The sequence below is a fragment of the Nothobranchius furzeri genome, chromosome 6 (assembly GCF_043380555.1).
Source record: "Nothobranchius furzeri strain GRZ-AD chromosome 6, NfurGRZ-RIMD1, whole genome shotgun sequence".
Classification (NCBI taxonomy): domain Eukaryota; kingdom Metazoa; phylum Chordata; class Actinopteri; order Cyprinodontiformes; family Nothobranchiidae; genus Nothobranchius; species Nothobranchius furzeri.
In genome coordinates, this window is record NC_091746.1 from 56,465,801 (window position 1) to 56,708,300 (window position 242,500).

The 242,500-nt window shown below is 40.3% G+C and overlaps 1 protein-coding gene and 2 long non-coding RNA genes across 3 annotated transcripts; 1 reads left to right on the forward strand and 2 right to left on the reverse strand.

The window, feature by feature from the left end:
- Positions 1 to 26,214: 26,214 nt before the first annotated feature.
- On the reverse strand, positions 26,215 to 26,488 carry LOC139070331 (uncharacterized). The gene is made up of 2 exons (XR_011520876.1): positions 26,357 to 26,488; positions 26,215 to 26,278 (listed from the first exon to the last, which is right to left on the reverse strand). It is a non-coding gene; the product is annotated as an uncharacterized lncRNA (long non-coding RNA).
- A 1,036-nt stretch (positions 26,489 to 27,524) lies between these two features.
- Positions 27,525 to 222,040, reverse strand: brinp1 (bone morphogenetic protein/retinoic acid inducible neural-specific 1). Its single transcript, XM_015942788.3, has 8 exons — positions 221,902 to 222,040; positions 175,274 to 175,541; positions 115,091 to 115,281; positions 99,199 to 99,368; positions 66,329 to 66,434; positions 41,267 to 41,503; positions 34,785 to 35,007; positions 27,525 to 28,799 (listed from the first exon to the last, which is right to left on the reverse strand). The coding sequence occupies exons 2-8, from the start codon at positions 175,489 to 175,491 to the stop codon at positions 27,659 to 27,661; spliced, it is 2,286 nt and encodes a 761-aa protein (XP_015798274.1). The 5' UTR covers positions 175,492 to 175,541; positions 221,902 to 222,040; the 3' UTR covers positions 27,525 to 27,658.
- LOC139070482 (uncharacterized) lies at positions 201,118 to 201,372 on the forward strand. The gene is made up of 2 exons (XR_011520978.1): positions 201,118 to 201,208; positions 201,283 to 201,372. It is a non-coding gene; the product is annotated as an uncharacterized lncRNA (long non-coding RNA).
- Positions 222,041 to 242,500: the final 20,460 nt, after the last annotated feature.

Sequence of the window (242,500 nt, forward strand, 5' to 3'; positions counted from 1 at the left end):
TTTATGAAATTATGAAACTTTGGCTGAACAGCGCTTGTTCCCGTCTCTAATATGGAGACGCATTATGCATCCAGTCTGAGGCAGAATAGCTCTTCAGCTCATAAAGCACCTGTAGAGACATTTGATCACGCACAAAGTTTATGTGGAGCAGAAGCCGCCGGGCCACGGCAGGTGAAACGTTCCTAGCCTACATGAAGTGTAATGTTACTGGACACGCTGGTCTGGTTGGTTAGACCAGTGTTTGAAGTGGAAAACACACACACACACACACACACACCAATTAAAATAATGCTGATAGCGTGGACTAGAAGACAGGTGATAGTTTACGTATTTAAATGATGATCAGGCTGCTGTAAAATGTAATCTCCATCCACATCCAGACAGAATTATCCTCTATTCTTTCTCTAGTTGCTCTGCTCTTGTCTGGGCTGACGTCGCTGATGGTGCGCGGCGCGCCTTACTAGCGGCTGATGCACATTTTACGCATTTGGAGAGATGGGCTGGATGCTTTGTTTTACTGGAAGATGGTCCACTTATCGCACGGGTGTAGACTAAATATTAATGACAAATGAATGAAAATTAAACTGGGAGTTTTTACTTCATATTTTATAAATAAAAATGACGGGGGAACACATTTATGACGTCTTTTTAAACGAAATTTTCTAGCGCGACCTGCCTGCTTCACTTAAGTCACTGCTTATTAAGGTCCGTCCAAAATTACCATGGCCCACCCAAAAATGAAAACCTGGCGCCGCGCCTGTTATAAACCTCTGCAGATTGTTGTTCTTCACTTTATCAAACTCAGACTTTGTACAGCTAATGTCAAGATGTAAAATTATGAATTCAGTGGAGCTCTTCCGTCCCTCCATCTCCTGCTCTCCTGGAAACCCGACATCGGCTGTCAGAAGTGGGAGGTGAAGAAGGAGATGAGGCAAACAGAGTGAGTGCGACATAGAGAAACCAGACTGGTGTGGAGGTGAGCTAACAGAAGGAAAAGTGTGGGTGTTGAGTCCCCCACAGGTGCGACGCCAATGCGAGCGACCGGTACTGGCTGCTGTCACCTGGTTGTGAGCAGCTCTCTGCTGTCTGAGGGTAGGCCCCGCCCACAACACTGCGGCCGCTGTGGCTCCCAGTGTTTTCTTTACTGTGGGAAACGGGTAATAATGGCTCTTTGATGGGAACAGGTTGCCGACCCCTGGTATAAGATCTGAGCTGGTAAAACAAAAATCCTCATCAGCAGGCTTTTTTTAAAGTGGGAGGGACACAGCTGCCAAACACAAATTTTGCCGGGGACATGTCCCCGGCGTCCCTGGTTAAAATGACGCCTATGGTTTCAGTTTCTTTTATAAAAAGGAACCTGAAAAACATCCAATGTTAGACTGACATTATTTCTGTTGTCTCTGAAGCATTGGGGTTAACTTATTACTATAGGCTATCTGGTGTCTTCACTTTCATAGGTTAAGGCTGTTCGCAATTCAGGACATGTCAACGGTTCGGACGATGGTGGCACAGGAGTAAAGTGCCTACCCCGTAATCAGAAGGTTGCAGGTTTGAGCCACATGTGTGTGTGTGTGTGTGTGTGTGTGTGTGTGTGTGTGTGTGTGTGTGTGTGTGTGTGTGAATGACTGATTGTGTTGTAAAGCACCTTGGGGGGCTCAAGGACTCTAGAAGGCACTATATCAAATACAGGCCATTTTCCTTTTAATTTGCTCACTATCTGTTTAAATCTCTATAGAGCTCCGGGAGTTGACGTCACTTCTCCCGGCATGCAACAGTTCAAATCAAAACGGCGCCATTTTGGCATGCAGAAGCCGGCAGCTGGACTATTTGTTATTGTCAGAAAACTCAATCAAATGGGAAATATGGTAGATTCCTGTTGTGCCCCAGGATGCAGAACAGATGCGGACGACATAAGGAATGAGCCATCTACAGGATTCCCCAAGATCCGGAGCGCCGCAAACGTTGGATCATTGTAATAAAACGCGCTAGTGACCGGGCTGAAATGAAGCTGTGGGATCCCGAGAGTAAAGGTTTTCGCTTATGCAGCGACCACTTCATATCAGGTACTTAAACCAACGTTTCCTCAACTGTGTATGGTATTTATTTTAAATGCTTTTATTATGATTCTTAGTGGGCTTCCTAAACTTATTTTGGCGTGGCTTTTTCTGTCTTATTACTCACAGCAGCAAGTAAACATCACGTAAAACGTTGCCTCGTGAGTTCTGCGTGCTGCCGTTTCTGTGTTTTATGATCACAGCAATTAACCGGCTAAGCTGTATTTTATTTTTAAGCAATGGTTGATCAATTGTCAGATCACACATAAAAGCACTTTGGATTGCTATTATCTGTCTCACCGAGACTACTTACGTGTAAATCTGTTATTTGTCCGCTGCAGAGGGATGTGTTAAACTACGACTCTGCATCCATTTTCATCCGCGTATCCGGAGTCGGGTTGCGGGGGCAGTAGCGTGACTTCCCTCTCCCCAGCCGCCGAGTCAGCGGGTAAATCCCAAGGGGTTCCCCGGCCAGGTCCGGTGTTGTGCCGGTAAGAAGTCTGCTCCGACAGCTTCTGACGTTTTTAAAAAGTATCCCAGGGGCACGGTAAGGGTCGGAGATGTTCAGTCTATTTAATTTCTGACTATATAAAATGATTTCTTCTGTTTTAAAGTGTGAAGTAAAGTCCGACGAAGTAAAATCCAAGTGGATCCCGTTCATGTTCATGTTTACATCCGTGTTTGTTTACCTTTTTTGCATGCCAAAATGGCGTCCACTAACTGAGAGTCACGTGGGGTCCGGAGCTCTATATCTATGGTTTAAATGTGTATCAATTAATCAAAATTTAATTCAGAGTTGATTATGATTTTGACCTATTTTCACAAGTTTTCATTTTTCTAGAAGTAAAACAGACCTGCTGGACAAAATAAGGTAGTTTTATTATTTCATATTCAGGTAAAGCACACATATGTTTAGCAAATGTACTTTGCTTTAATAGAAGAACCTTGATGCCTGGGAGCCAACAGATATAAAGTAAGTCAGTCCAACAATGTTCACATATTACAATTTTCAGTTATTTTTAATTAAAAGAAATGAAAAAAAATCTATTTTGCTAAACTGAACAGAATGATTATTATAGCGCCAAGTTTGCATTTTCTTTACACAACAACTGTTCTGTTGGTGGCAGGACAGTCTGCGCTTAGCGAGGGAAGACAGTTTGCTGCAAAATAAATTAGCCAGTTGTAGGAGAGTCCATCTAGCCAATCAGAGGTGAGAAATGCAGGATCTTCCTTGGACATCCTATGATTTCAAATAATGTGTCTGGTCACAATCTGAGCTTCTCTTAAAGCATTTTAAAATCAAATTGTAAATTTATATCACTTCCATTCTGACATAACTACAGCCCTTGTTATTTCCATGGACTCAATTAAAAAACTCTGTTATACACAATATGGAACGTAACTGTCTCACGCTACACATAGAGACTTAAACCACATTAGCTTGTTTGCCCACTTCATAGTGTTTCATTTCATTGTGATTGGCAGCATCTCCATGTCCTGGCTGTTAGTGCAGTGGTGAGAGGCACATATTAGACCTGCTGAATTCAGTGGCAGATGGCAAAACTGTGTGCCGTCCCAAAGGGTGGCAGCCAGCTGGCCTCTCTTTGCCTCTGTGACGAGGGCAAGCAGTAAACTTGCTACTTTATGTACACAGAAATGATTCAAAAGCAAAATTCATCCTGCTTCCTACTGCACTTCAAGTCCGAGCATAAATTTAGAGGATGAAAAAAGGGACTTGTATGGTTTATAATTTTTTAAAGGGAGATCCTGACATGAAAATGACTATTTTTGCTCGTGAGACAATCGATTTTATTGTCTGAAGTGACAGCTAGCTTAAAAGCTCCAAAATAAAAACAATACTGTCTCCTTTTTTATTTAGTGATTCAGTGTTTAAAACATGCAATTCAGTGAGGAGGTCAGATTTACAAGAGGTTGTGATGTCACCAACTCAGCTCAGTGCGGAATAATTTAACCTCTGCATCTTTAGCACTACCTTCTGCCTCCTGAGCTCCATGCAGCACGTCTCACAGACGGGAAATAAGACAGTGAAGAAAATTCAGTTGGCTGTGACTAGTTCCACCCTCCACCATCAACTGTCATTGATGGACTTAATTTCTAAAAACAGAACATAGTCTTAAAACTAAGCTATTTCTCTTTTAATAACAGTCCCTTTAATTTAAACTTCTTCATTGTCATTTAAAATCATGTTGGAGACATGGATGAACAAAATGTGTCTAAATATAAAATAAGTCATTGATAAACATCTAAAACTGTGTAACTGCACAACCTAAGAGACAAAGTTCATGAGTTTTACATTCATAAAGAAAATAAAATACAAATTCACTATTTTGCTGGCCGGGTTTTGAGGCAGCTCAACAGCTCAAAGGAGAGGCCCCTTCTTTCCACCGGAAATGAAAGCATCGTCACAGAAGCCACAGAACTTTTTGAATACATGCAGCCATCTTTCTGCTTGCTTGTAACTTCTGAAAACGTGATGTTTGCAATTCTCCCGCTTTGCAAGACCAGCTGTGTTTTGCTGCTATTTGGTGGCAGAATAGCTCCTGGTTGGAATGGGAGCTCAGGCTTTTTTGTGCCCAGACTGTTAGGTTAATTGGGCTGTCTAAAACGTCCTTAGGTGTGTGTGTGTGTGCATGGTTGTTTGTCATGTGTGTCTCTGTGTTGCCCTGCGATGGACTGGCTCTCTGTCCAGGGTGTACCCCGCCTGATTGCCCATTGACTGCTGGAGATAGACACCAGCCCCGATGGATGAGTACTAGTTGCAAGGCACCCATACTATAGACCACTTCAAATGTATTGATTAAACAAGTAATCCACACCTTTGAAAATGATCTCCAATGGAAAGGACTATTGTCACAGTGTATAGATCTACCTTACTGTCATTTTTGACTAATTTTCACCTTTACCTTTGTGTACAGAAACTCAATGAAATGTTATGCAATGTTATGTAGAGTAAGCTGTTAAAATTGTTCTTTATTAAAGGGCCATGAACCCGTTTAGCCCCACTGGCAACTATTGTTGCCAAAGTGTATCACTGTCATTTTTGACTTACAATAAAAAAATTACAGTGTTACTAATCCAACATTTTCCACTTATTTGCTAGTAAACAACTTAGACAAAAGTTTTGTTTAAAAAAATTTGTTTCCGAGTGCTTCCTATCGTATGACATCATCTGCTTCCTGCTCCTTCCCGCTGAAGACATGGAGACTGCAAATCATCCTGGAAACAGGTAATTTTTAGACATTTCAGATGAACTGCCCCAAATATATTTGTAATAATTTACTCATTCAAGTCTCTAGAGTAACCCTCCATCCAAAAACTATACCAATGATAAATAATTTTTTCTTAATAGGCTTATTTCTGTGAGTGGCAACAATAGTTGCCAGTGGGCACAAAGCATGTCGCTAACTAAAGGAAAACTCTCTGCAGGATTGCTCCTAATTTACTTATTTAAAATATTAGAATGATGCACAATGGCTCATTTTAGTCCTCTCAGAATACTTTTCCAAGCTAAATAACTTCACAGGTATTCAAGGCCTGTGTGTATTGGATTTTTATATGTTACCATACATGATTTTCTTGCTAGCAAACATTAGCTTGTCTCACAGTCTAATGATAGCTAGCTAGTTGAAAAGCTAATGAAGATGATGATGTGCAGCTGGGGGTGCACTTTTCTTTGCACACAAGAGCTTACGTAACCAGTACACACACCTATGCAGAGCAGTGTCCTGTTTGTGGGATGCATGTGAGGTTATGGGTGTGTGTGTGTGCGTGTGTGTGTGTGTGTGTGTGTGTGTGTGTGGGTGGGTGGGTGGGTGGGGGTGGGGGCTAGGAAAAATTTTGCCCAGTGAAAATAATGCCCCAGGGTCAGCCCTGGTTATAACGATATTATTATTACTTCTTTATTCCTATTATTAGGTGACATTTCACCTACTGACAAGCTGTGTGACCACTGGCAACAATAGTTGCCAGTCATAAATATGCCATTTTCTTCCCCCAAAAAGTACATAATTGAAAAAAAATATATATATAACATGATTCAGTGGGACTTAACTGATAAAATGATATGCATTACTACTCTGAAAAAATTTGGGCACAAATGGGTTAAAAGCTGATTATACCTTGACGACCACTTAGCTACCTATAATAAAACAGTTTCAAAATAAACAACAGACCATTTTAATTAATGACTGCCCAAAAATGATGCAAGTTTAATTCTTGATGTATCAGCAGGCAGCACATTCGCTGTCATGGTGAAACATTTTCTTTTGTTTCACGGTGGTTCACCAGTCTTGAATAAACAAAGACTGATTACTTGTCCTACAAATTGTAATTTGTTTTCCCCAATATTCCTCTCAGTGGCATGCAAAACAAGGCCAAAGGAATTCCCATTGATTAGTATCAAGTGAACTTGGCACCCTTCTACAATGAAGTGAGCATTCCATCCCACTGAATTAATTAATTACCATTTGTCATTTGGGATCCATTTAAATTTGTAAAAATGTGCCTGGGCCAGGCAAGGTTAATTGGGCATTTAGCTCTCACAGCTCCCCTCTAAACCCGGGAGGAGCTTGTTCCTAAATCAGAACCAGGTTCTTTATAAAAGTGGCACAGTGACCCTTCCGGTAGACAACATGTGGTTTCATGCCTGACCTCATCCTCTTGACACTAATAAATGCATATGAATCCATCTTCATAGTCTTATTCCTTGTTACTGGGTCTACTGGAAATGAGGCTAGGGGTGTTGTAAACCACAATCATGGTGCGTGCGTATGTTTGTCTCTGCCCTGACAGAGACAGATGGAGTGGGAGCCACCAGATTTACCAGAGGAAGCAGTTTATAGAATATTGTCAGGGGAGAGCAAGCAGTTTCTGAAATACAGCTTTCAAGTTGCAGCCATCGATCTCACCACTGCCTGTCCAGATCAAGCAGGCTGGAGAGCTAGTTCATTAGTCTTCACAAAGAGCTGCCTACCTTACTCTCAGGCCTCAGAAACTCAACAGCCACCAACAGCAGCCAAGAACTACATACAAAAATAATAAAGCTATCAGATGTTAGAATGTAAATACTTTGCTCCATTGTGTCAATCAGACAGTGAAACTAGGACAGCAAAGACCTGCTGGTCATGAGGTAAACAGTTTTGAGAAACATTTTAGAGGTGTGGAACACTGAAAACCCCTGTTTGAAATCCAATTTCTGATAAAAATCGGTCACTCAGAGATTTTCATGCAGAATAAATATGAAAATAGTTTCCTACACTATGCATGCATTGTACCGGTCTGTCATGACGAAGAGAGACCTGAGCCAGAAGGCTAAGCTCTCGATTTACCAGTCGATCTACATTCCTACCCTCATCTATGGTCACAAGCTTTGGATAGTGCCCGAAAGAAAGAGATCAAGGATACAAGCGGCCGGAATGAGTTTTCTCTGCAGGGGGCCAAGCTCTCCCTTAGGAATGGGGTGAGAAACTCGGTCATTTGGGAGGGGCTCGGAGTAGACCCGTTGCTCCTCCACATCGAGAGGAGCCAGTTGAGGTGGCTCAGGCATCTGATTAGGATGCCTCTTGAATGCTTCCCTGGTGAGGTTTTCCAGGCACATCAACTGGAAGGAGACCTAAAGGGATAACCATAATACGTTTGAGGGACTAACTCTCTCACCTGGCCAGGGAATGCCTTGGGTTTACCCCGGAAGAGCTGGCCCAAGTGGCTGGAGAGAGGGAAGTCTGGGCCTCTCAACTTAGGCTGTTGGCCCTGTGACCCTGACTCCGGATAAGGGGGAGAGAATGGATGGATGGATGGATGAAACAGCAGAGAAAGTCTCGGCTAGTAGAAACTAACCGTTAGCATCAGCAACTCCACCACACAGCAGAATTCTCCCTTGCTTGTGTTATTTGTAGAGATTAAACATCAATGTTGCAGCGCACACAGAGTCAGTAAAATCCAGTTGCTGTTAGCCAATCAGAGGAGAAATGTCAGAATATCAGGAAATAAGACTAAATCCTGCGATATGAAGCTACTTTCTTCTCCAGCTGACGTGTACTTCCTGAATCAGGTGGATCTGAGCTGAAGCCTCGAGAAGATATTGCATTGTTGTCAATATATCTTTCCTAAGGTTGGTAAGCAATGACAGGCAAAGTAACTACGTGAAACCTTTCAGGAGTAAATAAAACTAGCCCAGTGATTACTGAAAGATTTTGCTAACGAACAGGATTCACTTCAATGGAAAACTTTGAAATAAAAGATCTGGTAAATGGCCTGAATTAGAAATAACACCTTATAGAGTCCTAGAACCCACCAAAGTGCTTGGCAACACAATCAGTCATTTGACCAGTCACACACACGGCTGGTGATATTGTAGCCACAGCTGCCCTGGGGCGCATTGACAGAGGTGAGGCTGCTGAGCACAGGCGCCACGCCACCGGTCCCTCCGACCACCACCAGCAGGCAAGATGATTTAAGTGTCTTACCCAAGGAAACAACAACTGTTACAGAATGAGCAGAGCTCAGATGTCTCTCAACTGCTAACACTTAAAATCTTAGCTCAGATTCAACTCTCTGTGAACTTCTGTACAAGTTCTGATTAGCTTTGATCACCATCTTCAATCAGGTGACACTGAACATTAATTAGTTTGGCATTTATCTAATCATTACCTTCTATTAGTTTTCAAAAGAATCAGTCCTGTGATTCATGACATTTATTAAAAAGAGCGTGCACACACACACACACACACACACACACACACACACGCACGCACGCACGCACGCACACACACACACACACACACACACACGCACACACACACACACACACACACACACACACACATACACACAGGTACGGGGCATGTGTACTTTGAGAATGGAACTGTGTAAATTGACCTTAAACCCAAATCATCAGGCCATACATTCCAACTTTTAATATTAATTTGATCAAATCTTAGTGCTAATTAGGCCAGGCTGAAAGACAGTGTTACTGGAAATAATGCATGAAAACACACTATGTATTACAACTACTAAACAAAAGGCTCCATAAACCATTATTACCTGTTTTGGTTTTTGCTAATTGTAAAAAACCTAATTACTCCTACCCCTAAACTCCTAAAGCAAAAGTGGAAAATGTTTCTGTAAACCAACAAAAATAGTCAAACCAAATCTAAAATGACTTTCATCTGAAATTCAATTCAAATTCAATTCAATTCAAAAATACTTTATTAATGCCAGAGGGAAATTAGAGTTTCAGTACATACAATTCTGTGATCAGACATACATTCATAGACACATGACAAGAATTGGTGACTGTGGTCATTCGCAACACGAGTCGCGCTACCGTAATAGATCAAGAGGGTTTATATGAGGATAAAGTCAGGGGGAGGGGAAAAAAGGCACTTCAGAGTTACCCTCAACAGAGAGGGCAGCTTTATTATGCAAAAAAAACAGCTCAGACAGAAATGCAACAGACTTCAGACATTACACAACATAAGTGTCCACTAAGTGGGGAGGTAGGGTTGGGACTCTCCTCACTTCAGTGCCTGCAGCAGCATGGGGCAGCGCTCATCACCCCCGTTTGGACAGGGGAGGGAGATAATGGGTTAGAGAGCACATTGACTCCTAGATACGGTTCCACTGCCTTCACCGGTCACAGTCCCGCCCACGCTAGGATAGGGAGAAAGAGTTTCCATAGCGACGGCAGCATTCCACATTTCTTCTGAGGGGAGTTATCACTTCAGCCTCACAGGCTCGAAGGGCACCAGATTCAGATAAGAATTGTTTTGGGGACAAACTGAGATAATTTCCTCGCTGCCTAAGTGTTCTGTTGGTCTTCAACCTCTCTAGATCCAATAATGGTGTAATTAATCAATCCCAATCCGTGCTGATCCGTCAACTCGCTACTTGATGGTATCCACCTTTTGTGCCAGAGTCTGAATCTCAGCCAAAGTTCCAAGCTTACGACTCATCTCGACAATTATATGAGTTTGTGCGTTCACAGCGCAATGCATTCTATCCCTGAGCTCCGGGATTGAGCCAATATTCCTCGAAAGCTCGTTAATTTTCTGGTAAGCCAGGTAACCGCTCAAGCCAAACAGCAGGAATCCCGAAACCAAATCGTTGAAAAAATGTTGTCAATTGCGTTGAGAGACCAACTGACCAGATCCATTTTTAATCATTTCCAGTTTCCAGAAAAAATGCAGAAAGCGCCGTGCACACAAAGACAGGACGAAGAGCCTTGGGATGAGGAGGGAGGGAGAGGAGGAAAAAAGCGTCTGTACTCTCCAAGAGCTGGAAGAAGGGAAGCTGCATTCTGATCAACAAGAAACATCTAACCATCACAACTTGTTCTATAAACATATTCAGAGAAATCTACTGCACATCAGCAATGAAATACCCAATTATCACCATCCTCCCCAATATCACCATGGTTACATCAACACCTTCATCATAAACAACATATTTGTTTTTACCCTGTTTTCCAGATGAAAGAATAAGAAGCATTACTCTGACATTATAGGAAACAATAAATGACAAGAACACACAATAGCACTGCTTCGAATATATATATATATATATATATATATATATATATATATATATATATATATATATATATATATATATATATATATATATATAAATATATATATATATATATACAGAAGGGAATGAAAGTAAAGGGAGATTTAATCTTTAATTTGCTGCTTTTAGGCATTTATATTTTATTGACATTTTGGAGTCTCTGGTTTAACTTCCTGGCGTTGAGTAAACTGTCTGACAGCGATTTGTTTCGTTGCCACGCTCTTTTATGTTTTGAAGCATTGCTTTCATACGTTACTCATGTTTCCCTTGTAAATTTGTGATTCAGCTTTGCACCTGAGGGCCACCATAAATAACTCCAACTCCACCAAATATAAAAAACAACAACAACATAGAACACTAAGATGACAGACTAGCATGCTTGAGTGTGAATCTGCATCAAGGCGTTTCTCGTCTTTTGCCTTCTAACTGTGAGCTATATGACAGCATTTTGCAGCTAAAATGTTTTTATGCTGTTATTTTTGTGAGGCTTGTCACAATATTCACTCTGTAGAATGCCCTTAACGTCAGCACTCACACACTTCTGTCATCCACAGCTGTTAACAAGATTCAAGAATAACAACAGCCTTAGGGTGTTTATGCTGTAGTGTCTTCAATTATCAGGAGAGCTACCTGCCAGGTTGTGTCTAATTCCTTGCAAGGCGAGTGTACACTAACAAGTGAGTTTATTCCTGTCAGCTGTTTTTCTGCCCAGAGGAAAGCACAAACTTAGATTCACCTGTTTTGAGCTAATAGGCTTTATTTATTTGGCATTTACGTGAGTTAGGCCGCCTTGTTCCTTACGTATCTATTGTAAAATTCACATTTACATTACTTTCTGTTACTCGATGCTGCTTTCCTATTGGATGGAGGCTGTTGGTTTTGAGAACTGTTTATGACTTAACATAAATCAGTTCCTGTTTAGCCAGGGTGTTAAAATAAACCAGGAATCTAAATCTGTTTTTGCTGCTTAGATCATTTTTGATTTCCACCTTTCTTTTAAGAGCAGATGCCTTTTCTGTTCGTTTCCTTGCACCAACATGACTATTTTCAAATTATTTTTTGTCCTCCTTTCATAAAGCGCTCTACCTTGACCTTTGAAACATTCGAGCATTAAAAAAACATTTACCTTGAAAGATGAAGCAGATTTGTTTTTTGCATAAACAGGTAACTAAGGAAGAAGATAAAGTTTGGATTTGGAGGCGTCTTTGTCGCTGATGACACAAACATTTGTCACTATGGACAAGAACATTTGCAGCAACAATAAGAGAGCTGAACAAAAAAACATGGCAGAAACCTATAAGCAGAATAAAGAAATGTTCAGTAAAAAATATATCTTCAAAGAAAAACCTCATCCTCAGTTGCTCCATCTGCTACTGTTGAGATAAAAATTATCAGTATGCCTAAATCTAAATGTATGGCACCTTCTCTGAAGGAGATGGAGATGATGAGCTACGATGTAGCCACAGCTGACAGAGGCGAGGCGAGGCCTGCCAAGCACTGGCACTATCGGTCCCTCCACCACCACCTGCAGGCAAGTCGTCTTGCAAAAAGGACACGGCAGCAGCATTCTCTGGTGGGAGCCAGGATTGAACCTGCAACCTTCTCTTCTCCTGAGCTACCGCTGTTACGACATTATCACAGCTGTAAAGCTGTGCTACTAATCTACAAAAACATCTTTTATTCCTCATGTTTTTTATTTTATTTATCCAAATCTTTATTTTATTAGCTGGCTTTAATGCTTCTCCTAGAATGATGCTTGAGGCTCTTCTTCCATCAGTATCTTCTTGAGACTTATGATGAATGTTCTGTTTTTATGCATTTTAGTTAAATACGGATTACAAAGACATATTGAATGCTGTGCCTTTGTAAAAATTCATCCAGGCACTTTTGCATTTTTTAAATAGCTGTCAGACCTTTGGGGGAATCATTTACACCAAATCTGTTTGGACTTCCTAATGATGGGAAGATGGTGAATGATAAATGACTAACATCTTTCTGAGTCAGAGGACTCCAAAGTGCTTTACACCATAGTCAGTATTTCACACATTCACACACTGATGATGATGAGCTTTAATGTACACACGCTGCTCTGGGGTGCACTGACGGAGGCGACCATCATCAGCCGGCAAGCAGGGTGACATGTCTTAGCCAAGGACACAACAACTTACAATGGAGCCTGGGTTTCAAACTGTAACCCAACGGCTCCATTACAAACTTCTTACCCCTGGTCAACGGTCGCCTCAAAATAATTTCAGTGAACAATTCAAAGATGTGCTAAAAGGATTTGAAGAGTTCTCTTCCTTTATTATGAAATATGTGTCCAGTAATAGGTTTTATTGAACCGGTCTTGGATAATTAAATACGTATCAGTTCAGTAAATTTTATGGAACAACACTGACTCCCAAATCTGGGAGTTAATTGGTATTGAGGAACCTTAAAAGTCAAATTTACTCATATTTTTATTACATTTGCAGTGATCTCTAATAGGAATAAATGCCGTGTAAGTTACTATCTGTGGGGAAAAAGCTCTGGTACGCCTGTTAGAGGATGTAGAAATCAGCTGGTGTAAAAGTAGCTTCAGATGACATAATTTAGAGACTTATTTCCTGATATTTGGACATCTTGCCTCTGATTGGCTAACAGCAATGTAACTCTGACTGACTTCATTTGCTCTCTTTTATCTCCACTTTTTAAAAATTTTTTGGGGTGAAGCGCCTCATGATTTTTTATCTTGGGAGGCACTGTATAAAAAGATCTTCTATCTTCTTTCTTACCAATGACACAAACTTGGAGAAGTTCTGCCGTGTGGTGGAGTTGCTAATGCTAACGGTTAGCTTCTACCATGCAAGGCAATCTCTGCTATTTCCTGAACGCCAAAACAACAACAGCCTTTCCCGTCCCACATCGCTAGGTGAGTCCTTCAAGTGACAGTGACGTACTGTAGATCTGTCAGGATGTTCTAATCCTAGAGTTTCACTGTCTATTTTCTATCAGAAGCTAATGCAGGAGATAGGTGTAGGAGACTATTTTCATGTTCAGCCTGCATGAAAAACTCATAGTGACCGATTAAAATCAGAAAAACATTTTTTTTTTCTCTCAGTGAACCTGCTCTTGATCAACAATATTAACTTCTAATAAGCAGGTATGAGCTGTAAACAATCACCGTAAAAGTTTCAAAATAAAAGCTAAAACATCGCATAGAACATAATGAGCTTAAATCGCTGAGATTACTTCAGTCTTGGCTTCTCTCTCTGCAAAGTGAGGCTCTGGATGTTTAATATATTTAAACATCCAGTTTGCAGGCACTAGAATAAGAATTCAGTATTGGTAAAGTACGTTGAATTTATTTCATAAGGCCAATGAAGTTATCTTACTTTAGAGAATGTGGGAGTTTGTGTAAATTAATCAAGCTACACCTTTTATCTCTGTTCTCTTCTTTGATGTATTGTTTTTCTATATACAAGCATAATTATAATAAAACACTTTTCTCAGAACTTTTATAATAAACAGTTTTATTTGTGGATACGTTCACATAGAAATGTATTCTAGCTCAAAAATATCTGAATCCCGAGCTCCAGTAACTTCAGTCAAGTCTTGGCAGAAGGTGGTATAGGTTTTTTTAAAACATTTTTTAATTTTTTTCCTGAATGAAAATGCTAAATATAAGTGTGTTTGCTTCTACCTTTATTTTTTACAGCATTGTCATAGCTTTTTATCCAAGTAACATTTATAAGAAAGGTACTCCGGTGGATGCATTGGTCTGAATTCTGCTGTATGATAAAACTGTGTCTTCAGTAAACATAATGTACCACTTCTGAAAAGAAATTCCACAACAAATCAACTATTTATAGGAAAATCCTGGAAAAAATGTAGTTTTAAACAGAATTTTATGCATTCGTGTTGAGAATAATGATCGTTACATTTATTTTTCTCATTTTTGTTATGTTTAATATTGTGAATGTGTTACTTCTCCAATTTCATGAGTTTCTTTCCCATACGAGATCACAACTTAGCACTTGCTGCTTGCCCGTATAGAATGATGCAAAATGTTCTGGATTTTTTATCACGCTTTACACACAGTGCTGATGCAAGGGCAGTACTTTGTGAGCACTGTCTTTATGCAATTTTCCTCAGGCGCAAGTTTATTTCTTTTTTGTGTCAACTGCTGTTTGATAATTAACTGGGATCTGAAACTCCTGCTTGAGCTGATTTGGGCGCAGAGGTGTAGCCATATGCTAATGCAGATTAGACATTGCTGTGTGCTCATTTTGGAAGTCAGAGATGTTTTTTTAACTTTGAAAACTTTCCTCTCAGACCACGTTTTGTCAAGGAAGTCTGGGACTTGTGCAGAAAGTGTGATGAGCAGCAAAAAGCATTAGGGTCTCTGTGTGACTTTAAAAGTTTTTTTATATAGCCATTTCTGTTTTTTCTTTTTTCCTAGAGCCTTCCAAAAGTCTTTTTAGATGCATGTCTGCAAGAAGACATGCACAGTAGTCACCCTTTAAAAGCATAACTTGTAACATATGTTGTTGTGAGCTAAACAGACCGAGGTTGTGCATTGGTTGGGTCAGGAAAGAAGATAAAATCTAGAATGCCGCAAATGCTTTTCAAATATGTTCATTCTTAGCAGATGGTAAGTTAACCCTCTCAGGCTCAAAATAACTTTAGTATGTTCTTGCTGTGTTTGTCTTCAAATTCCATGTTTGGTTATTTTTTAAACACAAATAAGGTTTCTCTTTACCTTGCTGATGTTTCATTTGTGGCTGACGCTGATGGTGGTGTCACTTCCTACTCCATTTATCCGCGGGCAGCAGAGGACGTTGTCGCCCTCTGCTGCCTGCTCTCCCCTCTCCGATGATGCAGTCCCATGCGCGGTCCAATGAGTAAACTCCATCATCTCTGTTCATGGTCTCACATCCACGTCTCCTTATCTCTATGGCTTATTGTATCCATCTTTTGTATTTCTGTTGTTCGGTGTTTATGATCCTTGTGTTGACCCAGTCCATTATATGGTTTTCTCTTATGCAGTGATCTGTTACGGCTGACTTCTTTATTATACTTTCTGCTTCTTCTTTTGCTGCTCTTGTGTGTCTTCGACTTGTTTCTTTCTCACACTCCTTTCTATGTTCTATTGTTCGTGTGTTGAGCTGGCGTCTGGTTTCTCCTATGTATGTTTTATTGCAGAGTTTTCATGGGATTTTGTAAACGACTCCACATTTAAGTCCAGCTGGTATCTTATGTTTTGGGTGCACTAGTCTGTTTCTAACTGTTGTGTATGGTTTTGTTGGTGCGTTTATGTTGTGTTTTGTCATTGTTGCTCTTTTTTTTTGTTATGCCTTACCCCGGGTTTCCACGGGAGCCGTCAGCAGCACGTTACTGCAGCAGCACGTCTTGCTCGCGTAAGCTGCTGCTTGGCCCTTCCCACGAGACGCGAAGCAGCAGGGGAGCAGCTGTCACCGACAGAGCACGAAGTCACACGAGTGACATCGTCAGTAAACACAACAACAAGCAGGAGAAAATTACAACATGGTTTGTGTTTTATGTTCTGTCCGTTTTATAATCGCCAATACGGACCTGAAAAACAAAGGAGACCGCTAGCTAGGTGATAACTTCTCACGGGGACGCAAAGTTAGTAACCTTTTTTAAAAGTAAAGCAACCGGAAAGCAGTACGTTCTTTATTATGAAAATCTCGGTAGCTTCTCTCCATTTCCGCGTCCGATTTTCTGTCTTTCCTTCCCCAAAAATGTCGAACTTGACCCGTTTCAGAGGCGTCGCGCGTAGAAAATAGAACCGGCGCGTAAAGGCCGCGACATGCTGCTCCTGAGACGCGGCCGACTCGCGCTGCTGACGGCTCCAGTGGAAAAGGTTCTGTTGACCACAACGGTTCCTATCAGCAGCTATGACGTGCTCCTGCAGTAACGTGCTGCTGACGGCTCCCGTGGAAAGCCGGGGTGAGATGTATGGTAGGGTTATCACTGGTTTTGGTTCTTGTCTTTCTGGGTTTCTGGTTCTTTGCTTTGGTTGTTCTTTTCTTTCCGTTGTTGTTTGTTGTTTTCCTTTGTTTATTGCCCATGTCGGGTATCCGCAGGTCTTTAAAGCGTGTTGTATGTGTTTGTCCTCTGGTTTAAACGAGAAAAACAGTTCACAAAAGTAAAAGAAAGACACATAAAGAAGTTAAACAAACTCATCAACAAGATGATTGATTACCTTGCCATATCAAACATTACTGATCATCATATATAAATATCTCAATGTAATAGTAACATTCATTTCAAACTTCAGTAATTCAAGAACAGATTAAACAATCTTATTAATTTAAGCACAGATTAATCAAGACATTACTATTATTCATATAACATTTGTTCATTCAACCATATTGTTCATTCACTATAATAAAAGTTCAGTCCTTTCTTCTGTGCAGGACGGCCTAGATAAGCAGACAGGCTTGGCACAGAAGGACATTGAGAAGGGAACATGATGTTGACAATCTGAGTGTAAACACACAGTGTTGAATCTTTTCCTGCAACTTGGAAGATTAAGAGATGCACAGAGGCAGATTCAAGTCTTTGGATGACCTAATGGCATGTAGGTCAATATGTACGTGAGAACTGACCATTTCTGGACATTACATCTATCTGCTTCCTCCTCAGCACATCCCGAGCTCCTTCAAAGGAATTTCCTACCATCTTTACGCAGATGAGATCCAGCTGTACATCTCCTTTAAGCCGCATGAGATGTCTAAGCAGCAGCTGCTACACACCTGCTTAGACTCTATCAGAACCTGGATGGCTGGGAGCTTTCTACAGCTGAATGAAGATAAGACTGAGATCCTCAACTGTGCCCCAGACAAGTTGGTTCCCAAAGTCAGAGACTCTCTTGGTCAGCTTGCTTCTCACACCAAACCTTCCATCAGGAATCTTGATGTGACCTTTGACCCAGCTCTCACGCTGAATTCTCATGTCAGTTCTCTTGTTCGCTCCTCCTTCTTCCATCTCAGGAACATTGCTAAGTTGAGTCCCATTCTGTCCCGCTCTGAACTTGAGACAGTTCTCCACACCTTCATCTCCTCACGCTTAGACTACTGTAACTCTCTTTTCACGTGTCTGAGCAGAACCTCCCTGAACCGTCTACAGGTGATTCAGAATGCCTGTGCTCGGCTTCTGACCAAGTCCTCCAAACACACCCACATCACCCCGCTTCTTCTCCAGCTTCACTGGCTGCCAGTCAACTTCAGGGTTCATTTCAAGATCCTGGTTCTGGTCTATAGGGCCTTACATGAACAAGCACCATCATACATTGGTGATCTTCTTAGTTCCTACACCCCCTGCAGGTCCCTGAGGTCCAGTGATCAAAGCCTACTGGTTGTGTAGCGCACCAGGCTAAAGACCAAAGGTGACAGATCATTTGCTGCTGTGGCCCCCAGACTCTGGAACTCTCTCCCCCTGAGCCTGAGATCAGTGGACTCAGTGGACTCGTTTAAAAAGCAGCTGAAAACTCACTTGTTCAAGCTGGTTTTGGTGTGACCTTCATCACCCTCTCCTTGTTCTGCTCTCCACACCTATTCCACCTTCCTCAGGATCCACTGATTTCCCCCTTTCCTATTCACTCTCTCTCTCTTTCTTTGCATTTTTAAATCACAATTGTCTATATTTTGCTCATTTAAAATATATTTTTAATCAGTTTTTAAATTATTTTTTATAATTTTACATTTTATGTTTTTGTGAAGTGCCTCGTGATTTTTATCTTGAGAGGCGCTATAGAAAATATCTCTTCTTCTTCTTCTTCTTCTTTTTCTTCTTCTTCTTCTTCTTCTTCTTCTTCTTTTCTATACTCCATGTCACTCATCTTACCCTTCAGACAGGATGAAAACCTTGCTGTGACATAAAAAACCAGGTTTACATGGATGTTTTTTGCAGAATGGTTAGTTCCTCATGTGTTAGCATGGCAAGCCATCCTTTGTATGTAATTACATGGTCTGGCCAAGAGCAGACATGGAGCAGAATCTACAATTGTCCTTCAAACAGTCTCCACAAATATGTAGAAGCAAATGCATCCTTTCTCAAAATAAATGACTTACAAACTTTTATCTGCTCACGTCTCAAAGAAAGACGCGAGCCTAAATATTCCAATGTTGATGCCAAAACCATTTTAGATAAGCAATGGAGCAAAATTGTTTGCTATTGCTACGACTGGCCGAGATTTCTAGGCTACAGGTGTGTATTATGAAAAATATAGGATGCCATCCATCCATCCATCCATTTTTGGCCACTTATCTGGGGTTGGGTCGCAAGGAGAGCAGCCTAAGCAGGGAAGCCCACACTTCCCTCTCCCCAGCCACTTGGGCCAGCTCCTCCAGGGGAAGCCTAAGGCGTTCTCTGACCAGCCATGAGACATAGTTTATATCAAAAGTCGTCAGGAAAAAAGTTGTCAAACCAAAAATCATCAGAAAAAAGTTGTCAAATTAAAAGTCGTCAATTTTCAAAACCATCTGCAACACAATATAACATAATTGTAGCAAATATAGAGTGAAAAGGCAGAATTATTTAAACTTACCGTCCATGGTTCAGTTCAAAACCCAGGCTACTGCTATCACACATTGATGACATCACGCCAAGCCTGCCGCGGTGCAATCTGACAATGGTGCCATCTGCTAAATTCTCCTAGTATTGTCATTTCTATCGGAGAGTTTTGCTTCTGACACTTTTTTTTCCTAAGGCCTTTTGGTTTGACAACTTTTCTTCTGACAACTTTTGGTTTGACAACTTTTTTTCGGACGACTTTTCGTTTGAATAATTTTTTTCTGACAGTTATTAATTTGACAATTTTTTTTATGATGACTTTTGGTATGACAAAATTTTTTCCAACAACTTTTGGTTTGACAACGTTTTTCCAGATGACTTTTGGTATAAAGCCTGATGCTTTTGTCTCTGTTGTCTGATGTTTGACACCTGAGACCTGAGGATGTCCTAAAATGTATGCCGTACCTGGGTCTTCCTTTAGGCCTTCTCCCCGGTGGATGTGCATGGAAACCCTCACCAGGGAGGCGCCCATTAGGCATTGTTACCAGATGCCTAATGGGCATTTGAAAATGGAACACGAACACCAAAGCGACATCTAGTGTGTTGAGGTTGTAGTTGCAACAATAGAACAAGGTTTCCCGGATACCATGTTTGCTGCCGATATGAGATTTATTATTTTTGGGTCCATCTGTTGTAGGCTTCATCTGGCTTTAGATCCCTTATGGTCGCTTCTCTTCTGAGTCAGATAATGACACCTTCTGGGCTCAGAAGCTGTTGCTAGACTAGCTGAGTCCGCCATTTTCCACAGTGCCACCCTCCCCGTACTGAGCAAACTGTTTCGCAACCAGCAATGGTGTCCACCATTGGCTGGTAGATGTAAACATGTGTCATGGTCTGCGTCTTCCCTCATGTGTCTCCTGATGTTTCTCCATCCCTCTCTAGATCCCCCTTTTGTGTCTCATAGCGCCCTCATGTGTCCTTTGTCTGCATCTCATTTATGTGTCTACTGTTTGTAGCCATTTAGTCATCCCCAGCCCTCCAGGTGTAGCTCCAATCTCTTTGTCCCCAGCTCGGTGTGTGTGTGTGTGTGTGTGTGTGTGTGTGTGTGTGTGTGTGTGTGTGTGTGTCCATTCCCCAGTTCAGTGTATGTGTGTGTTAAGGTTGGTTTATGCTTGACGCGTCCGCGAGGTCCGCACGGCTCCGCGCAGAAAAGTTGCGTCATTTTGCGTCATTTTAACAACCACGCCCCTCCACTGCGCCTCCGCACGGCCCAGAATTTCTGCAACGTGCACCTCGGAAAATTTCTAACCACGCGGACGGACGGACGCGGGAAAACATGGCGGACCAGCAAGAACTAGTATGGCAGAGGTTCGGAAATACAGACATTTGTATGATTCAGCTCTCAGAGATCACCGTGATCAACATGTTGTTAATAAGTCTTGGAGAGAAATAGCTCGCACTGTCGGAAAAGATGAGAACGCTGTTAAAAATGCTGAAATGCCATGTTGTAAACAGTAATTTCTACTTCTACTATGGTGTAGTGTTGGATGCATGCCGTAGAGCTCCATGCTGCCCCGTTCAGTTTGGGAGAATATTGGCTCACCGCAGAGACGAGCCGCATGAACCATAAACGCTGCGAGTTGTGAAGCGCTTTCCATCCGCGAGCCGCATCACCGCGCGGAAAGTGAATGCGTCAAGCATAAACCAAGCTTTAGTAGGTGTGTGTGTGTGTGTGTGTGTGTGTGTGTGTGTGTGTGTGTGTGTGTGTGTGTGTGTGTGTGTGTGAGTGAGTGAGTGAGTGAGTGAGTGAGTGTGTGTGTGTGTGTGTGAGTGAGAGTCCTTGCCTCAGGCTTTAGGTTTAGTTTTGTGTTTTATACTTTTAGGTTTATCTGCCCTCCTCTGGTTTTGTTTCCCCATTTAGATAATTGTTGTCACCTGCCTTCCCTCCAGCCCTTATTCCACGCACCTGCTTCCTGTTTCCCTAATTGTTCCTCCCAGTGTATTTAAGCCCTGTCTTGTCTCTGTTTTGTGTCTGTCCATTGTGGTTATTCTGCCAGTCTTCTCGTGGTTTCTCTAGTGTTTTCCTGGCTTCCAGTGTCTCTTAGTCTCGAGTGTTTTTGATCTCCTGCTCAGCCCTTTTGGATATATATTGGTTTTTTGGCTCCAGCCCCATTTGGGTATATTTTGGTTTCATTCATCTAATAAAAGGATTTTACTTCATATCATCTCCTGCCTCGTGTCATCTTGGGTTCCTGCATTTGGCTCCTAACCATCCTCCTAACCATCCATCGTGACAACATGAACCCAGTGTCATGCTCGTCTATATATATATATATAAAATTTTTCAAATATAGCTAAAGGAATAAAGATAAAGGAAATACTGTACCTTCATTCTGCACACCTCTAAACATCTTGTTTATGTTTGTTTATGTATTTAGCAGACGCTTTTGTCCAAAGCGACTTACAAGTGATAATCGGCATATTGCCCTTGAGGCTAACAACAACAATAACAACAACAACTTGACATCAGTCATGGAGAGTAGGGAACAAGGAGTGGACAGTAGAGAGGGGGGACGGGTGTAGGGAGGGTGCTAGTTAAGAAGATGAAGAGCAGGGTCTTCAGGAGTTTCTTGAAAATTGAAATGGAAGCCGCTGTTCTGGTAGTGCTTGGTAGGTCATTCCACATTTGTGGAACGATGCATGGGAAGAGTCTGGATTGTCCTGAGCGTGGTGTAGGCACTGCTTGCCGACGATCCTGTGATGACCGGAGCGGCCGGGCCGAGACGTAAGCCTTTGCAAGAGGATTCAGGTAGATGGGAGCCGTACCATCTCGGACTTTGTATGCTAGTGTTAGCAATTTGAATTTGATGCATGCTGCTAGCGGTAGCCAGTAGAGCTCAATGAACAGAGGGGTGATGTGAGCTCTTTTTGGCTGGTTGAAGACCAGACGTGCCGCTGCATTCTGGACCATTTGAAGAGGTCTCACAGTACAGGCTGGAAGACCAGTTAGAAGGGCATTGCAGTAATCGAGGCGGGAGATGACAGTAGATTGCACCAGGAGCTGGGTGGAGATGTTATTAAAAAAATTTAGCTTTTTTAATTAAATTGTTTCATGTTCAAACTTTAATTCTAAAGAGGTGGGGTAGATCAACAAAAAAAAAGAAAAAAAAAACAACAGGAAATTCAGACAAACCACAAAATCACATATTTGGCAAGAATGGAATACGATCAGTTAGGATTTGGACTTAAAATTGATTGACAGCATGCCAAAGGCAATTTCAGAGGTTTTGAAGAAAGATCCTACACTACAAATATTGATTCCTTGATTAATTCTAATGCAATAATCCAATAAAACCTTTGAAACTTACAGAAAGCTTGAAATAAGGTCTTAGTTACATATAAAAAACATCTGAAAAAAGAGTTAAAACCACTGAAGCTTTTTTAAATGATCGCACTGCATTTTGTTTCTTTTAGTCAAAAAACGCCCTAAATATGGTGCTGCTACACACTAGAACAGTGTCTGTGAAGGGAAACCGTACAAACAAGCCTTGCGCTTCTTATTAAATATAACATTTTAATGAGAAATAGATTATTATATGAAACATTCATTTAAAATTAGCTGATATAATAACCCCAACAGAAAAGCAAAACAAAAAAATTACATAGGCAAGGTATTAGGTGTAAAAATGCTCAGACAAATTTATGAATACATGTACAGTAAGCAACACTGTGGTAGCATAATGCCATACGAGTAAATGTGCTTGTATTATGGACCTTTCAAGTGGCTCAAAACTAAATTGCAATATACAAGTTATCAACAATATAAAAACAGTCATAGATGGTCATGAATTTAATTCAGTACATAAGACATGGGTGCCCTGTATTTTGTGCTATGTTTTTGGAGGGCCTTTTTTGAAATTCCCTTTTAATATTGATAGTTTATGGTAGTGTTACTGTAGCACAGTATTGGTACTGTCATAGCAAGATCCTATTTACACATGTATTGTACAACTGGGGAATAAATATCCACCATTTCTTTGAGTTATCTGCTGTCTCTGTTTGATGGTCAATTAAACCCCTCATGCATAAGTCTCTTTTAAAGTGAATTATACCAGAGGGACTAAACACAATATATTTGATCTACAGGTGTGGTCTTAAATTCTGAAACTAATCCAAAGTCATTCCTCTAAGTAAGATTTGTTGTGTTTTTATCCAACTCTAAACATATTAAAGGGATTGTTAACAGGCACTTAATAATAATAATAATAATAATAATAATAATAATAATAATAATAATAATGTTACATATTGTTTGGATAATCCAATACTGACACTTAATAATAAAATAAATTACATTTTTACTGTGTTTCTACATTGCAGGATTCTAGTCATTTAGAGGCACCTCAAACCTTATTTGGCAATCTGTTTGTTTGTTCAGCTCGGTGCCATTTCAAATAATTCTGTCACACACACGTAACACCATATAGAAACAGATCTAACTTGCTTAGAAAGTGCATGTTCTGCATGGCAGAATTTTAAATCAAAAGCAACACAACATATACCTCAAGGAATTGACCAAACACAACATTTGAATTCAGTTGTTGCACTTGACAACAGGGTGCACATCTAATGACTTCTACAATGAAAACAACACCTATGCATGCATAAACACCAAGCATCACAACACAAGTACAGTCAATGTTTTGCAATTTTTGTAAAAGCATTTTATCGCAGACTTATAGCTGAATCAGATTAACAATTGTAGGCGATTTAGATTTATTTCCATGTAGCTGTAGACCTTTCGTTACTCATAGTACTAACAGTAGTATGCAAACAGAGGACACTAGTTGTGATTTTATTAGCATACAAATGGTCGTAGACCAAAAGAAAAAATAATAAGTGTAAATAAATGACACAGAGCTGACCTTTTAGTGTCCTAATCTACAAATTATAGGACTGTCAGGGACAATTCATCCCAGAAATTCATTAAATTGGGTTTTGATGCATATTTAATAAGAAATGTACTTCATACAAGGCTATTTATAAAGTGACAGTTGGAATTAGTTTTCTTTAAAAAAAGTTATGAACAGTAAAGAAACAAATTAGTTTTGCCTAGATTGATGAGCTAACTGCTAGTTACAGCAGGGATAGTTCCAAATTAAGTAAACTTTTCTCAAATTGAAGCTCAACTCAAATTTTATGGCCTGACCTGCCAGACAGAGGACGAGTCTGGATACTCAGAGGCAGAGAGCACCATGAGGGGCGGGACTAGCCAGCTCAAAAATAATCGTTGTCGTCGTCTTCCTCAAAAATAATCAATCAGAAAAAAGGTGGGAATGACCACTGTATCGCACAACGCTGTTGTTTTATAGCTGTAGTCAAAAATGGTGTCTAACGACAGCACAGCACTTCTTGTTGTGGTTTTAAAGACATGTCCAAGTCATTTAGAACAGAGGTGAGATGCAGCCAACTCCGCTTCGGACGCCATCTTTGTTGTTTATGAGAAACTGAGCATTGCAGTGTGTGACGTAGACTGCAAAGCGATGACTGGCTCGGTTAGAATTCTCAGGGGGTGGGGTTTTTTGAATGGGAGCGTTACGAGGCCCTTTGCTTCCCATAAGGAAGCATGGGCATGGCCGGCCAGGCTACACATTTCACTCAACTTCAAGGAAGTATTTTATAAACCTTCTAATAGCTGTAACTCTGTATTCCATTGTTGTTTACATGGTTTAATTGTATAATTTAGCTGCTAAGTTAGCCACATGTAGCATTCAGCCCAGCATTTAGCTACTCCAGGTGGAATTGAATAACATTTTACATTATTTCTGTCATTCTGCAGAGATGATCCTGTAATACGTAATCGACAGCATTGTGACTGTTTAAAGACGAGTGTTCCCATTGATAGCTAAAACTATTTTGAGATAAGAGAAATAGCATTTTAGAAATGTGTGTATATCTAAGTTTCAGGAAAGTCTGCCTCATTACCAGGATTAGTACATTCCATAAAAAAAGGTACTACTTTAGTATTACTAAGTTAAATATAATAGATACTTGTCATTGTTACATTAATATTTTCAGATACATAGTTGAATAAAAATAAAGAGAATTTTCAGCTTATCATTTCATTCATCAGTTTTTAGAGCAATAATCCACTTTGGAATGTACCCCATGTTGTTCATAGCCTTTCCACATAGTCTCACTTTAAATATCTTAAACATCTGTTTTCACTTAATGACTTATTTTATAATCATGGTCTATACCACCAGATAATATTCAGTTTGCAGCTGTGTAGGTGTTGGCTTACATCTAGGCAATAATTCAACTAAAGAGAACTCTAAATACCATGAATACACATTGTAGGAAAGTATTTTGGGAATAGTATTCTTAGAACTTTTTAGATACTTTTTTATCCTGGAGATTGTTTTTGGAATCCCAATTTCCACTTTTGCAGACTTCTCGCATTACAGAACATTTATGCTTTCCTTGATGTTTGTCTTATTTCAGTCTAGGGCAACAATAATTATGAGGAAAACAAAATACCAAAAATACAAACACAACAAAAAATAAACTGTCAACATCATGATTCCTACAGACATCAAATTAATAACAACACAAAGGATTGACAAGAAGAAAATGTTGGTTCTGCAATAATATTAAAGCCAGCAGTTTATTTTGTAGAAGGAAACTTTAAGTTCTGGTGATGCAGCCGAAAATGTAACCTTTAAATATTATTTTCTTTTGAGTGCAAACCCCAGAAATGGCTAGAAAACCTGTAATGCACAACTTAAAAAAGCTCCTCTCTTCCATTGAGATGCAGGAGCTGACAGGACCTGCGATAAAATCAGTTTCTGTATTGGATTACCCAAATAAAGTGTGACCATCCATACATAGGTAGTGTTTCATGTTTCAGTTTGATGACTTAGAGTGTTAAAGAAATTTCCAGCTTTTCTTATGCTTGTCAGCAACATGCAGAAAATGTTACTTTTATATCTGAAAAGAAAATGAAGTTTTTACACAAGGTCATCATATGCGTACAGAGTAACACTGCCAAAAAGGTATTATAAGCTTTAATATAAGATTTGCTTCTTCTTCTTCTTCTTTGTCTTCTTCTTTTCCTGCAGCACAAAATACAAATTCAATGGCTTTACAACACAATCTCGATCAAAGTAATATGCTGTCCCGTGTCGTCTTACTTTTTGCTGTGCTCTTATCTGAAATCATCTGAGAGAACGGAACAAAGACGTACGAAAGGAACAAGTCAGGACAAACAGTATGACTTAATGTATGTCTACCTCAGGGAAGTGTATGGCTTTAGGTTGTCTTGCAAATGTGCCTGAATGATGAATGCTTACACTTTGCTTTTGGTGCTTAAAAGCTCCACAAATCAGCAGTCACAACATGTACATTTTGCAAAGCTGTACAAAATAGCATTGATTGTTAAATCTTCAGACCACAATATTGCATTCACGCACCAGGAGGGTCTGCCTTGTGGGAAAAAAGGAGAGGAAAAACAAAACAAAACAAAAAAAATAAAAAATAAATAAAATAAAAACAACTACTGGCATTTCAAATACAGAGGAGGTTTAAAAAAGCGCTCCAAATGCAAAAAGTCAGCAAAAAAGGGTCAATCTCGCGTGACACAAAAGGGTCAATCTCGCGTGACACATTCAATTGACAAACAGCACTAAGCATTAAGCCAACGGAAAAAAAAAGGAATTCAGACATGCCCACTCATATATACACACATTCACCCCACATATATATGTATATATAAACAGCTGGCTTTTGTTATTTGACATGACTATCCATTACTGCCCTGCTGTGTGCCTTATGTGTCAGAACAGAGTGCCGGAGAACTCCCTATGCAGACTTACCGAGGGTCTGAAACATAATAGAGTGTATAAGTAATGTGATGACTACTTACTCACTAGACCTATTTAATCCTTACAATGTATAAAGATCTGAATACTAAACTGTCCGCTATGTCTGAAATATTCTGCACGTTAGGTGAATTAAAATATCTGGTCTGCCCTTATTTTTAATTTTTTTTTAAGTTTTTTTTTTTTGGTTCCATTAAAAATGTCTTCTTTTGTCTCAATAAAGTATGGCAGTTTCAGATATAATAACCTTTGATCCCTTAGTTTATAATCAAGGCCTCCTTTTCAGCAGTACTTTGATTTAATATATATATATTTTTTTTCCACTTTCTCTTTTAAGTTCATTAAGGGAGTTACAGTCATGCTGGGACAAATATGATACAGTCCTTATAATGTTTCCATTAATCTTCTTTATCTGCCAAAACAGCTTTTCATCAGTGCCTGTCCCTCCATTTTATTTTTTTTTTTAAGAATTATACTTACAAAGTTAATATTACATCAAAAGGCAGAAAAGGTCAAAAAATGAAAAAGGGAAAAATAAAATAAAATTAACATTCTCTCGTGGTTAATTTCTTGGATGGTTCTCTTTAGTTTGCTGTCCTAATGTCAGGGTTACGCTCAACAGAGTTTTGCAGTCAGGTGATCTGATTGTTTTAGTATCTCTGTGCTGTACATGTCCAAGGCATGGTTCACTCGAATCATCTCGCTGTTGTTGAGCTTCAGCCTATGCTTTAGCATACAAGAGAATAAGTCCAACTGAGGTTTGCCGGGGGCAGAGGGAGGCGCCAAACGGTTGATCCGATCCCTAATGTCCAGGAGCAGGAGCATGACAGATGAGGATGAGTAGAACTGTGTTCCCTGTGTGTACGACTGGTTAACCTGCTGCACGGCACTACGAAGCAGGTCAGCGTTAAAGCGCAAGCTGTAACCAAACACCTGGATGTCAGAGATTTTAATGTAGATCTGCCGCTTGTTGGGGTCTGCAAGGTCCACGGGACCCTGTCCCGTATCGTTGCGGAGGCCAGTTGGGATCTTAGCACGACTGCGTAGGTAAATATGAACCGTCTCGAAAAAGGTCTTCCATCTGTTACCCAACAAGAGAGTCCAATTGAAGCACTGTGAGTTCTGCAGTCGTACTTTTTCCCAACGCGGGTAACCGTGCTCACCAAACGGCATGCTCCAGCCTTCTGAATGGCTGCCGCTGAACGGGTTCACATAAACGAAAAACATTGGATCTATACTGCTATTTCGCATCTGGCAGATTTTCATCGATAAACCGATTATCATGTGGAGGTAGTCCATCCGGTTTTTGTTACTTTTCAGAGTCAGAGACATGCGCTTGCGCCATCGAGGGTCAAAGAATGTCTCCAGTCGGATCTCGTTGCTAATGAAAGTGGTGTGGATGTACAGTCGTGAATCCATTTTCTGCAACAGGTACTTCAGCTCCAAGTCCTGAAAGTCCAAATCGGTTTCGAAGCTGATAAACTGCTCACTGCGTTCCGAGTCCACATTCTGGGGCTCACAGCGGCCGCGGTACAACTTGTAGCCTTTGTTGCAGGAGCCACATTGGGAGATGTTGGCCAGGCTGCACATGGCACAACTGTTGTTGCCACCTATTACACATGGGATTGGTCGCTGACACAAGGTCACGCCAGTGTGGCACACACATGTTCTTTGGCTCTCCAGAAAAGTGCCCCAAAATCCATTCTCGTTGCAGTACAGGAAGGATTGAACCCTGTTGAGCCACTGCATCACAGATCTGGAGAAACAGAAGACGGAAAACGGAAAAGCAGCATTAACAATTTGATCACGATAAACATGTGAGTTCTTTTTGAAAAGGATCCTGTCAAACAGAGTATAAAATACAAAGTGTCCTTTTAAGGGGAGGATTTATGCTTTGTGGGAAGCATTAATTGTTATTCCTGTCTTGTCCTTTCTTTCCCCCTCAGGCAACTTCTCATGCCATCTTGAAAGCACTGTAACTTCTTTTCAGAGTACAGGAGGTGAATTTTGATTTTGATTCTTAATTTTTCAGAGTAGAAGTCTGGTCAAGGTCAGTTTGACGTGTGAGTGAACTTGTATATTATCTATCAGGGATGACAATGCGTTTTGTACCAATCAAGACAATAAGTGTTGTAAACACTGCTTAATTTGTTTTTAGTTTTTTATTGTGGTTTCAGTAACACTGTCTTTGTCATGGGTCTCCATTAGTAGAAACAAGGCTCATCTTTTTTATTGATCAATAATGACATCCAATTAATACTTTCTTCCCTTTCCACCAATAATTTGGGGTTTGCATGAGAATGTATAATCTGTTTTGTTTCAGATTTATCTTTAACACTAGAACGGCCACCCTACCGTCACTACCAAGGCCATGAGCGGTCATTTTGACTGCTGCCTTTAAAGGTCCATAAATTCACCTTGTTAGGGTTCCATTTCAGATCAAATTCAATTTAATTAATAAAATAATGTTTTGTCAACCAAAAAAATAAATAAATAAAAAAAAGTTAACACCCAAAGAGACTGTTTCAGAATGGCAACTGTTAGGATCATGTCACGGTTCTACCCCTAGACCACCACTTCCAGCCTAATCACCCCTGAACTAACCAGCCTGCATCCCACTAATTATTCACACCACTCATTTCAAGTCAGAACTTCATTACCCATCATGCCCCACACCGGTCTTCCTGCCCATGTCATCAACTTGTGAGAGGATCTGGAAGTCCTCTGTCTGCTCAGTCTTACCCAGATCCTGACAGATCCGCTGATATGAAAATGTGGGCCAATATCAATATTTAATATTATCACCGCTATTTTACCCGATAACCAGTATGTATCAATATTACATTATTATAAGAAGGAATGTAGGAAAATATCAGTACAGTGAAATAGTGTGATATTTTGTATGGTAATACTGAATTGATATTTAAAAGTAGTGTATCATTTTTTTTTACTGAGAATTTAGATCCAAACCATGACTGCTAGGTGGCAGCAGTTTTTACTGCCTTCACTCTGGTAGAACAACTACATCTTGGAATAACACTTGATACACTTGGAGGCGTATGGCCTGAGTTTTGGCGTATGGCCTGAGTTTTTCAATTAAGTTAAATAAAAAAATTACCTATTGGCTGGCTTTTAGTATCGCAAGATATTATATCGTCTTTCCTGTATTGATAATGCCAGATTTTTGCCAATCACCACCCCAGATATAAGAATTATTTTAAAATGCCATCATTATTATTATTATTCTTATTATACTCACACCACACATTGACACTTGTGAGATGATTACTATTACTATGATATTACCAAGCAATTATGCATTACCACCTCCTTCCTCTTCTGAAACGGATACATAAACGGGTTACTAGATGGAAAAAAACTTTAATACTGGCCCAGTTTCATATATCTGACCAGTGCCGATACTGATGTTGACATATTGTGCATCCTTAATAACTGCATGTTATCAGTCTTTTTTACATCATTCCTGCGGTCATATTTTGTCATGCCTATGTGCCATTTTCTTTCTGCCTTTTTATTTTAGTTATAAAAGAAAAAGTAAAATATAAAATGATAAAAAAACGAGGAAGAGAAACACTGATCAAATGTTAGGGATGCACGTCGATTGTAACATTTCCCAGTCTTCCAAGGAAGAAGAGGTAGAATAGAAATGATCGTATTTTGTACAATTTTTCATGAAAATTGACACTGTTTTAGGAAAAGTCACGGATTCTCAATGTTGTACCTATTTATTTGATAAAGCAATTAATCATGCAAATTGTGAAAGAGTCAACAGAACTGTCATGGTCTTTCTATTGTTAAAATGTGCTCTAGTGTCATGGAAAGAGATGAAAAACCTCAGGTATTTCTGTGTTTTTGCTCCTTTCTATTTTGACAAAGATACCAAAGTCCAGAAAAATAAAAGAAAAAAGGGGAAAGAATTCAACATATACAACACTGCTGAATTTATTAGAAAAATCTGATGTTGTTCAGTAAATACCCGTATATGTTATGTTTAAACAAAATCATGATTAAGTTTGTGTTGAACGTATAGATTTGAACCTGGAGATAAATAATTCAAACCGGTGCTTGAACTGGATGCAAATGATCTGGCTGGGAATGATGCAACTCCATATCTGTCACCATTAATCATCAGCATAAAGACTCTTAAGTTCATTGTACCTGAAGCAAGCAAGAATACTAATAAAGGAAATGCTCTAGCAAATCTATTTAGGGCTCCACTGTGACTGTTTGCCACAGGAATTTATGGTGCTTGTAACGCAGGAATGCCTAAACCCAGAACAATGATAAAGTTCTTATATACTGTGTAGTTTTAAATGTAGCCAATTAATGATGCCTTTTGTAGCCATACCTCACTATGTGACTCAAATGTGTTTGTTGGCTAACTTTCTTTAAAATAAGTAAGAGGCTAAAATAATAGTTTTCTGCTAGAAAGCTTCACATCATGTTAACTGCAATTATATAAATATGAGTAACGTCCTTTTCTATTATGTTGGATCCATTTTGTGATTAAACTAAAAGCTGAACGACCCGTAGCCCTTTGCAAAGGCTGTATGTCAGAATAATTAAAATCAACAGAACTATCTTTGAGGATGCATTAAGCCCGGCTGCATATTACAGAACCTCCATTTATGCCTTTGCAATGAATATACTGTTCATTTGCTCAGAATATCGCAAGCATAAAATACATTTAAGTGTGTTCCCTTGGCAACACGGCCTCCCAACAGTGTTTGCTTGTCTGTTTTCTCTTCTCATTTTCTTCTGCAGAGCATTACAACAAACACCTGAAACCACAGAGCTCTTAGGAAGCAATGAGTACTAATATCCCTTTTGTATTATGTATTAGTTTACACAGTACAGACACTAAAACTGCAGATTGTATAGTAATCTGAGGGTTAAATCAACTAGCTGCAATATTCCAGCATCCTTGTCATGTCAGTAATAATGAGCCTGTCTCTGCTATCAGTCGTGTACTTTTCTTTTATTTCTTCATCTTTCAGTTTGATGAAGCCAAAGATGTGTGCCAAAAAAATAACATCACCATGGATATTATTGTTCCCGGGAGAAACCACAAAAAACATTCCCTCTTGTCGTTCAGACGTAGAATTGTGTGATGTTAAAGACCGTTAAGTCAGAAGCATAATCGATGATCAAAGCCATCACTGGGGCTTGAGTATTTACAGCTTGAGGGGATTCTCCCAAAAGAGGAGTGTAGACAGTCTTAAAACCACCATGGAATTCACGGGATTTACCTCAGAGCAGCTCGCCGAGTGGGATAATACAAACAGTTAGGTGGGTGAGGATATGGTGGTCCTTGTTGCAGGTTGGTTATAGGAGCTGTTATGCTAATCATTAGCCATTGGGTGACCACATTTTCGGTTTCCTCCACGCATGTACACATTTTACCCATTTTCCAGACAGGCTTAAACCCAATTTGGCAAAAGGGTTAGGCCACGCCCACTCCGAGTACAGATACAGATAATTTAGATGGTTGAACAGATACAGATACAGATAGTGGTGTACTTGCTCGCCCCTAGTAAAAAGTATATGGTATTTGCAGGGTTATGGCATCTGCTGGTGTAAGTACAGTAAGCTCCCCATTATAAGGAGCATCTTGTAAATGTCTTTGACCATGCAAAAGTCCTCTTTGTGATTCAGTAGTTGCTAAGTACCATGGTGTTTATGTGTAAGTTCATGTCTGTAGTAGCTTGACCATGTCAACGTACCTAAATGCATTGAGTTGCTGCCATGTATTGGCTGATTAGTAATTTGCGTTGACGAGCAGTTGGACTGGTGTACACAATTAAGTGGCCAGCGAGGGTGTGTGTGTGTGTGCATATACAGTATATATATATATATATATATATATATATATATATATATATATATATATATATATACATATATGTACACCTCCTCCGCTTGGCGTTTCCAGAACATGTTTGATTATGGCCCTCTACTATGTTGAATCCATTCCACAGTTTTCATTGGTACACTCAATCCATCCACTCAATCCAAATGTGTTTCACACATTTGTCCTTTACCGGAATGTTTCATCTATCTTGTAATTTCCATTTTGTATTTTGTAATTTGTATTTTGTATTTTGAATTTCTTTTATTGTTGATTTATTCAATATATTTACTTAAAACTGTACCATGTTCAGCGCTTTGGGCTTCCTGACAGGGTTGCGGAAGGCGCTTTATAAATAAAGCTTTGATTGATTGATTGATTGATTGATTGATATATATGTATATATATATCTATATGTATATATATTTGTATATATATATATCTATATGTATATATATTTGTATATATATATCTATATATATATATATATATATATATATATATATATATATATATATATATATATATATATATATATATATATATATATATATATATAACAACAGGAGCTGAGGATATGACAGTTAGCTATGAGAAATGGTTGCAGCGGAGTGAAGACTGACGAGTAACAGGTGAAAAAATTAGCAAAGCTAAAATCCATCCTGAACTTTTTTGAATGAGTCAAATTCCAGTAAAGTTGGTTTTCAAAATTTGCAGAGATTTTCTAAAAGAACATTACATTTTCTACCTCACTAAGGATGTTCTTAAAGGAAGAAGCCTCTGTAAACAATTGTCTCACATCATGGAAATACTATATGTGCTTTCAGCTCCCTGTTGGGGGGGGGTGTTTAATGTCATATCAGACTGAATTCCAATGCTGGATTCACACATGAGCCATTGAAGTAAATCTTCCCCACACATTTTGTACCAGTTATTACTCTGAGTAAAGCTAGAAAAGCAGAAATAAATTTGATCCGAAAGGAACAACGGAAAGGACTAAAGGAGGTGGAGAGACCAGGGAAACGACGCCCCGCACAACAACAGCTCCGTATTAAATGTAAGACCTTCCTAAAATATGTGATGAAAACAAATAAGTCCTCCATCTGATGCAAAGCTGTTTCACACCAGCAAACAAATAAACACGCTGCTCTTATTTCCTCTGCCATCAGGCACTCTTGATGTTTACTCCATGGAAGAGGAAGCGCATTCTGCAGCTCTTTGATAACACTTCAGAACGAACCCGTGCCAACTCGCTCAGACAAATGTGGGTGTGCTCCGTTTTCTGTCAGGGACAGTTGACAATGGCTCATTTTCAGACCACTCCAGTTAATATTTAACTGATGCTGTTCCCATTTACACAAAGACGCCACCTACATTGAGTAGTTAGAGAGGCGCTTCTCACGGGCAGCCGGTGATTTGCCCTATCTGGCATGGTGTTTTCTGATTTGCTGAAGTGGTTTGGAGACATTCTTGGCATTTGCTGTACTGCTGACACTATGGCACATCAGCGGCAAGGCTCTCAAGCTGCAGCTGTGGTAGGTGGTGACAGATGTGTGCAATGACCTAACAAGAAAACTCCCACAGCAACATTTTCTTTTCAGTCTCCTAAGTGAAGTACAAGAGTGAGCTATGGTGTTTTGGGCATGTGCAAGCCTCAGCACTAAGCTGACTTGATGTAAAGTAAAAATACAGCCATAAGCTACAGATTTATTATACATGACCTATTCATAACAAGAGAAAACACAAATAATTCTATAAGTTTTTATTTCCTGAACATACTCTGTATTATATTCACATCTCAATAAGCATGAACTCTAAATCTCTGGTTCACATCGCTGAGCGAATCCACATCAAGGTCATATTTCTACCCACCTCTCCCGAGGCATCTGGTGGCTGGGATTGTGGTGACAGCGGATGCTGAGGCTAAAGAGCTTGCGGGTGGTATGCTGGATCTTGAGCCGCTGGATCTCGAGGGAGCTCTGGAGGAGTCTGTAACGGGCCTGCAGGTCCCAGTCACTGCCCCACAGAAGATGCACACTGCTGATGGGCAGGAAATGAGTGGAAGGGAGCCTCTTCAGGAAAGACTTGAACTCATCTATAGATGAATGAGAGCAGAGAGGGAGAGAATGGAGGAAAAGAAACACAACTGGTCCGTTACACTCTAAACATGCAAATAAGATGCAGTGGAACTGTTGTGATTCAAAAGAAACATGACATAAAACTGCAAACATTTAGTTATTTTTTTCTTTAAAAAACTAATTTAATGTGTTCCTTGGTGTTGTTGGTTTGGTTATTTTGAGGTTGGATCTGCGTAAAATAAAGACACACAGTAAGCATCCTCTCCTTTGGACTTTAAAGATTGCAACCTCAGCCTCTTTGTCTTCAGCCAAAGTGAAATTTTTCTTTCTTTTGCATTTTGTGAATACTACTTTCATTTTCTAAGAAAATAAGCATTTTTCATCTTTAAATAATAATAATAATAATAGTTGTTTTTGTTGTTGTTATTATAAACATATCTTTCCTCCAAGACGGAAGCCCAACTGGTCTGTTTTTTGTCTGTTGGTCCCTGACTACTACACGCTTTTATGTGTGTGTGTGTCTGTGTGTGTGTCTACAGTTCCAATAATTTTGAATATAACTTTTACAGTGTAACTGAGTAATTTTGTAACTGTACCTTTTTCTGCCTCTTGGACAGGAAGTTATTTTATTTTTCTGGTTAAATAACGAATACTTAAAATAAAATAAAAAATTAAAATAATGATTATGATTATGATTACGATAATTAATTAATTAATTAAAAATATAATTATGATTATGCTAATTCGAAAATAAAGTCCTGACAAGCTACATACATATTAAAATGAAACAAAATGTCCTTCAATCCCTTTTAATTATTGCCAGATTTGAGGTTTAAAGGAACTCCATCATGTTAGACAGTTTAAACCTTTCAGAGGGAAAATAGTAGCCTGGCCTGCCAGAGACTTGTCCTCTATTTAATTCTGCACAGAGAATGAGTCTGGTAATTCACAGGAAAAGAGGCACTTGAGGGGCGGGACTAGGCAGCTCAAAAATAACCAATCAGAAAAAAAGACGGAAATGCCGACAGTACCGCGCGACACTGTAGTTTTTTTAGCTGTAGTAAAAAAAAGGCGTCTGGCAATGGTGCAAACATCTTTTATTCTTTTAGAAGAAATGCTTTTAAAGCTTCTACTTGTTGTGGTTTTAAAGACATTCAAGTCATTTAGAGCAGAGGAAAGAGCCGCAGCGAACTCCGCCGCTGTCTTCGTTGTTTATGAGAAACTGAGCATCGCTGTGTGTGACGGCCGCGACGCTGTTGTTTTTTAGCTGTAGTCAAAAAATGGCATCTGGTGACAGCGCAAACATCTTTCTTTAGAAGAAAGACTTTTAGCGCTTCTACTTGTTGTTTTAAATATGTGTCCAAGTCATTTAGAACAGAGGAAAGAGCCGCTGCGAACTCCGCTTCAGTCGCCATGTTTATGACAAACTCGGCGTTATGGTGTGTGACATATGCTGCTCAGCGCTGATTAGCTCGGTTAGAATTCTCAGGGGGTGGGGTTATGTGAATAGGAGAGTTCCCAGACCCTTTATCTGTGTAGAATTAAACAGAGGAAGAGTCTGGCAGACCAGGCTACGAGGATAGGCCCATTTATGATTAAAATATTACCATTAGCACAATGGAAACGTCGTTTGTTCTGACTTATACATTATTCTTTTAAGACAAATATTGTTCTGTGTGTGTTTGATGAGGAAATCCAAATATAACATGGTTGAAAGCTTCAAAGCGTGCATGATATAGTCCTTTTTGTCACGTTCTGATGGTGGAGATGATGGACCAAGTGTGGTGGAGCTGACCAGGAGGCAGGAATGCAGGCACGGATAAAGTAAAAATGGGTTTAATGACAGGAACAACGAGAACAACACGACAAACAACAATGATCTGACACAGACTGGCACAAGAAGGGAGGTATAAATACACAGGGAAATCAGGAACACATGGGCAGGTTAACGAGGGGCAGGTGAGAACAATAAGGGCTAATCAGGCAGGAGAGGAACACAGTCAGGAAGGCAGGGGCAGATCGTGACACTTTTAAATGATTGAAGCCTTTAAAAAGGCAGCTTGGCGTTCTGTCTAATTTAAAACATTTTACTGTAATCACACAAGCAAACGTATGAACATGCTTTTGCCTAGATAAAATGCCATAGTGAGATGCAGAACATAAATATTCTCACTGACAAAGACAGGATTCAAGATATGCACACCGGTACTCTTCTGGCTGAGACATTTTAACTGTATTAACCTGAGTTAAGAGCTCTTTTTTTCAGACGCGGCTGAGAAATGTCAGAAACCCCTCCTCCCTCCTCCCAGGCATGTCAGAGCTCCTTCTGCCCTTTTTCTTCAAAGATGCCAGAATCCTTCTCCTCCCCTGTTTTGAACTTGCCATAAACCTCCACCCAGCTTTCAGACATGTCAGATGCCTCTTTCGACTCCCTTTCTCCTGGAAAATCCAGGCCATCGCCAACGCTGAATGTTTGGAATTATCTAACTAGGAAAGTGCTGCTATTTTCAACGTGTGTCTCAGTGTCAGTTTAATGGCACGCAGCTTAAAAGCCTTGAAGTGTCCTTTCTTTTACAGAGCTATGCCCGACAGTCGAAAAGTGAACCGCCCAGCACACCTCATCTAGAGATTTTACCTCTCAGGATTTATCCAGCTTATTATTTCAAACCAATGTTTTTGAATCTATAGAAGCACATTTGATTTCCCAAATGATTCCTCTCATTTAATAGCAAATACATCACCCTACCCATCCGTAGCAACGATTCTCATGTGCACAGATGTGGAAGTAATTTGTGATTAACCATAGGAAAAGAGAAATTTTAGTGATAAATCAGCATCTGAAGCTAAATCGGTTAAATATTTCTTCTCAATGCTTTCCCCTTTTTGTCACTTTTGCAATAAACTCCACACTCCCCTGCACTAATTTGTGCTCCACCCGGCGTTAAGGTTTGCCTTCAGTCATTAGAACTCATAATTCTTTCAGGAAGGCTGACTTGTTTTCTGATATAGTTGCAAAAAAAAAAAGTGTGTACTGCTCTGCAGCGATAATTGCAGTTAGACAGATAACTAGATTAGCTAGTTTGCTCGTATGTGCTCAGCTACTGCGGCTGACTGAGGCAGTCTGTAATTACTGCGATAGCCATAATGTAACATGTCACTGTGACTGAAGACAAACCTGTGCACATGTTTTTATGATATTGGCTGAGACACACTAGTTTATAGTGGAGTAGCGCTAATGACACGCTGCAGTTCAGTGTCAGGAGACTCAGTTTTTGCAGAAACAATAGTGCTTCTGCAGAGCTGTGGTGAAACTTGCCACATTTATTTGAAAGTGCTTCTGATTTGGTGAAATTATGTTTTATTTCTGATAACATCACGTTAATATGTGTATTTACAGATATAATGCATATCCACCAGATTCCTGCTCTGTGTTGGGCTTTAGTCTGAGCAGGATTCGTGTTAACAAACTCCAACAGCACAGCCAGGCAGAGCAGCAGCTGCATCTGTGCTCACGACTATTGAATCCACACAGCCGAAGCTCTGCCTCCTGATAGGATCACTGAGCGTGGAATGAATCATGTCCAGCATCAGATCATCTGCTTTCTCTATCCTTCAGAGCAAATCCCTAACCTGGGAGCATTAAAGCTGCTATAGCAAATTTGGAAAACAAGTTTGCTTAAAACACTTTTTTCTCATGTAGCTCATCAACCTTCTAACATAGTATAGCTGTAAATATATTGTGGAGATAAAAAAGTAAAAATAAAGTGGTTTTCTTTTATTAGTCTAAAAACCTCCGCTAATAAAACGTTTTAGACCAAAAGCAACCATTAGACCATCTCGTTGAACCGCCGCACTTCCCTGGGTCCTCCGTTCATTACACACTTATTTAGCAGCAGAACACCACTGGTTTAAGAGGTTCTTGGCTCAATAATGTCAGAGAAGGAAAAACAGCTGCCGCTTAAACTTTAGTACAAACTACCAGCGTCCTAAAAAGAAAAACACCATTTGAAGTTGCGGACAACAAAAGATGCTTGGATCTAGAAAATGGCGACTGGTGTTCTGCGCTCTCTCGTTTTCTCTGGCAAAGCAGGTTTCCGGTTCCGGTGGAAGCCTCTCAGACAAGAACCACGAGGGGAGGGGTGAGTGTTCCATGACCGTGTTTGCATTCAAAACCTAGCTTGTTTACAGATTTGCTATGTCAGCTTTAAAGCACCCCAACTGTCAAATCTGATAGGACAAAAAGTAATAAAATACTACAAGGCAATGCAAAACGTGAAAAATAATACATCTAAATAAATAACCATACATTGTCTAAATCGGATTTAAATGAATTTTGTTTTTGTGACATCATTTTGGACAATTATTCTGCATGCATATTCCTGAAATTATCCCAACTTACCAGGTGTTAAAGCCAACTGCTGTCACGTTGTTTAGAAGGAAACAGCCTTCGGTTATTCCGGTGTGTCATAAGAATGTCTGTGGCTCATTATTTTAAACATAAAAGCTTCTTGACAATGAGGCTGTTCATATTAAATCACCGGTCTGTGGGTTGTGGCTTTGTTTTGATTTATATTTTTATTTTTTTTAATGACTTCACGTCTAGGAATTGCTGAAAGTAAAATAAATCTAAATATTTGCTAAAAACAATAAATTAATAAACATGTTGCTTTGAAAATGCACTTGCATCTCTGCAGAATTTTGTCAGTTTTATTTGTATCTTTAAACACCTCAATCAATCAACAACTACCTGAGTAACAACAAACAACATTTTCCAAATGGTGATTTAATTTATGGTGGAGTGAACTGCCATCTTTTAAAACCCAGAACCATCTGTGATTAACTACTTTAAAGCTGACTTCCATGTGACTGAACAAACCCAGACATGATCACTGCTAAGAAATCCCTTCAATAGAACCTGTCCAACAACAGGAAATAGGCTAAAAGCTCAAAAAGCAACTGTTTCAGTAGCCCAGCCAAACAGCAATGAGGGAGCTTCTGCTGACCAAATATTTCAAAGATACCCTAAAAAAAGCCCCCAAAAATGTTGCATGAAAAAAATCATTCCAGCAAACCTGCTGGTGGTGGTGTGATGGTCTGGGTCTTCTTTGCTGCATTGTAGACTCAGAGAGCTCGCTGTAATTGGATCTATTATTCTGCTCAGAAGGAGAATGTTTGACCTTTGACCTGAAACAGGCCAGTCATGGTGAAAAACCTTCCATCTGGCTGAATTTGCACATATCAGAATGATGTGTGACTCATGTTTAATTACCATTGTTTCAGCCGAGGGTGTTGCAGTCACTTAAAGAGCAAGTCACCCTAAATCAACGTTTTTTTTTGCTGATAAACTATTTAACTCGTGCTGTAAACACGTGTAGTCAATGAGTAGGCACTTTAGTGCATCTTAGTTACATTTTTTATTTCCCACCAAAAACTGTCAGTGTTGTGCCCTCTTCAGGAAAAAAACTCTGCACTGCATTTGAATTTAAATCTGTTGTCGCTATTGACTAAGAGGTACACTGACATCAGCGGGCACCATATGATGTAACAATGTAGTTGTGAGCCTGTGTGTGTGTGTGCATTTTTTAGTGGCTCCGCCCAATCGGTCTGCCAAACAATAGTATTTGTTGCATTTTTCAAACAGGAAGTGGGCCACTTGCTATTTCATGAGGTTAGGGAACAATAACTTTTGGACTCTGGGCTAAGTATTCATCATTTGAAAACTGAGTTTTCTACTTTCTCAGGTTTTGTTTATCTTAGGTTGAAATGTTTGATGATCAGAAACAATAATAAATGGCAAAGAAGGCAATAAAGACAGACCAATTTGAAATGTATGACTGTATGGGTGCACATTGTTTTGTTCAGTAGTAAAACATTTAAATCAATCTCTTTTTCAAGCATTTTTTTTACTAAATGTGCTCTATTTTTGTGACTATTGTTAGCAAATATAACTGGGTTACCTTGAAATTGTTTTAATCTTAATCAGAGATTATAGTATACTTACATGTTGGACTTCTAAAGTGTGCATTTCCTCCAGGTTTCTAATGTCTCACTTTTATTTGCATTTGCATTCACTGCGAATGGAGGACAGTTACAGACTGCCCTCGCTCTGCACCCCATGCACCTGGATCTTTTGCAGCACCAATAATTTTTCCATGCTAAATATATCTCAAGAACTGCCTTTCCTTTCCTTTCCTTTCTTTTTTTTTTTTTTTGCAAGTTTGTAAAACCAAGAATGTGTCAGTCGGGTCCCAACAGCACAAGGATAAGGAATCTTACCAGAGCTCTCAAAGTCTTTATACGAGGCCGCCCAGGACTCCGACATCACCAGCAGGGTGTTCTCCATAATCTGGATGTCGGTGATGGGACAGTTGCACTGGGGATAGTCCTCAGCACACTGACAGATGCACTGGTTGTCATGGCACACGTACTCCCCCTCTCCATTACACATGATGTAGCTCAGAGCTGACTGGACGAATTTCTCCTGCAGGTATTCTGGGAATATGACCTGAAGGCCTGAAACACACAAATTGGAGATATTAAAAAAAGAAAAGCTCTATTTAGTTTTTATCACATTGGAATAAAAAAGTTTTATGAAAAAAGTTTTATCTGGCTATGACACAATGCTTAAAGGTCTCTTCCTCTCTTTTTTCAATTCATTTGCAGTTGTCTCTAGAATAAATGAAGGCTTTGTGAGTCGTTTTTTGTAGGAAAAACAGTTGTGGCACTCCTGTTTCAGGAAACAGAAGTTAGCAGGAGGCAGGATTTGGAGTCTTACTCATTAATGTCAGTTTGGACATCTCAGCGTTGCTTGGCTAACAGCATCATAACTCTTCCTTTACCCTCATACGCTTTACAACTGTGGTGTTTTATCTTCACAAATAAAACAAATCTGAAAGAGTCCTGGCATGTTGTGGAGCTGCTAATGCTAACGATTAGCTTTTATGAGCTGAAAAGTGCCCTGCTCTTTCCTAGATGCTAAAGCCGCTTTCAGGAAAAGTTTTGTTTAAATCTAGGTCATTGTTGCATTTTCCTGTCCGTCCTGACCCTTTTTTCAGACCTCCTCCCCAGAGGTCCAGCCAGGGCTGATGTGGCCCCGCCCACACATTAGGGACTGATTGGTTGGCTGAAACTCATGCCTACTGCCCCTGATTGGTGAGTAGAATCAGCTGCCGGGGTGCAGTTAATTTTCGTTCTGGTTGTAAACATCTCTGTCAGTTGCAAAGAGCTCCAGCTGCAGCGTGGGGGCAGATGGTGAGAAGTATCATAGAAGAGCAAAGAATAAAGGAGAAGAGAAGAAAATCAGTGTGTGTGTGAGTGAGTGAGTGAGTGAGTGAGTGAGTGAGTGAGTGAGTGAGTGAGTGAGTGAGTGAGTGAGTGAGTGAGTGAGTGAGTGAGTGAGTGAGTGAGTGAGTGAGTGAGTGAGTGAGTGAGTGAGAGAGAGAGAACAGGAAGCAAATTAACAAACAATGTGGTTCAGGGTCTCCAAAAGCTACACAGCTCATGCCTGCCTTTGTTTATCTTATTAGGGTAAACACCACAGACTTCTCTGCGTGTCTTTTCTCTGCGTGTCTTTTGCGCTGCCTACGTGTGCAGGGATTTTTGCAGTCACGAGAAGTCCACGTGAACAAACCCCCCTCCGTACGAGCTCGAACCAACGCCGCTCAGCTCCGACCATACTGACCTAGATGTGAAAGTGGCATAAGCTCCAAGAATGCTAGTTTTACAGTGCGACGTAGATTTGTGTGGTCTTTTCTGACCTTTAGTGTTTCCTTGTATGTTTTCTTTTGGCCAGGAATTTCTTTTATCCTATTTCAAAAATAACAAATCAGTTTCTCAGTAAGCCTGCTCTTTATAAAGAGAGAAAGCCATAGATGTACTATTTTCTCTCTGTGTGATAGCGCTATTATTTTTTTAAACATGAATAATAAACACGTGAGAAAAGAAGTTACCAGCATAGGCAAAATGGCAAAAAACGTCTGCAATCGAGCTGCTTTTGTGGTCTCAGTTATCACTTATTTCTGTAAAGGATGTGCTTGAAAACTCTTCTTTTAACTGAATCTCTGCGGTGAGTCACTTGCGAGACGAGTAGCAGTTAAAGATCCCTGTTTTTCTGCAAGGCAATGACTTATTTAATGATGAATACGTTTCTCTTTTTCCACACAGTGTTTAAGGACATCTGCTTCTTTCCATACCCTTCTCAGCATTCTATTAGTTAAACAAATAGCATTTTTAGGAGTCAATTTAGAGTTTCCCCCTCACCACTGCTGACAAGGTATTTATAATTTTTAGACTCCAAGCCGATTCAGATCTCACCCTGAAGGAATCTCACAGGAGTGAAGCTTGGACATCTAACAGCTCAGGCTCATACCTCAGTTTAAACCAAGGACAATAAATCCTTGGCTCTACAAGCCACTGGATTGGAAAAGAACTAAATAGATTTTTTTCCCCCTCTTGTATGAAACAACATCTCGGTGTATGGCCGTATTTTCTTAATAGGTTTTATTTGAGCACAAACAGTGCGTCGGCTGAAAATATGGGACCAGGAACCAAAACGAAACATGGAACTGAATGATGAATAATTGCATTGTTCTTCCTCGTGTCATGATCAGGCCCTGATCTGTGTGTTTTCCTGTCTCCCTGCAGCAGCAGTAATATAGCTGATTAATTCCATCTGTGCTGGTCCCTATTTAAGCAAATGGCTCCTGCTGCTAGGTGCGAGATCGTCTGCTGCCCTGTCACAGTCCTTCGAGCGTTTGAACCTGTCTGCCTGCCTGTTTATTACTGACCTCTGCCTGCCTGACCACAGAGCCTGTCTGCCTGCCTGTTGCCTGACCTCAGTCTGTCTGACCACGGAACCCGACTATCGCCTCAGTTCCAGCCTGAATCTGAGAACTCATCTGCAACTTCATCGGCATCCCTCACCGCTGAACACCGCTGCTTTTCAGAAGGCCACGCCACCCGTAACTGACTCCAGCTGGTCCCGATCGCTTTAACAAGTCCTTAAATAAACTCTTTAAAACTTTCTCTGTGTTTGGCTGTTGTTGGATCCGGCTGATCGTCACTAGGTCTGACCGTGACAGTACAATCTCGTCATTTACCTTGGATCGCAGCCAAGCACCGAATGGTGTACTAAGGTAGAGGGTCCTATCACAGCTCCGGAGTGCAGCGTTCATGAAATTGTTCAGGGAATGGCTAACCTTAAATCTATTCACTCCACCAGCAGCGCCGCCGCTTCTTCTCTCTGAGGACTTCCGGTTGACCCTATCCGGGAGCCCAAGTTACCTCTGTTTGCCCTCTCCAAACTGGAGCAGGAGGCTCTAATTTCCCTCTGGGATTAATAAAGTATTGATTGATTGATTGATTGATTGATTGATTGATTGATTGACAAATACCTGGCAGCCGCTCTAGACGCAGGCCTCATTCATGAGTCATCATCTCCAGCAGGGGCAGGGTTTTTTTCGTGGGGAAGAAAGATGGGTCATTGAGACCGTGTATTGACTACCAAAGTTTAAATGACATCACAATAAGAACTGTTATCCCTTACCTCTTATGAGTACTGTGTTTGACCTTCTACAGGGGAGTTCTGTGTTCACTAAACTAGACCTTCGTAATGCCTATCACCTCGTTTGGTTGAAGGAGGGGGATGAGTGGAAGACAGCTTTTAGCACCCCATCTGGCCATTATGAGTACCTCGTCATGCCATTTGGGCTCTGCAATGCTCCAGCAGTTTTTCAAGCCTTGGTCAACGAGGTCCTTTGGGACTTCCTCAACAGGTCAGTCTTCGTCTACCTGGATGACATTTTGATTTTTTCTAAGGATCTGTCGAGCCATGTCAAGCATGTAAGAGAGGTACTCATCCGTCTTCTCTGGAATCAACTATGTGTCAAGGCAGAGAAATGCATATTCCACCAGACTACAGCAACCTTCCTGGGAGCAGTCATTTCCCCTGGAAAGATCGGAATGGACCCCGCTAAGGTCAGTGCTGTCTTGAATTGGCCCGACCCAACCAATGTCAAGGACCTCCAATGTTTCCTGGGGTTCACCAACTTTTACCATCATTTTATCAGGAACTATAGCTCTGTTGCAGTTCCCCTCCACTGGTTGACCTCAGGCAAAAATCAATTTATTTGGACAACTGAGGCCAAAGAGGCCTTTTGCAAGCTAAAAACATTGTGCCTTCTACGCCTTCTTCTCTCGACGACTCTCTGTGTCTAAAAAGAATTATGATGTGGGAGACAGAGAACTGCTCGCTATTAAGTCAGCACTGGAGCAGTGGAGACATTGGTTGGAAGGGTCGCCTCAGCCGTTTGTGATATGGACTGACCACAAGAACCTGGAGTACCTTAAGGGGGCTAAGAGTCTAAACCCTCGACACGCTCGGTGGGCTCTGTTTTTTGGCAGGTTTGATTTCACATTATCCTATCGTCCTGGGAGCAAGAATCTGAAGTCAGACGCCCTCTTGAGGCAACACCAGACGGAAAGCTGATCCACTAACCTGGAAGAACCAGAGTACATCTTGCCCTCCAAGACCAGGTTAGCCCCCACCTCCCTAGAATGGTTATTTATTCAAGCTCACCGCAGTCACCCCCCACCAGCTCAGTGTCCTACTAACCGTTCCTTCATTCCTGCTAACCTGGTTTCTCAAGTGTTACAGTTTTGTCACAGATCCAAGCTGTTCTGTCTTCCAGGAACCTCGAAGACTCTGGCAGTGGTAAGGTCAGCCTTCTGGTGGCCCACTCTCTATTGAGACACTAGAGAATTCGTCTCTGCCTGCCCCACCTGTGCCGTAGTCAAGGTCTCTCGCAGACGTCCGACAGGACTGCTCCATCCACTTCCTATTCCCTGAAGACCTTGGTCTCATATCTCGGTTGATTTCATCACGGGACTTCCAGAATCACAAGGTAACACCGTCTTACTCACCACAGTTGATCAATTTTCCAAGATAGTTCATTTTGTTCCCCTTGCCAGACTACTCACTGCTTCCAGGTTGGCAGATGTAATGTCACGAGAGGTTTTCCGACTACACGGCTTGGCCAGCAATATTGTGTCAGACGGGGCCACAGTTTGTCTCCAGGTTCTGTAGGGAGTTCAGTTTGCTATTGGGCATTGATGTCAGCTGGTCCTCAGGATTTCATCCCCAGACAGATGGTCAGACCGAACGCATGAACCAGGAGGTGGAGACCAAGCTACAAATCCTCTGCATGGATGATCCTCACAGATGGTCACAGAACTTACCCTGGGTGGAACTTGCCATCAACAGGTTACCGTCCAGTGCCACAGGTATGTCCCCCTTCCATGTGGTCTATGGCTTTCAACCTCCTGTCTTCTCGCTTCATCAGAGGGATGCCCAGGTCCCTGCAGCTCACGTCTCAGCACGACGCTGCCTGAGAATGTGGCGACAAGCTAGGGTGGCTCTCTGTAAAACCTTGGCCGCCTACATCCGTAATGCCAACCACAGACGTACCCAGGGTCCCAGATACCTGGTTGGACAGATGGTTTGGCTGGCCGCCAAGGATCTGCCCCTCAAGGTGGCCAGCAAGAAGCTTGCTCCCAGGATCTTTGGTCCGTTTCCCATCACCAAGATCATCAATCCGGCGGCTGTCCGGCTCCGTCTGCCCTCGGCTTTGAAGGTACACCCTTCCTTCCACATCTCTCATCTGTAGCTCGTTGTCTCGTCCAGGTTGTGCCCGCCTTCCAGACCCCCTCCTCCCGCCTGTCTCATTGATGGGGCTCCTGCCTTCACTGTGCGTTGTCTGCTCTGTTCCAGGAGGTGGGGTGGGGGCTCCAGTACCTGGTGGACTGGAGGGGCTATGGCCCGGAGGAGCGGTCCTGGGTCCCGTCCTCCAGGATCCTGGATAGGGCTTTGATCAGGGAGTTTCATCGTCTTCACCCCGATCAGCCCGGATGGTCATCTGGAGCATCCCGTTGAGGGGGGTGCCATGTCATGATCAGGCCCTGATCTCTGTGTTTTCCTGTCTCCCTGCAGCAGCAGTAAAATAGCTGATTAATTCCACCAGTGCTGCTCCCTATTTAAGCACCTGGCTTCTGCTGCTCAGTGCGAGATCGTCTGCTGCCCTGTCACAGTCCTTCGAGCATTTGAACCTGTCTGCCTGCCTGTTTATTACTGACCTCTGCCTGCCTGACCACGGAACCTGTCTGCCTGCTGTTCGTTACTGACCTCTGCCTGCCTGACCACAGAACCTGTCTGCCTGCCTGCTCGTTACTGACCTCTGCCTGCCTGACCACAGAGCCAGTCTACTTGCCTGTTGCCCAGCCTCAGTCTGTCTGACCATGGAACCCGTCTATTGCCTCAGTTCCAGCCTGAATCCGAGTACTCACCTTCATCGGCATCCCTCACCGCTGAGCACCGCTGCTGTTTTCAGAAGGCCACGCCATCCGGAACTGACTCCAACTGGTCCTGATTGTTTTAACAAGTCCTTAAATAAACTCTTTAAAACGTTCTCTGTGTTTGACTGTTGTTGGATCTGGCTGATCGTCACTAGGTCTGACTGTGACACCTCGCTCACATATTATTTTCACCTTTGGGTGAAAGACGGAATCCGTTAATGCAAAGTCAACATAATGCAGCCAAAAAGGATGGGAACGTAAGCATATAATTTCATACTGTACACATGAATCACTTTCAGGGTGTTGTCATGGAGTCAAATGGTATCTCATTATGCATTTGCATGCAGCAATTAATCCTCCTTATTTCACCCACAACAAATGCTAAGCATAACTGTGGGTAATTTAGAAACAGATGAAAGCTTTAATGATTTGGATCTGAGGCATAGCACTACCTCCACAGACATCATCAAGATGGCAGCCTGGTGTCTTGGTTACTCACAGAACCTTCTTTTGTGTTTAATCGATACATTTCCAGATCTAGAATAATTTGTCGGTTATAAGCAGAACAAAAAAAATTAAAAAAAACGTTTGTTTTTTGCATAATATTTTGTTCTGTTCATCTCCAGTGCTTATCAGAAGACCTGTCAATCAGTGGGGAAGGGAACAGAAGGAAGGCGGGATGGAGCGAGTAAAAGAGGATGGATAGATCACGTCTGACCACAAAAGACTCTGGTTTGCCCGGGGCTTTTTCTCCATCAGGCCTGTCTGGATCCAATATTCATTTAGCTTGATGTATTCCTAGGCTTGAAACTTTAATGTGATTTGTGGGAAAAATCCAGATGGCAAGTTCACGGATCAACGCTGCTCCCTGACAGTGCTGGTGCCAGCGGCCGCCTGCACAATAACACTGAGTGCCCCCCCCCCCCCCCCCCCGGGCCAACACCACCACCTCTCATCTACCCATTTCCATCTAAGTATAAGCCGTAATATCAACGTGTATGTATCTTCTCCTTTCTTCTTCCTATCAGTGTGTTACTGCAGCTGAAACTCTAGTTTTCCACCCTCTCTTTGCACCTCTCTCCACCTTTTCCTCTGTCCCTGTATACATCTTCTACTGTCTTACTTCATTACACTCACTGCTACTCCCACCGCACACAACTGCATGCCCCTTAACTCCACCCCATCATCCTTTGGCTCTCATTCACTCCATCAATCACTCTCCCCTCCGTTCCTCGTCCCTTTCGCTACTCTTGCTCTCATCTGCCTTGGACATGTTCAGGTCTCGTTTGGTCCTCCCACTTCAGCGCACAAATGATGTCATGCAATAAAAAGTGAATGCATCGACATTGGTTAGCACGGTGTCAGATATTGTCAAATAGGAGGCCCTCCCTCCTCAGGCTCAAAAACACACAGAGAAACTAATCAGATATAAAAACATTTATCTTTACGGAGCTTTTCTGGGATGGAGCAATAACGTGACTATATTGAAAGTGATTGTGTCGTAAAGCTAGTTTATACGGCTCTGAAGGTGGTGTGTGGCTATCAGAGTGGGGAGTTACACTCACCATTTTTTAAGAGATGATGAAATCAAAGGTGCATATTGCAACACCAGTGCAGCTATTTGATAAACTTCATGCTCTGTCAGTGCAAATACTGTCCCCTCGATCCCCAAGCTTGGTTTGGCCTAAATAAATAGCACAGCAAAATGGCACATAATCATGCCGCGTGCATCACAGGCTAAAACATTTCACCCAGATAGTTGGATAAATACAAGCCCTCAAACATCCTATGAATGCTAAAAGCAGAGGCTTTGCAACTGTGCCTTTCCTTTATGCTGCTTTCATGAGATTATTATTATTTTCATTTTTATTTTTTGCATGGTGATAGATAGAGGGCGAAGACCACAACTGAGACTTGTAACTGCCTTGGCAAGCAGTAGCCTGCTTATTGGAATGCCATGCTCCGCCTCATAAGTTACAGTTTCATTAAAGATTAATTGACCATTGTGTGGCTGCAATTTCACAAAATAATCATTACTTAATCCACTGGTGCAATAAAGTGCATTACCTCAATGGGGGCTTTAAATTACTACTGGAGGTTATCGTTGCTGCTATGATACAAAAATTCCTCTGAACAGAAGAGGAGGACGGTCTGTTTCCCTCCCTAAATCCATGGCTGCCCAGCCTTTCCTGCTGATCCCATTTTCTCTCTCTTTTTTCCTAATGCAAAATAGGAGCACATTGTTTAAAAACTTGCTGTGTCTGCCGATTTAACACGTACTTATTTTCTCCAACTACCAGAGTAGATGTGCAGCTGAAGTAGCTATTTATCCACTTTTAATTTCTTTGCATAAAGCGATTTAGGTGTCTAACAGTGTGGGTGTGTTGGGCCTGACAGAGGATAACATGTTCCACTGGAGCAATTCTCAGCTCTCAGAATATGTTAGCATTTTTTAAAGTTCTGAGAGAGCTGTGCTTAGCATTCATCCAGATAATATGCTGATGTGTCTGCGCTGAGTAGATTATCAGAGATTATCATAAGTGCTCTAAGCACTCAAGGAAGCATGAGCCGGTGTTGTCAAACATGACTGTTGACTCATATGATGCAATAACAGTTTTTTTTATCTCTCATTAAATTGAGTTTATTTGAGGATTTATGTGTGGAAGTAATGGTTTTGGACAATTGGCTCCCTGTCTTCATCTCGACTCTCCTTTGATGTCTGAACAGTTTTGTTTTTCCCATCTTCTTAAAAAAATGCACTGTTTAGTTTTGAAGTAACTTTGTTCGTGAAGAAAGAATGTTTCAAAAAGCAACCCAATAGAGGCACATCTGTTTTCTTTGCATGCAACAGCAACACAACTTAATACAATTGTGTTTGGGTTAACTAAGAAACTTTCATTTTCTATGGAAACATGCGTACATACATAGAGAGAGAGAGAGAGAGAGAGAGAGAGAGAGAGAGAGAGAGAGAGAGAGAGAGAGAGAGAGAGTTTAAAAGGTGAAACTAATGAGTTAGATTCATTACATGCAAAACCAGATATGTCAAGCCTTTATTTGTTATAATTGTGATGATTATGGCATACAGCTTATGAAAACCCTGCATTCAAAATGTAAACAGTAAATGGCCTGTATTTGATATAGCACCTTTGAGTCTTGGAACCCCCTCAATTCACTTTACAACATAATCAGCCATTCACACACAGATTCACCCCCTGGTGGTGATGAGCTACACAGCTGCCCTGAGGCACACGCACAGAGGCAAGTCTGCCATACACAGGTGTCACAGGTCCCACCAACCACGCACAGAGGCAAGTCTGCCATACACAGGCGTCACAGGTCCCTCCGACCACCACCAGCAGGTACTGTGGGTTAAGTGTCTTGCCCAAAGACACAACGACAGCAACAGACCGAGCGGGGCTCGAACTTACAACCATCAGATTACGGGGTGAGCACTCAACTCCTGTGCCACTGCCACATCCAGAACACCTGCAAAGGATTCCTGAGCCTTTAGATGGTCTATGCTAATGTGATGTCACAACAAAGAATATTTTCAAATGGCACAAAACAAAATTCTGACAGAGGGTTAATGGATGTTTGTTTATGTTGCTCAAATAAACAGATGGATGGATTTGTTAACAGTTATGGGAACAGTTGAAGGTCATTGGTCAACTGAAAGGATGGAGTCACATTATAAAGGTCCTATGTCTGCAGCTGAAAACTCACCTGTTCAGGCTGGCTTTTGCGTGACCTTCATCACCACCCTCTCCTTATTCTGCTCTTCCTACCTATTCCGTCTTTCCCAGGATCCATTGAGTTCCCTCCTTTCTATATATTTTCTCTCTCCATTTTCTTTTCTTTTCTTTTCTTTTTTTAATCACAATTTTTTGGGTTGTTTAAAACATATTTTTGAATAATTGTTTAGAATCTTTTTTATATTTAAACGTTTTTTGTATTTGTGAAGTGCCTCATGATTTTTATTTTGAGTCACTATACAAAAGATTGTTTTCTTTGTTTGTTTTTGGAGCTTTTGACAATGTTATTTTGTAGCCTGGCCAGCCAGACTCATCCTGTCTATTCGAAACAGAGTACGAGTCTGGATGCTCACTGGCAGAGGGCACCATGTGGTACGACACTAGCCAGCTCAAACATAGCCAGTCAGATAAGAGGCGGAAATGATGACTGTATCACGCAACACTTTAGTTTTGTAGATGTAGTTAAAGGTGGCATCTGGACCTGGCGGCACAAACATCTTTCTTTAGAAGAAAGGCTTTTAGTGATCTTTTTGTTGTGGTTTTAAAGACGCGTCAGTCATTTAGAAATGAGGAAGAGCCACAGCAAACTCCGCTTAAGATGCTATCTTCACTGTTTATGAGACACTGAGCATCACAGTGTGTGATGAACGCTGCTCAGCGCTGACTGACTCAGTTAAACATGTAAAGGGGTGGGGTTATTTGAATGGGGGCATTACCAGGCACTTTGCTTCCCATAATTTAGTTCAATTCTATTCAAAAATACTTTATTATTCCAAGAGGGAAATTAGAGTTTCAGTACACACAATTCTGAGATCAGACATAGATACATACATGACAAGGATTGGTGACTGTGGTCATTCGCAACATGAGTCGCGCTACCGTAATAGATCATGAGGGTTTATATGAGGATAGAGTCAGGGGAGGTAAAAAAAATGAAACTTCAGAGTTAACCTCAACAGAAAGGGTAGCTTTGCTATGCGAAAAAACACCTCAGAGAGAAATGCAACACAGACTTCAGACATTAGACAACATAAGTGTCCACTAGATGGGGAGGTAGGGTCGGGCATCTCCTCACTTCAGTGCCTGCAGCCACATGGGGCAGCGCTCATCACCTCTGTTTGGACAGGGGATGGAGATAATGGGGTAGACAGCACATTAACTCCTAGATACGGTTCCACGGCCTTCACCGGTCACAGTCCCGCCCAGGCTGGGATATGGAGAAAGAGTTTCCATAGTCGTCGTCGTCTTCGTCTTCCTCCGCTTATCCGGGTCCGGGTCGCGGGGGCAGCATCCCAACTAGGGAGCTCCAGACTGTCCTCTCCCCGGCTTTCTCCACCAGCTTCTTCGACAGGACCCCAAGGCGTTCCCTGAAAAGATTGGAGATGTAACCTCTCCAACGTGTCCTGGGTTGACCCGGGTGCCTCCTGCCGGCAGGACATGCCCAAAACACCTCCCCGGGGAGGCGTCCAGGAGGCATCCTGACCAGATGGCCAAACCACCTCAACTGGCTCCTTTCGATCCGGAGGACCAGTGGTTCTACTCCGAGTCCCTCCCAAATGTCCAAGCTCCTCACCCTATCTCTAAGGCTGAGCCCGTCCACCCTACGGAGGAAACTCATTTTGGCCGCTTGTATCTGCAATCTCGTTCTTTCAGTCATTACCCAAAGCTCATGACCATAGGTGAGGATTGGGATGTAGATCGACCAGTAAATCGAGAGCCTGGCTTTCTGGCTCAGCTCCCTCTTTGCCACGACAGTTCGGCTCAGCGTCCGCATCACTGCAGATGCCGAACCAATCTGCCTGTCGATCTCCCGATCCCTCCTACCCTCACTCGTGAACAAGACCCCGAGATACTTAAACTCCTCCACTTGAGGTAGGACCTCTCCCACGGCCCGGTGTTGGCAAGCCACCCTTTTCCGGTTGAGAACCATGGTCTCAGATTTGGAGGTGCTGATCCTCATCCCAGCTGCTTCACACTCGGCCGCAAACCTACCCAGCAAGAGCTGAAGGTCAGAGCTGGATGAACCTAGGAGGACCACATCATCCACAAAAAGCAGAGACAAGATTCTCCTGCCACCAAACTCGACACACTCCACACCACGGCTGTGCCTAGAAATTCTGTCCATAAAGGTAATGAACAGAACCGGTGACAAAGGGCTGCCCTGGCGGAGTCCAACCCTCACCGGGAACAGGTCCGACTTACTACCGGCTATGCGGACCAAACTCACGCTCCTCTGGTAAAATGACTGAATGGAATTAACAGAAAGCCACCCACCCCATACTCCTGGAGCGTCCCCCACAAGGTGCCCCTGGGGACAAAGTCATAAGCCTTCTCCAAATCCACAAAACACATATGGATTGGTTGGGAAAACTCCCATGCCCCCTCCATCACCCTTGCAAGGTATAGAGATGGTCCACAGTTCCACAGCCAGGACGAAAACCACATTGCTCCTTCTCAATCTGAGATTCAACTATCGATCGGACCCTCCTCTCCAGTACCTTGGAGTAGACCTTTCCAGGGAGGCTGAGGAGTGTGATCCCCCTATAGTTGGAACACACCCTCAGGTCACCCTTCTTAAAGATGGGGACCACCACCCCGGTCTGCCACACCACAGGAACTGCCCCCAATGACCACGCAATGTTGCAGAGACGTGTCAACCATGACAGCCCTACAACATCCATTGCCTTGAGATACCCAGGACTAACCTCATCCACCCCCGGGGCTCCGCCGCTGTGTAGTTCTTTGACTACCTCAGCAACTTCTGCCCCCGAGATTGGACAGTCCATCCCCAGGTCTCCCGGCTCTGGTTCCTCCTCGGAATATGCATAGGTGGGATTGAGGAGCTCCTCAAAGTATTCCTTCCACTGTCCGACTATAGCCCCAGTTGACGTCAGCAGCTCCCCACCCCCACTGTAAACAGTGTGAGCGAGTTGCTGCCTTCCTCTCATGAGGCGCCAGACAGTTTGCCAGAACCTCTTTGGAGCCAATTGATAGTCTTTCTCCATGGCCTCACCAAACTCCTCCCACGCCCGAGATTTTGCCTCGGCAACTGTCACTGCTGTACCCCACTTGGCTATCCGGTACCTGTCTGCTGCCTCCGGAGACCCACAGACCAGCCACGCCCTGTAGGCCTCCTTCTTCAGCCTCATGGCTCCCCGAACCTCTGGTGTCCACCAGCGGGTACGGGGGTTGACACCACGACTGGCACCGGCCACCTTGCGACCACAGCTAGCAACAGCCACCTCAACAATCGCAGAGTGGAACAAGGTCCACTCAGAGTCAATGTCACCCACTGCTCTCAGGACGCGGTCAAAGCTCTGCCAGAGGTGGGAGTTGAAGACCGTCTTAACAGTTTCTTCTGTCAGGCGTTCCCAGCAGACCCTCACTATGCGTTTGGGTCTACCAGGTCTATGCGGCATCTTACCCTGCCATCTGATCCAACTCTCCACCAGGTGGTGACCAGTTGACAGCACCGCTCCTCTCTTCACTCGGGTGTCCAAAACATACGGCCGCAGGTCAGATGATACGACTACAAAGTCTATCACCCACCTGCCACCTAGGCTGCCCTGGTACCAAGTGTACCAATGGGCATCCTTATGTTCGAACATGGTGTTCGTTATGGCCAAACTGCGGCTTGCACAGAAGTCCAATAAAGAAACACCACTCAAGTTCAGATCAGACGGGCCGTTCCTCCCAATCACACCCCTCCAGGTCAAGCTGTCATTGCCCACGTGAGCATTGAAGTCCCCCAGCAGGACAATGGAGTCCCCTGATGGAGCACTATCTAGCACTCGTCCCAGGAACTCCAAAAAGGGTGTGTAGTCTGAACGGATATTTGGCCCATAAGCACAAACAGCAGTCAGGACCCGTTCCCCAACCCGAAGGCGCAGGGAAGCTACACTCTCATCCCCCGGGGTAAACCCCAACACACAGGCAGAGAGGCTTGGGGCTAACAAAAAGTCAACCCCAACCCTCTGCCTCTCACCCGGAGCAACTCCAGCAAAGGAGAGTGTCCAACCCCTCTCAAGGACTTGGGTTCCAGAGCCAATGCTATGTGTCGAGGTGAGTCCGGCTATATCTAGCCGGTACCGCTCAACCTCTGTCACAAGCTCCTGCTCCTTCCCCGCCAGCAAGGTGATGTTCTATGTCCCAAAAAACAGTTTTCTTGTCCCGGGATCGGACCGTCAAGGCTCCCGCCTTGGTCTGCCACCCGATCCACATTGCACCGGACCCTTCATGTTCCTTCTGCGGGTGGTGGGTCCACAGTTGGATGAGCCCATGGATCCAGTTCGGGCTGGGCCCGGCCGGGCTCCATGGGCAAAAGCCCGGCCACCAGGCACTCGCTCATCGGCCACAACACCAGGCCTGGCTCCAGGGTGGTAACCCTCTGGGCCGGGTACTCCGACTCTTTGACTTTACCTCCATGAAAGGTCCTGTTTCCACAGTGACGGCAGCATTCCACATTTCTTCTGAGGGGAGTTTTCACTTCAGCCTCACAGGCTCCAAGGGCACCAGATTCAGATAAGAATTGTTTTGGGGACAGACAGAGATATTTTCCTCTCTGCCTTAGAGTTCTGTTGGTCTTCAACCCCTCTAGATCCAATAACGGCGTAATGAATCTATCCCAATCTGTGCTGATCCGTCAACTCTCTCCTTGATGGAATCCACCTTCTGTGCCAGAGCCTGAATCTCAGCCAAAGTTCCAAGCGTACGACTCATCTCGACAATTATATGAGTTTGTGCATTCACAGAGCGATGCATTCCATCCCTGAGCTCCGGGTTTGAGCCAATGTTCCTCGAAAGCTTGTTAATTTTACGGAAGCATCAGCATGACTGGACAGGCTAGTTATCTTGTTTCTTCTCATAAAAATTTTTTTTAGCTTCATGCATGAGGCCAAAACAGAATGTCTTTTTTTTTTTTGGTCTGCCTGGGGTTGTTTTTACAAGTCCATGGCAACTCAATTCCCCCCTTGGGGATTATTAATGCAAATCTTAAAATAACATAGTCAATAAAGAATAACATCTCAATAGAGTATACAGTAATATTTCATCATACAGCTTGCCTATCATTGCTCTGGAAGGTGTAAGACAGTATGATACAGGTCCTTTAATTCAGTATATAAATTTTGTTTAAACCTGCTCTGAAATAATTCAGCAGCTCAAGGTGTAAATTACATTGATGCTTCATGCGTAACATGTGGCACCTGTCATTTAAAATCTCTCTGTAAAGCCCTGGTCATTATCAACCCAATCTTGATGAAGCTTTAGCCTCTCTGAAACTGACCTATTCTTGTGTTCAGCATGCAGGTGTGGCAATCACTGCAAAATCATAAATTATGTACAAAAATGGTCTTGGCATTCAGAGTTTGCTGTTTCCGCTTTATAGAGGAAAAATAATGCTGAAATTGCACGTTGGAATAAGTGAAGGGAAGGAATTGTGAAAGGCATGCACGCTCTCCATGGTGCTGAAAAGTTTTACGCATAAGGAAGGAAGAAACACACTGGATCACAGCAAACAGGTTAATGATTACTTTTCTTATTTTCCACTGGGAAGCATCACAGTAGGGGATAAATCCACTAACTCTTTTTTTCCCTCAACAATGCTACATTTAAAGTGTGAGTCCATGCAAGTTGAATGCAGTTATTTTACTTTGAAATTTGCAAAACAGGATTTAAAATTATATTAGTCATATTACAAAACATGTTAATTTTTTAGAAGTGTTTGCTGTTGGCTGCTCATTCACTCTTCAAGCTGTTCCATCATGTGCTGCCATGTGTCTCTGCACAGCAGTAGTATTAGGCATTGGCTGGCAAGACATTGTACTTGTTTCACACAATAGGCACACACACACACACATACACACACACACACACACACACACACACACACACACACACACACACACACACACACAGATAAGAGCCATACACACACAAATGCACAGCCTTTCTGAGCTCTCGTAGAAATCACATGTTTTACAAGGACCCCAGAGAGGGGGAGGAGAGACATATGACAGGCTCTGACATTTCCATTTCAGCTAAAAAAGACACAACTGCCCTCAAAGTGTCACTATGTGCTTTACACACATCTGAGATCAAAAGGCCTAAGATTTATCACTGAAAACAAATCAAACAGCCCTAAACACTGAAACATTGTTATTATTTCCACTTTGATGGAAACAAACAGTGTTTAATTTTTCTATTCTTGCACATCAAAGGGAGACTAGGCAGTTTTGGCTTGCTCTTAGCACCCCCTACTCTCTGTTTTGTAGAATCAAAACTCTCCTCGCTGTGTGTTAGTCTTTTTAACACAGTATTCTAACAACTGAAATGTCTCTCCAGCCTTCAGTGGTGTCTACAGGAGTGACTCATCACTGAAATAACCAAACCAGCTGTGTTCCTGATTTATGTAGGAAACATGCTGGAACAAGACTGCAGCAACAGGTATGTCAGTTCCCTTTTATATGTCCAACAGACCAGACCTGTATCTCTGAAGTTGCAAGTAGAAAACTCTGATCACACGGGGCAATGAGGGCTGGGTGGTATTTCATTTTCCCTGTAAAGGAAAATTATTTTAAAATACACTAACGTTGTAGTAGTTTGAACTGGGTTGTAGTTTATTTAGTTTCATTTATTTATTTATTTTTTTGGGGTAGAAATCAAAAACTTTCAGCTGAATTATTTGCTTCTATTGCTGCAAGGACCCTTTTGAATATAAAGGAAGATAAAAGTAAAGAACTTCCCAATCAATTAAAGAAACTGATCATGGCTGCCAGATTAAGTAAAAAGCACAGTGTGGAAAACCGTGACATTTGGAGAAATGGCAGCCTGCAGCTAGCAGCATGGAAAAAGGTGATTAATGGTCATGCTGGCTCAAATGGAAACTCACTGTTGATTGACCATTTCCAATTGAACGCTGACCCGCAGGTCAACATGAAAATATTTCATCAGGTCTGCACAGCATCGGACTAATGTTTTAAAATGGAGGAAACCATCCATCTTGAAAATCATCTGGTGTTATCTGGCTCTTTGGACTAAAGAGATGTTTTTACCTTTGATGCAGAACATTTACTGGGAATTGGTTCAATACTCAGCTGTGATAAAATGCAATTTCAAATAATAACAAAACAAATTATTTTGCCTTTTTTAAGTCAATGGTCAACGCTTCAAGAAAAGAGGCAGAGCATATTTATTAAATCACGGAAAACAGAGTTGATGAAAATGCCTCCGCATGTTTACCTCTTTTTCTATCCAATATTTGCTTTCAGTGTTTTGCATCAAACATTGTGTCGTCAGTAAATAATTCCCTGCTATCCAACAACATTCTGTTTGCTGATACTTCAGCCTCAATCACATTTTTAACAAGTCCATCATGAAAAAAAGATTTAATTGACTTGAATGTTTGTTGTCCTTTTCCATACTGTTTACAGCAGTTTTCACTCAGACCAAAATAAATAAATAAATAAATAAAAGACGTGCTGAGAAACGGAGCAATGAGTATCTAATTCATCACTCTTCGCATGACTCACCAGGGCCAGTTTAATTTATTTTCGCTTCCCCACTTTGAAAACTGTTGGCTCAGGCTATTCTAACGTATTCATAAATCTTCCAAGATAGCCTCGTGGCTCTTCCAAGATAGGCTCTTGAGGAAACTGAAGAAAGAGAAAAACATGCAATGGATATTGAAAGGAGCAAATTACTTTGCTTTTGTTTTGGTGCTAATTTATGACAGTGATATTGGAGGTGATAAGGTCCTTGCAGAGTGATGACTTGTGTGGAGGTTTTAGGGGCTTTAATCTATTCTTTGACTGAGTGCATATACAGCTGCTACGCTCGGACGAGCATTCTTGCTCATACCTTTCGTCAAATCTACATATGTTGGTCATTCCGACAACAAAAAAGAAATTGCAAGAGGGACTGAATGCTTTGGCTCTTATGGTCGAGATGTTTAAAGGCAAGCTGAAAACGTATTTATACAAACTTGCTTTTATGCAGACTGCACAATAAACAGTGTGTCCACTTCATGCTTTTGTTTTAGAAGTGTCAGTTGGTTGGTTTAACTGATTGCTGCTATATTATTTACTTTTATTGAATTGTTGTAATTTTTTTTATTGGAAACATTTTTATCTGTGCAGTGCTCAGCACTTGGTGTACCACCTGGATCATTGAAAGTGCTATATAAATAATAATGGTGATGATGATATAAACCCAAAATAGAACTACTTATGTTCAGTACATATTTAGTCTATTAAATCTGGCTTTAAATGTATTTATACATTAAATACTCCAGTCACCACACCCTGTTGTGTTTGCACCTGAACTGACTAGTACCCACACTGACTTGTATTTAGTAGCCACTTCTATAATTATTGCCTATTATTAGTTCATTGTGTTTATTTCTTAAATCTAATTTTTGCTGATCACTTATTTTTTCTTGCACCAAGTTCCGAAGCAACTTCCTAATGTTGTGATTCTCGTTCATAAATACACAGTAAAACCCTTCTGATTCAGTTCACATATAAATGCCCAGTTTTTGTTGGATACTGATTTAATAAAAGTGAGAAATTGGCCCATTGATGCATTAATACAAATTTTCTTTAGCACCTGATTAATACTTTGTTAAAAAGAGTTTAAGTAAACTGTGAAAATCCTGAGCATTAAACTATGCACTAATACCCTCTTCTCATTTAATTCTCAGTCTCCAATAAGCTATTTTTACTTCTGGGTCTCAGGGGAGGCTGAGAGTGAGAATCCAGCCAAATGCAATATCATCAGGTTTCTAAGCTTTAGCCTGGAGAAAGGACAAACAAATAAAGAACAATTAATGCCGTAGACTTAAAGTTTATCTAATTCCCAAATGCAGTAAAGCCAGATAGATCTTTCATTTAGTTAGAACCCAAGACAAAAAAGAAACCAGAGTTCGTACAGAAACTGTGCTGGAAAGAATTTAAAGGCTAACTATATAGTGTGAATATTTATTTGTGGAATTTAAGAACATGTGTGTTGTGGTTGAATTGCAATTGCTTTTTAAGGCGTAACATGACACATAAATAGTGTGATCATCCCAAAATGTAACACTAAAACCTCTAGAGGAAGTGGTTCATGTTTGGATTGATAAAAGCACAATAAATGATGAGGTGTATGAATTTTAATTCAGGTGGTGGTTGAAAGGAAACTAAATGCAGAGGGGAATGGAATGGGATGGGGGGGGGGGGGGGGCTTTAGGCTTTGATAGGTAGCTCCCTTGATGTCAGAAACCACTACGACACTCTAATCTAAATCTAAGTGAAAGCAAAGGGAATATCCAGGGAGTGTCATATCCGCAGTGTGTTATCAGCGGCTCGCAGCACCACGACTCACGAGAAAAGGAGACCACAGGGGCAACAATGAAGGGAAAATGTTCCTGCTTAAAAAAAAGAAGTAGTGATTTAAGAAAAGACTGTTTAGAAAACAAATGTGACAACTACATTCAGTAGATGGCTCATTTCTTGGCTGTTGTAATTTAAACTGCTGTCTCAGGCTTTTCTAATCCCACCTCGACAAATCAGAGAAAGGGGAAATAAAAAAAGTTTGATCATAGGTTTGTAATCAGTTTCTTGTGTTTATTTTCTAGCGCAATTTTACAGTCATGTGTATGCCTCGAGGTAGATGAATGCTGACGCTGGGGATGAAAAAATAATAAAGCCAGCAAAGGAAAAAAAAGACACAGTTAAAAGTTTAATTAGAGCAATGAAATGGAGAGTGTTTTCTATTACTGCATCCGTGCTGTAACTCATGGGGCTCTGCATACTAATATCAGCCCCTTATTTAATTCATAAGCAATTAAAAGAGGCTGGGAAGATTATTTTTTAGACTTTTGTGAGATGTAACAGATAAAGCACAAGTATATGACAGAAATATATTCTCTGTTGTTTCACATTTGATCAAAGGTAGCCAGGGATGCAAAGTGGTGATGAACAGGATAAACAATCACCATGGAAACAGAGTCTGATCAATGTAAAATGTGTGGATTATATAATTTATGTAAGAAAAGTATTCCTTCCAGCTTCATGAAGGAGGGTTTTGCAATTTAACGCTTGACATGGGAAAAGTTTAAGGAAGTCTGAAGACAGAGCTGAAAGCAAAACCTGATGATGTGGCAAAGATATTATACTTAATCAGTGTGATCAGTGAACAAATTATTCTTCATTACTGTAAGTTGTTAAGTTACTGTAGACTTAATAGGCATGAGGATAGAATCTCAAATCAGCTCAAGCTCAAAGTCAGTGTTGAGGGTTTACGACTAGGTTGGACTAGTCTGAGTGTCATGTGACCTCTTATGGTTGCATTCAGAAATAACCATAACATGTTAAATTCATGTCCATTGAGGGTATAATAAAACATTTCCATAGACAGCTGGAATTTCTGAGACTGGAACTACTTTAAGGCACTTTGTAACTGACTGTTATATGGCTAGCTGTTAGCTTATCTGTTTGATCAGAATTAACCTTTATTTATCACAGCTAAAGTCGTAAAAAGCGCTATCTACAAAAGAAAGGAGTTATTTATTCATAACTTTTCAAAATAATCCTTTCAAAGATCTCAACTCACTTGTTGCATATATTAAATGTAATCCTTGAAAAGAACATTTACGTCTTTTGCAATAGCAATTCGAAGTTTAGAATTTCCATATCTTTCAAGAGCAAGACAGCCGTATGAACCCTGCTGATCGCAAATAAAGTCAGGGGTATTCTTATTTTCTGTTTTAAATGGAGTGACACTAAAAGGATTAATGTGAGGCAGAGTTAGAAATTAATCACCAAGCTTCCATCAGTTTATTTAGTTTAAAATGACTTTGTTTTCTATCCATAAACACCTGCAGTACACTATGAGGATTTTTTTTCTCTTGCTTTATTGTTTGTCCTTGCTGTGTTCAGCTTCAGTTTGTGCAGAGCTACCAAATGGCTAAACACGATTGTAGAGTAAATTCACGCACATTTGATTTGTAGATCTGTGCTTCCACTATACAAGGTATGTGAGTTTCCCTATGATTGTCTTTGCAGTTTTGTGCTACTCTTACTGGTGGTCACCTGAATTAACTTAACTTTCACCTGTATCCATGTCTCCAGGTGTAAAATGACCAAGTCTATACGTTTTAGACACTTGGAATTACTTAATGTCTTTGTCATACACTTGCACACATGTAACTGGCAAATCTGACTTTGAGAACTTAATAAAACACATTTGCTTATACTCATTCAATTTTACACACTTATCCCTGAAAAATTAATTACTGGAAGCAAATGTTATTGTTCAAGTCATTCAGCATCTTTTTTATTGATCCCATCTGTGTTAATAGATTTTCTTAGGATAGGTGTGAAAATATGATCTCAGAGAACAACCTGAATGAAACTTCTTAGGCAAATTAAACAAATGATGTCTAACACATGTATTATTGTGCTTTTATAGCATTTGTGCAAAAGCACGCACTATTAAACTTTTCTTTTATCCTAAAAGTAATTGTTACACTTTTGTCATTACTGAATTAATATGAGCTCTGCTTGCTTTTTAATTAAAGCAATCTTGGAAATTTTTAAACCGTTTTTTTAAATGAATATAATTATATTTCAGCATCCAAATAAATGCTTATTTAGCTGTTGCATAAAGCCGGTGGTGATCTGTGATCTTCCACACTGGACAGATGTGACTCCTCCCCACAGTTTAAATGCCAAAAGTTAGCATTTTAGCTAATTGTCTGGTAAAAGGTCAATAGGCATTTGTAAATGAGACACATGGTGGGTGTTCATTAAAAGTGCTGAGAGCTGCTAGGGCTTATTAGAGTAGCTCAGGCCCCAGCCAATGCCATCTCTCTCCAGGGACAGTCTATAAAGACCGTTTATGCAGTACAGTCAAAAGGACGACACCGTCAAAGCTGTTAGTTTTGGGCAACGGCTGTAAAGAGCAGTCAGAAGGGGACAGTAAATCTGAATCTAACTGTGTTTTGTATGAACAGAAATCAGTCAAGCTGGGACCACTATGAATCCACATTTCTACACATTTCAACCATTTTCCTGAGTACACTTCGATCAAGGCGAAACATCTGAGCACACGTGCTGTTGAAGCGTTGCTTTATGCTGCCATGTATGTATCTGTGTATGTTTCCTTTTAATGGAACAGTTGTCATTCATTTATCTTGAGCCCTTTTTTTGGAAACACTTAATCATGTGAGTAAAGGTGCAGCAGAGGACTCTCTGTATCATGGGACCCATTGCTTTTAGATATTTATCGTGCGGTGTACGACAGGATTGTTGAGGATGTGACTAATTAAATAGTGTGCTTTAAAATCTGCTGTAGCATGGTGTCTTTGTTACCTTTTAAAATACACTGATGGCATCCCGAAGAAGATTCCACATTTATTTGTAAATAGCTAATGTGAGCAGATCCACCTCTGTATCATTTGGGTAAATGAGTCATGTGCTGCTCAGGACTGATGATAGATGCTGCTGCTGCTGCTGAGTGTGTTCCTGCTGTTTATTTTTACGTTGCCCTCCACAGCTGAAAGAGTTCTCCACAAGGACCATCCAATGAGTACTCCTAATTAAACAACAAAATGCAATGTTTGTCCTAGAACAACACACATCCCATTATCTATCTGGACAACAAGAAAAGGTTTGGCTACAAGCTAGCTTCAATCAAGCAGCAATCAGGTCAGTGGCCCAGAGACAGCCACTCAAATCCAAACTCACTGGACTTTTATAATTAATTTTTAATGTGTGTACTAACGAGGAAAAAAGTGAGTAATCTGCAAAGTGGTTTGTGAATTTGTGGACAAACAAAGATGAGGACAAATGTCCTGTAATTAATATAGCACCTTCAAGGAATCTGCAACCAAACACACGTGCATTTTCACACACCAGTGAACCAAGAACTGGACATGAAGCTGTGGATTTAACTATTCATTCAAAGTCTAGACATTCCCTGAATATCCTGGAAATTGAGCACAACAAAATTCTTCTTTATTGTTTTCCTCTCAAAACAAAAAGACATTAGACGAAGCTCATGCTAGCATTAGCACTAGCTTGGGCTAGTGTGATCTGCAGCTAGCATTACCACCACCAATGTTTATAGATTGTCGACGTTGAACTGGGTTGGGATGTGCTCACTTAAATGCCCGATTGGTCATACATTTTTTTGTTTGTTTTTCTATGAGATTCTGTTTATCCCATTCAAAAATGTTTTCCTTTTTTAAAATTTCTCACTAACGTCTATTGAAGGACAGCAGTAAATGTGGCTTTAAATCCTAGGACACATTTAGCATGTTAATGGTGCTAACCTCAACATTTAACATATAGCTTCTTGGCTAACTATGTTAATGAGGAAAATGTTCTTCCTTTAAAGAAAACACATCTTGAAACATTTGTTCAAAGTGCCAAGGTGAATAATGTGTCATGCTCCTTGCAAGGATATAGTTCTAATCAGAAAAAGGATTTAATGGAGTTACTTCCTGTGAATGAATTCCGTGAAGAGCAATGTTGACCTTGACCCAACAATCACAAACACAGCTTCCAGTTTTAGTCAGACAGCTCAGATCATCTATTCAGTAAACTCCATTCTCCAATTTACTTACTATCACATCGTGGCAGTACAGCCTAATAACCAACAGGATTTGGAACAACATAAAACTTAAACACATCCTTAACCTTTGACTGCTGTGTGTAATAAATACATCTGGAATGCAAAGGCCAAAATTAAACATATTTCTGTAATAAGCTGATCTAAAGGGATTATGGTTCACAAAGAGATAACAGGAGGTCTAAATGCTACACTTACAGCCATGTTAATGACAGAATGAGAACTGTAGGGCGAATTAAATGATTGGAAGTCATTATAAATATATTTGAGCAGCATAGACCTTAAAAGCTCTCTAGTGTCTGCACACCTCTTCATGGACCGTACCTCTTCATGAAGTGTCATTAATTTGAAGAGCACTGTGATTGTTCAGCAACTTCCATCATCAGCTGTCTGTCTAATTGATGACAGGAGTGATAATTGCTCTCAAAAGAATACATTTTCAGGCAAACTCTTAGCAGTCATCCACGCACCTCACCCTAACTCAAAAGCCTCGAGCAAAAGCCAACCTGAAAAGATCCTCTTTAACCATATTGGTTAAAAGCAAAAGAAAGAACCTTTTTTCCAGCCTGTCATCTATAAGTAGAGTAACAAACATTCTTCAAAGCGCAAGGCTAATACATTTTATGCATGACAATGAAGCTTATTTCCCCCCCAAAAAACCTATGGAGGGCTTTTGAGTAAGTGGCGATGCAGGACCTAAAAGTGTCTCTTTGACAAACCACTTAGGCCTCTGATTTTCAAGGGCGAGTAATGATCCCTTCAGAGAAGAACCAAAGAGGTGAGTGTGTGTGTGTGTGTGTGTGTGTGTGTGTGCGTGCGTGCGTGCGTGCGTGCGTGCGTGCGTGTGTGTGTGTGTGTGTGTGTGTGTGTGTGTGTGTGTGTGTGTGTGTGGATTGAAAGGCAGTCGCTGAGATTCTCAGGATGGTTTTAATAACTCTGGTGCAACAAATAAATCAAAGAAGCAATCACCTTTAGTAAAACACTTGACCACAGTTACAAAGCCCTTTATCACACTTTCCCTCTAGGTTTCTATCATGCCATGTAATTCCTTCTATTAGACTAATTACTAGGCTACTTTTGTTAACGCTGAAGGCAGGACTGTTTGTGCTGAAGATTAAAAAGTGTGTGGTGTGTGACGAGACAGACAGTGGTGCACATATTGGACACACTGCTATAAACTATAAAAGTGTCTCAAAAGTGAGCCAGACAAGCACTGCTTTTACTCTCATTACACGTGCCGCACCTGCAAAGGAAGAGAGAGAGGGAGGGAGAGCACCAGTTTCTGCTCTGATTAGTTTGCACAGCTGAAGGAACTGTTTTGCATTTAGGCTCCTTCTTTGATCAAAGCTTTAAGAAAGACTTAAGAACACAATCACATTAGAACACGAGCAGACATCTATAACCAGAAAATTGTACTGCAATCTCCCAGAGGAGATTGAGGAGCAAATCTATCCCATACCCGGCACCAATTAAAAAGTGCATTGACATTCAATTCTTCACAAGCCACCACCCCCACCCCCCCACCCCCGTTCATGTGCGACCATAGATCTCCTTTAATTTTAACACGCTGCTACCTTGTGGCGTCCAACATCCTGCAGAATCATGTGGGTGTACTTGATTTGTTTACCTTGCAGATGGAGCTTGCTCTCGGGGCTCTGCAGGAGGATCGAGCTGACTGAGTCCAGATTGTCATAGCTACTGCAACCCAGTGGCCCCGTCCGTGTCTCTGTCACCTGCAAGAGAATTAGGACTCAGATGAAAGCCACATTACAGGAAGGCGGGGGTCTGTTTTTTCTACGTATGTTTACTTGTTTAGTATGTGCATCGAGTAGAAAGCCCTTGCACAGAAGTATACCTGTTGTCATAAACAACTGGTGTGGTGTGGTGCTACAGTGCTTTTCTAAATACAGAAAGGACAGATCACAAAACTACCCAGCCGTTAACCATCTCAGCTCTTTATGACATCTGTCAGCATATAATATAACAGTTATTAGATGTGTTTATTTATCGTTTTCCTCTCTGAGTGACTTAAACCTTTGTCAGTGCTAATTGTGCTGCATTCACACAGGTGAATGCACACCCTGTGGCCAGCAGACAAAGAAGCATTGATTGTACAGTTTTTACTATACATTCTGAAAATGTTCTATAATCTAATAATTTACCCCACTTTTTGCAACACTAGCAATGTGTGGACCACACTAACGCGATCCTTAAAAGAAGGAAGCAAAGTCTTAATTGCTTTTTGAAATACACCTTCTTGCAGATGTTTTAATGTAGCAGCTGGTGTTCAACTTGTTCCAAGAAAGGCATTTCTTTTCCGAATGAATAATGGCGATGTTTATTTTTAACAGCTTGCTCATTCTTTTCAACACTAGAACTGCGAATAGACAAGGGGTTCTACTTGTTCATCACTACAATTTATTTGACTGTGAAAATGCTGCCTTAATTCCTCCATATTTTGAACACTTGTTATTGTAAATAACTTGGAGCATTTTACCACGGTAAAGAACCAGTCCAACCAGAAAATGATTAGTGCATTAATACAGCTACTGTCTACAGTTAGCTTAAATTATATGAATGGTCTTAGCTATGAAAAATTTCGCTTTTTAGGTATATACTTTAAACAACGTGTAAAGAAAAAAATCTAAAGAAATGTTAGTTGCTACCAATGGTATATACAGGTTACCATGTAACTATATACCTGTGTCTTTTCATTTCTGACTGCATTATTAAAAAGACATGTAGGCAGAAAAACGACATCGAGCAAAACACTAGCTTAATACAATATGTCATATTGAACCCCCCCCCCGCCCAAAAATAAACATCTCTCTCTCTCTCTCTCTCTCTCTCTCTCTCTCTCTCTCTGTATATATTTATATATATATATATATATATATATATATTATATATATATATATATATATATATATGTAAACAAACAAACAAACAATGTTAAATATTTTTTAATTATGATTAAAATGACTAAAATATGTGATTTAGAAAAGTAAAGAAAGGGAGAGAGATCTTTAATAGGAAAGAGGGAAATAAATGGATCCCGGAAAAGATGAAAAAGAGCAGAATAATGAGAGGGTGGTGATGAAGGTCACACCAAAGCCAGCTTGAACAGGTGAGTTTTCAGCTGCTTTCGAAGGAGACCACTGAGTCCACTGATCTCAGGCTCAGGGGGAGAGAGTTCCAGAGTCTGGGGGCCACAGCAGCAAATGATCTTTGGTCACTGGACCTCAGGGACCTGCTGGGGATGTAGGGACTGAGAAAAATCACCAATGCATGGTGGTGCTTGTCCATGTAAGGCCCAGCAAATAAAATAACAGTAAGATACCCTACCAAGGACTGAGTTTTAACCCTATTTTTGCAACAATCGTTTCATTGTTTATCTCTTTTTTTGAAAGCCAATATTGTTTTTGCATTCTTGATTTCAGTATTTAAATTCATTCCACATTTTATCTCCATATATAGGCACACAATGTTCCTTTATGATTATCCTGTGTCTAGATATATTAAATAATTCATGTCCTTTTAAATCACATTTGCTATGTCTTTTTGTAAATCTTTTGATTAAACCTGCAGGTGTGTACACTTTGTTTGAAATATACATAAAATATTGTAGTCCACCAGATCATAGAATTTTAGTGTTTTTTATTTTATAAATAATGGATTGGACAGATCTCTGTAGTTGCTCCTTTATGATTATTCTTATTGCTTTTTTTCTGTAAGATGTAAATGGAATTTGTGTAAGTTTTATATGTTGTTCTCCAGATTTCAATGCAGTAGTTCAGGTATGGTATGATCAGTGAGTTATACAACAAATATAGGGAATTATTATCAAGTTACCATTTTGCTCTATGTAACAGTGCAATAGTTTTAGATATTTTAGTTTTAACACTGTTTACATGTAATTTTCCAGACATTTTTTCATCAATGATGACCCCCAGATACTAGACTTATTTTACTCTTTTAATATTAATCTCATCTATATTTAATACAATTTCATCATTTGAATATGTATGACTAAATATCATAAAACATGAATTATCACTGTTTAATGATAGTTTGTTCCCATCACACCATAGTTAAATTTTTTTCATCTCAGTTTGAATCACTTCTATCATCTGCTCAACATTATCTCCTGAATAATAAAAAGTTGTTTAATATATTGGATACCTCAACAATGTCATTTATATAAATGATAAATAGTTTAGGGCCCAATACGACCCTTGTGGTACACCACAAGTAATGTTATTTATATGTGATTTTGTGTTGTTTATTTGAACATATTGTTGACCATCAGATAGATAACTTATTATCCATTTTAGGGCCATCCCTGTGATATCATATTTACTAAGTTTTTTAATAAGAATTTTTTGATCCACTGCATCGAATGTTTTTCTTAAATCAATAAAGATACTTATGAGATGAGTTTATTGATTTAGCTGCACTTTTTCAAACACTTTCAATATGAACTTTTATAGAGTTCAGGAGGAAATAAGAATCGAAATTTACTACGGAAAGGAGATATTAACAAACAAAAAGAGATAAGGATGCTTCAATGAATTGGCTCCCTTAAAAGGAGAATACTCAGCTAAAGATTTTCAGTGCAGAGATGATTACATTTATGTTCCACATGACTTACTTTTCAATCAGAAGATTGTAAATGTCCTGTGAACGTTAATTTAAGAGGTGCTTTTTTAAGTTGATCAAGCAAGCACAATTATCACCAACTTGTGATGAAGCACTAAGCTGGACTACTGACTGTATTTACAACAACAGAAGCCATAAACATGACAAAAACACAATCAAACTTTTTAAATCAAATGTTGGCAAACAGGTGCAAATCATGCTCAATAAACTCCAGTCGACAACGCCATGTTTGTCATTGGGCCGTACACAAGTAGTGATTTTATCGCAGCTTATTCAATTAAAGTGGCTGCTCGCTGCGACTGAAAAGCAAACTGATGAAGCCAGACACAGTGAAGCTAGCATTAAACCTGCATGACAGAGAGCCAAAATGATAAACTGGTGGAGACGATAAATCTCCTCAGCTGAGAAGACGTATTAGCCTACACAAATGTGTAACTATGCAGATAGTGCAGGTTGTGAGGAGCACATTACATCCTTCTATTCAACTACTTTTTGTTTTTAACATCTTTAGAAACATACAGAGCAATTTGTCATAGCTTCGGGGAATAATTACAAATCACCCAACTGCTGGTTAAGTAATGGCTTTAAGATTGCTTTAATATTTAATAATTCTTAATCAGAGCATTAAAATGATAGATAAACAAAAAAATGTAATCTGTCTCGATGATTTACAGTACATGTGACCTCAATAACTTTGGTAAGCAACATTAGCCCCCCCCCACCCCCTCCCCTCCCCTCTCCACCCCTCCCCACCCCACCCCCCACCCCCACCCCACCACACTGCGTGAGAGAGATACTGACATGAGATGCCATTTTTCCTGCCGTTATTGCTGATACTGTACCAGATGGTAGTCTGACAAGCAAGAAATTAGACAGATGTATATCCTACCCCAAGCATCAGGCCATAGGAGGGGGTTGGGGATGGTTGGTGGATACACTTTCCCTGAAAACTTTTTAAACACAACACTCAATATGTCATGTAAACTTTTGGCAGACATAGGTTAGGACAGAATGACTCTGTTTTTTTTTTTATTAATTTGTTGCTAAAGAATATCTGAATTGGTAATTGACTCCACCTTTATAACTAGCATACTGGGACAGCAGTAGGTCAGGAGATAGAGCAGGTTGTCCAGTAATCAGAATGTTGCAGGATCAATCCCAGCTCTGATCTGCTGTTGCTTGCTTGGGCAAGACACTTAACCCACCTTGCCTGATGGTGATGGTCAGAGGAAACGGTGGCCCCAGTGCTCGGCAGCATCGCCTCTGTCTGTGTTCCCAGGGAAGCTGTAGCTACATCGTAGCACATCCCCACCAGTGTGTGAATGTGTGTGTGTGAATGGTTGGATGACTGATTGTGAAGGTGTGAAGAGTCCTGTCTCTGGTAGGAGTGTCTGACCTGAGACTGGGAGATCATGGGTTCAAGTCCATGGTTGGGTCATAGCAAATACTTAAAAAATTGGGACCCAGTGCCTCCACACTCGACAATCCTCGTTAACTCGTTCACTGCCATTGACGACGAAAGTCGTCATTTGTGATCAGGAAGCAGGAAATCCATGTGTTAGGAGAACGTTTTGGGCCCTGCTGTAAAAAAAGTGAGGCACAAACCGGAAATGCTTCTGCCGATCACAATTCAACAACGGATTGTGAAAGAACGGGTAATGCTCGAAACACGCTGATTCTTCCTGATGTAAGAGGTGAGTCTCCGCTTTGTTTTGGTTGTTTTGGCATCGACATCATCCTAGCGCTACGTTCTGTGACTCTTAAAAAGACAGTAAAAATGGTGAGAAACACTGGCAGCAAAGGGCTTTACCGATCAGGAAATGGCTGGCAGTGAATGAGTTAAGGGGTTGGATTGGTAGGTTTAAATCACCGAAAGGTTCCTGATTGTAGTTGTGTCTGCAGCTCACCTCTCCCCCGGAGGATGGGTCAAATGCGGAGAACAAATTTCACCAGTGTAGGATGATTAATGGGACTTATTTTCTCTGTGAGAAAACACCTCACGAGGACAGTAACTAGGAAGCTTTCTAATCAAATGCCAAAAACACCAGTTTCAGCTGAAACCTTTCAATGACAAGGAAAGGTAGCTATGCTTTGACTGCTCCGAGATGACAAGCTCCTCAGTTTGACCAATGCTGAGAGGCTGGGCACCCTTTGAAAGAAGCTACTTGTTTTGGGGATCTCATTCTTTGAGTCATGGTTGAATTACGAGGTCATGTACAAGTCAGTTGGTACAAGTCAGGGCCTTTTGACTTTTGGCTGAGCTCCTCTTTTCCCCTCAAGAAACAAGAACAAGACTCATTGCTGAAAACAACGCCCCGGAGTTTTGGTCTATTTCTCACTCTAATACTCTCACTTGTAACTTGTGCAAAACACCACTATAAAAAAATCTAACAGCAAGGCTGTAGAAGTGAGCAGGAGCTAAAATGATGTAACATTCCATCGCTTATGTCTTTGTTTTATTTTTTTCCCCTTATTCAGTGAACATCCTTCTGAAGTTGTTCTGAAGGAACATCTGGACACACTGATTGCGACAACTTTAATGACCTTTATCAATAACACGTCCCTCAGCACACGACATTGTAATTTCTGGTGCATTTAGACGACAGTTCACTGGACACAATTAAAAACACTAATGAGAAGAACTGATGAGTGTGACGCTAGTTTCACATTTCAGTTTATGAACTATGAACTAGGTCATTTTATGTGTTTGATCTTAACTTGGCAAACCTGAACTAGCTGTGCAATAAAATAATTACTGAATAAATATAAAAAAAACTTTATGAGCCAATACTGAACATCTCTTGCAACTTTCATTAACTAAGTAGTCAGTTTTAGAGATAAACTGACATTCCTGGAACCCCCAAGGCACTTTACAACACAATCAGTCATTTGTCCATTCACACACACACACTGGGGCACACTGACAAAGGTGAGGCTGCCGAGCACTGGCACCACCGGTTCCTCTGACCACCACCAGCAGGCAAGGGGGATTAAGTGTCTTGCCCAAGGACACAATGACAGCGACAACCTAAACGAGGCTCGAACCTGCAACCTTTCGATTACGGGGCGAGCACTTAACTCCTGTGCCACCGTCATGTGAAGGTGCCTGGCCTCGCGAGGCGATGTCTTGCGATGCCAGGCACTTTGCTTACGAGGACACTGTCCGTCCTTGGTCAAAGAACACAGTTAAACGGAACAGACTTGCATCACATGACACTGAGGTAATGTTATATTTTATATGTATAAGTTTCAATATAAATGTAGAATAAGCCTTTTTCTTTTGTATTGTGTATATTGGTTAAATGAAATATGTAAGGGAGTTAGTACCTGCTAGTCACCGAAGCTGCGACTACCAATCAACTAACCAACAGATAATTGCTTTTGATCTTAAAAATAAATAAAAAAATTAATAAATAAAAAACTTTTAAGAGACTAGCCTGACAGCTACAATTAGGTGACTTACATTTAAACTGGAAATTTGCCCCAGAAGTAGCTGCCAGTTTCTGAACCACCATCCTTTTGAAAATACTGCGCTGTATTCTGGGAAATTTTTGACCAAGGCCAGATTACATGGCACTTCCGTCTACAACCGTCTACAGGTGGTTCAGAATGCCTGCGCTCGGCTTCTGACCAAGTCCTCCAAACACACCCACATCACCCCGCTTCTCCTCCAGCTTCACTGGCTGCCAGTCAACTTCAGGGTTCATTTCAAGATCCTGGTAATGGTCTATAGGTCCTTACATGGACAAGCACCATCTTACATTGGTGATCTTAGTCCCTACACCCCAGTCGGTCCCTGAGGTCCAGTGACCAAAGTCTACTGGTTGTGCAGCACCAGGCTAAAGACCAAAGGTGACAGATCATTTGCTGCTGTGGCCCCCAGACTCTGGAACTCTCTCCCCCTGAGCCTGAGATCAGTGGACTCAGTGGTCTCCTTTAAAAAAGAGCTGAAAACTCACTTGTTCAAGCTGGTTTTGGTGTGACCTTCGTCACCACCCTCTCATAATTCTGCTCCTTACCAACTCCGCCTTTTCCAGGATCCACTGATTTCACTCTTTCCTATTCATTTTCTCTTTCCCTTCCCTTACATTTTTAATCACAATTTATTTTCTCAATTTAAGCATAACTTTAATCACTTTTTAAAAATCTTTATTTTAAAAAAAAAACGTTTTGTTCTTTCTTTCTTTCTTTCTTTCTTTCTTTCTTTCTTAACAGATTTCTATCTTAAGAAAAACTAATTTCTGGGGTCCATGTTGACCAAATAAAGCTTTAATTGGTTAAAATAACAAATAGGAGAACACATTTATGCAGAAAGCTTATAAATTTTACAAAGGCATATATCCTTTTTTCTCCAAGAACTGCTATTCAAAATTAAGAACAGACATAGCCAGCTTTATGGATTAAAGACTGACCATTGTAATCTGAATGACCTCAGAAGAGCATTGTGCAATATTCATCTTTTTCTTCTCTAACACACATAGGAGTGTGGGTACATGAGATTATGAAAATATACTTTAACGTGATATTAAAAAAAGGAGCAATCAAAGGAGTGAAGTGGGCCGAGGGGGACTTAAAGGATTTGGATTATTAAGCAGAACACAGCAGTGGAATCCCACCAGGCCCCCAATGTATCACAGCCCACAGTCACAAATCACGGTTCTGGAACATTTCCTTTTATTGTCATCTGTCATCAAGAGCATCATCTACCCAAGTAAACAAGGAGTGATGCACAGGAGAGGCAGTTTCTTTCATTCCTGTCTTACACATCATATTCCCTAAGCTCAAATGTTTGAAAAAGTTTTCTATCCATGCAAACTATTTTGATTTGAATTAAATAAACGTTGGAAAGAAAATGGTAACATAGGTGCAACACAGCTGGAGTACAGCAGGAGCATGTGTGAGAAATAAATGTTTGTTAGAAAAGAACTCACATATATTATGAGCACGAATCTCAAATGAGTTTTCCTCTTTCGGTTATGTCTAATGATTTATCTGAACGATAGTCAAACATTTTGACCTCAGACTCAATTTCTGGTTGCAGGTTTTCATTGTGATCAACACACTGTAAAAACCAGATAATTAGCATAGGATATATTCCTTTTATTGTGACTGCAATAATCCTAGCTGACTTGGTCTAATTGAGTATAAAAGAAAACATATACTTCAGACGTAACCCTCCACTTCAGTTATTTATTTGTTTTTAGCAGCTAGGCATCTACACTTGGACCTCTAAAGCTGACCAAAGTGCCAATTAAAACGCTTTTCAGGATTGAAGATGTCTTAAATGCAGAAACAAAAACAAAAGTAAGAGCAGCACAGAGAGAGGCAAGCTCATGAGACATGAACAATAAGTAGAGCATCTAATCTGATGGAGATTAGCCTAACTGCAAAATAAACGTGCGTTGTTCTGGAACTCTGTGAATTATCAGGAGAAAATAATAACTGTAAAGGAAATGTTGAGTCCCGTGCTGCACACCAATTAAAGTTGATGAATGCAACTGAATGAAAACAGAGCTGAAATGGTTTATTTTCAAATGTGTATATTATTTGGCAGTGTTGGGCAAGTTACTTCAAAACTGTACTGCATTATTTATTACTTGTTACCCTCATTTTTATTTAATTGATTACATTACAATATTACTGATTTTAAAATGTAAGGCATTACACTACTTTTGCATTACTTTAAGTTACTTTCACCAAAACAATTTCAATATGAATTAGGTCATGTGATGCTCAGTGAACTCATGATGTTTATGTTTATGTTGCCCTTGAGGCTATCAACAACATTGACATCAGTCATGGAGAGTAGGGAACAAGGAGTGGACAGTAGAGGGGGGGGGGGGGGGTGCAGCCAAGGTGCTAATAATGATACATCCAGTGGAAGGTGATGTGGTGTCTGAGCTAGGATTGCTGTTTAAAACAGTCAGATATAATAACAGTTCTTTATTAAATAAATGCAACAACAATCTGTACTCTCAGCACGCTGCCATCTTATATTAACTGAGCAGGAAGCGAGGTGGTGGGGGCTCCAAGCCTATTTTGCCTTGGTCCCCAAATGCCTTGATACGGCCCTGGATGTGGGACTGACTTCCGGGTTGATCTGATTCCATCACATGTATAAATATAAAATGCTTATATATTATTGCTTTTCACTGGTAAAAATGTGTATTGGGGATAAATCTACCTACTTTTTTTCTTTTCAAGGACTTTGTTTTGTTTTCTTGATTGTATTTGAATAATTTCCTGCTCTTTCTCTCTCTAACCTTCCTGCATGCTGCTTCTTTTCAGTCTTCCAGAAAAACACTTTCCTAGATTACCTACTTTCTAACTAAAGAGCCAAAGGGATCTACCGAAAGTAAAAAAAAAAAGCTTAATATGTGCTGCGTTCCAGCAGCAATGACTTGAAATCACTGGGGCACAGATTATGAACTCAGCTGAAAAGTACATGAAGTACCAGAGAATATGGGCTGATATAAACAATCACAAGTGAATTATTTTGTTTTGTTGGAGCGATTTTGTGAATATAACAGCGGCTGCGCGCAGGACGCAGCTGGAGAATTTGAGCCATTACCGCTGCGTCCTCTCTGCTCATAGAATGCCCGCAAAGCTGGGTCCATAAATGATGTCATATATGTAGATACTGGATCTTTTCTTGGGCTTCCCGCAATCTTAATTTTTAGGAAACCCACGTCTTGATTCTGAGTTTAAAAATGCATTGTGATTATCGCGTTACTGACTATTGTACCAAGTAAATATTACCATTTTCTTTCTCTGTAATGCCTTACATTACCACATTATAGCAAAAGGCAATGCATTACAGTAATTAATTACTTTTGCATCACATTACTCCTAACACTGTTATTAGGGAAGCACGTTTTTGAAAACGTATCTTCATTACATTTTAAAGGAGCAATGTATCACTTTTGCAGGGGATTGTAATTAATCACAACGTCAAATTCTATGAAAACAATGTTTTTTGCAATCAGATAGATTCTCACTGCCCTAAAAATCACACACAGGGGGTGACAAGGGCTCAGGGGTTAGGAAGGTGACCTGTAACCAGTGGATTGCTGGCTCAAACCCAGGCTGTTTGTGTGATTCATCGTGTCCTAAAGCCCGGACCACACTGCGTTTATTGGCTGTCACACAGGACAGCTCATGTCACACTGTGAGACCTCCGGAAATTTGGCACACTGTGAGCCAGACGGCGTGACATGTTGCTCTAGCAGGACACGTTGCGTCGTGAGCGTACCCCCCAAAAACCATACTAATATCACTATCACTAATATCCAACAACTAACCAAAACAACAATGCTGAAAATGGCCTGTATTTATATAGCGTCTTCTTAGGCTTCTACAACCCCCCAAGGCGCTTCACAACACAATCACTCATTCACTCATTCACACACTCATTTAAATGCAGGTGATTACGATGTAGCCACAGCTGCCCTGGGGTGCACTGACAGAGGCGAGGCTGCCGAGCACAGGCGCCACCGGTCCCTCCAACCACCACCAGCAGGCAAGGTGGGTTGAGTGTCTTGCCCAAGGACACAACAGCAGAGTTCTCAGGTGGGAGCCGGAATCAAACCTGCAACCTTTCGATTAGTGGACAACCTGCTTACAAAAAGTGCTGCCGTTACCACTTATTTGATTTTGTCTCCAAACCCATTCTCCTAAAACTAGTGGTCTGCATGTTCCTGCATGTAGCTTCCAATGTTACTAATGTTGCTATTTCTACACGTGTTGCACTCCTGTCACTAGCTGGGTGTCAATCTCTGTTTGTATTTCCATTGGTTGATTGCAGATGGGAGTCATAGGTTTTCTTTCAGTGCTTGAAGGCTGTTGGAGGCTGACTTTGGTCGCGCGAGTGCTCGCAGAGCCGGTCACAGACTTGCAAATCACCCCCATGTTCACTGTTTTTTGTCACAATTCTGTTCACGATAGATTTGTCTAGGACAGCCAAAAAACGCACAGTGTGGTCCAAGCTGAGGGCAAGGCACTTCACCCTCCTTAGCTGCTGGTGGTGGTCAGAGTGATGGTGTAGGCAGCCTCGCCTCTGCCAGTGTGCCCCAGAGGAGCTGTGGCTACAATATAGCAATATAGCATCACTGTGTGTTCATGTGTGTGTGTGTGTGTGTGTGTGTGAAGGTGCTTTGGAGTCAGACTTAAAAAGGTGCTATACAAGTGCAGGTCATCTACCATTTAGCTTATTTAGATAGTGAATAGTGGGAAAAGTGCTATAAGGTTGGGTTAACACCAACTGATGGCATTGGGTTGTTCAAAAGTAACATTCAAATTTGATGTATTAGTTATTATATATAAAGATAACTAGGCAGACAGACAGAATTTGATTATTTTCATTTGACCAACAAACTATTGTTCTATAAGTTTGTCCATCTATCGATCAATTCATTCGTCGCACATCTAACCACCCATTTATCCATTCTTTCACTCACTGATCCATTTTTCCACATCTCATCTATCTCTCTTTCCATCCATCTATATGCCTGTCTGTCTGTCTACACATCCATCCACCCACTGCCTTAAATTTATCTTCACCCTTGATTAGGTGCTCAGTGTTTCTGTGTACAACAAAGCAAACAAACTAAGTTGATTATACCAGCTTATGGAGCCCTCATTATTTCTACAACTTTCCTTGATCTTGTCACAGGAGAAGAGTGTGTTCTTACTTCTCATTTTCAAAACACGCTTTAAGGGGGAGTATTCTCTGAAACCAAACCGTGCTTAATGCTACGTGTCAGAGCCACATTTTTTATACTTGAAAGACTAAGGAGAATTAAAAGCTGGTTGAAAACTGCATGAGATAAAAAATACAAAGGAATAGAGGCAATAAGATGGGTGGGTGGGCCTGGGAAGAATACTGTAAGGTTCAACTGTCTTCATTACACATCTCCTCTGCAGAGTTTTAGTAATCTGCCCATCACCTGCCATTTTCTTAATGACTTTCTATTTGTGGCTACATGGACATGAAAAAACTTGCTCTTCAGTAGCTCTCTATCCCTGGCTGTGGAAAACCTCAGAGGACACTTTTCTTCTTTTTTTTCTCTCAAATTCATAAATAGTGCATGTTGCTCTGGTGGTCCTGCATGTCTCAGTGGAGGGGTGGAAGGAGTGGGTGGTTGGGTGTGGGAGGAGGGGGGGAGATGAGGGCACTACATTTTATGAAATGCAGCCGTGTTCTAACTTCATGTGATAGGAAGACAATTACAGATATTTTCTAATTATAGCAGTGGCACCTTCACACAATGCCACCAAAGCAACGCCGCATACGAAATGTGCCGCGCTATCGGCATTTCCAAATCAGACAAAAAAAAGTTCAAAAATGGCTGCTTGTGCCACTGACAGAAATCTGGGCCATATTGTTTTATGTGTTACATTTCTCACCTCATATGAGCTTCACACGACTGAACTATGAAACGAGAGAGAAGATCGTTGGATGTGGCCGGCATGCTACCCACCCACCGCACTGCAGCATCATCAGGAAGTATGCATATTGATTGCTGGTGTAAATCTGCCCTGAGTAACTGTATGAATAGGTGACCTTGTGGTGGATGCAGTAAGCATGCCTCCCCTGTGGGAAAGCATAGTCACACACACACACATAATGCCTGAATGAAAACACATCTACGTGTGCATCACACACACACAGCACAGTTAATTCCTCATCATACTCCTTCCTGCATAATCACACATTCCTGCAGGAGGACACTCAATCGTAAAATTGACATTTTCTTTCCATTACAACACTCCATTGAGTATCTTATTTTATTCCTAAATGACCCTCCCCAATGGAGTCCTATAGTTCCAAGCATTCAAGTTCAGCTACACCAAGAAAACAAACCCGGCGTTGTTGCCATTTATTTCTATCAGCAAGAAATGATATTGCTCACAGCAGGATAAGGCCTGTCTTTAAATGTACATTAACTTTTAAAAGGATCAACATATCCCAGTCATTTAAAAAAAACGGTAGATGAGTCCAGACATGGTAGCGCTACTACCAATAAATAGGTAATAATAATAATAGAAAATTCACAACAAAAATAAATGTTTAAAGCATTCAATATTTATAATTTTTTATGTGCTTTGCTCTTGTATAGATGCATATTTACTGATTTGTTTGTTTAAAAAAAAGAAACTATGACATTTTTATGGATTTCCTCCCACCCTCACAGCTCTATATGCTACTATCTTATCGCACAGCCATTCCAGATCAGCTTGACGGATGTTTGTTTGTCTGGCTCTTTACCCGAGACAGTAGAGAAACATGGACAATGAACCTCTGTCTATTTTTGTGGCTTAAGCAAAGCCATAATATCCTGTTTTCGGGAGCTGCCAAGTTTTATTTCTGAAGCCAGGATCTACACACCCTCTAGGATGCTGAGCTGAAAATTCAACGTTCTCCCTTTACACGGACAAGGTGCTTTTCAAGAATTGAATTAAAAAAAAGTGATTCTGAAATATTTTTAATGTGTTATGCATCTACTGGCATGACCTTTGACCCAGCTCTCACCCTGGATTCTCATATCAGTTCTCTTGTTCGCTCGTCCTTCTTCCATCTCGGGAACATTGCTAAGCTGAGTCCCATTCTGTCTCGCTCTGAACTTGAGACAGTTCTCCACACCTTCATCTCCTCACACTTAGACTACTGTAACTCTCTTTTCACGTGTCTGAGCAGAACCTCCCTGAACCGTCTACAGGTGATTCAGAATGCCTGCGCTCGGCTTCTGACCAAGTCCTCCAAACACACCCACATCACCCCGCTTCTCCTCCAGCTTCACTGGCTGCCAGTCAACTTCAGGGTTCATTTCAAGATCCTGGTTCTGGTCTATAGGGCCTTACATGGACAAGCACCATCTTACATTTGTGATCTTCTTAGTCCCTACACCCCCAGCAGGTCCCTGAGGTCCAGTGATCAAAGTCTACTGGTTGTGCAGCGCACCAGGCTAAAGACCAAAGGTGACAGATTATTTGCTGCTATGGCCCCCAGACTCTGGACCTCTCTCCCCCTGAGCCTGAGATCAGTGGACTCAGTGGACTCCTTTAAAAAGCAGCTGAAGACTCACTTGTTCAAGCTGGTTTTTGTATGACCTTCTTCACCTCTCTCTCTTTATTCTGCTCTCCCCACCTATTCCACCTTCCTCAGGATCCACTGATTTCCCTCTTTCCTATTCACTCTCTCTCTTTCTTAATATTTTTTTCTTTTAAATTGCAATTGCTTATTCTTGCTCATTTTAAATATATTTTTAAACATTTTCGAAAAGCTTTTTTATATTTTTACAATTTTTATATTTTATATTTTTGTTTTTGTGAAGCGCCTCGTGATTTTTATCTTGAGAGGCGCTATAGAAATGATATTTTCTTCTTCTTCTTCTTCTTCTTCTTCTTCTTCTTCTTCTTCTTCTACTACTACTGAAGTTGTACCCATAGCATCTGCTAGCATAAGGCAGCTACTGACATATCTGTTCATCTGCTGTTGCTTCATGTAACTATAAGTAGAACTGTTACATTGCTGTTTCTAAATGATAAATAATTAAGAAGTATTCTGCAATGTTTACAATGTTGACTTTATTTTTCAAAACTATATTTTGTCTTTGTAGGAGATGAGTGTGGTTACTTTTGTCAGTAACATGCAAAATAACAGCAAATTTCAGTCTAAAATACTTCATAGCAAAATTGTAACTGAAATATCACTGATGTTAAGGGTCGTCTGTGCATGTTGTTAAAACTATATTTCATGAATTATATATATATGTATGTAGATACATTATGCTTGCGATTACATGGTGGGGCAGGATTTAATATTTAAAACTAGGGGTGGGAATTTAACATGTTTATTACGATTAATTAATTAGAAGTAAATAATACCCTATGAGGTAAAGTTTAGCATCACAATTTTTGCCCTATATATCAAATATCATCAAACTGCACCTTTACCTAAACAGTAGAGTCTGGGCTACAAGACCATATAAATCATTTTTATGTGCTCCACACACAATGAAAACTGTAATGAAATGAATCATGACAAATCACTGTTCATGAAGACAAGGAAGAAAGAAAGAAAATTGCATTTATTTTACTGTTATGTTTTCTAGTTTGTAGAAAGCAGGCAGGCAGTAACATTATCCAGGTGAACTTTATTAAAACAGGAGGGACAAGCAAACATGCGGCATTAATATTGTGACCCTCAGCAGAACGTCCCCTGAACTCTATACTACACCTCTCTCTCTCTCTCTCTCTCTCTCTCTCTCTCTCTCTCTCTCTCTTTCTCTCTCTCTCTCTCTCTCTCTCTCCATATATACATATGTTAGCAGTGCTCTACTGCCACCTAGTGTTCTGTTCAGTACACAACATTTACAATATCCCATGTCCATTTACACTTCATCATAAACACATCTACTAAAATTTACACATCCCAACGCAATGGCTTCCTTTACAGTGGGGCAAGAAAGTATTTAGTCAGCCACCGATTGTGCAAGTTCTCCCACTTAAAATGATGACAGAGGTCAGTAATTTACATCATAGCTACACTTCAACTGTGAGAGACAGAATGTGAAAAAAATCCATGAATTCACATGGCAGGATTTTTAAAGAATTCATTTGTAAATCGGGGTGGAAAATAAGTATTTGGTCACTTCAAACAAGGAAAATCTCTGGCTCTCACAGACCTGTAACGTCTTCTTTAAGAAGCTTTTCTGTCCTCCACTCGTTACCTGTATTAATGGCACCTGTTTGAACTCATTATCTGTATAAAAGACACCTGTCCACAGCCTCAAACAGTCAGACTCCAAACTCCACTATGGCCAAGACCAAAGAGCTTTCGTAGGAAACCAGGAAAAGAATTGTAGACCTGCACCAGACTGGGAAGAGTGAATCTACAATAGGCAAGCAGCTTGGCGTGAAAAAATCAACTGTGGGAGCAATTATCAGAAAATGGAAGACATACAAGACCACTGATAATCTCCCTCGATCTGGGGCTCCATGCAAGATCTCATCCTGTGGGGTCAAAATGATCATGAGAACGGTGAGCAAGAATCCCAGAACCACACGGGGGGACCTGGTGAATGACCTGCAGAGAGCTGGGACCACAGTAACAAAGGTCACCATCAGTAACACACTACAACGGCAGGGAATCAAATACTGCAGTGCCAGACGTGTTCTGCTGCTAAAGCCAGTGCATGTCCAGGCCCATCTGAAGTTTGCCAGAGAGCACATGGATGATACAGCAGAGGATTGGGAGAAAGTCATGTGGTCAGATGAAACCAAAGTAGAACTTTTTGGTATAAACTCAACTCGTCGTGTTTGGAGGAAGAAGAATACTGAGTTGCATCCCAAGAACACCACACCTACTGTGAAGCATGGGGGTGGAAACATCATGCTTTGGGGCTGTTTTTCTGCTAAGGGGACAGGACGACTGATCCGTGTTAAGGACAGAATGAATGGGGCCATGTATCGTAAGATTCTGAGCCAAAACCTCCTTCCATCAGAGCTTTGAAGATGAAACGTGGCTGGGTCTTCCAACACGACAATGATCCCAAACACACCGCCCGGGCAACAATGGAGTGGCTCCGTAAGAAGCATTTGAAAGTCCTGGAGTGGCCTAGCCAGTCTCAAGACCTCAACCCCATAGAAAATCTGTGGAGGGAGTTGAAAGTCCGTGTTGCTCGGCAACAGCCCCAAAACATCACTGCTCTAGAGAAGATCTGCATGGAGGAATGGGCCAAAATACCAGCTACTGTGTGTGCAAACCTGGTAAAGACCTGTAGTATCCGTTTGACCTCTGTTATTGCCAACAAAGGTTATGTTACAAAGTACTGAGTTGAATTTTTGTTATTGACCAAATACTTATTTTCCACCCTGATTTACAAATAAATTCTTTAAAAATCCTGCCATGTGAATTCATGGATTTTTTTTTCACATTCTGTCTCTCACAGTTGAAGTGTACCTATGATGAAAATTACTGACCTCTGTCATCATTTTAAGTGGAAGAACTTGCACAATCGGTGGCTGACTAAATACTTTTTTGCCCCACTGTATAATAAGATCAAAGTAATCAACCAGGCCTTGTGGTTACAGAAATATGCTCAATAAAGTCTGGGTATGTCATTTGTACCTCACTGACATTAGTTTTGATTTTTAAAAGTTGCTAGGGCACTAATGGTCTTGAATGAATAAAATGTGATTAATCAAGATTAATTAATTGCAAAGCCTCTAATTTATTAGATACATGTTTTACATCTAGTCCTACCCCAATTTAAAACCTATACAGCAGCCAGTCTTTAGGGGCACAAGAGCTATGTTCCGTGCAGATACTGACTTGCAAGGCATTAATTTATACTAGAAACTGCAGCAAATGTATTGGATGAACACTTGGTCATCACTGTATACCAGACAAGTTTGTTTTCGAGTTTAAGTGACTGCTCCTTAGTCATCAGTTTCCAGTTCCAATGTTTTCTTTATTCTATCCATTTCAGGCTGTTTAACCTGTTGGAGTCCAATAACAATCAAACAATTGTTTGTATTTCCCTTTGATGGAAAAAAGCATTTGCATTTCTAATGAGGACGATTAGTGAGCGAGCCTGCACAGATGTTTGATGTCATCAAAGACTGATTGTTGCCTACCCTGCTGGCTGTCCTGATGTTCGTACAGCTCCACTGCCTCATTAGTAGTCTGCTAAAGGTACACTTAATCGAGTAAGCTTGAAAAAACAATATTATTTTAATAAACATGACCTAAATATTCCGTGAAAGGGCAGAATATGTTAATTTGTGTCTTTTTAATCACAAAATGCTGGACAAACCAATTTTGTTGTACAATTGAAACAAACAATTTTTTTGATTTTGTTTATTTTTAGCACTTTTTATATTAAATACACTGAAACCTTTTGGGGTGTTGTTTTTATTGTCTTTAATATGAGTTAATTTCTTTTCCATAAAATGTTTGAGTTTGCAGCTTATAAAAGTGACAGTTTGGTGAAAAGTATTGTTACGAGACACATTTCTTTACTGATTTTTTCTCAGAGGCAAACATATTATTATACAAGAGCAGTGTAACACTCTGCACCAGACCTCAGAGGAAACTGGCTGAATTGGGTTCTGCCTATCACAATGCACGAGAATATTAGTCCCAATATTGAGTCTACACCCTGACGTTTTATCCTACCAGCTGCCACTCAGAATTTCATACACCAATTTAGTGCAGAACTGAAACTCTCCACTGTGTTAAAGCTATCTTAAAAATATTCACATTAAGCAGGCAAGGCCCACACTTTCCATTTATTTTGTTTGTTTTTGTACCATTCATCTGAAAAATGCTTTTGTTTTTGTATGCTACATGTTTTGTTGTCTGCTCTGAGAGTGTTGCTTAGCAATGTTTCACATTTCTCTAATTACCACAGCCCATCATTTCCTGCAGTCTCATTTTTGAACTGCTCATCAGCTAACAATCCTCAGTTTGCTCCGACAATTCACATATGAGTTCAATAATGATAGGTATGTACACACAAGTCTTCAGTTTTATTTATGAAAGGATCATCAATCTAACGTAGCAAAAGGGTCAACTTTCACCTATATATTGACCAACATAATAACCTTTCATCTACAGAAATGAATCCACTTTCTATGTGGCCTTCTAAATCCAGAAGGTTCTGTTCAGTGAGTGTTTACATTCCATGAAGACAAAACATTCAAACATTCTCTTCCAAGGTTCCTGCACTCTCTGCGAAAGCCAGACGTCAACATTCTTCACTCTGAATAAATATAACGATAAGTTAAATGATAAATGAATGATAAATGACCCGCACTTGTATAGTGTCTCTCGGAGTAAGGACTGCAAAGTGCTTTACACTACAGTGTATCATTCATCCATTCACACTCATGATGGTGATGAGCTACGATGTAGCTACAGCTGCCCTGGGGCGCACTGACAGAGGCGAGGCTGCCGTGCACAGGCGCCACCGGTCCCTCCGACCACCACCAGCAGGCAAGGTGGGTTAAGTGTCTTGCCCAAGGACACAACAGCAGAATTCTCTGTCCGGAGCCGGGATCGAACCTGCAACCTTTTGATTTCTGGACAACCCGCTCCACCTGTTGAGCTACTGCTGCCTATATGTGATGAATCAACAAGATGTTTAAATGAAATGTTTGAATAACCGGTGCTTAAATCAATGAATTTGAAATGAATATTTGTCTTACAATGATCCATTTGTATAACAAATCACTATGTGTTTGATTTAACAAGTTAATCATTGTTTACACTCATACACATTACAATAACATACGTATTAAAGTTAAAAACTATTTTAGAACTGCAAGAAGGCGTGGTTTTCTGAGGGATGTTGGTAAATCTACTCAGAAACGCGTCAAATTCTGATTTGCCAAACTTGGCCAGAAATTATAACAAAGTAGTTTAATAAACAAGACTTGCTTCCTGAGTAATTCAGTCTCTCGCTGACCCTCGAACCGGCCAATTCGGAAAAGAAGGATTTTTGAAACCATCTTCTCCTTTGATCTCCAGTCAAAGCCTCTCTGCAATGCTGCGGCTGATACCAGACAACCAGCTCTCTAAGAGCCAAGCAAACATCAACCTTAGATGCAAATAAGCATTCCAGCTTTCGGCCTTCACCTCGAGGGATCTCACACTGGATGGGTCCTATCGGAAATGTCTACGGGTTCCTGATATCAGAGGTTCACTCCACCGGCAGTGACCATCAACCCCCCGGATCAAACAAGAACCTCCACACGAAGGGTCGTAGACTTGGCACAACAGATTGCGTCTGATGCTGTTTTTAATAAACAACTCTCTGGTTTATAACAAACAACAAATTATTTTACACCCAGATTTCACAATTTCTTTCAGTTACAAAGAACGATTGCTACAACATCTAGCTTCCATCACAACATCTCACATCCACCACATCACATCTCCTTATTCATATCTTGTATAAATTATTAGTTTAGGAAAATAATTCAATTAATTTTATAAACTATATATCTGACTGTCTGAATTAATACGAAGTGTGTTTATTGTCCCTAAAGAAGCAAAGAACCCTAGAATCTTCTGACTAAACATTCAAAGATAAATCAGGTTTATATTTCATATATATATGGAATCATCCCATCTTATTGGTCATAATTAATATGTATTAATTGCTACACTGGGTACACAAAAAATGAGGATTTTTGGCCCAAGTAAACATCTATTAAATCTTTTATATAAGATTTAACTAAGATTCATAAAATCACAACAGTAATTTATCAAAATGGTTAAAGGAAAATCAAATGTAGTATAGGATAAAGCTTAAATAAGTGTGTTTAGTAATCCCAACGTAATCAGATTTCATTTTTAGGACTTTTAAATAATTTGCTGGGTGGCAGGTAATTCTACTGAGTGATTTGTGTTTCATTTGGGCTGAAGAAAGAAGAGAGCAACTGTGCATGCACCCACAATAAAGAAATTCAATAAAAATAAATAAACATACAAAAAACTAAAATGTACGATTTAACTCGAATCTATAAATTAGCAACAGTTGTTTATCAAAATGGTTAAAGCAGGGTATATACAGCAATCCTTAAGTAAAATTTACTACTTTTTAATACCTTTTTTTACTACCTTCAGAATTTTTTTAAAACCATCACAACACTAAATTGCAAGTGTTAATCAGCGACCTATTTACACATATTTTAACATATATAACATACAAAAAGAATAGATTTAGAGACTCACTGATGTTGACAATGTATTGCACATATTTATTTTACTTAGAAAATAAGCCAGGCACTTCTGTTCAGCGGTTCAGACAGTTGACTACGAGGCCTGAAATGATGCAGAACGACCACTGAATATGACGTCATCATTATGTGACCGGTCATGCTAAAGTAGGGCTGCTCGATTATGGCAAAAACAATAATCACGATTATTGTGACTGAAATTGAGATCTCGATTATTTAAGACGATTTTTCAATTTATGTAGATTTTTTATTTTATTTTTTTATTCAGTCATAAAATTGCTCAGGGCTAGAGCTGTGGCGAAGCATCAATGACGTCGACGGCTCGATTCTAAAAATTCGTCGACGTCAGATCCGGTAGTCAACGCACCGCGCCCACTTGTTGCATCCCCAGGAGTTTGTAAATGGAGGAGGAATCTGCCTGTTTTTCCTCTAGTTCGCCCTCTTCTCCACCTTCACTAACATCTCCGCCAAATACCGAAGACCCGGAACAACGTCCGTCTGCTGCTAGATTCCTTTCCCGTTTTGCCCGCCTTCGTCTCCCGGCAACGGACAACAACTTCCGGGGTCAGATGTGCTGCTTTGTCTCTACCGCAGATGTAGAAAATCACCGGAAGCGTTTCTCCCTTCATAAAGGAGCTTCTTTCAGACATGAGGAGAGCTGTTTTGGTGGTAGCAGTCTCTCCTCCATGCTGGTCTGTTTGCTGCTGGGTATTTTTGGTTTATTTAAACTTGGTAACTTGAATTTAACGTTGGTAAAGCTACTGTTAGCATTTTCGCTAACAGCTTCTTGCGTTTGGATAAGCTCTTACGTTTTGGTTTAGAGTTCATCTTTTTTGTGGTGCAGATCTCCCTTTTATTACATTTAGAGTGTTGTGGGTTTTCGATTTAGTTTAAAATATCACCTTAAGCTTGGTTTAACCGCCCAGTTTAGAGTTTGGACCTTTGGAGATCCTTATTTTGGTCCAGAACCCTGTAATCGTTGCCCAGTGGGACATCCCAGGTTATTTGTACTTTTGTTTTAATTTCCCACAGGCAGAATTAGTTTTATTATTCCCAACCTGTGGATGGAAAATTTGTTTTTTTGTAGTTGTAAATAAACCTGATCATCATTTTAACTTTTAAATCCCGTTATTGTCCCTTCCTTTTTGCACACAAGCCAAACTCCCCAGGAAGGATCGTAACATCACTCGTCTCACGCACATAAGTGACCAAATCAAAGCAGCATGGAGACACTCCGTCTCCAACCACCTCTCAGGCAGTAGTATGCACTCCCAACCTCTACAGTCACCAGAACATAACCAACCACAACACAATAAAAGCAGTGTTATACAGAATGGAAGGCCTGTAGTGTTTATTCTCTTACAGTAACAATTTATCAATTTTTTGGAGGAATTTATTTGAGATTTTTTGGTTTTTATTAATTGTGCAATAGAAAAATAATCGCTAGATTAATCATCTAAATAGTCATTAGAATAGTCGACTATTCGATAAAATAATCATCAGAATAATCGTTTTAAAAATAATTGTTTACCCCCAGCCCTACTCAGGGCACAATCAGGACAAAAATAAATAAGAAACAAGATGATCACTAAAATAACTCCTGATTCCCAGTATAAAAAGACCAATATACTTGTAGCTCATAGTCGATGACCCAAGGGCTACAGACCTTGGTTTAACTCATTTAAGTCTAACCACTACAGACCCAAATACCAATATCTTGCAAATACTGACAGCAAGAATTATACAGTGGTATTTATAACAAATAAATGCAAATAAATTGATGTTCACAAAATTTTGCATAACATTTATTGAGTCGTGTCAAGGTGCTGTAGGAGAGTGCACTAGCACCGTGTCCTCAGAGAGATTAGTTATCAGCGTGAGGAACTTACTTCTACCTTATTTATAAACTATGTATTTACAGGTCCATCAGTTAATGTAATAATTGTCTCAACCACAGCTGCACCCCCCACCCCCCAACCGGTCTCACAGCAATCAGGGGCAAGCTGCACGTGTTTAGCGCGCCGCACGTGCACATTTAGCCGTTTTTAGCGGCTCAGGAGCCCGCAGGTACGGTGTGTGTGTCACTCACTCTGGTTAATCCAACAGAGAGCTGGCTCTGAGAGCTGTTTCTGTAGCGACTGACACATCACTACATCATTCCCTTTCCTAATGTCCTGAAGAACGGTCCGGAGCGCAGGCGGAGTGTTTAGCTAACCTGCAGGAAATGTCGACGACAGTTATCCAGAAAGTAGCTAAGGGTTACCAGAGATGTTTCTGAGGTGTTCGCTAGGTACTTTTAAGATTTCAAAAGTCAAGAAGGGGGTCTGAAAAGCTGTTGGAAATAGCGTCAAAGTCGCTAAGTTGGCAACACTGTGGGAGGAGCGCTTCATTTGCAACTCAGGGCAGCGCAAGTGGGAGGAGCAAATAATCTGTTTTGTTTTTATAATTGTTCATAACATTTCATTCGGAATATATTTCTATGACGATGTTCAGAATACGACACCTGATAGTCTGAAAAAAATAATACCTAATTTGGAAAAAATAATACCTCTGAGACCAAATTTAACACTTTTAATGGCCTTAAATTTGACTATTTTTATTTATCACTTTTTAATACTTTTTAAAACCCCGCGGACACCCTGTAAAGGCAAATCAAATAAACACAAGCACAAGAACAGGTCACCTTGAAAGTGGGTATTTTGTTGACTTTAATTAGAAAAATCATTGGAACATTTACATGTAATTAAATTACAAAAAAATCTACTTTTTTGGTCAACCCTTTTTTTTCGGTGTCTACCCCTGAAAACTGCAGGTTCCTAATTTTTAATAATTCCATTTTTGAAAAATGGATTTGAGTGATTTACTAAGCTGCAACATACTTTTCCCTCTTTTTTCATGTGTGTCTGTTCAGTTTTTGTGCAACACAATGTGATTTGGCATCCAGTTATTTTCGGAAGCAAGGCTTTCCCTGAAAATGACAAAATACCATTGGGGGCACGTATTTCTTCTAAACACCTGCATGTTGCTCAGCATTAATATTGCCTTCACAGATGCAAAAGTCACCCAAGCATTACGGTGCACTTAAACACACCGACATCATCACAGGCTGGCTTTTGATCTGTAAACTGATAACAAGCCAGATGGTCTTTATCCCATGTTAATACGACACAACTGCTCATTTCCACACCTGATATTTGCCTCAGGTTGACAGTTATTATTGATGTAAAGAATCATTTTATGGAAAAACAATGTATAAATGTCAGTGCTTGCATGGAGAAACACATATTTGACAGATTTTACAGTATTAGCATGTTCACATTTAGCTATGTCCATATGGTATGTCCAGCTGGTAGCCGTAACACCATATATTACCTTTTTATTCACAAATAAATATTACATTTCTGACAGCGGTATGCACAAATGTAAAATGTTAAATTGACTATTTTTTTGTTATTAATTGTGTCATATTAGTTTTTACTGTAGGAAACACTGCCGCATGTGTTACAAGAACCCCATAGTGAGCATGGCTTCAACCTTGTTTACTTGCAGACAGGAAATGTCTGAAACATCTCAGCTGTATCGACCTATGTCGTTTTTTTTTTATCTTGATTTCAAGTTTGCACTCCAAAGCAGCTTTCACAGCCATACTGAATCAATATTGAAGGAGCAAAGCCCTTGTTCTTTGTGTTTATAGATCCATTCCTTCTGATGGACTTTGCCTCCTCTGCACATTCTGATCACTGTCTGTCTGCCGCTAACGTGACCGGAAAGCTGCGATTTCACTTGTCTTTATTTATAAATGAAACATACAAGTATAAAATTCAGCTTCAACATCTGCCTAGAGAATATGTATTCACTATTAGATGTACTAGTAAACACTGGTGTATTTTCTACTTTTGCTGAAGATGTTGGAGGTGATCTGATCTTCATTGATTTCACTTAGATTAAAATTTAGTCATTTTCTCACGCCAATGATTCTTCATTTTAAGTTAATCAAAATTAACCCTGTGAGCTACACAAAGCTCATTTTAAACAGCTTGCAAAAGCATCACTTTAGTAATTAATTTATAAACAAAAGTACTATGGAAAACTCTTCCATCCATCCATATTCAGTCGCTTATCCAGGATCAGGTTGTGAGGGCGACAGCCTAAGCCGGGAGGCCCAGGCTTCCTTCTCTGGATGTGCCCAGAAAACCTCACCAGGGAGAAATCCAGGAGGTGTCCTAACTAGATGCCCGAGCCACCTCAACTGGTTCCTCTCAATGTGGAGGAGCAGCGGGTCTACTCCGAGCCCCTCCCAGATGACCAAGCTTCTCACCCTATTTGTAAGGGAGAGCCCAGACACCCTGTGGACACAACTTATTTTGGCCACTTGTATCCTCAATCTCGTTCTTTCGGTCACTACCCATAGATGACCATAGATGAGGGTAGGAACGTAACCACGACAGACTGGTACAACCCTCACATTATTGCAGATGCAGGCCTATCGATCTCATATTCCATCTTTCCCTCACTCATGAGCAAGACCCCAAGATACTTAAACTCCTTCACTTGGGGCATGACCTCATCCCTGACCTGAAGGCATTCAAAACACTCTTATTCGAGGGAAATGTTAAACCACCCTAACTCTAACCCAATCCCAAAATATAATTCTGACCAATAACATAAAAAAATTCTAATTAAAACTAAGTTAAGTAGAACCAAAGTCTTGGTTTTCTGAGTTTTGACATGTGTTTTGGTTGTATTGGCATGTCGTAGTAAATTGGTCAATAAATCCTAAAATGGCCTCAGATTGATAGTAAAAGAAGAATTGTTTGCTTCCATTTCTAAAAGTCTGGTTATAGAGCAAACATTTTTCAGTAAAGTGACCTGTATTCTGTTAAGATGCTAAGAAAAGACCTAAAACATCAAACAACCAATACAACAAATCCGGGATTGTTTCCCTTTTATAATGGAAAAGTACAAGACCTTTTGTGTTTCAGATAAACACTCAAAAATAGCTTTTCAATAAAGCATTTTTGTTTACATTAATCTGTTAAAAATGACCTTAAAATTAAGGTTGCATTTTTCAATTAAAAAGAAATATATTTGACCACTGCCTTGCCTATAACTTGGTGTATTTAGTCAAAGTGGCAAAAAGTTTGAGCACAGCTGATTTAAAGCTATGATAAATTGACACAAAGTAACAACTAAGTAACTGTTCTGTGATATAAAGTATATAATCTTTCATAATTTTTATTGCCTATAGTCCCTCCTCTCTACAGCAAAACAAATAAGAGCGTTGAGCAACCACAAGAAAGACCCCCAATCCCCAGCATGCACTGCAGGTTGATTCACCTCAGGAGGATGAAGAGGGAGAAGAAGAAGATGAATCAAGAAGAAGATTATGCCCCTCTGTTCAATTGATTGCAATGAGGGGCTGCACCTCTTGGTGAAGGATAAAGCCTGCTTGGTGCAGCTTCAGTGAGATCTCCTCAGGAATTCCTGTCTATTGGTAAGACATTTTAAAGGCTAATTATAATAAATACTGAAAAAAACTTTCTAAATGTGTCAAGTCTCCATTTTATGTTATGTTCCTATGAGCTGGGTCGTAACACAAATGGGGGCTCGTCTGGGTCATCTAGTGGACCATGTTTGTTTAGAGAACACATACGTGACTGAACAAACACGTGTCCAGTCTCTTTTTTATGTTACGGTCCTATGAGCAGGGCCGTAACACAAATGGGGGCTCGTCTGGGTCATCTAGTGGACCATGTTTGTTTCTTTAAGAGAACATATAAGTGACTGATTAAACACATGTCCAGTCTCTTTTTTATGTTACGTCCTATGAGCAGGATCGTAACAAAGCAGAAGAAGAAAAATAACTCCAAAAGAGCAAACAAAACAGGAACCAAAGTTACAGATTGACTTCTCAAAAGTAATTTCCCTTTCATCGATTTTTCATAAAATCTATTAAAAATATTGAAAACAGTCCCAACATGATTATTTAACAGAATTAAACTAAATGTAATGAATGATAGTATTTTTCTCCTAATGGAAGTTTTCAGTACTGAAACCAGCCACTGGGAGGGGCACTCAATAGATTTTAGTTTCAACCTCTGCATACTCTCCACATGTCTAGTACTTTTAAGTTATTTACATAACGTAAACAGTATAAATCATTCAAAATGACTGTAAAGGTTGCAGTCACTGCTGTTGCGTACAACTTTTCATTGTTAATAATTTTCACCTATATTTGTTTCTTCTGACAGCTCTATTGTTTATTTCACAGAACTCATTAAAAGCTAGTCGAAGAGAAAAAGGTTATCTTGTATGTTGCTAACTAACTTATTAACTCACTGATGTGTTTTCAAAGATCAGACAAAGCCCCACTTTTAGACATATGTTTTTGCTCCATCGGTTTTGATAAGCGGGCCTACAGTCCGGTCTGCTTTGCAGTGACGTGTGCGTCAGTGCGTGCGCTTGCATTGAGGCTCTGTCTGCTCAACACCACTTGCGTTGCCTTCCATAGAAACTGACTCAGCAACCGCCACTGTCAGGTCTGCTTAATTTTGTCATGCTTGACTCCCTGCTACCTGAAGTCTCATCTGCCAAAGCCGCTTAATCCACTTGTCACTCACAACAACAAAAAGCTTGCAAGGTGCTCCTTAAATGAAGACGGGGTTGTAGAGATTTAGTGGGGTACGGAATAGTGTCTTGGTGATTTTGTGCAGGTGTGCAAACAGCTGTGAAATTCACAACACCATGCAAAACTTTTCAACCACCCCTTATTTCTTTTTACTTTAATTTCAATGAGCTAGACTTGAACATCCAATCCAATCCAATCCAATTTTACTTATAAAGCGCATTCACAAGGCATTACAACCAAACAAGGCGCTGTACACTAAAAATGTTAGTTAATTAAACCGGCGTTATACAAACATGTCGAACACAGATAGAAGATAAAAAGGAAATACAACAAAATTCCCAAAACTAACAGCTAAAAATCAATAAGACACAGGGAGAGTAAAAAATTAGAAAAACATTTTAAAAAAGAACCTCAATAGTACGGAAGTTGATATTGTGAAGTCCATTTTTAAACAGTGCAGATGTAAGTGATGGTCATAATTATGTGGTATAAGCTAGGTTGAAGTAGTGAGTTTTCAACATTGCATATGAATGAAATTTCTTCTGGCTTTCTGAAGAACTTTAAAACATTTACTTAGGACTTTGGTTGCTTCTTCAATTCAATTCAATTCAATTCAAAAATACTTTATAAACCCCAGAGGGAAATTGATTGCTGTAGTAGCTCAGAATAATAATAATAATAATCAAGCCATCAAAGAGTTGTTGTTCACAATTTGTCTAACTCTTTGTATTTGACAGTGACAGCATAGGGTGATGTAGCGCTTAAAATGAGAAAAGTGGCGGGCATAAAGATAAATAGTAAGCTTGAAAATGTATCTACAGATGCAGCATAGAGCCTGAGAGAGGTTTCACCATGACCATCTTCTCCATGAGTCAAACTCCAGGCTTTTGGATGTTTCCCTGTTCCAGCACACCTTTTTCGAATTGAAGGGTTAGCAAGTTTCTGCAAGACACGAGAACTTGCTGTTGGAGAGGGAAAACAACAAAACGTTTAGGATAGTGCCCCTTGATTATCTGAGTTTGACATTCATGGTGTGGGAAGTCATTTGCAATTATTTTGCTTGTTAGAATGCTGTTTTATACCTGGGCAACCGCTGTTAACTTTATGTTTTTCATAGATTCAACTAAAGCATGGAACATTGTCAGGGGGTTGGTGAAAGATTTCATTGTTTTATTTTTTCGGATTGTTCTGTTACTTTTTAATAAAACACTGGGTCACCTCCTGATTTTAGTAGCTTTAATGACTAAATTATTCATTTATTAGTCAAAATTCTCTCCATGTTGTTTACCGGTTGATCTACGTTCCAACGCTCACCTATGGTCACGAGCTTTGGGTAGTGACCGATACAAGCAGCCAAAAGGAGTTTTCTCCACAAGGTGTCTGGGCACTCCCTTAGAGAAAGGGTGAGAAGCTCGGTCATCCAGGAGGGGCTCGATATAGACCTCCTGCTCCACCACATCGAGAGGAGCCATTGAGGTGGATCAGGCATCTGGTTAGGATGCCTCCTGGACGCCTCCCTGGTGAGGTTTTCTGGGCACGTCCAACTGGGAGGAGACCTAAAGGAAGACCTAGGAAATGCTGGAGAGACCATCTCACGGCTGGCCAGGGAACGGCTTTGGATTCCCCAGAAGAGCTGCCCTATGTGGCTGGAAAGAGGGAAGTCTGGACCTCTTTGCTTAGGCTACTGCCCCCATGATCCCACCCCGGGTAAGCGGAGGAGAATAGATGGATGGATTGGTCAAAATTAGGAGGCTTAACAAACATAAAGAAGCTTTCATCAGAAGCACAAACAGCAAATATAAAGAAAACAGGAAAAGAAAATCTGAAAAAGTCCAAAGTAAACTTTTGAAGAGCTTGAGTGAACCTGATGATCTATTGACCAAGACCATTTTTAGTACTACAAGAAAATGTGTCTCTTTGAAAGTCAAACATTAAGAAAACAGGGATGACAGACGACTTTTGCACAGTTCTGTATGTTTTTTTTATTATAGACAACACTTTTTTATCTCTTTAGAATTAAGAAGAGAAAATCCATCAAACATCTAAAGAGAATGAATCGTCTTTGATTACTTTTTTTTCATAACACCAACACACAGAAATCCAATCAATGAATTTCTATATGACAATGAATAAAACTTCTTTGATGTATTTTTGCATGATTAAATGAAAAACAAAATACATTTTATCCTCAACCATTTGCCAAACACTCAGGAATGGAGTTTCAGGGTGAATACAAGTAAAGTGACACGGCAGAATAGGACAATCAGTCCTGGGGTTGTTTGTTGAATTCTAGAGTGGAGAATAGTTAAAACGCTTTCATGGATGTCTAGTTTGTGTCCAATATGCCTCCAGGTTGCCAATACTCCTGTTGATTTGTTCTGCAAAGGCTATCTGTTTGGTTAGAGTGCCTTCAGATAGCTGCAGGGGCTCAAACAAATGAGACACAAACACCTTGGATTTACATTTCTGAAAGCCCAAATAGATGTTTTTAAATCAGGGATTTTTTTTCTAACATCATGTTAATTAATTTCATCTAATCATATTTTGCTTTGCATCATTTTCAAACCTTCACTATGTTTGCCCCAGATCTACTCTAGCATCTAACATCAGGAAAATATTTGAACATGTGTCAGAAAAAGTTTAGCTGATGATGAACAAATATTTGTTTAGGATGAGATATCCATGGTTAGATCTGTCCCATTCCTTTGCTTGACATCAGCTCAAAACATCCCTGTTTACAATGTGTGGCTCAATCTTATCGGATTAAAGCTTTCCATAATTGAGTGACTTAATTACATTTTCATGTTTTGATATTTTTGTGCATGTGGAAAAACCTGACTGAAATAAACTGCAGTCAACAAATATGCATGTAGGATTGTGTTTTCTGCTGGCAGTCAGATCAACTTCAAACATTTCACCACCGTTTTTGAATTAGCGTTAGATCTTTAATCCATCCCCTTCTACTCTTCTGTATTAAGAAAAATTAAATAACTTGTTCATGTATAGTACATTTTTATAGCTTGTACATCTTATTTTCTTGTCATTCATGTTCATTTTATAGACTACCATTTTCTGACATTTCCCCACATAAAACAGCTGACATTTAGCACAGCGGCCTGTCTAAAGAACATACTTTTCTCAGGATGACTTTTTTTTCTATTCAGGTGCAAGAAGCTTGATGTAAATGTTTGACTTGATAATCAATGTAACATGCTCTTGAAGAATTGCATCAACCATGTTGTTCTGCATGCTCACATTTGTTTCATTGTTATTAATATATTTAGTTGTTTATTGATTTGTTGTGTGTATGTTGGTAATTGCAACGGATGTGCTGCCAGGAAAACACATGAACAAGGTCATGAGAGAAGAGATATAATCCTGGAATGAAAACATTCACCTTTTACTTACTGTTGGGAGTATAATGCTGATAATTTATGGTTGGATTGCATTCAGAGTGATTTTGCTTTTTAAATGGAGAGAGTTTTTTTTACAGATAACCCAGATTATGTTGTTATAAATCTCATATAATAATGCAAGTGCGCTTTCATACTAATTTGTAGCCAAAGATGTCCAAAAACAAAATGTTACTTATTTTGTGACAATACAAAACACCTGAAAGATGAAGAAGATGGAGTCTGCTTTACTGATAGAGGGAGCTTGTTCCAAAGGGTTGGTACAATTACTGAGAAGGCCCAGTCCCCCCTCGATCTCAGCTTAGAGCGTGGGACTTCCAGCAACACCTGCACAGCAGCCAGATGTGGTGGAGCACTGCTGTGCAGAGCCCTATACACACCCTATATACTGTATATATATATATATATATATATATATATATATATATATATACAGTCACAAATCTGGCAGGACATGAAGACTGACTCAATTCGACATACAACGCATTACAGTAATCGAGGCGGGACATGATAGAAGCACGTGCCACTGTTTCCAAATGGGTTCTTAAGAACAGGGGCTTGATCTGGGATAGCCATTGCAAGTTATAAGAACATGCCCACACAACTATGTTTATTTGTGCATCAAATTTATGGGCCACATCAATTTTCACCCCCAAATTAGTGATGACATTCTTCTCCCACTGGGCCAAGGAGGCAATCTCAATCTCACCACCACCTGCATATTATGACTTCAGTTATGGACTCATTTAGGAAGAAATTAGAGGCCATCCAGGACTTAACTTCCTCCAAACAACCGACTAGACACAGCCACCTGCCCCTCAAGATAGAGGAAAATAGATTTTGCAGTGATCTGCATAGAAATTGAGCTTAACACCATGGTGCTGTAGTGCAAACAGAAGGGGTCCAATGACTAAGCCCTGAGGTACCCCCCATCTGAGTCTGTCCCATGCTGATACCGCTTTTCTTTAATCCTCTGGAGGCAGGTGTTGCAGATTTGCAACAGTTAAAACCTACCTACCTGGTTACTCCACATACGTATTTCATGAGTCTTTTTTTAACTCAGAAGTACTCCTGAAGGACTTAGTTGTTTGTCCTTTTATCAAAACTTATTTTGAGCATAGACGGTTAAAGTGAAATGAATCTTGTTTGAATCTATTTTAGTCACTCAAAACGTTTTCCATTATTAACCTGGATAAAAGACATTTAATTCTGAGTTTAGACACTCCAATCCAAAATCATGTGCTCTCCCTCTTTGTGTGAGGAGAGAATAGCTACTTGGCTTAATTACTGAAACATGATCACAAGAGAGGGATATTTCCAAACTGTGGCCTATTTGTTTCTGCTTGATGTTATTTATATTTTAGAGTTGATTTTCCCAACTTTATCCCCCCCAGTGCCTGTACACAAATCACTGAATGACTGCTGCGGACAAGCATGCAGAGCTCTAACACTGTGACTGTCCCTCATCTATGAGCACATTTTCACCATAACTACTAAAGTAAAATAGTATTCTCATTAGTATAAATGTGTTAATATAGCAGACGATTTTATGGACGCTATATCATCCTTACAAATGATAGCTGACGTTAGCTATCCCTGTGTGTGTTTTGTAGTGTAATGTATCTGTAACCATCTGTCACCAGTGGCAGAGAAATGTGTAAATTTGACTGACAAAACACATGGTAGAAGTGGAAGACTGTACACAATGCCCTGACCTAATAAATGTTTTCTCTCATCAGCAAATGTGCAAGCAACACGATGATAAACCTTCCTGTGGAGGATCATTGGGTAAAGAAAATACGTGCCAGCAGAAAGTGAACAGTATAGTCATTTCTGTTTTGCCTTTATGTTCTTAGGTCATCAAGGAGAGTAACAAACAGTTAAAGGAAATGTGTTTAGGATTCAGGTTTTTATGTAAAATTTTAATTTATACATGCAGGACTTACACCGATTATTCATGTTTTTTCAGCTAAGCATCTATGATTCATCACAGCCTACATGAGTCCAGATAATTACATGTTTCCATGGGAATGTTGAAAATAAACCAACCTTGATGGCATTGGTGGAAATTTGGATCTCATGCAACTTCCTCATGGTGCCATCTCGGTCGATGAAGTAGGATGACGCCAGCTGATGAAGAGCTTCCACGTTCTGGGTGGCATTTGCAAGCTTCCGGTCCAATTTGTTCTTGGCCAGATACATAGTCAACGCCTCCTCCCCTACAGGTTCAAAACAAATATCAAAAATGTGATCAGCTTCATAAAGACTACAACGTTGTTTTCAAATATCTTTTTTATTTTGTGTATTTTTGTTAAACCAACATGTTCCTGAAACACCAGTTTAAGTACGATTGGTTCTATGTGAAAAGTAACTACGACTCAGCTTTAAAAATAACGTGGTTAATCAGTCATTGTTTACCGTGGGGGGGGGGGGGTCATTGCCATGTCACAAAGCAAAATGTTGGTTTACGTGGCTTTTGTTCTCCATCAAAAAATAAAATCTTTGTTTGAAACAGCATATTACAGTTTACCTTAGATTACTATACATCTTTGACTGACATTAAAATATGATTGGTAACTAAAAGCACAAGAAATATGTAAGAGGAGCAATATTTGTTACAGAACTGTGGTCTATTAACAAAATCATTTTCATAGGTGTTACAGAAAAAAATTGAATAATTCAGATGTCATATTTGCAAAAGTTGTACATTTCAGTCCTATCTAACTTACCATTGAAGTTAATAGCATGATGGATAAGTATAAAGCGTAAGTACCAAGGTGAATGGTTTTATCTGGAGAAACTAGATGCCCCAGCTTTTCAGGAACAGTCTCCGTATTTGCTGCTTTATCCTTAGCTGGCACCATCCCCAGACATGTCCCTGGATTTACCCCTATTGAGACTGCATTATTTCCAAAGGGTTCTAGTCAGATGGATTTTCCTTTTTACCTCAATACCATAGGAATTTTATCCTGGATAATATCTACAAATTTACAACTCTTCCATGAAATAAAACAACACAGAATGCGAATATTGTGATTTTTTATTGGGTCCTAAACCATGAATTAAATTAATTAAAGCATAGACAGCTGCATGTGGTGTTCTAACCAAAAAGCTCAAATGTAGCCATTTATGCATCTTCTTCTCTGTGATGTAGCTCTGTGTGACACCTCCCTGGATCATCAGTTACTGGTTTCCTCTCAGGGTGAATAAAATGGCCAATGTATACAGTCAGATGCACAGGAGTTGCTATGCAAATGCTGTCTAGAAAAGGCTTTGAATTCTTTTCTTTTTTTTTCATCTCATAATTCAGATAGAGTCAGATTCAGTTGAAGCAGCTCAGAGAAACGAAGTGAATCACCATGCGCACGTATGTTTTTACTGCACTCTAACAAATAAAAAAAACGTATTTTAATTTTAAAGCTGCTTTCCGGAGTTTTCCTCTTTCAGAAATTATGTATGATTTGTCAGAAATCCGTAAAAGTGATTATCTTATCATGTACTGTGATAAAATATAATCAATACGTCTTTTTTTTTTGGCTAAGCACGCCCCCTGACCGGCAGAGCTCCATGCAATTGGAAACTGAGTGCCAACCAGAACTACCCAATAGCGACAGACTGCCGCTTAGATGCTTCAAATTTAAGGAATACCTTGGCTGATGCAGAGTTGATGAACTTTTCACGGACAAGAAAGTCTCTAAAATATAAATATATGAGAACACAGCATGACATGAAAATAATACTCGTAAAACAACGTGTTTTAGCTCCGTTTGTCAGCTACAGTAGCTCATTTATGAACAGAAATGTGAAGTCGCCATCTTTAAAAAAACAAAGAAACAGCATTTTTGTGTGATATGCTTGTCAGCCACTAGATGGTGCCATTAGATGAGAGAAACTTAAAATTTAAAAACAGTCCAGAGGCAACTGTTTGTTCTTTATGGTGATTTGGGTGAAACCTGTTTGCGGAGATGCCTCTTTGAATCAGCTTAAAGCTTAAAGATTTAATGAGGCAACATAACTGCAGATGTTAACATTTTATTAAAAGGGAAATACCACCCCTAACTAAAATTCAGTCCGTGGTCATTCTCCCTAGACTAGATAAGTGGGAAGAAGCATTTTGTAACCAGCCCAGCCGGTCTCCTTATCTGGCAGCATTCAATTTGCTTTAGCTCAGCATTAACAATGTAGGTTAATGGTAACAACTAGCATTTCATGTGAAAAAGTCCAGAAAGTTACTCAATAATGATCCTAATTTTTCTTGACGGTCTTAATAATCACATCGACTACAAATGAGAATTAGTAACATTGAGGAATTACAGGAGATGATTTTGAACTGAGACTGCATATTAAATTATAAATGACACACACTTGTAAAGCGCCTTTCAGAGCCAGTGGACTCCAAAGTGCTTTACACTAGTGTATCATTCATCCACTCACACACACAATCACACTGATGGTGATGAGCTACAATGTAGCCACAGCTGCCCTGGGGCTCACTGACAGAGGCGAGGCTGCCGAGCACAGACACCACTAGTCCCTCTGACGACCGCCAGCAGCAAGCAAGGTGGTTTAAGTGTCAGAGTCAACTTGTCATTTACTGTCGTCAGGGTCAGATGTTGTAAATGTTACTTAGTAAACTCGTGAGTAAAGCTGTCTTCCAGACGTCACGCCACTGCGTCGTGTCCTTTTGCCTTTCAGTGGCAGCTTACAGTGGTGCTAGTTGACACCATTCACTTACATTGTTTATGCTAAGCTAGAGCTAACACTCAGTAATATGGTAACAGACTAAATCCCACTTACGAGTGCAATATCCCTTTAAGAAATACACATTGAAAAGAATTTATGCTTCTATTTCCATAAACAAGTGTTTTGAGTAAGACTTTGAGAGTTCAGAAACAAAAGCCCCCATGAGATCGTTCTCTTCACCATTAATACATGAAGCATGTCAGTCTTTAATCTTTGCAGGGTTTTAATTTGAAAAGCCACTGACCTTTTCAGAACACATCTGAAAGGGTCTGAGGATGAACACAGCCAAACATCTGCAAAGCAATGCACAAGCCCTTATATTTGAATGTTTGTGAATTGACACATCACAAAATACTTAGTAGGCTACATACTTTTGTGCGTATTTCTTTAGATTTCCAAACAAGAAAACAAGACTCCTAAACAGTTCATGCGACCTTGCCTTCAGAAATGGCGGGTAAAGCAAAGCATATATTTGGACGTTGTTCAAGAACCTGTCACATAGGTTTGTTGTGTTGTGAGTTGTGATTTGACCCCTGAGCAAGGCATTGGAAGTGGTCACTTAACTGCTGGTGACCATGACTAAAGGCAAGTAACAAACTGGGCCAATGCCTCATGCCTGGTTAAAACCACCAAGGAGACGAGGACCCATTCTCTGATGCTGCCAAGCTCTCACTCCCTCGGGGGGGTTAGCAAACTTACTTACACACACTTGACTTACACTGCTGCACAAGAATAATGGTCCAACATTAAGCCTTTGATCTGTCTTTCTGTATTTCCTTTCCAACATATTATAGTATAAAGTAGCCCCTTTTTTTACATTAAAATGTGATTAGTACTGTTGGTTTAGCAAACTTATTGCCTAGAAATCTTTGGAAAATTATTTTGTGGACTTCTTTGGAACTATTAGGCAGTTTATTATTGGTCACTACAGTGGCACAGCTCCAGCATTAATTAACTCATGCATCGTTTATGTTTATGGCTAAAAGGTCTTCAAAAGCAATGTTCTGTTTCACCTCAAATCATCAAGAATGTGTGTGTGTGCGTGCGTGCGTGTGTGTGTGTGTGTGTGTGTGTGTGTGTGTGTGTGTGTGTGTGCAAGTGTGCAAGTGTGCAAGTGTGCAAAAGCATTAGCAAAAAATTGTAAAACAAATAAAGAATCTTTATGCACGCATGTGGAGGTCAGTAATTGCCAGAGGAGCAAATAGGGTTTTAAGCTAATATGATGGGTTTGAGTGGTCTATTTTCCATAAATGGCACCTTTTTTGTGTGTGGGGGTCATTTTATGAAGGCCATTACGCCTTATTGCTTGATATTTTCATGTAGAGGAAAGATGTTTTGTACAAAGTTTTTCATTAACTACAAAGATTTGCAGGATATATGGAAACAGAGAAATGAAGGTGTTATTCTTTTGAACTTATTGAAGTTTTGTGATCTGAATTTATTTTGGGGAGTTAAACTAAGAATTGTATTTTACACCTTTTTTTGTAAATAAAGTGTAAAGACGTAAAGCCGCATCAATACAAACCATTTGTCATGTCTTGTGTTTTCAGTATTTTGTTAAATTCAATGAAAAACGTAAAACCCTCTCTTTAACTGTAACCGTTCATGTTATGCACAATTAACTGATTGCTAGTCCGACTGCACCACTCAGACGGATTGATGCCATTTTTAAACATGTTCCACAGAATGCTGTCATTTTACCATTAGTTATTTTTGCAGAAATATTAACGACTCATGCTGGAGGGGAAATTTATGCTCATAAATAACCACAGAAATCCATGAAATTAACTATGTCAGACCAAAAAACTCACCCTACTCGCCTAGAATCGGTCACTTTGAGTTTTTCATGCAGGCTGAACATGAAAATAGTCTCCTACACCTATCTCCTGCACTAGCTTCAGAGAGAAAATAGACGGTGAAACTCTAGGATTTGAAATGTCTTACTGATCTACATCACGCTGTCACTCAACATTCATGGACTCACCCACCTTGACTCGAAACAAGGAAGGCTGTTGTTGGATTAGTGTCCAGGAATCAGCAGAGACCATCTCAGGTAGTAGAAGCTAACTTTTAGGATTAGCGACTCCACCTCACACCAGAACTCCACGCTTGTAGTTTTGAGATAAAACATCAGTGTTGCAGATCAAACAGGGTCAGTAGTACGTAGAGTTGTGTTGCCATTATCCAATCTGAGGTGAGATGTCAAAATATCATGAAATAGAGTCCAAATTCTGGCATCTGAAGCTACTTTCCCCTCCAGTTGACTTGTACTTCCTGAAACAGGCGCGTCTGAGTTTTTTTCAGGTTGAAAGGCATTCATTCCTTCTAGAGACCACTCCAAATGATTTGATGTATTGATTAAACGAGTATCCCACCACACCATTCATAAGTTATATCTTGTCCCTTATATCTGAAAATATGTCAAATTGTCCTAAAGAGAGAAATAAGCATAAATCATTGTAAGAGGAAATATGTTGACAATATGCAAATAAAAGTCTTCTAGTTCTTTACTTGTGAGTTTGTAACTTCTATATGAATTGCATTTAAATATAACCCATTATGAGTTCAATGCAAAACAATTATTTTTTTGTAATGCATTACAATCCTTTAGCTTTGGCTGAGGACAAAGGTAAGAGTCACATTTGTAGTTGTTAGAAATGCGGGTTTTAAATAGAGGCATATTTTTACTTGATTTAAGCATTTCAGCAGGAAAATAATCTTTAAAAAAGAAAATAAAAATATGACTTAAATGGATTTTTCTCTTCTTAAACTTTTGTGACCATTTGTATTCACGTTCTCACTCTAGGCCTCTGCACACTCTCGCCAATAAAATTCAAGGCAAAGCAGCCACTCTTTCCCTTGAAGTGGAAAAATAATTTCAAACATACGAAGGAAAGATAGTGGCAGACGGGGGAAAGTATATTCCTTACAGCTTTAGCAAAATGCAAATTTCTCCTTCACACTTTATTCTAAAGGCAATAACCTCCTCCAGCAGTTATAGACACACTGGGATGTGCAGTGACTCCTTTACTATTTTAAATTCCTGGACACGGAAAGGTTCACACTCAACTGTAACTGTACATAATGCACTGCATACTATTGTTCTCAGTGTCTGTGTGAAGATTATGCGTCAGTTCAGATTAGAATTTTTGTTTCAGCATCAGCCTAACTGACTCACAGCTGGATAGTCTGGGGAAATATTTTCTTTTTAAGAGCTTTGAGCACCCCCCCCCCATGCAGTATGCACAAAGTTTGCATCAAAATGACATATTTCAAACATACATCCCTTGGTGCCTCATTTTAAAACTAAAGAAAAAAAATCACAAATGCCACAGTAAATGTTAGCTGGTAGAAAGTTAGAAGATTGAAATGCTAAAATATCTGCAAGAAGTCAAGAAAATTGTTTCCCCAAAGGTCTTAAGACAATGCAGAGAAAGTATGAATTGTTACACTTCTCAAAACGCAGTATAATTGAGCTTAGCCTGGCATTGGCACAGTAGGTTTAACTTTAAATTACTCAAACTATTCTTGTTGTTTTATTCATTTCAAATGATAAAGTTACATTTTGGGGGGAATGCGATGGTTGTGATATGTTATATTATGTCTCGTAAATAGTACACAGAATAGTATACATATATTGTTTATTCCCGTGTCCTGTCCAGTTGTAAAGCAATCAGAACTAATGTCTGCGGGTTGAAGACAAGCACCTTTGGGGGTTCCAGGACTCTAGAAGGCGCTATATCAAATACAGGCCATTTACCCCGGACCCCAACCAGATGGCCAGCTCCCACTCCTAGCCTCCAGCCCCAGGCAGCAAACCAAGAAGCGAGGTGTGAAATGACCCCTAGTTTCCCACAATCTGCTCCAATGTGGTGTTGATGTGTGTTTTTATAGTGCATTCTGGGGGGGTTGGCATCTGTGTGGCCTACACCAGCTGGTGCTTGCACACCACCGGAATCCCCCTATCCCTGATTGGTCACCCTGAGTTGGACATGAAAGTGGTGTCCTACACCTATCTCCTGCATTAGCTTCTGATAGAATATTGATGATGAAATTCTAGGATTTGGAAACTCTGATGGATCTACGTCACATGCAGAATCCCCCACCCACCCCACCGAGTATGACTTACAAAGTGTTCATTCCTAGTAGAGACCACTACAAATGTATTAAAAATATGAGCGAAGGACATCTTTAAGAAAACAAGCTGGAGCTAGCCATGCCCACTCATTCCCAACTCAGGCTGCTACAAGCTCTGAGAAGCTCTGCGAAAGGTCCTCCTGATATCTGCTCCTCCGCAAAATGTAATTTGTGCATAATATGTCCCCTTTAGGGGACATATTAGCATTAAGCTAGTTATGTTTCATCTACTGTGCTTTATTGTATGGGTAATAATGCTATTTTATTTTTTTTATCTACTACAATGTTTAGATTTTTTGACTATAGCTTCCATTGAACACTGATTTCACCAGAGTAAGAAATCATGCTGCACCTTAAAAATGCTTTAAGTGACTTTAGCTTTACGTTTTTGTTATTGTATTTCAGAACTTTATTTACAGAAGTAAATTATGGCTGATCAGAGCAGCTGGTAATTTAATCTTTCCTAAATGAGGGTGATTGGTCACTTTTACATGAAACAGTTAGACATGTGCCCAGAAATGCAATGGGATCAGAGAAGGCATGAGTGACATAGTGGTTTTTAAGAGTATGAAACTGCTTTGTGCTGAACTGATCGAAACTCCCAGGAGTACAAAAACCAGCAGATGTAGACGCTGCACATTTATGCACTAATTTGTCTCCAACAGTTGTTTAGCATCAGTGGATTGTTTTACATAAATCCTGGCTGCTTCCTCTTGTGTGTTGTACTTGCTTGAAATTCTGCTGTGTAGCAAAACTGTCGACTCAGTGGTTTTTGATTGTACACAATGTCAGCCCGTTTCAGCAGAAGATTATCGTCAACATTTTGATGGGAACAAACATCTGATTTTACCCCAGTATAATTTCTATTAGGCGCTGTAAACAGACACTTTTAAATAACTGATCAATTTGTTGGTTAAACAAAGATTAAGAAGATACTTGGCTGTAAATCAACAAATCCCAAGTAAAGTTTACCTGAGGTTCTATTTTCAGGAAGTCTTGTGGTCTAGGAAAGACCTTCCAGCATCACACTCACTTTACAAGTAATATTATGCATAAACTTCTTTAAATGGCACATCCTTCCATTAATGGTTCTGAGTTTAATCAGGTCAGGTTGCTAATAAAATAGGTGGGTTGCACTGAAATAACCATTCTGCTTATGTTGCAAGGGCAGTTGATGGGCTTTGTCAAAGTGTTTCCTTTATAGAGATTTTATGACCAACATCTTGTAATTATTGCTTATTGCTATTGACATTGCTCTCAAAAAGAATGCACTACTGCTTTAACTTAAGAGTTCTTTAACATTTCCTTGTACTCCAATTTGGGTATTTTATATCCTCCTTCATCCACTTTTCCTCATCCCATTTTCAAATCTTTGGGAAAGACATGTCCAGTTAAATGGACGAAAAAATGTTGAAGAAAAGTGGACCATTTTATAACATTCAGTGGTTAGATTGTTGCTACTTGATGGTTTTAAGATCCCATAACTTGTCAGTTAGTGAGGGAATTAGTCATAAAATTACCTGAAATCACCTTGGTTCATTAACATTGCAGAGAAACTGCATAAAAACCTAACATTATGTGACATGTGATCGCTGTTGGTAACCAGTACTGTAAGGTGATTTTTCAGTCACACATCTGATCAGAGCTTTTTGAAAGTGATCTGAGATTATTACTCCCAGAAAAAGAAGAAAGCTTGTTCTCTTCTTTCAAGTGTATTAGTTTTTTAATGCAATACCGAAGGCATACCAGCACATCCATAGCAGCCCAGTGCCTATTCATTATGAAGAAAAAAGTGAACTACATTTTTCTAAAATGTGAGAACAAAATGCTACAAGCTACATTCCAATTATTTTTCTTATATTTTTATTTTTTATTTTTAATATATATATATATATATATATATATATATATATATATATATATATATATATGTGTGTGTGTGTGTGTGTGTGTGTGTGTGTGTGTGTTTTGTTCTTGTAAAACGGCTCGGGATTTTTATCTTGAGTAGCACTAAAAAATTATTTCTTCTTCTTACATATGATGGTTAATATGATCCACAGTCACAGAATAATAATCTTTGTTCCCTTCGGTTATTGCTACATCCTTCCACTGAAAATAAATAGTGGTTACTTTTTAAGGTTGTTTTAGGCTGCCTAATTTGTTTAAACAATTATTGCACACTTTCTGTAAATCCCATAAATGTCACTTCTCAAATATCACTGTGTGTCTCATATACGATATACGTATGTAACTGATTTAATTTTATCGTAACAACCAACGATTTATACAGGAAAATCATGAAGATTGACAAGGCTGTACAAATGTTTGCATCCCACTGTAAATGACTTATAAGTATGTTTAGAGGTTCTGCTCTCTAGACCTTGCTCATTTGCTCCATTTGATCCAAAATAAAAGAAGGAAGGGTTATTGGGACAGACTTTAATAGAGTTTTGGGCACATGACCAATCAATTTTAAGCTGTTTATTTCTACTTATTTTTCTGGGTTTTTCTAAACCAATATGCAGTCTGAAAAGACAAAAAAAAAAGCTTCTTTGTTATGCCCAGTCTTGCATGCACATTTTTATAGCAAGGTTCTTTATTGTGCCATTTTCAGATTTTAGATAAAAGTATGCTGACACGTAACTTGAAACAAAAGGTTCCAAGGTTGAAGTAAATGTGGCAACAATCCAAAGGCAGAAAAGATGAGCCAGAGGTTAAATGTAAAGAGAGACAGGAAACACATGAAATGAAGCAATACAAGACGATTAAAAAGATGCTGTGGTTGAAAAGAACACTGCAAAATTTCTCTCTTTATTTTTTATTAATTTCCTTCCTTAGCTATGCGGTGCATTTAGAGCGCTGGGATTCTTCCTGAACGAACCTGCTTGTGCCTTTACCCTTTTGTGACATTTCAGACCTATATTGTATTTCCAAATTGAAAAAAGAAAAATAAGTACAGCATTTATCTCTTTACCCCTGGGTTCTACTAGGTGTGGTTGAGTTACAAACCTGCTGTATTCTCATTACCAAAGTGTCATTCTCATTGCCAAAGCTCGAGGAGCGTCATACACACAAGGTGTCCTCTGTGGCCCTGACTTGTTTACTTATCAGCAAACAACAGTCTCTGTAAGGTTACATGACCTGACCTGGCAACACTAGAACGTGTTTTAGCCATTCAAATAAAAAATATATATATATTATTGGAATGGGGCGGATGAGGTTCGTCCTGGGTATCTCAAGGCTATGGATGTTGTAGGGCTGCCGTGGATGACACGTCTCTGCAACATTGCGTGGTCATTGTGGGCAGTTCCTGTGGAGTGGTAGACCGGGGTGGTGGTCCCCATCTTTAAGAAAGTTGACCTGAGGGTGTGTTCCAACTATAGGGGGATCATACTCCTCAGCCTCCCTGGAAAGGTCTACTCCAAGGTACTGGAGAGGAGGGTCCGATCGATAGTTGAATCTCAGATTGAGGAGGGGCAATGTCGTTTTTGTCCTGGCCGTGGAACTGTGGACCAGCTCTATACCCTTGCAAGGGTGATGGAGGGGGCATGGGAGTTTGCCCAACCAATCCACATGTGTTTTGTGGATTTAGAGAAGGCTTATGACCGTGTCCCCAGGGGCACCCTGTGGGGGATGCTCCAGGAGTATGGGGTGGGTGGCTTTCTGTTAAGGGCCATTCAGTCCCTTTACCAGAAGAGCGTGAGTTTGGTCCGCATAGCCGGTAGTAAGTCAGACCTGTTCCCGGTGAGGGCTGGACTCCGCCAGGGCTGTCCTTTGTCACCAGTTCTGTTCATTACATTTATGGACAGAATTTTTAGGCGCAGCCGTGGTGTGGAATGCGTCGAGTTTGGTGGCAGGAGAATCTCGTCTCTGCTTTTTGCGGATGATGTGATCCTCCAAGCTTCATCCAGCTCTGACCTTCAGCTCTTGCTGGGTAGGTTCGCGGCCGAGTGTAAAGCGGCTGGGATGAGGATCAGCACCTCCAAATCTGAGACCATGGTTCTCGACCGGAAAAGGGTGGCTTGCCAACACCGGGTCGGGGGAGAGGTCCTACCTCAAGTGGAGGAGTTTAAGTATCTCGGGGTCTTGTTCAAAAGTGAGGGTAGGAGGAATCGGGAGATCGACAGGTGGATTGGTTCAGCGTCTGCAGTGATGCGGACGCTGAGCCGATCTGTCGTGGTGAAGAGGGAGCTGAGCCAGAAAGCCAGGCTCTCGATTTACTGGTCGATCTATGTCCCAATCCTCACCTATGATCATGAGCTTTGGGTAATGACCGAAAGAACGAGATCACGGATACAAGCGGCCGAGATGAGTTTCCTCCTTAGGGTGGCCGGGCTCAGTCTTAGAGATAGGGTGAGGAGCTTGGACATTCGGGAGGGACTCGGAGTAGAACCGCTGCTCCTCCGGATCGAAAGCAGTCAGTTGAGGTGGTTTGGGCATCTGGTCAGGATGCCTCCTGGACGTGTTTCGAGCATGTCCTGACGGCAGGAGGCCCTCAGGTCGACCCAGGACACGTTGGAGAGGTTACATCTCCAATCTGGTCCGGGAACACCTTGGGGTCCTGACGGAGGAGTTGGTGGAGGTGGTCGGGGAAAGGACGGTCTGGAGCTCCCTAGTTGGGATGCTGCCCCTGCGACCCGGATAAGCGGAGGAAGACGACGACGATGATATTATTGGAATGGACTAAAGAGTATTTGTTGATACACTACGTAGGACTTCCACAAGCATTTTTTAATACAAACGGGTTCTATAAAGGGGTGAGATGTTTTCTGCAGAATGTTTGCTACTTTACTTCACACACTAATAGGGCTTAGGATCACACGTTATTACACTTAGCATTCTGGGAAGTGTGCAGACATGTTGATGGCCTTACGAGTGTAAACAAACCGTGAAAAGAAACATATGTCGCAAAGAAGAAGCAGATTTGGGTGAAAGCAAGGGCTAAACAACACATTCAAACCTCAAAAAGGATGTGGAGTATACAGGGATACGTTGTAGACCGGCATGTGGACAAAATCAGCATTATGAACTGTTTGGATACAAGACCCATGACTGGAGCACCCATGACAGCTTGTTGCCATTGCAGTTGTGCATAATGGACATTTTCGGCTTTCTTGTTTGTGGTGTGAGTGGATGTAAACATCCGGATGAGAGGTAAATGTTTCATTTGCTGGTTTTTCTAGTAAAACACTCAACATTGTTATCCCATAGCAGTGTAGCAGGAGAAGTTGTGTTGTGTGTCAGCGTGCCCGCATTAGCTTACTGGTATGTGTGTCCCTCCCGAATGTCCGAGCTCCTCACCCTATCTCTAAGGCTGAGCCCGGCCACCCTAAGGAGGAAACTCATCTCGGCCGCTTGTATCCGTGTGTGTGTTGTGTGTGCATATCGCAGTTGAAGAAAAGTAACAATGTATAAAAAAGGCACACCATCTGTAACTTACCAGAATGAAAATATTGCCTCATAGCTGTGATCCAAGCAAGTCAGTGACATTGTGTTATGTCAGATACTTGGTCTCGTGGCTGTGCCTCCAAGCAGGAAAATGGTGAAAAGTTAGCCCGATTTCCACCATTTTCCCAGGCGATCACATGTTGCACCCCACAAAACAGCAACGATTTACCATGGTTGCGTAATTTAACTTATCAGATGAAGAAATTATAGTTTAAAAATAACATTTTTATTGATGGCATCATAGTGGAGAAATTCCTAAAGAAGTTTCTGAATAGTACATGGCCTGTAATAGCACCTTCTGGAGATCTAACCCCCCCCAAGGTGATTTACAACACAATTAGTCATTCACCCATGCACACACATTCACACCCTGGGTTATATAATTAAATGTTTAATTCTAAATAATAATGTTATATGTGGGACATTAACTGTATAGAATTAAGCAACAATAGGGCGACTACCGTGGATTTCCAGGAGGAAAAAATCATATTTTTAAAACTATGAAACTCTTTCAACTTTTTGTTGCACATCTCTTTCAAACCCTTTTCAGCAAATACTGAGTTCCAACACCCACAAGGTTAATCAATAGTGTTATAATTGCAGGAAAAGGAGGATTTCATAAAATATTACAAGTAATTTTCAAAGGCATTGATTTTCAGATTATAAAGTAAGAAAACATTTTACAGTACTTAGGTTACTGGCCTACTTGGCAGTCATGCATACAATTATGTAAAGCTGACTTTAAGGAACCGAGCGGGCTATCTCACCAATCATATCTTTTAAAAGCATTTGCTGAAGTAATCACAGCTGCCTTCATGGTCCCTTTAAAGCTCTAGATAAGATAAGAGATATCGGGAGTCATTATATTTAGTCTTGAACAGCAGAGATGCTTAACTTTTATTTTGGAAAGGACAGCCAAAAGAAAAAAAAAACTAAAAGCATCCATCAAAGGTATTTATTGTCACCTATTTCAGATACAGTGATTGCAGATAAAGTCACAACCATTTACTTTCTATTGTTTACACCAAACAATGGTCTGCATAAATTTCAAAACGTAATGAGATGCTGCATATCAATGTCATGATGTAATTAAACACTGCTGTGGCCACATAGAAAGACAGGGTGTGTTAGTTAGCATCAAGTTTAAATGTAAATAAATGTGTCAGGCAGCAATGATGTCAGTGTTGGATGCATTTAAAAGTGAATATGCTTTTTTTACAAAAAAAACATTTAATTCATTTAGGCTTTTTTGTTTGTACGAAATATTATTTTCAAACAAATGTTGATTTCCAGCTTGTCTTGACAAAAACATGTTCCAAAAACAACAGTTTTTCTTTTTTTTTTATATTTTCTGTTGTTCTGATTGTTCTCATAATATTAGAAGAGGATTCAAACCCTGATGATTTTACAGCCAAACTGTTTATAAGAAACCCAACCATTGCGTTTGGGCATCGCCAATCATTTTGGGACTAAGATGATCCTCTTGATTCAGTACTCATGTTTAATTCTACATTTAGGCGTAACAAGAAAACTTTAGTAAAAGTTTTAAACATTAAAATATAACATAATTAAAGTGTTTAGCTAAATTCAAACGGCTGAAGTATGCTTTTTGATTTTCCAAAATCAGCGAGTTTATTTAGACTTAATTTAACGATTTAATAATAATTATAATTCTTTTGATTTGACTGGATTGTATTTGAATTGATGTTGTTGTTTTTCTGAACATCGCTCTAAAATAAAAATAGCTTAGGAATTATTTCAAATGAAAACCTATTTATCAAGTCATTTATAAACATGTAGAAACAAGTTCAATGACTTCGACTGAAATGATCTGAAAAACTAATCCTGGAGATTTCCAGAAAGGCATAAAAAGTGTTGCAAAAATACATACAAGATAAGTTTCACTTCACTGAGTTAAAAATGAGGGGTAGTCAAGATATTCACACAGATCTGCACTAGCAGATGGTAAAAACAAAAGTGGTGTGTTTCAGATCACAGTACCCTTGATTTGGTAAATGAGCGTTTGCATCTCCGTTACTCTGCAGGGATTCAAACTGGGATCAGGATATGACAAAAAAAGATGCTTTAGCCATTGTGCTAACTACTACACCACAGGCTTATTATGATGAGAGGGTGGATTAATTTATACAGACAATCATGCAAAATGAAAAAACATACTTTTTGGTTTTCTCTTCTGGCTATGCAAAAAATAACAAAAAACTTAGAAAATTTCCAGTAGAAACAACAAACAATTTTGTTTGCCTTTGAGGGCCTAAGAAAACATAAAAAGAACCAAGAAACAATAAAAACTTTTACAAGTGCAGAAACAAACTTTCTGTCTCATTGTTGGATGAGAAGTGGGAAAAATGCCACAACAAAAAACATTTATTCTTGTTGCCTTTCAGGGCTTCCGTACAACTGATATTCAAAGCTCAATTTTTTTTTCTTTGTCTCTCTCGGGAGAAATTTGGCTAAGTCAGAAGGTAGAAGAAGTTTACATTTCATCCCCATACTTCACTGATCCAGACCATATGGAGCCCAAGTCATGCCCAGTACATGGGTGGATAAAAGTTATTTTTCGATCCCGTTTGTCATGTGCCATGGATTTTAAAGACACATTTTGATGCCAAGAAAGCGCTTATTTTTTAAAGGAAATTTAAGATTTTGTGTGAAAATTTGTAACGGACTACAAAGTGTGTCTCACCAAATTGACATAATCAAACCAAACACGGAGAAGAGAAGGTCTGTTTAGAAAGCTTTGAATCCTGCTTCCAGGCTGACAGAAAGAGCATTAAATGTGGGGAAAACCACTATAAATCTTACCATGTGGTGAGTAGCAGCTATGCTGGGGGACAAGAGATTCTGCAGTGACGTCATTTTAATGACTTGTGATATGTAGTCATTTTATTTACAGATTTTTACAAGCTAATAAATCTCAAATTACATGACAGGCATATTTGAAGCACACAAATGCATTTCATTTAAATTGAAGTACAACATATGTGTGATTTAGGGCGTAGGGCAAAGCGGATTAGAAAATAGCTTTTATAGCTCCATTCACTTCCATTGATTTTTCTTCTTTGTTCTGGGAACCCATGAGCCGATCAGAAGGGGAGGAGACTTAGACTCCCTATTACTAAAATAAAACCACAAAGAATTACGTACATGGATTAGTAATAAAAATAATTAAAATACAAAAAAAAATATTTCTACATTAAAAAAAACATTTATCTCAGTAAAAAGAGACGCAAAGTTAAATTTAAACCACATAGTAACCCAACAACCACCCCCCAGCATATGGATACAAACTGTGGGCTAAAGAGGCTGTGCCTGCACCAGACATGTTGCTCTTGTGCTTTTTCTGCATAGAATTTTGTATTAATTTTCTAATGGATAATTCATGTTTCTGTCTTTTGCTGCCTTCTTTCTAACAACTCCATCCTAACATTCGCATTGTAATAATAAATTTAAATATAGCATTTTTAAATGAATGTCATTGCACTTTGGAAGTTTAATGCTGAAAGCACTCACGAGAAATAAACACACCAAACATTAAAATCCTTTCAGAGAGACTTGGGTGTGTGAATCAACAAAGGAAATGAACCTGTCTTACCTCCCAGGGTGGCTGAAATGAGAATGTGGGTTCCATATTTCTTAATGATGGTGTCAATGAACTGCTGAGTGGTCGGTCTGCGGCCCAGCAAGCGGACACTGCGCTGAAACTCAGGCATGAGTGGCAGGGGGTTCTGGATGAGGTCCCGTCTCTCAATCGCCGTGTTTCTCACCTTCCAACGTGCAAATTCCCTGATGGGTTAAAAAACAAAACGAATGAATGAAAATAAAAACAACAGCTTGAACTGAAATTAACCAGACAATAAAGCCAGTATTAATTACAGTGGCAGCACATTAATTACAAATCTGTCAAAATAAATACATTTGCAAGAAAACTGCACTTCACACAGCAGTCCATCTCATAAATAAAACATAAAAAAGACTGGAGTCTTAACAATTTATAAATCCTTTTTGATTTCTGATGGAGTTAAAACAGCCAGATTTTAGATAAAGAAAAAACATCACACCCCACATCTATAATAGGCAGGCTAATTAAAATCCTTTGTTTTGTTTTGTGTTTTTAAATGAATGCTGGTATTAAAACACAAAATCACTGTAGCTGAGACTGTAATTGGATCATTATTCTTAGTAATAATAGGCCCTTATTTTCTTTAAGAAAAGCTCTCCATTATATTTGATGATTTAAATAGGAAAAACACATTTTGGCAAAATAAAAAACTAAGAACAGTGTTGGAATACGCAAACTACTTTAATTTTAGACTGCAGTGAAAATTACATAGTTCTTCTGTTTTGAAATAGTTTGAAGATGTTTGCTCTCGTTCCCACTGAGGCACTCATCAAAAATGCATTTTCAAAGGAAGACATTACCGACAACTCTGTTGGTCTGAGAGTTTGGGAAGAAATTTAATAACCCAACTCTAAGGATAACAAAATGGGTTTCTACTTCTGTCTGAAATAAAAAAGCACATGTTGGAAATGTGGCCTCGCGCAAACAAGGTTTAGAAGAGGATAGTTGGCCATTAAGTATTTATTTAAGTACAAGATTGTTTCTTTCTTTAATGGTTGGTATTTTGAACTGAATACTTTATTATTTTCTCCCAGAATCAGAAAACAAATAAATATTCTTGTGTTCAAATAATCTCTTTTTACCTTCTTGGGAAATGCTTTAAGTAGACATTGCTGTTTGTTGTAATAACATCAATGCAGTACTCAGTCTGTTTTCAGTGCTGGATTTACATAGTATGTCTGTGTCCCACCCTTACAGTATGCTGCATAGTTGTGGAACCCAAACTTATTTTTATTCAAGGTTTCAGTGGTCAAAAGTTACAATATTAACTTAATGCCTATGTGTATATATGGGCACTTTTGTTATTAATTTTCTTCTAATTTTTCTTTTAAGCGTTTGTGTTGCTGTAACAAGTGAGTTTCCTCACTGTGGGATCAATAAAGTCTATTCTATTCTTTGTTAGTTTGTTTATTTATGTATGTGTTGTATATAAATTATCATTATAATTTAATTATTTATATAAATTATTTATTTATTGTTCAGTGTATAATAGTTGATTGGACATAATAGGTATCTTTAGAGTATTACACTGTTACAACTTTTAGTATGTGACTGATGAGCCTAATTACAGTAAGTGTTTGAACTTGAGTGCATTAAAACCTCCACTGGCTCCAACACAATCCAAAAGGAGCATCTTGATCTCTATGGCTTCATCTTAAAAGCCTGGTCTAATTGAAGACCGAGCTCTGTTTAATAAATAAGTTCATAAATTCACTCTGAAAAATCAACCAACAAAAAGAGGTGAATAATTAAACAATGAAAAGAGAAGATAAAACATTCAGTCCCATTCAAACTGCCAGTTGAAGAGGATTATAGCTGGGTTCAATCTCACTAAAAGGTTTTTTTTTCTGGTAAATTCAGACTAGAAAAAATGATCCAGTAGATGTTTGGTTGCTGCCCATCCCTTGAAGATCCTATTGAATGTGAAGCATTGCAATGAATGCAGAAAATGTAGTCAAAGCTCAGAAAATGTCACGATATAAGTATAGGCTACAGTTGTAAGAAAAAGTATGTGAAGCCTTTGGAATTATATGGGCCCCAGAAACCCATATGATTCCAAAGGGTTCACATCATTTTTTATTGATTTATTTTTTTGCAATTGTATATCATCCTGTGTTGCCTACAAACGATGGTCAATAATCAAAACGGTCAATTTTGGGGCGGAAATAACAATTCACACTCACACCCAGTGCTCACTTGGATTCTCCGATCAAGCTAAGGGTTAGTTAGGGTTATCACGTTACACACGCATGTTTCTGGCATGCCAAAACAGCCACTCAAACATGCCCAAGGAGAGTATTAAAACACGGGGTTATTGCTGCTGATTTTCAACTAAAACGCTCATTTGTGACAGTCATATCACTAACATTAGAAGGCGGGCAATGTTTTCCTCAAAGAAGTTGAACACTGAAAAACATTATAAAAATCTTTTTTCGAATTATAATTTGTCACTCCAAGTTTTTCATCCAGGCTGAATGTGAAAAAAATTGAAGAAGAAATCAAAGTAAGTACTGAAGAAGAAATCAAAGTAAGTACAAATATAAATGTGTTTAAAATGAATTATAAAAAACATATTCTGAACAAGTATATAGTGGAAAATAGATGATTTATGTGGGTGTCCTTTATTCTAAGGAAAAGTAAATTGTATCAATTGTAAAAAGATGTTTTTTTTTTCTTTTGTTGTTTTTTTCCATATAATTTGGTGGTTTTTGGTGACTTGTACCATTTTGTTTGTTTTAATGTAGGTTTTGTGTTAGATTTAGTAAACAAGTAAAAATTACTTGAATAAAGGGGTAGGGATATATAAGTTTCCACTTCAGCCTACTCCTTTTCAAACACAGAAGAAGGGATGATATGTATTTTTTATGTTAATGGTATTTTAAAAAAAAATATGTATGTTTTCTTTGTTTGAAATAAACTAAACTAATAAATAAAGAAAACAGTCTCCTACACCTATCTCCTGCATTAGCATCTGATAAAAAATAGACAGTAAAACTCTGGGATTTGAAAAGCCTGACAGATCTACATCACACTGTCAACTTACATTTATGGACCTACCAATCTTGACTCGAGATGAGGAAGACTGTTGCTGGTTTAGCATGCAGGAAACGGCAGAGAATGTCTTTGCTAGTAGAAGCTAACCATTAGCATTAGCAACTTCACCACTTAGCATAACTCCTCCAGGCTTGTGTTGTTTGTAGAGAAAAAACATCCACGTTGCAAGTCAGTAGTAGAGTCTTGCATCTGTTATCCAATCAGAGGCACATTATCCAAATATCAGAAAACAATAGTGTCATCTGAAGCTCAGCTGTGATGCGGCTCACTTCTAGTTCCTGGAAATGGTTCATCAGTTTTACTCTTTCTCCAGAATTCTCAATCCTCTCTCTCCCATTCAATAGAACTGATAAACTCTTTTTCAAAAGTTTCAGATTACTCTATAAACTGGTTAAAATCCACAGTTCTACCAATTAATTTCTCTTTTGTCAATTTACTTAATACACAATTGGAGTCAGGGAATATAACATACCTGGGAATTAATGTCTCTCCCAAGTTGGCAGATCTAACCAAACTAAACTACATCCCACTTTTAAAGAAAGTGGAAGATGATCTTGCAAGATGGAAATACCGATATCACTCATGGGGAGAGTTGCTACAATTAAAATGATGGTCTTACCCAGAATAAATTACTTATTTTCAATGATCCCAAACAAACCACCAGCTGACTGGTTTAGATCTCTGGACTCCTCAATTACCAAATTCCTTTGGCAGGATAAACCTCCACGGATTAGCTTAAAAACGCTTCAGAAGACCAAAGACAGAGGAGGACTGGATCTACCCAACTTATATTATTATTATTTCTTAGCCAACAGGCTGCAATATATACCAAGATGGTTGCAAGATAAACCACTAGATGAGTCCTGGTTAGACATAGAACAGACACTTTGCAATACGATAGAGCTTTCAGACTTACCATTTATTAGCTCAAGCATAAGACAACATGAAGGCTTCAAAAGTATTAGTATCAGCACCTCTCTGACAGCATGGTGGGAGTATCTAAAAATGACAGCGTCTTCACTAATACCATGCAGACGCAGACCTATCTGGAATAATCCTGATATTTTGCAAAATAATAAAATGTTGAACCTTCCGGACTGGAAAAATAAAGGAATCCTATACCTGGAACACATATATGAAGGATTGGACTTCATCCCATTTAATAGAATAGTCTCCCAATTTGGAATAGATAAGAATAGCTTTTTAGAATATCACCAAATTAAATCTCTAGTCAAACAAAAATTAACGCTCAATAAAATAGAATAACAAAGACCACCAAGGGTATTAGACTTTTATAATCTCAAACCCCCCAAACTACTGTCTAAAGTATATAAGACACTGTCCAAAATAGACGATAGAATAGCAACCCCTATTGAAAAATGGGAGGTGGATATATCAGTCAGCTTTGACCAGAACTTCTGGTTCCAAATTTGTTTAAAAACTTTTAAAATGATCAGACACTCCAATTTACAATTAATTCAGTACTAAATTCTACACAGAGTACACTATACAGGTCATCGGATGTTCAAGATGGGGTTTGTGTCGTCTGACACCTGTACACACTGCACAAACAACATTCCTGACAATTACATTCATGCACTGTGGTCCTGTCCACCTGTCCAGGAATTTTGGGGTAGAGTGTGTGAAGACCTGTCAAAGTCTCTGAAATGTCACATCCCAACCGCCCCCCTCTCTTTGTTTACTGGGAAACCTGGACGATGTCCCAATTGAAACATCTTTGGCTCACGTGGTTCTGACTGCCATATGAATCGCTAAGAAAACTATCCTCTTGAATTGGAAAAATAGAGATACTCTTTGCATCAACCAGTAAAGAAATCTTTTGTTGGATCATATTACACTTGATTTAGCCTCTGCTTCCACTTCAAACCAATCTCTCTGGGCTCCTTTGATCAGTTTTCACATAGCGATGACAGGAGACCATTGCTATTGTCCTGCGGGATGATGTGGGTGAGGGGGTGGAGGGTCTGAGTTTGGAGTATCTGGACATTCCCTGGAGGTGGGTTCACTGGGGGTGTCTGGGACTGTAGCCCCCCTCTGGAGGTGCTTGGGTTGCCTCGGGGGGTGGACTGCTGGCGGTTGTGAGTGGGGCCCCTTGGAGATCTTGGCGGTGGCCATGGATCACTGCCTGACAGCTGCATTGCCCCTGGAAGGGTCTGGGTGGGGGCCTGGGGGCTCGGGGTGTGGGGGTGGCTGGCCCAGTGGGGGGATCTGGGCGGGGCCTTGGGGGTCGGGTCCTGATATGTATGCTGCCGGGGAGAAGGCAGGAACATGCAGCAGTGCCTGACTCGGGTTCAGGGCCCTCAGGTAGACCTTGGCTCCTCTGCTGTCCCAACACATGGGAGGAGGAAGTCCAGGAGGGGGAGGACCCAACCTTACCTGGATGTCCTATGTCTTTTATAATCCGGAAGTAGTGCAAATGCAGGGATGGGCGTAGATATTCTGCTGGGGTGGGGCTGGGTTGGTTCCCTCGGACTCGGTGAAGCTCTTTGATGCTGCTGCTTTGGACCCTGGCAGGATGGGCTGGGGTCTCCATGTTCTGGGTGGCATTTTGACAACAAAGGTGCCTATTGGGGCCAGTGGGGGAGCTGGCTCCCTGGAGGGCTAAGCCCAACCAGCCATTCCTCCCCATCCCCACACATTTCTCTCTTCCTGCTCCCTCACATCATCACACAAACATGCACATAGGACCTTGGGGGGTGGACAAGTCATGGAGTGCGGGAATGGACCCTATTCCGGCATTCCTGTGGCAACCTACCCCCAATTTTATTTGCACCTTAAACACTTCCACCAACGACATTCCACGCAAACACACACTTAAGGCCTTAGGAGTGAGCACATTCAACGGCATTTGGCAGGGGGATTTCTCAGCCTCATCCCAAGTGCTGGTGCCCACTTCCAATTTTAAACTGCACTTAGACACTGAGGGCTGTGGGTGCAAGTGGGGTGGTGTGGTGGCATCAGCTGGCATAGGCCAGACAATGCCCACACTGCCCGTTCACCACAGCCATGGAATACACCTCATCAACACTCACTAACGCCATATTGGAGCAGGCGGAGGGAGACTAGGGGGTCTTAGCACACCTCTGTTGTTGCTTAGCTTCCTGGGGCTGGAGGCTAGGAGGGAGATCCGGCCGTCCGGGTGGGGTCTGGGGTGGTGGGTTGCTGTGCTCTATGTTGGGCGGGGTTGCCTGCTCATCAGCACGGCAGCAGAAAGGGTCGAACTCTGGGAACTGGTAATGGTTGTACCCAATGTGCAGCAGTACCGAGACCAGAGTGAATAGGGTGTGTATGGGGAGCATGAGTGGGTGTCCGATGTGCATTTTTTTAAGTCTTTGGTTGTATGTGTATGTGTGAGCATGAGGGAGGGAGTGTGTGACTGTGTTTGTGTATGACTGTATATGTCAGGTGGGGCCTTTGACTCTTCCCTTCTCCTGGGACTTCTTTTGATGATATGGATCTTCATCTCCCCTCCCTCTGCCACACCTGGTGTGGAGTGCGGTGCCTTGGTCTTCCTGGGTTGTGGCTCCTGGGTCAGGGAGTTTAAAATTTTTGGCATCTGCCTGACCAATCCCGGTGGCTGCCTGGTGGGGTCTGGGTCCCTGGGCTCTGCTGGGTCCCCAGCGGGGGTGGTCGCCCCTGGGTCGCTGGGTCCCGGGCTCGGCCGGCTAGGGGTTGGGAGGCTGCGGGCGGGCCTGTGGGCTTGCCGCCGATATCTTCCAGGACTCTGCCAGCTGCTGGTTGTGGCCCCCCGAGGCGATCCTCTGCGCCTCTCGAGGGGGGCGGGGGCTTTTCTGGTCGCATTCTCCCTGGGGTTCCTGTGATCTGGGGCAGCTCCTGGATTTCTGGGACTTAGAGCTCCCTCCATCTCCTGCACCTCTTTAGGGGGCAGATCTGTGGCCCCTCACACTCTATTAGATGCTCCTATAGAGAAACCTTACATAAACAAGCGTGTGTACACACACAGGTGCTCACATGGTGCTCTCATAAGTATGGACTTGGGCACGTTCAACACATGTCTTAAGGCTATGATGGGCACTTAATGCACTGTGATTTATTATTGTGTGACTGTTCCGTTAAACAATATTGATTATATATATTCATCAAGTTGACGCAGTGATAGCTTGATCTTGTTGTGTTGTTGGTGTCCCAGTGTTTTCTCTCTATCTTTCTGCGGGTCTAGAAGCAGACTCTTGTTCATCATTGTTCATTTTTGTTGCCACCCCCCGCACCTTTTGTCTCTCCCTTTCTCTTTCACCTTTGTCTCCGTGTCTGGTCGGAATTTAAAAGCATTCAAAAGCAATAACAATAAAGTTTTAAGTATCAGGTGTGACATTAAAAGCAGACACTTTGATGCTCCACTTGAGAGTAAATCTGTAAGGCTCGTCACCAGCACTCAGACATCAATTCTGTTTGCTTCACAGCCAGACAGGACACGGGTGGGGTGGGGGTGGGGGGGATGTTAAGTAAATAAATAAATAAAGGAAATGGTGCATCAGTTTTTTTGTCCCTAGAGTACAAATTACAAGGCATTCATTCCTACTAGAGACATTTGCAAATGTATTGATTAAATGAGTATTCTACACCTTTAATAAAATAGTTTTCTCTTATTGTTTCGGTTGTAGATGTTGACTGGTGTGTACCATTAATATAGCTTCTGACAGCTCGACCTGACACTCACAAGGCAGGTAGTGATGAATGAAAGCAGGGTAAAAGGGGTCACGGAGTTATAAAAAGAGTTGTGTAAGGTTTTCACCCTTTCTCTAGCAACAGAAAAAACAACAATTTCTGGTAGGACAGGTTGCAAAGTGAACACTGCATATTTATTTTAGAATTATAGGTTGTTTTGTACACATGCGACTAACTGAAAATGAGTTCCACACATTTCTACAGTAAGTCGCAGCAGAAGATCAATTTCAAAGTTGAGTGAAGAAACTTTAGTGGTGAATGCTAGTGCACAATAAAAGGTTTTTGACTGACAACCCTTTAGATTGTTGCAGATTTTGTTCTGACACCTTTCCAGGTGTCAACTGTATTATTTGCATGATAAATTTCTTCTGAAGCTGTCAAAGAAAGATACAAGGAAAGTGAAAGGAAAGGCAGCAAAAATGTGTCCTGTCTGTTATGGCATACATAGATTCAAATGTGTCAAGCCTTTTATTGCATTTTATCTAATTTTAGATATATTTATGAGAGAGAGAGAGAGAGAGAGAGAGAGAGAGAGAGAGAGAGAGAGAGAGAGAGAGAGAGAGAGAGAGAGAGAGAGAGAGAGAGAGAGAGAGAGAGAGAGAGAGAGAGAGAGAGAGAGAGAGAGAGATTCCCTGTTTGCGTCCACATGTTCTAGGACAGGGGTTTTCAATTTTGGGCCTGGAAGGCCATATCCAGCACATTTTAATTGTTTCTCTGCTCCAACACACTAGATACAGGCCCAGTCCCAATACTCTCACTTCCACCCTTGCACAATCCGACCAGGGGTGTGAGTGAGTAGAGTGTCTTTATTGTCAAATGCGAAAGTTGATCACGGCCCTTTTGCACCCTTGATCCACACCTCACCCAAGTCCACAGCAATGCCTTCCAGGCCCAGATGTGAATACCGCGACTCTAGGATATAACTTCCTTGCTATTCTGTTGATGTTCGCTGGTAAAAATAAATTAAAAAAATAGCAGGCTCCAATGTCCAGTAAAAGTTTTAATGTGCTTTTAGACTCATCATTCTGGTTTATTCTAACCAACTCCAAGTTATCTCTCTGAATAAATAACAGATGATAGTCAGTGGTGTGTTCACTGTGTGTGTCCACCTGATGGGGGATTTGTCTGCAGGCTCTGTGTGGCTGAACAAGGGAAAGAAGAACTGGTGAGTGGTGGCAGGCCATGACAATCAAAAGCACTTAGGGAAGTTGGTTTGGGGCCTGGTTTCTCTGCAGAGGAAGAGCCCACTTGGATGTGTGGAAGCTGCATTGTTCTCTCTTTCAAAATAGGTACAGACAGTTAGTTTTCACTTAAGAGGTTAGTTTGCAAAACATACGTAGAAAACATCTTGATAAACTGTAAAATTAAAAAATATGTGATCTGATCTCCAGTGTCTCATATGGAAGCTTCCTTCCTAAACATTTAGTTTGCCCTGCAAGAGCACAGGGTACATTCAGTCCTGCATCCAGAGCAACAGATTGTAATATTTGTTAAAAACTGGTTTATAGGAATCTCTGCTGTTAGCATATTCCTGTCATTCATAAAGCCCAAACATCCACAAGCAGCTCACTCTTTTCCATCAAGATGCATAAAAAAATATTTTTACAGCAGCTGAAAGCATGAGCTTCTCAATACATGACCCACTGACATGTTTACATACATTATTTTTCTAACTATGTCATCATCCTAAAACTAACAAGCTGTTATCGTGAGTGTGTCTTTCTGTAATTATTCAAAAATAAACTGATTTAAAAATTCAAACTCAAGCTGCTTCATGCCTTTTTCGATTTCAGATCCCACGAGGTTCAATTTTCATATGTGCACAACTGAATTTTAAGCTGATGTCGCCCATCTGTGAGCATGTTTGCTTGCGTGCATGTGGTTCATGAGCCTGCTGTGACAGGCAATTTTCAAGTGTGATTTTTAATGATACTGATCATGTTGATGCTGGTGTATTTTTACCCGTGGCTGGTTTATGCTAATGCTGCTGTGTGTGTCATTTTGTGGCTAAAATATGCATGTTGGTGTGTGTATTGAAAGAGGAAATGTTACCTTTGATGATCTGCAGAGTTTGTATAATTAGCTTTTAGAGTTTTCAAGTTTAGCAGCTATGCACTGTGTTCATTGACATTTCTTTTAGAATGTAGACTGGTTTCATTGTGCTGACTCACGTAATTTGTGTCTAGGCTGCAAAGGGAACAGGTCTTAAAACAACAACAGAGCTTGATGAGGCAATAAACCCTAAAGGAGGCACATGGTGATGAGGATAAATTCAAGAAGAGTTGAAAACTTGGGGCTAAATACACACTGAGAGAGAAGAAAACTAACAAAGACCAGGTGTGTTGATAACCAGGTGTGTGGAAGGAGAACAGAATGCACAGCCAGCTGATTAAAAAACATAATGAACACAAGAGCAGACCAGGAAAATGGAAACATGAGCACAAGACAAACAAAACCAAAGCAAAACAATAGAAAAAAAAATATTTTAACTCCTCTGGTTTTTAGTGACCTAGAAGCTCCCGCTGGATGGGGCTCGCTTAACAGGTCCAAACAAGTCAAAAGTATAAACATTAAGATCCAGTGGCCAATAATAATGCACGGCATAGTTTTTTTTTTACTACCTGCTAAGTGGTTGCGCTTGCTGATGAGGGGCGAGACAGTTTAGCACTTCGACCGCTTTTGCATGAATGTGGTCAGCTCTGGACGAAACTCAGCAGCTGCTGCAGAGCAGAGCACATGGATGGAGACGTGATGTAAACAACACGGGGTAACGTCGGTTACACTGACCTAGTTTGGATTTTAGAAGTCAAATGGTGAGCCGAAAAACTTCCTCAATAAAATATGCCAGGTGAGAGTAAAGTCATATCAGCTCGTGAAACAGATCTAATCTCCTCACTCCCTCATTCTGTGCTGGTGCGCACCACGGTGGGTCAGCCCGGTACAGATCAGCTGATCTGAGCGCAGTTGAACAGAAGTGAAAGAAATTGGATAAACCTCCAACGTTATTGTGATATTATTGACAAAAAACACAGCACAGCATTCTTTTAAATACAGTTATTCAAAAATAGGAAATGTCTCAAACTGCACCTGTCTAGGTAAATGCTTAAGCGCTCGCGCATGCTCTGTGGTTGACATCTATACGAAAGTGGATGTCCATTGCTATTGGGTAATGCTGAGCGTGCTCAGTTGAAATTGCATGAGGCTCTTCCAGATGGGGGTGGGCTTAGCAAAAAAGATGCGGACATTTTCAGGTGTGTCGCTGAAGCAGCATGCCGCACCACTCCGCTAAAGATTGGATCGGGTTTTAGTTTTACCACGAGCTGCTTCTGGGACACGACAATTTCCAGAGTTAACAGGAAATCGCATACGGTTTCATTGTAAAATCCCAGTAATTTTCTAAATAAAATACTATTGCAGCAATGTGATTTATTACCTAAGTCGATTATGTCAATACAAGTGACCTAGCAGCTTATTTACTACCAGCAGTGTTCCAGAAGTGCAACCGTGTGTTTTTCATGACTTTAATCCTGGCTTTGGAGAGGAACATTATATGACATTAAGCAGTCATATCAAACGTGATCTCTTTTTTGGTTTAATGGCGGATGGCATAAACTCAAAGGATTTTTTGGTGATTTTGCAAGTCCAGTGGAGCATGGCAGAAAAGCCACTCTGCGACTGAGATCCACCCGGGGTGTACTGGACCGCAGCGAGTCCTGAGTAAACTGTTCCGATGCTGTTCTGCTCCGCTGATGCCTCCAGTGTAAAGTAGGGGTAAGACTACCCCTTTTACAGACTTCTAAAAAAGTGGAAGCTCTGGGTTGCAGCTTTAAAACCAAGGTGCATATGGAACCTGGATTGCATGCATACGGTTAAGGTTGGTTTATGCTTGACGTGTCCGCGAGGTCCGCACGGCTCCGCGTGGAAAAGTTGCATCATTTTGCGTCATTTTAACAACCACGCCCCTCCACCGCGTCTCCGCACGGCTCAAGATTTCCGCAACGCGCACCTCGGAAAATTTCTAACCACGCGGACGGACGGATGCGGAAAAACATGGCGGACCGGCAAGAACTAGTATGGCAGAGGTTCGTAAATACAGACATTTGTATGATTCAGCTCTCAGAGATCACCTTGATCAACATGTAGTTAATAATTCTTGGAGAGAAATAGCTCGCACTGTCGGAAAAGATGAGGACGCTGTTAAAAATGCTGAAATGCCATGTTGTAAACAGTAATTTCTACTTCTACTATGGTGTAGTGTTGGATGCATGCTGTAGAGCTCCATGCTGCCCCGTTCAGTTTGGGAGAATATTGACTCACCGCAGAGACGATCCACATGAACCATAAACGCTGCGAGTTGTGAAGCGCGTTCCATCCGTGAGCCGCATCACCGCGCGGAAAGTGAATGCGTCAAGCATAAACCAAGCTTTAGTCCCCTAATAGTGAAAAAATATAGACTTCTTGTCATGGTGCAGAAGCAATACCACAGTTCTGAGGAAACTTTTAGAGAACCAGGACAAAATCTCCAGAAAGGTATCTGTTAGGAGACAAAAAGCTCACATGGCTTAACTAACCTGCACAGAAAAACACACCAGTGCCGTCATTATCTCGTCATGTTTTGTGCCTTATGAAACAAGGTGGAATATTTACAAATGCATCACAGCATTAGAGATGCATTTGCTTTGACAGAAACATGGCGTCATTAGCATCTCTTACTCTACAATCCAACCTGGATGGCACAACACACAAGCAAACAAGCAGAGAGCTCCAGTGGGTGTTCTTTGGCACATCTCTGACCTCGATAATGAGTCAATGATAGCAGCGGTGAGAAAATGTCAGAAACTCCTCTCTGTTGACCTTTGTATCAACTGGAGCATCAGTGACAGCCATTGAGCACTATTACTGACAGTAAGAGCAGGCTGGTATGAGGACATCACAGATGTCTTGCTTAAAGAAGCAACTTCTTCTGCTACCGGGACCTCGAGACGTAACAAGCAGCACTTTCCTCTTGTGTTGTATAATCTCTTGACGTTAGGAGGAAAAAAAATCTTTCCACTGAATCAAGATCAGGCAGAATGTGCAACAGCTTGATTCCTCGGGCCACAAGCCATGCTAACTTTATTCATCTGGACAAACAACTGTTTTGTTTCACATGGATTTTTGGCATGTGTCAAATGTCAAATAAAAATATTTGATGTCACCAGCTGACTGAACGTCCAGGCTTGTTCCATGACGGAGTTACAAAATGCTGCAGGAAAACTGGAGCAAATGCTCAAACCAAAAACTGTGAGATGCTTAGAGATTCACGGCAGATGCATCATTTAGCTATTTTCATTGTCTGTACCGCACTCCTGCCGTGCCCATCTCCACTCTCACGCTCCCTCTCTTAGATATCAATTTATCGACACTGAAGACATCTCGTGGCTTGGTCACTTCAATTATTGTATAAAATATGTGGGAGCCACATGGGCCAAGATGAAACATGCCAGCAGATGGAACATGTGACATGATACAGAGCTTTACTTTCTAGCTTCAGTAATGGTTTTAATGTCCTATCAAAGAAAGTAAGGAAGAGATAAATGGTCCTGAGCTGCAAGGATGGGAGACGAGAGCAGAGGTGATTATTGCTTTATGGTGTTTAAGTAACCGGTGTGGGGGGTCAGGGGGATTACATTTGCCTGTGTAAAAGTCACTGTAATCAATTTTATAGGCTTCTTTATACAAAATGCAACTGTGAGAAAATAAAACAGCAGCATCATAGTTTTGTTCTATTATTTTGTCGAGCTTATTGTGTTATGAACAAGAGTTTTCCTATTACACATTTAATCAGTTTTCATTCATTTGTCATACTTCCTATTTTCAGATCAGACAAAAATTTAACCGAGTAATCTAGACCAACCATAGCGAGGGAGTAGGATTTTGTTCTGTAGCTTGGTCTTATCAACATATATACTGGACAACTCATGTCCATGGGCTCTAATTATGAGGTTTTCCAAATGGGAGGTTCCCACCACCGCCATTTTGACCATGTCACATGTCCCGTCATGCCCAAAAATGGGAAAAGAGGTGGAGCTGAGGGTGGGGCTATTACATTTGGAACAGGGTTGGAACAAGTGAACCAGTGTAGCTACTAGCAAACTTAGCTAACCCAAGAAGCTAAGAAGGGCTCTGGAAAGTAAATGGTAAAATGGTAAATGGTCTGTATTTGCCCCCAAGGTGGTTTACAACACAATCAGTCATTCACCCATTCACCCATTCACACACACATTCACACACTGGTGGGGATGAGCATCGATGTAGCCACAGCTGCCCTGGGGCGCACTGACAGAGGCGAGGCTGCCATACACAGGCGCCACCAGTCCCTCCGGCCACCACCAGCAGGCAAGGTGGGTTATGTGTCTTGCCCAAGGACACAATGACAGAGACAGACTGAGCGGGGCTCGAAGCTGCAACCTTTTGATTATGAGGTGAACACTTAACTCCTGTGCCACCGTCACCCAGTAAGTAAGTAAATTTTATTTATTCAGCATTTATCACAGACATAGAATCACAAGGTGCTTCACATAGATAAAAAAAATAAAACAGTCATAAAATCATAATGATCTCAAAACAGAATTAGATTAACATCAGAAAAAACTAAAGTCATAAAATTATAACTTTTCATAAACTGATGAAAGATTAAAAATTTGAGTTAAAATAATAAAATCAAAGGTTTCATTAAAAGCAGCTTTAAATAAAAGGGTCTTTAGCTGTTTTGTAAAAGTGTCCAGACTGTCAATACTACATAAGGATAAAGGAAATCATTCCAAAGTCGGGGTGCAACAGTCTGGAAGGAGCGATCACCTCGACTTTTACATCTAGTATTTGGAACTATTAGAAGGTTCTGGTGTGTGGACCTGTGGGCGGGTTGGAGCATTAACAGTTCAGTTATATAGGGAGGAGCTTGACCAGGTAGAGCATTGAAAGTTATAATCAGGATCCTAAAATGAACTTTAAAGTTAACGGGTAACCAGTGGAGAGACATTAGAATAGGAGTGATGTGAGCTCTTCTGTTTGCTCCAGTTAGGAGTGAAGCAAAGTGAAGGCACCTACGGCTTGCAATTCAATGAATACAATGAAAATTCGGCCCTCAGAGCGGTGGGGGGTGTTGCTGCTGCTTGTGGACTAGTCTCCGAATGAGAGAGCAGGGGGTGTGCTGTGCGCTGACTTTTTTCTGTAAATGTGGTCATCACTTGGTTAGAGGAAATATAACAACTTTGTACCGCTTAATAGTCCTAGTTTAACCCCCGCATTCCTTGCTACACCTTTCAGCTAGCTTTATAGCGTATCCCGCAGGCAGGAAAACAAGCACAGGGAGCAGATTGAGGCAGAATCCAGAAACACGGGCATGTTGAAAAATGAAAAACAGGATCAAACAGGCTGGCAGGCAAAGAATGAAGCACTGGAGAGCTGGAGCACATGGCAGCAAAGACAAGCTGGCAAATGGGTAGATGTATGGAACAAGGAAGGATACACAGAGAGTGAATTTGTAAAAATGTATTTAAAAAGGCTGAAGGATAGAAAAAAAACAATGCTTACATTTTGTTTGTTTGTGATATGTTTTTATTGCTTTAGCTGTTGTCATTTTCAAAATTGTTCTTTTTTTTTCCCACAAATGAAAATAGCTACCTTCTGTTCTCTTCTCTTTAAAAAAATCTAAATGGTAAACGGTTCATGGCATGTACATGCAAGCTCTAATTTTCCAATCGGTTTTTGTTAATTAGCTGTAAATATGAATTCTTTTCTTCCTTTGGCAAGGGCATTGTAGCATTTCCTGTTAGAAAAATAATCTAGGAAGACACGTTTTTATGTGTGGACTCAAAACTTTCAGAGTCAGGGGACTACAAAGTGATTTACACTATTATTCACCCACTTAAACACAATCACACACTGATGATGATGATGAGCTACGATGTAATCACAGCTGCCCTGGAGCACTGACTGAGGCGAGGCTGCTGAGCACAGGCACTAGGAGTCACTCTGACGACCACCAGCAGGCAAGGTAGGTTAAGTGTCTTGCCCAGAGACACAACAGTAGCGTTCTCTTCTAGGAGCCGGGATCAACCCTACAACCCTGAGATTACCAGACATCCTGCTCTACCTCCTGACCTACTGCTGCCCAAATTGACAGGACTGAGTGTCCTCTTCCTGTTATAGCTGCCTACTTTCCATTAAAGTACATGTTTTTTCTAAATACATTTAGTCCTTTCAAAATTTTTGTCAAACTTCTAATAGAAATATACATTTTTATGGCATTTTTCACTTTACCCCAAAAAAATAAAGAGAGAGAGAGAGAGAGAGAGAGAGAGAGAGAGAGAGAGAGAGAGAGAGAGAGAGAGAGAGAGAGAGAGAGAGAGAGAGAGAGAGAGAGAGAGAGAGAGAGAGAGAGAGAGAGAGAGAGAGAGAGAGAGAGAGAGAGAGAGAGGGAGGGAGAGAGAGAGAGAGAGAGAGAGAGAGGATGTCGTACACTTCAGGGGCTGCTGAGCAGAGTAAAATCAGGTGCAGTGATGGGGAAGATCAGATGTGGAAGCTAAGGCAGGCGTGAAAGTGGGCCAAGGTGAGAGTAGCGACTCTGAAAGACGACTTTTTGGAGAAAGCAACCTAAGCTGATGATTGACCACTTCAGTCAAGACAAAAGCTCCAACTACAAGAATCCTCACCTCATCAGAAATACTTTGGCATTTTGTGAAAAGCTCTCATCATTTATTTATTAATAATGAGAAGAAAAAAAAACAATTCTTCTTTGAAGAATCATCTAAACATGGTTAATCCCCTAGTGCCCTGATTTAGACCACCATCTAATGAAATTCTCTTTCAGTGTTTGTCTCTGCACAATATAGTCTAATAAAAATGGATGAAAAAAGCAGTGGTTGCTAGGAGATGTCTTTTTACAATCAAACATCCATGCAACTCCCCTATCTCCTATGAATAGAGGGGGAGTGACGGGTGAGATTTTTCTTTTATTTGTTTATTTTTGCCAGAGATCATCTACACTAATAAATGTACTGATGACTTCTGCATGTTTTTTTTTTCATTTCAGACTAAAATGAAAGCTTTAGGCACGAAAGGGTCCAAGCACATCGACTGTGGAACATCACATGATTCCTTGAATTCTCTCAGAACCTTCAGCCACATTAGACAGAAAACAGATTCAACAAACAGATGAAGAACAATTAGTGGTCTGATTAAATTTTTTATTTTTACTTTTTCAGTAAAGAAAAACAAGCTTATAACTGAGTTGTATATAAATTGGATTTTATTAAGCTAAAATATCACTTTGTTACAAATTGCAATTGGTTTCCAAAATGTCTCAAAAATGCTTTCCATGTGTCAGTCACATGTCCTTGAAGTTTTAAACATGTTCATGAAAAACATTCTAACATAATCACAGTCATTGCAACACTTCTGGAACCCATCTTGTACTTTTCTGAATTTCTCAAAAAAGCTTGGAAATGGCATTTCAGTCATTTATTTCCCCTTGGATAATACTAATTGGTTTGTGTTCTACATCACTGAGAAACCTGATTAACTTCACAATGAGGTGTAACGTTCAAGGCCAGTGTATGTGTGGAATGAGCAACAAAGTTACAGCATTAGTAAACCTATTTAATCACCTGCATTGTTCTCCTGCCGGTATTCACTCTTTTTGACATTCTGGTAGGCTGGCGCCTATCTCCAGCTATCTCTGAGCAAGCAGGAGGTACACCCTGGACAGAGTGCCAGTCCACCGCAGGGCAACACAGAGACACACAGGACAAACAATCCAGCACATGCACACCTAAGGACAATTTAGAAAGACCAATTAACCTGACAGTCATGGTTTTGGACTGTGGGAGGAAGCCAGAGTACCCGGAGAGAACCCACACATGCACAGGGAGAACATGCAAACTCCTTGCAGAAAGACCCCAGGCCTGGATGTGAACCTGGGACCTTACTGCTGCAAGGCAACAGCACTAGCCACTGCTCCACTGTGCAGCCATAATACTGATATATTTGATAAAATTCAGATCACCTACAAAACTCAGTCCCACACACAGGGCTGTTTTAAGGCATTTTGGGGCCCAAGACAAAATAGACACCCCCCCTCACCGGGCTCCCTTGGAAGCCTCTTGGAATTCCGACTCTGGTCACAGGCATCTAATTTTGCACCTGCACTTTCTTTCTTGAACATCACCACCATACTAGCTGTCCTACTGTATTACTGCAATGACCAAGACTGGTGGCCATCATGTAGAGGAGTAGCCCAACAATGTGGCCTTCCCTCCACATGCTACTGAGGCCCGAACAGTGTAGCATGTTGTTTTATCCTCGGGAAAAGAGTCATACAATCAGTTCAGTGGGAATTCAATTGAAAGTGTGTACATATTCTCAAAATGTAAAACTGTAAATTACTTGCATTCACTAATAATTAAAACAGAAAACTAAATTAATGTGAATTTAAACACATTAGTAGTTCAAGGGGTGGGGCCACGGGGGCATTGGCCCTAAACACTCATCTGTCCATTGTGCAACAGATTGTAGGTGGACGCACATCCCAATCCAAACACTGATGGTGCTAATGAGCCAAATATGAATTTCCAGTGTGAAATCTTGTGTAAGGATGTTGGACTTACTGTATATTTGGCCTCTTGACTCACTGCTCAGGAAAATCTGCCAATGTTTTTTATTGTGTAAAACCTTACAATTGTTTTACTTTTTCGGAAACATTCACAACATGTAAGGACTTTGTCACTCTAGTTACATCAATAAACATGTGTAGACAAAACAAGAAAACTAGTTTCATGTTGGTCACAAGACTGAATTATGTCCCAGCTGCAGCTGGTGGATGAAGGTTTCCCTCTGATGATCGGGTCCTACTGTTGTTCAACTTGTTGTTGGCGTATGAATAATTGGAACCGATGCATGCAGGTTCAGAAACTGAACTGCAGTGAAAGGAAACAGAAACGAGCCAAGAAGCAGAGGGTGAGAAGATTATCTCACAATGAGCAGAAGAAAACCATGAGTAAATGTGCTATGGAGAGGGTGACTGCTTAAAAAAACACAAGAAACCAAAAGAAAATACAAAGTAAAAATCATTTCAAAGACATCTGAGATCACACACGCAATGTCAACAGCTTCTACTTTTCACTAGTTGAAATGAAGTACAAACATAATGGTGCACCCTGATAACTAATGAATAAAAAATGTGAATGTGTCATGTTTTATCACCTTCCAGGCTTCACTGTGCCTGCTTCAATTAGAGCCGGGCTTTACAGACATTTGGTGAATGCTCCCCAAGAACCTGACAGTGGCAAGAAAGACCATCATACAGAGTGTCACTGCAGGTGCACTTAGCTGATCCTAATGATGGAGACCAGATTAAAACACCCTGCGTGAGCATGACAGATATTCAAAGTAGAAGTGTAGCAGAAGAAAGGCGCTGTTTTGTTCAAAGGACATCTCTAATTAATGGAGTGGGAAACTGTCTTGGCAGGGCCTTCTGACGACATGTGCTTGGGTTATCCATAAATGACATCCAAAATAACAAAACGCAAAAGCAAGGTTGTCAATAAGTTTTATTCTGACTTCCCCATGCCTCCCGTTCACATTACATCAAAACTCTTCACAGTCACATGAAGCGGAAATTAAGAAGTGTTCAGATCTAAAAGCATGTCTGCATGTGAGGAAAATCACAATTGTAGCAAAACAAATTAACAAAGATGGTGACAACTTCCTTAGCTTGAAGCAGGTTGATTACTCTCTGTCTCATCCTTTCAAGCTTGGGTCCACTGCCAGAGGCCTGGGAGCTTGAGGGTTCTGTGCAGTATCTTAGGTGTTCCTAGGACTGTTCTGGACTGAGATGTCTGGTGTTTTTTCCTGGGATCTGCTTTAGCCACTCCTCCAGTCTGGGGGTTACTGCCCTGAGTGCCCCGATGACCACTGGCACCACCGATGTCTTCACTCTCCAGGCTTTCTCCAGTTCTTCTTTGAGGTCTCGTACTTCGCTAGTTTCTCATGTTCCTTTTTTCCTGATGTTACCATAACTTGGTATCACCACATAAACCACAACGACTGTCCTCTGTTGTTTGTCCACCACCACAATGTCCGGTTGGTTCACCATCACCATTTTGTCAATCAAGATCTGGAAGTCCCACAGGAGGATGGCTCTCATTCTCAGCCACCTTAGGGGTGGTACCCACTTTGACCTTCCAGTCCATACTCTGCACAGATTTTTCTGTAGATGATGGCAGCCACTTGGTTGTGATGTTCCATGTATGCTTTCCCTGCCAGCCTCTTACACCCTGCAGTTATGTGGTGGATTGTCTCAGCGGCCTCTTTGCATAGCCTACACCTTAGGTCTTGTCTGGTGTGGTAGATCTTGGCCTCTGTTGCTCTGGTGTTCAGGGCCTGTTCCTGTGCAGCCATGATGAGTGCCTCTGTGCTGTCCTTCAGACCAGCTCTTTCTAGCCATTGGTAGGATTTCTTGATATCAGCCACTTTAGTTATCAAAAATACACACACACACACACACACACACACACACACACACACACACACACACACACACACACACACACACACACACACACACACACACATATATATATGGGCTTTGATTATTTATATAATAAATAATGGATAATAACCTCCAAACCTTGTTAAGCTGAACCTGAAAAGCTAAAGAAAAAAGCAGCTGATCTGTGTCTTGACAGGGGACACCGTTTTAGGCTCAGAGCCATATGAGAGAAACCTTATTAATGATGGAGTTTAATGGACGACACCACTACTCTAACTAACAAAACAACGACAAATGCAGTGGCGGCTGGTGACTTTTTTTTTTATGTCAGAGTGCATTTTACCAGATGTCTTACCGTTAAGAATATGCCTGCTGAGAGATGTGCATGCCCGATGCATATTAATAACATGCCGACTTTTTAATATTAACAAATTATTGGCTGTCATACCGATGCAATAAGCAGAGCAAAATGCTAACAGCTATCACCCAGCAAGAGCAAGGCCACTGGAACTGGCCATTCTATGGTGCAAAATTAACACCAACAAATAAAATCACCATCAGGTCATTAAACAAGAGACTAACAACAACCAACACATACCTATTAACAGAATCCCTAAATAACTGCATGTTCCACAGTGGACGGGTCCGCACGCAACAGATTACAAGCAAGAAAATTGTTCCAAATACATGCTTATTATTAACCATTATATGCAAACGCAAAAGTAAAATGAACAAAGCTAATTTCATGAAGTCTTACCTTTGTTGGCTTATGGTCTTAATTATCCATGTTATATAGTTTTTAAAAATCCACATTTGTACGTGTTGGAGAGCGTTTATAAGTCTCTGATGCCACCTTCCATCATTTTCGGTTCTTCCTAATAAAAAATGTCATTAGATGTTCTTAGCTGCTCTACAACAACAAAGGATGCCAAACTGGAGAATTTCCAGTTCTGTCACGACCGGTGCTGAGACTCCGCCCTGCTGGTTTTCTGAGCATGTTTTTGCGGTCGCAGTACCTCCCAAAGGCTCTCCTATTCTTTTTATTGAAGGGGGATCAAGCACGCATGCGCCAGATACAGCATAGGTTTATGGTAGAGATTGCTGCACCCAAAAGGAACAGGAAATACATCACAGGACGATTCAGTTGTGGTACAAGTGTAAAATAACTGTTAAACTACACTTAAATGCAGATTATACACACACTTATAGTCTGTATGATGTATATATAGTTTAGTTTATTTATATTTTGTTATTCTGTCTTCTTATTCTTCCTGTGAGACGGGTGGGGCAGCGCCCTAGCACTCCCTAAGAAAGAGCCGCCACTGGACAAATGTATTTCAATTACTAAGCTTTTCCTGTTTTTTGTCCTCCTTCTTGCATAAGATGGTATTTAGTAAAATCACATTTCATCAAGCCCTTTTTTTCATTCCTGAAGAACTTTTTTTTAAACCAAGCAAAATCTAAATTTGCAGACTCGGATCCGGCAAGAGATTTAAGAGCAAATGAAAAAATAACCATGATCATAAATGAATCCAAATCTTTCTTTATGCAATAACTTTCTACTTGTCGAGGAGCAGTGCTCCCCAATCCCACACAGATTACAGGGCAGGGAGAATCAATCTTGTGTGCATCTGTACAGCATGTACATTATGTGAAGCTTAAGAAGAAATTATTTTTACACAGCCCGAGTCAGAGAGACGATGATTCAACTCTGCTGTAATTTCTGTAGCTGCAGCTTCTTCATAATGTTAAACTGATTTACATCATATCTTAGCAGTGCCAGTGTTTATGGTAAGATTAATGCTGTTTACCCAAGAACACTTTGGATTTTGAGAATTTTACTTTAAAAACTGAATATTCATCGAATGCTGTAATAAAACAGCAACCGTTGATACATGCCAAGTAGGCAAGGAACTGGAAATTTTATGGGTTTTTTTCTGAAAATAATTAAATTATTTTTGATGAAAACTACATGTTTATGTGTAACACAAATTTGGTTAAGTCTTTTGAAAACTTTTAAAATTTGTTTAAATATCAAATAAATAATAAAAATAACTATTTGAAGATATTTAAAAAATGCTATACTTCAAATGATATATTTTAAACAAAGGGAGTAATTTTGATCAAATTTATAACAAATAACTACGATTAGGATTCATAATTGTGTTTTTTATTGATTAATTACTTCTAAACATTTACTCAATTAAAGCCTCAAGTTTCATTTTTCTTCTCTACTTCCTGTTTTTAGTCATCTTCCCAGTCCAACCCATCAGAGCTGCTGTTTTGCTCATCAACCCAGCTGCTCCACATTACACTAATCAGCTGACCCTGGAACCTTTGCCCTCCTCAACAGCCACCCTGTTCATTGTGGGCTCTACTGGTTTCACTTCTCTGGTGTATTTTCTGGACCTCTGTTTACATGTTCTTGCTGCTATGTCAGCCTTTTTATTTTATGAATAAAGTTACAGTTTTCTAAAATAACTTCCTGTGTTCGTATTTTGACCCCTCATCAAGTAGCACTTAGACATCTGGGTCAGGTTGGATACAGGACCAGAATTTGTTTTTCACACCCTGACCCAGATTTGCGTTTTCATTCTGAGGTGACTCTTGAATGGATCTGAGCCTCCTGTCAGATCATAGAGACTTTCCAGGGTGACACGGGTCAGGTGTTATCTGACCTGCACACCTCAATGTCCTGGAGGTGCACAGCTGCTGTATGAGGGGAGTTTGCAGCCAATGAAAGGCCAATTTGTGGAAAAACATCTTTATTTTGTTGTTACCTGGCTACGTGTGTAAAAGATTGAAGTTGTCTTTCTGCTTCTTAATCAGGGAGTGAACAACATGCTGAACAGGTGATTGAACCACAGAATCAACTGTGTTGGAGCAGGAAAAACAACTAAAACATGCTGGACTGCAGCCGCCAGGGGCCGGAGTTTGAGACCCCTGTTTAGAAAAATAAAGCCCACTCTGTAATGAGCCTTAGTGTAACTAACTACTTCATTAGAATTTCTCCTTTTTTCTCTGAACTAAAATTGTTTTGACTTCTTTCTACTGCAGGTAATATGCGGACTACTCAAAACCTCTCCATGATAACTATAAAACATTTCTTTTAAATGAATGACTTGGCCAATTTCCTCTTTCTGTTTTTATGCCTCCTTGGTGCCAAGATGTGTGATGTGTGATAGAATTACATGTTTTCACAATGGAAAGCAATAATCTTTTCCTCTTGGTTGTCAGGGTAACAAGTAGTTCCCCCGTTGGTTGTGCCAACATCACTTCTGACGTGAAAAGGTCAAACGCTTTCCTTGCACCCCATTTATATAACTGCAGAAATCAAGTGTTATTGGCATTTTTCATGTGTGATTTGACTCTTTAAACTCAACTCTTATTTTTTTCTTTGCCCACCAACTCAAAAGGAAGCAACAGTGGTGTTGAAAATGTACGGCAGCTAGGTAAAAGTAACAAACAGATGATTCTGGGTCAACAACTTGATGGGTTAATGGACTCACTAAAAGCATCAACGGAACTCAATAAACATTTTTAATTCAATATGGAATTTGTTGTTCTCATTAAGATAACAATTGTCGATTGTTGTTCTTTTTGGCTGTGAAATGCAACATTTCATGGACTTAACATTGCAGTTTGTTGAAGTGCGTCTTTCTCTCGAGGAGAAGAGAAGCAGACCATGCATGCTTTGATAAAAGATGAACGTTTTGTTTTTAAGCCATTTGTTCCACTTCGTGTTAGTTGGGGAGGATTTAGTTGTTGAAAAGGAGACAACAACATCATTATGATTCATCATCTTGCATTCTAAATATTTTCACGTTTACTAGAAAATAAATGAAAAATCTCCTTTAACACGGCGTTTCCAGCAGATAAAGCAGAGCTGTGGCATGCTGTGTCGCTAATCCAAGACTTTAAAGTCAAAATCAACTCAAACTGAGCTTAGCGCTGTCACCACACAGCAAGGAGGTTTCCAGTTCGATACTCGGCTTTGGTTTTCATGTGAGGAGTTTGCATTTTCTATGTGTGGATTTTCTCTGCACACTCGGCAGAATGCATGACTCGAAAGTGGCTGAAAGTGTGAGTGTGGTTTTGGATAGCAGTGATCTTTGTGATTTCAGGAGGCCATTGCACAGTTTGGACAGAGTAAAATACAGAAGGCTTTGGTGATGTGTTTATGTTCTCACTACATAGTTTGCGGATCAGGAACGAGAATGATTTCCAGACCAAAAAAACACATATTCCACATCACTCATGAAAACATATTACACATTCCTGATGTCATTTTCTGTTTTCATTCCATTTTTGGGGTCATGCTTAACTGAATGATAGAACATCATGACCGTCTGAACGGAAAAACTGGGGGTGACTTTTTATCCGGTGATGGTAATTCCCTCATGAATGACTTTGCTAAGACATTATCTTCCCACACAACATCGACTAATTCAGTCTCTGCACAGTTCTGTACATGTTGTTCACAGAAACATCACTGCCTGATCTCATTTTAGATGCTTCATCTTTTCAGAGATGTAGAACAAATTTTATTTTCAAGACACCAATTTGCAGCCAAGCAGGGTTATACATCTCTACTGTACATGTGTCCAAGCTAGGGCGCTGTCTTCTTTAAAAATAATAATAATAAAAATAAAACTGGTAAAGGGTTAAAAATAAGACCTCTTTGATTTGTCTTTTACATGACTTTAAAGGTGTTGTTTACTCATTCATTCATTACATTTGCAGCGTTTTCTAGTGCAAATCAAAGCCTCATGACTCATTTAAGAAAATAAAAAAAGCTATGCTGCTCCTGTTGTGCAGAAGTTAGCTGGTGGGCTGAAAACGGCAGGATTGCTCATTATTATTAATGATGTGCATACTCCTCGCTTCCGATTGGCTAACAAAGTGCATTCAGCCATGTTGCAAAGTCACTACCACAAAGACACTGGGTGTTTCTCAATACCAAGGAACCTTACCTTGATATCTTGGTCCCCCCCCTGGTTACCTAGGAGATACATCATCAGGAACCGCCAAGGCGTGTTCCAATGTTCAAGTTCAAGGTGTTTGTTAGCCGTTTAGCTAGATGAGCAAGGATACGCGGGAGGTGTCTTGTAGCCTAGCCTTGGTCAAAATTTCCCAGAATGCACTGCAGTATTTTCAAAAGGATGGTGAATCAGAAGCCGGCAGCTACTTCAGGGGCAAATTTCAAGTTTAAATGTAAGTCAACTAATTATAGCGATCAGGTCGATATCTGAAATGTTTTCAATTTATTATTTTTTTTCAGATCCAAATAAGTTATCTATGGTTGGTTAGCTGCGGCTTCGGGGGCTAACAGGTAGTAACTCACTTAAATACTGAATTTATCAAATATATACACAATTTAAAAAGTAAAAGGCTCGTTATATGTTTATATTGAAACGTATAAAATATAACGTTATCTCCTGTGTCACGTGACGTTACGTGACCGCTGTGGAAGCCGTGGTCACGTGATGCAAGTCTGTTCCGTTTAACCGTTTTCTTTTTGAACAAGGAAGGACAGTGTCTTTGTAAGCAAAGCACCTGGCCTCGCAAGACATCGCCTTGAGAGGCCAGGCGTCTGGACATTGAGAAACACCCACTCACCACTCTCTCTCCTCACTGCAAAATATTTTTTTAAAAACCTTCCTGTGGGTGGGCACGAGCCAAGACAGGTGGTGCCATGACTGCAACTTCACAGTGTGACATAGATATGTGAGGTTTTTCAAATCCTAGAGTTTCACTGTCTATTTTTTATCAGAAGCTAATGCAGGAGATAGGTGGAGGAGACTGTTTTCATGTTCAGCCTACATGAAAAACAGAGTGACCGATTATAATCAGAAAAAATAATCAAAACATGTTTTTTTCAGTTGAAGCTACAATCACAAAGCAATACAACTGCTAAAAAAACAATTATTCAAATGAATTGCATACCTTACAGTAGATTTAAATTGATCATGACATAAAGTTGCAATGCATACTGGGACGTAGACCTAGACAAACAAGTGTGTGGTTTGCATGAGAGCCTATGGGTCTGAGTCGCTTCACTCATCACAAAGTTGTAGTTTCATCTCTTAAAGATGAAACAGGAAGAAACTAAGCACCACTGTTGGGGGTTGTGCTCCAGATACCCAAATCAGATGTCATGGGAACCTTTTTTATCCCCTTAAGAAAGCTGCAACAATGTGACAGCTGTAGAAAGAACAGGCCTAGCTAAAGACAGACAAAGCAAAGCGTTGGTAGTATTTATGTGGAAGAGCATGGGTCAGTATTTACAATGCTCACAGAAGGCAGCAATGTGAACGAAGGGGCTCAGCTGAACGTCTCAGCCAAAAAGCATGTCCATCTAATGGCGGAAAAAAAGGCTTTTTATCTCTGGTGGGTGCTATGTAAAAAGAAGTGACACAAATAATAACCTAAGTAAAAAGACTTTGAGTAAATGTTATTAGAGCACTGTAAGTAATTTTGTTTCGTTTGATTTGCACTCTTGCTGTAATTGTTTTCCTTCAATTGTCACTTGCGATTTGCTGTCAGCCGTAAAGTAGGCTATTGTCACATTTTGACGTTCTGCACGGCACTTACGTAATGTGCACTTCCATCCCTCCCAAAGGTTAAACTCTTATGCATCTTGAGGTGTTTAGAAAGTCAGCTAAAGTTAAAAAAAATAAATAAATAAATAAATAATAAAATATATATATATGGCAGAGGGGAGGACAAAGTACACCCAGAGTGTGTCAAAAATATGCATGCATTACTTTCTTTTAACTATACCACTTAGAAAAGAGCAGCATTAAATCAGTTTTCCATATGTTTTATTTCCAAGCATGCACCTGAAAAACATTCTCAGGTACACCTACCCTCTGACTGGACTGCTGAGCAGCTCTTTTCTGTTTTATTAAGCACCCTACAGCTCTGTCTTCCCATGCTTTATTTATTTTGACTGATTAAGTCTTTTGACATTTTTCTCATCAAAAACAAGTATCTGAAATAGATGCACACATTTTTGTTTGTTTCTCTACTAATCAACCATCAATTCTTCTATGTGCTAGTACAAATAATAACTGTGCTCTCCTTAAAATGTGAAATTTGAATTTATTATGCTTTACAACAAAAATTGTTTTTTCTATGTTATTTTCTTCATTGTGTTTTATTGCTGTTTTAATGCATTTTACTGAATGTATTTTTCCTGTCAAGTGACCTTGGGTGTCCTGAAAGCCATTTTTAAATAAAATGCATTATTATTATTATTATTGTTATTACAACAAAAATGTGTTATAAAACTGTAGGCGCTCAAAGTTACGAAAGAGGATTTAGGGTCACTAAAAAGAAAAAAGTAATGAAAAGAAAGAGATTTCTGATTTTAATCTCTCAGTTCTGACTTTAATAAATCAAAAAAAAAAAGACAGAATTGTCTTTGTTTTCTTGTTTTTTTCAGTGGCCCTAATCCTTTTTTGTACAAAATATAGTTTACCTTTAGTTGCGAAGGCGTTTATTTGAAATTACATGACAACATAAACCTTTGGTACAGAGAAAACAGGTCATAATATAAACAACCCTAGTGCAGGCATCATTAGATGCTCTTGTTTTAACAAGCCTTACTGCAGAAATCCATGTTTCCCTCCCAATTTAATGAATAATCATCTAAATAATCAATATCGACCTAAATAATAGAGATAATTGTTGTTCTATAGCTAGGCATTCTTGCTCACCAATAAAGTTATCTCTCAATAATGAGAAATTTTCCCAAAAATCAAAACGCCGGAAACTCAGAACATGTTTAAAGACATTATGTTTTACTCAGACGCTCTAACCAATACATAATGACAAAAACAAAAAAGAAAAAAAAACTGTCAAATAAATCAAGTCTCAACAAGTCTGTCACTTGAAGTGTTGAATGTGTTACATATCTGTTATCTAAACTATAGTGGTGAATAAATGTCAAGAGTACTCCCATTACAGCAGGGGATAATGTAACATAGCCCTGACTGGTAGAATTCATTCCCTAGAGGGGGATAATAGCATTTACTGCTTTGGGGAAGAATCTTGTACCTGTGGTGCCACAGTCTTATGCAGCAGCTAGAAAGAATGGAAGAGAGAGAGTAAAAAGGGAGACAAAAGAGGGAAGCTCGAAGGGGTGGTGAAGAATACAGGCCTTTCTTTGTAATAAGAGGGTCAAAGCCTGGTAATAAATCAAATAGACAGAGATACAATTGAAATCCTGCTAGAACTTCAGCCATGGAATATTCCTTCAAAATATTATAAATAAATCTTAATTTTATGGTCCAAAGCTCAGTGGCAAGATGGCGTGACAAGATGGTGGCGTGCACGAGTGCAGCGGCTCTTAGCTCTCCAGTTTGGTGCTTGTTTTTATTATCTTTTCTGTGTATATTTCTAAATTTCTGCAACTACCAACATCTATCACAGCCGACAGAACATAATCAACATAGGTTTCAGCCTCAGGTTGCCTGTTTCTGGCAAATACCAGTGCACACACAACATCCCGGAGGACGTAGCAAGACCGCCGGGGTCTCCGTGGATGGTATGCCTGCCCAGCAAGCACAGGAGGCGGCGGAGGGAGAGAAAACAGAAGAGGGGGTGCCGATCGGGCTTGGATGCTAGGCTACGTAAACAACCTCACCAGCCAGCACTCCCGAGCCTTTTCCTGTCTAACGCCAGATCCATCAGACATAAAATGTATGAACTGGAGCTAAACATAGCCACCACAGGCTTTGCACGGAACTGCAGCATTATTCTTATGACGGAGTCGTGGCTGCACCCGCTGATCCCCGACGCTGCAGTCGAGCTAGCAGGCCACACTCTACACCGGCAGGACCGAAACAGCGACTCAGGTAAAAGCAAAGGAGGGGGGCTCTGTGTTTACGTTCACAATGAATGGTGTTGCAAGAGCAGGACCATCCACACACACTGTTCTGATTTAGAAGTTCTGGCAGTCTCGTGCAGAAAATTTTATATCCCGGGGGAGTTTACTGTGGTGATAGTGCTAGCTGTTTATATACCGCCGGATGCTAACGTTGGCACGGCTCTCAGCCTCTTGCTCATCACCATCAATAAACAACAGCTCGCCCACCCCAATGGAGTTTTTATTGTTGCCGGCGATTTCAATAAAGCATGCCCAAAGACTATGCTTCCTAAATTTGACCAGTTTGACTACATGACTACAGGCCTATTGCACTTTCACCTGTAGTGATGAAGTGCTTTGAGAGACCAATTCATCAGCACATCAAAACCTGTCTGCCTGCCACTCTGGACTCCCATCAATTTGCATACAGGGCAAACTGTTCCACCGAGGACGCTATCACCATAGCGCTCCACACTGCGCTGAGTCACCTGGAGCACCGAGGAAGCTACGTGAGAATGTTCTTCCTGGACTTCAGCTCAGCATTCAATTACATCATCCCGGAGATCCTGGTCCAGAAACAGTCTCACTTGGGAATTTCTACCTCCATTTGCCTCTGGATTAAGGACTTCCTGACAAACAGACCACAGTTTGTCAGACTCGGCCCCCACCTGTCGAACACCATCACACTCAGCACCAGGTCTCCACAAGGATGTGTTCTGAGTCCCCTATTGTTTACACTCTACACATCCGACTGCTCCCCGACCCATCCCTCAAACACCATCTTAAAGTTTGCAGATGACACCACCGTGGTTGGACTTATCTCAAAGGGGGATGAGTCAGACTACAGGGATGAGATCAACAGACTGACTAAATGGTGCTCAGTAAACAACCTTCAACTGAACATCACAAAAACTAAAGAACTTGTACTGGACTTCAGGAAAGGTAGAGCAGACCCGATCCCAATTTACATCCACGGGAACTGTGTGGAGATGGTACACTCCATGAGGTTTCTAGGAGTGCTGATATCTGATGACCTCTCCTGGACTGCAAATACCACGGTGGTGGCAAAAAAAGGCCCAGCATCTCTCCACTTCCTGAGAGCGCTCAGGAGGAACAACTTGGAGGAGAGGCTGTTGGTGTAATTTTACAGAGCCACCATAGAGAGCGTCCTAGCGTATGGCATAACAACATGGTATGCAGGGTGCTCAGCTGCAGACAGGAAGGTGCTGCAGAGGGTCATAAATACAGCCCAGAAGACCATTGGCTGCTCTCTGCCGAGCCTGGAGGACATTGCACACTCTCTGTACCTCAGCAGAGCTGGCAAAATCATCAAGGACTACTCCCACCCCAGCAACCATCTGTCTGAACTGCTACCGTCAGGTCGAAGATACAGGTCACACAAAACTAGGACAGAGTCAGGGATAGCTTCTTTCCCAGGGCAATCACCATTGTAAATAAATACAGAAATTATTAGAGAGGAACTGTGTACGTATACACGGATATTGTGCAATAACAAATGATACACCATATCTTGTTACTATATTTATTTGGCTGCTTTCGTATTCCCTTTGACTGTGTTTTTTATATATTTTTTTATATTTATATTCTTTTTTTTTTTTTGGGGGGGGGGGGGGGGGTATTTTGCTCCAATGGGAGTAGCACTCCAATTTCATTGTACTTTGTACAATGACAATAAAAGGCTATTCCATCCTAGTCAATTCTATCGTGGACGACCGTGCAGGAGGAGGTGGGGTTTTAGCAAAGCTGGGGGTTTCTGTGCTTGTTTTGTTTTATTCCAGCTGACACTGGAACAAGTTAGGTCTCTTAGCTCAAACTAAATATGGTATGCACCTGAATGAGGTGTTTAGAATTTTTATGGATCACCTGCACATGTACAAAGAACCAATGAGGTGCTATTAGATAAATGACAAAAAATAAATAACGACAGACATCAAGCCATTTTTGAAAAACTCTGAAACACTTTTGTAGCTTCAACGAAATGTTTGTGAGATGCTAAGCCTCTCATCCCCACTCAGACTCATATTTACACCTCTGTTGTTAAACAGGCTTCTTTAGATTTACTTCAATCCCTGAGTTCATGCACACACATAGCCCAGAATCTAGGCCGCCATTTGCCGAAGCAAAATTGACAGTCTAACAACGCTCTATTGGAACCTCGCAGCCCTAGCCAGTATTGTTGCTGGCCGATCACAGAGCATTTAGAAAAAAACGATGTATTATTATATGTTTTTTTGTGTAGTTCTTCCACAATGTAACAGTAGACTGTCCTGTCAACAGACATCCGTAGCGTTCCAATCACTGTGTAGAATTTCCCCTTTTACATCGTTTACCATTTCCCCTTAGCCTTTAACCTTTTCAGTACCAGATTAGAAGCTTGCTATGGACAAAAAACTGGATAAAAGTTGCTCCATGGCTGACGAGGTTTCTAACCTGCTAAGCAGAGGGCTGTTATGTTATTGTTCTCAAAATGTTGTCAGTATCAAAACTGACTTTTTCAGTTATTCACTTTAAAAATCATAACTAAAATCTCACCCAAAACACCATTTACATAAAGAAACAATGCAGAAAAGTTTGTTTAGCAAAGAATATGTGTGGGTGTGTTTGCAGTTTTAGTTTCTTGTTACATTTTGGGAATTTAGTATTTTTTATGACATTTTATGAATTTTGGCATATTTTAGGTGAATAATGGTGTTCCCCCGCCTACTATACTGGTAGCTAAACACATAATCTGTCCATTTACAGCAACTTTATTTAAATGTCATATATAGCAACATGGTGGATAGTCCATTGGTGTAAAGTGGTGGCATTAAGGTGGTAATGACCATATCTTTTAACTGGTGAATGTTACAGATGAGGAAAAATAATATGCTGGGCTGAACTAATGTGAGGATCACGTACAAGATGAACAATCAGACAGAATATTGGTCTATAATTTCACAGAATGGAGATCAGATTGAGTCAGTAGCCAACATTTACAACCAATTAAGCTTGAATGACAGCTATTAAATGCATGTGATGTTTCCATTTAGCTTTCTGTCTGCAGAGAATCAGCTAACCTCAGAGAAATATTTAACAGAACAACTCATCTTTTAGCTGACGTATTGGGAATTCCTTTCTGAGCAGTGAAATTATGCCTGTTACCTAAAAGATTCTCCCTCTTTATTCCGATAAACTCATCTAAATTGCAACTACCCTTAATGGGAGCATATCTGAAAAGGGAATTTGATTACATTTGATTGCTGGCAGAGCTGCTTTGTTAGTGCTCTTTGTAACTGTGATGAGGTAATGAAATGAAAATTTATCTAATCAAAAACAATCTCCTAATTCACTCTAATCTTATGAATTTGATGGGACATGGAGCCGGAAGCAAACGCATGGGTGAGTGACATCAGCATAACTGTGTAATGTGAGAAGCTGTGCTGATGATGAACCAGTCCGTGTGTGTGTGTGTGTGTGTGTGTGTGTGTGTGTGTGTGTGTGCCTGTGTAAGCGTGTGTGTGTGTGCGCACATGTTGGGGGTGGGGTGGGGGGTGGGGGGGGGGTCAAATGTAGATAATTGTGAGCTGACAAATATTTAGATGAGGCACTGGAATCATATGGAAATTAGCAACATTTCCCATCACAAGCGCAACAAAAAAGTTTTTTTTTTACTTTTTAATTGTAGCCTTTCAAGTCTGGTCCACCAATTGGTAGCGAAAGGCCCATATCTCATTGGAGCATTAAATTAACCTACAGGTTGAATATGGACCATGAACACCAAAGCAACATCTAGTGTGTGGAGGTTGTCATTGCAACAATTAAACAAGATTTTCCGCTGTCGGGATACCATGTTTGCTGACGATACGTGACATTTTTTTTTATTATTCGGGTTCATCTGTTGTCGGCTTCATCTAAACTCTCTATGGTTTTAGATCTTTTATGGTCGCTCCTCTTCTGAGAGGGATAATGACATATTCTGGCCTCAGAAGCAGCTGATGTGTGTGTGTGTGTGTGTGTGTGTGTGTGTGTGTGTGTGTGTGTGTGTGTGTGTGTGTAGTTCAATATTCTACACTGTAAAAAAATAGTTTTTTACAGTGAAACTCCAGCAGCTGGGGTTGCTGGAATTGTACCATAAAGTTACAGGCAAAACTGTAATTTCCTTTACAGTAAGAAGGTATTTTTATTGTTGTTTTTATGGTTAAAAATGGTACTGAAGTTGGAATTTTACTGTAGATAAAAGTGTTTTTTCTGGGTAGGAAAAAACCCATAATTTTACCATAAAATGAACATGAAAATAATCTATAAATTTAAACTTGTGCGACTAAAACAATTTTTTTCACACTAAAACCAAAATTAAAAGGGTTTTCCTCATTACATTCAATAAAGTCCTAGAATGCAATTGCCAATTAACTGCCATTAACGTCATAACTCCTTACCGCTTTGCCTGGCTTTCAACTAAACTTGTATGTAAAATTGTAGCAGTCAAAACAAGTAAACTCCTTATCAGCAATTAAAAGCTGTTTTTTTACCATTAAATTAATTTAAAAATCATAGTGTTTTACTATTAAAAACTTTAAGGAAATTTTCTGTAAAAAAACGATGCAAGAGTGCTTTACAGTAGTATTATAAATTTTTCATGAAGGAAAAATGTACAAATTGTTTTCACCAATTAATTTATTTACGGCAGCTTCACATTAAATCAACTGTTTTAGGCAATTTTGACGGGTGTTATCATTGTTAAATATACGGCTATTTTTTTAAACTGTATACATATTTTATATACACCCCAAAAAATTTATTAATCCCTGACCTGTCTTTGTGTTTATCTACCAGGAACACTGTTATCACATTTTACTTCACAAAATGTCAAAAAACTAAATCTGCATATTGTTTTGACAGTAAGATAAATGGGAATGAATCTGCACTGCCAACTTGTCAAGAGAACTGCCACACAAACTGTGTAAACCACCAGGCTAAACAGACGCTTTTGGGTGGATTACTCAGCTTTGGACAGTTCTTTTATAAAAACACAACTTTGCATGTAGGTCAGATAAAACTTAGTGAATAAGCCTTTTCATGATTGTATTACAATACCCCTATATAATTTAAACATGATTTTCAATGATCACGTTTGGTTCGACCCATTTTGAAAACTGACACGCAAAGATATTTCACTTGAGTGACAAATAATAGCTTTATTAAAGCTAATTTTAACAATAAAAAATATGTTACTGGTTCTCATTCTCCTTAAATAAAAGTGTCTAAATAAAAATAAATACATAAAATATTAGTATTCTGTTAATGCATTTATTACCATTGTTTTGGTCAATAGGTATTGTTTTCACAAAGTATTACTACAAATGCAATGTATTCTAAATTAGAATAAAGTTTGTTGATCAGGTATATATATATATATATATATATATATATATATATATATATATATATATATATATATATATGATTTTGTGATAGTTGTAATTGAACTGAATACATGATGTTACTGCAGCGTTTCTTAAGTCATGTTGGTCTAGAAACAACACTGAAAAAATGTTTTATTTAAATAGATTCCTCGTTTCATTTTTTTTGGCAGTAAAACAGATTATTATACTTTTACCAGTAAATATTCTCCATGTGTCCACTTTTTTATTGCAAGCGTACTTACAGAAGATTCTCTTGTGTGATCACATATATTCTGGTTGGCAGATACCGTGGCTCTAGCGTGCACAAGTCAGTGGTAATCTATAATACCCACTGCTGCTTCACTGCTCCCAGTCTGAAAATAAGAAACATGTCATTACTTGTTAAACCTACTTATCAAGTCTTTGCTGTATGGGTCCTTGGAGATATAAACAGCCTTTCTGAGAATATCATGCTGGCTAAATGTGCATCTATGTTTTTTTTTGAGAAGGGGATAAAGTTGTAAACTCTTTTTTATTTAATTAACTTAAAGTACTGACATAACATGCTCATTAATTGTTATTCGGTCTAGATCAGGGTGGGTAGTCCTGGTCTCAAGGGCCACTATCCAGCAGGTTTTATTTGTTCACCTGCTCCAACACACCTGATTCCTGGATGATTCACCTGTTCAGCAGCTCATCGGGCTCTACAGCAGCCTGTTAATCACCAGCTGATTCAAACCTGGTGTGTTTCAGCAGGGAAGCAACTAAAAACAGCTGGATCCCAGCCCTCGAGGACCAGGACTGCCTATCGCGTCATACCCGTGCCACAACCCGTGCACGCGCATTGGGTCCACAGCGCGCGTGTGAACGGGACTTGCGAGCGAAAATATACATGGCGAGAGGTCATTTGTGCACTGAGAGGGAGCAAACTGTGTCTGTGAGCGCACAAGGATGTGCACAAGTGACAAACCTGCGTGCGCGCGTTGCCAACGAGCACACGGCAGAGGAAAACGTGCGCGCGCGGCAGCCTCTCTGCGCGCTCGGCAGCCTCTGCACGCTCGGTTCCTAATTCCGCTCGCTCGGCTGTGAGGAGTTTTGGCACTCTGGAGGCGTGGCCTGTGGCAGATCTTCCCTATCCTCTGATTGGTTAGTTTACCCCGCACTTTACTCTCTAGCTATCTATATAAAAAAATCTGATATTCAGCAGCTGCTGGCATAGCTCAGCTGGAAGAGTGGGTGACTCTCACTCTGGAGGATCCAGGTATGAGTCCGGCCAAGTAACAGAGTTGATGTCATATTATTCTTTCCTAATTCCTGTGATATTATTTTACAGTTGTTACCGTTCAACTGTCATTAAATGTCCGAATGTTTGCTGGGCAGTGTTTTAAAAAGTGCACATAAGCTAGATGGTTTTAACGAGGTAAAAATAGACTTGTGGGTATAGGTATGTTCAAGTTTAAAAAGTTCTTGCCTCATTAATGTATTGTTTATTTTTTTCAGCATTTAATTGACAAATTATCCTTTCAAATAATTAATTGATGAGTTACATAATTGTCCATTTAGAATTGTTGAATGGACTGAGTCAAGTTTGGTGCACTTTATATATTTCAAAACATGTTTTTTTTATTATGCATATAAATAATTTTAATGTTAATTTATTGAAATATTTCTATTTTTTCATTACCTCACCCTTGTTTTGACAAAAACGGGACCTTGCTGGATAATATCACGGAGAAACTATTTGTTCACAGTACTTGGCTCAGTGAGGATCTGTATACCCAACGAGGAGATACTCAGAAATCTGTCTGCAGATTGTTACAACCCAGACTGGAATTGGTGGGCTGTAATAAGAAAGGAGACCAAACAGAGGAGTGGGGGTTCAACAACTGATTTATTTAACTAAAGTAAGGATTTACTAAAGCAGATCAGTGCAGTCAAGAATTACTGGTGTTTGGGTAGTCCTGAACGTGTTGTGATGCCCCCACCGTCTCATTGGGTTTTCATTTGTGTTTAATTGTGTTTTTCTTCTGTTGTAGGCAGCTCGTTAAGCAGCCTTGGAGGCACCTGGGCTCAGGGTGTGGTGCTGCCTACAAAGCCTACTGTTTTTCTGCTTTCACTGGGTCTCTCCTGTGTGGTGGAGAGTCCTCACTGGCCATTTTCTGTTCACTAACTTGCTTTAGTAAATCCTTACTTTTGTTAAATAAATCAGTTGTTGAACCCCCACTCCTCTGTTTGGTCTCCTTTCTTATTACAGCCCACCACTTCCAGTCTGGGTTGTAACAATCTGCAGACAGATGTCTGAGCATCTCCTCCTTTGGTATACAGATCCTCACTGACCCAAGTACTGTGAACAAATAGTTTCTCCGTGATATTATCCAGCAAGGTCCCGTTTTTGTCAAAACAAGGGTGAGGTAATGAAAAAATAGAAATATTTCAATAAATTAACATTAAAATTATTTATATGCATAATAAAAAAACATGTTTTGAAATATATAAAGTGCACCAAACTTGACTCAGTCCATTCAACAATTCTAAATGGACAATTATGTAACTCATAAATTAATTATTTGAAAGGATAATTTGTCAATTAAATGCTGAAAAAAATAAACAATACATTAATGAGGCAAGAACTTCTCTCTCTCTCTCTCTCTCTCTCTCTCTCTCTCTCTCTCTCTCTCTCTCTCTCTCTCTCTCTCTCTCTCTCTCGAAGCCCCACTCTAACCCCCAAATTCCACTACCTCCGCTCCGCTGCGCTCCGCTCCGACACGGACGCCGGAGCAAAATCGGTCCCGTTCTAGTCAATCAGAGCAATTCCACTACTGCGGCCGTGCTCCGGCAGTGCGGCGCCGTGCGGCGCCCTCTGTTCCGACGTCCGGCAAAAATAGAATCGATCCTATTTTTGCCGGACGCCGGAGCACCTCCGCAGTAAAAGGACAGAAATCACAACAGCCCAACAGGAAAAGGAGCAAGCACATCTTCCGTTTTTCACAATAAATCGCTAAACAAAAGGCGTTTTTTGTTTCATATGCACAGGTTTAACAACTTTTAACAACTATCAATGGCGGCTGAAGTTTAAATGCACAAAAATAAGCCATAAATACAGTTGCCACTATCAAAGTAGTCACACTTTGTTGATCCAAACACTGCTGATCTCTCAACACAATGATGGGCAGATTAAACAGCTCATTTCCGATGCTTCTCCCGCACAACGGGTGTTTGGATCTAACTTCCGCGTTTATTGCTCGGACTGTATCGCAAGATCTCGAAAATCCCGCGCATGCTTGTTTGCCCCCTTCAGGTCTCCGCACCGGAGCGGAGCCGTTGTAGAGCGGGTACCAGTAAAAATTGAGTTCGGAAGCGAGCGGCTGCGGAAGGCGGGGGCGGACCGGAGCGGAGCGGAGCGGAGGTAGTGGAATTTGGGGGTAAGGGAGTTTGCAGTGTATTAGTGAGTCATATATTGTACAACCACAGTCATAAAGTTTTCAACCAGTAGTTTTATTTCAGTATGTATTTTTCCAGTATCACAAAAAATGTAATTTTATATGGTTAAAACCATCTAGCTTATGTGCACTTTTTAAAACACTGCCCAGCAAACATTCGGACGTTTAATGACAGTTGAATGGTCACAACTGTAAAATACCTGAAATTAAGAAAAATTAACATGACATCTACTGCATTTTCCTTGCCTGGACTCGAACCTGGATCCTCCGGGGCGAGAGTCACATGCTCTCCCAGCTGAGCTATGCCAGCAACTACTGAATATCAGACTTTTTTATATAGATAGAGGGTAAAGTACGGGGTAAACTAACCAATCAGAGGACAGAGAAGATCTGCCACAGGCCACGCCTCCAGAGTGCCAAAAGCCCTTACAGCCGAGCGAGCAGGAGTCAGAAACCGAGCGCGCAGAGAGGCTGCCGAGCACGCACAGAGGCTGCCGCGCGCGCACGTTTTCCTCTGCCGTGTGCTCGTTGGCAACGCGCGCACGCAGGTTTGTCACTTGTGCACATCCTTGTGCGCTCACAGACACAGTTTGCTCCCTCTCAGTGCACAAATGACCTCTCGCCATGTATATTTTCGCTCGCGAGTCCCGTTCACACGCGCGCTGCCATGTATATTTGCGCTCGCGAGTCCCGTTCACACGCGCGCTGTGGACCCAATGCGCGTGCACGGGTTGTGGCACGCTTTAAACGCCATAACTGCCCACCCCTGGTCTGCATGGCATGCATTTGAGAAATAACAAATGCCTTTTCATTTATATGTGAATACATTTTCTCCACTAAAATTTGATTAGGATCTGTTGATACTGTGTTTTCTAAAATGTAGTAGGTGGATTTTTGAAGGTATACAAATTATTTTACAAAGAACAGGACATCACCAGTTACCTTGGGATTTTAATAATTTGAGAGAGGTTTTATCTTTTTTGTTGTTGCTGCTGCTGTCTTGTTTAGGTACCAATGCTCTTTTATTTATTTTTACCTGTAATATACATCTAATAAAATAAAAATCTGTCAAAGTCTCCATTCTTGTTCTTGTCGTATTGACAAAGTCTGAATGTGATCTTCCTCAAAGGAAATGTAATATACTGAGTCCTGGGCTTATTGATCAGCTATTTCCTGAACTTAAATAAGCCTTCATAGTAACAGGAAAACCCATCTAAATACTTGATATTCTGTGAAATTCATTTTGAATTGAATAAACAAAAAATGTCAATTTAAGAGTTCACAATGATGCACAAAACTGTACCGCTGGTATTTTGGCCTAAAGCTTCACTTTAAAAAAGCTAAATCCCCACAAATGAATATAAATTAGGTGTTCATCTACCTGCTTTTTCAGATGAGAACTTTTAGTTCACAAATAAACTTTACAGCCTTGCCTGCTGATGGTGGTTGGAGGGACCGGTGGCACCTCTTGGCAGTGCACCTCAGGGTAGCTGTGGCTACGTCGTAGCTCATCCCCACCAGCATGTTAATGTGTGTGTGTGAATGGGTGAATGACTGTGTTGTGAAGCACCTTGGGGGGTTGTAGAACCCTAAGATGGAGCTATACAAATCCGGGGCCTCATTTATCAAGCTTGCTTACGCACAAAACGGGGTCGGAAAACGGCGTAAGCAACTTTCCACGCAAACTTTAGGATTTATGAAAGAAAACTTAGCAGAAAAATGTGCGCAACCATAAGTTGACTAAGGACCTTGCTTGCGCACATTTTGGACACACACACACACACACACACACACAGCCTGAAGCGCATTATACGGAACACAAAATATCAGCAGGGGGACAGATTGAGACGGAATGTCATGCGTCTGTGACAGTGTGTGTCCTGTCACTGTGACCTGATTGATCATGCACCCTGGCTACTTGGACAAGGGAGATCTCTGTTTGGGTAATTGGTTAACACACGTGACTCTCACCTGGGAGTCTGGGGATCGAACCCCGATTGGTCCATTTTTTTATATCTGCCACAGATCTCTCTGAAGAATTCACTACATTGACGGCTTCAGCTACGCTGTGCCACTCCGTGGACTTTCTCTTATTTGTTTTGCAAAGGCACTTCCTTTCATTTCTCCACCTCACCCACAAGTAACTCAACTTCTGCTTGTGAAATAGCACTTCCTTGATCAGCGGTCGTGATCGAAATGCTGCAACAAGCCAGCTTATATATATGCATGAGATCCACAAGGCACTTTGCATTGACTATTTATGGCAGTAAGTGGGCGTGGTGAGGACGGGATGTGACTAAAAAGCAGCTGAGAACCTTTCTCATTAGTCTCTGAATTATGAAGCGGAGATTGCGTGCAGCTGTGTGTACTCCATGTTTGATAGATCACAAACCTACTTGGCGTAAGTACTTTTTTTTTTTTTTGCTGAGCTAAAGTACGGTTTTAGTAAGGATTCTACGCAATGTTTGATAAATGAGACCCCTGGCCATTTACCATTTTTTACCAAATAAAAATAATGAAAAATACAAAATGTATTATATATAATTTGATGTAGAAATTGTGTCTTGAGGTCAAGTTAAAAACTAATTACCAGATTATTATCAGGTTATTCGCCACTCGTGTCTCATTCAGCTGGTTGTGGATAATCTCATAAAAAGTTTTGAGAACCTTTGTTGTAAAACAGCCATATCTGTTGTTCCAGAGAGCATTACAAAGCTTTTGCTGTACATAAATCAAAATTGACCAATATTTTCATTATATGTACCCCAAAAAATAACCATTTGAACAATAATTTCATTTTTTTTAAATATTAAACTAGACTCATTGTGTTACTTAAGCTAGATTAAATATTTCCTATCTACTTATTGTGAAGCATGATTTTTTTATTGCAACATTCTTTACGTCGTTAACATAAAAGACCAATAAAAGTACCATGTGTTAGATTATTCCTGAAAACAGAACTGTATGTCGAAGCTCAACCTGAGTGGCATCTTCTTGATCTTCTTGTGTTTGCTCAGTTCCACCTGGTGACGGGTCCCAGACCTAAGCATCACCAAACCTTAACCTGAAACGAGATCTAATCTTCTGGAATGGGCACTCTTGCATGAGAGGTCAGCATTCATTAAGCATTAAATACGAACTACATTGTGAGCGCAATAGGTGACATTTTGGGTTTTATTATAGAGTAAAATGTAATTTTTATCAAAATAGGATAAAAACTATTGTCAGTTTCAACATTTAGTTTTTTCAAATAATGTTGGACTCTGATGAACTCCAGAAGATTGGATCAACACATCCTAGAAACGGTTTTGTGAGACACGGCTTCTCCACTATTTCCTATTGAGAGCTTGTTGCTCCTGTGATAATATTGTATTCAATCTCAAGGGAGAGTGGCTCAGGCGTCCCATGCAGTGAATTAGTCAGTACTTAACCCTGACAGTTTCTTCTAGCCTCCTGTTTCTCCACCAATTACCATCTCTTTCCTTGCCAGTAATTAAGTCATCCCACAAGAAGGGCTTTTATCACTGGGTCGGAGAAGGACAGAGGCACCTCTGATAGCCTTTTGTTGATGCTCCCCAACCCACATGCCCAAGAAATGCAGGTGAAGACCAAGTTTCCTTTAATGATCAAAGCTAGGTTTCATGCAGTATGTGTATTTTTATGTTTGAGGGCATCAAGTAGATAAATGGCTTCAACGGAAAATGAATGTAATCAATAATACAAATTGTTTCGATTGGAATAGCATACTCCCCTCAGTTGGGAGACAATTGATGTCTCAAATCGGAGAAGTGTGAAGATCTTCACGTCTTGTTTGTGAGTGAAGGGCAATGAAGGTGTCTACATCAGGAGATTTGATCATGACTAAAAGATAAATCTAACACAAAAAGCTGAAACGAGCTTCCTCCAGGTACGACCTCAGAGTCTAGGTTAGGAACCAAGGCTGCATGGGGCGCAGGATTTGTATATTTATTTTTTGGCACTGTTACCTTGTAGCAAGAAGGCTGCAGGATGATATCCCAGCTGTGGCCTGTCAGTGTGGAGTTTTACCATGTATGCATGGGTTTTCTCTGGTGTCTGTTCTCCTCCCACAGTACAAGCATGTTAGGTTATTTCATTGCAATGGTATCTGGAAAATTGTGTGCTAAATATATCTCCTAAAGGATAAAACTCCAAAGCAATTTCAGAGTAGAACCACTGCTTCTCTTTATGAAAATGAGTCAGCCGAGGTGATCTGAATAGGATGCATCTTTATCTTGGAACTTATCTTTCTCAGGTAAAGGAGACACTCATTGGATGAGAGGCTACATCTTCTCTGTCCTGGGAATGCATTGGGATCCCCATAGAGGATCCAGAGAGTGTTACTGCTTTGGTTCCACTACCTGACCTTGGATGAGCAGAAGAGGATGCATGGATAAACAGATGGATCATTTATTAGCTGCCAGAATGCTTGTGAGCCATCCAGTTTTCTGTTTTACTACAAAGTGACAAAGAATAAAAACATTCTCTATAGATTTGACTTTTTGAAAAGCATTTTAATGTTTTTATAATGTTGCTTTAAATTATGTAGAGTATATCGTCCATAAAATAATTGAACTTAATGTAGGTAACATTAAAAAGCTGACAATAGATGGAAGCCAAACTTCCTGAGAGATTTTTGGAGAAAAAAACCTGCTATTTTGCATTAAAACATTGAGGTTGTTCAATGTTTGAAGTTTTAATTATCCATCCATCCATTTTCCTGCTCTTATCCGGGGTCAGGTCACCGGGGCAGTAGCCTAAGCAGACAGGCCCAGACTTCTCTCTCCCCAGCCACTTGAGCCAGCTCCTCCAGGGGATCCCAAGGCATTCCCTGGCCAGCCGAGAAATATAATCCCATTCCCAATACTCGCACATGCCGGGATGCTGGTCACTGTGATACTTTTGCTAAAAACCTGTATTAACAACTTTTGAACAAACAACCAGTTTTTTTGAAAAACTTTACATTCATTGCTGCTTTGTCTAAAAGTTTCAGAGCATCAACTTATTGTCATAAAATTAACTATTTATTAAAATATATATATTTTCAGAAAAGGCACTTGAATTTTTTTCTCCCTCAACAATGGATCATGGGTATTACACTTCCCCCAAGTCCTCATTGATGTGAACTTGGGGGAAGTAAGTAGGTAAGTATATTGTAGTTATATAACACTTATCACAGATATAGAATCAAAAAGTGCTTCACATAGATCAAAACAAAATAAAACTAAGTCATGAAATCATAATGATCTCAAAGAGAAATAGATTAATATCAGAAAAAATAAAGTCTTAACATTATAAAATTTCATAAACAGATGAAAGGTTAAAATTTTGAGTAAAAAAAAAGAAAAGAAAATATTTGTGTAAAAGCAGCTTTAAATAAATGGGGTCTTTAGCAGTTTTTTAAAAGTGTTCAGACTATCAATGCAATGTAAGGATAAAGGAAGATCATTCCAAAGTTGGGGTGCAACAGTCTGGAAGGAGCGATCACCTCGACTTTTACATCTAGTTTCAGTTGCAAAAAGGGGCGTGATCATCTTTACTTGGGAATTGGGACACCCTACGCACTCGCACCCCTGGTTGGGATTGCCCAATTGAAGAGCGCAAGTGTGGAAGTGCAGGTATTGGGATTGAGCCATTGTTCCTCCAGCATGTCCATGGGTCTCTGATTATGTTGTTGTTTTCATTTTATATTTGTTTTGTCTGTGTTTTCACCTTCTTAGTCATAAATGTACCAGCTTTTACTTCCTCAGTCTGATACTTTCCATCTTTAACCCCCAAATTCCACTACCTCCGCTCCGCTCCGACACAAACGCCGGAGCAAAATCGGTCCCGTTCTAGTCAATCAGAGCAATTCCACTACTGCGGCCGTGCTCCGGCCGTGCGGCGCCGTGCGCCACCCTCTGTTCCGGCGTCCGGCAAAAATAGAATCGATCCTATTTTCGCCAGACGCCGGAGCACCTCCGCAGTAAATGGACAGAAATCACAACTGCCCAACAGGAAAAGGAGCAAGCACAACTTCCGTTTTTCACAATAAATCGATAAACAAAGGGCGTTTTTTGTTTCATATGCACAGGTTTAACAACCTTTAACAACTATCAATGGCGGCTGAAGTTTAAATGCACAAAAGTAAGCCATAAATACAGTTTCTACTATCAAAGTAGTCACACTTTGTTGATCCAAACACTGCTGATCTCTCAACACAAATGATGGGCAGATTAAACAGTTCATGCCAATGCTTCTCCCACACAACGGGTGTTTGGATCTAACTTCCGCGTTTATTGCTCGGACTGTATCGCAAGATCTCGAAAATCCCGCGCATGCTTGTTTGCCCACCTCAGGTCTCCGCACCGGACCGGAGCCGTTGTAGAGCGGGTACCAGTAGAAATTGAGTTCGGAAGCGAGCGGCTGCGGAAGGCAGGGGCGGACCGGAGCAGAGCGGAGCGGAGGTAGTGGAATTTGGGGGTTAGCTTAACCATTGTTTTCACTTACTTAACAATTCCTAGCTGCCCACATTTAGTTCTCTACCCAATGTTTAACGACACAAGTTCTGCTGTCTGGTTTATACTATCTCAAGTCACCTATGCCCTCTCCAAACTGGTTACAACTCAACTTTAGTCTCCTAGCTCTAGTTTTGGCTGACTTTTTCATAATCCCTAGCCTGGCCTGCCAGACTCATCCTCTGTTTAGTTCTGCACAGAGAATGAGTCTGGTAACTCACAGGCAGAGAGAAACTTGAGGGGGACTAGGCAGCTCAAAAGTGGTCAATCAGAAAAAAGACAGAAATCCTGACTGTACTGCACGATGCTGTGGTTTTCTAGTTGTAGTAAAAAAAATAACATCTGGCTGCAGTGCAAACATCTTTTTTTTTTGAAGAAATGCTTTTAGCGCTTCTACTTGTGGTTTTAAAGACATTTGAGTCATTTCGAACAAAGGAAAGAGTCGCAGCGAACTCCGCCGCTGTCTTCGTTGTTTATGAGAAACTGAGCATCGCTGTGTGTGACGTCCGCGACACTGTCGTTTTTTTAGCTGTAGTAAAAATGGAGTCTGACGGCAGCGCAAACATCTTTAGAAGAAAGGCTTTTGGCGCTTCTACTAGGGATGAGCGAGTACACCACTATCTGTATCTGTTCAACCAACTAAATTATCTGTATCTGTACTCGGAATGGGCGTGACATAACCCAGAAGTGGGCGTGGTTTAACCAGAAGTGGGTGTGGTTTACATCAATATATTATTTTAAGTCTGAAATTGATATGGATTGATCAGAAGTTCATATGTGTATTGTTTATTTGAAAACTATTTACAGAGCAGCCTCGGAATTGAGATGAACTATTTTTATCACAATAGTAAAGAAACTATTACAGAACAAGTGTTTCAATAAAATCAGAACATTAATATTTAAGTGCATGGATTAAGACATCTGAACTCATGCAGTAGGAACTAGGAAATACGAAATGCTAGAACCAGACACAACTTTATGTATATTTTTTTATTTTAATTTGATTAAACTGATTTTTTTCTTAACTTTCTTGGCATTTTGCCCCACACAAAGTTAAACAAAACAATGTTGATTAGGGTGTGTGTGTGTCTGAGAGAGATAGAGAGGGTGAGAGGGAGAGAGATGGAGTTAAAAAAAAAAAGCCGACCGGAGCGGAGGTAGTGAGTTAATGCAGCACGTCAGCTCTGTCTTGTCAAATGCACCATGTAAATTACGAAAAAAGTTACTTTAAATATTCAACCGAAAAAGAGGCGAGCTGAAGAAAACCTAGGGAAAACTGCAGAAACGTGAGCAACAGTGAAGCAATCACAGCGAGATCCGTTACTGTCTGTGTGTGTGCGAAGATGAGCCGGACGGACTGCGCTCCCGGCCGGCTAGAGAGTTTTGTGTGTAGGGAGGGGCGGGCGCTCTATGTGACTGGCCAATCACAGAGCGTGAAGACAGTCAGTTACCCATTGAGGATTTTCCTTCAGCACGATTACAGATATTTACGAGGTTTACTCGTTTCATGCTCGTATTCGTCAAAAATGCTTTATCCGTACCGGATACTCGTCTGAAACGAGTATCCGGCTCATCCCTAGCTTCTACTTGTTGTGGCTTGAAAGACATGTTCAAATCGTTTACAACAAAGGAAAGAACTGCAACAAACTCCACTTCAGTCAACATTTTTATGATAAACTCGGCATTGTGGTGTGTGATGTACGATACTCAGTGCTGATTGGCTCGGTTGGAACTCTCACGGGGTGGGGCTATTTGAATAGGAGAGTTCCCAGACTCTCTCTGTGCAGAATTAAACAGAGGTGGAGTCTGGCAGGCCAGGCTACATAAGCCCACCCCGCCATTAGTCACCTACCACTTTTATTGTTCATTGTATGTTTGTTTTTACTGTAAAGCACTTTGAGACGTGTGTCTGTGAAAAAGTCCATGTAAAAAAAAAAAAGGTTTACATGGACCTCTTCTTTAGGTCTCCTCCTGGTTGGACGTGCCCAGAAAACCTCACTAGGGAGGCATCCAAACTAGATGCCTGAGCCTCGGATTTAGAGGAGCTGATTCTCATCCCAGCTGCTTCACACTCACACCGCTCCGACAAAAGCCAGAGATCACGTTCTGATGAAGCCAACAGGACCACATCTTGTGGAAAAAGCAGAGACCTGATCCTCAGGCCACCAAAACGGATCCCCTTAACACCTTGGCTGAGCCTAAATCCTGTCAATAAAAGTTATTATCAGAATCGGTGACAAAGGGCAGCCTTGGCAGAGTCCCACTCTCACCGGGAAAGAGTCCGACTTACTGCCGACAATGTGGACCAAACTCTATCAGTCATTCAGGGACCTAACAGCCTGTATCAAAGGAACTGGTACCCCATACTCCTGGAGTACCCTCCACAGGGCACCCTGAAAAACCCGATTCAACATCTTCACCAAATCCACAAAACACAAGTAGAATGGCTGGGTCCTTAGGGGCCTAGAGTGAAACTTTTATGAAGTTTTGCTTAAAAACAAGAAACAACGTTTAAGATTGTCTAAATTCAAAAGTAATGATGCTAAAATATTTGACAAAGTTTGTGTGGTTTTGTTAAAAGCCATTTCTTTTCCATTGCCGCGTTAATGCAATGCTACCATCTTTTATCTCGAAACTAAAGACAATAAATAAATGTATGCTGTGTGCAATGGTAGTTATGGACACCAGGAAATAAAAATAGATAAATGGTGCATTTTTCTACTAAAGTCAACAATCCTTGTCTAAAAGAATGCAAATGAAAACATCTTGACACATGAAAAACACATGAGTGCAGGTGTGATGAGATGCGTGCTTTAATAATACACGGCTTAGCCTTTTTAGTGTGTGTGTGTGTGTGTGTGTGTCTGTGTGTGTGTGTGTGTGTGTGTGTGTGTGTGTGTGTGTGTGTGTGTGTGTGTGTGTGTGTGTGTGTGTGTGTGTGTGTGTGTGTGTGTTGAGAGAAAAATGCACTGAGCTACATTGGATTTGGGCATTTGTGAGTCATACGAAGCACTCCGAGTCCTCTGTGTTGTTGCTAACCTTGAACATCACCTTTCTGCTGGCTTCCCTGTCAGCACTGCCTTGCTTTGTTTTGATACTGGAGTCACTGGATCCCCCTTCCATGTCTCCAGCACTTACATACCTTTCTTTCATCACACACTTTTAGCACCTTCCTGTCCTGTTGCCTGATGGCATCCCAGACCCATGGATGTCTCTGTCCTCTTTCCTCAGTCTGTTTTATCCTTCCTGAAATCCCGACCGCCTCTCTCCTTCTCCTCCTCTGGATGGAGCCTGCTGAATTAAACATTGCCGCAGCCTTTCTCAGCAAATCTGCCGAATATATCAAATCATCCCCCGTGCTCTCTATCCAATTACAGACGGCTCAACCCAGCTAATGCCAGACCTGAGTTGGACAAATGTTGCACCTTGTTTTCTGCTTTGTTTTTTAAACATGAGGCTGCAGGGCAGAATTCTGCCAGATTAAACACACGTGGGCAGCCGTTGCATCTGTGTGTGTGTGTGTCAATATTTTTGTTGAGAAGGATTGTAATGATGTACATGTAGATTAAAAAAAATAAAAAAATGTGTTTCCAGTAACTTTGAAAGTGTCTGATCTGTTAACGTTTTGGTATTTCTATGTATTTATTCTGAAATCAAATTTCTCTATTTCTTATATTAAGTCTACAGGGTGCTAAGTTTTTAAAATGTTTTATAATCATTCCATATTATAGTGTAAATACAGAATGTAAAGAAAGTAAACTATAATTCAAATTGCTCTAGAATAAAGTCATAATCTTTTGTCATACACCCAGAGGAAGTACTTAACATTTTGTTTATGTATTAAAGTTTTATTAATAATACAATCCAATTTAAAAGTTAAAAACTTCAATACATAACATAAATGGTCTTCTTGGTTCTCATGCTTCTTTATTTATTAGTTTCTTGTTTAAAGAAACATTTAAAAAATAGTTTATTTTACTTTTCCAGAGCAGAAATAGTTAGTAATGTTTAATTAGTGACCAAAGGAAGAGTTAGGCTTCATGTCAAACTGTCTAAGGAAAAGTATTCAACCTGCCAGGAGATCACCAACAACAGCACCAGCTTCTCTACTCATGTTGCCGTGGAAACAACACAGGCATCATTAATAACACAGCTACAAAGGAGGATTCTTCAAGCTTTGCTTGTGCAGACAACTACTGGGACAGTACAATAGGGATTATATTTCTGCAACTGCCTAGGGACTGTTGCTTTTCAGGGTATACAAAAAAGCCTTCTTCCAGCTACACTGCTCAGTGCTACTGTTGTTTTGGATTTGATGTCAGTCATGTATGAAATGTTGGAAGTGATGCAAAAGCATCTTTGAAATCTGCTTTGAGCAGCTGGAGCGTCGACTGGATCACCAAAATCACGAATGAGCGACTCAAGTCTGATGGTAATTTTACAAAAATAGATATTTTGCTCAAGTTAAGTTTAGGCCAGAAGAATGGCTTTATGTTGGAAATCTGCACGTTAAACAACCATAAATATTTGTCACTTAATGCTTAGACCCTCATTTAAAAAATGATCTTGGTTTTTATGCAAAGAGGTAATAAACGTTGCATACCTGATTGTGTGCAAGGTCCACATATTAGGAAAGCACTCACATTTAATGCATTGACTTATGTCAATCCAAAGGAGTAAAGTGACCCTGGCACTCTGCCAAAACCTGCTACAAAAATTAATTAGCAATAGTTTACTAATTAGATATTCGTGAGGAGGGTTGCACAGTGGCGCAGTGGTTAGAGTTGTTACCTTGCAGCGAGAAGGTCCTGGGTTCGCTTCCTGGCCTGGGATCTTTCTGCATGGAGTTTGCGTGTTCTCCCTGTGCATGCGTGGGTTCTCTCCGGGTACCCCGGCTTCCTCCCACAGTCCAAAAACATGACTGTTAGGTTAATTGGTCTGTCTATATTGTCCTTAGGTGTGAGTGTGTGTGATTGTTTGTCCTGTGTGTCTCTTTGTTGCCCTGCGATGGACTGGCTCTCTGTCCAGGGTGTACCCCGCCTGATTGCCCGTTGACCGCTGGAGATAGGCACCAGCCACCACCCACCCCCCACCCCCCCCACCCCCACCCCCCCAACCCCACATGGACAAGCGGGTTCAGAAAGTGGATGGATGGATGGATGGATGGACATTCATGAGGAAAACCAGATCTCACAGCGTGCAAGAATCTTCTGCATTTTGGGGTCTTATGCGGTTGCTTTGAGTAGTAGCGGCACAAAATAAGTTTTTTTCATTTGTACATTTTACTGAAATTTACCCATCTACTTGGGCCAGCTCCTCTGGGGGAATCCTAAGGCGTTCCCAGGCCAGCCGAGAAAAATTGTTCCTCCAGCATGTCCTGGGCCATCATTTATGTCTCCTCTCAGCTGGACGTGCCCAGAAAACCTCACCAGGGAAATGTTCATGAGGCATCCTGAGTAGATGCCCGAGCCACCTCAACTGGCTCCTCTCAATGTGGAACAGCAGCAGTTCTACTCCGAGCCCCTCCAGAATGACCCCCTGTGGAGAATACTCATTTTGGTTGCTTGTATCCGCCTTCTCATTCTTTTGGTCACTACCCAAAGCTCGTGACAATATGAGGGTAGGAACATAGATCGATTGGTAAATGCTTCACCTTCTGGCTCAGCTCTCTTTTTTTGCCACGACAGACCAGTACAACGCCCGCATCACTGCCACTAAATAACATGAAATAGTGGACGGTTTAAGGAGAAAAACACATTTAAATAGCACATTTTCTTTTAAACCTAAATATATTCTGTCATTTAAACACATATTAGGTTATCAATGTAGCTTTAATGAAACGTAATGCAGACAATGCTCATAATTGTCTTGGGAAATCTATAAATGTAACATCAGTACAACCGTAGACGTGCTTCTTGTGCTGTATCATCAAAAGCCACAATGGCACAAAGCCAACTGAAAACTGAAGCTGTTTTGTGCTCCAGCTGTTGGTACAAAGGCAGAGACCCTTTTGAAAATGGTCTCTTTGATGGCCTATTAAAATGGCAACAATAGCATTGATACATTTTTCCTTTAAACTGCATAAATGTGGTGTCATTTGGTAATAGATTGTATTTCAGAAAGCCAGTCAGTAATAAAGTATAATAACCAGCAGTGTCCCATTGCTTTGCAATTATCAGAAGCAGAATGGCTCAATTTCATTCTTTTTTTCAAACGAGTCTCATTCTACTTGTCGGTTCCCTAAATGAACGCACCAAGGTCATATTCATTCCATTCTCAACTGGAGTCCAAAAATCAGACTTCCCCTATTATTATCACTGTCCACACATTGGTTTTGTGTAGCATTATTTATTCGCTGGTCAATTCAGGGTTGTGTTCTTAACCTGCAATTTGATTTAATGCTGATGAGCCGTGGTTCGATGACAAGCACATCAAACCTTTCTATTCATTCACGTCTACATTGCTTTTCAAAGTGAGATCAATTGATGCAGGGCATTTTCATAAATATCTTTTTTTCATTCTAAATAACAACCCTCATCTTGCTTTTTTGATTACAGTGAGATGCTGATTTGAGGCCTTTAAAATGCATTAATGGCTAACAGATTTGCATTTATATTGGATTTTTTGCTCAGGCAGACAAGAACCTGAGATAGAGTTCTGTGAACAAAGACCAAACAGAAAGCACGCATCATCTGAAACACATTCGACCCCATAATAGAATACAAGCAAAAGTACCAGAGATGCTAGTTTGAGCAAAACAGGGCATTGGATTTTCCTGCCAAGTGGAGCTCACACTGATACACCTTTATTCAGATTGGGTCTCACACAATGGTGATATGAATCTAGAAATGAAAGTGGCTTTCTCGTGATTGATGAACACTATAGGAAATGTAAACACAAATTAAATATGTGGGAAAAAAGAAACACGGTGACAATTACTTCCACAGAGCACAATGCAAACAGTTCTTTTAGTCTAAAGGGAGGAGTGTCTTGCAGCGTGTCTTTCTCCTTCAAGTGACAGTGACATTTTCAGAGTTCTCCACAAGCAGCTGGAACCTTCTAATTCCATCTTTATTCTTTAAATAGGCACGGTGCCAGTGTTATTAAAGAAAGGGCAGATTTGTTTGTTGCTGATCAGGTTGGCATTGTCCATGCGGCGTGCCTCGGGGGTAATCTCTCTTGATAAGTGAACCCAAAAGCAATGGATTCTTTGTCTCGCTGCAAATCTGATTCAACCACTTTCCACCACTAAATCACTGAGGCAGAGAAAGTCCCCGGGGAAATTTGCAAAGCGATTCAGACCTCGTTGGTTGGTTCGAGTGGAGCACGGCTGGGCAATCATGTGCCAAAGACGACTGAGGGTACGTATGATTTCATTCCAACCAAACTCTACACCAGCTGATGTCACTGAATTTCTCCCCTTCAATGACTGAAGATGTATTATTTGCTGGACTTCACTGGTGGGCAACCTTTGAATAAAATTCACCAAAGTGTATTAAGACCTTTCGCTAAACAAATCACGCTTTCCAGACACTATCTAAAATTTGAAACAAAATAAAGAAGTTTCATAGATAAAAGTGTTTTTCAGTCAGTCCACTAATATGGTGAAGTAAACAGTGAATCATTCATCCATTCACACTGGTGATAGGTCAGCAGTAACTCACGAGGTAGAGCGGTTTGTCCAGTAATCGCAGGTTTGATCCCGGCTCCCACCAGAGAATGCAGCTGTTGTGTCCATGGGCAAGACACTTAACCCACCTTGCCTGCTGGTGGTGAACAAAGGGACCAGTGGGGCCTGTGTTCGGCAGGCCTCGCCTCTGTCAGTGTGCCCCATGACAGCTTGGGTTGCATCATAGTTCGTCCCCACCAGGGTGTGAATGTGTGTGTGAATGAGTGAATGACTGATTGTGTTGTGAAGCAACTTGGGGGGTTGGAGAACGCTAACAAGGCGCTATACAAACACAGACCATTTACCATTTACATTGTAGCAACAGCTGCCCTGGGGCGCAGTGACAGAGGTGAGTTTTCTGAGCACAGACACCACCGTTCCCTCCGACCACCACCAGCAGGCCGGGGGCTATATGTCTTGCCCAAGAACACAGCAGCTGCATTATCTGGTGGGAGCCAGGATTAAACCTGCAACCCTCTGACTACTGGACAGCCTGCTCCACCTCCTGAGCTACTGCTGCTCATAACAAAAATAATCATCCACATCATGGTCTTTTCCCAGTTGGACGTGTGTGGAAAACCTCACCAGGGAGGCACCCAGGACGCATCCTAACCAGATGACCGAGCAGGGGCGGCGTTAGGCCCGGCTACTTGGGCTCAAGCCCCGAATGTTTTATGAAAAGCCCCGGATCTCAAACGTGTAAGTAACATGCAGTACCAAAGTCCAACAGAGAGGGAGCAGCTGGCAGTAGTTTGTATACAGCCTGCCTGAGCCTCCACCACTCAAGAAGAAGCCCTTCAGCAGCTGGCTTCTTCTACAGTCTCTGCCTGAAACGCATGAGTGAAGATGTACATAAGGACGTTTTTTAGACAAAAAGTACAACGACAGAACCCCAGCTTTGATGAGACTGGTATTGACTCAGGTTTGTGAGTTTTATTTGAAAATATTTGTTGTGCTGCTGGTTTGCCTAAAGTTAGCTTATCAGGTAAAGTTGTTGGAGAAAGAAAGGGAATATTTACTATCATCCCACACTAAACACTAACAGGAACAATATTCTGCCCTGAATATGCTTAATATGTAGCTTCAGATTAAAAATGATGTGGTACAAGACAAATATATATGATGTTGACTAGTGAGTGTCACGTGTGTGTGCGCGCGTGTGCATGTGTGTGTTCAGCCCTGGATCTTCTTCTGTCCTAAATCCGCCCCTGTGCCAGTGCCACCTCAACTGGCTCCTTTTGATGTGGAGGAGCAGCAGGTCTACTCCGAGCCCCTCCCGCATGACATAGCTTCTCCCCCTATCTCTAAGGGAGAACCCAGCCACACTGTGGAGGAAACTCATTTTGGCCGCTTAAATCTGCGATCTCATTCTTTTGGACACTACCCAAAGCTCATAACCATAGGTGATGGTAGGAACGTAGAACGACCGGTAAATCAAGAGCTTTGCCTTCTGAAGCTCTCTCTTCACCCCGACAGACCTTTACAATGCCCGCGTCACTGCAGATGCAGCACCAACCCGCCTATCTATCTCACACTCCAGTTTTCCCTCACTCGTGAACAAGACCCCGAGATACTTAAACTCCTCCACTTGGGCAGGACCTCATCTCTGACCCGGAGAAGGGCTTCTACCCTTTTCCGACTCAAGACCATGGTCTTAAATTTAGAGGAGCTGATTCTCATCCCAGCTGCTTCACACTCAGCTGTGAACCGCACCAGTGAGAGCCGGAGTTCACGTTCTGACCATTGGGAATTTGAATTAGGACTAACCACACTGTCAAGGTCCCAACCCCCAACTACGCTGTAGCTTCACGAGTGTGTCATGATATTCCTGCACGTTGCTCCATGCTTTTGTGGTCTGAGAGAGATGAGTCAGTAAAGACTTGGATCATAGTGTGATTGTAGGTGGAAGGATCTTTGTGGATCTTTGCTGAAGTATAAAGTTGGGTGAGTGTACATAATTGTCTTAGAAACACAGAAAATCCTTTTTTGGTGAGTCCTAAAAGTGTAGCAGAATCGTTATTGAGGTTAAAGGCGGCTTTACAAAATGTTCTCCACTGCAGCCATGCTTTAATTGATGATAGAGAACAGAGTGAGGTCATCATCCAGTGGAACAGGAGCCAAAGTTTGGATGACAAAGACTTGTCCCAGCTTTTTTGCCGTGGTACAATCAATCCAATACACACCGAGTAAGTGAACAAAACAAGAGGGAGTTTGGATGTGATTAAACATTGTGACTAATTGTAAAGTTGAAGCCAAACATTTGAGAAACAAACAAAAGTGCTGAAGGCAGGTATGTTAAAATGTCTGGGATTTACTAAACAGTTCGTGCCATTGCTACTTCTGCTAGATCAAACATGAGGAAGAGACAGACTGCAAAGATGGAGACAACAGGAATTTGCCAGAAAAAGGCATCAAAAAAGTCTGAAGAAACACGTCTGGGGAAGCACCAGTATCATTACTTAGACCTTCTTTTCTTCTCTTTCTAATTACGAGATTGATTAAGGTTTGCTTTCATTAAAACATTTACAAGAGAGATCAAATAAATAAAAACCTAGCGTAGCTCTGAAAAGCCTTTGACTAGCAGCACATTAGCACTGTGGTTCTAAAGCCACCACACACTCTGAGGCAAAGCTGCAGACGGAGGTCAGATGTCAGCGCAACTTCAAAGGATTTCATTTCAGTATTTTGATTTAAGTAGAAAATGATGTTTACCCCTTCCATGAAGTGTTTATTGCTGCTAGCTACACAATCAAACAGGAAGTAGTGTTTTATTTTACATGTGCTGTAGACTCCAGCGCAGATTAAAGTTGGAACTGGACCAATCAGCCATTAAGATATCAAGCAAGTATAGTTGATAACCTCAGCTTTGATTTGTGCTCCAAAATTTACCAAAATTTGTAGATTTGTCAAGAAGCAAATAATTAAATAAATATTCCCCTTGTCTCATTTCATCACGTTTTTGCTTCGACAATTAAGCTGCAAAGACACAAGCACGACTTTTTTTTCTTCTTCTTCTTCTTTTTAATAAGATTGAGTCGTCGAGGATAAAAATTCCCTGGCCAGTTTTTCGCTTGACAGATGTGTGGATCATTCTTTGTTTTAATTTTTAATGAGGGAAACAACAAAATGTTGCTCCTCAACGCATGATTAAATTGTCTTGTTATGGGGAGAGATATCTGTGGCCCTGATGGCTGAATCTGATGCCACAAATGGTTTGTTAAGAGTCAGACACAGATGAAGACAGCTCGGCCCAGCGATAGTCCCAGCAGCACCAGACACACACACACACACACACACACACACACACACACACACGCACACACGCACACACACACACACACACACACACACACTTTTGATAAATCACTGCAGCATCACAGAGAGAACTTGAGTACTGTACAGTGGCAATGGAGAGAAAGCTTCAGAAGTTTTGCCTCGGAGATTTATGCCTCGGTGAAACATCCTGCTTTGTCAAGTTGCACAATATGCAAATGTATTGTTTACTGTTCGTGTGACAGTATCAAGGCATGAAAGCCAGTGGGGACCAAGGGCTGTGGCAGGCTACTGAGGAAGGCGGAGGGAAGAGCGAAAACAAACTGTGTAAGAGAAGAGGCAAACTATGCGGTAAATGACAGCCTCACTCTGTCTCAGTCCTCTTCTAATTCTGAGTTAGTGGAGTGATGACGGATGCAAGGAAATCAGAGTACATTGTTCTTAGAATGAGGATTTTTTTTCAGGGGTAAATCTGCTTCTGGGCGTCTTTTTGATTTGGGACTGTTTATCTGTTTGTCAAGAGATTTGTGAGCTAAAGCAACAAAAGAAAGCAAATGGAGGAATGAAAGACTTTGCTAAAGTCAAATGTTGAACCATTTCATTTGGCAAGAAGTTCAGAAACAGAAAAAGATTGAGCCAGATTTCAACAAAAATCTAATTTAAATTAGAAAAAAATGGCCTGCATTTGAATAGCACCTTCTTAGGGTTCTGTGACCCTCCCAAGACTCTTCACAAGTCAGTTAGTCATCCACCCATTCACACCCTGTTGTGATGAGATACAGTGTAGCCACAGCTGCCCTGGGGCGCACTAACAGAGGCGAGACTGCCAGACACAGACGCCACTGGTCCCTCCGACCACCACCGGCAGGCAAGGCAGGTTAGGTGCCTTGCCTAAGGACACAACAGCAGCTTTCTCTGGCGGAGGCCACGACTGAACCAACCATCCAATTACTAGACAACCCGCTACACCTCCTGAGCTAGTGCCTGTTCAAAATTGTCTTAAATTCACAAACAGGAGTTGAAACTAAAGTTTGGGTGAATTTCAGAAGTGCTTTGCAATTTATTATGTTGAATATTAGGGTTTGAGTTTTCCAGAGATGGAAAAGCATTTCCAGTCTTAATCTCCTCAGGAAGCCAATTTAGATGCAAAATCTCAGTCAGTCTTGCTCCAGAACTTTTTCTGGTGATCTGCTGGACAATTAAACTCTGTAGCCCCTGACCCTGAATAAAAGTGGAATAAAAAGGATTGGACATTTTACCATCTATTCCTGCTTCTTAGCCATGTGCATTTGTCTCTATCACCTTTTCAATTCTGAAATGTAAACATGCCTTTTGCAACTCTTGTTATGAAATTTTTTATTATCTTAAAAAGCTGGAATACACATATTTAAAAGAGATACTTAGCAATTTTTTCATATTTTTTAATCATTTTCTTGAGCCAGTTTGTGCTAAAATGACCTTTTACAGGGTTAATGAAAGGCCACTCAGCCCATAGTGCCCCCTCTGGCCAGAATATTCCACTTGCAACTTCAGACTTGCGGGTCGCTCTGTTGGGACTTGGAAAAATTTGAGCTGACATACCTGGCGCTGCATTCTGGTTCCAGCATGTTTTAGATCATGAACACAGCTGATTTGTTCAATTTAGGGATAAATATTTCTTTTAGACGCTAAGGAAAGAAAATTGGTATTTTTCATTTATTTATGTATTTTTCATTGCACCTTGAAAATGTTGGTTTACTATAAAATTCAAATTTGATTGAAAAGGTTATTTTATATCAACTTCTTAGTATAGTGTTCTTCTATTATAGGCATAGGCAGTAGCATGTTATTCCTTCTCATTTCATTCCTCATCATTTAGATCAATGATCTATTAAAGTTTAAATCTCAAATGAACAGTCTGTACAGCGGCGTTGCTCTGGCTTCTGTTTGCTCTGTAATTTATTTTACTTAAAGGCTCAGTGGGTTGGTTAGATCCCTTTAGATGAACGTAAGTGGTGATTAGAGTTTTCCTCAATATATTTTAATGGCATATTTTATCTTGTATTTTATTAAAAAGAGTATTCTGGCAAATGCTTTGTCTGAAGCATGCAGGAACAAATTAATGTGTTTTCACAAAGATTAGTAAAAGTGGTTTCACTGACAGTTTTGGCTCCTTCCTGTCGCCTTCGTCTGAGCGCCACCAATGTTGACCTCTGAGTGTGGATGTGTATTCCAAGGAAGGAGGTCCTGGATAACAACAGCCCAGTTAAACGACTGCTCTCTGGGAGTTCCAGTGTTAATCCAGAACTTAATTTAACTTATACCTTTGACAACGACTGCTATTAGGCAGGAAAGAGAAAAGGCATTGCGTCAAAACTTTGCATAAATAGATGTTTTTATGTGTGTTGTAAGGAAACACACAGGTGTGCTTTGACGGCGACGTTCCAGTTGGAGGGAATTCCTGCTGATGCTCCTACTGGTTTGTCAAGCTTTAATAAGAAATATAAAGTAACTTGGTAAATGTTGATAGCAATTATTTCACTGGTGGTTTTCATCCTGATGAGCTAAAATGTCACCAAAAGAGAACAGTAATAAAATCTACTGACCCATTAAGGGCATCATAACTCTTTTGAACTATTGAAACTTAGACTTTTCTCATTATGCAGAATGCAGCAAGAGTACGGCAGGAATCTCTTGCTGTAGATTTCAGGTTTAGTAAAGTGTGCACGGATTAAAGAGCAAGTTCACTGGAACACCGCTACAACTTGTTATTTTTTAAATTGGATTTAACATGCAGGGTAACCATGAGCCGCCGATAGAAAAAAAGATGGAAAAACACTTGGAATTTAAAAGCCAGCAGATCCACGTCACATTCAAAATTTGCTTTCATGGGCACAACCAGGGCTGCACAGTGGAGCAGTGGTTAGAGAGCTGTTGCCTTGCAGCAAGAAGGTCCTGGGTTCGCTTCCCAGCCTGGGATCTTTCTGCATGGAGTTTGCATGTTCTCCCTGTGCATGTGTGGGTTTTCTCCGGGTACTCCGGCTTCCCCCATCCAAAAACACGACTGTTAGGTTGATTGGTCTGTCTAAATTGTCCCTAGGTGTGTGTGTGTGTGTGTGCATGATAGTTTGTCCTGTGTGTTGCCCTGCGATGGACTGGCACTCTGTCCAGGGTGTACCCCGCCTGATTGCCCATTGACCGCTGGAGATAGGCACCAGTCCCCCCGCGACCCTACATGGACAAGCGGGTTCAGACAATGGCTGGATGGATGGACACAACCATCTTTTCACGTGATGGGGAAGTCTGATTTAGAGTCCAGGAGAGCAGAGAACTAGCAGAAGCTAACTGTTAGCAAAAGCAAGTCCACAGCACAGCAGAACTCCTTCAGGCTGGAGTTATTTGTGGAGATGAAACATCAACATTGCAGAATTGTGTTGCTGTTAGCCAATGAGAGGAGAGATGTCTGAATATCAGGTAATAAGACACCAAATACTGTTGTTTTCTGCCCACCTCTCCTCTATTTCACTTTTAGTTCCTGAAGCAGGAGTGTGAGAGCTTTTTTCCCCACAGAGATCAACTCACAAGGCATTAATTTGTGCTAGAAACCACTGCAAATGTGTTGAGAAACAACAAGTGAATGTGGTCTTTAAAAAGCCACGGGCAAGAAAAGAGATGTCTGGAGGGATTTTGGTGAGACTATGGTCTAGAAAAGTTCAAAGTTTAAATCTGATCCTTATTTTAACGCATACCCACCACAACGGAAGCTTTTTTCTTTTAGTATTACAACATAATCAACATCTATTTTATTTAGCCTTGGCTGGATCAGTTACACCAAATGCAATACATATTGTTGAAGCAGGATGTTACACTTTGGATATACTTCATAGTCTCCTGTTTCAGCACAAGCTGCACATAAATACCAGTGGTACTTAAAATCACACAAAAGATGATTGATTTTGATTGAAATTATCGTGCAGGGTGCTGTCTAGAATGCTACAGTCAGAGACAAGGTTTGGATTAGGGATGCAAAAAAATACCAAACTAAAAACAAACAAAAATGTATTGAATAATATTAAATAATCATATCTGGCAAATGAAAGGTGTTTCAGGATCATGAGGACAATTAGATCAGGCCCCCACAATAGCATTGAAATTGTCTGGTGTTATTTTGGGTTTTAACAACACTTTGGTCAAAGACTGTGGTCAATATGAATCCTATAGAAAAGAAAGGGTTGTTTTTTACACACAAAAAGAATTAATTGCCCTGAGACAGACTTTAGCCAACCATGAGAGAGAGAGAGAGAGAGAGAGAGAGAGAGAGAGAGAGAGAGAGAGAGAGAGAGAGAGAGAGAGAGAGAGAGAGAGAGAGAGAGAGAGAGAGAGAGAGAGAGAGAGAGAGAGAGAGAGAGAGAGAGAGAGAGAGAGAGAGAGTGTGTGTGTGTGTGTGCGTGTGCGTGTGCGTGTGCGTGTGCGTGTGTGTGTGTGTGTGTGTGTGTGTGTGTGTGTGTGTGTGTGTGTGTGTGTGTGTGTGTGCGTGCGTGCGTGTGTGTGTGTGTGTGTGTGTGTGTGTGTGAGAGAGAGAGATATGGGCTAAAACCATACACAGTTCAGCTTTTTGCAAGTAAAATCTGAAAATAGAAAAACCCATTAAAACAGACACTCTCCTAAAAAGCAAGAGTGGCATCAGCACACGGCGGCTAAAAGTGAACTCACCTATAAATTTTATATCTGGTCGTAAATCCTTGGCGGAATCTTTCCACAAAGGACAGATAGCTCCGAGAGTGGTGGAAAGGTCCGCGGTCAGAGATGAGCCAGTCATATTGCTTGGTGACATGTTGTTCAGCAGCCAACAGGTCCTGGCGGGAAGACTGAACTGTTATATGGTCCCATATAAACAGGAAGCAGATGACCTCAATAAACCTCCAGTTCATGCTTTTTTTTAAGCCGCTCTCTGTTCATTCTCGCTCCATTATGTGGAGACCTGATGGGGAGAGAAAAAGGAGGGGGGGAGAGGGGGGAGAGATGCACAAAAGGAGAGCTGGTAAATGACAACAACGATTACATCAAAACAAGAAAGTCTTCCAGGTTGGGTTAATTTGCCATGGTGAAAACAAATAAGATAGGACCCTTGACACCCTCGCTTTTCCGCGACAATATGCTTATTTATTCAGTTTTCTACTGCTCTTTACTTGATTTTTTTTCTCCCAGGAGCTTTTAGAAAATCACACAGAAAGGGTGTTGTTCTGTTGCAGACTGGGGATGAGGTACACCCTCAGCTTTCTGGGTGCCTGTTTGTAATTCGTGTCATGATAAGTTCTGACAGGGTTAGAGGACTGCTTGATGGTGTGTTATGACACTCTATAGCCACTAATGTGGAAGAACACCATCTCCCTTTACACAGAGGTGTCAATTACTGCTGGAAGGAAACTTTCATCTATTGACATCGCTGCTGAACTTAGCCATGCTTGGATTGAGCAACTAACATGTAAAGCAAAGAATATTGTAATGTTCAGTTCAGAGACAAAAAAAAGAAAACTGCAAAAACTCATTCAGACAATATTCGATAAGGCAGGAAAACGACGTTTGACCGCAAAGATTTTCCAGCCGACGTGTCGCCGATGGCAGATTTCCATCAGTAATAGCGTTTGAGATTTTTGGCCCCTGGCCGTGGAACAACAGTGTGCTATCAGTGCTTTGTAGGCATTAAACGCTCCCCCTTTCACGCTTTATTAGACAATAACAGATCATAAAAGAGAAAGAAAAATTTGATGAGCCTAATCTTTTCCTTAAACACATGATGAACTGGTGGCATGCTGATAAGAGGATCACTCTTTCTGCTTTTATCTCTCCACAATTAAAAACGACTATCAGTTTCTCAAGATAGTTTTAATGAATTTAGAATTCTGTCGTTGAGAAAGGCTTCCAAAATGTGTCGGGTGTTATTTGTTACACTGACTGGAGGAACGTTTGTTTTTCATATTTACCCCTTTGAGTGGCAGGTTGGTGAATTGGTAGAACACGTTTAGTCCTGATTCCTTCTTGAAGCGTGCACTGAACTTAAGCGACAGGGACGTGAGTAAAAAAAAACACCAAACTGAAACAATGTAAAAAACAAAAACAATAAAAAAAAAGAGGAAATGTTTGATCAACATGTTAAAATGTATTACCATATATTCTCATTGCCTTAAAGGGGACATAATTGTTGTTTACTTAAGTTGTAACATGTTTATGAAGTTCTTTGCTCTAAAACCCCTCAGATGAAGTTACTTTAGCCATTTTATTCTCAACATTTTCAGTACCCTCCAGAATGAGACATTTCAGGGCTCTGTCATTTTAAGAAAAGAAGGTGGAGCTGGCCTGTTGAATCCCCATTTACACAGAGTGCGTAATGGATTTGGATTGTAATCCACGCAGCTTCCAAACGGACTGCCCTTTACACAGACTGGGACGTGTACAGAACCTCTGGAAAGTTGTTTGCAATAACAACTATGTGTTCTTCATCATGCACTGTGAATAAATATCCCTGTCATTAATAATAGCAAAAGAAGCCAGACAGAATGAGGCAACACAGGTTTTATTTTAGAATTAACTGGATGCCCCTTGGTGGCACACGTCTCAATTCTTGTCTGGCTTAAGTCATTTCTTCAACTTCACGATGATCTGCGTGCAACATCTGGAAACAATAAACACTGTGTGGATCCAAATCTGCTTTGCACCGCAGCTGGCGTAAATGCTTTGATTGGACGCGGTGATTTTCAGTTTTTGTGGATGCAGATTCCGATATGCGTTCATTCCACATTTGGTGTAAATGAGGATTCAGGCTGATACAAGCTGAGAGTCTCCGATATCCAGGAGGGACTTGAAGTAGAGAGGTGAAGGGTGGTTATATTCTACTTTCTGCTGTTGTGATGACACAAAGTTTTTGAAATTGATTGTTTTAGCCACATCATTCCTAAACCAAACACTGACAGAAAAAAGATGGAGGGATGTTTTTATGTTTGGTGTTTGTATATATACATATGTATATATATATATATATACATATGTATATATATATATATATATATATATATATATATATATGTATATATATATATGTATGTATGTATGTATATATATATACATATACATATATATATGTATATGTATATATATATACATATACATATATATATATATATATATATATATATATATATATATATATATATATATATATATATGTATGTATGTATATGTATATATATATATATATATAGTTACAGCAGTAGAGGCACACACAGCAGCACAGAAGGATGCAAAAAGTCAGTGTTTGAGCTGTTATTACTTTAAATGACTAAAATGATAATAAAGCAAGTAAAATGTTTTTTTTTCTTTTTCGAGGGTGCAAACATTAGTTCATCAATATAACACTTAAACTGCTTTATATATGTGATTTTATTAACTTTAATCGGAACAGATTTTAAAATCTGACAGATGAGAAAAACGTTTAGATGAGATGATGACTATGTCAGACTGTGTGGAAGATGAATTCTCAAATTTTAAACTCACACCCTTTGGCAAATATTCCAGATTGTTTTTTTTTACTTGGCAGATTGTCCATTAAGTTTATTCCAGTCAACAGAGGGAAGTGAGTTGGTAGACCTTTGGCTAAATCACTCAGACGAGGTGCTAGTATAAACGTCCCAGTAAGAAAGAGCATTTAGAGATTTGGCGTTCATTCACAAAAAAATAAATATATGTAATTAAAACTTTTTATGAGTGATGCTGTTATTAAATCTACTCATATCATTCCAAAGGTTTTTGCTATTTGCATGGAGTATGATGATCCTGTGCATCAACGGTAATAGAATAAATGCTCTTGCTGTTTTGATTTGTATCTTTGCAAAGCACCTACCAACGGAACTTTGATCAAAAAATAACAGCCAAAAAATAAAAATAAATCACAACCATTCCCTATTTGTGTGTCATTAAGGGTTTACTAGTGGCACATTTTGTGGTCAAGCTGGGGAAGAACCAAATATGAACCAAGCTCCAAGCAGAAGCAGGAGAGCTCAATAACGTGTTCTTCATAAACAAAAATGTAATAAATACCAAAGAACGTTGCAATGAGAACATACCCAGGTTAATAGGAAGTGCATTTCCTGATATCTAACAAAGAACCACTGAAGATAATACTCTCTATTATGGTCCATCTGATGATTATGACCATTTTATTATGCAAATAAGCCATAACTTTACATAAAAGCAACTGCACAATCATACTGCTTTAAAGAAAATAAAACACTTCCAAACACAAAGCTAAAGTATATTCTACAAGCCATAAAATCAAAGAAATGTTAGAAAATCCAGCTAAATTACTCAAATATGGCATTAAAAAAGCCTTTCCAGTCTTAATCTTCTCAGGAAGGTCATTACAAAATCTAGCCCTGACTTCAAAAGCCTCATTGCCTTCACATTACTGCCCAATGCCGTGGGAGAACAAGGGACAATGTATCAAAAAATCCCATTGAGAAAAGAAACAGAACAGACAGAAGGCAACAAAAAGACCAGGCATCTTGGTGATTTCCAAACAGTTAATAAAAACATGAACATTAAGCCACTAAATGTGAAAAACTTAAATTTTTATTGATTCTTTAAAACAATTTTACTGTTAGCAAGCAATCACTGACATTCTAACATTACCTCTAAAAAATAGCCACTACTCGTTTCTCTAAGATGCCAGAAGCTTTGAAAAATTGGCAGCACCTTAGCATATAGAATGAACAGCGGAAACGTGTAACTTATTGATTGCATGTTTAAATAGCAGTTTAAGTTGTAACAGCTTCCAAATGCCTTGCCAAGTGACTGCTCTAAGGTATTACTGAAGACCCCGTCATTAACAACACGCTGCACCTTAACACTGAAAGCATTATTTACTCCTGGTTGTTTCTGTAACATTAAAAAAGGGGGACAAAAATCACCTTTGGAGTCCAACCAGGGGTCTGCTTGTTTCCATAACCTGAGGCTTGTTTGCTCTTTAGATCCCTGCAAGCTTAGAAGGTGAGTGTTTATCTACACGTAGCCTCATGAAGAGAATAAACCCCATTTGATTACTGCTGGGAGTCAATTCTTTATGTTGGTGTTTGTCCTGCATGCTACAGTTAGACTTATTCGAATTGGCAGATGACTTTTTGTTTTGTGAGTCATGTTCATCACACTTTAGACCAAAACTTATTTTGAAAGATAAATGGCATTCTGGTTGACCAAGCAGAATAATCCTGCACAGTTAGAAGTCATTGGGTCAGTCGCATTGCACAAACTCAGAAACATTTATAGAATTTTAAGTATATTTTGGGTTCAGAAATGAAAGATCGTCTGTGAAAAGAGAGAAGCAGTTGATGAAGTGGAAAATGCTCTGAGAAAGATGTCGTTAGAGAAGGAAAGGGTGACAAATCGATCACAATTAAAGCAACCCATGCACTCCTAAGTGAGTGAATGTAAATAATAAATAAATAAATAAATAAGATGAGAGAAAAGGAAAGGTTGAGCGGTGTTTCCTTTCTGAATCAATGCACTCTGGCAAAGAGCACTACCCATAACAAGTGAGATGATGGACTATTTTGGGGTTGGAGCCTGGTGGTGCAGTAAGCACATAAATGGTCGTCTTCCCTTAGAACTCCTTTTAAAAAGCTTTTCTTCTGATTTTAGGAAATTAATAAATAATCTTGATTATTTTCCCTCTTAAAAACATTTTTTGTAATGAGTACAAACAAAAGAAATGTTGAGCCACTGAGAAATGATAGGTATTACCTGGAGGAGGTGATGCTAAATACACGCAGGACAAAATCACAAGTTAAGGGTCTTGAATCCAAATTGACCTGAGAAGTTTTGAAAGCAGGAAACAGGTCGATGCTGTTCCAGTAGCAGTTCAATGTTTTGGCAGAATTTCAAAGAGACAGTAGTATAAAAAACAGGAGTCTGACACTGAGGATTTAAACACAACACCATCAATTCTTTAAATAGTTTTAATTATTGTGCATCAACAAGAAAGCCGATTACCTAAGGGCAGAGTTTACAAAGTAAGAGAAATACTTAGAGACAGATAAAAAAAACATAGTTGGACATAATAAAGTTTAATCACAACAACAGCGTTTCAACTAATACTAAGGTTGGAGGTTTTTAAAAAGCTTTATTTGACATCAACATGTTTAAAGTTACAGTCAAATGAGCTGTTATTACTGAATAAGCCACCTTAAAATACAACATGTATGTATTAAAGCTCAAGGCCTCCACCCCAAAAGAGATACGAGAGCCAATGTCACATCTGAGAGAACAGCAGCATTATAGAGATACTGGTGGCCTGCTCCTCACTGATATCCACTCTACCGGAAGAATGGCAAAGTGTGAATTATACACCGCCCGGCTAAATAAAGTCACCGCCTGGATTTGTCTAAGCAAATGGGTAAGAGGTTCCCATTTTAAAAAAGTGGTGCAGTGATTAATGCGCTTCAGCTGGAAACTATTCATTTCACCTTAAACTGATGTAATGAATAGCTTTGCGTGTCTGAAGCGACCCTAAGAGATGGTTGTTTAAACGAGCATTGTAACTAGAGGACATTGGTAGAATTGATGGGGTGCAAATGTTGAAAGACTGGTTCAGTGAGCATTAAGCATCATTTTTCACACATGGATGAGCTAACAAGGAGTCCGGATATGTTAGAAAGGCATTAATCACAAAACAGTCCATCTAATAAACTGAACCAAAACAAGAGGAAATATATATATATATATATATATATATATATATATATATATATATATATATATATATATATATATATATATATACGTATGCAATTAGTGTCACTTCAAATGTGCATGAAGTGAGACTGACATCCTGTGGTCAGATTTAGTTACTGTAGTATGTTGTGTTTTCCACTAGGGGGCAGTAGAGGTTAAAAGAAAGAGATAAAAAGAGAGAAGAAGTACATTAGAGGGATAAGATGGATGCCTGATATTACCACATGTGACGCAGGTTTGAATAAAGCTTTGGAAAAGGAGTCTTGCCTACGCGTGCCACTATCTGATTTAACAGCCGGACATAACACAGTCTATGTATCAAACAAATGAGTCCGCTTTGAGCAACTGTTGCCAGCTACAGATCAGCACCAATAGATTATAGAGGGCGAGCAAAGACGAGTCACTCACTGTAAGTTGATAAGTAGATGTAATTTAGAGTTTTTAGTAAATGAAAAAAGTAGCTTGAGAAATTTTTAGAGCCAACCGTTTGTAATTCACTGTTAACCGTGTTAACCGTGTTAAGAGTCGGCAAAGACTTGGCAACCCAGCATGCTCAAATGTAATTGACTCTGGAACCAGGAAGTATGGAGGCAGGACAGAATTTGTACCAAAGCTAGAGTTAATCCAAAAATATTTAATTTCCCTTTTCATTAAGTCTGTTTTACAGCCTTGAGTACAATCAGCCAACTCTAAAACAATGACAAAATTCTTCCAAATAACTATTCATCTTGTCATTAAAAAGGATCCAAACAATCATTCTGAAGAAAAATCAAATTTATTAAATGCACTGTTCTCTGCACCCATAGTAATGATTGCAATTTGCGAGTGGAGTCAAATAAAGTTGATAAATTAATAGGAAATAGGGTTTAAGCTGAGTCAGACTACAGAAATAAAAGAAGTGCAAAGAATGTGTGATTGCAACTATTATTACACTTAGCATTTAAATGACTGGAATCTGGTATGTAAATAAAGTTCTGCCACTTTTGCCTAATGCGGTATTAAAGGGCAAAGGAGCTGGTTTAATTTGGTTGCTTTACCTTTACTAACCAGTTTAACAGTCTTTATCTATGTTGGTCTTGTGCCGTTGTTTCCTCCGAACCACCAGTGAAGATGCCAGCAACCGAGTTAGTAGCATGATGGCTGACACAGACAGCAGCGCTGAGGGCAGCAGCCATCAAACACAGCAGCCAGAGCAGCACCTCTTCGTCCCTCATGTAGACAAAACAGTAGTGACAACGCAAGATTGATGATGACGGATTTTAGGCTTGTTTGGTTTTGGGTGATATCAGTCAAGGTAGATAACAGCCACAAGGAGAGTTGTGAAACATCAGCAAAGGAATCAGAAGACTCACAATAATTTGATGCTTTTGCTGAAATGATTGTTGTTTCATTGATAATATTAGAGTAGTACGGTCTGACCTTTAACTTTAACGGTTTCTTTTTTATCATAAAGAAAATTATTTTGGTATATTAACATATCTTAACCCTCATTTGCAAGAGTGTCATGCTGTTGAGAGGGTTGAATTCATTTTTAAAAATATCTCAATTTCTTGCGATTGTGGTGAAAAGTAGAAACGTTAAGTTGGCTGCACATTTTTTCTCGAAAAACAATGTGTGACGCTGTTTTTAAGTAGCTTAATACAAACTAAAAACATTTTGATGGATAGGATTTTTTTTATAAATTAAGTGACACCTCTCAACAGCTCACTTTTTTATTTGGGACCTTGTTCTGCAGCCTCCACAAGATGTGCAAAGTTTGCATCTGAGCAAAGTTAAATGCCACTTGTTACTGTTCTGTAGAGGCAGCAGAACATGCAACAAAAGAACAAGCAGAACCACAGCTGGCTGGATTCTGCGAAGGGCCTGTCATGGCCCGTAAGGTGGAAGATATCTAACAACACCTTATGCTTCCCTGTGTGAATAACAAGCACACCTTTGCACAGGGGCCTTATTTATAAAATGGCCTGTATTTGATATCATGCCTTCTGAGGTTCTACAATCACACCCTGGTGGTGATGAGCTACGATGTAGTCGCAGCTGCCCTGGGGCACACTGACAGAGGCCAGGCTGTCGTACACAGGGGCCACCGGTCCCTCTGACCACCTCTAGCAGGGAAAGCAGGTTAAGTCTCTTGCTCAAGGACACAACGACAGCAACAGGCGACACAAAACTGCAACCCTCCAGCTAACTCCTTTGCCACCGTTGTCTTAAGCACCAAACGGGTTCTGAAAAATGCACTAGTCATTGTCCATGCTTTTATTTAATAAAAACCTTCCCACGACCAAATTAATTCCACAATAGTATATGGCTGCAGAGTAGGAGGTGGGATGTGATCCAGAAACACCTGAGCACTTTTTTAGGATGGGTGTTACTTATAAAGCAAGAATTGTGTGCAGCTGTGCAGTAGCAGTGTTTTATAGGTCCCAAACATGAATTTGCTTAAGAACATTTGACTTGCTAAGTTTAAGAAAGCTTTTAGTAAAAATTCTTCACACAGTTTTATAAATGAGGCATTAGGTCTTCAAAAAAAAAGTTTGCACCTCACTCTCCTCTGCACAGACCTGAACTAGCCAATGAGCAGCAGAATATATAACTTTTAGAAATTATGTATTGATTCCCCAACATTGTGTTAATGTTATAAACATTTTGTGTGTGTTTCTAATAGCAACGGCTCATCCATAGGGGGCGCTAAAGTGCCACCCCACCATTTTTACAGGAAGAAGAAGATATAAATCACAAAATATATTTATTTAATGATCTACACATCATACAGACTATAAGTGCTTTGTATAATCTGCATTTAAGTGTAGGTTGAAAATGTTCGCACACTTTTACCATGATCAAATCTTGTGAGGTATTTCCTGTCCTTTTTCAGGTGCAGCAATCTTTACCAAAGACCTACGCTAAAACAAGTTCAAGCAAGCTGGATCTATCTCCAATACAAAGAACAGGAGAGCCTTTGGTCGCAGAAATTTGCGACAGAAACCGGATGGGGTCTCAGCTCAGCTCAAGATGTTCACCCAGAACCGGAAACTCTGCGCAATCAGCAAAGGTAAAACTGAGTTTATGCTTTTGACTTCATGAAATTAGCTTTGTGTTGCTGCTGAGTTCCTTGATTAATGGTACTTATATTGTTGTAAAGAGGAAAGTGTTTTTCTTGATAAGTGTATTTAGCTTTATCTTAGTCTTTTTATTTAGCGTCATTGGGTGTTGAGGTAGAAAACGTGGATTCTATCATAAAAATGATAATTTGGTGTCCTCTTGTGGAGATTTGTGGTTAGCGCATCCAACATCTAACATTCGACATACATTCTTTTGTATGTTCATTCCATGTTTATCTTCGTTACTCATTTGTTGTTTTTTTTTACACAGGTAAAAAAAACAATATTTTTACTACACTGTGTAAACAAAGAACAAAATTAAATCACCAGCCAACACTGGTTTCTAATAATTTGGTTTCCTTAACATGAGAAAAATTATCATAAAGAGTAATGTGTTAAGAAAAAATCAAAACTTAAATGATTTAAATTACTTGAAGTAATGAAACAAGTGCAGCCTTTATTCTACATGTATGTTAGAAAACACGATTACTGAATGAAGTCTTGTCCACTCCAGTAGGTGGCAAAAGACACTTTTTGAATCTTTTGTTTAGCTTATAGCATCACAGTTAGTAAACATATGTTGGCAGGAGGGAAGCTGATGGAGTCAAAACAGGATATGCAAAATGGCCAAAATAATGGACAACGATAACACGGCGTACGGTACTGTTTGATGGTGTTACACATGTTACATTATGGGAATGATATAAGAATACCTATTCCGTGATCTCATGAGTGTCCAACTGGTATCAGCTTGATTGAGCTGTTTACATGCAAAGGAAGTTAGTTTCCAAATGCATTATTGAGTATGTCAGCTCTACTACAACCTGTTCTATTTCAACCAGACTAATGCATTTACATGCAACTTTAGCTGACATAGCAAAGTAATTTGGTTTTCTCACGCACTGATCAACGCCGTAAACCTTGGTATAATTAAGTTAATCGTCAGAAAAACAATACATGACCAACCACTGTGGGGATATTTTTGGGGAAAAAATGATAATGAACTACATCTGTACCAAAGACTCGGCAATCTACAATCATTTTTCAAAAGTTCTACTCTTCCTCCTCTTGACAAATTTTCTAATGGATTTCCCATCTTTTGTGTTTGTGCGGAGATCACAAAGCTGGCCAATACCAGATCGTAAATGCATTTGATTTAGTTACACTCGTAGACTCTGTGTGTGTTTGTGTGTGTTGTAATTTTCTGAGTAAATCTGTAAAAAAGAAAGAAAGAAAGAAAGAAAGAAAGAAAGAAAGAAAGAAAGAAAGAGAAAGAAAGAGAATCACATTTACCCTTGAATAAGCAGGGTAAAAAGGGGAGGATGTCAGCTTCAGGAAATCACCAGGCAGAACAAGGGAGGCTTGTTTTCTCCATCCTCTTTTTAAACAGCCTTATTCATGCTGCAACTCCTCCTCCATTCTGCTTCTTTCAACATGATTCAATCTCCATTCTGGTCTTGTCACTTGCTTTGCCAATCAATTCCTCCCTCCCCTGTGTGGGGGCCTAAGTGTCCCTCTTTATTCTATAAAGTTCATAAGAATGGAGAGGCTTGTTCTCCTTATTTGTATTCTAAATCCTAAGGAGGCACGGGTTCAGTAAAGAGTGAAGCTTTTTGCAGAGAGACAGGTAGTCCTGGGGGAATTCGAGTGGATATTTCAATACATCTTTCCAATGAAACCTGGTCACCAGTATGTATTATTTATATTCCATATAATTTGTCAAAGGAACTGACTGGGTAGAAGCAGATGGAGTTCTCTCTGAGCTGTTATCAGCACAGCTGCCTCAGAGTGGATTTATATCCCAGTGATACTGGCGTTATGCACGTACTCAAGCAAAACCTTTGACGCAACGTTATGGATGGATGGCAGACTCAAAATGAATTTTTGTATTCCTTTGGGTTATTTTGACATAGTTCATATAAATACAACCTCAAGGGGACTGGAGGGGCTTTTGTGAGATACATGCCAGACTCATGGTGGGGATTGACAGAATGGAGAAAGAGCGGGGTTACATCTAAATATGCCGAGCCATCTGAATCCACGGGATTATCATTGCTCGGGTTACGGTTACGTCTAGAAATGCTTGGCGATGGCGTTGCTGTTGGAATCGCTTGAGGGCACAAGAGGAATGAGAAGGTTGACCATGTCTAATGTCATTTCCACATGAGTCTTCCCCTGACCAAAGCTCTTGCCTTGGTTGTAGTTTCTTTAAAGAAAAAAAAAAAGAAGTAAGGGTAGGTTAAAAAAAAAAAAAAAAAAAAGCTGCAGTAGCACCCTGACCTTCAGAAACCACGGCTGAGCAAGCAACGCTCTGTTTGATAATTAAATTCTCTGGTTGGTCAGCAACCAATCAGCTCAGCCCGGGGGATCAATGTCTGATTTTAAAGAGCAAACTAATTCACTAATGGTCCGAGTTATTCCAATTTACCTGCCTGCTGAATTATTGTACCCAAATCTATTCTGGTAGAGGGGGAATCGATGAAATGCAGGGAGAGGAGCGGCAGATGGAAGTCAGTTGCATCTGTCATGTGAAGCGGTGCAAGGAGAGTGCTCGGAGGTTGATTTAATAACTGCCCAGCAGAACAGAAGCAATGTGGGGGCGGTTTATGAGATGGGTCTAAATAGGAGTTGTCTCTGTCATAAAGCAAACTAATTAATAAGGTTTCGGAGTAAGCAAAGACTCAGCAGTAAAGGTCCAATCTTTATTTATTTATTTATTTGTCTATGCATGTGTGACTTGGATAGATTATTCCTGCTGACTCACCTAAGGATAATTAAATTTAACATGGAATAATGAAATGGAATTAATTTGTCTAATAAAATATTTTCCCATAAAGAAGAATGGGAAAACATTGTGATTTTTCCTTCTTGTCGGTTATTTTATTGTACGACCCTTTGCAATAACATGCCGAACGGCATCACAAAAGGGATTATCAGCAGCAAACTTGATGTCGTTTAAGTGCGTAACGGGAAAACAAGCGAGGCTGTACTGGTTTGCTTTCGTGTTCAGTTCTTTCTGAGAGAAGGTGTTTGGAGCTGATAGGAGAAACAGAAGCTTCTCAGCCAGCATCACGATCCTGCACCAAAAGAAAAAAAAAAGATGCAGGGTGTAGCACCGAGCAGCCATTCGTCACCATGTCCACCGCCGCCGCTGTTGGCTACTGTGGCCGCGTGAAAGATGAAGATTGATCATTTGTCAACTCGCAAATTGGCTTTCAAGTGCTTTCTCTAATTACTATGTGGTTTTATTGATGAAGAACCACCTACTGCTTTCCTTTGAATTACCTCACCGGGAAAAGTCTTTCCTTCTGAAGACCTGGGTGCTATCCACCAACCTTAACAGATTTCCCAAACCTGCTTCCTTTTCTGAAGTTTACCTGATGTGTGGATAAAAGACAAGAAAAAGCAAGAATGCGTTTTCACCTTTCTAAGCGCCGTAAAAATGACCCAAAAAGATCTCCCTGACATGAAACAGTGTCAGTGGGAGGATGTAAATGACACTGTTGGAGTTGCTGCTCCGCCTTGCCCATGCATGTAAATGTCAAGCGATGTTATCTACTGTACGGTTTCTACTGACAAGGCCCAAAAGGTCTGTGTCAAAGGCAAGCGTGGACAAGTTTATCTCTGAGGGAGACGTGTTTATTCCAGAGTGTCTACAAGACTCTGCAAGGTGAATTAAGCTTGCTTTCACACATTTCAATCTCAGTTCAATAAAATAAAAACCATGACAGGATTTTGTAATAAACCTCAGACCTCATTAATACATTGTTTTGATGTAATTATGAGTATAATTAAAACAGCATGTCCTCCTTTCCTCTCCTTTTTTGTTATTCTTTCTCTTTTCAGCGACTGATCCGTCATAATTACTTGTGTCTGTAACGTTTTACTCAAATCACACCATCGGTGCCATTGAGGGTGTGAAGAAGTGTTGCGAGGATCCTGTGAATCTGCGAACGGTTTACATAACCGCATAATATTTTCGGAAGACATATGTGAGGAAGTATGATGTTATCAAGGTGAAAGTGTGATTTTTTTTTATCCTGATTGTGTGTGTGTGTGTGTGTGTGTGTGTGTGTGTGTGTGTGTGTGTGTGTGTGTGTGTGTGTGTGTGTGTGTGTGTGTGTGTGTGCGAGGGCTCTGGTGGGAAAACACACGGCTCTGGTTTTCTCATGCTGGATTTTCACCAGTTTTCACATTATGCAGCTTGCACAACACAATATGTTTTGCCCATACCCATTCCTGCCATGATGAACTGTGAACAACGACTATTTCCCACCGTCACATGAATACACACCAACAAAGGAAACAAACTCAAAGATCGAGTTTGCTTGTTTTTTCATCACATTTACAGTGGTCTCTAGTATGATTGAGTGCCTTGTGAGTCAATCCCTGAGGGAAAAAAGCTCTGGCGCTCTTGTTTCAGGAGCTACAAGTGAGTCACAGCAGAGGTGAGCAGATCTTTGAACTTCTTGCTTCTGATTGGATAACAGAAATGTGACTCTACCACTGACTCCGCTTGCTTTGCATCCTTCATGATTTTATTCTCCACAAATAGCACAAACCTAAAGGATTTCTGCCATGTTGTGGAGATGCTAGTTAGCCTCTACATGAGATGTGCTAATGATAGCGATTAGCTTATACATGAGACGTGCTCTGCTCTCTTCTAGATGCCAAGTCAACTCAACCTTCCCCATCACGAGCCAAGATTGGTGAGTCCATAGGTTTAGGGTTAGGGATTGTCTAATCCGAGCATTTCCCGTCTATTTCCTATCGGTGGCTAATGCAGGAAATAGGGGTAGAAGACTATTTTCAGGTTGTATGTTAAACTCAGAGTGACTGATCATATTTCATTAAGTACAAGTAAAGAAATGTTTCTCAGAAATCTTGGTCTTTACCTAAATATTTTCCCAGACTTTTCCCAACTTTTTAAGGACAATTTCCTTCTTTTTGCATTTTGGACAAACAGCATGTACATAACAGCTGCTGTTCTCTCAGGAGATTGGACCATTGGCATTATGCAAAGAGCGTTTATTTTTTTCCTCCCAGCTGCAGCGGGTTGTTTCTGTGTGCTTTTGCAATCCTCATTAGCTTCCTAAATTCTGATGCAATGCCATCTCTGACAACACTGACCTCATTTTCATCTCAATTTGATGTTCACTTTCTGCTCATCTTTTGACAAACTGATTATCGTGCAACTTTGGCACCGAGTTCCCCTCCCTGACCAGCCACCTGGCTCTTCTGCAACAGAAGGAAGGGGTGTCATGGCAGCGGTCGCTGATCCTATTGTTTCTAATTCAAAAGCCCTATATTTGTAAAATGGGAAGGAAAGAAGGGAAACAAGCGCAGGCTCTGTGTGTTCCATAAATCAGCAAAAATGTGCAGAGACGCAGAGCAGATGGTTGAAATTAAAAAAAGAGAGAGTTCTCTCAGCTCAATTCTATGCAGATTAAGCACTGCAAAGCTAAGCTGTTCTGTATTATATTTATGCTTTGTGCATGTACTGAGCTAGACATCAGAGTTATAAAGATGGTTTGTTCGGTGACAAACTCAATCTCCCCTACAGCTAGAACTCACCCTGTATGAACTGAAACATTTATTGATCTGCTAACCTTTGAAATTTAATCAACACATACAACATATTGGTCACTTTTATTTTCTTGGAGATTACAGAATAAAACCATTGATAAATTCTGCTTTGAAGGTCAAATGTACTCATGTTTTTAATACATTTGCAGTCGTCTCTATTAGGAATGAATGCTTTGTAAGCAGGGCAGCACAGAGACCTTTGAAGGTGCGGGTGCTCAAAGTAAAAAAAAAAGGGGGGACATTTAGAATTGTAAACTGATTCCTGATCAAACATGTTTCTGTTTATTTATTTTTATTCTGAGACCTTAAGTGACAGCAGGGACGGCCAATCACATGTTAGCTGGACACGGTAGAGCCAATCAATGAGCTTGTGTGCAGGTCTAAGGGTAAACAGGCTTCAGTTTGAGGCAGCTACCCTCCGCTTGGTCCTAGTGCCTGACCTTTATCCACGTATCAAAAGACATGCTGAATGTGAAAAGGGGTCCTTTGGACAAAAGGGGCAGGTGCACCCCCCCACCCATCCTTGCACATGCCTGCTTGTAAGTAATTCTCGGGGGGTGGGTGGATTTTGGAGTCATATTTCCTGATATTTGGACATCTCAGCTCTGATTGGCTAAAAGCAACACAACTCTGACACTGACTCTGCAACGCTGATGTTTAATCTCCACAAACTGGAGGAGTTCTGCCATGTTGTGGAGTTGCTAATGCTAAAGGTTAGCCTCTACTAGGTGAGACATTCTCTGCTGTTTCCTGGACACTAAAACAACAACAGCCTTCTCCGTCGTGAGTCAAGATGGGTGAATTCATGAATGTTTCATGACAGTGTGACATAGATCTTTCAGGCTTTTTAGAACTGAGCATTTTCCCGTCTATTTTCCATCAGAAGCTAATGCAGGAAATAGGGGCTGAAGAGTGTTTTCACATTCAACCTGTATGTTACTCAGAGTTACTGATCATCTTCAAAAATAATGAGTAAAAATGGTTTCTCAGTGATCCTGCTCTTTAATTTGAGGATATAAACATCACACCGTGACTTTAATATGTTCAAAATCGTTGAACAAAGAGCTGGTTGCATGCATCTTTAATGGGATGCAAAAAATTACATAAAAGTATCATCATCAGCATCTTTAGAGTGTTTCAGTTCTAAAACCAATTCTCTTCTAGAATATGTATTTTGTCTTCTTTTTCTTGGTAGGTTTTCATTTGTAAAAAAAAAAGTGCTCTTGATCTGGGTTATTGCAGCCAACATGTTCCTATTCTCTATGCTGACTTTGAAAATAGAGTGCTCTTGACCTCTCTCTATTGAATCTCTTTCACTGTTGCTGCATTTCTCCCTTTGGCTGTCCTCTTTTTATATATATGCTGTAGCTCAGAGGGGTTTTGCCACAAGGTAATGAACCTCCCTCCCTCCATCTCGTCATTTTTTTTATTTGTTCTTTTTCCCATTCTGAAGCAATCTTAGATGTAAATCTTGTAAAATGTTCATCTCTGTATACAAATTCAGCTCATCTGTTCTCATATGCACCGAATGAGACCTAAATGCATGACTGCCAATAACGCCGTTCCCCTACTTATTGAATTATTCAAAACCCAATTCTTCCAAACTCCCGCTATGAGCCCGGCGGCAACAGGGGTGATTTTTCGAAGGTCTTCCTCAAATGTTTGCATTCAAGAAAGACAGCAATCGTCTCTTTACAATTTAAATTTTAATGAGATGGTTAGGCTGTGAGTTATTTGTCCTGCTGTGGTGTATGAAGTGCTTGCGGTGCTTGAACTGTCAAATTTAAGCTGCAACATGTAGACTGAGTATTTTGGAACTAAAGCAAAGAAGATTATTAGAATATTTTAATGGCATTAGTATATTCACAATAGTAAAAGTGATTAGGTAAAAAAATTACTGACTAAATTTAAGCTTTTTTCACACCAGTAAAAATAGAATTAGTCATCAACTCTTTCCATTTTTAAGAACAGAACATTCCACCTTTAAAGCCATTTTTTAAAGCCTTAGAGTAGCTAAAAGTTTGATCAATCATGAGGTTTCCTTAAAGAAATAACAACGGGGAACATGACCTTTTGATACTGTCATAAAGAGTGAAATCTTTAGAAAACGAGACAAAATGAGCAGAACTTTATGGCAAAAATAAAGTCCTAATGGCTTGGGTGGTACAGAGGGGCTAAATCACACAAATCTGAACTAATTTAATCTTTTTTTAACTTTAAAAACAACACAAGAAGAAAGACAAACAGCAGACATTGAGACAAATCTACACTGAAAAAAATAATTGGTATTATGACCTTGGTAAAGTTGATTAAATGTCCAGTGTTCAAAATATGAATTACCTCATAAAAGAAAAAAATATATAAAACAATCATTTATATAGCACCTCTCAAGAAGAAAATCACAAGGTGTTTCACAAAATCAAAAACAAGTAAGTTAAATATAAAAAAATGATTAATAATAATTTTTAAATGAGAAAAATATTGTGACTGAAAATGTAAGGGAGAGAGAAAATGATTAGGGAAGAAAGCATGCAATCAGAGAATAAAACGTGTAAAAATGTCACAATATGAGAAAAAGTTGTCACTAATCGGTGGCTTCTCTCAACACACACACGTTCGACAAGCATTCCAATATGAATGTTCCTTATTTCCCTCTGGAACCAACGAGAAAATCATGAGCATTTCAAACAAGAGCAGCGGGTGTGGAGATGGATGCAACGCTGCAAGCAGATTGTAAATGATTAAATTTGGATGCAAATTCAAAACGCTTTTGTCACTGAGACAGGCAGCTAGCATCATTGGAAAGGTCAAATTGAGCATTTGATAGATGCTCTCACTTCAGTGAATACTTTGTGGGCAATTTAACCAAAAAGAATGGCTGTGAGTTTGGATACAAATGGGGGTTGTTCAGACCTCATGTTAACATGCACAACGGGTAATTCCATCACAAGTGGACAACTCTAAATACAGGTGTGAAACACTCTCCAGATGTATTGGGGACATGTTCAATCATGCCACATAAAGAAGAAAGTTTTAATTATTATTAAAAGATATTCTAAAATAAGAACTTTGCAAAAAGCCCTAAAATCTTTGCAAGACTTTTCTGTTTATCCAGATTTTTATAGGATTTTTTTTACTGCTTTTTATTGTTTTTTTTTTTAAATATTGTTTTTAAAAGTGATAGTTCAATATCTGAGAACCTGGGTAAAAAAGCTGGAGTCTGCTACATCCACTTGCACTTACACCTAAAGGCTGGGCGAACAAGCCTAGCCATCTACATCTACATTGAGCCTGGCCTGGACCTGTTACTTCCACTTCATTCAAAGCCTGGGCGAACAAGCCTAAGCCTGCTACATCCACCCAGAGCCTGGCCTGAGTTGAGCCTGCTTCATCTACCATCTCCTGGACCCTGGGCTAACAAGCTGGAGCCTGCCACGTGAGTGGCAGGAACACTGGAACTTTAAAGAGATACTACGCAACTTTTTCACACTTTAAATCATTTTCTTGAGCCAGTATGTGCTAAAATAACCATTTACAGGGTTAAATGTCACACAGACCCCACTGCCCTCTGTGGCCAGAATATTGCACTTGCAACTTCAGAATAGCCGGTCCAGTGGTCCAGCTGGTGGAGGGAGCTGCTGAGTGGAGTGGAACTGACATGGTGGTGCTTTAGTTTCCTGCATGTTTTAGATCATAAACACAGCTGATTTGTTTGATTTAGTGATGAATCGCTCCTTCAGACACTGATGAAGGCTGAGGAAATATGTCAGTAGTTAGATTAAGGTGTTAGAAAGACAAACTCACAGCAAGGAGATAAGTTTCATTTTCGGTTTAAACAGTGAATAATGGGCACAAGGGGGCGCTAAAAGCAAGCAAAATTGCACAGTGCCTTTAAGCTTGTTCAAATAGTTTGCTGAACGATTTTCCTCGCAAAACATGCACAGACACATTGCATGTGCCTGGAAACCTTCTCAGTTTAGTTCAGTTTAATCTCAAAACGCTCAATCTGACAAGCAATCTCAAGAAATTTTGCACAAATGTTCCCAAATTATTATTATTTTTATTATGTAATTTGAACAAACCATAAATAACATTTCTTACAATAGTGATGTTTGTATATTGATTCAATATAAACGTGCAGTTTTTTTTCTAAATCGTTTGGATAAAATGAAAAAAAAGAAACTTTTTACTCGGAAACTAAACTGATCTTCGGTTTACGGAGAAGCTTTTTGGATGCTGCCTTAGTAATGTATTTGTTTTAGTGTTGATTGAACTTACTGCAGTCCTACAATCATAAAATGCTTCTGATTATTGGAATCAAATAGAATTCAGCAACAGCATGACAGCTGTGCGCTCATTCGTATGCAGCGCCAAGCACCTGAGTGAAGTAGTTAAAAAGCAAATAATAAAAAACTCCTGAGGGTCTGCTGCTGTGCTGTCACAACATAAGAGGTCAAAAGTTTAATTGTGTACGTTCTTTCAGCAGAGTTGTTATGACTGAAGTGTTTACTTGTTTTTAATATTTCATGATATATCAATGTGCATGTTGAAATATTTGGATGATAAATAAAATAGCAAATCAAAAGTGTGTTCGTGTTTTAATTAGAGATGCGTGAACGTGAGTCATTTTTTAACACATTTGTCTGATAAAAAAACTTGACCAGTAATAACAGCTAATATTTTTTCTTCTTGCTTCTGTTTGTGTAGCTGTTTCAGAGCGGGGGGGGGGGGGGGGGGGGGGGTGATGATGTGTAATTGTTTAGTCATGTGACAGTGATGTATGTAATCATCTCTCTCTCTCTCACACACACACACACACACACACATGCACATCCACAAAATATTAACATTTCTGCAGTTATAAAAAAGACTGAGTATTCAGATCCTTTGCTCATTATTTAGTAGAAGTACCCTTTGAGCTAATACAGCCATATATTTAACTCAGGTGCTTTCCATTTCTTCTGATCATCTTTGAGATGGTTCTACACCTTCCTTGAAGTCCAGCTGTGTTTGATTATGCTGACTGGACTTGATTAGGATAGTCACACACCTGTCTAGAACAGAACGTACAGCTCACAATGCATGTCAGAACAAATGAGAATCATGAGGTCAAAGGAACTGCCTGAAGAGCTCAGAGACAGAATTGTGACAAGGCAAGCTGACCATGGTTACAAAATAATTTCTGTTGCACTTAAGGTTTCCAGGAGCACAGTGACCTCCATAATCCTTAAATGGAAGATGTTTGGGACAACCAGAACCCTTCCTAGAGGAGGCTGTCCAGCCAAACGGAGCAGCCGGGATTCTTGAATGGCCCAGCCAGAGCCCTGACCTAAACCCAATTGAGCATCTCTGGAGAGATCTAAAAATGGCTGTCCACCAACATTAACCATCCAACCTGACAGAACTGGGGAGGATCTGCAAGGAAGAATGGCAGAAAATCCCAAAATCCAGGTGTAGTAAGAAACTTGTTCCATCTTTATCAAGAAGACTTATCTCTGTATTAGCTCAAAAGGGTGCTTCTACAAAATACTGAGGGTCTGAATACTTAGGACCATGTGATATTTCAGGGCCTTACATGGACAAGCACCATCTTACATTGGTGATCTTCTTTGTCCCTACACCCCCAGCAGGTCCCTGAGGTCCAGTGACCAAAGTCTACTGGTTGTGCAGCACCAGGCTAAAGACCAAAGGTGACAGATCACTTGCTGCTGTGGCCCCCAGACTCTGGAACTCTCTCCACCTGAGCCTGAGATCAGTGGACTCAGTGGTCTCCTTTAAAAAAACAGCTGAAGACTCACTTGTTCAAGCTGACTTTGGTGTGACCTTCATCACCCTTTCCTTATTCTGCTCTCCCTACCTATTCCTTCTTTCCCGGGATCCACTAATTTCTCTTTTTCCTATTCATTTTCTCTCTCCCTTTCTTTACATTTTTACATTTTTATCACAATTTTAATTTTTTTTGTCATTTTAAACATGTTTTAATCATTTCAAAAAAATGTGTTTTCTACACTTTAATTTTTTTGTTTTTGTTAAATGCCTCGTGATTTTTATATTACATATATACATATATATACATATATATATATATATATATATATACATATATATATATATATATATATATATATATATATAAGATAATTTTCTTTCTTTTCATTTCAGTTAGTCTAAAATTCTGTTTCTCTGTCAATATGGGATGCTGTGTGTACATTAATGATGAAATTTTTATTTGAATTGATTTCAGCAAAAGGCTGCAATATAACATAAAGTGAAAAATTGACAGATGTCTAAATATTTTCTGTACCTATACACAAACACACATATATATATATGCATGTGTGTGTGTGTGTGTGTGTGTGTGTGTGTGTGTGTGTGTGTGTGTGTGTGTGTGTGTGTGTATAAAGGGTATGACGACATGCTGAAATCGTAGTTCGGTTCAGTGTTTTTAAGAGCTCGGTTCAATTAATTTTCTGTATATTACTATAATATTTTTTTATTTACTATCTGAAGCGGCTCCTATAGTGAGCAGAACCAGGTGTCATCACAGGCTGCTGATCTAGCATGATGTCTTTAATTATTTCACAGGTTTTTTGCGAAGCTGAGTCTCGCTCTTACAGACAAGTGTTGTGTTTGACTGTTGATCTTTTTATTTCTGCAGCAAGACTTAAAAAACCACCTCACACCTCCCTGTTTCATTTTTTAAACCCGTGTTAAATATTGCGCTTCCTCCGTGCTATATTTTTTCTTGTAGGATGAAGACTTTACATAAATTGTCCCAGAGGGAAAGTTCAGCATACGTGCTTGTTTACATTTTTGCCACTGTGTGCTGGCACAGTATGAGAGAAAGGCAGGTCGAAGCGACGCTCCGTTCAGCATCTCTACAGGCTCCACAGTAAGAGCAACAGCTGTCATACGCGCCGGTGGACAAAGCGGAGACAAGGTGAGGATCCAACGCAGGTGAGACAAACAGGCAGGCAAGTAAGAAAGATTAACATAGGTTTATTAAGCACGCTGCCACTGGAACAATGAAACAGTACAGGACACAGAACTGACGGGGTTTAAATACAGGAGGGTTGGGATCTAAGGTGATTGGGAAACGAGAGGAAGGTGGGAGCAATAAACGGAGACCCAAGACTGAACCAAACCGGGAGACAGGACAGGGCGTGACAACAGCCAACTGGTATGATCCGCTCTGAAACGGACATCGGTCACGTGCAGCCATCATGCGTCACAACACAGCAACCATGCATAAACTCGTCTAGGAAATTTTATTTGCTGCACTTAAATCACACAAATAAAAATTCATTATTTAACAGAAAAAACAAACCGAAACTGTACACAAGTAGGCTGGCAAGCCAGACTAAATAAATGTATTATTTAGTCTGGCAACGCTCCATTGACGGCTCTCGGTTGTGGGGCGGGTTCTACCGTTGTCTTTCAAATGATCTCCGCATTCCACTGGACAATGAATGTGACATACTCTTGTTTCACTCTGTTGCATCATCCCACCCACCAGGCATATAGAGTGCCCTGATTGGCCCACAAAGCGGATAAAGCTCTGTGGTTTGTTCACCAAGCAGATAGAGCACTATGATTGGCCCACCATTATGGACCAATCACAGCTCTTTATGTGTTTGAAACCCCTCTAGAGAGCTGTGATTGGCCAGCCAGAATGCTGTTGGGCTGCAGAGGTTCCAGTGGAGCATGTCTAGACCAAACTTTGCAAAGCAAGAATTTGGTCAAGTTCACTAGGCTAGTACACAAGTGGACTGAACCAAAACGGTTCAACACTCCCCTGTGAACCATTACACACCTTATATATATATATATATATATATATATATATATATATAACAGCAACATTTGTATCGGTATCGGCCCAACATTTAATATCGGTGCATTCCTAGTTTTACAATCTAAACAGGTCAAGTCACTGATTCTATTTGTAATTTTACAGAAAAAGCAATAACCCTGTGGATGCCCGGCTAGTAGAAGCTGTATGACACAGGTTACTGTTTGTATATGAAGAGAGTATTTCAGATCCAGTCTCAGCTGGTGATCGGGGGACATATTTTTGCACCAGATGTAGACGCAATAAGTCCAGGTTGTATGATTGGGCTAGGATCAGCCAGGCACATGCTAGTACCAGGTCTGAAAAGCCCTCCCTTGAGTCTGGATGGATCAAAGGGTTAACAAGGGAAGCAGTGGTTGTTTCTTTCGCTGGTCAAAAGAAAAGGGTGGGGGGATTTTAGGCCTACGCTATTTAACAGGATGATGACCTGAGGATGAGGTTGCCTTTGGAATTTTTAAACGACAATGGGAGAAGGTGGGAGTAAAAGAATAGCAGCTTAAAGGTGTGGCTTAGAAGAAGTAATGAAAGCAAGAGTAGCCTGGAGGTGAAATAATTAAAAATGAAGTAGCCCCTTCAATTAAACCTTCTCTAAGCTCAATTACAGTGATAAAAGACTTCTGTGATGAACCATTTGAACAAAAGAACACTGGAACAGAGCGTCACAGAAAAAAGCCCACTTTGTAGAATCTTGCCTGAACTTAATAATACACTTTCAGAATATAATCTGAGGTCAATATGGTTTTCTTTTTCAAATGTAATATGTATGCACGAGCTGCACTCCTGCAAAAACAGGCAGACACTAGTGAAGACCAGCCAAAAACTCCCACCGCGGCGTTTCGTTTCCCCTCAGCCCTATGAATCTGCTCTGTTGCCTTTTTTCGCCCTACATTGGTGTCTTCTCGGTGTGCTGAGTGTACAAAAGCACCGCAGAGGATTCTGCTAAAGTCAGCCTCACCTGCACTGGCCTCTCCATCATTACAACCAACAACACTGGCTCCATCAGCAAGGCAACACTGAGGTCTATTGGGATTATATACAAGTGTGTGCTTTTCAGATATCTGTGTGAATGTATAAGGGTGTGCTTGTATTTGTCCCCTAGAATTCAATCAATGCTTTTCTGTTTGCTAGAAACCAACAGACACAGCATGTAGTTCTCTTTTTGTGACCGAGTAGCATTACTGGGTCAACAGTCTCAGCGGTTGTGTTATATTTGCGATGTGATGATAAAAGTAAAAATGAGTTAACGACAGAATAAAGGTTTTGACAAAGTCAGTCAAATGCACAGATCTTAATTTATTGCATAGTAATGCTCAGTTTGTCACCATTTGTGTTAGACTATCATCATTCCCAACCCGTAAAGCTTATAAATTTCAAAGTATTACAGTTGTTTTATAATCTGTTTTAGGTTGCTCTTGTATCAGGCCCTTATGTATTTCCTCTCCAGAAAAAATACACTAGATCTGTTGAGCTGTGATTCCTTCCTGCAGGGGACCACTACTGCCGGCCTCTGACCATTCTCCCTCTGATGTTAACTTTTGACCCTTTAACAGGAAGTACTGCTATGTATTTATCTGTGTACATTTTGGTGTGTGTGTGTGTGTGTGTGTGTGCGTGCGTGCGTGCGTGCGTGCGCTCTGTCTTTTCAAAACCCCATTGAGTCATGGTGGATGGCTACTCATACTAGAGCTTGATCCATGCTTCTCCGTCTGCATCAGTGCGGAGACACGCAACGTCCCCGCGGAGCTGCCGGAGAGCTCCACAAGGACGGACGGAGTCGAGCTCTCTTTTCTAAACATCCGTCAGTTGAGACAGACAACGCAAGCTTGTGATTGGTCAGGATGCCACTGTTGTCTACAGCGCCGCCATTGCGCCCTCAAAAACATAAAGAGAGAGAAACGAACTACTGCTATCTTAAAACAAGCAATCGCAAATATTTCTAAGCAGTTCATGCAAATGTGTTAAAACATTTGAATAGCTTTAAATGTTATAAAATATATAGTAAAAAAAGAAACGTTAATCTCTATGAAAATTTACAGCTATTATCTGCATTGTGCTAGATACCTGTAGCTCTTTGATTCAGCATGTAGCACACCAAGATAACACACCAAAACATCACTGGTTGTCTTTTGATGCTAAACTTGTCTGATTTAGCCTTTCCATTAAATAATATAACACTTTGGAAAATGGAGTTTTAACGTGACAGGCGGCTAGTTTTAATCTCAGAAACCTTACCACTTGTTTGTTTCTTCTACAGGAATCTGGACCAAACGGATTATCTGGGCAGACATTTACGACAGAAAACTGACCTAATTGTCCTTTTAATACTACCTGGAACTTTTGGGGTGGTGCGGAAGCTAACACTTCGGAATGACTAAGCAGTATTCCCAACAACCATCCATTAGAAAATGTGCATAAGAGAGAACAGAGGAAACTACCTGCTGTCTGACAAACTGCAACGCTTCACACCAACAGCTTAATTTGCCTAATCTACTCGTAGAAAAATGGCCACAAAAGTGGAAGCACGACTACTGCCTGATTCCATTTAAATTGAATGCCCTATTCTCTATTTCCTATATGTTTAGCTGTGATCGGTTATTTGATAAGAAAAAAATGATAGAATCACCTGAAAATAACTAAAAATACTGTTGGGTTCAGTTTTCAACTGTTAAAGACCTCAGAGATGCTTCAGCTTCATTCATACCGTCTCTATCTACCCTGTAGCTCAAGTTTTAGAGGAGATTCAACAAGCCCAAGAAATATTGATGGTACAGTGAAAATAAAAAACAGAGGTTAAAAGTAGAGAAAAAAATAAATGAATCGTGATCAGATTCAGCATATTGAGCACGATTGGCTTGATCTGGGATCAGTTAATCTAAAACTCAGTGTCAGGATCTGGGGTGAGTCTGCGCATTCCTCTAATCACCTTAAGTCATTGCAGGTGGGCGGCTCCGGAGAGCGGCCAGCTGCGATGATTTCCCTCATCTTCTTCATGTGGTTATAAGGAGCTGGAGATCACTTCACCTTGCCGGAAGATTACTCAACTTGGGTAGCGCTTGCCACTATAGAAAACTACAGCTTTAGTCTTGCCTTATATTTGTACGTCATTGTTGTTTTTTTTTTTTATGACCTCTGCCTTCCCTTCATCAGGAATTCTCACCACGAACCTTTCCTGCAATAACCTGGTTTTTCATCTCCAAGCCTGATCTCCCTCCTCACCCGGACCGACCCGCTCTCCCACCGCTCACCTCCCTTGGATTCTGGATTCACGCTGACGTTGCTCACCCCAGACCTGGCTACCCTCCCAAGCTCTGGATTTCAGCCCCCACAGTAAGATCCACTACTAACCGAGTCCTGCAATTCTATTCCCCGCTGCCCAACACTGACAGTGTTTGTCTCAACAGACCCAGCCCCGGAGCTGTGCTCAACATCACCGCCACGTCTGGCGGTGCACCTTTAGTTCTCCTTAAAATAAAACATTTATTTTTTTCCTACCTACGTCTCCTAGTGTGAATTCTGCATGTCTTGGGTCAGGAAACTTCCCTCAGTCATGACACTCAAACCAGCCTTATTAAATTGAATTGGTCCTTTACTTTGGGCATCCTGCAAATTTGAGCTGAATCAATATCCGAAGGTCAGAGCAGTCAAAAAAATAAATAAATAGAGGAAATTGGTACTAGCCCTGAGAATTGGTGGATCTTTACTAAGAATGTTCTGGGTCACAATGGATCTGTTTGAACCACTGAGAGGACTGAGCCATCCTGTTTTTCTCATGTAAAAACGGCTCTTTCATGATGTCAGCAAAATCAGGATACAGGATGTTTATGTTTATTTATTTAGCAGACGCTTTCATCCAAAGCGACTTACAATTTATAACCTATAGGGCATGTTGTGATCTGTGGGGGAAACCGGAGTACCCGGAGGAAACCCACGCATGCATGGGGAGAGCACGCAACTCCACGCAGAAAGGTCACAGCCGAGGTTTGAACCTGCGACCTTCGTGCTGCGAGGCAACAGTGCTAACCACTGCGCCACCATGCAGATGTAGGATGTCTGCTAAGATGTCAGCAAATCACGACTGTTTCGGGAGTGAGTGATGTCACTGATCAGTGCCAATAGGGATTCACAAATATTAATAACCTTAAAAGTTTTATTACGTCAAAGTGTGCAGTAATTTAATATGTTCGGATGACCGGGAGAGCATGCAGATGAAGTAAAAAGTGAAGCAGACCAGAATGAACAGTGTTGTCAAAAGTGCTCTGAAGAAGACCAAAGGTGCCTTAATTTAAATGTTGGGGTCGTCGGGTGTTTAGAAATTATGATTTTCTTTTCCCTCCATTCTGCTTCATCAGCAGCTCTTCAAATTTTACAAATGCCAGTTAGTTCCCAGTAAGTTACAATCAACCAGCATGAGTTACCACAAATCCTGCCCAGCGACTACTGGGCCATTTTCAAGTATACCCCTATTCAGGTACTCAGTTGGTTCCTGAAGCGTCTAGAAGAATGGATTTCTCTACCTGGTGAAATTGTGACACATGCATGCCGTGAAGGTCGGGTAAATTTACCCAGACATTCCGATAGAAGAAATGGGTCTAGGGTCTGGAACTAGTCCTGTTTGCACAAGTCATTAGTTTACCTGTTTGATCAGAAGTAATCTCTTTGTATTGAATGCAAAACTATTCAAAGAGTACTCAGTTGGAATCAGGACTCATTGAATTTTTTCATAGAATCGTTGAGACCCAGTCTGCCAACCAGAAGAAGATGCTGCTGCAAAGATGAATCTGCTGGAAGTGTTTGCGTTACCATAATCTAAAGTGTGGTTTACTCCAGAAAGTTCATAGAATTAGAATTCATGAAAAAGTTCAAACTATTTCATCAAAAAGGACCTACAGTTAGTTCGTTGACCCTGCCTTGGGAGTAGCTAGGAACCAGAATCGAACCAAGATTGGAATCAGAACCGGAATCGTTCAAATTCTAACGATGCGCAATCTTAGCTACGAGGGGTTCAGTTTAAGTTTTTTCACAATATTTCAAAAGCAACCCATTTCTAAAGAGCTGTACTACTCTTCAAAAACATATTTAGGCCTTTTAGTTATTCCAAGTGCTCTAAAAACACATAAAAAACAAGAATGTACCACTTTTCAATAAGCCTTTCCTTACAAATGGTTAATAAATAATTTACCATGCTATTGTTCTGTAACACTGAATGAATCACTTATTATGCTTGATAAACATTTTTAAATGCCCAAAGAGAGTCCCATTACAAAAGCATAACCAATAAAACAGGAATATCATTTTTTAATACATTTTTTTTAAAGTATTTTCAACTATAAAAATGCAAATAGTAAAATTTTGACAACCACAGACATGTTTTTTTTTTCAATAGAATAGCATGGGTACTTTATCAGCATAAGTAGGAAATGTTCCCATTTTCTCACTATTTACTGTGGCTGATTAAATCATGGATGAGATACCTCTACGTGTTCCGTGTATATTTGTGCGTCTTCTCTCCGTCAGCACATTGTCAGCATTTTGATTTCAACACAAATCAGTGAAACACAAATCATTTCCCTGTCTGGCTCAGATGCTTGTCGGATTTTATTCGGGTTCTTTTTTTGTGTGTGTGTGCATGTGCGCCAAAAATGCATCTCAGCGTAACAAATAGGCCCGCTGTGTGTTAATCTGTGATTCTGTGATTATTCATAGTTCATACACTTATGCTATTATCCCGTATGTCTGACTCTGTCCTTTCAGTCTAAAGAAAACCCTCTTAAGGTGGATCAAAAATATTCTTGGCATGCTTTCATGTTACTCCAATATGAAGAGAAGAGTGTTAATGGAGTGAGGCGCCAAACTGGCACAGCACTGGCAGCCACTGCACTCAATTGAGACAACAAATTATTCATGTTAAGAGACTCAGTCAATGTGTATTTCCATTTCCTCTGCATTTTGATGGAAGGCAGCGAGTGTATCAGCCATTCAAGTGTTGCAGAAGAGATCAAATTGCAAATAGTTTGATGTACTGTAGTCCAGACTCATAAAAAGACTGAATTTAATCTATTTGGGTTCTTGGATCTCAATGTAAAAACAGACTTTGTCTCACAGAGAATACCAGCTTGTGTTTTGTATCTGGCAAAATAAAAAGGGGTTTAAATGCAGCATTTGCCTTCACTTGCATCTTTGTCACCTTTCTTATATCATGTGATGTGCAATCATCCCAGAGCAAAGTATAATTACCTTCTACATCATCTTGATTGTGTTTGACTGTGCAATTCAAGCCCAGAGGAACCAACAGAAAAAGACCAGCTTTACAGCTGAATTTCACATTATTACACTTGTTTTAGTTCATCTCAAAAGCCTGATTATTCGCATGTCCTTCGGCGAGACTTCCTCTTTTATATTCAAGAAAAAAGATGTCGAGTCTCCCCTCCCCTTTAACCTCGCTTCCCTACAAAAACCTCAGGAGTTTTGAAAACCAGTTCTGTAATTGTCCTCACTCCCTCAGCCTTCATCTCATGTCAGCCCCTCATTCGTGTATTCCCATGCTCTGTCTTTCTGTCACCCCAACTCCCCTAAAAGAGGATCAAGAGAGAGGCCCCTTCCAATTTCTCTCCACCTCTAATAGGCACTTTCCTGTGTTACATGATCACCAGGTGTCAAGATTAAAGAATGGCTACTGCTTCCCAGGGCAGACATGGACGGGAGACAGAGAAAATAGCAGTCCATAATTACTGATAAATCGAGCTCACTGCCCCCTCTCCTTCACCTTCCTCCCTATCCACCAGGCCCTAATGTCAATGTGAGGGGCTGAGCAAGTTAAACTGAGAAAAGAGTTGACCACGCCAGCTTTTTTTTTTCCTTTCCTTAAACTGCTGGTATTGCAGTTAAGTTCAGGCAATTCAGGGCCAATCGAGTGACTTGGAGCTTGTATTCACAGTCCATTCATCCCTACTTTGAAGTGGGACGTGCAGTCCTACCCACACAGCTGCAGCCAGAGCACAACTCCAGCTCACCATGCAGCAAAACTGTTCCACACTGAAAGCTTTAGCAGATACAGAAACTCTGCACTTTCCCCCCTTGATCTCTGACAGGGTTATAACCTTTCTCCAGAAAACAGAGCACGCATCTATCTGCACAAGACGCCACCATATGCAAGGAGCAGAGGTGGGTTGAAAAATGAGGGGAACAAAAACAAGCAGCTGGTTGGGTCTTTACTCACCTGGTGGTTGTGGTAGGTTGCCAAGTGATACCCTTCTCCTACTGTTTATTAATAACTAAATCAGCACTAGTATAAAAACAACGTGATACGACCAGCTGTGCATGACAGGTCCTCAGGAGTTAGAATAGTTAGTGAGAATTGTAATACTTAGTTAAGGAAATAATGAAGCTGCAGACACTTTAACACACCCACTAATTGCCTTTAGAAGACATCTTGTTGGGTGAGTCCAGACCAGCTAATAGACCGTGATTATGAACTTTATTACCCTGATAATTACTGAACTAAAACCGAGTGCATGTTATTCTCAGCTTGTGCTCTAACTGTTAGCAAGTCAGTATTCAGAATTTCAGCAGGATGACGTCAGTCATTATTGTCCAGTTGTGAATGACAGACTTAACTAAACTGTTTCTAACCTAAGGCCTTACTGAATGTTCAGCCTGTTATGGTCATCATGAGCTTTTATGAGATTGATACCGATTTAGAAAAGGCTCTTTCTTTGTGAAGGCAACCATGATGCTGCTACGCTCATAGCATTCGCTAAATAGGTTTTCACCTGCTGTCTTTTATCCCCGACACTCCTGTGCTCTCACCATGATTGTTGTGAGCAGCACATCAGCTCAACTAGGACATATGCCAACTATCAGACCATGTCCCATCCTGGCACCAATCTCTGGCACAACACCTGCATATTATTTATGCTAGAAGATCATGTTAAACTACAGTGTGACAGGGTTATTGCCCCGATTTTCTACTCCAGCTTCAAACCAAACGTGGCTTTTGCACATGAGCTTCCCGCCGATGACATGCTGCTATTGTAATAATAGATGACCAAACCCTCAACCCACAGGTTTTGTAAATATTCAAAGTCATTGTCAATCTAATATGGCAATGATACAACATGGAGAGACCGCTAAGATCCTAAAGGTCCACTTTACTGATGTTATTAATACATTTGCAGTAATTCCATGCTTTCGTTCTTTTTAAAACACAGAAACAGTTTTGTTTACCTGTTTTGTCGCTACGTTTCGCCGGCAGCTGCAGGCTTCCTCAGGCTGACGCTGATGGTGGCGCTTCACTTCCTTCTCCGTTTAGTAGGGCAGTAGAGGGTGACAACGTCCTCTGCTTCCCGCGGATAAACGGAGAAGGAAGTGACACACCACCATCAGCGTCAGCCTGAGGAAGCCTGCAGCTGCCGGCGAAACGTAGCGACAAAACAGGTAAACAAAATTGTTTCTGTGTTTTAAAAAGAACAAAAGCATGGAATTAGAACCACGACACAGCAAGAACACACCTAAGACATTTGCAGTAAGTTGTATTCTGGTGCGCCTGTTTCAGGAACTGGAAGTGAGCCACATCACAGCCGAGCTTCAGACGGCAGGATTTGGAGTCCTATTTTCTGATATTTGGACATCTCGCCTCTGATTGGATAACAGCAATGCAACTCTATCATTGACTCTGTTTGCTCTGCAAATAACACAAGCCTTAAGGAGTTTTGCTGTGTGGTGGAGTTGGTAATGCTGTTAGCCTCTACTAGCTGAGGCGTTCTCTGTTGTTTCCTGGATGCTAAAACAGCAGCCTTCCTCGTCGAGAGTCAAGATGGGTAGAGTCAAGATAGGATTTTCTAATCCTAGAGTTTCACTGTCTATTTTCTAGAAGCTAATGGAGGAGATAGGTGTAGGAGACTATTTCCATGTTCGGTCTGCATGCCAAACTCAGAGGGACTGATAATAATCAGAACTAATAATTAAAAATAATTATTTTTCTGTGATCTTGACCTTTAATAAGCACATGAAAATTTTGACTAGATCATCAACACTTTTTTTCCTCTTCTTTGTATGCTGTTGCCAGGTTTGGGTACTAAACATGACCTTGCTTTTACAACAGTATTTTCCTAACCAGTTTTACATTAATTAATTATTCATTCATCCTGTAACCCCAACCCGATCCCTACCAAACCTCCAATAAGAGTAAATTGAGAAAAAGTTTTTTTTCTTAATTTTTTTTTAATCAAATACAGTCCTAAATTCAGGCCAGATTGAAAAAATAAAAGTGCATGGTCATTGCTAAATGTGTCTCCCTCTCTTGCGGTGACCCTCTTCATTGCTATTGATTTTAAGTCGTGTGGAAAAATGTGCTTTGGATCTGGGGAATATATGACTGTGAAAGGTACCGTAGCTGTCCTAGAACATAAACCCTTGACTTTAGTGTTAAAGGGGTTTCCCAATTATAAGGGATATCAAAAGCTGCTAAGCAAAACAATATCAGATTTATTTATTTTATTTTTATTTTATATTTAACGTTCCAAGTTCAGTTTCTGCTTAAAGCCGGTATTATCTGACCCAACTCTCTGGAGAAGACCATACTGACAGCTGACCTACCCTCTTCCCGCAAAACATCCCAGGTGTTTTGGATTGATCTTAAATTATTAAGACAGCTGATATTCTTTATGGCTGAAAATAATACCTTTGCCAAATGCTTTAAAATGAAATAGACATTTTTTCCCAGGGAGAATGATCTCTGCTGTGGTTCCAAATTGGAATGGATTTTGTATTATTGGAGAATGAAAGTGTTATTATGTTACCATTTGATAATCGATAGGTGCATTTATAGGTCGCACGAAGGCCTATTTCTGGAAATGTCTTTATAAACCAAACTGACTTTAGGAATCAACCCCGTTCATGTCTGTATCTCTCTGTCAACATCTGGCTTCAAGCAGACACTACAAATGGATTACTGCAGGTTTTACTCTTTTGTTTTTAAAGGTTTTTTTTCTCCATTTGAAACATAAAATGCACCTTTAATGTTTCAGTAATAAGATGTGAAGACAGGAAACATAAGAGAAGTTACAAGACATCTTACATGGATTCTCAATTGGTTTCAAACAGTAAATGATGTGATTATGTTGCAAGCACAAGCGTTAGCTACAGAATGTACTCGTCTTCTCATATGTTTCTTCCTACTTTCATCGTCATTACAGAATCAGATCTGATGTTCTTTTTGTGCTCCACTAAGGGACATTTGCTCTAAGTATTAATTCTCCAGGTCTTTTCAAAGTGTAGCTTAAAGAACTTCAAGGCAAACCTTTTCAACAAACCGATGCCCTCCAGCTATGCATGCTAAATACGTATTAGCACTGATGGACTTGGGGGCTAATAAAAATAAGCTTTTTGCAGATTACCTTACAGTCTATGAATGTTTATTTTCTAACTGTGATAGTAAAATAAACATATTTACTGAAATGTCAAGATTTGTTTGAAGACATGTATTGATTGCAATTTTTCAGGCTTTAAAATTATAATTGTATTCATTAGCAAATTTTTTATTCTTCATCCTGGGGCTAAACTAGTTTATATTCAGCACGACTTTGAACAGTATCACAGCCTTCAAGGCTGAACTTGCTTTACTTATAAAAAAATAAATAAATCACACACCAGTGAAAACATAGCAAGTGAAAATTAAGCCAGAAAAAGGTCATTATAGACAGTTCTTCAGTCATACATTTAAATTCACAAAGATCTGATAAGTAGGCATTGAACAGACCAAACATTTATAGGAAATACTCAATGAAAATATGATGTTACACACCAGATTCCTTATGGATGATTGCAGCGATCAAATAAATCTCAAGTCAATCAATGTTTCCCAAGCTACCTGTGACAGGACAAGGTACTTAAGCAGTGGTGATCGTATACACAGAATGCAAATGGGCTTGTGCTTCACCCGTGGGGACACGTGGGACTGACATTAGTGAACATGAGGCATCTATGTTTAGAATTCTAATTAATATACATGTCTGCTGTTGTGGCAGATTTTCAGCCTGAGCTTTTGAAAATTTGCTCAATGTGCAAGAGATGCACACGAATATAGACACAGGCAAGGTCAGATACATAAAAAAAGAGGAGGAAAAAATCTATAGGTGGGTACTTTTGTGAAAGTGCTGCGTCAGGTCATTTCATGTGCTGCTTCTGGAGTCATCAGTGCAATGCCTTTCACAGCACCAATGTTCCGCTAAAACCACGCAGCGCTAATCAGATATATTTTCTACAAACTGTGCCCATGTTGCTTAGGCGGCTACATCTGTATGGAAAGACCCTCAAATGTGTTTCTATTACAGATTGGAGGACATCTTTTCAGTTTGCACAGTGAGTGTTACCAGAGACTTTTAGTTAACCCAAAACCAACTTTTTGATTAATATGAATTTTTCTTCTTCCATAATAAACTCAAGTAGTATATATGAAGAATTAGGGTTTAAATTTCAATTTAAAGGGACAATGTGTAGTTTTTAACCATTAATCTCTGGAGATATCCATCAAAATGTTGTTGAAAATGAGTTTAACGATGCCCAGTTATTGAAAAATATTGGTGGATTCTTAACATATAACCATCAAAATCTGGTCTAAAATGCATGGGAACAGGTCTAAGTCTTAGGGTGACGCCATTTTAGATGCCATGTTTCCTTCTAAGGGAGCCCTTGAGGACAAATTGCATTTACTGATTTGTAACAAATTGTTACAAAACTTTCACCATTCCTAAACATGGTTGCTTTACACATTTACCTCCACTCGTTGCCACAGATGAAAGGGAGCCTGATGTGCTCATCATTTTGCTGAAGTTTGTCTCAATAGGGCTTTTTGACCCTAATGGTTATCCGTTGTCAAGGTCTTACTCCAACACAAAAATACAGCTTCTTTGCAACAGTTTAGATATCTACTGCCCCCTATCACCAGGAAAAATACACATTGCCACTTTGTCTTTGACAGCAGTCACAAATTATTTCTGTTTCTGATATTTTGTAGTTTGTTTAATTTTACCAACATTAGTTTAGTTTATTTAAAACATATAAAAAGAAAAGAAAAGAAAAAACTACATAATATCCCAAAACGTTTTAACATGCTTCATATCAATGTAAATTCTGATGATTTTCCTTTATTGAAATAATATATTGCCTGTATTGTTCTGAGAAAGAATTCATCTTTTTTAGATGCATTCATTCCATTCACACATAAGGTGTCTAATTAGGCTAAAATGTTTCAACTTTTCAGCTTTTAACCCACAGAGAAGCCATTAAAACATACCTAATTCTTAAAGGGGACATACTATTATTTTTTATCCTAAGTTATACTAGTTCTTTGGTCTATAAAAATATCTATGAAGTTGTTTGCACAAAACACCTCTCACATAAGGCAATTTCAGAACTTTTATTATTGACATTGTACCTTTTCCTAACCCTAGTCCTCAAGGCACACTGTCCCAGAGATGGGAAATTGTGACACCTCCACGTCGTGTTTTTGTTGTGCTCAGCAACAAAACCAGGTGATTTCAGTCAGCACAGTGAATGAACCTGGTTCAGTTGCTGAGCAGAACAAAAACACGACATGGAGATGACTTGTTGATGCCACAATTCCCTTCTCTGCTGATTACAGCTGTGACCCTGAGCAGGATGAAAAATGAATTAAAACAACATATTTTTTAAGTCTCATACTTTTGTTCTGAAAATGGTTTTCTGGTTAAACTAAGAAAATATAGAAATGAAGATTTGCTAAACCCTGATGTGATGGAATGATTTTAAAAAACAGAGGTTAAATGAAATAAAAGGCAGAGGTGGGAAATGTGGCTTCAACAAGTCACCTCCATGTCGTGTTTTTCCCATCTCTGCACTGTCCTACATGTTTTCCATGTTACCCTTCCAAACACCAGTGTTTTCCTGCTGCCACACTCCTGACTTAAATGAATGAGTGATTAACAGGCATCTGCAGCACTTGTTGTCCTCCTGAGGATCCAATGTAAATTAGGTGTGCTGAAGCAGATACATGGAAAACATGCAGATCAGTGTGATCTGAGGACCAGGGTTGGGAAACACTGCCCAACAGAATGAGCCATTTCAGGTCTCTGTCACTTTAAGAAAACAAGCTGGAGCTGGTTATGCCCACCCATCCCCATTCAGGCTGCTATAAGCTAAGAAGCTCTGATATGGAATAAATGACAAATGACCTACACTTGTATAGCGCCTTTTAGAGTCAAAGAACTTTAATGCACTTTACACTTAAGTGTGTCATTCATCCATTCACACATGCATTTACACGCTGATGGCGATGAGCTGCAATGTAGCCACAGCTGCCCTGTGGTTACAGAGGTGAGGCTTCCATGCACAGGTGCCACTGGTCCCTCTGACCTCCACCAGCAGGCTGCACAGTCAATTCGTTTTTCATGCAGGCTGCACATGAAAAAAGTCACCTACACCTATCTCCTGCATTAGATTCTGATGAAAAACAGAAGTTGAAATGCTAGGACTTGAAAAATATGACAGTGTGACATCACACTGTCACTTAGCATTCATGGTATTCACCCAGGTTGATTTGTGACAGGGATGGCTGTTGTTGGTTTAGCATCCAGCAAACATTAGAAAAGGTCTCAACTAACAGAAGCTAACAATTAGCATTAGCAACTCCACCACATGACAAAACTCTTCCAGGCTTGTGTTATTTGTGGAGATAAAACATCAATGTTAAAGAGCAAACACAATCAGTGGTAGAATTGCGTCATTATTAGCCAATCAGAGGCGAGATGTCCAAATATCAGGAAATTATTCTCAGAATTCTTCTGTCTGAGTCTCAGCTGTGATGTGGCAGTCTCCTACTTCCTGAAACAGGTGCACCAGAGCTTTTTTTTCCCAGCGTATGACTTACAAGGCATTCATTTCTACTAGAGACCACTGCAAATGTATTGATTGTGTGTTCCACACCTTTAAGTTAGCAGCTAATGCTAGGGCACAAACTGGCTGGGGGTTGAGATGATCACCAAAATGGTTCCAAATCAGGCTTTTCCAATCAGTTGTTTCTGGGATAAGTACCAAGCTTATGAAGTGGAAAAGCTTCAGGGGTTTTCAGCATGACATATAAAATGAAAAACATTCCTTGAGATGAATTTTAATGTAACTTTACAAATGACTAAATAAAAAATATTGACAAACATTTGGATTAGAAAAAAAAGAAGAGCTAGGACCAGAGTGTGTTTAAATTTTGTGAAGATTGTAATGAATACTTTGATGTGTTGTTTTAGTGTGTCAACAGCTGCAGCATCAGAAGGTAACACAAGTAAACCCTGGTGGTAAACAACTTGGACAGAAGCTCAGAGCCAGCAGTTCAGGAACTGGATTGCATAAACTCTCCACCTCAAAAACATGTCCAGAACTGAACCATCTGTTGTTATGAATCACTGTGATCCTTCTTCCCGTTCTGAAAACCAAAAACAGAGATTTGAGCCAAAACAATGTTCCTTTAGCCATGTCTCTGTGAAACATATCCATGAATTCCCAATATAATTTGCCATGTTGTTTTTCTGGTCCCTGGGTGTGTATAATTTTGTTTACTGGTCATTTTAAACTCTTAGCGATGTTTAGGGAAGGAAAAGCTTAACCTCCTCCCTCAGCTCTGATTTGCTCCTGCCCAGTTGGATTTTGAATCTTATTTTGAGCATTTTTTTCGGTTTTCAAGGTCAATCAGCTGTTGATAATTATAAAAACAGTTTTGTTGCATTGTTTTTTTGACAACAAATGTATAAAAAGTTAAAGGTGATATTCACAGAGAAATTTATAAAACTTTTTCTTTTTTAAACAAGATCATTCACTGAGTTTCACATGCATGCCAAATGTGGAAATAGTCTTCTAGCATTATTTCCTACGTTAGCTGCAGACAGACAGGACACAGGGAAATGCTCTAGGCAGAAAAGGCCACACAGATCTGCAACTCAACCACAGAAGGATGTCGTTGATTTTTGTGGCCAGGAGAGAGCAGAGCGCATCTCAGCTAGTAGAAGCTAACCATTAGCATTAGCAACTGCACAACATGGCAGAACTCCTTCAGGCATGTGTTATTTATGGGGATAAAACATCAATGATGCAGAACAAATGGAGTCAGTAAAAAAAATAAAAAACAAGGTGCTTCACAACACAATCAGTCATCCATCCTTTCACACACACATTCACACACTGCTGATGATTAGATCTGATGTAGCCACAGTTGCCTTGGGGCACACTGACAGAGACAAGGTCTATCATACACTAGTGCCACCAGTCTGTCCAACCACTACCAGCAGGCAAGGAGATGCTAGTGTCTTGCCCAAGGACACAACAGCAGCAATTTCTGGTAGAAGCTGGGACCAAACCTTCAACCCACTCTACCTCCTCAACTACTGCTGTCCCATGTTCGTGGAAGAGTTACGTTGCTGTTAGCCAATCAGAGGCAAGATGTCCAAATTTCATGAAGGATAAGAACTCTTAAATCCTGCTTCTATTCTGCCCCGCCCACTCCTCTGTCTACAAGAACACCAGAGCTTTGTTTACTACAGAAAACAACTCACAGGGCATTTATTTATACTACAGACCACAGCAAATGTATTAAAACAATGAGTGTAGGTCCTCTTTAAATTATATTTAATTATATTTATACAATATATCCTGTTAATTACTAGCCTTCAAATCTAGACTAACTGTAGCAGTAGTAAAATGATTTTGCTCTACATGTCGGTCTATACACGCACCGTAGGAGCCTCAGCAGTTCTACCATTGGCCTGAGCAGTCAATCACAGCACTCTATTGGTTTGGTGGGCGGATGATGCGAACAACTAAGATGATGGCATCTGGTTTGAAACAGCTTTGTCATCACCTTTGGACTATTCAAACTTGGGCTTTTCTTTCAGGTTAGAGCAGATAGAGGAAAATGATGCATTAGCATCTTCTTCAACAGTGTACGGTGGACTTACATCTGTAGCGGTAACTACGTCACTTTGTTTGTTGTCCAATGACATGCAGTTCATCATCAGCATCCTTATCGTCCTCATCATCATTTGTGTTATAATTTTTAAAAGCAATCATGGAAAGTCAATTTGAACTCATAAAAGGCACACTTGGCTGTTTTGGCTTGCTTTTAGCACCCCCTAGTGTTGAAACCTAATTCCTCTCTGTGTGTTCGTCTTTTTAACACATTACTCTAACAGTTAAAGTGTCTCCTCAGCCTTGATTAGTTTCTACAGGAGCGATTCATCACTAAATTAAACAAATCAGTTGTGTTCATGATCTAAAACATGTAGGAAACACGCTGGAAGCAGACTCTAGATGACCATCAGAGTTGCTAACAGACCAGACTGGCAACCCTAATGTTGCAAATGCGGTATTCTGGCCACAGAGGGCAGTGGGTTCTGAGCAACATTTCATTAACCCAGTGAAATGTCATTTTACTGGCTCAAGATGATGATTTAAAATGTGAAAAAGTTGCATAGTATGGCTTTAAGACATTGTAGTATTGTCAGCCCTATGTATGCAGACAGAATATTGCATACTCTTTGAATTGTGAACTATCCATGTACAACTGTTTCATAAATAATAGTTCATAAAAGGAGTTGAAACATCTGGAAAAAAAAACCTTGTGATCTCTGAAGTCCACTTTGTGACGTGATCTTGTGGCAGCAACTTGTATCATTCTAGATCAAACTCATTTCCCTGATAGACAAAAGGTGAGGGCAGAAGTCACTGCTAATAAACTCATGGAAATCTCCTAATAGTGTCCAGAACAGTAGCGGTTTTAGGCACGGGCAGACAGGGCAGTTGCCCGGGGCGGCATTTTTTCATGACACAAAAGGGGCGCACAAGCGCTGAGTAAAAAAAAAAAAAAAAAGGAAATCTGCGCCGCGCCGAGGTTTTCTATTATCTGTCATATGACAGTGTCTGGATTGGAAACAGCAAGTTGGCGCCCCCTGCAGTTGCAGGCGCTCCTGCTGACTGAGAACGTTCACGTGCACCGTGTGTCTATGAAGAACAGGAAGGGGAGGGGTGCAGTGGGGGAATTCACCTCTGCGTCTTTCCCAAATGAATTGAGCGTGCAGGGGCTGAATCAACTGTATTAACATGGCTAAAGTCAATCACATCTTAACGTTCTTCCATATTTCATTCATAATATCATAAACACAGGCCTATCATTCTTTCAGGTTTCTCTGAATTGTGTGAAATGGCCGAATAAAAAAAGGAAAAACAAAACGATTTTGTGGTCACCCCCCATTAAGGTCAAATTGTTTAGTCCTGACTAAAGGAAACTTACTGAGTCAGGAGCCAAACAGAAGAGATGAACATAAAAAGGCTAAAACCACCAGGTGCCCCATTCAGGGGGAAAAAAAAGAGGAGAAAAATAAAGGTATGTTCGCTCTCATGATGCATGTTTTCAATTTTTTGAACCAGTTAACTGGGATTTTAACGGTTAAATGCGGTCAACTAATGGCTAACAGAGCTAATAGAGCTGAAATATTGAAACGAATATTCAAATGGTTCGAAAAAAGTCCTTGAATCATTTTTTACTGATTCAAACTAGGATTTGTTAAATGCTCGCTGCAGCCTGTGGCCTGCCTGAACAGCAACAAACACATGTTGATCATGTTCACATAATAATAAATAAAACAGCTCTACAAGCAGAAGAAAACTCCCCAGTCACCTCTAACTATCCTGTTTATTTATTGCAGATGGCTGCACTGATTATTTTTACATGATTTGTTCTGTAAAAGTTGGCATTTTTGTTAGTCTACAGTTTTTTATGTCAGTTTAAATTACAATTTCAGAGGCAATTCTAAAATATTATGGATCATGAGATCTATTGGAGATCTACCCCAACTTTTGGACTGCTCTGCCAGTCACTGTGGCTCAAGCTGAGAGGAGCTTTTCAAAACTTGATCAAGTCATACCTGAGGTCAGCTATGTTTCAGGGGCGGCTCACTCACCTGGCTCTGATTAGTATCAATCACTCAGTAGGGGAGCAGATTTCATGTGATGACATTATTGATGACGTTGCATCAAGGTTAGGTTTTAATTTTAGTTTGTGTTTTCTGTTCTAAGTGCAATGCTGTAGTGATTATCTTTAGTTTGTTATGTGTGAAATACTTTTGCTATTCAGAATATTTATTATATATTATGTTCATATTGTCTTAATATTTAGTTATTGTTTGTTTTTGTATATTTGATTCTATATATTTTGATACAGTATATAATGTATAGTGCTTTACATTCTGACAACTTCATAGTAATTAATGTAAATATGTGCAACTTAGAAAAATGAATGTTCAATAGTCGTTCTAATAAAACATGCCTGTTTGTAGAAAACATGCGTGTGTTCGTGCAGGTGGGGTGGTGTGGTGGTGGTGGTGGTGGGGGGGGGGGGGCTCAAAGGGGGCCTCGCCCGGGGAGTAATTCGATGTAGAACCGCCACTGGTCCAGAATGTAATAATATAGGAGTAAAATAATGCGGAATCTTTTTAATAAAGCTTTTCCAACCGTGTTTTGATCCTGAGCAGTCATTTGCTGATTCGTAGATTGCCGCTGCCCCGAGCTGTAATATGGGTCACTTATGCTAAGAGCCAGCAGCATCAACCAACAGCACACTGAGTCACCGGCGTTACATCGGTCAGGGGTCAGTCTATGACTCCACTCTGGCTCAAAACTGACAGCAGTGCTGTTTAATTTTTCAAACATAGGACGTACTGTACGCACTGAAAATAGCCGCTTCCTGTCCGACTTCTTCTCATCTCAATCCAGCCCTCAAACGACGAATCGCCAGCTAACTGAATAGCTTCAGAAAATCTTCCTTTCTTTTTAAAGAATAATTAGGGGTAGCTAAAATGTTCCAGCAGGGAGTGCTTCACACTTCTTAGCTGTTGTAAGAAAGGCTGGAAAAGATTAAAACCTTCTCTGTGAGAGGTCTAATTAAAAATGTTCAGACAGATTATATCTCCCATGATTGTTCACATTTTAAAAGAAGGTTTTATGCACACGCACATTGTTAACTGAATTATGAAAACAAGTGATATTTTTGGTTTGTGCGTGAGCAAGATGTTACAAAGCGCTGGAGTTTGTTTCGTGTGTGGCGCAAGTCCTCTGAATCTTCCTGGACTGTATTTTTTTTATAATTTGTTCTTTATTTGAAACAAAAACAAAAGGGTTTGGGAAATATGAGCACTAGAATGATTATACTGCCAATCATATTTTAATGAGTGTACTCCTTGTTACACTGATTGTTGGAAAGTCATACAAAAGCTTTTTTAACCAAAAATACAAGTTTAAATTCATAAAGAGTCTAAAATAACCCTGACAGATTAGCCTTTTCAAAGACAATCAGAACCACTTTTAAAAGCAGTTAATTATTTGTTTGTATTTTTAATATTCCCCATTTTGTTACAACATTTCTCTGCAGGAACTAGATGTTCTTTTTTTCTTCTCTGGCACATCTGGAAGCAGTGACTTTCACAGAACAGAGGGAAATAGTGATTCTCTGTGGCTCATTACCACAGAAGCTCTTTCACATTATAAAGATCAGTCATGTGATGCATTGTTGATACAGGAATATTAATTAAACTTTAAAAAAGGCTCTGATTTATCTATAACGTGTTGGCCATGATACATGCAGCTAGAATATACATGCTTAGAAGGCAATGTTTTGAAGCCTATAGAACCAAAAATGGACTCACTGTATTGGAAAAAAGCCTACAAAAACCTCCAGACAAGACAAAATCAGATTTTTTTTCTTTACCGGAAGGAACACAGCTGTCTACGGTAAAAAAAAAAAAGAACTGAAGGCATAGGTTTTGTGTATAATTATCGACCAGTGCAGACCGTCTCAAAATCAAGACATCATGCTCCCTCCTGTAACGTGAGGCAAACAATTCCAATAAGTGCATAACTAGTGCTGTCACTGAGCCAGCAAGACCAAGGCAGTGTCAGGCAAGATAAATGACTGTAGTTACTGCTGTGTTGTGAGCGTTATCATATTTGAGGACTAATGACTGAGTTTCCTGGCAGAACATAATAGGTCAGGGAACTAGAGGCTCAATTTGGTGTCAGTTTTGTACTGAGGGTTTCCTACCTGGCAACGGCTGAGTGGAAGGGAAAGAGGCTTCATTTGCATGAAGGTGTGGGAATGTTCTTTCAAAGTAAAAGTCCCACAGTTGCACTACTGAGGGAAGTTGTAATCTTAATTAAAGGTGCAGCGTGTAAGAATAGCGTAAGATTTCTACTGTGAAATGATCCAAAAGCAGTCTTGTGTCTCAATCATGTTGAAAGGAAGGCTGTACCGAAACATGTTTCATTCTCAGTTAGCTGTGGGGGTTGCCAGTATTTCTCCTTTCAAAATAAAAGGATGGAGGGACATAGCTACTGATTGCCATTAGTGAATGTTAAGTTAGCGTGTCTCCTGTGAGCTGCAGAGTTGGCATTTGTAACTCAACTACAGCTGCAAAAAGCTCCAGATTTTCAGAAAGAACCAAAACCAGTAACAAGAGCCACCCAGAAATAATTTATTGTACCCTCAAGAAGCCACAGCATCTTTTGTTTACTCACGTAAAGAAGGCCAGAGGCTAACAGTGGGCTAACAATGCTAACAGTGAATTAGAAGTAAATGGTTGGCTCTGAAAATATCTCAAGCTACTTTCAAAATTACAGACATATAGAAATTACAGTGAAATATATGTGGGTGGGGAATAATGGGTCAATTGTGGTGTTTTACTTGATTAAATAAGTCATTCAGAGCTATAACAGCAAGCTACTGGCAGCCAGGCGACAAAAACAACACATCCTCTGTGCCAGAGATATATTACCGTAATAGGTGTAGTAACTGCTCCCTACCATAAAACACCCATTAGTGATAACACCAGATATGACTAAGTATTTTTTTTTTACTTATACACTTCCTGTGTCTGATTAATCTTTGCTTATATAGAATCTTCTGGTGCTGATCCATTGATGGCAACAGCCATGCAACTCTCGAAATAAGAGTGAGAGAGAGTGAGAGAGAGAGAGAGAGAGAGAAAGATAGAGAGAGAGAGAGAGAGAGAGAGAGAGAGAGAGAGAGAGAGAGAGAGAGAGATTGCAGTAACCAAATTCTTTTGTGACACACTGCACCTTTAATTTGGTATATATATATATATATATATATATATATATATATATATATATATATATATATATATATATATATATATATATATATATATAGTGCAACATGGTTTGATCAGTCAATTCTTAGCAAAAATGTAATGTGGCAGCTACAGGTGCCATGGATGCATTTTCTTTTTGTATAAATAACCATTTTTATTTATCAGATGGCTTTGCTCCACCACTTTACCATTAGAGCTTGTATGAAATAAAATGCAACAGTTATTTTTGTTAGCCTTTTAACACATAGTTTACTTCCTGATGATCATAAAATGGCACTTAGCTTGACTCATAGCCAGCCGGACTGAGGGATTTTAATGTGAGTAAAGAATCAGACAGACAAGATGTGCTGTGAGTCAGATATAATCAAACTGGATCCATTCAGTTTTTAAGTAGAGAAAAAACACATTTCCACCGTTCTGATTGTTGAGGAAACCTTCAGTAAGCCAGAGAGGGTTTTATGCATCTTTGTTTAGCCTGTATGGTTCCACTGAGAAACTCAAAACACTGTTTTTGTGTAGAGGCTGCCATTGAACTGGCAACCTTCCAATTGTTTTTTTCTCTGTTTTTACAGCTTTTTATGTCCACATTAAAAAATCCATGAGAAAAATATATGTAATGAATGTTTTTATTCATTTGAGGAAAGGAATGAATCGCATGGAAATATTAATGCAAATAATGATAATAATATTAAAGCAATGGGTTTCTATTAAGGAAATGTTTTTTTTGTTGTTTTTTTGTTCAGTGCACACTTCAATAAAATATAGAGATAAAAGTTGCTCTACCTAGTGGTTGGCCTCCCAGTTGAATGGTTAAACACGTAACTTTTTACCTATAAAATTATACAGATGCTGTTTTTTTAATTCACTAAAATCAAAGCCATCTTTTAATCATCTTTAATTACCTTGCGGTGATTGATTTGCAGCCATTTCTCCAGCCCTTACAGTATGAACCCTGTGCTGACAAAACACAACACAAGCGTTCCCTCACCCATGTGGTCTCATACAGCTGTCAACTGCAGCACAAGGGTCAGACGAACTCTGACAGAGGTCAATCGAATCAGCTGTCTTTTAAAAGTATTGTGAAATTGCTGGTATTTGAGAGATTTTTGGTCATGTATCATTATGAGTCTGTTGTTTGTTTCTTTTTTCTCTGTAGCCCTGGGAAGTAGCAGCTTTCTGGTCAACACAGCTACAACCAGCACCCATTTTAACAAATACAATAAAAGTAAAATGAGGAGAAAGTTGAAGAGCTTTTGCATTTTCATAAAGTTCTCCAAAACCCTCTAATCTTTTTTAAGATGTAGGCGATGAGTTGAACCATTGTGTTAAACGTCCTATTCATGATCTGTTCACTTTATGTTTCCTGTAAGTTGACGATGAATCATTTCTAAGTTGTCCTGCCAAAAAATGTGAAAAGCCCTATGCTGCTGCATGTTCTCTTTTCAGTGTCTGGAAGCATGATCAACACTGGGTCATCGAAAGCCATGACACAAATATAGCTTTAAGCTACTGCTGGCATTTTCATTTTGGAAATGTGATTTAGAATGCTTCCCTTTGGGAGTGATTACATGTTGCCAGCATTTCACCATTGAAAAGGCCACCAGAATGAATGAAGCGTGCCGGATAAGGCGGCTTTTCTCCTGCAGTTTCCACTGCCAGTGCAATTTTCTGCTGTGCACATGTAAGGAAGGGAGTCCAAAAGTGAATTGACTCGCTGATATTAACACTATAATTGTTTATTGTGCATAATTAGATCCACTGAGTTGCATTGAAACTCAAACTAACCACCAGTCATCTGGAGTTGCATGGTAGGGAGGCATTTAATAATTATGCATGTTAACTTTCCCAAAGAGGACAGAAGATGAACAGAAATTGCAGTGGAAGTTTATGGAATTGCAGATTAAGCTTCAGGAACCGATTTCAAACAAAAGCTTGCTTCTCTAATTTCATAGAGCTGGTGTCAGTATCACACAGTTATCTCGCCCGTGGCCACATAATGACACCTGATGGGAAAAGAGCAGGAGCTCCCCTCGCAGTAAGCCGGCGGAACAGCAGTCGCAGCGAGTTGATGGAACGGCAACTTTGCCTCACTGGTGACAATCGCACTCGCGCGCGTGAGCGCATGCACGCGCACTCTAATGTTCAGGAGCACGCACAGAGACGCAGATGTAACTCTAAAGATAAACAACAATGAGAAGAAAAACCGCGTCCCCCATAACATTATGAATTATTTGAATGCTTTGTTGTTTATTCCAGTCAGTTTTCTTGAATGATTAAAGTGCAGACGGAGTCAGCTAGAATACACACACCGACTCCTGCTGCACAGGGATCTGCAGGCCCGCTGATTTACCTCCACTCTTTCATGTTACCTTTGCAATTATCGCTTCCACTCGAGTCTGCGTATCATGCCCGCTCTAAACAGTGAGATCATTGTTCCGCGGTCCTGATGTTGCAGCATCACCTCGTAAAGGTGCTTCTCGACAACATTAGGAAGAAAGAACCCACGTAAACTCATCCGTTTGGAGATGAATAGCTTTAAATGGGACTGCGAGACTCCCGAGTCGATCCTTACAGTCGACATTCTGTCCGGGCGGAGCTTGGACGGGACTTGCAGGGCGAATATTTTAAGGTTCACCCAAGAGAAAGGAGAGACAGAAAATAAAAAACCGCCATCCTAAAGAAGGACACTAGCGACCACCTCAGCTACATGCTGACCGTGCAATATCGCCATAATTGTGCCACACAGTGAAGCCCTGCCTACCCGAACACAACCTCATGGTCAGTGAGGGATAGAGAATATAAAATATGACAGGTCCGAGTCTGTTTAAGCACACTTACCTAAAACTGACTCTCTCCTCTCGGTGGTGTCTGCGGTCCGAGCGTTGTTAGTTCTCTGGCCAACAACTTCTGCTGGAGCATATGTATCCAGTGCTCATGCTGGTGGCTCGGTCGGTGATGTTGAATTGCGGATGATTTGCCAATCCTTCTCATGCTCAAGAGAGGAAAATCCGTCGTTTCTGCGTGGTCTCGGACATTGGCGCGCAGAGGTAGAAAGTGATGAAGTCCGTCAGGAGGGCAAGAAGCTAGAAGTAAGATTTATGTCGACGTGTTTGAAACAGTTATGTCCTCTTTTTCCCTCCGTCTCTCTCTCTCTCTCTCTCTCTCTCTCTCTCTCTCTCTCTCTCTCTCTCTCTCTCACCGGAGGAGCGGGTGGAGAGGTGTGGGATGATATCTAGAAAGGGAGGCTGGGATGCACAGACTGAGGGCGAGAAAGGGGAGGTACAAAGGATCCTGTATGGTATTGTAGAGGACGGTCATGGCAGACAGCGAGGGGTGGGTCTGGGCAATGCTGAGGAAGGTTTGATGCGTCGTGACTTTTCTCTGTTCATAGGTAAATATTTACGCCTTGGTGGATAATTTATGCATCACCGTCTTGTCAAAATAGAGGAAGATTAAATCCAGCACTGACTGTGAGAATTCAAAGCAAATTCAGATGCATTTGGACGCAATAAAAGTAAAAAATTTATCCATATCAACTAAACATCAACACTAACACGCCCCTTCTAAAACCAGCTCCTCTGCCAGGAGCAATCCACGGTGCTGAATGCTACAGGAAAAATAGATGCTGGTCGCTGTCCATGGTGCTGAAAGCGGACTGCCTTTGCTGTTTGTGATTGTTATAACTTCTCAAAGAGCTGCTGACTGGGAGCGCTGATATCAACATCATTCAATCAACTATAAATTAATAATTTAGAACTGTGCTGTTATTTAAAAAGGGGAAAACTATTGACATCTCCAAAAATAACAACACGTGTTGTTCCTATGTGCCTCAGCTGTAGACGGTAAAAATCCAGCAGAAAAACCTATCCTAAGTAAGGTCTGGCGATCGTATATAAATCTAGAGTGAGCATGATGTAAAACACAGGCTAAAGTAAGTAAAAACACAAAAAGTAAAGGAACTGGCAGACAGCAGGCCGACAACACTGGCGCCATCTTGAAAGCGATTAAGGGGCGGGCACTTAACTCCTTTAGTTTACCACCTGTTAACCAGGGATTACATGCTCTCTTTTTTAATTGGAAGGTTTCAGGTTCGAGCACCGCTTAGTCTGTCACCGTCGTTGTATACTTGGGCAAGACACCTAACCCACCTTGCCTCCTGGTGGAGGTCGGGGGGACCAATGGCGCCTGTGTTCGGCAGACTTGCCTCTGTCAGTGAGCCCCGGGGCAGCTGTGGCTACAGTGTAGCTCAGAATGGCTGATTGTGTTGTAAAGCACCTTGGGGGGTTCCAGGACTCTAGAAGGTGATAATGGATGGATTGTATAAGATTAGAACTAATCTACTTCTTGAAATTGAACAAATCCAAATAGGACAAACATGCTATTTGTACATATACCTTCCACTTGAAATATTCTGGTCAATTAAAAGTCTCACATCTCCATGGTAATGTTATAAGACTTTTGTAAGGAACAAAGGCAAAGTGTTGACATTTTTTCCCTGACATCTGGGTTTCTTTAGACCTGAATACAGCCAGTATCACTGATGATTTATAGCAGCTATTAGCCTGACAACATATGGTTGTAAAGATTAAGGAACCAGCTGAGATGTCACAAAACAACCATTTCAACAAGTGTTTCTTCAGACACACAGCCCATGTGTTGGATTTTCAGCGTGTCTCAAGGTGTGTGACACATCAGCTTAAATCTGCTTTGAGTGGGTGACTCCCAAAGTTGTGCAGGGCTGCACTCAAAAGCAGTTTTAACTGTCTGAATGAAACTGAATCAGGCATAAACTTCCAAGATTTTCAACCATTATTCATGATTAGTTATTGGTTCATAACATTGAATAAATATACAATCACAGAGAGTATACAGTCACGCACATGTTCCGGTGTGGATGACATAACTGTTAAAAAATAAACAAAAAACAAACCTTATTTTGAAAAAACATGTATCCTTAACCCATCATTGCTTAAAGATACATGTTACATCTGTGTAGATTCTCAGTCATCCAGGACATGAGGATCTTGGATGTTTAGCTGGAAACATTCAAATTCAAATTCAAAAATACTTTATTAATCCCAGAGGGAAATTGATTAAATCTGGACTTTTCCTGTTTTCCTTGAAGATGTTTTTACTCTCATCAAAGAAACATCTTCAGTTCTGAAACTTGGGTTGGGATCAGAAGGCTTATGAGGTCTGGTCAGAAACAAACATGCCGATAAGGCAATAGGAGTCTGGTGGGACCATTGTTATTACTAATGCGGTCATCAAGGTCACATGAGTCCCTGGCCCCTCCCACTATTCAGCTCCCTGTTTGTCATTGGTACTGATGATCCTAAAAGGTGTCTAATGAAGCCCACCTGTGGACAGTTTTGGTCATGTTTCAGTTTGACTGCATGGGGAGACAACTCAAGGTGGCACGGAAGATGTTGGAAAGATGAAACCTAAGTCCATGTTGTCGTTCTTTTGTTAAAACACAGAAACAGTTTCGTTACCTGTTTTCTCGCTACGTTTCGCCTGTGGCTGCAAACTTCCTCAGGCTGACGCTGATGGTGGCATCACTTCCTTCTCTGTTTATCCGCAGGCAGTCAGAAACAGAAGGCAGCATAGCATTTATGGGCATGAAAATCACCAGGCAGACCGACGGGGCCCTAAACACAAACACATACAGGAAACCAACACACACAGACCAATATCTTTTATGGAAATCAGAACACCCTACCATACACAAAATGTCAGTAATCAGAACACTATATCACCAATCAAACATGATAACTGAAGAAAGAGACTGTAAACAAGAGGACAAACACATACAACAAGCTTTAAAGACCTGCGGATACCCAACATGGGCAATAAACAAAGGAAAACAACAAACAACAACAGGAAGAAAAGAACAACCAAAGCAAAGAACCAGAAATCCAGAAAGACAAGAACCAAAACCAGTGATAACATCAGAGGCATAACAAAAAAATAAGAGCAACAATGAAAAAAAAGAACATAAACACACCAAAAAAACCATACACAACTGTTAGAAACAGACTGGTGCACCCAAAAGACAAAATCCCATGAAAACTCTGCAATAAAACATACATAGGAGAAACCGGACGCCAGCTCAACACACGAACAATAGAACACAGAAAGGAGTGCGAGAAAGAGGCAAATCGAAAACACACAAGAGCAGCAAAAGAAGAAGCAGAAAGTGCAATAAAGAAGTCAGCCGTAACAGATCATTGCATAAGAGAAAACCATAAAATGGACTTCGACAACACAAGGATCATAAACACCGAACAACAGAAATACAAAAGATGGATAAAAGAAGCCATAGAGATAAGGAGACGTGGATGTGGGACCATGAACAGGGACAATGGAGTTTACTCTTTGGACCGCGCATGGGACTGCATCGTCAGAGAGGGGAGAGCGGGCAGCAGAGGGCGACAACGTCCTCTGCTGCCCGCAGATAAATGGAGAAGGAAGTGACGCCACCATCAGCGTCAGCCTGAGGAAGTCTGCAGCCGCAGACGAAACGTAACGAGAAAACAGGTAACAAAACTGTTTCTGTGTTTTAAAAAAGGAACGGCAACATGGCATTAGAACCATGACACAGCAAGAACACACCTAAGATGTTCAAAGATGCATTTTTCTATTTAATAAAAAAAAGTCAGTACTTGCTTAGGTTTACTATTTTATTTAATACCTTAAGAAATTCAGTTTAAGCACTTTTCCATTAGGCAATGTTGTACATTAGTAAATTAAAAGGCACGAGAGCGAATGACAAAAGATTCTAGAGTTTTGTTCATACCATTGACATATATATATATATATATATATATATGTCCTCCTATGGAGGGGAAATGGGAGGCGGCCACCACCGCCTTCTTGACCGTGTCACAGTTTCCGTCAAGCCCAGACAATTCCACAAAAGGGAAGAGAGGTGGAGCTGAGGGTGGGGCTGTGAGGCTGGGATCAAATGACGACACTCGGTCGAACTAGCTACAAGCTAACCTGAAGCTAATCCAAAGCTAACACAGAGGTGGGAGCTAAGCTAATGGAGGTAGCTACCTAGCTACAACTGGAGCCAACTCTGTGGAACACCAGCAACCTGAAGCTCACACAAAGTTTGTGTGGAGGTTTGCGGCACTTTTCATGAAAACTATCTTTCTGTGAATAATAAAGTATTAAATCGGTAAGTTTATAAGTTATTTCCTTAATGAAAATATATTTTCCTTTGAGCAGGTTTTCAATATTTTTAACATACCGTATTTTCCGGACTATAAGTCACTCCGGAGTACAAGTCGCACCAGCCATAAAAAGTATAATGAAGAAGAAAAAAACATATATAAGTCGCACTGGACTATAAGTCGCATTTTGGGGGGACATTTTATTATTTTTCTTACAAAATCTGAGACCAAGCATTTCACATTGCAAGACAAGTACCAGTAACAATAACAGAATAAACAACGCAGACGCAGCAGCGCGCCACGGTCTCCAGCAGAGGATGACGTGTTTGAAACCCTCCCAGCGGCACAGGAGAGCTCATTCCTTGGTCAGAGCCTGCCCTCAGCAGCGCACCACAGGCCGCAGCAGGTGATGGCGGGGCAGAGGAGCTGAATCCTGGGCCGGGTCACCATATTTATGGTGACTGGAACTGTAAGCATGTGAAAAAAGAATACTTTTAATTGATTTTGACATGAGCTGAAGTAACAGTTTACATCTCACTAACTCTCCAATGGTCCACTTGTCGTCAAGTGCTTGAAGCATCAACCAATGGGCAAAGAACCTGCCAGAAGCAGCGCTGCATAGAGCTCAATGAGGCTAAATGGATAAATGGCACCATTACAGAGTCATTTGCCTGGAAGTGGTGGTGACACATGACAAGATTCTGTTGAAGCTGTGGACATAAAATGCTGCAAGGTTCACTGAAGCTGTTCCATGTCATAATTCTATTGGTTGTAGCGTTTCATTTGAAACATCCGCTCCATTTTCTGGGATTTTCTGTCACTGATGTCTTTTAGTTTCCAGGCACGTTCAAGACAACTCTTACATTTCATAATTTTCTTGTTTTGAAAACGCCGAGTCACAGAAGCAGCATTCTGCTATATTAGAAGAATTCACCTTTTATGCTGCTGATTAGATTATCATTAAACGACGTTCCAGCGAGGTTCCCTGATGGTGTGGCTGCAGGCTGATTTTGTGGAAATGCAACATATAACAACAGAACGATTTGCATGTGTTTGTGATGACAAAAACGTTGAAATATTTGTAGCTTAAATGCCTCTCTCCAGGTGAAATATTCTATCCAAAGGAGCATGCACAAGAAACCTAACTGCTGTAAAAAAATTGTAAATATATTTTATAAAACTTGAAATAAGTTGGCATTTTTAAAAATAAAACCAAAGAAATGCTAAAATCTCCTGACTTATTATTGCACACATGGTTGGTGCTGAAATTTGAACACCAAAAATACGTTATATTAGCTATTCAACACTCTCATTTCCCATTGTCTAATCTGCTCTTCGTCACCCGTCCTTTCATCATGTTAATTTATTCACCGCTGGATTCTCTGCATTTGAGATTTGACTGATGCACTTAATTGCATCATCTCATTGCAACTCTCTGCTTGTGCAGTTCTGGGTAAAGAAGTCTTCTTCTCACCTAGTTCCTATTAAAAGCAAAGTAGTGGTACGTGGAAATGCATCAGACTTGTTTTTCTAAGAGGTTTCCTCAATTACCTTTTCAAAGATGTTTAACATATTTATTGCAAAACACAACTTTGCTCGTTATTAAATCTACACACCCTGTATTTTAAAAAAATCAAAAATAAACCGAACAAAATTTCAGCTGGCACCAAAATATTAGGAGCCCATGAGCTCTCACTTTGATTGTTTGTTCTTCTTTATTGTTGGTTTTGAAACAGAACCTGCAAGCAAACAGAGTGAACGTTCTGCGCAGTAGACGTTAAAGATGAAATGAGGTGTTGTCTTGTTCTGAGTCTACTTTTGCTATCAGACTAATGAATTCAAGCACTGTTTGCCTCAGGCAAAGCCAGCAGGAGAGCAGAATTACAGATAAATAAGGCCCCCAATGGTGAATTTGGAAGAAGAACTTAAATCATATCGAAGTGCAACTAAAATTGGACACTACAGGGATTTTTTTCACTGATATGATTTTCTTTAAATTGCATGTGATCCAGGCACCCATGAAGTCCATCCACTTTACAACTTGACTGGAGTAGCGAGCATTGAGGATTAATAATTTATAGGAAGTTTCCCTGATGGTAGATGGTTATCAGTGTTTATCAGAAACTGACTTTGTTTTCCAGTTTGTTTATTTAAATTGGTTGGCAATTGTGAACTTTGAAATGAACTGCAGATTTGTTGTTTGTTTCTAGTCAGATTGTGCTCAACAGCTTAAAGTGCCTTTGATGCCACAAGTCTTATTCACACACACAGTGATGCAGTCTTGCCCACGGGCACTTTGGCACATGAATTGCCCCTAAGCCTACAAACGAATTGTACTGCAAATAAACAGTGAAATCACTCATTCTTCAGTTATGCAACTGAAACTGTTAATTTGCTGTAATTGTACTTGAAAAAACATTTCTGGGGGATTTTGTTAGAATTTGAAATTAGTCAAGTCAACGATTAACGCAAGGTTCGTCAGAAGAAACAGTTGTGTATGTTTTTATTTTGTAATTAGTTTTAGATTGTGATAAGTAGAGTGCAACATTTAGCTTTATTTCTTTGTAATTTCGTTTTAGACAGATTCCAATTTTATTTAATTGAGTCTAAAACACATTCTGATCCAGAGGTTGTGCTACGATCGCTCATGAAAGACACACTGGTTCCAGCTTCTGGGAAAAGTGGAAATTTATGCTTTCATATGAATTTGATAATACAAATTAGAAGCAAGCTTAAATATTCAACAGAATACTAAACTGGTGAACATCTTTAAACTGGTTAAACTCCAAAAATTAGAATATGGTGCAAAAGTTTATTTAAATGGTAAATGGCCTGTATTTGATATAGCACCTTCTAGAGTCCTGGATCCCCCCAAGGCACTTTACAACACAATCAGTCATTCACCCATTCACACACACATTCACACACTGTTGGGGATGAGCTACGATGTAGCCACAGCTGCCCTGGGGCGTGCTGACGGGGGCGAGGCTGCTGAGGACTAGCGCCACCAGTCCCTCTGACCACCACCAGCAGGCAAATGGGATTGAGTTTCTTGCCCAAGGACACAATAACAGTGACAAACTGAACAGGGCTCGAACCTGCAAACTTCTCATTAAGGGGCGAGCACTCAACTCCTGTATGACCGTCGCCCCAATTTATGTCAGTAATTCAGCTTAAAGAGACAATGTGTAGTTTCTACCATTAATCCCTGGAAACGTCCATCAAAATGTTGTTGAAAATGAATTAAATGATGCTCAGCTGTTGAAGAATATTGGAGGCTTTGTAACATATAACCATAAAAATCAGGTCACATGGGAGCGGGTCTAAGTCTCTGGGCGACACGATGGTTCCTTCTACAAGGCCCCATGAGGGCAAAATATATTTACTGATTTATAACAAACTGTTACAAAACTTTCACCATTCCTAAATGTTGTTGATTTACACATTTGCCGCTTTGCTTATAGCAAGTGATGAAATATGTCTGATGTGCTTGTCATTTGCTGGAGATTTAACAAACTGATATAGTACTCATTGAAAAATAGCACTCCCGGGGATTTTTGATCCTAATGGCCATCCATTGGTAAGGTCTTACAAAAAAAAAAAAAAAAACAATTTGATTACATATATACTGTCCCTTAATACTGGGAAAAATACTCACCGTCACTTTAAAAGGTGAAACTAATACATGAAACAGACTCATTACATGCAAAGCCAAATATTTTGAGCCTTTGTTTGTTATAATGGTGATGATTTTGACTTTCAGCTTATGAAAACCCCAAATTCAAGATGTCAGATGATTAGAATATTGAGAAAATATTCAATATGCTCAAAAGTGTCACACTCTAATCAGCTGATTACTAGTTTCCTGAACATTTAGATGGTCTCCCAGTCTAAGATAAATAACTGAAATAAATTGACTTTTGCACCATATTATATTTGTTGGAGTGTCACCTGTTGGCCTCACATTCTCGATAAAGATCTACAGGTGCTGGCCAGTAAATTAGAATATCATCAAAAGGTTGAAAATATTTCAGTAATTCCATTCAAAACGTGAAACTTGTACATTATATTCATGCAATGCACACAGACCAATGTATTTCCAATGTTCATTACATTTAAATTTGATATTCATAAGTGACAACTAATGAAAACTCCAAATTTGGTATCTCAAAAAATTAGAATATTCTGAAAAGGCTGAATATAGAAGACACCTGCTGCCACTCTAATCAGCTGATTTACTCAAAAACACCTGCAAAGGCCTTTAAAAGGTCCCTCAGTCTTGTTTTGAAGGCACCACAATCATGGGGAAGACTTCTGACTTAACAGCTGTCCAAAAGACAATCATTGACACCTTGCACAAGGAGGGCAAGACACAAAAGGTGATTGCTAAAGAAGCTGGCTGTTCGCAGAGCTCTGTGTCCAAGCACATTAACAGACAGGCGAAGGGACGGAAAAAATGTGGTAGAAAAAAGTGTACAAGCTCTAGGGATAACCGCACCCTGCAGAGAATTGTGACGACAAACCCATTCAAAAATGTGGGGGAGATCCACAAAGAGTGGACTGCAGCTGGAGTCAGCGCTTCAAGAACCACCACGAGGAGACTCATGAAAGACATGGGATTCAGGTGTCGCATTCCGTGTGTCAAGCCACTCCTGAACAAGAAACAGCGCAAGAAGCGTCTCGCCTGGGCCAAGGACAAAAAGGACTGGACTGATGCTGAGTGGTCCAAAGTTATGTTTTCTGATGAAAGCAAGTTCTGCATTTCCTTTGGAAATCAAGGACCCAGAGTCTGGAGGAAGAGCGGAGAAGCACAGAATCCACGTTGCATGAGGTCCAGTGTAAAGTTTCCACCGTCAGTGATGGTGTGGGGTGCCATGTCATCTGCCGGTGTTGGCCCACTCTGTTTCCTGAGGTCCAGGGTCAATGCAGCCGTCTACCAGGAAGTTTTAGAGCACTTCATGCTTCCTGCTGCTGACCAACTTTATGGGGATGCAGACTTCACCTTTCAACACGACTTGGCACCTGCACACAGTGCCAAAACCACCAGCACCTGGTTCAAGGACCATGGTATCCCTGTCCTTGATTGGCCAGCAAACTCGCCTGACCTTAACCCCATAGAAAATCTATGGGGTATTGTGAAGCGGAGGATGCAATACGCTAGACCCAACAATGCAGAGGAGCTGAAGACGACTATCAGAGCAACCTGGGCTCTCATAACACCTGAGCAGTGCCACAGACTGATCGAGTCCATGCCACGCCGCATTACTGCAGTTATTGAGGCAAAAGGAGCCCCGACTAAGTATTGAGTGCTATACATGCACATTCTTTTCATGTTCATTCTTTTCAGTTGGCCAACATTAGAGAAACAAACATTTTTTCATTGGCCTTTAGAATATTCTAATTTTCTGAGATACCAGATTTGATGTTTTCATTGGTTGTCACCTATAAATATCAAAATTAAACGTAATGAACATTGGAAATACATTGGTCTGTGTGCATTGCATGAATATAATGTACAAGTTTCACGTTTTGAATGGAATTACTGAAATATTTTCAACCTTTTGATGATATTCTAATTTACTGGCCAGCACCTGTATACACCAAACAACCAAAGAGAAAACCAACAAACGGGATTGAAGAATCTGTGCCAGGAAAAAAAGTCAAGGCAAACATGCTCAGAGCTAAACCACACAAACCAGTTACACCATCACTTTTTCTTGCCAATGTCCATTCCGTGGATAATAAGATAGATTTACAGCTGCAATTACAAATGCAGGTGTTGGGAAAAATAATGATTTAACAGTTTTGGATAGCCAATGGCCAAATCTTTTTATTTTGTGAAAAATAAATTCTGAATTTTAGAGCCAAACCCACTTACACCACTCATTGTTTTTTCTCTTTTAGAGCCATACACAGAAGGAGTTAGCATAGCCAAAGATGAGTTATGATAATGTTTGATTTTTCTTTAAAGCTTTTATTACAACATATAAAATGTAAATATTTGTCTCATTTTCTGGCTAGCTAATGCTAATTAAACCCATAAAAAAGAAGCCAGTCATGGATAGTGTGAGTCACGCTGAGGCCAAACAAAAGTCATCAAACTACCTGGTAGCGGTTACCTGGTCCCGTAATGAGCACAGAAGCCTACTGAGCTCATCATGTCAGTGTTAGAGATGGCAAAGCCAGCTGTGTGTGTAAGGGGTGTTCTCTCTGCATGGCTGATATGGTGGGTTTGTGTCCAGCAGCAGAAGCAGACACATGCCATCCAGCTCCACTGCACTTGGATGTTTGCACTGATAACCCATATATTGCATCATTTTTGAAGTTGACAATTTGGGAAAAGTGCAAGCATATTCATGAGGTGGCTAGGCAGTACAAACCAAGAGAAAGAGCAACAAATACTACATCCTTGGCTTGTGGCATTTGGCGAGTTTTACCTCTAAACTACGCCAGCAGTTAGTGTAGCAGAGTTGAAGGGGGTGCAACATAATGGTGAGCTGACTAACCACCCATTGCTGCGACAAAGCAGTTTGTTGTGCCAGGACATGATCTGGAGGAGTGAAGAGAGCTCAAAGCTTCTGCAACACACTGTAGGTGGCACGAATCAAAGTTTTACAAAGGAAATGTACTCTGCCTTGGTGGCCATGCTGTGAAGGTGCATGACCTTCCTCTCTTTGTTGTTGGTGTCCAGGAGGCTTGACAAGCTCAGGGAGTGTTTCAAACAAGTCCAACCAGCAGGTTCAGGGCACCGATGGCTCACCAGGCAATAGTAAGAAGGCATAAGGGGCAATGAAAACTTTGTTTTACCAAAGATTTTAATGCTGGCTCCACCAATTGGTGGAGCATTTCTAAAGTCCCTACATCACATTGAAGCATTAAATGAACTTAACAAGAAAAACAATAGTAAAACAAGAAAAATTCAAAAGAATATGGAGTTATTTTAGGGAAAGGCAAAACATTACTACATAGCATTATTATTATTATTATTATTATTATTATTAAATTTGGCAAGGCAGCTTTATTTATATAGCACATTTCATACACAGGCAATTCAATGTGCTTTCCATTAGCAAGTATAGCTAGAACATTAAAATCAACATGACAGAAAATACTATTTTAAAATGAAAAAGTTAAAGTTAAAGGGTGAGCAGTTACAGTGCAGAAAATGTATTCAAAGGCTGATGAATATATGGAAGTTTTTTATTTTGATTTAAAAGTTTCTGGAGTTGGGGCACATTTGAGTTCATGAGGAAGCTGATTCCATCTGTGAGCAGCATAGTAGCTAAAAGCAGCTTCACCCTGTTTGGTTCTGCAGTTTCTTCACAGCTTTTTTGGGAAGGCCAGTCAAAAGACCATTGCAATAGTCCAGCCTGCTGGAGATGAACGTTCAGGGATTCCCAATGTGCTGCCGCTAGGGGATGCGCAAGGTGAAAAGTGTAATGGCTGCGGAGCTCAGAGAAGTCTGTCAAAAGTCACCATTAGCGTAGCCAGAAACTCATTTGTGGGTGGGCCTAAGAAAATGTAAGTGGGCCCAATAAACGTAATTGAAAACAAGTATATTTTGCTTGTGTGTGTGTGTGTCCTCCGCACATGCCCTAGCTCAGAGGTCGGCAATCCATCCATCTGATGCGGCTCTGTGTGCTTGTAAAATAATGAATGGATATTTAAATACGCTTTATACGCTTTATACGCTTTAAACGCTTTATATTTTACTGCATTAATTTTACATCTGTATGCTAATTCTAAATGTAAAGATTGTCTGCGTAAACTGAACAGGTCCAACCCGGTCTACTGTGTGACCGGGTTGACGCGTCACGTTTGTGCGTAATCATGTGCGCTTTCTGAGCTGAAGACGATGTGAGATTCTGGGACTCTCCTCAGACGCCACATTGGAGACAGGAACAAGCACAATTCAGCCAAAGTTTCATCATCAGGGAACATTTTCTAAGTGACAAGTCTCTCTGAGAGACCCGGTTTGGAAAACTCTCGCTTCAGTGGAAGGAATCTTCCCGCATGCGCTCTGGTTCTGCAAAGCGCTCCAAGCCCCTCTCCACATCTTCAGCTCGCTGTGCACTTTATGTACGCGCTGACAGTGAGCTGCGCTGAGCGGTGTCCAGCTCAGATGTTCAGAAGGAAATCTTTTCTTGAGTGATTTAGCTACATCTGCGATTTGCGAAATGAATAAAGTGTCAGTTCGTCTGCATGCGTCGGGGTAATTCTTTCTATTCTTTCTCCGTCAAAATAAACGACCAAATACGGGAACTGTCCGGTCAACACAAGCCCTGCTTTTAACTGTCTTGTTTTCTTGTGAAAATTGTTACAAATTTAACTTGATTAACACCAGAGCCAGGCGCACTGCGCCGTTATCTCAGTCACTGTAAATGAGGGAAAAACAAAATGATCGGATCCTTTTCTGACCTTCCCCACCTACAAAGTTTAATTACAACAATCAAACGTGACAGAGCCTGGATTTGTATTTTGAACAGTCTAAACATGTTTTAAAAAGAAACATATGACAAAAGTGGCACATGCTCAAGAAACCACCAACAGGGTGAAAAATATCAAAATATTGTGGGCAGAGACGGGCTACAACTTCTAGATCCACTTTACATAAATCGTTTATCTTCTTATGAAAGATAGCTTTGGCGTACACGAGCGACCGGTACCGGCTGCTGTCACCTGTTGTGAGCAGAGCTCTGCTGTCTGACGGTAGGCCCCGCCCACCACGCCACGGCTGCTGCGGTGTTTTCTTTACTGTGGGAAACGGGTAATAATGGCTCTTTGATGGGAACAGGTTGCCGACCCCTGGTTTAGCGTGACGTCTGATATATATATATATATATATATATATATATATATATATATATATATATATATATATATATATATAGTCATGCCCTGATGTGGGGCTGGGGGATGCGTCAACATGGTCAGGACTTGGAAGGGGGTGCGTGGCTAAATACGTTTGCGAACCACTGGTCTAGGACTTGTCTGGACATGAGACCTCTGAGTCATGCTATTTGATGCAGATGATAAAACACTGATCTAGTTATAGCCTTAACGCACGTGTCAAACTCTGGTCCTCAGTGGCCGCTATCCCACATGTTTTAGTGTTTTCCCTGTTTCAACACACTTGATTTCAATCAGCTGGTGATTAACATTGTTATTGTGATTAACATATCAAACTGCAACATTACCATCAAGAGGGAAGCACACTGGTTAACCCTGGTATATGACTATTTTGCATCTAGTTCCGGCCTATTTGAGTAAGAAAATGTCAAAACAGGAGTCGGGCTATAATTTGCAATCTGAAAAGCTCTTGACTTTTGTTACACCGCACATGAGAACAGAATTTGGGAAGAAATTGTTTACTTATCAAGCTCCAAGTTCCTGGTCAGAGGCCCAGGTATTTGTAAACATGAGCTCAGTGACTCCTCTTTCACATTTCTTGAAAATTATTCGTGATCGCGTAAACACTCAGACAGAAAACTGCTTGTGTTTTATTACTGTGAAGTAATTACTAACTTTCGTGGGCTAAAATTTATATAGATACCTTGATGATTGTGTATTTAAGTATCTTTGTTTTTGTGTCACGGTTAATGTCGTAGATTTTTGTAAGGGTTTCCCCTTGTTTTAATATGTAGTTGAATTTTTTGATCTGTACTGTATGTTTCAGTACGCATATGCGGCATTCACTTTGCACCTCTTGACCAGGTCACCCTTGCAAAAGAGGTTCTAATCTCATTGGGTCTTATCTGGTTAAATAAAGGTGATGATGATGATGATGATGATGATGATGATGATGATGATGATGAACAGGCTTCTGGAGAGCTGAGCTGCTGCACAGGTGATTCAAATGTGTTGGAACAGGGAAACAGCAAAAAGATGCAGGATACCAGCCCTCGAGGACTGAAGTTTGACACCCCTGCCTTACTGTGGCCAGTGAAGCTCAGGTCGGATTCAAATATTACACCAACATTTCTAACCTTTGTCTCTATTCCTCTGGACCCAAGTTGACCAATAATCTCTATCATATTCTTATTTGCAAAGACAGTAATTTCAGTCTTGTCTTCTTTTACGTAACTGGAGGAAGTTTGACTGCATCCAGTCATTGACTTGTTGCAAGTTGAGTCTAGGTGACCACAGTCATTAGGTGATAACTATGATAGGCAATGTTGTTATTGTGCATGACCTGACCCAGGGGGAGCATGTAGATATTGAAGATCTGTGCTCCAAGAATAGAGCCTTGGGGGACCCCACGTGTCATGGTGATATGCTTTGATTTGTGATCACCAGTAGAGACAACATAGCCCCTGTCTTCAAGATAAGATTAGAACCAACTACGGACTGTGCCTGAAAGTCCCACTCAGGTTGTGAGCCTATCAAGAAGGATGTCGTGGCCCACAGTATCAAAAGCTACAGTGAGATCGAGCATCATCAGAACAGATGTTTTGTCTGAATCTGAATTTAGATGAATATAATTTAACACTTTAAAAAGTGCAGTCTCAGTGCTGTGGTGTTGTCTAAACCCTGACTGGAAACTATCTAGCAGGTTGTTTGTCTCCCAAAAGCTGTTCAGCTTTACATTAAACTAAAGCCCTTATTTTCCCACATAAAAAAAAAAGCTAAAGTGGAATGTTTTTTTCTTGGTGAGGGAGTTAAAGGGTTAAGCTGGTATTGAGGTTTACACAGCAAACACAAATTTTCAAGAAGGTAAAAAATACTTAAATTTAGACATTTTATCTTACTTTTTAAGTCGGCCAAAGGAGTATACAAAGTTTCCTTGGCTAGAATTCTTCCATCCATCGATCCATTATCTGAACCCGCTTGTCCACGTAGGGTTGCAGGGGGGTTGGTGCCTATCTCCAGCAGTCAATGGGAAATCAGGTGGTGTACACCCTGGACAGAGAGCCAGTCTTTTGCAGGGCAAGGCTAGCATTCTTAAAACTAGTAAATGCACACATTGCGCGTATTTAAGGGTTTTACCTATATTTTAATACATTTGCTTTGGTTTCTAGTAAGAACGAAATCCTTGTAAGTTGTTCTCTGTGGAAAAAGAAACTCTGGTGCATCCTGTTTGAGGATGTCAAAGAGAGCCGGTGTCGGTACAGTATCTGCTCGGGTGCAAGATCGGCTCGGGGTCCTTCGACTGCCGATGACGTCAAAGTACGGCAAACCCACTCGGACAAAATACACTACACATCTATACTGTTGGAAAGAATTTAGCAGTTTCGTTATTAAAATAATGTTTCTTAAGACGTGAGTTTGTGTTTATAATAGTATTTGTAAAATAAAACACTATATTTGATTCATGTTGAACTCCTCCTTGAGCACATCCCTTGAAGGATCATAGGTATTAGCAACACCTGTGAAATTGTATTTGCAGGAAAGAAGTGTGTCCCGTTTATTGAAGTATTTGTGTTGAGTTTTTGACGTCTTGTCCATGCGTAGTTCAGTTACGCTCATAGCTGCTAGCCAAAGCTCTGGAGTTAACAGTTTTCTGGCTTTACTAAAATACCTGTCTGTACTTATTTGATTGATGGTAGTTTTACTTTCTATTAGACTCCAAATGTAATCATTTGGCACGTTTCTAATTCATAATTTGTAATAATGTAATCGGCGATATTAGCATTAGCATTCCTATGGGTTTTTCCATGTATATTAGCATTGCGCTAACTACTCGCTGCCAAATTGCAGCCTTTGCCATTAGAAAATCTCCTTTTATCACATCGCAATTTAATTGCACATGCAGTTAATCGTTCAGCACTAATATACTTGCAGCTCTATGCTAAAAGTGTATTTTCAAAGAGGTAATGATGGATTTCTTTGTAAAAGTTGTCCATCTTTCCAATAGAAAAAATTTGCCTGGACCAACGTCAGGTGATTACAACGTTACGTGATTACGTAATTCCGTAAGGTTCATGTTCAGCCAATTAACTACTTAGACGTCATCGGCAGTCGACCGACCCGAGCCGATCTTGCACCCGAGCAGATCTTGTACCGACACCGGAGGAGAAAAGTGCTGCTTTTAAACGGGCGGTGGTGAGACCCCTGTTGAAAAAGAGCAATTTAGATTTTAATGATTTAAACAACTTCCGACCAGTGTCCAACTTGCCATTTTTAAGCAAAATTTTAGAAAAGCTTGTGTTAAATCAACATAACGATTTTATTAACACTAATGATGTCCGAGAGAAATTTCAGTCTGGTTTTAGGGTGAACCACAGCACCAAGACGGCCCTTCTGAAGATTTTAAATGATTTTAGAATAAATTATGATGCCCGGAGGGTGACAGTGTTGGTTTTACTGGATCTAAGCACTGCCTTTGATACAGTGGACCACACTATTCTTTTAGCCCGCTTAAAACAGACCAGCCTCTCTGGTGATGTACATAGATGATTCACTTCCTACCTCACAGACAATACTTTTATGGTGAGTTTGTTATACTGTACCTGTTCCTCTGGAGTCCACTGCATCACATGTGGTGTGCCCAAGGGTTCAGTTTTAGGCCCAGTACTTTTTAACCTCTATATGCTCCCTCTTGGCAGCAGCATCAGGAAACACGGAGTGAATTTCCACAGTTACGCTGATGATACACAGCTGTACATCTCTGTGTCTCCTGATGACACACAGCCAATGGATGCAATTTTTAAATAACTTTCTCCAACTCAGCTGGGGCAAAACTGAAGTTTTAGTCATCGGTCCTGAGGCCCAGAGAGAGAAACTTTTACCAAAACTACAATCAATGTATTTTAATCCATCTTAACAAGTGAAGAACCTGGGCATGATTTTCGACTCTAAGCTGACTTTTATCCCCCACATTAAAAACATTACTAAAATAGGTTTTTATCATCTCAAGAACATTGCCAGAGTCTGCCCCATTCTCTCTCGGGCCAATACGGGGACGCTGATGCATGCTTTTATCACCAGTAGGATAGACTACTGCAATGCCCTGCTTTCTGGTCTTCCCAAAAAGAGCACTTCAGGTCTACAACTTTAACAAATCTCAGCAGCTCGTGTCCTGATGAAGACCAGGAAGCGGGAGCCCATCACAACCGGTTTTAGAATCACTGCATTGTCTCCCCGTATGTTTTAGGATCGATTTTAAGATACTCTTAATGGTTTTTAAGTGTCTTAATGGTCCTGGCCTGTCATCTCTCTCAACTGCTTTTACCATATGAACCCTCACGGTCCCTATGCTCCTCTGGCAGCCGTCTCCTTGTTTTTCTAAAGTCAGGACTCGCACTCACAGTAAGGCGTCTTTTAGTTATTACGGCCCTCGCCTCTGGAACGGGCTGCCGGAGGATCTCAGGGCCGCAGAGCACATTCAAGTTTTTAAGAACAGGCTCAAGACCCACCTTTTTAGTTTAGCTTTTAACTGATTACTATTTATTGCATTGCTTACTTTACTTATTTATTTATTTGTAATTAGGCGACGGTGGCACAGGAGTTAAGTGCTCGCCCCGTAATCGGAAGGTTGCAGGTTCGAGCCCCGCTCAGTCTGTCGCTGTCGTTGTGTCCTTGGGCAAGACACTTAACCCACGTTGCCTGCTAGTGGTGGTTGGAGGGACGGGTGGCGCCTGTGCTCGGCAGCCTCGCCTCTGTCAGTGCACCCCAGGGCAGCTGTGGCTACATCGTAGCTCATCACCATCAGTGTGTGAATGTGTGTGTGTGATTGGGTGAATGACTGGTTGTGTTGTAAAGCGCCTTGGGGGTTCCAGGACTCTAGAAGGTGCTATATCAAACACAGGCCATTTACCATTACCATTTACCATTGTGTTACACCTTTATGTTGCTTTATTTGTATAATCACATTTTATTGGATATTTTACATCATGCATTTTAGATATTTTCCATATTAGCTCTTGTTATTTTACACGTCACGTATTTTAATCCTTCCAGTGTTTCCTCTGTGGAGCCCTCTGCCTCGGGCCCGGTGGTCGGTGGCGGCAGCTGGGGCGCTCGTAGGGTAGTGCCCAGGTAGTGGTGGGGGGTTGCCACCCTCCCTCCCAGGGCACCCTGGATTGGTGTCTTGGCTGCTGCCATCGATCTGCTGCTGTCGAGACAGATGGCTCCTTTGAAGGCATGTCTTTCATTACCTTTCCAATCTGAGTTCAACCTAGTGTTTACTGTGGTCTTTTAATGTGTGTGTGTGTGTGTGTGTGTGTGTGTGTGTGTGTGTGTGTGTGTGTGTGTGTGTGTGTGTGTGTGTGTGTGCCTGGGAATGGTTTGTGGATTGGGGTGAAACTGTTACAATTGTTTGAAGTTTGGTAAAGGGAGGGAATGTGGGTTATATGGGTCATTTTGGTCTGTTAAGCACTTTGTGTTGCATCCTATGCATGAAAAGTGCTATATAAATAAAGCTTGATTTGATTTGATTTGATTGATTTGATAAACTAACAACAGCCTTCCCCGATTCAAGCTAAGAAGTTTTCCTCCATGGATGTTACCAACTTTATTTATAAAGCACATTTTAAAACAGCATGGCAGCCGACCAAGGTGCTGTAAAGCACAAACGGCAAACGGTAAACCAGACGGCAAGCCACAGCAGCAGGTGCCATCTTGGTCTCACCCGGTGACATAGGATGTTCACTGACAGTGTGATGTAGATCTGACTCAAATGTTTTCCTCCTGTTTTCTATAAGAAGCAATTAAAGGAAACAGGGGTAGAAGACTATTTTCACATGCAGCCTGTGTGTTAAACTCAGAGTTACTGATCATTTTCAAAAACAATAAGTAAAAAAATAAATAAACAAGTATTTCGTCCACCACTGTGTCTGTTTTTATAAGATCTACTCAACTTAAATAGCTTCAATCATCAAATCTTAAGTACGACTTCAATTTTCATTCATTTTAATGTGCAAATCCCTCCACCCAGAGCCACCCACACTTCCTGTAATGTTTTCAGTGGCACGTCTCTTTCAGCAATAGGAAAACAATTTTTGGCAAGGAATGTGAGCACAATCATTGTTAATGACACATTTGAATGTGTTAAAGGTTTATGTAAGTCGTGTATGTTCCTTAGCAGCCGTGTCACCAGCTGATTATGACAGGCTTCAGCCCTGAATGTTTTCAGTCGAGCCCCGAATGTTTTTTGTCTTCTTTTTCCACTAATCAGCCACAGGCTCACCAGCTCTACTCTCTCTCTCCGTCACAGCAAGCCGGACTTGCTACAGTGACTAACACCTTCCTTCTCCTAATGTTTTGATTCTCCGGTGTTATTTTTCCGTTCATGTACAGAGACGAACCAAACCCCTCCTCAGTAATCAGGTTGCAGGTACGGAAGCCACCAGAGGCCAAAAGTCCTCAAACGTATTTTATCCTACAAATAAAAACTGACATTCCAGCCATGATTGCTTTTATAACTTCAAAGACTTTGTGCTGATGATCCACATGAATGGTGTAATGGATGCAATTGCATCGTGAAATTAGCTTAACATGATAAAAAAATACAGATATTGTTGTAAAATTACATTATATTGCCCACCCCAGACGGACGGACGGACGGACGGACGGACGGACGGACGGACGGACGGACGGATGGATGGATGGATGGATAGATAGATAGATAGATAGATAGATAGATAGATAGATAGATAGATAGATAGATAGATAGATAGATAGATAGATAGATAGATAGATGATAGATAGATAGATAGATAGATAGATAGATAGATAGATAGATAGATAGATAGATAGATAGATAGATAGATAGATAGATAGATAGATGATAGATAGATAGATAGATAGATAGATAGATAGATAGATAGATAGATAGATAGATAGATAGATAGATAGATAGATAGATAGATAAAAAAAAGCAATGAATCATGTAAAACACAATAACCTGCAATCTGTTTGTGACAGAGTTAGATCTGATCTGTAGGTGTAAGGACACCAGGTGGACTTGTGGTTTGGCTCTCTGGTTTTTGACAGGTTCCTGTGAAGCTCCACATTATTGGCACAAAGTTTGAGGACCACTGTAAAGTTCGTCTTTTTTGTAGTGTAGATATGTATATTTCTGGCCACAAACTAAGTATTCAAATTTATTGAACAGGCATTTAAAAAGTATTGAAAATAATATATATATATACATATATATATATATATATATATAACATGCATGTGCTCCTTAAAGGCTGTTCCTTAGTGTCCAACATTACCAAACCTACAGCACTCTGGGTGTGTAGAGCATCACTGTCAAGGTAAAAATATACAGTACCGATTTGACTCCATTATCCCCACAGTGTAACCACAATAAT

Coding starts and splice junctions, on each gene's coding strand:
- brinp1 (XM_015942788.3), bottom strand. CDS start 175,491: ATGAACTGGAGGTTTATTGAGGTCATCTGCTTCCTGTTTATATGGGAC. Junction 115,282..175,273: donor ACCAGATATAAAATTTATAG/GTGAGTTCACTT, acceptor TTAACCCATCAG/GGAATTTGCACGTTGGAAGG. Junction 41,504..66,328: donor GAGCAAGCTCCATCTGCAAG/GTAAACAAATCA, acceptor TGTGTGTTTCAG/GCCTTCAGGTCATATTCCCA.